Source organism: Balaenoptera acutorostrata, chromosome 12 (genome assembly GCF_949987535.1).
Source record: "Balaenoptera acutorostrata chromosome 12, mBalAcu1.1, whole genome shotgun sequence".
In the NCBI taxonomy this organism is placed as follows: Eukaryota; Metazoa; Chordata; class Mammalia; order Artiodactyla; family Balaenopteridae; genus Balaenoptera; species Balaenoptera acutorostrata.
Window position 1 is genome coordinate 81087156 of NC_080075.1, and position 288358 is coordinate 81375513.

At 40.5% G+C, this 288358-nt stretch overlaps 5 protein-coding genes across 10 annotated transcripts; 2 read left to right on the forward strand and 3 right to left on the reverse strand.

Annotated features, from left to right (window-relative positions):
* Nucleotides 1-22429: 22429 nt before the first annotated feature.
* MSGN1 (mesogenin 1) lies at nt 22430-23011 on the reverse strand. Its single transcript, XM_007183516.1, has one exon. The coding sequence runs from the start codon at nt 23009-23011 to the stop codon at nt 22430-22432; it is 582 nt and encodes a 193-aa protein (XP_007183578.1).
* Nucleotides 23012-55205: 32194 nt separating this feature from the next.
* On the reverse strand, nt 55206-86845 carry GEN1 (GEN1 Holliday junction 5' flap endonuclease). Of its 4 annotated transcripts, none has more exons than XM_007183490.2 (14): nt 86407-86845; nt 77853-78025; nt 76980-77166; nt 71777-71953; nt 70553-70663; nt 68387-68460; nt 66956-67047; nt 65480-65630; nt 65140-65176; nt 64969-65049; nt 63869-63999; nt 61926-61987; nt 60208-60348; nt 55206-59658 (listed from the first exon to the last, which is right to left on the reverse strand). In XM_007183490.2, the coding sequence occupies exons 2-14, from the start codon at nt 78011-78013 to the stop codon at nt 58337-58339; spliced, it is 2727 nt and encodes a 908-aa protein (XP_007183552.2). In that variant the 5' UTR covers nt 78014-78025; nt 86407-86845; the 3' UTR covers nt 55206-58336. The 4 variants fall into 4 exon arrangements, with proteins under 4 accessions (XP_007183552.2, XP_057413872.1, XP_057413873.1 ...); XM_057557889.1 differs by having other exon boundaries at nt 77853-78028; XM_057557890.1 differs by having other exon boundaries at nt 77853-78045.
* Nucleotides 86846-86948: 103 nt separating this feature from the next.
* SMC6 (structural maintenance of chromosomes 6) lies at nt 86949-165721 on the forward strand. Of its 3 annotated transcripts, XM_007183492.3 has the most exons (28): nt 87049-87150; nt 87730-87864; nt 96102-96244; nt 98684-98801; nt 100825-100930; nt 106157-106293; nt 106940-107001; nt 110111-110191; nt 111449-111550; nt 114984-115103; nt 115206-115304; nt 118505-118651; nt 118910-118998; nt 119177-119341; nt 119747-119925; nt 121009-121213; nt 125106-125220; nt 132091-132251; nt 135687-135822; nt 140822-140902; nt 142000-142170; nt 147886-148023; nt 149013-149158; nt 152550-152675; nt 155583-155688; nt 159497-159649; nt 162832-162929; nt 163764-165721. In XM_007183492.3, the coding sequence occupies exons 3-28, from the start codon at nt 96107-96109 to the stop codon at nt 163876-163878; spliced, it is 3294 nt and encodes a 1097-aa protein (XP_007183554.1). In that variant the 5' UTR covers nt 87049-87150; nt 87730-87864; nt 96102-96106; the 3' UTR covers nt 163879-165721. The 3 variants fall into 3 exon arrangements, with proteins under 3 accessions (XP_007183553.1, XP_057413870.1, XP_007183554.1); XM_007183491.2 differs by lacking the exon at nt 87730-87864 and having other exon boundaries at nt 86949-87150; XM_057557887.1 differs by lacking the exons at nt 87730-87864; nt 159497-159649 and having other exon boundaries at nt 86949-87150.
* LOC103017276 (ubiquitin-like modifier-activating enzyme 5) lies at nt 137077-138891 on the forward strand. Its single transcript, XM_057557891.1, has one exon. The coding sequence runs from the start codon at nt 137092-137094 to the stop codon at nt 138133-138135; it is 1044 nt and encodes a 347-aa protein (XP_057413874.1). The 5' UTR covers nt 137077-137091; the 3' UTR covers nt 138136-138891.
* Nucleotides 165722-174447: 8726 nt separating the features above from the next.
* On the reverse strand, nt 174448-278140 carry VSNL1 (visinin like 1). The gene is made up of 4 exons (XM_007183494.3): nt 277889-278140; nt 238740-238906; nt 179744-179959; nt 174448-175440 (listed from the first exon to the last, which is right to left on the reverse strand). The coding sequence occupies exons 2-4, from the start codon at nt 238899-238901 to the stop codon at nt 175243-175245; spliced, it is 576 nt and encodes a 191-aa protein (XP_007183556.1). The 5' UTR covers nt 238902-238906; nt 277889-278140; the 3' UTR covers nt 174448-175242.
* Nucleotides 278141-288358: the final 10218 nt, after the last annotated feature.

Here is a 288358-nt window from a genome sequence, read left to right on the forward strand (position 1 = left end):
ATCCTTGCCAATGCAGGACACAGGTTCAGTCCCTGGTCCGGGAAGATCCCACATGCCGCAGAGCAACTAAGCCTGTGCGCCACAACTACTGAGCCTGTGCTCTAGAGCCCACACACCACAACTACTGAGTCCTCATGCCACAACTACTGAAGCCCGCGTGCCTAGAGCCTGTGCTCCGCAACAAGAGAAGACACTGCAATGAGAAGCCCGCACACCGCAATGAAGAGTAGCCTGCACTCACCCCAACTAGAGAAAGCCCACCTGCAGCAGTGAGACCCAACACAGACAAAAATAAATAAATAAATAAAATAAATCTATAAAAAAAATTCTCTTCAGCTATATCTAATCTTTTACATTTTTCATTAACTTTAATTTCAGGAATGAGTTTTAATTCCTAGAACTATTTGATTCTTTTTCATATGTGCCTCTTATGTGATAATGCCATAGACATGTTTAATAACATTTGTACACTTTCTAAAATTGACTTTGTAAATTATATCTTACAGTTCTATTACCTGAAATTCTTTTTTTTTTTTAATAAGTTTATTTATTTATTTATTTTTGGCTGCATTGGGTCTTCATTGCTGCGCATGGGCTTTCTCTAGTTGCAGTGAGCAGGGGCTACTCTTTGTTGTGGTGCACAGGTTTCTCATTGCGGTGGCTTCTCTTGTTACGGAGCTCGGGCTCTAGGTGTGTGGGCTTCAGTAGTTGTGACACGTGAGCTCAGTAGTTGTGGCTTGCGGGCTCTGGAGCGCAGGCTCAGTAGCTGTGGCGCACGGACTTAGTTGCTCCGCAGCATGTGGGATTTTCCTGGACCAGGGCTCAAACCCGTGTCTCCTGCCTTGGCAGATGGATTCTCAACCACTGTGCCACCAGGGAAGCCCTATTACCTGAAATTCTAATCCCACTGTTTATCTATTAACTGAAAGATTTCTTTGTGTGTTGTGTTACTTTATATTATGAACTCATCTTGAATAGGATTTTGGTTGTAGGAATCTATGTGGAATGGTTTGAAAAGGCATTTTTCCCATAGAGGTTTTGTTGTTTCTGCAAGATACCCTAGGTTTATTTTCAGCTGGAGAACATTCTTTTTATGTTGTTCCCAGTTTGGTTTTCTACATCAAATGGATTAGAAAACCTAAAACCCAAAATCATGTTGTGAGGGCGGGCTTAGTATTGTAAATGCTCAGGGGAGACTTTTCTACCTGACTTTCATCACAGATGGAGAATCTTCCTTGTTATCTTTTCTTATTGCTATGTGGAAACAAAGTTTTACTAGCTTACCATTTCAGTGAGAGTATAATCCTTTGCGAGGGGTCCAGGCTTCATGCATGGGTCACATGTTAAATCCAAGCCTTCTACAAACCTGAGATTCTCCTGTCACTGTACAGGTGAAAATACATGTCCTTGGTTATTGGGACTAACGCCATCATCTCTAACCCCTACGCCCATTCTACAGCAGCCGCAGTGTCCAATCATCATTTATTTGTCCAGGTTGTGGTAACCTCTTCTTTTACGGTCTCAGGGATTTCCTTTATGGTCTCTGCAAGCTCAACTGTGCTCCTAGGTATATTTGTTATATTCTCTCAACATTTCCAGCTGTCATTCAGTGGTAGGGTTTTCACATTTCTCTGGTTCACAATGTTTCTGGAAAGGAGTCTCCTCACCTGTGTAAATGTCTGCAGGACTGCACATCCAATGGCTCTATGGTAGTTACTGCAATGAAGCTGGAAGGAGTACCAGGCCTGGATCCATCAGAATTCACTTTATGAGACAAATGTTGTCAACCTACAGTTGTTATCAAAACAAGCACGACATTTATGTTAAGTGTGAACAATTGAAGAACCAGCAGAAAGGTATGATTTTTATTTTTTACCACATCCCTATGTCTTGTCTATTTTCAATGTGGATGACTCTGTATTCACAATTGTCTTCCCTACGTAGCTTGAAAATCACACCCTGACTTATGAGGACCATGTCCTTTACTTCAGCCCTGGAGCAGCTGATCCTGTGTACCGGTAAGATGGTGTGCAGGGCAGGGGGGACCAAAGCAGAAAAGACATTGCTTCAGAAAGCTTTAATTTGGGGGTTCTGCTTCTATGTAAGTGAAAGACTTTGATATTCCACCTCCTTTCTCTCCCCATCTGGAGTTTTGTGAAAAGCAGCAGAAGGGGGGATGGAGGTGGGGGAATTAAGTCATAAGCTTTGTAGTTAATGATGCTTGGTGATTCAAGGAGTATTGTATCCTTTCTAAGGGGATACTGTTGTATTTTTCTTAGAGGATACGTGCCTGTTAATATCCTCTCCAGTTACAGTCAAAGAAGAACCCACACCCAGGGTTGAGCCAGGACTTGATTGTGTTGCCCTGACCATGAAGTTGTCCAAATGTAAGTTCTTCTTGGTCTTATGGGAAGATAATTCATCTGGTGACAACAGTAATATAAAATAATTCAGCCGTGCCTTAAATAACACTTCCTGTCACTCTTACTTATGTCTGTTTTCTCATTTGTCCTTCAGCTACCATGAGAGGCAAGCAAAAATTACTCCACTTTTTTCTGTCAGGAAACTGAGGCTTAAGAAAAGTAGAACTGAATATTACAACAAATTACAGAAGAGAAATATGCTTAAAATGAACAGATCTTATGAGTGAATGACTTACTGATATCAAATAGAAAGGTGGGAAAGCGATACATACAATTTACCAAAAATACAAACATCCTATATATAAAAATGTTGATCACCAGAAATTAGAAATAAAGATTAAAAGTAAGTTATAATTTCTTACCCACTAAATTAAAAGACTTGGCAAAGTTGATTCTGTGTTGGCAAAGGTGTGGTAAAACAGGTGCTGTCATATTGCTGCTGGTAATAAAATTTGGCAACATCGTTCCAGAATGCAATGACAGTATGCCTCAAGAACATGAAGAGTTTATATTCCTATGGCTAGAAATTTGTTGTAAAGAAATAAAATTTATTCAGACTCACATACAAATGTGATCATCTCAGTATCTATAAATGTAAATACATACACACATATCTACTGAAATAAATAATATTCTATAGTGAGATAGATAATATTCCAGAGAGAAAGAGGGACTATTCCAGAGTGAGAGAGAGAATATTCCAGAGAGAGAGAAAGAGAATATTCCAGAGATTGATTGATTGATTTTTTTAAAGCTGAAACCTCTAAGAAAAAGGAAGTTAGGGTACATCCAAGTGACAGAAAATCTGTGTTATTATATTAACTCTGTCTTAATGAGTCATTAGTCAAGTTGGGAAAGCAGTAAGAAGATAATGATAGAATAAAATGAAATTATAGATAAAATAACTGAAAAATCTAGAAAAACAGTGTCCTCTGGATGGGTGTTTAGGATTTTAGAAGGAATACTCAGACCTCATTTTTCTGTCTCTAACTTGATTTGTATTATATCACAGTTGCTAAGCTGTTGAAACAATTGTTTTAAACTTGAAACTTTATATTAAACCTGTGACCAAAAGAATTAATTTCTAAGCTGATTCTTGTAGAATTCTGAATACAATGAATCTGTAAGGATGACAAATATCCAGTCATGAAGTACTTAAGAGAAGCAGTTTTCTTCAAAACTGAGCTTCAGAATACATCTGAAGATCCAGAGCTGGAGTTATTCCTAGAGGACTTCTGGTCTACCGTCAGCCCAGGTCCCCAGAGCAGTCCACGGGGGGACATCATTATTAATAGGTAAGTGACTTCAAATTGATAACAGGTGTTAGTTATGATGTGTTACAGGTGAGTGAAGTGAGTCCTCTACTCATAAGAATGCTTAAGGTATAACAAGTCCTAATTCATTTTCTGCTTAACTTAAACTACTTCTATGCATTCTCTTTGTATTTTGGCCTTTTCTTCCCTCATCTCTTGTAGAAATTCAATTTGAAATCTTTGGTTTCTTTTCCTGACTTAGAGGGCGCTATATAACGTGAAATATGAGGTGTTCCTTTTTGAGTCCAGTCCTAAGAGAGACTAAGTTTCAGTATATGGTATCTTGTAGGTAAGAATTAATTCACTCAAACTGAGCACAGAGTGTGGACTAAGTACTGTCTATACACCAGAAATAAAGCTGTGAACAAAGCAAAGTTTCTGCCCTCAGAGCCTACATTCATTTGGGGAAAACAAGGACAGACATCATCTACTGCTCTAAAGAATAGGAAGTGTTGTCTCAATAGTAACTCGTAAGTCCCATGTTGGATGTGATAGTTACACTCCTTGAGGAAGTGCACTTGGGTAGAGACCTGAAAAGTGAGGCTTATCGCAAAGAATCTGTGCTGTTTCAAATACCCAGGAAACTAATTAATAAAGATGTTTCTGCCTAGAAGTTAGAAATTTGGCCAACTGAGCTCATTCCCTATGGTGACTTCTCCCTGAGAGCAATTCCATCATGTCCTTGGCTCATACTGAGAATCAATGTAAAATCATCACATCTCGTCATCTTCGAGGAAACCATGTTTGAAGGTCGAGCAATAAAATGGACTGGCCCTTCTAAGACCAGTTCTTTTTAGCACTTAATGCCATAAACATCTTCTTTTGTAAATTTTGTCTTCAGGCAAAATTCCATAACAGTTTCCTTTACTGCCTTGACTGCTAGGAAGCTCAGAAGTGAACATTTTATCTACCTGGAATTAAACTATTCTCCCTACTCTCGATAGTTTTCACTTTTCTTGTACTATTTCAACAGCCTTTTTATTTATCTCCCCTCTTAAATATTTATGATAAGCAAAATTTTTAATTCAGCATAAAGATAGTACATAAAGTTGACCCTTCAAGTCCATTTCCACAGAAGAACTAAGATGTTGATATTTTTCTGTTCCTGTAGCACGCAGATGATCCAATATCTCAGTAGTGAGGTTTGTTTGTTTTGTGAGATAATGAGAAACATTTAAGACTATACTCTTTGGACTGAGATTTAAACTTTAATTGCAAACATTAATTGACACTCTAACGCTGATCTTATAATAAGGTCTCTCTTCCCAACCCTACCCCATTTTTTATAAGAAGCTCTGCAAATGCTGAGGATTCCCGTGAAACTGCCTTTTACCATGAGGATGTAACCTTCATAAAGTCTCCTTCCCACATGAGGAGATTTGAAGTAAAAATATTTACCTTCATGAAGGAAGAAAGTACAACGTTGGAAGATGTGAATAGGATTTTTGCTTATGACTATTTATTTTCACGCTTGCACAAAGAAACCTACTCAAATATGCCAATGGGCAGATTGAAGACCGGGTGAATAAGAACGAATTTAAAAGTTAGATTTGTCCAGTTGTAGGTCAAGTTGTAGGACAAGAGGGAAACCAGGATGAATCAGCAAATCCCTGTTCAAAACAGCTGTAGCACTTTCTTTAACAAATGACCCTCTCTAAAAAGTCATTGCCAGTACAAGCCATAAGATAGACATTGAAATACTTATTTTCTTTTATTTATAGACATTTCTTTTAACTTGTAACTTTCTTTACCCCAAATCACTCATGATTGATAGTTCTATGTCTAGACCATGAAATCTTCTATCTATAACTCCCTATATTTTGAGATTAACCCTATAAGCATTTGCATATAAAACCATAACCTTTATATAAAACTGTTACCAAAACTGTTATCATCATCTTCCAGAATTTTAGAATCATTAGACTTAAAAGTTGAATTCTTTAATCTTTTGGAATTTCACTTAGCCTCTTGACCTTGATTTATTTAGCTTAATATTATCCAAGTTAATGAGTCCATACTACAGAGCAGTCTCTGACTGGCAGCCTTTAAGTGGTGAGACCAAATAAATTTCATTGGAATTGTTGGCTTGTCAGGATAGTTCATGTGTCCTGGCCAACCTCACCAACAAATGCCTTTTAATTCCTGCAGCTTTATTTCCACTGTAGAGTGGTAGTATGTGACGCTAAGGCGCCCATATCAGACCTGCTATGTGCAAGAAAGTACATTCCTGGCAGACAGAGACCTGATAAGCCACGTTAGCAATATTTCACTCTAACCAGATTTGGTTCCACAAAGTCAAAGAAAGGTAATTGGCCTATCAGACCATCTGAGTGATCTAATGCAGATGTCTCTCTTCCACGAGAGACTCTAATAGATGTCAAGTATAATTTTTTTTTAAATATGTGATTATCGCCTAAGATAGGACATCATATATCCCTACTATCTCCTATCTTCTTTTGGTATAAACGCTAGCTTGAAGGAAGGATCTGACTTTACATTAGAATCTGGAATTCAGAGATCTGAACAAGAAGAGTATGGAACCAGCTTTTACAGAAGAAATACTTGTTTTCAGACAACAGAAAACCCAGAAACTAAGGTCCATAAAATTGAAGGAATTTTCCCCTAGAGATACTTAAAAACAAAAAAAACAGTGACGTTAGCGAAAGACTAGAATAGTTTGAGAAGAATTTCCTTGGAATTATATGTATATTTCACCCCCTATTTATCTACAGGAAGAAGTGCTGGCTTATATCACCCGAGAGAACATCTCTCCCAGAGCCATCATCTTGGCCACTTCAAATACAAGCTAAGCACCTTTTCACCCAGAAGTCAATGACACTTCTCCAAAACCATACCCTTATTTATATAATGGGTTTCAGAAGATGTCTAGACTTACAGCTTCTAATGTACACATGTGTATGATATGTAGCTTTCAAGCATTGAACAGCATGATGAAGCTCTGTCTGGTCATTGGAAAGAGCCTTCAAGTGAGACCTCTTCTTTCCTTCTTTGCTTCCATGTGTCTTAAACCACATGAAAATCAGTACTATTTAAAAATTTAATTAAGACTAACTTAGATCTTGCTAAAAGTACAAGAACTGAGCTAATCTTGTTCTTCTACCAAAGATTTACTGAGTACCTGATACAAAGGAAGATAAGCTGAGTCCTGGTCTAGAGCCCCTCAAGGTGGGGTATCTGTATAATAATAACAAGTAAAAGAATATAATAAGACTGAAACAGACAAGCACCTAAACTATATTTTGACAAAAATACCACACTGTCACATAACCCCTTGCTGCTTTCAGTGGTGGTTTAAAAATGCTATACGTTCATTCCCCAGACACAGAAGAACCTGGACAAAAGTACGGGGGGTATCAGATACACTGTGTACCTTCATGTGGTTTAAAAATGCTATACACTCATTCTGCAGACACAGAAGAACCTGGACAAAGGCACGGGGGGTATCAGGTACACTGTGTACTTCATGTAGTTTAAAAATGCTATACATTCATTCCCCAGACACAGAAGAACCTGGACAAAGGCACAGGGGTATCAGGTACACTGTGTACTTCATGTAGTTTAAAAATGCTATACATTCATTCCCCAGACACAGAAGAACCTGGACAAAGGCACGGGGGTATCAGATACACTGTGTACCTTCATGTTGGTGGTGGTAGTAAATGCTTCCATCACTCCTGGGCCAAATGCATTCATTTGACAAATTACTGAATATTTGTGTCAGTCAGGGTTCTCCAGAGAAACAGAACCAATAAGATATATACACAGAGAGAGAGATTTAGTTTAAGGAATTGGCTCCTGTGATTATAGAGGCCGGCAAGTCCAAAATCTGCAGGGAGGGCTATCAGGCTGGAGACCCAGGAAAGAGCCGATGCTTCAGTTCAAGTTGTAAGACCACCTGTGGGCAGAATCCCTTCTTGCTCAGGGAGGTCAGTCTTTGTTCTGTTCAGTCCTTCACCTGATTAGATATGGCCCACCCACATTATGGAGGGCAATGTGCTTTACTCAAAGTTTACCAATTTAAATGTTACTTCTGTCTAACAATATCCTACAGAAACCTCTAGAATAATGTTTGACCACATATCTGGGCATCATGGCCCAGCTAAGATGATACATAAAGTTAACCCATCATACCATCTATGTGCCAAGTATTGGGGATATGGTACTAAATAATGTACTGAACTTGTTTGCTGATTAAGGTACATAAGCTAATGTCAGAGAGAATTTATCACCATGAACACCATAATGTAAGGTACACAAGTTATGGTAGAGTTGAAAGGGATGGCTGCAGGGGTGAAGATGACTTTTAAGCTCTGCTAGTTGATCGAGGGAAAGAATGTTTCCAGACAGAAGTAATAAGAGAAAAGGTCTTGAGCTGAAAATAAACTTTTAAGAATTGGAAAAAAAAAAAGTTTAGAGCAGAATGAGAACAGCGGAGCCTAAGACTCAGTGGGAACTAAATAAAAAGACATGCTGCCGTGAGATGTCACCAAAGCGTTTCCAGCAGGGGTGTGAGGCATCTGACTTAAGACTAGAGGTTGCACTGGCTTCTCTGGGGACTTCTGACAGAACAGACTGATCCAGGGAGGCTCAGTCGGGGCTGGTACTAGGTGATGCCAACAGAAGTAGAAATTGAAAAGGATGTGGCTGGAAAGTATCTACTGCTGATGCTTCTGAATTTGAGTCTCTTCCCCAAGAGGACTTGGTTCTCTCAGATGCATCTGTTCCACTTTCCAAACACAAAACCCTCAGCAAAGCATGACTGTCCTACGCTGAGGTGCTCAGCTTCTCCATTTAAGGTATGAGAAAATAAGCAAAAGTCATTCTCAATACTTCTATTGGCCAAACACTGCCATTCCTCTGTTGCTAGCCCCACATTGCAGAGCAAAGAAAAAGGGTCAACTTTCCGTGAGGCTGAGAATGACTGTTGTCTACCCAGTGCTGACTCTCCCCGTTTTCCTTACTTACAGAATCTCAATTTGGTTGGCTTATACTTTACAAATGGAAGTACTGAGAAAGTGACTTTTCACTTTTGTCTCACGTTTTAAATGGAGAAGCCGAGCTCCATTGTGTAAGTCAGTAAATTATTTGGATGACCACCAGGACTTTCTCTGGCTTTGCTCTGCCAGAAATATTTATGACATATCTGGTCCCAGCATGGGCAGGGTAGGGTTAGAGGATCCAGGACTCTACTCCCCATAGCAGTAGAACAATCTTTCTGGAGCAAAAGATATCATCAGCTTACCTAGTATATCACAGGCAGGGTGGTGGAGAGGGGAGCAAAACAAGGGCTGGAAGATGGAATCAGGAAGATCTTCCTGGATGACCTGGAGTATGAATCCAGGATGGGACTATCTGGGCATCCAATATGGACTTTAACAGCTTCTCACAAGTGTTGTCTCTGAAACACTCTTAAATGCCTTTTCAGCTTTGTTTTATGGTCATTGCTGAACACCTATCTCTGCCAGCATTTATCTTTATATGGAATTTGCCACCTGCTTCAAACAGTGTTTCCCAATGATGGTACTTAGGTACAGTGCTAGGTGCTACGATACCTACTTTATAGATAAGGAAATTGGGAAACTTAAGGTTGGGTGGGGATGGAGGAGACCCTTCTGTTACTGCTGATATGAAATTCCCATCCAGAAGCCCCTCCAGGACAAAGGAAATGGAGACTTTGGGGGAGTTTGTTCTAGATTTTATTTTAAATTCTTGCATCTGTTAGTGAAGTTATTCTATGGTTTTTTAATTACTCTATGTTTTTCCCTTTTGTGCTACATTTCTTAGGCTTTGCTGTTAATATTATGTTGTCGTTGTAAAATGAATTTGGAAGCCCCGCCCAGAGATTTCTACTTACATGCCATTGGATGGAACCAGTGCACATAACCGTCCCTTGCTGTAAGAGAAGCTAAGAGACTTAGGTTTATTTCTTGTCACTGCCAATAAAACTGAGGCTGTGTTAGTAGAGAAGGTTGTGTTAGTAGGGAGAGTGAACATTGGGCAGGTAGCAATAGTTCTCAGCCTCCTGGCAAGCTGCCTCTCCTTCGATTCTCTGGGAGAACTTATGTAAGATTGAAATTGTATGTTCCTTATGTGTTGGGAAGAATGTGCACATAAAATCACTGGGGCCCACTGTAGATAATTTTCATTACTGAATTCATTTCTCTGATGATTATAGAACTACTTGGGTTTTGCATTTTTTTCTTGAATGACTTTTAGTAAGCAGTATTTTCCTTGGACATTGTCCATTTTCTCTAAATTTTCAGGTATATTAAAGTTTTATGTAGTGTTAGCTTAGCTTTTCATATTCTATTTTTTTTAACCTTCAGATAGGTTATTTCTGCCTTGTCTATGTTTTCATTACCAGTTTTACCAGAAGTTGATTGTCAGGCTTTTCAGAGAACCAGCTGTTTCTATCACTAACGCTGTTGTCTCTTCGTCATTTTATTAATTTTTGCTCTCACGTTTATTTCCTTCTGTCTTTGAGTTTATGTTGCTGTGATTTTACTAACTTTTTAATTGGATGCTTAGCTCATTAATTTTCATTTTTCTTCTTTTCTGATGTATGCATTTAAGGTATATGTTTAAAGCTAAATGTTCTAGCTGTATTTCACAAGTTTTGATAAATAGAATTTGCCTCATTCAGTATTTTTAACTTTCATTCTGTTTTCTTCCTTAAACTATGAATTCTTTAGAAGTATGTTTTAAATTTTCCAAATGTGTTATTTTCTGTTTTTGTTTTTAATTTTTTCTTTTATTCCTTTCTAACTTAATTGCATTGTGGTCAGAGAACAGTATGATCCTGATACTCCAATATTTGTTGAGACTTGCTTAGGGCCCAGTATGGGGTCGGTGTTCATAAGTGTTCTACGTGTGCTTAAAAATATGTACTCACTAATTTCTGGAAAGTGGCTTCAAAACAGGTCTATAGAGTTCACAGTTAAAAGTTCTAACAGGTTTTTTAAATTTGTTCTGTTTTTGTTGTCATTTATCTGTTTCTTCTTTGCCTTTATTACTCTATAAATGTGGAACAAGTTGTTCAGTTACTGAAATTTGAGGAGCTCTTACCCTGCTCGCTAATTCCATTGATTGTATTTGCTAACCTTATTGTGTGTGTGCCTTTTTGCGCTTGTTACTTTTCCCTTATTTGTAGCGAGACTCCGGTGACACATGGCTTGAGGTCTGTGCCTCCAATAAGTTTGTAGTATGCTTCTACCAAGCACCCAAGGGCTATTATGGGTTCAGAACCAATTTTTTTTTTTTTATAGCTACTTTATTTATTTATTTATTTTATTTTTTTATTTTTGGCTGTGTTGGGTCTTCGGTTCGTGCGAGGGCTTTCTCTAGTTGCGGCAAGCGGGGGCCACTCTTCATCGCGGTGCGGGGACCGCTCTTCATCGTGGTGCGTGGGCCTTTCACTATCGCGGCCCCTCCCGTTGCGGGGCACAGGCTCCAGACGCGCAGGCTCAGTAGTTGTGGCTCACGGGCCCAGCCGCTCCGCGGCATGTGGGATCTTCCCAGACCAGGGCTCGAACCCGTGTCCCCTGCATTAGCAGGCAGATTCTCAACCACTGCGCCACCAGGGAAGCCCTCAGAACCAATTTTAATGTCCATTTCTGTGCTTACATATCCCCAGGCCCTGAAAGTAGTATACATTTGAACTCTAAACCTATGTATCATGCAGACTCGTGGCTATATTGCTTCCATTAGGCTCCAAACACACCATTAACTTCTACTATGACTAAGAATTCACAGCATAAAATTTACTGAATAATGTTGTAAAAGCTGTTTATCAGTTTTCAGTTTTTAGATTTACCCTATAAATAAAACACAGAACAACTCATTGTAGTTAGAAAACAAGATTTATTGTTATAAATCTTGCCAATGTAAAAAAATGGAATAATTGGGAGACGCAGTATTTGAAAAAGGGTAAATGCCGATTTCTTTGTCTTTCATATATATCATTTAAAATCATAAGGCAAACTCCAGAATAAAAAAGTGTAGTAGTTACCATACGACCCAGCAATCCCACTACTGGGCATATACCCTGAGAAAACCATAGTTCAAAAAGAGTCATGCACCAAAATGTTCATTGCAGCTCTATTTACAATAGCCAGGACATGGAAGCAACCTAAGTGTCCATCATCGGATGAATGGAGAAAGAAGATGTGGCACGTATATACAATGGAATATTACTCATCCATAAAAAGAAACGAAATTGAGTTATTTGTAGTGAGGTGGATGGACCTAGAGACTGTCATACAGAGTGAAGTAAGTCAGAAAGAGAAAAACAAATACAGTATGCTAACACATATATATGGAATCTAAGGGAAAAAAAAAAAGGCCATGAAGAACCTAGTGGCAAGATGGGAATAAAGACACAGACCTACTAGAGAATGGACTTGAGGACATGGGGAGGGGGAGGGGTAAGATGTGACAAAGTGAGAGAGTGGCATGGACATATATACACTACCAAATGTAAAATAGATAACTAGTGGGAAGCAGCCGCATAGCACAGGGAGATCAGCTCGGTGCTTTGTGACCACCTAGAGGGGTGGGATGGGGAGGGTGGGAGGGAGGGAGATGCAAGAGGGAAGAGATGTGGGAACATATGTATATGTATAACTGATTCACTTTGTTATAAAGCAGAAACTAACACACCATTGTAAAGCAATTATACTTCAATAAAGATGTTTAAAAAAAAAAAAAGGTGTAGTAGTTGTCTAGCCAAGGAGGAAAGCTAATTGTACTTTGCATTTTCAGTTCCTCCATACTGTCTGAACTTTTTATTTTTTTATTTTGCTATGAAATGAATTGAAACATATTTTAAGTAATACTATGATTTCAAGACCGAATTAAAGGCAACAGCTTCTTTCTGTAGTTTAGTTTGGGTCTCTGCCTCCAGGCTGGATCATTTACAGCCAGCCCAGTCTCTGCCATCATGAGGCCACCTACCCGCTGCCGGCCCCACTGGGGGCAAGAAATTCACCTACTGCCAACTCTCCTCTGCTGAGCTTGCTGATTTAACTTTTTGAGAAAAATGTCAGGTAATTCACCAGAGCTCCTGAACTTAAGGGGAAGGAAATTAGCATTTGCTTCATCAACCACTGTGCATGTCACGTCCCATTTAATCTCTCGCTCCTGGCCATGAAGTAAGCTTTGTTCCCCCATTTTGCAGATAAGACAGTTATCTGGAGTTTATGAACCCTGTGACTTTGGAGGCATTGCTAAGGAATTCCAAAACAGAGCGCTTTTTACTAAACCACCGGGCTTCTCAGTTTCCCGGACCACGAAACAAAGCTGTTCCTCTGCTTTGGTACCAAGTCTGTTCAGAGCCTGGCTGAGAGGAAGGGACGTACGTGGCCTTCGTTGCCCCTCTCGCCCCCAGGCTCACGCTTGAGCACCGCTGAGGGTCGCATCTGCTTTGCTCTTCCCTCTCCTCAGTCCAGGACCAGGTCTGCAGGATTGCCTACTCGCCTGGAAATAAAGTTTTCTGAATGGATTCCTTGTTTTCCAGCCAAGGGGCCTCCCTGACAGCGGAACAGTCGGCCGACGCCCCTCGCAGGGAGCCTGGCGGGCGCTGAGCCGGGCTGCGGGGACAGGCCTCGCTGTCCCCTCGCCGCCCAATTCAGATACCCGAGGGCAAGCTGGGTCTGGAAGCAGCGACTGGGTGCCTGGTGGGGAGGGAAACTGACCTCAGCATTTCAGGAAAAAGGCCTCGGTTCACAGGATGGACGGGGAATTCCAAAGGTGGGGGAAATCGGATCCGCCTCGGGTTCCTGCTTCCGCCAAGACGCGCTGCCCTACGGCGACTGGTCCGCAGCGTTGCTGGACGTCCTCCGGCCTCCGGAATGGAAATTGTTGTTCCTTCCTGGTATTTAAAATACACACACACCAAACAAACAGAAAACAAGGCCCTAGCGTTTCTCTGGCACCTCTTGCTCCTTTTAACTAGAGCCCTTTGTGATGGAGCCCCTGGTCCCTCCGGCCCCCCAGGGGCCCACTTCGGCGCCTCCAGCCTTGTTAACAGCGTGAAAAGCCCGCTCTGGGAGCCCCTCGGAGGCTCGCCCGCTGCGGTGATTAGGGGCGGGGGCGAGGGGACAGCGGAGCAGGACGGACTGAAAGGGCCTCTTTTGCAAGAACCAGAAACCCCAAGAAGTGACTGGAGCGTTTTACTTGGACTTGCATACATATTTAAACCGCTGGGTCATCCCCCAAACAAGAAAACTGAAAGATCAAACTAGGGAGGCGTTTGCATTCCCTTAACTCAGCTGTAAATGGAGAAATACATCTCACCGCTTCTCCTGGTCCCTCATTCACCCTCCTCTCCAGTTCCACTGGGATGCTCTGCCTTCTGTGTCCTTCCCACCCCTCCAGCCTCAGCTCTCTCCTTCTGTAACCCTTCAACCCCTCCTTTCTGCACTTCCAATCCCCAGAGAATGCCCCTCCAGTCTCACTCTCTGAGCCACAGTCCTCTCAACCAGTCATTGAATCTCATTCCTCCACCGCTAGCGTGTAAGCTTGCAAAGGCCTGGGGTCCTGTCTCTCTCCCAAAGACTAAACACAGGCTAAGAAACATACCATCAGTTCATCAACTCTTGTTCGGTGAATAAATTCATCATCTTCACATAGTCTTACAGAATAGAGTTGTTTGCTGAGTCCAACCCCTTAGTTTAGCATCCGGGCCCTTTGTAACCTGTATCCAAACTCACTCTCTGCTCTCTCTCTCAGCCCAGGTGCTCTCATACCGTGCCTCTCACTGATTCCTGCCTTTGGACCTTTGCTTTGGCTGTTCTTTCTCTCTCGAACTGCCCTTGTGCCCTATCAGGATTCCACTTCTCCATCTAGGTTCAAGTTCAGTGCCAGCTTACCTACGAAGCCAGCTACCCCATCTAACAGAACCCCTCTTTCCTTCCCTTATTCCCACTGATTTTAGGCACCCTTTAAAAATGTCTATCGCTTTATTTTTTGCCTGTATATGCTTATTTAGGTACAGGCCTCTCTCCCCCAACTCCATTTAAACTTCTTGAGAACGAACACTACATTTTGTCTTCACAAGGTTATCATGAGGATTAAATGAGATCATGTGGGTTAAGAAAGAGCACAATGTGACTTGTGTTAAATGTGTGTCATCTTGATCACCCTTCACCCACTTGTTGCTCCAAGGCCCAGTACTCAGCTAGCTTCACATGTGCTTGATAATCTATACTGTATGAATGATTAAAAAATGAAAGGGGCCCTTAAATGCAAGCCAACGCTGCATGGAGGTCTATGCTCACAAGCAGCGTAGGATGAACAGTGCTTGACTGTACCTAGCGAGGAAAGAAGATTCCGGCTTCATCTGCTTCATTTCTCCCCCTTCCCTCCCTAGGAGAGCTCTAGAGCTGGGCAGGTGTGGTCAGAACAGAGGGAGGGGCAGGTACCGAAGGTGGGGGCCGATGGTGGGGAGAGCGGGAGGGGGGAAGGACAAAAGTGGGGAGGAAATTTTTCAAAAAAATAAAATATGAGCGAGATACAGGAAAAGCAGAAGTGGAAAGATGATTTTAAGAAATATTACTAAAGACTGGATTTCTTCGTGGATATGTAAAGAAGTACAACATAAGAAGGAAAACAAGACAAACTTGAGGATTTAGTAACTGAGCCAGTGGATCACATCGTCAGTTGCTCATTACAAGTGTGTGATGTTCTACGCCAGGTGCGTTGATCGGGACTCGGATAAGTAACCACCTGAGTTAGGCTGTGGGTGACAGAGGCTTCTGTAATGTTGAGAGTCAGTTTCCCCACAGCTGGAAGGGGGTTCAAGCCCTCAGCCTCCCGGTCCTGCTTTCCTGTCCGTCTCCCTTCCCTGCCCGCCAAACTCACTCTGTGCGCTTCAACCAAACCAGCCAGCTTCTGATCCCCAAACCCCGGCGCTTTCTCGGACCTCTGTGCTTTTGCACATGCTGTTTCCTCTGTTCAGGATGCCCTTGGCTCCCTAGAGGACAACTTCAAGAGCCTCCTCCTGTGTGACGCCTTCCCTGAGTCCCGCCAGGGGCATCGGGTCCTTTCATCTCTTTACTTGTCCTTCTCCCTCGCTGGGCTGCGCGCATCTCCGCTCTGCATCTGCACCGCCGCCGAAGGGCTGCCGCTGAAATCTGACTCCGGTCTCCTTCCCTAGCCCTGTATCTGGTCTCGCAGCTCCCACCATTATTGCATGTCTCCCCTCTGTTTCAGTGCCGGGGTACTTAGCCCACTGCCTGACTCTCAGCTGCCCCAGAATATATTAGGCTTTTGATGTGTGTTAGAATCCTGGAACTTAAATTACTTAAATGTCACCTGCTTTCTCTGCTAGGAAGTAATTAGATGTTCAGTAAAAACAGGGATGGGGATCTCTTGGGGATGCAAATTCTCGAGTTATGAAGGGGAATAAAATTCTGTTCAAGGGTTTAGGCTTTCGTCACCCTTCCTTACATGCAGATACAGATTGTTTTGTGTACACACGGATGAGATTCAAAAATTCAGAAAAGGTTCCATAGAAAACCCACCTTGAAAAAATGTACCATAGAGCACATTTTGTTGTTCTGTTGTTATGAGGATCCCCTTAGGGGCAGGCTTTAAGGCACAACTAGATTTCCTTTGGAGACAGAAGAGTTTGGCCAGCAAGTACCAGACCAGGAGTTTAAAAACTTGGATTCTGGTACCAGAGCTGTCATTTATTCATAGTTACGATATTTTGTCATTATGAGCCTTAATAACCTCATCTGTAAACTGGATATAACAATCCTTGTTCAACTTCATATATAATTAGGTTAAATAGGAATTAAAGAATTAAATAGGATAATGTATGTAAAATGCTTTGTAATCACTAAACCAATATAAAGACACACCTGGTGTAATAGTAAGGGCTTGGCGTGGAACCTGCTGGGGTTTGATTCCTGGGTCTGCTGCTGATATGTTGCACGAACTTGGATAAGTTTTCACTTCGCTGTGCCTCAGTTTTCTCATCTATAAAATGGGGGAAACTTTAGTCCTTATTTCATAGGGTAGTAGTTATTTCTTACTTCATAAGGGCTTAAAATAGTTATTTCATGTAAAGTACTTAGAACAGTGCCTTACCCAGAGTAAACACACAATATGTATTCGTTGTTATGCCATTATTATTAATATTATGATTGCCATTTTTTGTTTCTTCATTTTGCACCCAAAAGAAACTGAAGGAAATGATGTGTAAACTGTAGTCCCTGGGAACAAGTACTTCTGAAATCTGATCTGTGATCCCTTTGGAGGCATACAAATGCCCCAAGTTTGTTACAAAACTCCCATACTTTTCTCACATTCCAGTCTATGAGAGAGAGAAAGAATCATCACGCACCATATCATGTGGGAGGAGAGTAGAAAAGGTATCACAGTTTAAAATATGCCCTGATCTCTGTATATCCTATAAAGTTGCTTGAACATGCAAATGCAAACCTTCTTCAAATGAGAGCACTTTGCTGTGTCTTATCTTGTTCCTGGCTGCATTTCCGGCACCTGGAGCTTAGTATTGTCAAAACAATGAGTCAAGCAGCCCTGGGTGGAATCCTGGGCCCTGCACCAATTATGTGACCTTGGGCAAGGTGACTTGGCTTCTCTGAGCCTGTCTCTTTATTTGCAAAATGGGCTAATATTAGTGATCTCCTACTGTTGGCTGTTAAGAGTAAAAGACAAAAAGTATATTGAGGGGCTTCCCTGGTGGCGCAGTGGTTGAGAGTCTGCCTGCCAATGCAGGGGACACGGGTTCGAGCCCTGGCCTGGGAAGATCCCATATGCCGCGGAGCAACTGGGCCTGTGAGCCACGACTGCTGAGCCTGCGCGTCTGGAGCCTGTGCTCCGCAACAAGAGAGGCCGCGATGGTGAGAGGCCTGCGCACCGCGATGAGGAGTGGCCCCCGCTCGCCGCGACTAGAGAAAGCCCTCACACAGAAACGAAGACACAACACAGCCATAAATAAATAAATAAATAAACTACATTCCTTTAAAAAAAAAAAAAAAGTATATTGAGTCTTTGGCCCTGAGACCGACACCTCAGATGATGAATCCACAACTACTGTTGGCCCGGCTGGGAATAGCCTGTGCGGTGCCTTCTAAGCTCTCCTCCCTCCTGCACAGCCCTGACCTCCAGCCCTGCTGGGCTCCCCACTTAACTTAATGAAGAGAAGCAGAAGTCAATAGAGTTTATATGAGAAAGAGCTTAATGGGAGACTCTGCTAAGGAAAGGAGAGTCAATAGCCCCAACCCCATGAGAAAAACAAGTAAGTGTGCTTTCTCCCCAGCCTTCTCAGAAGGTTTTTGCTTTCTTCGTCCTCAGGGTTGGGACTTTCTAGAACCAAAATAATAAGAGCAAGTCCATCCAGCGCTGCTCTAAGAGGCACTGCTTAGTCTTCAGTATTTCATTGCAAGGTAGAGGTTATCTCGGCTTCCCAGCAGGAGGACGAGAGGTGTTTGCCAAGCTCTTATTGCCGTCAAGCCAGCTTGGACTGCGCCCACAGGGGTCAAGGCCCAGGTCCAGTCTCCTTCCTGCGGCCTGGAGCCTGTATGGGAATCAAACAACGCCTCACAGGAGTCACATAACATGCTAAGCTACTGTAACGGGAGCTCAGAGCGGCAGCGCCAGAACTCACTTGCATACGCATCTTCTTTTGCTGTTGTTTTTTTTTTAAGATGTCTTAAAGTAATTCTGTCGACCTGTCAGTTTGCTGAGGCCCTCTCCCACCCCAGATCTGACCTCTCTCCCAATTAGCTGATGCGGCTGAAACTACAAGAAGAACAAAGAAACCTCAGCCTGGTGTGAATTGTGGAACATTTTATTGAACACAAATGAACAGAAGAAGTCAGGTTTCTCTGTGGATTAAGAAGGACTCTAGGCGCCAAGCAAGGAGGTGAAAGGAATTTTGGAGGAAATGTTTGGGGCAGAGGCAGAAGTTCAAAGGGAAATAGTTTAGAGGACAAGATGAAGAGCCCTTTCAGAAATGCTTCAGACAGTAAAAGAAATGAGGGCCCCAGAGATGGCGAGGCAGAGACAAAGCTGAGAAGCCTGGGAGTGAGCATTTGCCGAGAAAGCGCTCTGTCTGCTCAGCCCAGGGCACACAGAGTCGGCTGGAGGAAAGGGCAGCGCGATTCTACAGGAGGGGCCCGAGCTTTGGAGTTAGAGCTGAACTCACTCGCTGCTAACGAGCCAACCACGTGCCCGCAGCTAATCATGTGGCTTTACACCATTTAGCTGTCCTAAACCTTCATTTCCTCATCCTCAAAATGGGACTGATAAATCCACCTCCAGGGGCGCTTAGGAGGATTACACGAAATTATGAGCGTGAAAACTCTGACCACAACATAGTAGATGCACACAAATTGTGGTTCCCTATCCAAGCACCAGAAATAACTTAATCTTGAGCGACGCTTGAGCCAACTGCTTTTAACTGCTTTGTAGAGGAATTAGGGACCCGGTCCAGCTAGCTCTCCTCCCCACTCGGGAGGCGACTTCACTGGGGATTACTGCGGAGTCGAACGCTGATGTGTTGCTGCCTCTCCTGGTGACGGCCTGCCGGGGCTGCAGGTGGTGACGGTAAGACAAGGCCCTGGGCCAGAGGCCCACTCCCAGGAAGCTGTCACCCTCTCCAGGCTTTCCAAATGCCTCCCCTCTGGGGAGGACCTTAGGAGTCCTGAGGGCAAGCCCACCTAGTAGTTGAGTTGGTGGCTTTCCAGAAGTTTTTGAAAGTAAAGACAGGACCTCCTAACCCATCCACAGTATTTTGTCCCCAGGGTAACCAAAATTACTCAAGCTATTTATAAACCATGCTTAAAGCTTGAGCTTGAAAAAATCAAAAGCCAAGCACATTTGGGTTCCACTCTGTTTAAAATGGCAAGGAAAATACCAGTTGGTCTAGACGCTGATGAAAGGCTGAACACTCCCTTTCCCATATTATTATCCTCTCTAATTCTCGTCCCCCGACACATGAAACACCACACACACACACACACACACACACACACACAGGAACAAATACACGTACATCTGCACACACATACACGCTCACATGAACACCTGTACATGCCCAGGGTGGAATCCCTTGAAGAAAATCTTGATATTATTCAACATTTTCTAGTTTCTCCTCTAAGGCATCAACAAGAAATACATCAGAAGTAGATGAAGATCTGTATACATAGGATGACATTTTAGCAACTGTTCCCCACTGTCACCCACCACCCCCAATGACAAGTTATACTTATTTTGCAGTTATAAAAAGATTAATCAGAAATAAAGTTAGATTCCTTCTTTGCACTATGGACAAAATTAAACTGCAGGTATATTAAAGATCCATATATAAATATTAAAATATTTGAAGAATCAAAATATTTGGATAGCCTTGGAACTGGGAGAAGTTAAGCAAAGGGAAGAAACACATAAGCCATTAAAAAAAAGAGGAGAGATTTGATCATATACAAATGAAAAGCTTCAAAGAACAAAAGATATCAGAATCAAAATCATAAATATAAGATACCATACACAAAGATGATAACCCAATGAGAGACTGGGAGGAAAATTTTCAATACATATAGTGTGCAAAGAAATCTCCCAAATTCTTGACAAGAAGATAAATAACCCAATAGAAAAATGGCAAAGAACATACACTGGAGAGTTATAGAAGAACCAAAATGAACAATAGTCACAAAAAAATTTTAAAACATGAGCCATCTCAAATTGTACATAGGGAAATTAAAATTAACACAAGAACAGCATAACCCTTTTTTAATCCATTGAAAATTTCAGAAGATTGATGATATCCAGGGACATCGTGGACCAGCTGCTTCTGTCCCATAATGTTGGGGGAGGATAAACAACTACAAACTTTTCTACACCTAACTGTATTTATTTAAATTTACAATGTGCAAGCATACAACTCTGATCCAGGAATCCCATTTCTGGGATATTTTCAGGCTAATGATAATATCAGTGGCTAAAGCTAGTTGTCCGTGATGTTTGTTAACAGCACTTTTTGGTAATAAAAAATTGAAAACAACCTAAATTTCATTCAAAAGGTGATTAATTAAACAAATTATGTTTAGCATAGCATACCTGTGCTATGGAACATTGTTTGAACCTCTACTTTCCACTATATTTTTCACGTGTGACTTAGGGCAAGTCTGTGCTTCAATTTCCTCATCTATAAAATCAAGGACATAATGGCACCTACAACATGGATTTATTTGTGTTAAACTGGAAGGACTTTTACTATATATTGCTAAGTAAAAAAAAAAGCAATTTTCAGAATTCAAGGTATTCTTAAAAAATGTATATACACCTATATTTATTTGTATACGTTTGTATCAGCAAAGGAAAGAAAGTGGAGACGTTATATATTAAATTGTGAACACATCTACTGCCTTTGTAATCTGTTATTAAAAACAAGAAAAATAACCAGTAGAAAAAATGACAGGAGACAATTCACCAAAAAAAAAATGCAGCTGGTTAATAACAATTGGGAGAAAAATTCAGCCCTAATAATGCCTACTAGTTTTTGAGAAACTCCTTAATTCAAAGCCCCCATTTCAATGACATGTGCCATCAAATCAGCCAAGCTGAGGGTGCTACAGTCACCACCCTAAGATGAGGTACTGTGAAGAGGGGGGTGTGTTTGTGTAGGCGTGCATGTGAGATGATTTGGGGGGTGTAGGAGGAGGAGATACGGATAAAGAAATAAATCCCTTTGGAGGGGTTAGTTATAGAGTTGAGTTCTAATCCTGACTTATCTCTAGACTCAAACTAGTCTCCTATTCTTTCTGGGCCAATCTGTTCATTTGAGAAATGAGTAAGTGAAGGGATTCAATGAGGTCATATTCACACCCGGCCTGGCTCAGGGAGCACCCACCCTCCCAGCTCTATTCAAGCCCCGGCTGTGATGCTGAGTCTTCCTCTTTTTCCTCCTCCTTCCAACCCCCTCATTCTCTGGCTCCAAGAGCCTATAAAGCCTCCTTTTCTTTCCCTTGAGAGAGAAGGGGCTGGTCTTTAAACTCTCCACTCTGTCTTAATGTAGCCTGTCTGCCTGTGAGTTTCTATTTCCCATGACACTAATTTCTTCCGCATTTAAGTGATTTTGTTCCCTGCAAAAACAAAGGCCTGATTTTAGTCTCACACACACACACACACATGCACACAAACAAAATAAAACAGGAGCGCTGTAGCCCTTTACTTGACACTAATCTTTCTAAATAAGAATCCAGGTGTCACCCTGGATCCCGTACAAACTACAGGTTTAGTTAGCAACAGAAAGAACGCTCCCCCCCCAAAAACTGGCAGGAGAAGATTAATTGCAACAATTTTACACAATTGAAAAAATACATTTGAAATCATTGAGCCTTTAAAATACCTTGAATAGACAGAAAAGGGCAAAGCCAACTGTCTCTTTGCAAAGGGCAAGTCTCTTGAGAAATGGTGGGAAAACTGGAAGCAAAAGTACCTGCTGTCTGGCAGTTAAGTGTTCTGGTGGTCCTGACTAGTCCAGTGGGAATTCCCTTAGAGCTTTTCAGACAACAAGGTCACCACGTTCACTGTATAAAGATAACCAGGTACTGTTGTGCCGTGAGGTGGTCCAGGTCTTTAAAGCTGCTCTGCCCCCGCCCAGGGGGCTGGGTGGTAAGTCCCTGAGTCCCTGGGCCGAGCTCAAGTGCTCTGGGGCCGAGGCTCTCGCCCGCTGTTGAGAAGATCTGTGAGTTCTCCGATGTACTTGATGGTGTACTTCAACGTCTGGATCTTGGTGAGCGGCTGGCCCCTTTGGCTGTAGACGGGTGGCAGGTAATTCCGGAGGGTGTGCAGGGCATCAGCCAAGGTCCTCATCCGGAGCTTCTCCCTCTCGCTGGCCTTCCGTCTCCGCTGAACAGACATCCTGACTTTGGTGCCCTTCTGGGTTTTGGGGCCACCAGCGCCCTGCAGATAGGCAGGCTGGAAGGCTAACATATCATAATCTACCTCCACCAGGCCGCCAGTCCCAAGGCCGCTGCAGGCATCGCTGCCCCCATTGTTGGCACCTCCGTGCCCACAGGACAGCCCAGCCACAGCCGGACAAGGAGAAGAAGAATAGGACTCCATCGATGGGGCCGGAGAGAGGCTCTGGGTGGGAGAGGCCTGGGTCAGCTCAAAGGGCCCTGCCCTGTCTTTCCAGTCCCAGGAGGACAGCAGGCCAGGGCTGTCGGAGGAGCCCAAGCCATCTTCGAGGCTGAGGAAGGTCTCACGCAGGTTGTCCATGCCTGCGACACAACTGCAGAGAGAACGACTCCCTGGTAAGTGAGAAGGAAAGTTCTGCCGCCCGACCAGGGCAGAGGTCTCTTTTATGATGGTCGGGGAGAAGTGATGAAGTGGGAAAGAGGGCCGGGTAGAGGGAGTTCAAAGGAGAAACCAAGGACCAAGATGGAAAATGAACTCTTCAGGTGTCACTTTCTCCTCATTGATAATTAGCATCTTCCAGCTAAAATGTCTTTAAACAGAAAGGCCTCTGAGAATAGAAAAAAGGAATTATCTTGTTGTAACTAAACCAATTAAAGCTGCATAACTAGACTTAACATCGTCCTGTGGAACTCATTAATGAGGGAGCGAAGAAAAATAAACCTAGGGCAATCTGCAGCAAGGAAGTGGTGGTGAGGGGCCTGGTGGAGAGGAGCAGAGTGCCCCAGAGGGGCCACGACCGCTTAGATATTTCGGAGCAGATGGGGTGCAATGTTGGAGAAGCGGTGTGGTCTAGGGACAAGGTAACCCCTCTGAGCTTGGATTCTTCATTTGTCAAATGCAGACAACGGCTCTTACTTCATGGGGCTCTTGGGAGGAGGGGACACAGGCAAAGCTTGGATGCCCGTTTCCTCCTTTCCTTCCTCTTTAGCAAATTTCCTTGGGTTTTGCAGAGTGCAGACAAGCCCCCAGCACTCCTACATTGAGAATGACAAAAGCCGGCAGCTCCAGTAAACCCAGAGCCTTAATGAGCAGGAAATATGCTTCGAGAAGCTTAAAGCCCTAGCTTTAACTGAGCAGTTTGGGATGTCCCCCCGCAGCAAACAGACACGGGGAAACAGAAAGCTCCTTTAGGGCAGGGAGTTTGGAAAATACCTGGCATTTAGCCTTCTGAAGGTCTTTTTAAAATCCAGCTGCAGAGTCACACCTTGTTTTTTGAAATGTATAGAGGAAGTGTGAAATTAACTCGGGAGCCTGTTTTCCCCACCATAGCTCCAAATGCCGCTGAATGTGTTAAGTTGGATGGTCCTGCTACTTTGCTTCACTTCCTAATGCTCTGAGAGATAGACCCTGTGCTTTGGAAAGGGGGTCTCAGATTCCCCATTTGTCCCACAGATGTAACTGATTCTCTGTGCAACTAATTCTACAAATTCGTATGAACATCAGAATCACAGTGAGTTACATTTCATATTAATGTGCCCTTTAACATGGTTATTAAAGTCCCTTTGCAGTTAGCGAAAAGAAATGTCAATGGCATAATTAGAACATTTGTGGTATTTTTTAATTAGCTTGGCTCAGGGGGAAAAAATGCTCAAGCAGGTCATCTGTGGAAGAATGCTCTTCATTCGGCCATTTACTAAAAGACCCTAAGCCATACCTTGAAGAATAATAACGTTAATGAAACATAATAAATGTAATAAATGACTTCTCCTTTCCCTTCTCCTCTTTCTCTCCCTTCACCTCTTACTGGAAAGCCTAGAATCCGTTGATTCTATTCAAGGAATTTTATATATTGTTATAACTAACCTTTATCTAAAAAAGAACAAAGCACACTTTACAGATAAAAATACTGAGGCTCTAAGAGGTTGAGAGACTCAGTAGAGATTTTCCTGGTAGGAAGTGGTAGTGCCACTAGGCAGTGGTTGACCCAAGATCCCTCTTAAGACCCCAAAGCCCACCTTTAGAAAAAAACCTCTTTGGTTTCGGTAGAGGCAGGTGACATGACTGCGACTCGGAGAGAGGGGTACTCTCAGTAGACCTCAGGTGGATGTGGTGGTCCCCGTCACCGTGGGCTTTCAGGCCTTATATTCTAAACCACGTAAGACCATTTCTACTTCCAGACGCCATCATATTTTTCCCTCTCTAAAGCTTCTTTCTAAAATTGCCGATTTCTTAAACTTCTATTTTCAGAAATTTCATTTTCTAAATGAGACAATATCTGTCAAATCCTTGGTATACATAGACACTTAATAAATGTAGGTTTTGTCCTCGTTGTTACTGTATGTGCACGGTCAAATTAACCAGTACCAGAACGACTGACTGGGTTCTGACTCCTCTCTCCCCTGACCCTGGTCACCCAGAAAACCTGCTCTTACAACAAGGAAAGCTGCCTGGCTTCCGTGTTTGTCAATGGAGACTCTCACTCTGGTAAGAAACAAACCAGAACCGGACTTGCATTTCCCCTGCAATGAAGCATTTCTACCCTCAGAGGAAAATGGAGGCACAGGACAGCCTAACACTGTTGGCATTCGAAGGCCTGTAGCTGAGCCCATGCTAGTTGGTGCTTTTTTATCTGCATTGAGGACCAGGCCACAGAAAGCGGACAAGACTAAAATGGACCCAGTAAAGCCTAGTTGACAGTGTGGAGTAGCAGGAAGTGAGCTAGAGCTCACCTCCTTTAGAGCAAATGACTCACCCCCTCAGGGCCTGAGAATTTTAATTTGTAAAAGGAGGATAATAACATCTGTTCTACTTTGCAAAGAGCACCTGTAAAATGAGGAGTATAGACCAGAGGATCATTAAACCCCCTTCCAGCTTTAAAATGCGATGAAACACATTACTGTGTGAACATGGTACTTGATCGAAAGTAACCCATGATCACACCCATGAAGGGACTTAGAGACTACTGAGTCCATCCTTTTATTTGCATTCTGGAGATGACAATGACTTGCTCAGTGTCACACCAAAAGGCTGTGGCAAAGATGGGAATAGAAAAGCCAAAGTTGCCTGACTCCCAGATCTGTCATTTTTCTTCCCTTGAAACTAATACAGATTAAGTGATAGATAAGCTTTCATATCAGTCAGAATGCATAGTTCCCACAGTACTGAGTTATTGGAATAAATATTTTAATATGAACTTAAATGTCATTCATTCAGAAAACATTTATAAGCTATTGTGACTATGATTGCAACACGTTAAAAAGAAGTCTCCAACCCCAAGGCATATTCCTGAGAGGACTTTAAAATTTCTTGGTCCTCTTTTCCAAAGAGTAACATACGGGTACAGATTGTCTCAGCTTTCAAATCCCAGGTTGTTACGGTAAACTTTTCACTGTAGTTATACCCATAGAGAAGGACCCAGGATTTGCTGCACAGATTAATGAGTGGTTTGGTGTCTAATTTTCAGAATGACAAGCTTCTAAGGGAATGACAGTCATGGCCCCAGTGACAGTCATGACAGAGGCATGGACAACTGGGCATATCACACTAGCCAGAGCTGAAGAATTAACTGGAAACAGGAGGCAATAGGCTGCTTCAATGCTTGAGTCTGAAACTACCAATGGTCCCATAGCACTGCTAGCCCATAAGGCATCTCTGCACCAAGTTAGGAAAATGCAGAGCTTGGACCTATATCAGCCCCACTGACCTCTGGCCAAGCACCTCTGTGCAGGGCTCAACCCCACAAATGGTGGCCCGGGGAGCCCTCTGTGGTGTGTCTCCTTTGCAATATTAGCATTTTTTAGTACTTTAGTGGCTGTTCATACATTGGTGGACAGATGCAATGTGGTACTATTACAAGAATGCAGCCATTGGAGTCAGACTAACCTTACATTGGCTCCTGAGTCATTGTGACCTTGGACGTGTTAATGCATCTCTCTTAGCTTCAGCTTTTGTCTGTAGAATTGAAATACTAATACTGACCTCATAGAGACCACACCTTCACCATGTCTACACATGGTATGCTGTATGTATGCCAAAAAGCTTAAAACTGCGCTCAGTCAATTCTTGATTGCTTGAGTCAAGGGAAGTAAGAGCCACAATACATGTAGTCGCAAATGCATCTCTCCCATTGAGAGATGACCTCAAGTCATCTCTGCTTAGAAATCAAAATTCCCTCCTTCAAATGCAACCTGATAGATAGATGATAGATAGATAGGTAGGTAGATAATTTTAGATGAAACCAGTTTAGACAGAGTTCTTTACCAAAGAGCAACGGTTACCCTGGGTGGGTGGTCAGAGTCAATCAGCCTCCGGTGCTGATGGAGTATGCATTACCTAATAAAGGGATGCATTACCTATAGATAATTTAGAAACAATGATAAAGCTGACTAAAAGTTGGTCTGTGTTTTATTACCGCTATGAAGTGTCAATTCCAAACAATGACAATAATAAAATGACTACTCTGTGCTGGGGTTGCCCACTTCCACCACTACCCCATCCTTGGTACCACTGCCAAAGAGAACTTTAAATTTAGCCCAGCAGTTTGGAACTGCGACCCAGGGCACCTGAACCCTAGTCCTCTTTCTGACCCTACTCTACTGTGGAACACTGAGTGACTCATTCATTTATGGACCTTGCCTTCCTTGTGTGAAAACTTGGACCGTCCTATATACCTTGTTGCTAGAAAGTTAGGAAGATTGAAAACTGAAGCTTGCCTTTGGAAAATGTAAAGGGCTATAGGAATATGTTATGATATCTCCAAGATTAACAAAAATAACTACTTTACCTATAAAATCAGTATTGCCATGCTCCATAGCAGCAGATAAATCAACATGGACAATGGCACTTTAAAGCCTATCTCCTGAGAAATAGTGCTGTCACCAGACCCTGGAGAAGCAGCAAGGCGGAGGGTCTGTTTCCCTTGTGACTTCCTGGATCCCCGTACACATGAGGCAGTCTGTGTGAGCCGTTTGCTCAAGGCAGAGGGAAGGCTCAGATGGATTGCAACCTCCCAGGATGCTGCAGAAAAGCCTTCAATAAATAAGAATCTGGTCAGTAACCAAAAAAAATCTAAGCCTGGAGTCTAGTTAAAATGAGAGTTACTCTGTTGAATTCCTGTTGTGTGCAGAGAATGAGATTCATTTATTTTATTTTACTTTTTAATTTTTGGCCACTCCATGAGGCTTGTGGGACCCCAGTTCCCCAACCAGGGATCAAACCCGTGCCCTTTGCATTGAAAGAGTGGAGTCTTAGCCACCGGACCACCAGGGAATTCCCTACACTCATCTGTTTTAGATTCACTAGTTCATCTTAATTTTCATAGCAATTCTGTAGGGTAGAGGCTATAAACCACCCTCTAAAGATGAGGAAGCCCAGGTTCAGAAAGAGACCCAGCAAACACAGCAAGAAGATAGAAAAGGCAGGGTGCAACCTAAGGGCACAAATGCCAAGTCCCAGGCTCCTTCCACTACACACACTGCCTCCCAGAAGAAGTCATCCATGTAATGTAGTCACGGGGAGCATCTACAAGATGCAAGGCTTGGCTCACATCCCATCTCCTCAGTTCTTAGAAATTCTCCCTTCTCTGATGGACAGACAGTACAAAGCTTTGACCCCATTCATTCACTACTAATACTTAGTGCCTAATGTTCTAGTTATCTAGTCACATAAGTCTAACTTACTTTTCCAATTACATCGCCATTCCTTGAAGGTATGGATGATTATTTTGCCAGGTCTTAGCATGGTACAAGGAGCTGAGAAGGAATCATGGATTAGCCTGTGGGTTTTAATTTGCTACATGCTGCATACCAAGTACTGCACTGGGTGCGGAGGACAGAAAGTTAAATTAAAAAGCTTCTTCTCTTTGTGTTGCTGAGAGTATTGCGGGTGGAGATAGAGAAGTAAAAATACTTATAAAACCATGTGTAAGTGCTATGATAAATTGAATCATAGGGCACCACCTGCACAACTGTGTGTGGCAGCCCTGGGAGCCCTCTGTGTCCCCATTGCAATATTAGCACCTGTAGTACTTCAGTGGCTGTCCAAACACTGGTGGATGGCTAGAAAGTGATATTAGAGGAGAGCCATCGGAGGCAGACTAAACCTGGGTCAAATCTTAGAAATAGTTGCACACAGATGAGGCCACGGTAAAGAATCTGGAGGGCTTTCTGTAAGGTATGATGTCTGCAGCCTTGCTTTTTAAGTAACATTCCTGTGGGTTCTTAAAAGGCTGTTCCTTTAAAAGTAGAGCTCTTTTAACAAGGTGAAAGTTTGGAGGAGAGCATTCTAGCCATTGCTTGAGGGTTAGACCTAGCATGAATTGTGCAAGAAACTACCAGTCATTCCATGGTCCCAGGGGGTCAATTGGAGCTGGAGAGGAGAGCCTTGTTCATAATGATAAGGCACTTGGAGTTTACCTTGTGGATGACAGGAGCTTCTAGTCATCACGATGAGATTTAAGCAGAGGCCGGATCTGGCCAGCAGAACCCTGGAGCCATCACTTCAGCTGCTTGTGGAGGACGTGTTTGAGTAGAACATGCCTGAAGGCCAAGGCTGCACCAGGTCTTATTCTAGGTGCTTAACAGAGGTTAACTCACATTAATCCTCGAAACAACCCTATGAAGTATGTGTCATGATCATCACCAATCCTCTTTCACTAATATTAGAAATTGAGGCACAATTTGCAGCAACACGGATGGACCTCGAGATTATCATACTAAAGCGAAGTAAGTCAGAAAGACAAATACCATATGATATCACTTATATGTGGGATCTGAAATATGACACAAATGAACATATCTACGAAAACAGAAACATTCACAGATATAGAGAACAGACTTGTGGTTGCCAAGGAGGAGGGGAGTGGGGGACAGAAGGGTTGGGAGTGTGGGATTAGCAGAAGCAAACTATTATATATAGGATGGATAAACAACAAGGTCCTACTGTGTAGCCCAACATCCTGTGATAAACCATAAGGGAAAAGAATATGAAGAAAAATACATATATGTATAACTGAATCACTTTGCGGTACAGCAGAAATTAACACAACATTGTAAATCAACTCTACTTCAATAACATATTTTTTTCAAAAAAGAAATTGAGGCACAGAGGGATTAAGTAATTTGCCCAAACCCCACACCTAATGACTGGTAGCCCTAAGATTCGACCCTAAGCAGGCTGCCTCGGGTTCAGACTTTTAACCATGGGCCAGAACACCTGAGAAGAATTAAAGGCATCAGCATGATGGTCCCTGTAGTGCTCTTGAAGCCAGAACTCAAGCCTGAACTTCAACTCTGTAAATACGAGAAGCCTGATTGATTGGTACCATTCAATCACGTAGACAGTACATACAGGGCGCCTGAGATCGGCGCTGTGGGGGCTAAAAACACGAAGTAGGTTTAGACTTGCTGTCCTTACTCCTAAATTAGATGTTAACATAAGATAGGCGCTCCTCTCTGCCATGTTAGTGAACAGGCATAATTCTTACAGTCTAAAAGGAGTGTCATGCGTGCGTGCGTGTGTGTGTGTGTGAAGCACTCCCTTTCTTGGCCATACACATTTATCCCAGTGATGAAACAATAATAGTAAACGTATTTAGTGCTAAGTGCTTTGTATGGTTTATTCCATTTAAATCTTACAAAAAATCCTTTAAAGAAAAAACTGGGGCTTAGAGAAGTTGAAAAAGTTGCCCAAAGTCACAAGATTAACCCTTGGAGGAGGCACAGTCAAGACCCAGGCAGTCTGACTCCGGAGCACCAAGCTCCAGGGAGTGATTTTATATCTTGAGGGAAGAGGTAGATGAGGGAGGGTTTTGGAAGTCCCCTTGGAGCCTGTTGTAAGGTTTGCCACTGTTTTCCAACTTTGGGTTTGCAGTTCCAAAAGAAAGGCCTCTGTCACCCCATACCACTTTCTACTTAGACTTAGGCCACAAAATTATCTTTATCAAGCAGGTAAGGGTGATATTTAGACATATTTTCCTATAACTGAAATTTTTAGAAAGAAATTTTTTTGTATAGATAAAATACTTTTATGTATATATGTCAATCACAGCAGTAATAACACCTTTTTTTCCTAAAGCTATTTTTTTTTTTTAAGAGATGCTTTTCTTTTGTAAGTCACCAATGTCTTTTTTATTTTTATCTATTTATTTAAATTTATTTATTTTATTTATTTATTTTTGGCTGTGTTGAGTCTTCATTGCTGTGCGCGGGCTTCTCTAGTTGCGGCGAGTGGGGGCTACTCTTAGTTGCGGTGTGCGGGCTTCTCATTGCGGCGGCTTCTCTTGTTGTGGAGCACAGGCTCTAGGCGCGCGGGCTTCAGTAGTTGTGGCTCGCAGGCTCTAGAGCGCAGGCTCAGTAGTTGTGGCTTGCGGACTTAGTTGCTTCGCGGCATATGGAATCTTCCCGGACCAGGGCTCGAACTCGTGTCCCCTGCATTGGCAGGCGGATTCTTAACCACTGAGCCACCAAGGAAGTCCAATAGCATCTTTTTTGAAGACTTACAACACTTACTCTGTGCTACGTGCTAAAAATGAGGGCTTTGCATACACTCTCACGTAATCCTCGATACAATCCAGTGAAGTAGGCATCATCCTCAGTTTACAAGAGAGGATGCAAAGCTCAGATGCTTGGGACCTCGCCCAAGGTTCACAGGACACAGAGTCCCCTTTGGAGGCCCAGGCTTAGCCAACACCTGTGCAGCAGACACCCCCAGAGCCACAGCCCAGTCACGCGGCCACTTCCAGCCCTCACTGCCTCTAGCCCTGTGCTTGGCACGCCGACACTCATTGGGCCCTGGTTTCAAAAGCTGTCCTTGGCCTTTGGGGTCCACACACTCCCCCGACCTTTGCATAATCCGCAGTCCCTTATCCTAGCCACAGCCCCACAGAACCCCACTGTCCAAGCTAGCTCCTGGCCTTCTGGCTGGCAAGGGACACAGACAGTGCTTGAACACAGTTGGGACTAAGTTAAAAACCTGGACCGTTTGCCCTGTCACACAACCTCAGCACCCAGCTCACACTTAGATAATAGATACTTCTCATGGGGCAGAGGGTGTATGATGTGTGTGTGTGTGTGTCTGGGTGTGTGTTTAAAGAAAACACTTAAGTGCAGTGTGATATCTTCCTATGTCCCTGAGCTGGTAAAGAGAAATAAAAGTAGCAGTTTCCTAGTTGGTTACTGACACAGCCTCCTGCGCTGTGAAGCCTGTGAGGTTTCTAGCGAAGCCAGTGGTGGTTCCTCCCAGCATCGCTTTCACATCACTGCCATCACTCTCTCTACAAACTAGGAAAATAATAAAAGTTTTCAGCTCTCATGATTTGAGTTTGAGGCTCATTGGAAAGCCAAAGAATAATCTTTTTGTTTTCATCCTCTTAAAAATAAATTGCAGGGCTTCCCTGGTGGCGCAGTGGTTGAGAGTCTGCCTGCCAGTGCAGGGGACACGGGTTCGAGCCCTGGTCTGGGAGGATCCCATATGCCGTGGAGCAACTGGGCCCGTGAGCCACAATTGCTGAGCCTGCGCCTCTGGAGCCTGTGCTCCGCAACGGGAGAGGCCGCGATAGTGAGAGGCCTGCGCACCGCGATGAAGAGTGGCCCCCACTTGCCGCGGCTGGAGAGAGCCCTCGCGCAGAAGCGAAGACCCAACACAGCCATAAATAATAAATAAATAAATAAAAATTTAAAAAAGAAAATAAATAAATAAATAAATAAATTGCAAAGCATTGTGCATTGTGCACATAGATGACTTTCACCAGCTGAGTATTTAAACTAGGACAAAATAGCAGAAAAAAAAATAGGAATGAAATCATATGGCTTACTTCATAGGAGAGATGAGAGACAGAAGATAAATATGCTAAACTGTAGAAATCCTTTAGGACAGAAAGAGAAAACCCTTGCGGACTTCTCAAGCAGTTCCTGAGGAGGATTACCTGACCTGAAACGATGCTTATCTCCATCCCCTTGGCTACGCCATGTCATGGGGAAGAGAAGCACCCTTGCTCCCAAACACCTCTAAGACTTCTTTCTCCTCAAGCACTTGCGTGACCTGAGCTCAAGGTCCTCACTCATCAACCCACTCCACAGCCAAGTGCTGGGTGAATTTCCTTTGCCAAATGAATGTAGATGGAGGCCAAGGCAGTATGGCTTTCTCTAAGAAAAAGCCTAAAAAAGGCTATTTCCAAGTAGCCATGTCCCTGTGGGGTCCCTACAGTTTCTTTTTTTTTTTTAAATAAATTTATTTATTTATTTTTGGCTGCATTGGGTCTTCGTTACTGTGCACAGGATTTCTCTAGTTGCGGCAAGCGGGGGCTACTCTTCGTTGCGGTGTGTGGGCTTCTCATTGCGGTGGCTTCTCTTGTTGCGGAGCACGAGCTCTAGGCACGCAGGCTTCAGTAATTGCAGCACGCGGGCTCAGTAGTTGTGGCTTGCGGGCTCTAGAGCACAGAGCTCAGTAGTTGTGGTGCAGGGGCTTAGTTGCTCCACAGCCTGTGGGATCTTCCCTGACCAGGGATCGAACCCGTGTCCCCTGAATTGGCAGGCAGATTCTGAACCACTGGGCCACCAGGGAAGCCCCGTCCCTATGGTTTCTAATCAGAATATTTGAATATTCACTTTTGAATATAAGACTAAATGTGTTCATTTGGGAAAAATACCCAGTCACCGTGTCTGCACAAAATGGGCAGTTCGGTGGAAGACAGGACGGTAGCAGAGAGGGGCATGTGATGTGTGGGGCGGAGGAACATCAGAGCAGGGGAAGAGGGTAATAAATAGAGGAAGTGAAGCTAATTCTCCCTTGAGAGGAGCAGGGCAGAATGTGTAGGGTTTTCCTATTGCAAGGGAATATGAGCAGTTCGTCTTGTTTCAAAATCTCATGTCAACATTTAGTCCACAAATAGCCTGGGGTTTTCCACACAAGGAAGGAGAGGCAGCTTTGAGAGCTTCACCACTGATTCTTCAGCAACAGTCTAGCAAGATTCCAAAAAAAAGAAAGAAAAAAAAATCTCATGTGTTACATTTACACCTACTCCCCCTTTTAAGTTGGAATCTTTATTACCACTGGTATTTGGGGTGGCATTTTAATACCCATGTCAAAAAAGTTGAAAGCAATTTGCACTGAGGCTGTTCTCGAAGGATTTCCCTCTGTTTTTATCAGCCTGAACAGCAGAAAAGTGCGAAGTTTCTTCTTTAGTCATTGCCAATACCAATAACTAAGATGCTGAAACTCCTGATATTAAATGAATACTCAGTGTTTTTAGCAAGATATCTGTCTCATGAGTCTGCTCATTTTCAGAAACTCTGGCCCCTCCTTTGGACCATTTTCAATTCAGACTTCCATATTTGCAAGTTAATTGACACCTAAAAGGCAGATACAAGGCAAAGAACAAACTTGGGAAAATATTTCCAACAAATATGAGTCAAAAGGATATTGCTATGAAGAACTCACACAGACAAGAAAAACACAAGCTTGCCTTTGGGGAGATGAACAAGGGCATAAATAAACAGCTCACAAAAGAAGTACCCAGCGGCTAACAAACGCAGAAGAAAATGTTCACCTCACTAGTAATCAAAGACATGCAAATGCAGCAACAAGGCGAGGCCATTTTTCACCTCCCAAATGGGCAAAGTTGGCAAGAGGGTGAGGAAACGGTCCCTCCCACACACTGCTTGTAGGATGGTAAACTGGTTAGAATTTTTTTTAATATTTTAAAGTCTCCAGAATGCATTTGAGATTTAAAAGTCTCTTCGACACGTGAACTTTATTCTATAGAACTAAACCAAGCTGAAGTCAAATATTTATGAGCAAGAATGTTCATCATAGTATTATGAGAGTAAAAAATTAGAACCAACCTCAACATCTAATAACAAAGCAGTGATTACATAAACTATGTCCTCTCCATATGATGGCATACTATATAGTGGATAAAAACCGTATTTATGAAGAACATGTAATATAGGAACTATAATTTAATATTAGAATTGTAAAGCAAGATATATGAAATTAATACTTTGACACAATTACATTTTTTTTTTTAATAGAAAAAGACTAAGTGTTTGAGTGGTTATTTCTGGTAATAGGAATTGAGGGTGAGTTTTCTTCATTCATCTTTCCTCTTGAGGGGTAGTCTGGTGTCATGTTTAGAAAGTGTAGACTCTGCAGCTAGGCTTCCTAGGTCCAAACTTTGACTTGTCTACTTTTGTAACTGTATGATCCTAAGCAGGTAACTTAATCTCTCTGCATCTCAGTTTCTCTATTTGTAGTATGGGAATCATAACAGCACCTACTTCACAGGATTGCTGTGAAGATTAATACATGTAAAGAAATTTCAATTATTTGTAGCTGCTATTATAAAGTAACTATACTTTATAGTTGTCAGTATTCTCTCAGTTTCAAAAAATTATTAATTTAAAAATTAGAATTTTCAAAGCAGTGACTAGGCAAGGCTGGCCTGAGTAGGTCCATGTAGAGTAAGTATACAGTACAAAGACTTGAGGATCACAGTTGCCTTCAAGTTGAATCAAAGCATCTGGGTCGTCCCTTTATTTAAAAAGAAAGAAAGAAAAGACAAAGTCGGAAGGAGGGAGGGAAAGAAGGAAGGAAGGAAGGGCCAGGGCAGCCGGGGGGACAGCAGGGGGGACAGTGGGTGGGGGAAGGTGGATGGTCCAGCTGCTACCCCCGTTAAAAATACAAAAAAAGAGCATCTAAAGTGAAATAATCACAAAGTGAAAATATATCCTCAAACGGCCCCTGAGATCCCCACAGGGGAAAGGAAGGGAGGAAGGGAGGGACGGAGGGAGGGACTCTGTAAAGACACTAGGACATCGACTAAGGTTGTCCTTAGTGTCCATCCCCTAAGTGTGGGATGTGCTAAGGTTGCTGAGTCCTTTCTGGGGCTCCGCGTTTAGCACGCATGGCACATAGCTCACGTGCGCACCTCCCACACTTCCATGACAGCAAGAATAACCTGGGGAGAGAGGAAGAATTATTTTGAAAAGGAAGATTCCTAGGCCCCTGTCCTGAAGCTCTGATTTGATAAGTCTAGGCTGGAGCCCAGGAATCTCTTTTTTTTAATAAGCAGGGAAGCTGGGAATCACTCACTTGGACAGAGAGAAGACCTCCAGGGCTCCAAGAGCTACTGAGTCTGGCTCCAGAAAGCCAAGAGCATGTCCAGGGCAGGCCCTTTGTCTAGACTGTTGGAGAGAGATAAACCCTTGGAGGCAGGGAGGAGGTGACCTCCCGGGCTTGACTTTTTCATGCTATGAAAATCTCTCCTGATAACCTCTCTGCCTGTCATTTAAGGCCATCCATGTTCTGGCTCATCCTGACCCCTCCAACTTTCCATCCCCCTGGTCCTCAGGCACATTCCCTGCCCCATTCCAGGATGGCCCTACTTTGTCAGTAGACCACATTTTCTTCTCTCACCGTTTGCTTGGGCTGTGTCTCTCACCCAAATCTCTCTCTCTCTCCCTTAACCTCTCAGATTCTACCCGTCCCTCTAAGCCGGGGCCAAGTGTCTTCTCCAGAAACCTCTGTGATTTCTCCACTCCTCAGAGACCATTTATATGGACAGCCCAATTCAGAAGTTTATTATTATTCAGAAGTGTATTATATTGTTTAATAATTTTTCACTTAAAATCAGAAACAAGGACTTTAATAATACCTAATACAAGAATATTGCCTTATAACATGTAAAAGATTTTCATATCTGTTATATCTTTGGAGCTTCACAAACAACCTCATGAGGTGGGTAATATTATCATCACCATCAGAGAATTGAGGAAACTAAGGTTTAAAGAGGCTTTTTGAGCTTGCCTTCAGTAAAACTACCAATAAGCGGCAGAAATAAGAAACTGTGCCAATGGTAAAAGGAATAGGGGATCCCCCTTATGAAAACTTGAAATGTGGGGTGTTCATGAATGGCTCTCTTTGTTGTCTAGACCTGGGGAGGGCTAAGACATAAGGCTTTAAAGAACAGCTGCATTTCGGGGCTGAGCCTGTGTCATCCACAGGCTCAAATGGTGGGTTCATTATTGCAGCTGTTGCTGCTTTAGGGAGGCAGACAGCTGTTACCAGGAGGTGAATTCAAAGAGAACAGAGGAAATGGAATCCTGTGAAAATTACTGTGCCTGTATGTACGTGCTGGTGTTCTCCCTTCTCGCAGCTCAAAACGTCCTAAAGATTTAATCTAATTACTCCTTGTAGGAAGACCAGGCTTGGCAAGCACAAGTGAGAAAGCCAGGCAGAGAGAAGGTAAGTGTCTTAAACTAGCCTTTCCTGGACATTCTTAGGAATGGAAAGCCGAGTCTTTGAGGACTGCACAACCTTTTCAATCATCAGCATTTGTGATCAGCTCTGCAGAAGCGTGTTCTTGGCAGAGCCGGGAGCCCTGGGAGTGTCTGTGCTAAGGAGCAGACAGTGGGGTTGGAGACAAATTTCCCACTCCCCCTCTCCCTCCCCTCCCATCCCTTCCCCACGATGCAAGCTGTTGTCATCTTACGGATCTTAGCAACATTTTCCGATGTTTTGGAGACTCTGCCTGCTGATAAGCCCTTGGTCTGTTTTCTCTTTTGATATTTTTATTATCCAGCTTACTTGTCACTAAAGTTTCTTATTCCCTTCTCACCTGTCTTTTTCCTTCAGTTTGGACTTTCCCTTCTCACTCTCCTTAGAAGACAGGCTGCTCAGCCCATTGTTATACGTGGGCTGGTGTAGCTTTCCTGCCTGGGGTGAGTAGTGCCATCCCATTGCCTCTCTAGAGCCAAACTGTTTTTTCTGGTCTACTCTGACTGCCAGTCAACCCCGTGGTGGTGACCTCTATTGTGTTAATAGTGGGTGCTACATGGGCTAACACAAGGCTATCCTCCTGTGGTACAGTCCACTGGACTAGACTGTAAGCTGAACACTAAGAGAACAGGCTTCCTTTCTTCTAATTACCCTCAGATGCCCATCACTTACTGCGGTAATCATATGTATTCAGTGCCCACTTGCTTGAAAATATCTATTTCTCTACTCGTTTAAACTCATTTTTCTACTTTAAACTATCCTGTTTTATGTTGGGTTGAATTTTCAAATCATTATGAAATTTTATGGGGCACTTTCCATACATTTTGACTAGCACTTTATCTCCTGGTTTAATCAGTACACAACCCTAGGGGGTAGGGACCGTTAGTACCCATATTTCACAGTGAAAAACCTGTGGCTAAAAGAGATAAAGTAACCTGCTGGAAGTCACAGGCTTGTGGTCCAAGATCTTAACCATTCGTTACAGTGCTTTGCATAAAACACCGAAAAGCCCTTCTAGGAAGTGTACAAATGAACAGTTCTAATACAATAGATGTTCCAAATAAATGGGTGGGCTGGCATTTGGAGAATGGGGTGTTCCTCTCCCAAGGCCGGGCTCTTGCTACCATATCCCAAGCCTCATCTAGGAACGATATGGTCCAACCAAGGGTTTGTTCTTCCTTAGATGCCTGGTTGAAACTTACTACACTGCTAGTGACAAGCAGCTTGGAGGGAGTGGGCGGTGTACCGATCTCCAGTCCCTGTACCTCTATACATCGATTATTTGAACTCAGAGGATCTGGGGAAAGGGGCTTGAACTCTGATTTCCTCAGGAGATATCTGTTTCCTGGGAAGCTATGATCATGTATCTGTAGGCACTGGCTTGGAGGCAATTCTTTTTTGACCAAAGTGGTAGCCCGTTCTCTTAATTGAACCAACTATGAGTGAATTATGAGGTAAGCCAGTGAACTTTCTTGGGAAGCCTGTGGCCAAGGTATAAACGGGCTCAATGTGTTTTCAGAAGTCATCTTTGCTGAGAACACGTTCTTGCTGCAGCTCTTTTTCAGAGACTTAACTGACCACATACACCTCAATCAAATCCTCTGGCAGGCGGTGTTCTTCAGGCATCTCAAGGTAACCTGCAGAAGGAGACTGAACATATGGTTCGGTGCCACCATGGCCCGATTCTGCTGGGTCGGATCCCACGGTGCAGGATGGAGAAGTGACCCTGGTATCTACCCCTTGGGATCCACTGCCTTTTTCTCTTCCCTTTGAGGAGTGCCCTGTTCCCCCAGGTTTCTTCCAATACTCAGTCCTCTTAAATGAAACCTGCTCTGGATTGCTTTCCCCTTTCCGGATGTACCCATTATCCACTCTCATCTACAGAGATACTGTGCCTTAAAACAAACAAACAAACACAAAGCCAAAGGATCTGGTCCAGGAGGAATTTGTATTTGAATGGACTCAGACCCTTTCTAAGCTCCTATACTGAGTCCGGGGAAAGGCTCTGCTTCTGAAGACCCAGAGGCAAAAGTCACAGACTTGCCCTCAAAGAACCAGGACTGTGCTACCCAGTATGGCCTCCACTTGCCACATGTGGCCCCATGTAGCACTTGAAAGGTAAGCAAAGCTGAAATGAGATCTAAGTGTCATATACACACCAGATTTCAAATACCCAGTGTGATTTTAAAAATCTCGTTGATGATTTTTATATTACTACTTGTTGAAATGACATTTTGGATATATTGAGTTAAATCAAACATGTTATTAAAATTAATTTTACCTATTTATTTCCATTAAACAAAATATGGCTACTAGAAAATTCAAGATTATATATGTGACTGGCATTACATTTTCATTGCACAGCACTGGTGGACAAATGTCGTATGAGGAGTGGGTCCCGCTATAAAGTGTCATAAAGACACTGGAAATGTGCCATGGAAGAGAGAGAAGGGGGACATAATACATTTCAGCTGGACGTCCCAGGAAGGCTTCCTGAAAAAAGTGACCTCAGAACTGGGTCTTAAAATGAGATTACAGGGGCTTCCCTGGTGGCGCAGTGGTTGAGAATCTGCCTGCTAATGCAGGGGACACGGGTTCGAGCCCTGGTCTGGGAAGATCCCACATGCCACGGAGCAGCTGGGCCCGTGAGCCACAATTGCTGAGCCTGCGCGTCTGGAGCCTGTGCCCCGTAACGGGAGGGGCCGCGATAGAGAAAGGCCCGCGCACCGCGATGAAGAGCGGTCCCCGCACCGCGATGAAGAGTGGCCCCCGCTTGCCGCAACTGGAGAAAGCCCTCGCACGAACCGAAGACCCAATACAGACAAAAATAATAAAAATAATAATAAAATAAAAAATAAAAAATAAATAAATAAATAAATAAATAAATGTTAAAAAAAAAAAAAAAAAAAAATGAGATTACAGGGGAAAGGCCTGGAGGCATCCACACCAGATCTAGGATGGGAATTTTTGATCTCAGCCGGCTGGAGGACTGAAACAGATTTTGTGGTGCTAGAGTCCTCCTAAAGTTTCCAAATCTGGTTGCCCATCCAAAATACCTGGTGGTTTTAAAAGAGCGCAGGTTCCTGGGTTCACCGCAAACCTTCTGAGCCAGAGTTCAAGGGTGTGAGACCCAGACATCCATATTTCACAAAGCTCCATGGGTGCTCCTCCCGCAGCTTAAGGATTCCAGTCTGGGAAGCTGCATTTGGAAATGCCAGGTGCAAATGATCATCTCTGGGCCTCTGGGAGGCCAGCTGTGGTGGACCTCCCATAATCCATGGCTAGAAGCAGCCTTGGCATCTTCTGTTCTTGTTATATGTCATTCGGGGAGAAGCACCTGAAAAACAGGGCTCGAAGAAACAGCTCATGTCCCGGGCGGGTCTGCTGGTTCCCCTCGTGGGAGCCAAAGTGAAAGCCTCTGTAGCCTTGTGCTCCTCCCCGTCACCACGTGAGGAACTTGTGGAGCGGCTCCTGCCTGCGTAGTGACCAGCCTCTGCCAGAGCAGTGATTTCGGAAAAAACAAACAAAACTCTGCAGGCTAACATTTGATCACTCTGGGCAATGTGTCATAAACTTTCAAAAGCTCTTTATAGCTGCAGCAGATTAAAAGAAGGAGATAGAATGAGAGTAAAGGAGAGACAGACAGACAGACAGACAGAAAGAGAGGGAGAGAGAAAGAGAAATTCATTATCCTTATCATGCTATGGTGAATGGGTCTGTGCCCCAAACAACATTATTTTCCTTCTTTTCTTTCTTCAGCCTCTACATCTTTCTCTGATCTACAGCAGTGTTACTCTAAGTGTGATCCGAAGACCACCTGACTTGGAATCTATGGTGGTGGGGTCCACCAGACTCTTCAGACAAGTCCTAAGAAGGCTGAATTTGAGAACTATTGGTCTGGAGGTGTGCAATCCCCAGGGTACTCACCTGGCCCCTCTTCCGGTCTATGCCATCCCAAGGTGTTTCCCTTGTCAATGCCGTCAGCCTTGTTTGTTCTGCCCTCTCTCATTTCCACCCAAGTGCAGCCTTGGGGACTCCCTCTGAGCTATGCACAGTGTCACTTAATGTCACTCTTACTGGGCCAATAGAGCAATGGCCTCCTTCATGGGGTTATCACCAAGCCAGCATTGCTCTCACAAACTCACTTCCAGATCAGTTAATTCATTCAACTTGCAACACACATTTCCCAAGTACTGTATCTATTATGCACCAGAAACCCCACTACACTCTGGAGACACACACAAGGAACCAGAGGAGGTCCCCGGACCAGGGTGCTCTCTCTCTAGAACAGAGGTTAGCAGTGTGATAGATGTCAGAAATGGGCTTCAGGGTGTCAAATATAGCAGACAACAATAATCATGTATGTTCCCATGTAAAGTTTACTGGTAGGTAAGAGTTTTCAAAAAGTTTTAAAGGTTTGGCATAACTGAAAAAGGGCTCAGAGCTACTGGATGGATTGATAACAATGTTGAGTGCTTTCTAAAAAGAGAAAATGTCATCACTGGCAAGCTAGCAAATGTCATCACTGCAAGCCAGCAAAATGATGCCAAATCAGGATCATCAGTAACACGGTCATTAGCAGGTCATCTCTTCCCTCCATAATGGGTGATATCAAGATGCAGAAAAGTTTCCTTATGTACTGAGGTCAAAAGTGTCCCTGGTCGCACAACTAAATGCCACCGATGACAGTCTATCCTCCTGATAGTTACGTGTGGGTGTATCTCATTTCTGAGGAGAATGGAGATTAGACTGGATGGATGGCCAAGAAAAATGTTTTGGGAGAAATGGGTTGTGAGTTGTACCTTGAGAGCAGCTGGGGCTGAGCCAGGGCTTGCTGGGTAAGACTTGAAGCCGCTGGACCAGCGTCATCTCCTACCCATGTTGTTCTGAACACCGGGACCCACCGCTGCAGAGTCAGTGCAAGTCATTCAGAAAAGAGCTCTCTTAGGAGCAGCCCAATCCGCACCAGCACCTACCCTGGTGCTCAGAAATGGAGATCTCTGCCTCTGTAGCCATTCTTCCTGGAGAGGAGCTGCCCCAAGAGCCTCTGCCATGGTATCCATCTGGAGAGAGCAGAGAGGATGCCTCAGACCCCCCGTCTGACCCGCAGCTCAGCACAATCCAGAGGCGTTTACAGGAACTGCGGCGGGGGAAGGGAAGGCGCATCCCCTCTCAGGATCGGAGACAGGGTGGGGAGAGAAGGTGGGGAAGCTGCGGCTTGAGCTTTGAACCTGATCTCTCAACCTCAACAGGAAGACTCAGCGCTAGCGACAACTTTCTTATGGCTCCCAATTTGGCACTTCTAAGGCCTCCTCTTTGAGGGTGGGGGATGGATTTTCCAAGGAGGAAGGGAACTTGCAGAACCTTCTGATTTGTAGCAGACAGTCTCAGAAAGTCTGGGGAGAGGCTGCAAGTAGGCGAGTGGTCCTTGTTTCCAGGGAAGGCCTTATTGGTCAAAAGACCACCCAGGTGGTGGTTGGTGAATGCCAGGTAACCTTAGTTTAGACTTGACTTCCCAAGAAATCCACAAAATGATAGCATTCATCTCTTTGTCCTGTTGCTGTTTGCTCTGAATTCAGCACAGGAGCGCATTTCACAGGCCAGTCACCCTGGCCAGGATGCTGTCTGCGCTCCTCAGCCCATCCCACCGCCTGCCATGGGAAGGAAGGCTCTGTACAGTCCTACCGTCGCCTGGGTTCAGATCCCGGTTCCAATAGTCACTCATCGTGGAACCTTCAGTCAGTTATTTCTCTGAGCCAGGGCTCCCCTGTAACATGAGGATAATAATTGATTGTACCTCACTGGGTTGTAGTGGAGATTAAATAAGACAAAGCACCCAGCACGTCAAGTGTCCATGTGATTTGTCTCTTTTATCTTTCACTTTTTTTTTTTTAAAGGAACTCTTTTATTTATTTATTTATTTATTTATTTATTTATTTATTTATGGCTGTGTTGGGTCTTCGTTTCTGTGCGAGGGCTTTCTCCAGTTGCGGCGAGTGGGGGCCACTCTTCATCGCGGTGCGCGGGCCTCTCACTATCGCGGCCTCTCTTGTTGCGGAGCACAGGCTCCAGACGCGCAGGCTCAGTAGTTGTGGCTCACGGGCCTAGTCACTCTGCGGCATGTGGGATCCTCCCAGACCAGGGCTCGAACCTGTGTCCCCTGCATTAGCAGGCGGATTCTCAACCACTGCGCCACCAGGGAAGCCCTATCTTTCACTTTTAACATAGCAAATACATAGCAGATATTCTCATAAATCTGATGCCAGCTACCTTGCATGAGTTATTCTCAGAACCTCTGTTTCCTAGATGTTTTCTAGGATCCTTTCAAGCTGCAAAAAAGTAAGGGTCTGAGATTCTGAGCTTGTTTCCAGCAGGCTTTCTTTGGGGCAGAAGGCAGCTCTGTTCAGCAAATCCTACGGGCCTGCAGAGGACGGCTCCAAACCAAGCCGTGCAGCTGTCGGGCTGCAGAGGCCTGCGTGAAAGACGAGTAGAAGAAGGAAAGGAAAAAACTCAGAGCCCAAGAAGAGCTGCGAAGGAAGACAGCTGCAAGTTTGTCCCGAGTAAATCAAATTGTGACGTTTATTGGGCTGTTTCCAGAATAACACCAGCAAGAAAACTGGAACGCAGAGTAATCTTTTCCAAGAAGGATCTCAGCTAAGTAGCCTACCATAACCAGGCTTTGTGACTGGAGTCGGGCTGGCTTCATGAAAAGGTCACAGGTTTGGAGATACACAGACCTGAGTTTTAACTCTGGCGCCATTACTTCTTATCAGTGACTTGGGGCAGGTTATTTAACCTCTCTGAGCCTGGTTTTCTTTTTCCCTTAACAACAACAAAAAAGGTAAATAACGAAACTTGCAGGGAGGTTGTGGCGATTAGAAATTAAGAAAAATACTCGATATATAGCTGGTATTCAATACATAGGAGCTTTATTTATAATATGACTATGAGCGTAAGACCCGGGGCACATATCCTAGAAACCTCTGGGCCTGGAGCCATCATTTCTCAAGTTTGTACCTGGTGCAGTGTAGAGAACTGGGGGTGGGGAAGGCAGGCAAGGCTGGGGCTGGGTGGGTAGAGGGGAGTAAGGAGATCAAAAGGCCTATAAATATCTGTCAAACTTTAAAATGCAAATCCCTTGTCTGTGACCCTGTTGGGACCAAATCTTCCATTATCACCTTTCTGGGAAGAGCTTGAGAGAAAAAAATGTCAAGTATAGTTTTTCCCTTCATGAAGTGTTTTGGTTTGCTTTGGTGTGATTTTGTAGCCAAACCTGGATTTCATTCAACTCTGACCTGAGTAGAGAGTTAAGACACTAACTCCATATGGTTTTCTTTGTGGATAGACCATGAGTTCCTCAAGGGAACTGTCTAACCCTTACTATAGCCCTTGCAATTTGCATGGTACTTGGCATAGAGCACCTGCTTGTTGAATGAATGAGTGGATGGATGGATGGATGGATGTTAATTCTGGGTATAGTAAGTTGTCTTCACCAGCTGCTGACCTAGTCCTCAGGGATCTCCTTATCTACACTTCACTGGGAGCCATGGTTGGAGGTGGAGAGGAGTCCTCTCTGAGGGGGTATCCTCATGAGGGGCAGCTGTGGCCCTCTGAGAAACGCTTGGATGGCGTCTGCCAGTGGCCAGGGCTCTGTGCAGCCCCTACCTGGGCAGACATAATGCTGCAGAGCAGCTTTGCCCTCCCATTTACCCCAAAGAGGTGGCTTCCTCATATAAGTCCCTGTTGGTGATTTATTTCTGGAGAAAGTATGTAATTCCAGGTAAATCTTACAGAGGAGGAGAACTTCAGGGGTAAGAGAGCCAATAATTATGTGACGTCGTGTGCCAGGTCCTGGTCCCCCGCCACCGTCCTAAGTCAGGAACATGGTACCTCACTCCCTTTCCTCCTTTCCTCTTCCCTTGCTGGCCTTGTTTTTCTCATGAAATAGTACTTGTACGTAATGGGTGACTGGGTTTTTTTAAGATAAAAGAATCTAATAAATGTGTCCAGCCTGGAATGCCCTAAAACACATGTCATTTACGAGACTCTTCCTGGACAAACTCACCTGACTTCATCCTATCCAAGAACCTGACAGCCTTCCTTCCCCAGCTCTAAACTGCATCTGCCATTCAAGCCTCCTATCAAGTCACTCACCTCTAGGGAGCCTCTGACGATCACCTAGGTCCTTGCTGACCACTCTCTTCTGCACTCTGCTGCCACTCCTTTCACCCGGCACTTATCTGTAGAATCTGTTATTTCAAGAACAGAGAGTCTGGTTTCACAACTAAGTTACAAACATCTTGAAGAGAAGGACCAGGTATTATTCCTGTGTGCTCTGCACCATGCCTCACCAGGACTGACTCCATCTCAAGAGTTCAATCACAAATTGCAGCATTTGCATTTTCAGGTAAATATAAGCAGCACATCACTTATTTCATATGTAACCTTCCAGCTAAAAATGGCAGGTGGGGGGGGTGTCGATTGGATGAGGACAGTTAGGGGAAAATTATAAGAAGATAACTCTTGAAATAAAATGATATGATAAAAAATATTGCAGCATGTTGGTGGTCAAAGCTTGAGCTTTGGCTTCAGGAAGATTTGGGTTCAACGGTTAACTTCATCCACTCATTCATTCAACAAGGATGTATTAAATGCGCACTACATGTTAGACGCTGCTGCAAGCTCGGGGGATATAACAAAGAACAAGACAAAGTTTCTTCTCTTGTGTTGTTACTCTAATGACATGAGACAAACACAATCTAATTATTTGTGAAGATAATAGTGGGGTTGGAGTTGGGAGGTGAAGCCGCTACTCGGGGGGCATGGTCACAGAAGTTCTAGCTGAATGGCGTGGAGGAGCTTACCATCCAGAGATCTGCCAGAAGTCCAGGCAGAGAGAACAGCAGGTTCAGGAGCTGGATTGTGGAATGAGCTCCATGGGTTTAAGAAGCTGGGACGAAGTGAGAGAGTGTCATGGACATATATACACACTACCAAATGTAAAAGAGATAGCTAGTGGGAAGCAGCCGCATAGCACAGGGAGATCAGCTCGGTGCTTTGTGACCACCTAGAGGGGTGGGATAGGGAGGGTGGGAGGGAGACGCAAGAGGGACGGGATATGAGGATATATGTATACATATAGCTGATTCACTTTGTTACACAGCAGAAACTAACACACCATTGTAAAGCAATTATACTCCAATAAAGATGCTAAAATTAAAAAAAGAAAGAAAACAAAAGAAAGCCAGTGCCGCGGGAGGCAGGTGAGCTAGGGGAAAGAGGCAGGAGATAAGGCTAAGGAGCCAAGCAGGGGTCAGCTACAGAGGACTTTACAGGCTCTGTAGAGGACTTTGGAATTTAGACTGAGAGTGATGGGAAGCTCTTGCAGGAGGGCTGTTAGAAAGTGATTTGCATTTTATTTATCTGGCTGATGTGTGCACTACGAAGGAAGAGAGTGAGTGCTTTGAAGCAAAGAGATCAATCAGAAGGCGCTTTTAGGAGTTCCTGCAAGAGATGATGGTACCTGCCCTTTGGAGGTAGCAATACAACTGGGAGGAGATGTTTGTACTAACAGTGTGACCACAGGCGAGTTGCTTTACTCCCTTACATTGCTTTCAAGATTAATGAAAAATGTGCTTAACTGATTTGATTATTATGGGGCCTCTGGCCCATTTTAGGCACTGTGCAAAGATGATTCAAGTCAGAGATGAATGCTAAAAAGGAGATACTCTTAATTAATGCTCTGCTGAGAACTTGCAGACAACCTCGTCTTGAGGATATCTGGCCCTAGTGGTTAGAGCTTTGAAGGAAGGGGACAAAAATTCTGGGATATTTGGTGTCCTGCCTGTCCCTCACATGCTATTCTTTCCTCACACACAAAAATCCCCAACCTCCCCGAGTGTTAACTGTGATAATTATTTTTTAATTCTGAAAATTAAAGTAACTTTTGTGATCATGTCTTGAATGTTCACAATACTGCTTTTCTGACATTCTGAACTACTCTTAGTGGCCAGTTGCCTATAAATAAGATTAGTAGAAGTCATTGCATCTCTCTGATGGGCAGTTTCTTTAAAAGTGACACAGACTTAGGGGCTTCCCTGGTGGCACAGTGGTTGAGAATCTGCCTGCTAATGAAGGGGACACGGGTTCGAGCCCTGGTCTGGGAAGATCCCACGTGCCGCGGAGCAACTAGGCCCGTGAGCCACAACTACTGAGCCTGCGCGTCTGGAGCTTGTGCTCCACAACAAGAGAGGCCGCGACAGTGAGAGGCCCGCGCACTGCGATGAAGATTGGCCTCTGCTCGCCGCAACTAGAGAAAGCCCTAGCACAGAAACGAAGACCCAACACAGCCAAAAATAAATAAATAAATTAATTAATTAATTAATTTAAAAAAAAGTGACACAGACTTAGATAAATGTGGAGTATACAGAAGCCTTAATTTTTGCCAAAGAAACTTTGGAGTTAGACTAGCTCTGGATTCAAATCCTGGTCCTGCTGTTTAATAGATTTTGACCTCGGATAAATTCCTTAGCTTCTCTTAGCCTCATATAGAAACAGGGGATAAAAGTGCCTGCCTTTCAGAGTTTTTGAGGGGCATATAGGAGGAATTTGAAGAATCAGTAAAGTGGGTGGGCATAATAGTAAACAAGCAATATATGTCATTTCTCTTTTTCCAAGATTCACTAATACTTTGCATCACTGTGTGAACCTACTCACACTCCTTACTGCCCAATATGTTTTGCCTCTCTTTTCTTCATATGTAAACTAGAGACAATTGCCTTCTCAAAAAAAATTATACAGGTTATAGTGGAACACATTTTAATGACATCATTTGTGGACCATCGATGGATTTAGCATATCAAAATCAGTAATGCTAAATTTATACATTAATATATGTCTCTCAAAAGCCATCTGTCCTCAGTGTATAAATGAGGGCAAAGAGAGGCAGAAGCATCATTCCCACTCACAAGAAGAGAAGCAAGCTGAAGGCTGGGAAGGTTTGCCCAAGGCAGCTAGTCTCCTTCAGAACTAGGACAATTACTCAGACCACTGCCTCCCAGGTTAAAGAGAGTGTCCTTTGGTCTGTTTCACAGGATGTCAACCTGGTTGTACTGAGTCCTTTGACACCTCCCGTAGAACTATCCCAGCTGTGAAGTCATGGGGCCTTCACAGGGCCTGGATGAGAGACGTCTGTCTTTGGACACAGCCCTGTAAAATAAGCCTTCTGGCATCTGGCATCCACAGAATCAGCATTCTCAGTTTAATAAAAATGTAAATGATTTAAGCCATAATAATTACTTTGGAGCAGTTACTGCAACCAGTATTGGTTTAAAACAAAACAAGACAAAAAAGGCAAAGGATTTGTAGTCTACCTTCACATGGATGGTGAATAAATCACTCATTCTCATTTGCAGAGTCAAAGGACAGCCCTTTTAGACGTTATTCACAGCTGAAAGGCAGGTATCTATTGAGTGGTAAATGAAGAGATTTAAGTTATGATGATGCAAACACTATAGAATTCATTCATTAGGTCTTTGATCAGAGAATTCTAAACATACAGGCACCTTTTGCCATTTGGGAGGTCAGTATCTTCCCTTTCAGGTCTTGGCACAGAATAATGCTGAGGAAGCACAGACACTTAATCCCCACTAAAGAAGTTCTGTTTTAGTGCTTACAAAAAGAATTCTTCCAAATACTAGCAAAATATTCAGTCATTCTGCCCACAGAAGGGTCAGCCTACATTGCTGATGACCCTCCCCTCCATTGCCAAACAGACAATTTATTGAATTTATCTGGTCTGGGGCTAAATAAGCTATTTATTCTGGCAATCATCTGCCAAGGTTCCACATTTTGGAGTATTTGGGCTGACTCTGCAGCATCTCAGGTTAAAGGCAATGTGGCAAGTCCTTGCAAGAGGCTAATGCGAGCTGTTAGCTGAGCCTGATAAAAGCTTTTCCTGGCTAAGAAGGTGATAAACGTTGCCACGTTAATCTGCAGATGAAAGGAGGCTGACTTCAGTAATATTATTTAAGCTGTTTTACCCTAAGTGCTACCAGCACAACAGGAACAGTCGGCAGGTGATTTAGCCCCCCACCTTCAGAAAGCAAAGCATCTCACCACGGCATCTTAAAATGACTAAATGGGACCAGTGATCAAGGAACCATCCAAATGGATTTGATCTTTCTCCACAGTCAGTGGAAGAACTAAGACCCTGAATTCATTACCAGGCAATCAGCACCCATTCACTGAATGCTTTCTATGCCAGCCCCTCTCCTAAGTGCTACAGATTCAGAAATACAAGATGCTCACGGCCTGGTGCCCGAGACAAAAATGCAAATCAATCAACACAAAACTACTTATAGCTAATATCTTAGATATGTGTAGGAACTAGTAGAGATCCATAAGAAGCTATATAAACCATTCTTAGAGAAGACCATGTTTACACTGAGTCTTGATCAGTAAATAAGAATTAGTAAAGTAAAGAATCAAACTCTGTGCAACATTCTGGGGGCACAAAATATTGCAATACAGTCCTTACAGAGTTGTTGAGAGGATAAAAAATCTTGTAAGGAAGCTTATTTTGCACATTCATAGTAGGTACTCAGGAAATGTTAGCTTTCCCCTTGCCCAGTGATGTATTTATTTATTTTTATAAATTTTATTTATTTATTTATTTATTTGTTTGTTTGTTTATTTATTTATTTATGTTTTGGCTGCGTTGGGTCTTTGTTGCTCCACGTGGCCTTTCTCTGCTCTGCGTGGGCTTTCTCTAGTTGCAGCGAGCAGGGGCTACTCTTGTTGCGGAGCACGGGCTCTAGACGCGTGGGCTTCAGTAGTTGTGGTACACAGGCTCAGTAGTTGTGGCTCGCGGGCTCTAGAGCACAGGCTCAGTAGTTGCGGCACATGGGCTTAGCTGCTCCACGGCATGTGGGATCTTCCCGGACCAGGCATCGATCCTGTGTCCCCTGCATTGGCAGGCAGATTCTTAACCACTGCACCACCAGGGAAGTCCCTTGCCCAGCTATTTAAAATTCCTTGTCCTTGTTTTCCTTCCGTTCTATGCAAGTTGGGTGCAACTTTGGTACTTAATGTGTGTGAATTGATGAACTCACACATAATTTTTTTTTTCTTTTTGAATAAAAGTGTTAGTTTCTGCTTTATAACAAAGTGCATCAGCTATACATATACATATATCCCCATATCTCCTCCCTCTTGTGTCTCCCTCCCACCCTCCCTATTCCACCCCTCTCGGTGGTCACAAAGCACCGAGCTGATCTCCCTGTGCTATGTGGCTGCTTCCCACTAGCTAGCTATTTTACATTTGGTAGTAATATAAGACCATGCCACTCTCTCACTTCGTCCCAGCTTATCCTTCCCCCTCCCTGTGTCCTCAAGTCCATTCTCTATGTCTGCATCTTTATTCCTATCCTGCCCCTAGGCTCTTCATAACCAGTTATTATGTTTTTAGATTCCATATGTATGTGTTAGCATACGGTATTTATTTTTCTCTTTCTGACTTACTTCACTCTGTATGACAGACTCTAGGTCCATCCACCTGACTACAAATAACTCAATTTCATTTCTTTTTATGGCTGAGGAATATTCCATTGTATATATGTGCCACATCTTCTTTATCCATTCATCTGTCGATGGACACTTAGGTTGCTTCCATATTTTGGCTATTGTAAATAGAGCTGCAATGAACATTGTGGTACATGACTCTTTTTGAATTATGGTTTTCTCAGGGTATATGCCCAGTAGTGGGATTGCTGGGTCGTATGGTAGTTCTATTCTTAGTTTTTTAAGGAACCTCCATACTGTTCTCCATAGTGGCTGTATCAATTTACATTCCCACCAACAGTGCAAGAGGGTTGCCTTTTCTCCACACCCTCTCCAGCATTTATTGTTTGTAGAGTTTTTGATGATGGCCATTCTGACCAGTGTGAGGTGATACCTCATTGTAGTTTTGATTGGCATTTCTCTAATGATTAGTGATGTTGAGCATCCTTTCATGTGTTTGTTGGCAATCTGTATATCTTCTTTGGAGAAATGTCTATTTAGGTCTTCTGCCCATTTTTGAATTGTGTTTGTTTTTTTGATGTTGAGCTGCATGAGCTGCTTGTAAATTTTGGAGATTAATCCTTTGTAAGTTGCTTCGTTTGCAAATATTTCCTCCCATTCTGAGGGTTGTCTTTTCGTCTTGTTTATGGTTTCCTTTGCTGTGCAAAAGCTTTTAAGTTTCATTAGGTCCCATTTGTTTAGTTTTGTTTTTATTTCCATTTCTCTAGGAGGTGGGTCAAAAAGGACACACATAAACTTTTATATGTGGTTTATACACTCAGAATCCTTTAGCATCCTGGTCAGGTTCTTTGCTATATTTCTTTTTTCTCTTTGCCCTAAGATAGCCTAGCTTGCTTTCTGCTCCAGATTCCTCATTACTTCTTCTCAGTTCCTGGTGATTCCTTTGCCTGCATAGCAATTTGTTCTCTAGAGACTGGAGTTCCAAATAACTCCACAATTGAAAGGGATTTTTCACCATTCCCTAAACATGACAACTCTCATTCTTTAATCTGTGTCAAGGTTACTTCAAGTTATTCACTCATCCACTGAAATATCTTCTGCTGGTAATGCTGCTCCAATTCTGCCAATCAAACTGCTGCCTATACTTCAAAGCTCTAATTCTTTTAGTTTGCTAAAAGAATCTTCCTTCCTCTGAAAGATTCCTGTAATATTGATTGCCTACTGTATTTATTTAACAATTCTGTGTTAGCCAATATAGTTTTTTCTTGGATGCAAATATGCCACACTGCCCTACCTTGCTCTAGCTTGTCAATTTCTTGAAAGTAAAAATTGGGCTTTACTCCACTTTATCTTTCCTGGCAGCCCTTGGCATTTGATGTGTGTAATACTTATTCATTTGACTCTGAATAAATGTTTCTGGGCTGAATGAATGTACACTACCCAAATGACTTCACTTGGATCTAGGAACAAGTTACAGCAAGGCTTGGAACTACATCCCACGTTAGAGGTGTCGAGCACCTCAGAGCCTCTGTCATCTCTATTACCATACTCATCCCCGGTGATGTCAGAACTTGGTAAAATGGGCAGATCTATAGAGTAGGAGAGAAGCTTTGGCCAAAGATCTATATCTGAGTCATAAGCACATAAGCAGTTGAAGTCATGAGTATAGAAAATATCTAGAGAGAATAGAGCCAGAGAGAGAACTGAAGGAACACAAGTATTTAACGAGTGTGGATATTTAAGCCTATGAGGAGTTTAAAATGATAGCCAAGGACGTGGGAGATAAACCAAGAGGCAGTGTTGACATGGAAAACAAGAGAACAGAAATTTTCAAGAAAGAGGGAAGTTCAATAGTCCCAAATTCTGCAGAAAGTTAAATTTAAGACTGTAAATTGTTTATTAGCTTTAGTAACACGAAGGTCAGTTGGTGATCTTGACAAGAAAATACAGGCAATGAACAAAAATACAGTACTTGATTTCAAGACTTACTATAAAGCTACAGTAATCAAAACAGTGTGGTATTGGAGTGATGAAAGGCATACAGATTGATGGAAAGAATATGTCAGCAATAGACCCACTCTTACATGGTCCATTGATTTTCAACAAAGGAGCCAAGGTAATTCAATGAGGGAAATGATGTTTTTTCAACAAATCATGGTGGCACAACTGGATATCTGTATGGGAAAAAAATTTTCCTCAATCCTTACCTCACATTGTACACAAAAATTAACTTGAAATGAACCACAGACCCAAATATAAAAGGTAAACACCATTCAACTTGTAGGAGAAAACATAGAAAAAATATCTGGGACACTAGGTTAGATAAATATATCTTAAATAGGCCACTGGAAACAAAAATTAATAAAGTAGACATTAAAATTTTAAATATTTTGCTCTTTGAAAGACAGTTAAAATGACAGACTCAGGGATAAAATTTTTGCAAAACACATCTTGTATCTAGAAAAAAATAAGGAATACTTATAATTGAATAACAAGAAGACAAACTACCCAATTTAAAAATTGGCAAAAAGAATCGAAATTTCACAAAAGAAGATATATGAATGACCAATATGCGCATGATAATTAATCCACCAGTTATCAGGAAAAGACAAATAAAGCCACAATGAGATGCCACTATACACTAATTAGAATGACTGAAGTGAAAATGATTGACAATATTAAGTTTTGGTGATAATGTAGCATAATTGAAACCCCCATGGTGGGAACACAATGCTTCTTTGGAAGAGTTTGGTAGTATCTTAAAAAATTAAACATATGCTGATCATATGAACCTGCAATCTCACTCTTAGATATTTATCCAAAAGAAATGAAAATGTGTGTCCACCTAAAGACTTATATCTGAATATTCATGGCTACACTATCCATAACAGCCAAAATGTGAAAACAACCCTATTTTTCCATCAACTGATGAAAGAATAAAAAATTATGGTATATTAATATTATGTCATACTATTCTACAATGAAATGGAACAAGATATTAATATAGACAACATAGATAAGTCTTAAAAACATGCTAAGTAGAAAGTCAAATACAGAGACTATATACTGTATGGTCCCATGTATATAAATTCTAGAAAAGGCAAACCATAGTGAGAAAAGAGTACCAGTTGTTGTCTGGGATCAAGGCTTGGGAGAGAGGATTAATTGCAAAGGAGCGTAAGGAAACTTAAGGGAAACTTTTCCATATCTTGATTGTGGTGGAAGTTACACAACTGTATACAATTACCAAAATTCACCAAACTTTACACTTAAAATGAGTGGATTTTATTGTATGTAAATTAAACTTCAATAAAGAAAAAAAGTCAGTGAAAAAGGAATTGAGTCTTTAGGTTTATTTCTGAGAACATAAACTGACTGGGTGTGGGATCAGGTGAGCAGTTCAAAACAAAATTAATTACTCCAAAGTAAAATTTCATACTCATCCCCTTCAATGTAGAGTATTGGGTCTTTGTACAACTCTAACCTCAGAACTTAGAGCTGTACACACACCTACGAAGTAATTAATGTCCAATTTATGTCAAAAGCATGATTCCTTGAAAAATTAAAAACTTACATTACATGGGCATTTAAAATTGAGATTACTAAAAATATGTGGTACTAGTTCAAAACTGGTCAAACTCTAAAATGTGGTGATTTTCCCACGGAAATAACACTCTTGGTAGCCATACTGTCAGCTTTTTTTAATGTCAGGTCTTCAAAGTAAATTTATTATTTTCATATGTAAATTCATGTCATTTACAATTATGCTTAACTATTTAAGGGCATATGGGAAAATTTTAAAAGAGGGAGCTTACAGCAAAGTCAAATATGAGTTTTAAAAGCATTCATATGATTTAGTTCACATATCTGAATTTCAATAGTTTAGTTAGCCCTAGAGATTTAAAAATGTTTCAATTGTACATTTATCAACAGTTAAAATCAAACATGACATTCACATCTACTATATATCTCTAGGCATCTGCGCAAAGATACACACATAGGGATATTGATGTCATTAAAGAGTGAGACATCATATTTCCTAACATGGGAAATTTCTAAGATACATTAATATGTTGGTACAGAACACCTCTGGAAGGATCTACAAGAAATTAGAAACTGTGTTTGCCTCTAGATGCAAGAGTTGGAGTCTGAGCATTAAAGATAGAAAGGAGATTGACTTTTTCACTCTCTATATTTTTGTACTGTTTCACCTTTTTAATTAACCACACAGAAGTATTACCTTAAAAAGTAAATACAGTTGACCCTTGAACAACACAGGTTTGAACTGCACAGGTCCACTCTTAGGTGAAATTTTTTTCAATAAATAAGTACTACAGTACTACATGATCTGTGGATGGTTGAGTCTGGGATGTGCAACCGCAATTACGGAGGACCTACTGTAAGGCTCTGTAAGGCTTTTCGACTGTGCAGGGTTGGGGGTAAGTGTTGGTGCCCCTAATCTTCCACATTTTTCAAAGGTATACACTTATATCAATACAAATAATCACTAGGTTTTAAAAAATATATCAGTTCAATTAGAATAGGTGGGTTTCTTGAGAGCAGAGGACTGACTGCCTTTATTTAGTACTCTCCTTGCCCAGTAAGATTTTATATATATTAAGTGCTCTGCAGACATGACACTTTTCTAAAACAATGTTACACTTGATTCAAAGTATTTTATATATTTTTAGTAGAATTTTCAACAAAAAAAAAAACAACAAAATCATAACTTCAGAAAAGCACAAAACTTCAAATGTATCCCAAATTTGATCCTAATTTTACAACATGGCATAATGAAATAAATACTAGATAAATAAACACAATTCCATCTCCAGTCCTGGGAAAATAAATCTCTTCACTTTTCTGGACTTATTTTCAAATCTAGAAAATAATGATGGCAGTGCATATATGACAGTGAGGTTAGACTATATACATTTTAGATATTAAAGAGTTTGGACAGGTAAAACTCTCCACAATTTCTTTTTGTTTTTAAAACACCTTTATTGTGATATAATTCACATACCACAGAATTTATCTATTTAAATTGCAGAATTCAATGGTTTTAGTATATTCAAATTTTCACAATCATCACAATCAATTCTAGAACATCTTCATCATCACCCACTCCCCCCAAAACCCATCTTACAAGCAGTTATTTCCCTTCTCCTTCTTCAAACTCCCCTCCCTGCCAGCCTTTGGCAACCATGAGTCTACTTTGTGTTTCTATATATTATAGATTTGCCTATTTGGAACACTTTATACAAACGGAATCATATAATATATGGTCTTTTGTGACTGGCCTCTTTCACATAGCATGTTTTCAAACTTCACATTGTAATATGTATCAGCACTTCATTTCTTTTTATTGCCAATATTTCATTGTATTGAAATGCCACATTTTGTATATCCATTCATCAGTTGATGGGCATTTGAGTTGTTTCCACTTTTAGGCTATTGTGAATAATGTCACTATGGACATTTGTTTACAAGTTTTTGTGTGGGTGTGTCTTCATTTCTCTTGAGTATACACCTGGGAGTGGATTTGCTGGATCATATGGTAACTATGTTTAACCACGTGAGGAACCAACAGTCTTTTTCCATAGTGGCTGACCCATTTTACATTCCTACCAATAGGTTATGACGGTTCCAGTTTCTTCACATCCTCACCAAACACTTTTTTTAATTTGTCTTTTTTGATTCTAGCCATTTTATTTGTTGTGAAGTGGCATCTCTTTGTGGTTTTGATTTTCATTTTTCTGATGACTAATTATGTTGAGAATGTTTTCATCCACTTGTTGGCCATTTGTATATCTTCTCTGAAGAAATATCTATTCAGATATTTTACCCACTTTTGTCTTTTTATTATTGAGTTGTAAGTGTTCTTTATACAAGTCCCTCTAGATATAAGCCCCTTTATTACATTTATGATTTGCAAATAGTTTCTCCCATTTTGTGGTTGTCTCTTCATTTTCTTGATGATGTCCCCTGAAACACAAAAATTTCTGGTTTTGATGAAGTTTATTTTTTCTTGTTGCCTTAGCTTTTGGTGTCATATCTAAGAAACCCTTGCTTAAGTCAGTCACAAAGATTTATGTTAATGTTTTCTTCTAAGAGTTTTATAGTTTTAGATCTTACATTTAGGTCTTTGACCCATTTTTGTGTTAGTTTTTTTATATTGTATGAGGTCGAGATCAAACTTCATTCTTTTGCATGTGGATATTCAGTTGTACCAGTAGAATTTGCTCAAAGACTATTGTTTGCCGATTGAATTGTCTTGGCACTCTGGTTGAAAATCAACTGAACATAAATGTGAGGACGTATTTCTGGACCTTCAGTTCTATCCCACTGATCTATCTGTCTACCTTTATGCCATTCAACACATTCTTCATTACTGTAGCTTTGTGGTAAGTTTTGAAGTCAGAATCAGGAAGGGCAAGTCCTGTCCTGCCATTTCTTTTTTTTTTTTAAGGATCGTTTTGCCTATTCTGTGTCCCTTAATTTTCCGTATATATTTTAGAATCAGCTTATTGGTTTCAGCAAAGAAATCAGCCAGAATTGATGGGGATTGCATTGAATATGCAAATTAGTTTGGGGAGTATTGTCATCTTAATATTAAGTCTTCTGATCCACGAACATGGGATGTCTTTTCATTTATTTAGGTTTTCTTTCATTTCTTTTGATGATATTTTATAGTTTTCAGAGTAAAAATTTTGTACTATTGTTAAATTTATTCCAAAGTATTTTATTCTTTTTGTTATTGCTATAAAAAGAATTCCTTAATTTCATTTAGTATTATTCATTAGAAGGGTATAGAAATACAACTGATGTTTATATATTGATCTTGTATCCTGCAACCTTGCTGAACTCATTTATCAGTTCTAATAGTTTTTAGTGAATTCCTCAGAACTTCATAAACACAAGATCTTGTCATCTGTAAGTAGCAACAGTTTTACTTTTACCTTTCCAATCTGGTTCCCTTTAGACTTCTTGAGTGCTAAATAAATAAATGAATAGCTTAATATTTGGAGGTACTGTAGTTAATATCGTATAGATGCATTGTTAAAACAAAAGGGGAAGAAAAAAGTGCTATCGAAGAAAAATTTTAACAGAAAAACCAATGAATTGAGAGGCAAGAAATCTGGTTCCCATACCACTATTAATTAGCTGTATGATCCTGAGCAAGTTCCTAATCCTCTTCTGGTTATACATTCTATTTTCCAAATCTTTTTCCACTTGGCATACCTGTGGACTTCTGGGGATATGTAAGAAGTAGATTTCCTCAGTTTATTCAGCTGCCACAACCATGATTTTCACTATATATATTGATCATCATCCTCCTTTTCCATTTTTTTTTTTGTCCCTCACAAGAGAGAATAAGATTACTGAAACTGGGAGAGCAGCTGAAAGTATCTTCACATTGAAAGCTAATCTAACTCTCAGAAAGGCACAACAGAAGATGTTGTGAGAATGCAGGCAATTATAAAGAGTTTTCCCTTGGGAACAAGCTGGAATATCAAAAAATGCTTTAGGGGCTTGTGGAAGAAATGAATAAAAATGAGCAAATTAATGGAGCATTTACTCTGTCTAGTAGTGTACTAACATTTTAAGGATATAACTAAAGAATAATCAATAAAGATTTTTTTCAATGAAAAAAGTATGTTATAAAAATACACATTATCTGAAGTTTTCACTACAGAGGATCGTCTTTTAAAACCAAAGTTTTAGGTAATGTTTTTTATTACAGTTTTGATTAAAATAGCAAGTGTCTCACAACATATAGAATCACGTTAAATTTTTCTAATATACATTAACTAGATACCTTCCTTCTGCTTCTGCTAATGCCAACAGTACTAGAATTATAAGTTATACTTGAATATTTTAAATTTAATTTCAGGTGTTTTGGAACCTTAGTTTTAATCTCTGACTTAAAGGAAGAGGACTATCCAAACAGGTACCAGAGACGTCTTTTTCCTCACGACACTGTAGAAAACTCAGAGACCTTTTTGCTGCATCTTGGAAACAGGTTTCTTCATTTCCAGCTGTTTTATAAGGCTGGACACACTGTTCAGTTTCTTTAATATGTGCTTTAGGGTTACTCAATTTGTTGGCATCATTTTTTTTGAACTGGGCTGGGCTATGTTTCTGAGAACTCTGTTTCATTTTTTGAGTTGTGGACTTAGCTTTCCCAGACTCTGGGATAATTTCTTCACCAGAGGAATGTGTGTCAAGGCAAACACTCTTCTTCATTACAGTTTTCCGAGTGGTTTGCACATCAACTTTTCTACTATAATCTAAAGCAGTATTTGGTGGTCCAATTCTAACATTGGAGGTCTTTACTATTGGGTTATTGACAGAATAAGGTATAGAAGTATTTGCTTTATAGTTTTCTTGAAACAGCTGGTTTCCTTTTAGGACTTTACAGTTCCTAGATTCATTTTGCAAATGAATTCCTAGAAGATCCTTTGAAAGATGTGATAGACATTCAGAACTACTATTAGCAATACAGTGTTCTTGTACAGTAAGTAGGGACAATGTTTTCAGATCATCATCTGGTTGTATATTATTCTGAGGATATGATGATTTTATACGTATTCGTTCCTTTAAAGGTAAATCCTGAAGATGTAAATCAGTAATGCCAGAAAGTAGGTGCTCTTCAGGATCAGTCTTTTGAAGATCCCAATCGAACAGTTTATTAATGTTTGTAGTGCACCATTCTGATTCACATGACAATTGCTCTGTAATATTTTTTAAGCTATCAGGGATAGCTGTTTCAAGTTCCGATTTTACACCATGAGCAAAAGTGTTCCTTGGGATAGCTGGAGAATTACTAAAAGAAGTACCTTCCCAGTCAATGGTGCTCAAGTGCAGATCAGCAATTGCAGATATATTATGGGATGAGGTACTGGGTTGACTAGATTCTGCAATCAGAGACTTACTGACAGCTTTAATTTGCTGCACAGCCAAAGGTCTTGGAGAAGATATTAACTGTTCTTGTGTATTCAAACAGGGTGCATCTTCAGGTAAAAGCAAGGTATTCAATGACACAGAAATAGATTCCTGGGGTAATGTAGAATCAGGGGAAATTTCCAAATTTAACTTGGAATTCTGCTTAGAAAAGATTTCGCATGTGGGTTTTAAAGTCATGTGTGATTGAAAAGTCATCATATCATCTGATTCTGGCAAATTGTTTTCTTTAGTCTTAGTTTTCATGCCTGAAAGAAAAAATATATATAATACAATTAAAATCTATTTTATTTTCCTAATATGGGTAAACAAATTAAAGAGCTCAGATCAGATATCTTCTGTATGATCAATTTTTGCCTTTTTTGTCTCAGAGCATTCCTGAAAACTGTGTTATACATAATTATAACAAAATAATTATTAATAAAATATTATAAAATATTTTATTTTGGAAACAATGTTATAATTGAGTGGCATGTTATAAAATAATGTTGTAAGTTCCTCACTGAGTTCTGGGAAATAAAGAAAATGTATTTAAAATCCAAAATATGTCATATATACTAGTTGCTCGTATAATTACTAACAGTCAGTTAAGTTAGCAGACTCAGAGCAGAACGGTCTATTCTTGGCTTTTAGATTTTAAAACAAAGTGTGTTGAGACAAAGAAGAAAAAGTACAATCCTTACTCTTGATTTTACAGAACTTTCAACAAAATTTGGACAAGATAGATTCAAATAGGATGGGTCGCTCTTTCGTAATATTTGTGTGCAGCCTAAATAGTTATCAAATGTGATACTTACTTTTTTGTTTCTTGCCTTTAATTTCTGACTTTTGTTTTTGGTAAACAGCAACAATCTCAGGATAAGCTGCTTCAAACAATGATTCTTCTTCTATTGTTTGTAAAACCAATTCTCCAGGCTTATCTTCTATAGAGTAATGTTCTAAAGGATTAAAAATACAATAAAACAGCTTTAATTACAGATTTGAAATATTACATTTTTCCAGGTAACTTCAGTTTACCAAGTCAACTAGGTCATTCACAAATGGATAATTCATTCAAATCTTGCTTTACAACATCTCTATTCTAATCATCTGTTGATACTAGTACAGAAGTGATTTTATTCCACCTGGGAAGAGCTGGAAAGAGGTTCCTTTTAAATTAGAACTTTAAATTTCTCTTGCTTCAGAGATGGTAGGAGCAGCTTAGAGAATAGAAAACTTTATTTAGATAAGGTTAGTTTGTTTTAATTTCATATAATAAGTGTAAAATTTCAGATAAAGAATGGAAACAATTTCCTAAAACTTTAACATTGGCTTTCTTTAGTGGTAGCTTCTGAAAAGGACAGAATTGAAATGGTCATCAAAACTATCACTATTTTCCAGATTGTTGTTTCAAAGGTTATCAATCTCTTGAGGACACACCCAGGCTTACTGGACTCACAAGCACCTGATAAATGAAAATGAGAATGCTTATACGTAAACTTACAATAAGATATGTAAATAGTAGACTAGATTCTTGTATTTATCTTATATGAGGGCAAAACTGCATAAGAAGCCAAACTATAATGAAACTATTAGTTGATGAGTTTAAAGTAGAAACAATGGAAACAAGTGAACTTAGAATATTTCTTAGTTAAAGTAGTGTGGGGTACATTTTTTCCCTTAAGGGATAACTCCTACAAAGATAAGTGAAAGTGGGCACCCAATCCTCAGTTCTTAACAAAGGAGATGCACTGCCAAACTGGGTTAATGCCATTGTCTTTCCTGAAAATCTACTACAGTTGGTGGAACTGTTCCTAAACAGTTTTCAAAATTCTTTAGCTATTTTCCTATTATTGCTTAGAACAACTTATCTAATTCTTTATCATTTAATTCTTCAAAGTTACCTACAACTTTCATTTGATTTCACTTCATTTCAAATCGGTTCTCTCACTCACTCACATGTAATTATACAATCTAATTTCAAAGCCAAATACAAATGAATTTGGTATTATTTTCCACTTTAAATGATCTGTGCTTTCCTTGCCTTCAGTTTTGGAGCTAATTCAGAGTTCACTGTATTTCTGCCTGTAGAAGAGAAGAGTAATTTGACCATTATAAATTCCCATGAAAACTAAACAGAGTAAAGAAAGGAGAGGAAGAGCACCCCAGGTGCTTTTCAGCAACCCTGATTTCTTTAGACCCAGCTATACAATGAAGTCCAATGACTAGACCATTTGTAGCAGTATTTTCTTGAGAAATATAAATCAAAACTATTTCCATATTGTTTTCGTAAACATTAATTACAAAAGAAATATCAATTTAAGACATTAAAATAAAATTACTTAAGTTTTAAATATTTACTATTAGTCAACGGCTGTTTACACAGCACAGGTAAACTATGAAATTAATCCTTGGTGTATGTGATACATTTTCGTCTTTATTTTTTATATACATACATATGTTTTACATATGTATATGATATTTGCTAAACATACATGACCAAATGTTATAAATTTTGCTTAAAGTGTATACATACCAGGCTTTTCCCATTCTATTTCAAAGCAATGAACTCCATTTCTGATTCGGTTTTTAACAATTCTGAAAAAAGAAAAAACTCATCTAATGAGGTTTAAATGCATGAGTTATTTGGAAATTTTCAATTTGTAGATTGAATAATTCAATTCCCATTAATTTTTATTCTGTTTTAATAATATTCTAAAAATGTTTTAAGAATTATTGTATAGCTATTCCTTTGACTTGTTTATTTAAAAGATAGAGTTTATAACTGTTAGATCTTATCAGTAGATTTTTCCTCTCATTATTATTCAGTGTTCCTCTTTTCCATAATAATGGTTTTTGTTTTAAAGTCTTTTTTGCTTCTGTTAATTTTGCTACACTACTTTGGTAAATATTTGCCTGGTTAAATCTTATAAATCTCTTTATTTTCAAACTTAACATAATTTTATTCTGTACATGCCCTATAAAGCAGAATATTGTTGAGTTTTGTTTACTCATCTGATATAATGTCTTTTAATAGATGAGTTTAATCCACTTACATTTATTGTGATTACTGATATAGTTGGATTCATTCATACATGTTATTTTGTGGTTTTGGTTACTAAGATTTTCTATGCTATTTCCATCTTTCACCTTCCTGTATTCTTTCAGTTAGATAGTTTTACTTTCTTATTTTATGTATTGGTTTTAAAGATAGAGATTGTATTTCTAATGTTTTAGTGGTTACCCTTAACTGTTTACATGCGTACTTTGGGAGTTTTAGTTTATTATCATCCTCATATACTAACCATCAAGCATTATTAAGATATTTATATAGATATTTTTTCCATTCCATTTATTAAATTAGCTAAACATGTTTTATCAGTTTCTATGCTGGCCACTGTTTGTTGTTATCCACATCTTCCCCCTGAGTTCATTTTTCTTCTTGCTGAAGTCATCCTTTAACAGTGCTTTTGATGAGGGTCTGTGAGTGGCAAACTCTTAGTCTTCACATGTCTGAAAATGCCTTGCCAATGAGTGAATAATTTTAATGATGTCTGGGTTGCCAATTATTTTTAGTCAAAGCTTTGAAATATTACTCCATCATCTTCTGGAATCTACTATTGTCATGAAAGATGTATGGTAGCAGACTGTCACTCCTCCGTAGCTTATCTTTTTTCTTTAATACTTTCCCCAAAACTTTTTATTTTGAAAATTTTCAAACCTTAAGAAAAGTTTCGGGCTTCCCTGGTGGCGCAGTGGTTAAGAATCCACCTGCCAATGCAGGGGACACGGGTTCGAGCCCTGGTCCGGGAAGATCCCACATGCCGCGGAGCAACTAGGCCTGTGAGCCACAACTACTGAGCCTGCACTCTAAAGCCCGTGAACCACAACTACTGAGCCCGTGTGCCACAACTACTGAAGCCCGTGCGCCTAGAGCCTGTGCTCCGCAACAAGAGAAGCCACCACAATGAGAAGCCCACGCACCACAACGCAGAGTAGCCCCCGATCACCACAACTAGAGAAAGCCCACGCACAGCAATGAAGACCCAACACAGCCAAAAATAAATTAAAAAAAAAAAAGAAAAGTTTCAAGAAGAGTACAATGAGTAATCATATACCCTTCACTGAGAGCCACCAATTCTCCGTTTCAGTCCCTCCATTCACTTTACATTTCTGTTCCCTTTCTGGTCCACGGAAATAATTATCTAGTTAATCCTAGCTATATCTTTTTATATTTATTTCTTTTAATAGTCTACTATTACTATATGTTTGAGGCAGAGAAGTGTGTCAAAGCATGAACTTCCTATGTTATCTGGACTGTAAGCCCTGAATAAGCTCTTAATATTCCAGTAGACCTTTCCTCCATTTTTATAAAACAAAGAGATATATATCCCACTATTAAAGATATTAAGAAGAATATTTTAGATAAAATATTCCAATGAAAACACAGGGACATATTCATACAATTCTTTATATTACCGAAGTGGCTGTAGTTGATTAGAGTTCCTTCTACCGCGCTTTCTTTCTATCATGTCATAGTGCGTCAACAGTATCAACAATTTCTCACATGCATAGTGACTGGGCCACTCCATTTTTTCAAGAGTAAATCTCTGTAAATATAATAAAAATAAAACAAGATTTTGTTATCTCTTGGAGACAAACAGCACTCTCAGGGTGATATTATCTTTTCCTTAAGAGATAACATTAGTTAAAGTTGTATCAACGAGAATATTCCCAGAAAGAACAGTGAGCCTCCTAAGGAGGCAATATGGCACAATGATGTAAGTGTGAGGGTTCTGGGTTTGAGGGTCAGAATATTTCCTAGATTTGGGTCAGTTACTTAACCTCTTTTAGCCTCAGGTTTTCCCTCTGTAAAATATAATCCAGCACACACATTATAAAGTTAGGGAAGAGTACATGTAATGTGTTAAATATAACAGCAAATTTTAAATGTTCAATGAATGTTGGTTGCCATTATTACTACTGTTTTTGGTAGAGCTAAGCAACAAGTAGTTACAATTTATTGAGCCACTCTGTTTCTCTAGCTACTATACTAGGGGTTAATATAAATAATCTTATTTAATCTGCATAGTGACTTCACAAGGTAAGTAATATTATTTCTATTTTGAGGAAAACACATATCCAGGGTCACATGGTAAGCAATGGACTGTCCAAATTTAAATTTAGGTCACTGATTACAAATCCCAATGCATTTGTAAACTATACTGTCTTCCATAACAATATATTGTCTTCCATAACAATATACAATAACAATATATATCTTTACATTCTCTGGTTATTAGTATCTCTCCCCCAACATATCCCTGAATACAATACATCTGTACATGGTCTTTAAGGTGTCTTGTAAAGAAGAGCATAATTGTGATTTGTCTTATGGGCTGCAAAGTATAGTTACTGTGCGGCAAAGGAATGGAGATTAGATATAAATGCTGAAAAATACATGTGCACTCAAGAGCCATCTATTTCAAACTCCTCTCAGATCAGTCAAAGTGATTACCCCTTCTTATCTTCCTAGTATCCAACTTCACACTGTAAAATAAGAGTTTATTTTCAGATACCTGAAACAATAATAAATCAGGTCTTTGGTACCTGATTGCCGTCACCAATTTATCCTTGTTCAAAAGGAATTCTTGAATAACCTAGCAAGAGAACAGAAAATAGCAATTGAGATGTCAAACTTTTAAAAAAAGCTTCTGAGATAAACACATGGTTGAATTATTACTCATTACCTCGTGGAATGGGAATCCCTCACAACTGCAAGCTTTTCTGAAAATAAGTTATATACACGTTATTAATACAATCAGGCAATTTTAGATAGACTCTAAAATCATCCATTTAATCTCTTCTCGTTTAATGGAAAGTGTCCTTGTACAGTATCCTAGTCATCAAGCTTCTCAATGAAACATTATTAAATTACTATCTTCTAAGATAGCCTAATTTTTGAACAGAGTCTAGAAAAGGATTCTGTGAAACGTTATTAATCTACATGGGGGAAAGTTATGAAGAAATAATTCAACCACAGGTGTATAAATAGGCCACATCAAGAAACAATGAGTACAAAAAACTTACTTCTTAATACTGTTTTCTACTGCATTTAGCTGTCTCTCATGTTCTGTTCGGTGCCACTCACAAGGACAACAGTATTCATAATCATGTGGCTCACAATATCGATCAGTTTTACATAATTTGCATCCATTACGTTCATGATCCTTAGGTGAACCTTCATGGAGACACAAAAAGTATGACTTTCACTGCTTTTTAGCATTACCTTCGATGTACATTTTTTTTTTTTTTTGCCCTTATCCGAATTTTCAAAAACAAATACTGCCTAGCACAATGCCTAGCATATAGAAGGGTTTCAATACATTTAGGCCAAATAGAGTAATGAACACAATAATAATTCTTACGATAAAGTAGATCTTTAGCTATTACTATCACATGACACTATTTTTTTTCTGTAAATTACCCTTCTGTCTGAAAGTGTTAATTTGTAATATGAAATTATACATTTATAATAATCTCAAATGGAAAACTGTGGTGTATGTGGTAGCTACATACAAGAAAAGAAGGACATTATTAGTAAAACATTATTTAGTTAATAGAATAATTCATGAAATGGTTTCTTTAATAAGAATATGAAAAGAATAGAGCAGTTAATTACCTCTGCTAGTGGCTAGCTCTCAGTTACTATATAGCTATTTTTAAACTATGCTTGGAACATAAATTGTGATTGTGGCCTGGGTGTGGGGTCCTAGTGCCCAGTAAAAGGAAAGCATGACTACCTTCAACACTTTTGAGAACACAAAGAACATACATAACTGATATGACCTAAAATCATCATTTGTAAGGTACCAAAAAAACTACAGAAGGGCATTTTATCTATAAAAACATTGATTTCTTCCATGGTTTCATCTATCATTTTAAAAGGCTAATGAAAACATATTAAGACAAATAGATAAAGCAGAATTTCTTTTAAAAGATGAGCTAACATGATCTCTTAATCTCTCCTGAGAGCAAAAGGCCTTTTTAACCCAGTACATGTCAGGGACATCATTTTTTTATCAAGACTAATGAACAGGGTCCAAGCTACTTAACAGTGAACATGTATTAGAAATTAGTTTTAAGTCACTATCTTCACACACAATAAAAATGCACCATAGGACAGTTAAGAATTCTTTAAATATATAAAGATAAATCACTGATACATAAGCAAATGATTTCACTTCCATTTTCCCCTAAGATTTATCAGTACAATTTTTTTTCTTAAAATGGATTTCTATATTAAAAACATAATTTTAGGATCAAAGTAATCTGATAACATAGTTCGAAACTGCACATATCCTATATTTATCATTTACATCACGTTATTTCATTCAATAAATATTTATCGAGTGCCTACTGTGTGTATGTGACACAACTCCTGACACTGAGGGTTCCCAATCTGGTAAGGAAGGTAGGTATATAAAAAGCACTATAAGAACAGAGATGAAAATGTAGGTATCAGACAATAATATTCTAGAGGTATCATTCCCTATGTCTGCTTACCTGGATGGGAACATACAGAGCAATGAGCCAGTTTGCTAATGACTGATGGTTGTGAATTAGAGTAACAAAATTTTTCATTCCACTGATTAAACCTTTAAAAGAAAATGGTATTAAAAAGAAAAAATAAATAATAAGGTCACCAAAATGCCATGTTCTCAAATATCAGGCTATTCTGTTCCTTTCCACCTGCCTACTTATTTTTCCTTTGGCGATGAAGTTGCTGTCCCAGTCTGAGGACATAAAAACATAAAAACTTAAAAATAACTAGGGGGAAGGTTAGTCTAAATTAGTAAAAATTGGAATGACAGATAATTATAACAAAATGTAATCTCATTATTTTCAAGCGTGAAGGCAAATATTTTATAAAATGTTGCCAAAAGTACATATTTGCTGAAACTGTCTCAATAAGAATGATTTGTAGGTAGCCAAGTGCCATATTTGCTTGCTTTTCCTTTTTTATTTTATTCTTCACAATTCCCAAATGATGCCTTAACTCACCACCATGCCAAAGTATATCTTTGCTTTTCTGCTTTGGAAAACAGTAATCACTGATGTTAATAATGAGTTTATTAAAGTCTTAGATCTATCAGTAGCTTTACAGCTGAAAGAGAAGCACTAAAAGAAAGAGCATGGCTATTTGAAATCTTTCTCATGGTCACCCCTTCTTCATTTCTACCACTTAATGTTTCCTTTCATGTACTCACTATCTCATAACTACTGGAGGCAAGGACTATTTTAAGTCCCCAGTGTCCTAGTTCCTTTCTTTTTTATTCATTTTATACTTTATCATCATAAGTATTAATTTTTATAAAACATTGTCCTCATCAAGTAAATGTAACTGACATGCTTTTAAAACTAAACAGCACAGGTTGTAAACTTTAATATACTCTGTATCCTAACTGTCTTGTATCCTCAAATTGTACAGTTAATTCATTAGAATTAACGTATTACTAAATTTGTGGCTATAGAACAAAGGGCAGTCAAGTAAAATTTTTGATCAAGTGTTATTAAATATTTGCAACATGTCAGGCATTTCATTTATAGAAAAATATAGTATCAAAGTATTTATATAAAAAGTAATTTAAAATATAAAATTAATTTAATGTTAGTTTATCTTTACTTGTTGATGAAATAGTCTAAAATAGCCTGTGGCAAATGCCCATGGTTATAAATAAACGCATTTGACATCTTACTACTTGTGTTTGTAATGAGCTAATAATATTGAAAAAACCAAAATATGGCTTAGGACATATACTTTTCAGTTTTCTTTGGAAAACTTCTGAATAAATAAAATAACTGATTTTAAATAAAAATACAGATCATCTTAAAAATACAAAACGTTTTTTCGAAAGCACAATACTTTTTGTATTCACTATTAAGTTCAACAAGAATAAAAGACTAATGTCGCAAGAAAAAGTAATTTTTAGTTACCTCTGAAGTAAACTTTGCCCTTTCAAAATCTTTATAAGTTTTAATGCTTGCTCTTTTCCAACTCCAGGGACTCCCTTTCAGAAAGTGGGAAAAGAAATTCAAATGTTAATCACTAGGGAATAGATAAATGAAGGGTGAGATGTCCATTAAATGCAAGATTGTGTAGCTCAAAGAATGAGGTAACTGTGTGCAAGACGCATTGTTACCTGTAAAATGAAAATTACAAAATAGCATACAGTATGATTTAGATTTGTAAGTTAAATAACAATTATATTGTTAATTTGTGCAAACAAAAAAGTCAGAGTGTTATATACCAAACCACTGACTGTTTATTTTAGGAGAGGGAGGAACAGAATTTTAAAGGGCTTTCATTTTCTATGTTGATTATTTTGATAGTATTTTAATTTGACCTAACTTTAAGTTATATTTGTAATCAGGAAAAGGCATGTTCATTTGATTATATGAACATATAATATTTAAAGATCCAGATATCCAAAGAGAACAAAGGAGAATTCCAAGTTAACTCTTGAAATTAATAACTTAAGAAAATTAAAATAAGCATTAAGTTTCCTACACAAAAAATATATAAATAAATGTATATTCACATGACAATTTCTGGTTTAAATTGAGTCTTCCAGTTCCTATAAAAGTTTATTAATATGTTTTGTAAGCAAGGCTGTTCTTTAGCCGATATGCATTAGAAGAGACATACCAGTGTTAAAATACTTCTAAACTGGTTAGTAAATAGCCAATGCCCATGTACCCTGAGTGCCTGCCAGCAAAGGGGTCTCCCCCTTAAAATGAATTCCCTTTCCAACCCACCTACACTCAGGATTCAGCTAAAAGGGTAACACATAGCACAACAGAGGGTATCCAGAAGCATTTTCCATCTCTACAGCCTATGTCTTTAGCAAAACAGTTGCTGGATATTTTGTATGTCACCCTTCATGTATTAGCATTTAATTACATATTAAATTTTTTTAGGCAAATCATGATAGAGTCTTAAAGATCATTAAGTACAATGATATAAATAGATAGCAGTTTTGGTTGCAAGGAAACAAAAAAATCAAAATAGGTAAGGCTAGCGTATAATGTAATACCACTGCAGCTAAAATTGGTTTCTGTGAGTTCAAGTTTGCAAATTTTTTCTTATATTCAACACTGAGCTGTTTTTAGACTTTAATAATGATACAATTACATATGGGAAACAGAAATCTATTTCAGAATGAGAACTATAATAATTATTTTCTGTGTTATTTAACAGTTCTTTTCCTCCTCTTTTTTTACTAGTTAAAAAAAATTGTTGATTTCTCTATTTGGTCACTGGTGACACAGATTAGAAATCAGAGTTAATAATTTTACTATCCTACTATTTTTTCCTCTCCCAAGCTCTAGTGAAAAAAAATTATATGTCATCCTTCTTTAGACTTCTCTTGGGGATAGAGTCTATAGTATAATGAGGGGTTTAGTAAGGATACAAAGACGATCAGCAGGGACATAATAATGGGACTATATAAAAATAGTAGGAGCTATAGTACAAGTCATTTTATATTTTTAAATATCATATTTATGAATGTGGTTATCATTGTAATTCTTAATTTATCCCTCACCTATTATACCTGTTACAGAGAACTATATTGTGTATCTTAAAATATAAAATAAAAGGTTTTCATGAGCAAAACTCAATGCAATGCTAAGAGGCATGGAAGGATGAATGGCTTAACCCAATAATCATGTTGCCTAGCAACAGTAACAATAACACTGAGCATGTGCACAAATAGAAAGCTACAATGGAGATGCAAAACTCAGACAACGGTGATAGAAACTAATATTGGCAAGAGACAAGGAAAGAGTAATTCCTACACTTCTCTAAAAGATTTTATGAATGTGAATGTGAATCACTTAGAGTAATGGTTTACTGAGATTTAAGCTGTGGTACTAGTTATAATTCTATTCTCATTTATAACATTCAGTATCATGATGAGCAAGCTGTTTAATGCCACTTGAAATGCTGATTATTTTAGTTACTGAATAGTTTATTACACCTATATTCTAAATTAAGTTCTTAATTATATAAAATGATATTGTATTCATATTTATGCAGCATGTAAGGTATCAAAAAAACCCCACTATGAATAGTAAATAAATATGACAATTTCAGCGTACCTTTGGAAGATAATCACAGCCAAGTAGTATTGCTAGCCCAACCAGAGCATTTCTATCCAAACCTAGTTTACTCTTGATGGATGGCATTGTATAACAGTCAACATGTGGGTCCTAGAAGAAAGAACGGATTCAGTTTCATCTTCAAAAAACTAAACAAAAACAACATTATAAAAAATAATTTGTCAAAGCTGTCTCTAAATGTTTATTCCTATAAGTTTAAAATTATCCTGAGCACCAGAATCTTCATAAAATCTAACACTTCAATATCTGGAAATAAAGTCATAGTTTCAAAAATGGCTTTAAAAAATTAACTATAGTAGTCATTTTTTCCTCTTTATTGTTTTTTGGTGTCTACAAAAGTAGATTTTCATCTTGCACAATTAAGTACTGTAAAATGTATATTATAGAAATTGTATATTATTGTAATTACATCATCAGAAGTTAACTATCATTAACAGCATCAGACATATTCTTCTAAGAAACATGTTCTTTGACACACACATACATACAAATATTTATTACTCTATTTTTAAGTAAAAATAGGATTATATAAAAATACTATTTTGCAATATTTCTTGCCCACTAATATAACTGTATCTTTAATATCAATAATACATACCTTTTAAATGATTGCTTACATTAGACGGACTCTAAGGCAGTGTTTCTCAATGGGGACACTGGGAGCATTTTCAGAAAGATAACAGAATTTTTTGGCAAGAGGTTTAGTCTCCCTGGCTCCAATCCACCAAAGGTCCATAGTCTCCCTTGCCCAACCTTGAATAGTTACAACCAAAATGTCCCATGTATTACCTCCCTCCATGAGAACCGTGGCTGTATTTAGCCATTCTCTATCAATGGGCATTTGGGTTGTTTGCCAAATTTTTGTAATTAGTGACAATGCTGCAGTTAACATCCTTGTATATCTCTCCTTGCATATTTGGAGGTGTTTTTGAGGCTTACTAAAAGTGCAAATTCTGGGTCAAGGCAATACATATTGTATGCAATTTTATAATATGTAGTTGAAACTGATTTAGAATTAAACCTTGTGAAACAAGTCAAGCCCTTAGGAGAGAAATCCACATTTCAAAGAGAATGAACTATGTGGCACTGATATTTTTAGTAACAGTAAACATTTTACTTAGTGATTGCTAAGTGCCAAGAATTAATCCCTTTAAAAAAAGTAGTGTGTAAAAGAAATGCTGAAAAAGAGAAAGAAAAAAATACCTTGGTATTCAAAGTGAAATTTCTATAAACAGTTTGGGCGCCATAAAGGAAAGCGTCTCCATCATTCGTGAGGCAGCCATCTACATAACCACTGGCATTGAGGTAAGCACACATGGCTTCAGCTTCCCCAGCAGCTTGGACCCAGGGAATTCCTAAGCATTCCAGCATATCAAGACACTGAAAAGAAAAAGTAGGTGCAACATATCTAAGAACATTTTTATTGCTGCTTTTTTCAGCGTTTAACTTACTTCTATATCACAAATATTAATAGTAGCTATTTAGGTGTTTTAAAACTTATTACACTTAAGAAACAACTGCAAACTTGAGCACTGAATACTTAATGGCAAAGTATTAGTATTAAACTTCTAGGTGCAATAATAAAAATTGTATTGTGGTTATGTTTTTATTTTTTAAGAGCCCTTATCTTTTAGAGAAAGGTACTGAAATACTAAAACAATATTATGTCCGGGATTTGCTTCAAAATAACGTGGGACCTCCTAGAGAAATGGAAATAAAAACAAAACCAAACAAACGGGAGCTAATGAAACTTAAAAGCTTTTGCAAAGCAAACGAAACCAAAAACAAGACGAAAAGACAACCCTCAGAATGGGAGAAAATATTTGCAAATGAAGCAACTGACAAAGGATTAATCTCCAAAATTTGCAAGCAGCTCATGCAGCTCAGTATCAAAAAACCAAATAATCCAATCCGAAAATGGGCAGACGACCTAAATAGACATTTCTCCAAAGAAGATATACAGATGGCCAACAAACACATGAAAGGATGCTCAACATCACTAATCATTAGAGAAATGCAAATCAAAACTACAATGAGGTATCACCTCACACCAGTCAGAATGGCCATCATCAGAAAATCTACAAACAATAAATGCTGGAGAGGGTGTGGAGAAAAGGGAACCCTCTTGCACTGTTGGTGGGAATGTAAATTGATACAGCCAATATGGAGAACAGTACGGAGGTTCCTTAAAAAACTAAGAATAGAACTACCATACGACCCAGCAATACCACTACTGGGCATATACCCTGAGAAAACCATAATTCAAAAAGAGTCATGTACCACAATGTTCATTGCAGCTCCATTTACAATAGCCAGGACACGGAAGCAACCTAAGTGTCCAATGACAGATGAATGGATAAAGAAGATGTGGCACATATATACAATGGAATATTACTCAGCCATAAAAAGTAACAAAATTGAGTTATTTGTATTGAAGTGGATGGACCTAGAGACTGTCATACAGAGTGCAGTAAGTCAGAAAGAGAAAAACAAACACATATATACGGAATCTAAAAAAAAGAAATGGTTCTCAAGAACCTAGGGGCAGGACAGGAATAAAGACGCAGACGTAGAGAATGGACTTGAGGACCTGGGGAGTCGGAAGGGTAAGCTGGGACAAAGTAAGACAGTGGCATGGACATATATACACTACCAAATGTAAAATAGCTAGCTAGTGGGAAGCAGCCGCATAGCACAGGGAGATCAGCTCAGTGGTTTGTGACCACTAGAGAGGTGGGATAGGGAGGGTGGGAGGGAGATGCAAGAGGGAGGAGATATGGGGATATATGTATATGTATAGCTGATTCACTTTGTTATAAAGCAGAAAATAACACACCATTGTAAAGCAATTATACTCCAATACAGATGTTAAAAAAAAAAATGTGGGAGTAGAGGAGTGGGTGGGAGTATAGATGAAACAAAATTGGTCAAGAGTTGATAACTGTTAAAGATTGGTGATGGGTTACTTTTGTATTCGTTTAAAATTTTCTGTAAGGAAAAGCTAAAAATTTTAATGTCAATTAAAAAGTAATCCATATTCGATTAAAACATTAATTTTAAAAGTACATAAAAAAGTAATGAATATGCAATTTTCATTGTTTCGTTCAACGCTATTATCTCAAGAGTCTGAAAATATCTTGACATAATAATAATTAATCACATTAACATTTACATCTGTAAAACTACAGCAATTCTTCTCACATGATGATCATCCCAATATGAGCTCTTCCAAAGAAGACGCTATTACACAATTTTGGCTTGAGACCGTTAAGTTCACTTCTTATCACCTCCCCTGTACGATGAAACTCTCACATTATGGGGAACCACACCGGGGTACGTTGATGGAGTGCTCCTAGGAAGTCAAACGTCTGTACAGGAGGTTTATATCAATTTGTGGTTTTCTTGGGGTTATGAATTTAACCCAGCTGAGTAGCTTATAGTTTAGCTTTACAGCCTAGTGCATTCTTTCTTGTCATATATGATACTCTCATTCTATCACTGAGGAATACTGGATATGGTGAGGAAAAGAGGCTGTAGTTTCTAGAGACAGAAAAAATATCATCTCTTTTGCTGTAACTGATTAATTGTTTGCATGCTATATGATGTAATAAAAACCTCTGCCAGATGTTGCCCAAGGTGGACAAGGTTCAGAAAGACAAAGTACTATGTCGAAAAAAAAGGTGCTTTTCAGAACCCCGGCTGGGTGACTTTAGAGAGACGGTTTTGTTATAGGTGCTACTGCAACACCATAGTTGTTTCTAATTTACCCATACATAAAAAGTATCCTTTCATAAAAAACAAGAGTTTAAAAGTCATTTCAGATTCCGTTCAAAAACCAGCACAGAATTTGTGATGAGGTTGGTTGCAATTTTCTCTACCCTAAGTCTCTATCACGTGGGGTGGAGGTTGTGTTGGAGGACTAATGTGTGCTTTTCATGCTTGTAACTAAAAATGGCAGTAGATTAGGAGAACATAAGGCTTAGTAACTGAGTGTACAGAAATATGATAATGATTAATGGGCAGGCAACACTGAACCAATACAAAATGCCTAAGAACACCACAATTAGAGAAATAAAGAAATAGGAATAGATCAATTTTCTCAAAAGGACATAAACATCTTTTTGCTTTATACTGGGTATTTAATGCCTTAAGTATGTAAACCATAGATATTTCCAGGAACTGATTACAGAAGAAATAATTAGAATTCAGTACAGATATTTTCTTCAATTACTGATAGTCATTAAGGTAGAAGAATCGCTAACTAAAAATTATTATTTTTAGTCACATAAAAATAGAAAATAGAATTTCTGGAGAAAAATGCTTATTAATTTATGCAATGCCTTTTAAAAGAAATTAAAATTTTAAACAACATTAAAAAGAAAAACAGGGATAGGAACTCAAAGCAAATATGATAAAAGGTTTACTTCCTTAGTATATAAAGAATTTGAACAAAAGAAAAAGTAAAACCTCAAAAGATAAGTGGGGAAAGGATATGATGGTCATTACCCAGAGAGGGACTAAAACTAAGTGAAATGTTTAACCTCACCATTAAAAGAACAATACATATTAAATATGTATTATATGTATTTATACGTATTATATAAACAAAGAAATGTCTTCGATTTTGCATACCAAATAGTACAAAGATAAACCTCCTAATATCCAATAATCTTGTGGGTGCAATGAAATTGCCTATCTCATATCTGTACTGGTAGAAAGTAATTGGCAAGAGTTATAAAATCACTCCTAAACTTTGGTCTATCAATCCCACTTTGGGTAATTTTATCGTAAAATCACAAGAAAAAGCTATGCTTACAAAAAAATGTTCATCATAATTTCCTGTATAATAGAGAAGAACTAAAAAGCAAACAATATACAATACAATATACAATCATGGGGAATGATTTCATACATTCATACATGTTGTACCATCATTAAAGTAATGATTTTGAATAGAATATGGTAACAGGGAAACATGGGTATGTTAAGTGAAAATTCCAGATAAAAATTATTTGTGCATGATTACCGCAATTTTTAAAAGTATATACACTTTAAAAAGAGACAGGGAGGGCTTCCCTGGTGGCGCAGTGATTGAGAGTCTGCCTGCCAATGCAGGGGACACGGGTTCGAGCCCTGGTCTGGGAAGATCCCGCATGCCGCGGAGCGACTGGGCCCGTGAGCCACAATTGCTGAGCCTGCGCGTCTGGAGCCTGTGCTCCGCAACAAGAGAGGCCGCGATGGTGAGAGGCCCGCGCACCGCGATGAAGAGTGGTCCCCGCTTGCCGCAACTAGAGAAGGCCCTCGCACAGAAACGAAGACCCAACACAGCCATAAATAAATAAATAAATAAAAAAAACGAAGACCCAACACAGCCATAAATAAATAAATAAATAAAAAGAAAATAGTCACTTAAAGGACAAAATTAAAATTAAAAAAAAAAAAAAAAGAGACAGGGAAAAAAAGAAAAAAACTAAAAGAGACAGGGGACTTCCCTGGTGGCGCAGTGGTTAAGAATCCTCCTGCCAATGCAGGGGACACAGGTTCGAGCTCTGGTCCGGGAAGATCCCACATGCCACGGAGCAAATAAGCCCATGCACCACAGCTACTGAGCCTGTGCTCTAGAGCCCGCGAGCCACAACTACTGAAGCCCGTGTGCCTAGAACTCGTGCTCCACAACAAGAGAAGCCCACACACCGCAAGGAAGAGTAGCCCCAGCTCGCCGCAACTAAAGTCCCCGCGCAGCAACAAAGACCCAACGCAGCCAAAAATAAACAAATAAATTTATTAAAAAATAAATAAAATAAAGAGACAAAATAATAATAGCTTCCTATTGTTTTACTTACTTTATCTTATTATAGATTTCTCTTTAAATTTTTATAAAAAAATATATAACGTATAAATATATTAAAATATAACAATAAGTACTTTTTAAAATTACGAAGCCCTAAAGGAAGCCAAATACGTATTGTATCTATGAACTCTCATTAATCCTGAATGAGTAAAGTATGAATTAATGAGACCTCTATTCTGGGAATTCTTTAAGTGCTGAAGATGTCATAAAATGTAACATATTAAGTCCTGACTATGCACCAGTTGTTTTAGATATATTTTCTCTAATTTTCACCATATCCCTGTAAAGTATTACTATCCTATTTTACAGAGTAGGAAACGAGGCAGAGACAGGTTAAAAATCTTGCCCACTGTCCCAGAGTTTCTAATGGCCAGAGTCAGAATCTGAATGCAGGTGAGTTTCACTCCAAAACTTAAACTCTCTTCTCTATTCACACTGTCCTTCTAGTCACAGTAAAGTTAACAAGTACTAAGGATACTGAACGAAAAACTTTATCAAAGTAAAATATACTCTATAATTCAAATCAGAATTATTAAATCAGATGTGAATGCTCACCTCCTTTAAGACTGATTTAAAATGTGATCTCCCTGTTTTCTGAGACCATGTTTTTCCCGAACCTCCATACCGAATCTGATTCCTCTTACTTATGACATCAGCTTTCAGCTTTGGCGGTTCCCCTTCCATAACGAACACCAGTTTTACGTCCATTAGCGTTAAATATGAGATACGAAAAAATAGGCTCCTGAAATATAAAAGTTAATAATACATTAATCATCACATATTGATAGCAGAAGTCAACATAGCAGTATGACATAACGGCAAGAACATTAATATCAAAAATGTTATATGCAATAGCATTTTATTTGTTAAGATTTTATTTTAAGTAGACTGGACTGAAAGACCACTGTGTGTCTTTTAGCAAAGGAGATTTATGATTATTCTAATTGTTATGTGGAAAATGGTTTGGAGGAGGAGGAGGCCAAGAGAGGAGGGAGGGAAACTAGCAAAGATTTCATCTCAGCAAGGCAGATAAGAGATGTTGGCATCCACTGAGGCAGTGCTTCTGGACATCTAGAGAAGTTTGCGAACGCAGGGTATATTCTGGAAGTAGAACTGGCAAGACTTCTGATGGATTGGATGTGTGGAGGACAAAACGGGGAGAATGGCTCCCAAATTTCTGGCTTTTAGTCATCGAAGCATCCTTGCGGATATGTTAAATAGGCAGCCAAGTATATGAGTCTGAAGCTCAAAGGGTACGAGGTACAAATTTGTGTTATCAATATGGAGATGGCAGATCGAGACATGTTAATACATTTTAAAATCTCAAAATGTAAAACAGCAACAACAAAATAAATGAAATGGAAACAAAACCAAGACATCCACTGCTTATGCAATCATCTATTTATATTCTGAGCACGTTTACTCTACCTGAGGTGGGGCTTCATGACTGTCCCAATCATTTTTTTGACTGTCTGTGCTTCACATACCCAGAGACTCAGATCAACCGCAATGGTTTTCCCACCAAGACTGTGCAAGTGGACGTGTTGTTTAACAGGCTCCAGAATCTGCCACAAGTCATTCACTCCCATCCTGGTGATTATCTGCTGTTATTTGAGGCACACTTTTCAAAAGATTGTAAAAAGACATAGAAGCTCAGAACAGAAATTCAAACAATGTATTTTGAGCTAGTGTGGGGTGATTCATAAATAATAGAGTATTCTTATTTCTTCCATTGGTCAGCTCTTCGGAATGAATCAAGAACACCTGAAACATTAAAAATGGTGGTAATACACTTAGTGGCTTCAAAAATATTGACACAACTAACAGACGAAAAGTTATTAACAGATTATAGCATGCTGAATTTGTCCTTAAAATCCACTCATGTCACCAAATATGTTTCTCTATAGTACTGAAAAATAGTTATTTTTAAACTTAATGTAACCAAATGTCAATGGCTGCCTTGTCCCTCCTCATTCTTTCCTCTTTTCCACGCAGTCTTTAGCAGTGACTGAGAATAAAATTTTTCACATGGTCATATTCATATTGCAAGAAATTTGGAAAACAAAAGGAAAAATTACCCCCATCTCAAAAAGGTGGTAATTGGCTTTGTCCCAGCTAATAAGAGCTAACAAATGCTGAGACGGGAAGAAAATCCACAGATGTGGTAATGCATATTTCTCTTCTTGAGAATTCACTCCTTGATTTACATACCTAAAGAGAGAATAGGACTAGGCCTCTATCATAATCAGGAAAAACAAAAAGACAAAAGCAAGAAAGAATGCAAACACATAAACAAACAAAAAAACACAAAAGATTAATGAAGGAAAACTGATGGAAAAGTGGGGGGGAGATAGAAAAGGAAGAGTTGAAGGAATACATAATTTTTTTTTTTTTAAAGAGCATTGGCTTTTTAAATTGCAAGGTCATGCATGTTCATTGTGGGAAAATAAAAAATCTTTTCAAAGAAAAATATTTTAAAATCACCTATAGTTCCACTATCCAAAGAAAACTGATGTTAAACTCTTTTCTATGTACATGACATTTTAAAAACAAAATTGGCTTAAACCCTGCTATTGTAACCTGCTTTGGTATTTTCTATACACCAGTTTTTCCTTATTAAACACATATAGCTGTTTTTCTTTTCCTTTGTTATTATTTGATAAAAAATATTATGTAGCATTTGCATTGAAGATTCACTGACTATGTAAAGTCTGACTATGTATCCTCTGAATAATGACCTTAATTCACTCTACAAACACAAGGTAGGATACAAGACATATTAAGACAAAAAGCTATCACCACAGTGTAAAGCCATTCTAAATAAAATGTAACTGTATTGTCTGTTCCTTTAACAGAGTCCATAGTAAAAGCAAATGTTCTCAAATTGTACATGGCTACAAAGAAAATAAATGCTGGAAATGTGGCTATCTGTCATTTTCTCTGAGCTTTTCTGAATCTTAATTTTAAACGTGGTCAGTGTAACCCTAAGTAGTATTTTGTGCACTCGTTTTTATGAAGAGCTGCACAAATATTTGCCGATATGTCACTTTAGAAGGAAAATTATAGATTTAAATACAGAGAAGAAAGCATTAGGTAGTAATGGTAGTTCCAGTGCTAATATTGTCTATTGCACATCAAGAAGGCCCACAGATTGAACGTGGGTGGCACTGTGACATGGATTCAGAGTCAAGGTTTTATCTCTTTGTTAGTGAAAATTTGTAGTAAACTATGGAAAAAGAGCGGGGGCGCATGTATTCCCTAAGGCATTATTATGAAGGGAAACAAGCCTTTTAAAGTGTTAACCACTAGGGCTTCCCTGGTGGCGCAGTGGTTAAGAATCCGCCTGCCAATGCAGGGGACCCAGGTTTGAGCCCTGGTCCGGGATGATCCCACATGCCGCGGAGCAACTAAGCCCGTGTGCCACAACTACTGAGCCTGCGCTCTAGATCCCGCGAGCCACAACTACTGAAGCCCGTGTGCCACAACTACTGAGCCCACGTACCACAACTACTGAAGCCCGTGGGCCTAGAGCCCGGGCTCCGAAACAAGAGAAGCCACTGCAGTGGGAAGCCCACGCACGGCAATGAAGAGTAGCACCTGCTTGCTGCAACTAGAGAAAGCCCGCGTGCAGCAGCGCAGACCAGCACCACCAAAAATAAATAAAGAAATAAATTTAAAAGAAAAGAAAAAAAATATATTAACCACCACAACATGTAAAATTCAGAAATAGAAAGTTTGAGGTGGAAGTTCTTATTGATAATTGTGCTTTCCTTTTATTTGTGACTCATGCTGGATACTGGAATGTGTTGCTACTGAAGGAAATTAAGCAATTTCTCTCTGGAGGAACGTTATCATAACTGATTCTAGTTCATTTAAATTTGACCCTGACGCTAGCTGTCAAATTTTTAAATGTAGGTATCTCCTGATTTAGCAGTAGCTCTCCTAGGAATTTACTTTAGGATATGCTCTTAAGTATTTACAGATTTATATTCATTGTAGCATTGTTTATATTAGACACTGGGAAGAACCAAATGAGCACAACAGACATATCTTTAAGCAAATTATGGTATATTCAAACAATGGAATAGATGATGCAGCAAATAAAAATGGATACATCTACCTGTACTGATGGAAAAAAGTCTCCAAGTTTCGAAAGAAATGAAAACAGGTACAAAATAGGTTATTTATTAGGGATGACTTAAGTTGAGAGATGTGAAAAATTACTTTGTGTTGTTTAATTTTTGTGTTTATTTTTTTAAATAACTATATGCTTGTATTACTTTTCAAATTAAAAAAAAAAAGCTAAAAAATGTGGCCCTATCTGTAAAGGGTTGGGCAAATAAACTAGAAATCTTTAGATGGTTTATGTCTTGCCTAAATATTAAGTAATGAAATATGGACACAGTTCATGGGTCAATTAAAAAGCAATGTTCTACAAATTTATGAGTACCTGAATATCAAATATGACTTCAGTATGCCTTTTTAAGGATAAGAGATTCACTTTTTCTGGTTTCCTCCAGAATGCCTAGGAATGAGTTGTGTGGTCTTAGGCAAGGTGCATCTTTTCTCTGGCCCTTCCATCTCTAAAGTTCAATCCTTCCTACCATGTCTCTAATGCTTCATTACATAGGCTGACTACACGTATATAAATGAATAGTAAGAATAAAGACTGTCGCATGGTGCAGTGTTCTCATGGCGCACACAACACATGTTTATGCAGAGGACTGTGATGTACCCTGCATTCCTTCTGAGGGTGGTGGAAAAAAAACTGGAGAAACACTAATGAGGTAGACTCACTCTTAAAAACTGTAGTCCTCTATTTCAAGCACATTTGGAACATGTTTAAGGATTTTAACAGAATATATTATTCACTGGGACAGCCATGCCTGGAAAAATAAACATAAACCCAGAACTGATTCTATTAATATTTTAAGATTCCCACAGATTGGATCCCTTAAGCAAGACAAAGAGGGCTTTTAACTAAGCCCATAAGTAATGTCTTTAATATAATATGATCATTACACTTAAAACTTAATTATTCATGTTATTTTAATTTCTTTTGTCAGAAATAAACCTGGCTTAAAGAATGAACATCCCAGGACTTCCCTGGTGGCGCAGTGGTAAAGAATCCACCTGCCAATGCAGGGGACACAGGTTCGAGCTCTGGTCCGGGAAGATCCCACATGCCACGGAGCAACTAAGCCCGTGTGCCACAACTACTGAGCCTGCGCTCTAAAGCCCGCAAGCCACAACTACTGAGCCCATGTGCCACAACTACTGAAGCCCGCACACCTAGAGCCCGTGCTCCGCAACAAGAGAAGCCACTGCAATGAGAAGCCCATGCACAGCAACGAAGACCCAACGCAGACAAAAATAAATAAATAAATAAATAAAAAAGAATGAGCATCTGTGGTTATGTTACAGAACAACTCACACTGGCAGCTGAACAGATATGTACCTAGGATATCTATTTTGGCTATTCCTTTATTATAATATGAGCAAAGACTACAAAGCTGTAACAATGGCTACTTAAACACAACTAGTATGAAAAACGCAGGCAAAAAGAAAAAAGGTCTGTAACAAAATTATCATTTAGGTCCCAGAAAGTAAATATTAAGTTACTATCTCTGAGCTAAGGTGTTCTCTTCTCCACTTTCCTTAGTTATATGACATTTTCTAGGAAAAAAAAGGTCTCTTTCATTGCCAGTCTTCCTGGTCACCATATTTTTTTCTTCCAGTTTTATTGAGATACAACTGACATACAGCACTGCTTAAGGTTCAGTTGTACAACATAATGATTTAACTTAAATACATCATGAAATGATTACAGTAAGTTTACCACATCCATCATCCCATAAAGACACAAAATTAAAAAATGTTTCCTTGTGTTGAGAACTCAGGATTTGCTCTCCTAACAACTTTCACATATAACGTACAGCAATGTTAATGATATTAATCATGCTGTACATGACACCCTTAGTATTTATTTATTTTATAACTGGAAGTTTGTACCTTTGACCACCTTCATCCAATTCCTTTTTAAACTACTTTGGTACCTTGACCTAGAGTCCCAATATATCTACTGAAATGCATTTGAAAAAGATTAAAATCTCTCGTGTCCCCCAAGCATACTCCTATAAAGTAGTAATGCTCTGCTCTTTCTTTCATAACCATGAAAGAATTGCTGCTATCGTGAAACGTGCTTTCTCCCACTTTTTTCTCTGAATGATAGGACCCAAGGGGACAATTTTTAGGAGCTAGCCTCTCTCTAACATGCCCCAATGAGTCTTTTTTTTTTCTTTCTTAGTAACTTACCATTAATGAATTTCCATTAGACTTTCTTGAATAACTGCAAGACTTTATATAGCCTTCACCACTTTTAACTAAAAAATAATAGATTAGAACTATGCCAAGCAACACTATTTAAAGGATTGGTGGTAGGCATAAGAACTAGAAAGTTAGAAGAAAGAGTCACAGGAAGATTATTTTTAGAGTCAGAGAGCTGAGTCTCCTTTGAATACTCTATAATGAAGAAACTTCTCTTCACTTTCCCTCTTTAATATTTATCCCTCATCATCTGACAACTTCTCCGAATTCTTGATAAGAACATCTAATCTCCTACTTTATCTTTACATGGATGCATAATATGCATCTAATTCTTGATTCCACCATCTCTCCTCAAAACTGTTCTACCCCTAGTCATTGCCAAATATCCAGTTGCTTAGCCCAAAAACCTAGCAGTCATTCTTGATTGTTCTCTTTACTTCACTCTCTAACAGCAACTTGATCAACAAGTCCCCTGTCTCCAGAACACATCCTAAATCCCCATTTCTAAAGATACTCTTCTAGTACCTGAAGTCTGCTAACTGGCCTCCCTGCTTCTACTTTTTACTACCTGCCACCCACGCAATCATCCTCCCCATAGAAGCCACAATGATCTTATTTAAAAATCTAAAACATATTTAAAAATCTTCATCTTTCTGGTAATGGATAGTGAATTTCCTTAAGGGTGACATAACTTGTTTGTTACCAGTTAATTTACTTCATTTATGGTGCTATCTTATAGCCAGTTGTAAAATGCAAAAAATATTACTGTAAAATTACAAAGCATTCTAAATGTAATACATTCTTTTAAAATACTATTTTAGGATTATCTTCAATAGATCTACAACCTAAGGTCTTTGTGCTCCTTTTGAAAATCACTTGTAAAAGCAGAATATTAAACAAATACCTCAATAGTTCTGAAAGGGTAAAATTATGTGAAATATCTTATGAAAAATTACACCATGTGTGTGTGTTTGTTTTTTTTGGCTGTGCCGTTTGGCTTGTGGGATCTCAGTTCTCCACTCAAGGACTGAATCTGGGCCACGGCAGTGAAAGCCCAGAATCCTAACTACTGGGCCACCAGGGAACTCCCCATAACATGTTTTAAGAATGCACTTAATCTAAAATGTCTACTTCCACGATCTATTATTTCCCAATCCTTGTCACTTTCTTTGCACCAGACCTTCCTTTGAAGTGATATTAAGTAGCAATGGTAAGACTGTAAAAGCATTTAAAGTTCCAAAAGGGGACAGAATGCAACAACTTTTAAGATATTCAAGTACAACTACACTCAAAGATAGAACAGATGGTTCTTGCATGAGGTCATGATCAACCTGAAAAGGTTGCTTGAAAATAGCTCAGCATTAAGTAAAATTTAAAAATACTACATATAGCAAACTCACCCCAAACTATGTATAATTTTATCTTCCATTTTTATTTTAATAGGGTGAAATTTGAAATTTTTTATGACGTAAGATTTGGTGAGTCTCTACTCCTATCTTTTATAATGTAATGATTTCATTGACATCAATCTGCTCATGCAATCAATGTATATTACATATATTTTAAAAAGTCTCCTAATATAGTTCTTAAGAATTAATGTGATGCAAGAATACTTATGTGAATCAACAAAATCAGAACAACCCATAGCAAATAACTTTATAGCCTTCTAGTGGCTTCAATTTATATGCTTTAGTGAAAGAGCATTGGACTTGGGATAGAAAGCCTAAAATTTTGATCTTGGATATACACTGACTAGCTGTACAAGCTTGGGAGGACATTTAACCCATCTACAAAACGAGAGGTATTAAACCAAATGAATTACAAGATTCTGATATCTTTTGAATCTCATCACCAATTTTGATAGCTTGGTATTAAAAACAAATCACTCTATTTCAGATATTATTTCTTGGTAGAAAGAACATGAATTTCTAGTTTAAAAAAAGAGCTTAAGAATCCCCTTCAGGTTAAAACAAAACCAAATCCTTTGATGTAACCATATGGTACCCATAAATCAATTTATGCTCCTAAAACTTCCTTAAAAGCTAATAAGCTTTATTGGTTAATTATAAAACTGAATGAGGTGAGAAAAGCACAGAACCTTGCTAATTCCACTAATGAATCAAATTTAAAGAACATAAAAGAGGTCAATGGTTTGATATGTAAAAATATACATTTTATTAAACTAACAGCTTTCCAGTTTTATTTCAGTTTTAAGCAAAAACATTAGAAACAAATTTTTTTAACAATAAAGCAGGAACTACTTTAAATTTCCCAATTCCCATGCAGATGACTCTATTTCATATAAAGTTTGGTAAACTGTATAATGCTTATTTCAGTTCAGGATTGTATTGTATAGGACTTACCACATAATTTCACTAATTAATGCTGTGTTTATTATTTCTTCAGTTTTATTTTCATATGAATTTAGCTTAAACTTTGAAGAATAATATAACCCTGGCTTAAATTACTTGTTATTAATAAATATTTATTAAATGCCTACTATTTACCAGAATTATTCTTGGTGCTGGAGATACAATAATGAAAGATCAAGCCCTGCATTTAAGGACCGTGGTTAGGTGAGATTAGAGATAAAAAGGGAATTATAAGAATGTGACAAGTACAGGCACAGAAGTAAGGCTAGAGAACTACAGGAGTAAATAGAGCTAAAGAAGGTATCCTACCTAGTGTAGGGCATCAAGGAAGACTTCTTAAAGGAAGTGACATATAAGCAGAGACCTCCCAACTGTGTTTCCCATCTTTTACCCACAAGGACCACTTGGGCCAGATGTCGTAGTGTTTTCACCTATTTTGACTATGTCATATGTGTATCATGGCAAAGGCCAGGATAGGAACATATATTTGATTATCTTTATAAGTAAAAGGGTAGGAATTTCCTTACTGGAGACCATAAGTTTGACATCAATTTCTTCGGGGGTGTTCTGGGTTAGCAGTAAATACCCCTTTTTTCCATCTAGAAAGGAAGATTTTGGGGTATAGAAAGTATATTACTTAGCTACATCAGCATGTCACGTGAAGAGCTGTGTAAAGACAGAAGCGGTAGCTTAATGTCGGGTTGAGAAGGCGCTGAAAGCTAAGCCAAGGAACTTAAACTTCTTTAGTTCCGATGTTTATTGAGAGAGTTTACAATGTAGGCACGCGCCAGCGGAAAGAAAGATTGTAAATAAACAACCACAATGCCTTAAGGTAACTGCTATAATGGAAGTATTTCCAAAACACAAAGTTAACTCCAAAAAAGAGGAACACCCAAGTGTGCCCACGGGGATCAGGGAAGGCTCGCCCAGGATGGCCTTGAACCAGGCGTGGGAGTGTACCCCACGGTGCCCGGGGGAGGGACATTCGGGACCCAGCGGCCTCGGCACGGCCGGCAGAGCGCGGAGCCGGGGCCGACAGCTCCCACGCGCCGGGGCGAACCGCAGGGACGGGGAGACTCCGGGCTCGGAAAGCAGGGCTGAATCCGGCCGGGAACTTCGGACCGCTGTCCTCCTGGACCCAAAGGGAGCCTCTGACGGTGTTTTGGGAGGAGGGGCAGGCGCGACAGGGACGCGAACACAGAGCTCGCCCCCAACCCAGAGTGCAAAGGAGCCAGTGGAAGGACCCGGGCGGTGCCGTTTCTCCACCGTTCTGCGGGACTTACCGGGGCAACCCTTCCTCCTTGGTTTTGAAAGACGCCCTTCCGTGATTTACCAGTTTGGCCTGAATCCTAACTACTGCTGTCTCCAAGTTTCTAAATTTTCTCTTCTCAAAAAAAAAGAAAAAGAAAAGGAAAGACTTTCTCTTTCCTTCCCCAAGCAAAGTCGACCGTTTGGCGCTTAGCACCCTGCCCCGGAAAGCTCCAGGGGAGCACTTCGAATTCGGCGCCTTCTCGCCCACGGCCCCGCCTCTTCCGGGAAGTGACTGGCCCCTTTCCGCGACCGCGGCCGTACGCTCGGCTTCCCGGCCTGCCAGCCGGTCGCTGTACGCATGGGTAGAACTGTAGTCGGGGGGGCTCCGAGTTTTTTTTCACTTTCACTTAGGCAAATCACCCGCCCCGCTCCCCGCGTCCCGCTGTCGCCGAGCCCTGAGCTTCTACAAGCTTTCTCCGTCCGCCCAGGAGCACTTCCGGCCCCTCCTCTTAGACTCCAGTGGCGCGAAAACTCCGAACCGCGCACGCGCGGGCGAAGTCCCGGCGGGAGGGGGGGGCGGGGCGCAGGCGCGGAGTGTCCCGCGGTGGGCGCCGGGGCGGCCGGGCTGCTGCCTTCTCCCGCGGTGGGCGCGCGGAACCCCGCGGGCCGACGGCGGCCGGCCGACGCCGAGACGCCCCTCGGGTGGCTTTATCGTCCTGTTGAGCCGCGACCGCCCCGCCGATCGGGTTCCTTGGGGAGACTTCGACTTGTTCGAGGTAGGGTGAGGGCGCGCGCCGTCGCTCTCCCTTGCTGCGGGTCCATGCCCCTTCACCGCACTCCTAGCTGGCGCCCGCAGCCCACCCGGTGGCGGCCGGGTCAGCGGAGCTGCGGCAGTGTCCAGGGGGCTCGAGCGGCCCGGCCCACGGCCGGCGGGTATCTTCGCGCCCTCTCCGCAGGCGTCACAGGTCCCCTCAGCCGCGGGAAACTTGCCCCTGTGTCTGCTGGGCTCCTCCCTCGGGCGGCTCTGGCGGCGAGGCTTGCCAATCCCGGCTCGGGCTGCGGGACCCGGCGCCCGGCCCCAAACGGCCCTTTAGGCTTTGACGAGGGGCTTGGGGGGTATAAGGGTCGGGGGGTGAGGTTGGGTTCGGGAATCGGGCTCTTATCACCCGTTTGATGGTACCTCGCAAGTAGCAACTTAAGTATGTTTAAGAGATGTATGTAAATATTACTTAAATTGGATTTGTTGCTAAATGCCAGTTTCATGAGAACGCAAACTGTTCTGTACCTGGAAGAATTAAATTGTGATGTTTGGAGGTTTTATGATGTCGTTTCTTTTCCCTGATTTTCTCGTGGAGATGAGCTGGAGAAGAATCACTATTGGGAATTGCGGAACACAGGACTCAAGGGTAGAGAAAGGGTTTGAGAGGATCCTGGGATAATTCCTAGAAAGAGCAACTATTTGCTGTTTAAACCCTGAAGACAGAACGTATGTGAGTGCTTACTACTCTGTATATTTCATGAGGAGACGATTACAAGCGAGTGTTTTAAAGACAAGCTACTCTGGAATGTATATTCAAAAGAAAAGAAGTCCAAATTCAATGACAGCTTTTAGACGGCTGCTGTGTAGTCTTTTAACATGTTCACTAGCATGTGCACTGGCCTGCAGAGAGTTCCATGGGTGCATGGGTGGAGAGGGAGCATATTGGAACTACTTAGATTTACTTTATCTCGTTCTTTCACTGTGTGAAATATGCAGAGTAATAATTTCCTATGAGGATGTGTATTTACAGTTGTGTTGGTTTTTTTTTTCCTTGAATGGCTGTAAGTACAAAGAAGTTTGGAGATTACTAGAATATTGCTTTAAAAACATGTTTTTGTGCAAGACAGAACCAGTGTTGTGTGACCCGGGACAAGTCGGTACCACCTCTGCAAATTTCAGTTCCTATTCTGTAATTGGAGAAAATAACATGGTCCCTAACTCACAGGATTCTTAAATATGTGAGGTTGGTGGGGGGGATAGAGAGAGAGAGTTAGAGTTTTATCTCTGTACCTGTCTATAATTAGTATGAAGTATTTAGAATTGAGCCTGGCAAAAAGTCAGCACAAAAGGCATATTAAAGTGGTTACAGTGAAAAACCAGTTTCATTCCCAAAAGTTTATTTTACTGAGTGCTTGGATGTAGAATTTTGTGTAAAACCTGCCTAAATCTTGACTATCATTTTTAGACCTAAGTTAGGAAAATTAATCAAAGCCATACTTGGCTTCCTTTCAGGAATTAATAAATAACTCAAAATTTTACCACAATAGTATGCATTATATTTAAGGCAAAATTAAATGTCAGAGTTTTATATATATATACACACACACACACACACGCACACACATAAGTCCAGATGACTGAGGGTCAAGTGTACAAGTGTAGATACTTACATTAATGTTAGTGTTTTGGATTCACTAGTTAATGAGATACATCTTTCTCACTAAACATAGTTTCCCTGGTGACCAAATTCAGAATACTTCTGTGGCTTTCTTAGCTCCACTCCCAAATCTGCCTCTACTGCAGAGTATGTTTTACTGCCTACTGGCCTCTGTATCTCAGGAGCGCTTCAAACTCAGTGTTTTCAAACAACATAAATGTATTATTTATCCTCCTTCCTTTCCAAACCTGCTCAGTCTACTGATAATGGCATTTAGAGTAAAGGTTGTTTCTGAAAATTAAACACAAGGTAAAATTTTATAAAGCAAGCCCAAGTTTTAATTGGCTTGAATAGTAACATTAGAGGGACATATCACATTAGAATCCTTTATGTAGCTTTATACATTATGTTAATATCCAATATCCAATTAATATCCAATTTGGATATTAATCCAAAATTAATATCCAATTTCACTGCCTATAAATAGTCAAACTTGGTTAAACTCAGTTCATACCACGAGGAACCTGGACGTTAAAGAGGTTTGACTTTGGGTTTGGACAACCTGGGTTTGGATCTAGGCTGTGCTAAGTTATAGCTACATAAGTCTTCAGATTCAGTTTGTTTAACTTTGGGAGGTTTGACTTTGGGTTTGGACAACCTGGGTTTGGATCTAGGCTGTGCTAAGTTATAGCTACATAAGTCTGGGTATCTTTTAATTGAGCCTCAATATCCCCTTTTGTAAAATAAGGACGATACTTAGAAGGATGTTGAGGATTAAAGGAAAGGTTTGTACCTCTTAATCCCCTTCACTTATTTCATCCCTGACCCCTCTCTCTAGCAACTATCCATTTGTTCTCTATATCTGTGAGTCTGTTTTCATTTTGTTTTGTTTCTTTTGTTTTTTAGATTCCACATATAAGTGAGATCCTATGGGTATTTGTCTTCCTCTGTCTGACTTATTTCATTCAGCATAATACCCTTTAGATTCACCCATGTTGTTGCAAATGGCAAGATTTCATTTTTAATGGTTGTGTAATATTCCATTGTGTGTGTATGTGTGTATCACACCTTTATCCATTTATCTGTTGATAGACACTTAGGTTCCTTCCATATCTTTTTTTTTTTTTTTTTTTTTTTTTAAAGTTTTTAATAGCTATATTTTTTTTTAACTTTTTTTGGGTTTGATTATTTATTTGTTTGTTTATTTATTTATGGCTGTGTTGGGTCTTCGTTTCTGTGCGAGGGCTTTCTCTAGTTGTGGCAAGTGGGGGCCATTCTTCATCGCGCTGCGCGGGCCTCTCATTATCGCGGCCTCTCTTATTGAGGAGCACAGGCTCCAGATGCGCAGGCTCAGTAATTGTGGCTCACGGGTCTAGTTGCTCCGCGGCATGTGGGGTCTTCCCAGACCAGGGCTCGAACCCGTGTCCCCTGCATTGGCAGGCAGATTCTCAACCACTGCGCCACCAGGGAAGCCCCCCATATCTTGCCTATTGTAAATAATGCTGCAGTGAACATTGGTGTGCATGCCACTGCTTTTGTTCAGCACCCCTTATCCTTTAGAGACTGGTCTCTTTTGCCCCTATTCTTACTCTGTTTCGTTTGTCTTCTATATTGAGGTCACAGGGATTTTTTAAAACACAAATCTGAGTGTTCACATTTTATTGTCTGAAGTGCTGTGCTTAGTACTTCCTAGTTTTGCTCATCTGGAATTGTTTGATGGATGGCCTAATGAGTTTTTTCACTTATTTATATTATTATCTATTGCATCTCACATTACTTCATGATATATTCCAAGTAGTGTGCTTAATTAATTCAGTACATTAAAAATGAGGTGGTATAATGCAGAATGAATTTGTCTGTGGTGGTGGGAGAAGTAGAATTGGGAATGAGGTAAATAGTCCATGGCAGATTCAGAAGCAGCAGCAATTTACCTTTTTTTTAACCACTGTTTTCTATTAATAATTCCAGTTCTGTTATGACTGTTCTCACTGCTGTTAGCCCCTACTTTGATATGAATGGGAAATGTGAATTACTACATACTCACAATAAAATTGAAAATTTAGAAATTTATAGTCCTTTGTTAAAATGCTTTTGGTCTCTTATCAAATTTCCTATGTACATGCTTGCTGTAATTAACCCTTGGCGATTGATTTTTCTTCTTGAACTTTTTTTTTATTGAGAATCTGCATATTTGTTACTATTCCTGCTCTGATGGAGTTTGCTTTCTGTGAGGGGGAAATGATATGTCCCTTAATTTTAATTTTTTTATTGTAAATAAACAAATATTAAAGACTATGAAGAGCTTTATGGATATATTGAAAATCCCAGAGGAGTTTTTTTTTCTATTTTTATATATTGCAGGATATTAAAAGTATTTTTCTTTGCATCTGTTTATATGTCTCTTTAGCCTATTAGAAACAATTTTACTATTGTAACCTAAAATTAACTCTCAGGGCATTCATGTGTGTTTTTAAAAATCCATTATCATTAAATTACAAAGTGATTCCTATTTTAAAAGGTAGGATCCTTCAGTGTCTGTTAGATGCAAGTTACCATGGCAACCTAACGGCAAACTGCAAATCCCAGGCTAACCACAGCAAATAAAAAACATCATTTTCATGTAGCACACTGTCTTCTGTCTTGTATAGAATCTCACATTCGTTGTGAGGAGCTAATCACATTTACCTTTGTGCCCCTTGCTCCCCCCAATTTTACTTGAAAAACTACCATTTTCTAATGGTAAAATACTAAAATCAGTCAGCTGATGTGTATGCTAACTGCAAGATCGTGTATTAAGCATTAATAAAAACAGTGTCTAAAAGGGCATTTAATGTTGGGAAAACCAAAAAGTAATGCGTCTTCTTTGCTCTTCTATAATAAATAAATTACTGTAATTGAGAAAGGAATAGAGGTATGGGTGGGAAAGAAGGAAGTGTTGGGAAAATAATAGCCTGGTGGTATTCTAGGGAATTTAAATTAGCAACAAGTTGAAACTAATATACATTAATTCTTGTTATTAAATAATTTGAGAATTGTTTGATTTTCAAGTTCTGACTTGTGTAAGAGATTCAAGATAAACATTAAATTATTTGTAAAAAAGATGGTGAATATTATGTAATTGTGACTGTAACACTAGTACTGTCTCAAAAGGCATTTGTTAAATGTCCTTCTTTGGATGTTAACTAATATGCCTTTTAAGTGGTACTTGATTTATCATGATAAATTAGGTTCCTTATTGCCTTCAGGATAGGATAAAGTCCCAAATATTTTAATGTTGTTTACAACAGTTCTTCTCAGACTTTAATGTGCTTGTGAGTCACCCGAGACCTTGTTAAAATGAAGCTTCAGATTCAGTTGGTTTAAATTGAGGCCTGAGATTCTGGATATCTAACATGTTCCTCGGAGATGTAGATGGCTGCTTGACGGTCCTTGGACCACACTTTGAATATCAAGTCTACCAGTCATTCTGTGGCTGGCTTCTTCTCTGCTGCCTTATTACTGGTAGCTGTGCCTTGTCATTTGTGGCACTGTGTCATGGACATGCTTATAGTATCCCCTACAGTAGCAGTTTGCCAAGTGTGGTCCAGGGATCCATGAGACTCTTTCAAAGGGTCGACAAGATCAAAATTGTTTTCATAATTATTGTAAGATGTTATTTCCCTTTTCATTCACTTGTGACTATACAATGGAGTTATCCAGAGGTTACAGACACGTGATGCTGCCATCGCTCTGACGACTGATAGAATGTGTACTTGTGTGTTGCTTGTTTTAAAAGTTTTTCAATTTTAATTCATAATATGGTAAATATTGATAGATTTAAACAAAAGCTCTTTGAGGTCCTTGGTACTTTTTAAGACACCACAACCTTTGAGAACTGCTGCCCTATGGTTTTTTTAGGCCATAGACACAAAGACTCACATCTAAACTTTACCAGAGCTCTTTCCATAGCTTCTGGTGGCTGTTCGGCTAGGGCGGGAGTTTCAGCCCCCCCACGTGGACACTGCAGTGGGGTGGCCTCCTCACCTTTCCGGGCAGTGGTAAAAGGCCTCCTCTGACCCCAGCCAAGGGGGAATGGGAGTAAGTAGCATCCTGTTACCCCCTGTTGGGGGTGGACATCTAAGCTCTCCACCTGATGCCATCATCATGGCTCTCTGCTTGACCTACACAGCCTTCTATGAAACTAGCTTCACCAGGGTGGAAGTCCAGGCTACCCACTTGGCCTTTGCTGGTGCTGTGGGGGAAGAGGAAGGGCCAACAGTTCTTTTCGTGGTATTTGACTGGAGTAGAGTGATTATTGTCTAAAAGTTTCCTGTCTTGTTAGGCTCCCCTTTTCCTGCTCCTTTGTCTAGAGAGAGCAAGCTTTCATTAGGCATTTTTGTTTTTCCCCTGCACCTGTTGGTGTTTCCCCAGTTGCTGGCTTCTCCAAGTCTGGGATAGTTGAGGCAAAACAAAAACTCAGGGAACCACCACGATGTCATTCCTTGGGTCACGTGGTTCCTAGCCAGTCTGCCTCCTTCTTCAGAGTCGTCTTGTGTTTGCTTTATAGTATATAATTTTCAAGGATTTTAGTTTTACTAAGCAGGGGGAATAGGGAAAATTACATCTATTCCATCTTCCTGGAACTGGAAGTCTCTGATTGCTTTTATTAACTTGCACTTTGAGATAAAGAATTAGAGACTGAACTCCAGCCCCACTGCATATCTCTTATATTGGGTTGTATAAAAATATATGAAAACATTAAACATTAAAATATTTTCATTAAAGAAAAACTAGGTTTGAAAAACGCAAATAACTACTTTTGGGAGAAAAAAGTTTAAATTTAATTAAATAGAATTGATGTGAAAGGAGTCATGACCACAGTTGAGGATTTTACAAAACAAGGTAATTTTGTGTAGAAAATTTGAAGGTTTAAATTATCAGTGTTCTGGAAAATAAAATTATAGCAAACTTGTTCTAGGAAGATATAATGAACCTGTAATAACCAGTGTACAAAAAAGAAATTGAAATGATTTCATAAAATTAAAAGTCTCCAACATCTAATATCTTTAAGCTTAGTTCTTTCTCACTTTCAAAAAACATTTCAGTGTCATGCCAGAGTGGTGATTTCAGAGCATTAAAAAGATGAGGAGGGCTTCCCTGGTGGCACAGTGGTTAAGAATCCACCTGCCAATGCAGAGGACACAGATTCGAGCCCTGGTCCGGGAAGATCCCACAGGCCGCGGAGCAACTAAGCCCGTGCGCCACAACTACTGAGCCTGCGCTCTAGAGGCCATGAGCCACAGCTGCTGAGCCCGTGCACCGCAACTACTGAGCCTGTGCTCTAGAGCCCGTGAGCCACAACTACTGAGCCCACATGCCACAACTACTGAAGCCTGCGCGGCTAGAGCACATGCTCTGCAACAAGAGAAGCCACCACAGTGAGAAGCCCACGCACCGCAACTAAGAGTAGCCCCTGCTCACCCGCACGCAGCAATGAAGACCCAACACAGCCAAAAATAAATAAATAAAAATAAATATATTTTAAAAAAAAAAAGATAGGGAAACTACCCAGTTCACTTCATGAAGCATGCATTGTCACAATAAAACCTGTCAAAGATAGTTCCCCAAAGTAGTTCCAACACAGTACGTATAGATATTTGATGTTTCTGCAAAATTGGTTCTGTCAGTGTAACTTTGGGAAGCAGTGGATAAAAATTAAACACTGTACGAATGTCTGTCTCGCCCACCCTCCTTCTCTTGCATCCCTGCTCTAGGGTCCCTGTTCTCCGTCTACTTTATGCCGTCTTTGTAACACCGCTCCACTAGCCCCCCAGCCTCCCCCCCCGCCCCACACACACACTTCAGCTTGGCTGTCTTGCCCTGCCGGTACATCAGCAAGTGGAGCTTTCCTCTCTTCTACTGAGAACTGACTTGAATCTTTCAATCCAAATGCATGAGAGAGAAAATCTCATTTAATCCACTGCTGCCCAGGTACCTGGTACAAACAGGGCTGCTATAGTATAGCACTAGGGGCACCTAAATAGGTTGAGAGTAGAGCTATTTTTCATATTCTTACATTTTAGAAATTTTTTATTACCTATGCTGTGGATTTTTCTTTCCAGTTATTCAGCAGTTATTGGGTACCTATCATTTTAGATCTCTAAGTGAATTTTTTTTTTAAATATTTATTTATTTATTTATTTATTTATGGCTGTGTTGGGTCTTCGTTTCTGTGCGAGGGCTTTCTCTAGTTGTGGCAAGCGGGGGCCACTCTTCATCGCGGTGCGCGGGCCTCTCACTATCGTGGCCTCTCCCGTTGCGGAGCACAGGCTCCAGATGCGCAGGCTCAGTAATTGTGGCTCACCGGCCTAGCCGCTCCGCGGCATGTGGGATCCTCCCAGACCAGGGCTCGAACCCGTGTCCCCTGCATTGGCAGGCGGATTCTCAACCACTGTGCCACCAGGGAAGCCCTCTAAGTGAATTTTTAAGAGAAAAATGAAAGCAACATTTGGAGTAGTCAACCATTTAATTTCAATCAAAGACCATCAGCTTTGACTTGAGGTGCAGCATTTATATGTTTAGAAAATCTTGACGATGTTCATTTTCTAGGTATAAATTTTATAGTATATCAGTAAAAAACAAAAACAAAACCAGACAATCAGCATGGGCTGTTTCTTTAGAGAAGAGTTAAAGGACACTATTGATGCTAGGCAACACTGCTCCAAATATGCTTCTTTGGGAAAATAATTAAAATTAGTTTTATGTGATTCACTATTTATAACTTATAAAAATTGGATGATTGCTCTGGAATCATTTCAGAGGCAGTATGCCATCTCTATCAATAGATCCACAGTTTCACAAATAAGATCTTTTACCTTTTGTGAGCTTAGGAGTTAAAACACTTAGGTAGGCCCATATGAGTAAAAACCTTGGTCATGAATCGTTCTGAAGTAAAATCAACTAGTGTAGCATATGCAGATTTTTTTTTTTTTTTTTTTTTTTTAACAAAAATGTATTATCTTATACTTCTGTAGGTTAGGAGTCTGACATGTCTGCCTGGGTGAAAATCAAGGGAGTGGTAGGACTGCATTCCTTTCTGGAGGCTCTTGAGTATCTGTGTCCTTGCCTTTCCAGCCTCTAGTGACCACCTGCATTTTTTGGCTCACGGCCCCCTCCCTCCATGCAGATGATAGTTTTAAAGTAAAAATGAATGGATATAGTCCTAAAACGTAAGCTTTGCCTGTCTTGTTTTGTTAAGTTTTTTAATGTATATGGAACAATCTTATGGATGCTATATATGATTTTCTTCATTGTCACTAATATTTGTTTAGACCTGATGGCCAAAAGAAAGGAAGGAAATTTCTTCTCTCCTGGAAATGCCAAAAGACCAAGACAAGAAGAGCTGGATGATTTTGATAAAGATGGTGACGAAGATGAATGTACAGTTTCTTTTACTAATGGTACCTCTACTTTGGTGAGTGCAAAATTACAATATTATGTCTTTTGATTTGCATGTTTCTCATGTCTGGTTTATATGTCATATTCTTAATTCAGTATCAGGAGCTGGGTCTCTGGCTGCAGAGGAAAAGTAATATGAATTTTAAAAAGCTGAGATAAAATCACCTGACTAAGTTTGAAGTTTATGTTAATGATTAGAAAAAATTAGTAGAGAAAACAATGAAACTAGGAGCTGGTTCTTTGGAAAGATCAATAAAATTGACAGACCTCTACTAAGATTGACAAAGGGGAAAAAAGAGAGAAGACACAAATTACTAATATCAGGAATGAAACAGAGGATATGACCACAGACTCTGCCAACATCAGAAGGATAATAAGGGAATACTGTTCACAACTCTACACACATAGATTCACAGCTTAGATAGAGTGGACCAGTTCCTCGAAAGGCACAAACTATCACAATTCATTCAATATGAAATAGATCATTTTAATCACTCTGTAACTATAAAGGAAATTTAATTCATCATTTAAAAACTCCCAAAAAAGATATCTTCAGTCCCAGTTGGTTTGATTGGAGAATTGTACCAAATGTTCGGGTTCAGATTCAGGTTCGGGTTAGCATTCAGGAGCAATTCTTAGACTTAACATCAAATGTACAAACCATTAAATGAAAAATTGATAAATTGGACCTCATCAAAATTAAAGACTTTTCTTCTGCAAAAGACCCTGTTATAAGGATGGAAAGTCAAGCCAGGAGAATATTTGCAAATCACATATCCAACAAAGTTCTAATATCTTGTTTGTATAAAGAACTCTCAAAATTCAGCAGTTAAAAGCAAATAATCGGATTTGAGAATGGGCAGAAGACATAAAAGAGACATTTCACTGAAGAAGATATACAGATGCAAATAAGCACATGACATGATGTTCACCATAATTTGTCATCAGGGAAACGCAAATTAAGACCACAATGAGATATCACTACATACCCATCAGAATGGCTAAAATTTTTTTGAAAAATGATGACACCATATGCTGGCAAGGATGCAGAGACACTGGATCATTCAGTGGTGGGAATGTAAAATGATATAGTCACTCTGGGAAATAGTTTGGCAGTTTCTCTAAGAAATTTCACATGCAACTATCTATCATATAACCCAGCATCTGTCACAGAGAAAAGAATATTTATCTTCACACAAAAATCTATACACGAATGTTCATAGCAGCTTTATTCATAATAGCCAAAAACTGACAATCCAGATGTCACACAGTGAGTGAGTAGTTAAACATGCTGAGGTACATCTATACCCTGAGATACTACTTAGCAATAGAAAGCAGTGAAGTACTGATAACAGGCAAAAATGGACAATTATGCTGAGTGAAAAAAAAGCCAATCTCAAAAGGTTACATTCTGTGTGATTCCACTAATATAACATCTTGAAATGACAATGTTTTAGAAATGGAGAACAGATAAGCGGACCAGGGGTTAAGGAGGGGGTGGATTGGGTGGGATGTGGATGGGGCTCTAAAAGGACAACGTGAAGGATACTTGTGATGGAAATCTTCTGTATCGTCACTGTATCAATATGAGTATGCTGGTTGTGATATTGTACTGTAGTTTTCGAGATGTAACCTTGGGCAGAAACTGGGTAAAGGATTCACAGGATCTCTGTGTACTGTTTCTTACAACTGCATCTGAGTCTTCAATTAGATCAAAATAAAATGTATTTTTAAAAAGTCTTCAACCACGATTTCCAGTATTCTACTCATACAAGGATGTAAATGTTTTCTGCTTTTTAATAAGCTGGTGTCTAGTAGAAGAGAGCCAGGGATTTTTTAAATAAATGACTAAAAAGGCTGGAGACGTTAAGTGTTCTTTAAAACAATTTGGAAGGTTTGGTAAAATATGTGTGATTTATTTTCATATTTTTAACTACGAAGTCTGACCACTGTGTGCCGAACTTTTGCTTAAAACATTTATAAACCTTCTCTAATTTAATTATGACATATATTCACAATATGAGAATTATAATTATATACCCTCCCCGCAGTGGACATTTAGCAGTGTCTGAATGTATTTTTGATTGTCACAACTAGGGTGGGGGGAGAGTGCTACTGGCATCTGGTGGGTAGCAGCTAGGGATGCTGTTAAACATCCCACAATGCACAAGACAGCCTCTCTCCAACAAAAAGTGATCTGATTAAAATGTTGGTATTGTCCATATTAAGAAACCTTGATACACTTATTAGATCCTATAAGGACTTTAGAATGAGTGGTTAATCATATAAGGTCTCCATTTAATATCATTTACTCATTGACTAAAGTTAACATTTAAAATTATACTTCCTGTAACTTTTTTCATTGGTAGCACTGCTGACCTTTCTCTTCTAGCAAATGATTGGATGATTGTAGTGAGTGAATTTGATTGTTTTCTCTCATTTTTTTAATTAATAGACAGCAGCAGATGTTGGAATAATTGAGAGTATTCAGCTCAGAAACTTCATGTGTCATTCGATGCTTGGACCCTTTAAATTTGGTTCTAATGTCAACTTTGTTGTTGGCAATAATGGAAGTAAGTGCTTTTGCCCTCCTTCTTATTTGACTTTGAGCAGTACATTGAGATCAGAATGCATTAACTTTTTAAAATAGGTGACTACTAGTGCTGATAAATCTAAGTTTTAGACCTCTGATTTGTGGTCATGAATTTTTTCAGTATTGCCTGCCAGTCTGCACTTTAAGAAATGAGTTAACTTTACGCTCATTATGCAATAGGGATAAACATTTCCTGCTTATTCTTCTGAGTCTATGTACCTTGGAATTCATACCACAGAAGAGTAGGCAAGCCATCCTCATTGCAACTGAGGCAGGCCTGTGTCTTTTATCTATTAAATGTTGTAACAGCGTGAATAAAGTGCCTTGGGAATCCAAACTTGAAAGAAGCTAATTCTTACTGTTGTGGCCAATGAAAGCTTTAAGAAGAGGTGGTATTTGTGGTGGTACTTGAATAAAAATGAAAAATTCTTTAGATCTTATTGGGGAAGAAGAAGCTGAGATGTTCCAGGCAAAGATTGCTCATCACCAAAGGTTGGGAGGGGTAGAAGCAGATGTATGTGGAGAGAGTGAACAACCTCATAGGGTTTTATCATATCATACATGGTAGGGAGGGGCAGAAGCATACATTGGAGAATCAGTTGTAGGTGATGTTGTTGAGGATATTGACTGCTATGATAAATATTTGGGGATTTTGTTCACAAGTCAGTGGGGAAGCAGTTAAAGTTTTAGAGTATATAGGTGACATGGTGAAGATTTGTGAAACAAACTGACCACATTGTAGAGAGTAGATTAGAAGGGGGAAGACATAGGAGTTAGACCAGTTAGGTAGCTTTTGTTGTAGACTCGCCAGATGTGAGATATTGACTGCTTGACTGAGCCAGTACAGAGGGAGAGGAGCTTGCCAGGGTCCACGACTGGTGGCCGTGCTAGAACGTGAAACTAGTACAGGTAGCTCCACAGTCTGTTTAGTTGTTGTTCTTTGTTTTCCCTACTCTATTCGGTCAAGAGGAAAGTATTTTCAGAAGGAGGGAATAGACAAAGGAACCAGAGCTACGGGGAGGTCAAACAGGACAAGAAGTAAAGACAGACTGGTGGGTTGGTTCTGCGGTTAGATCTTAACTCCTGAAACAGCGAAGTTGTTAATATAATGCAAGTGGTGGAGGCAGTGAATTTGGAAATGAAGAAAAAGGAGAGAGTTAGGATAGGGACTTGAAGGGCATTCCAGGAACTAAATTGGGCTAACCAGTGTGTACTTTGGTTAATTTGGAGTATATTGTGGAAGATGATTAGCTGATAAGAGTTGATTAATTTGGTTGATTGTGGAGTTGAGAAAATGGTTACCATAATTGTTAAATATTTTGGAATTTTAGCTTGTGATATTTTATGTCTGTTAGGGTAAAAAGAAGTATACTCTTCAAAGAGCTAGCAAATGGATAATATTCAAATTAGGAGTAATAATTGTCAAAATATTATATAAAAACATTGTCTATATGACTGATAATTTTTTCATATTTAAGCTCATTCATTCAATAAATATGTGAGTGCCTATTATGGGCTAATATTGGGGATAAAGCAATGAATAAAAAACAACAGTCCTGTCCCTCTGGAGCTTGCATTCAAGGTTAAAAATAGTTTCTGGCTTCTGAGAATTTATGGAAAAAGTAAATTTTGATTAAATTAGGATATAAGAAAAATTAGATGAGTTAAATGTATATGGGTAATTAGAAAGGTAAATTCATTTAATAGGGTGATGGGCCAAGATGACACAATGAGAGTTTTAGGTTGGAAAGGTATCAACCATTTTTTCCATTTCCTTATTAGTGGCAAAAATTTGATTCCTGAAATGTACTGATTTTTTTCTAATAGCAGCAGCTAAATATTTCATGATATGTACAACTTCTTGTTTGTTTTTGGCACTTGAAGAAAATTATAATTGAAGTATAATGTTTTATTGCAGAAATTTTTTTACATCAAATTGTAGGAGTCAGACTTCTCTTTTCTCCCTCTAATGAACGTGATTCCTTCAACACCTGTTTCTTTAGGTGGGAAGAGTGCGGTACTCACAGCTCTCATAGTTGGTCTTGGTGGAAAAGCAATTGCTACAAACCGAGGATCTTCTTTGAAAGGTTTTGTGAAAGATGGACAGAAGTAAGTGTTTGTTTTCTACGTGTATTTTTCAGTTCTTTGATAAGAAGCAGCTTCTTTAGAATCCCAATTCATGTAGACATGGTAGGAAATGAATTGGCTTCCCGGAACTGGAGCAGCGATATCATATCTTTTCATTCCTTTCTCTTGCCCCCTGTTGCCAGCATAGCCCACTGTTGCCTGTTCACCTCTCCCGACAGAATGCTTGTGTCAGTTAGTGCCATGTGCCTGCTCACTAACACTCGTTTCTGTTACCTTTCTGGAAGAACGAGCAGTGATAAATCTGTGTACTTCTGTTTAAAGGAATATTTATAAATATTGGACTTTGCTGGCTCTTGACCCAAACCCAACTTCAGCAAGTCCACGTCGGTATGATGTAGGCTAAGGCAGAGTTAGTGACCAGCCAGGGTGTCCCTAAACAGAATTTCAGCTCTAAGAATTTCAAAAAAGTATTCCATCTGTCTCTCATTTTATATCCTTTACGCAGGGGGTTCACCAGTGAGCTTGACTTGAGGACCAAGTCTCTTTGGGGTCCATCTTGACCCTTGGTGAATGGTCATATAACAACCCTCTATGGCTTTACATTTGTATTTCTTTCTGTTATAGTTTGCCATCACCTAACTATATATTAATTGCTCAGTTTGCATCATCATAGACTCGTGGCCTTTTGGCCGTTAGGAAACTCTCTTCAGGCTGATCTCCTTATTCTTTTTAATTCTGCCTCAGAAAACTCTGAGGGATCCTCGTTTCTCCTGACAGCTAGATGTCCCAGACTCCATCATATCAGCTCCCAGAGTCAGGCTGCTCCTTCCTCTTTCACACGCCCGGTGCCCAGAACTTCTGGAACTTTGATAATTAACAGTGATATCTTTTTTTTTTTTTTCCTTCATGTAACAGACTTTCCTCCTGCTCAGTGTTGTATCCACTTAACTTCCCCCATTTTCCATTTTATTTCTAAAAAATAGAATGGGAACGGGATGTGAGTCAGGATTGCGGGTTTCTTATGTGTCTCTCAGAAACCTTGGGAATCTTAACCCTAAGCCAGGGTTCCAAGTTGACTCAGGAGAAGGGAAGAAAAGATACAGAAAAAATCATTGTCCGTGCTGTATGGCCTTGAAAAAGAACTGTTTAGTAACAATTCTCCAGCTTATTTTCTGTCTCTCCTTATCTTACTTGGGTGCCAGCCCAGCAAGGTCTTCTCTCCCACAGTCTCCAAACAAAATTATGGCTGAAGTCAAAAATTAGTTATTTTAACACTTTTAAGGTAATGGTCTCAACTCTGCTTCAATTCATTACACTGAACTCTACATTTCTTAGTTGTCCGAATAGTTACCTAGTCTGCCTAGCTAGACAACACATTGACCTTTCAAATAGAAGCCTCAGGAAGAAATTTGTTTTTTCTGCACCATTAAATGTTTTATGTCTCAATTAAAGATTTTAAATGTTTTTTCCATATGGGAAGTAGCTGGATCAAAGCAGAAACTTCTTTCTGAGATGTGTCCTTGGAATACCATTAAAAAAAGAAAGAAAGATAAAGGCTAGCTTACACAAATCACCAACTTTGAAGGACACAGCTGCCTGTAGATAGGATCATTAAAATATTTTAAACAGTTAATAACAGTTAAAAGCTTTAACCTGAGCTCAGTCTCCTTTTTACTGACCTCGTCTAAAAAAATAGCTAAAACGAGCTTTTCCAAACCCATTACCATTCCTCTGTCCTCCCCTTCCTCATTTAGAACATTTGGTATCTATAAAATTTCTCTTCTTTTATAGTCTCTGATTCTGTCATCACTTTTTTACAGAATCAGCTCATCGAGCTTTTCGGTTCTATTCTGCACCTAAAATCTATGCGGCTATCCCGTTTTTCCTGAGGAATGTCTTTCAGTCTGGCAGAGGTTTGAGGTGGTCCTCAGGACTCTGTCCCTCCCACACATCTGAAACATTACACTCTGCATTTGTGACGCCTGGGCTCGGGGCTACCTTTGTAGAGGGTTTCAACTCCTCAATTAGAGACGCTTGCCGAATATGGTTAGGAGAAGCCAGACGACTGTGCCTGGAGGCTCTTTATTTGGCACTGAGGCCTCTGATTATCCACTGAGGCTTTGCAGTGAGTGGTACAGGTGATGGAATTCTCCAGTGACCAAGGTCTCAGACCCCTAGCTGTTCAGATTCTTCAGCAGGTTCAGTTTACTGTTCCCTCCCTCGGCCTTCCTAATCATAGCCCTGGTGGCATTGGGATCCTTTCAGGCCTGTTTTCGACCTCAGCTGTGGCCTTGGGAGTGGGTTATGGGGGGACAAAAACTCATGCTCCTGCTGTACATTCCTGACTTATTAGTCAAGGTTACAGGACTTACTGCAGATGAGCTGGCCACCCAGAGAAGGAACAGATGCATCCTATTTTCACATGACTCTTTCCTTGTTCCTTGTTCCTCGTGCCCATCAGTGCATGATGCTACCCGTCATCTCTGTGCGGAAAGGTTCTCCTGGAGCTAAGCAAGAAGCCACATCCTTACGGTGGCGCTGCTTGTGTGCGTTGTCGTTCTGGAGGAACTCGCGGTGGCAGTCTCTCTTCTCACTCAAGGGTCTTGTTATTTACAGACACTGGGCTCTAGGGCTGTTGACCCAAATTCAGCAGCAGTCGCCTTAGTAGGTGGGGAGACAGCAGTTAGTCCCAGCTCAGTTACCCCTGTCTCCTTGTACAGGTTTTTTGAGCAGTTGTTGTGAGGGTTTTTTCCGTAAGCTTTAATTTTTTAAATAACTTGCCTTTCTTATATTTACTAAATTCATATGGCAGTAGGATACCCGTGTCTCCAAAGCTCTCACAATACTAAAGATAGCTTTCAAATGCAAGGAGTAGCTAGGAAGGAAAATAACAAAGTAGATGTTTGCTAATCAAGGGAGATGTCACTTTATTTTTTAAATGTTTTCATGAGGTACATTCACTTAATACTAGGTAATCATACTAGTTAATGCAATAAATATTGTTTGCTCCATGTTGTAGGCCAGCTACCCTTCCCCTATCGTATACTTTAGTTAATAGTTTTCAACCTTGGCTGTTCATTAGAATCAACCCAGAGAGCTTTCAAAAATCTCATTGATTACAACTTTTCAGGAGCATATCTGTCTTAATTAGGTATTTCTGATTAAAAACACACAACCCCCCCAAACCACTCAGGGTAGCTTTAGAAGAGGAGATTTATCATAAAGATGCAGGGATATAATATGTCTTGGAAACTTCAGTGAGGCAGCGTAATTGGATCTCATGAATGACCAGAACTGAGAGACTCAGAACCAAAGATCTTCGGTCTCTAGGTCTTTCTTTTCTGTGTCTCTGCCTTTCTTTGTGTCTTTGTCTCCAGGCCTCTGTCTCCCTTCCTTCCTTAGCCGGGTGTGTGCTGCAGCTCTTCCGCCATACGACCTTCCTGCCGCTCCTCAGTGGCTGCACTTCTGTGCTGTGCCCTCCTCCCTCCTTCTCCTGTGACAGGCATGCAGGTGTGTGAATGTGTTTCCCTCTCACTGTCTCTGGAGCATGTGTGCTCTTTCTTATTCTTCAGGTCTTTGGTACTCTGTGTCTTCGTGGGCAGGCGTTTATGTCTTACTGTCTTGGTGTGTGGGGCTGCGCATGGAAGGAAGTGCTCTCGAGTTCTCTGTGTCTCTGATTCACAGCCAGTATCTGTGATTATGTGTCTCTGCCAGTCTGTCCAGGTGGTTCCCCAAGAGTTTATCTGTTCTGTGCTCCTGCTTCTCTCTGTCATCTCTGCAGACTTTATACTTGTTCATCAGAATATAATGCCCCAAATTGGTTTCTCTAGTCCCAGAGGCCTCAGAACTTTGTATCTCCAAGGAATCACCACCTTTCCACTTGATGTGTCTTAATTTGAGTTTGTTTTAAAAACTTGTGGTTTTGAAATAATTTTAGATTTACGTAAGTATTGCAAAGATAGTACAGTTTCCTTACAGCCTTTACCCAGTTTCCCTTAATATTGACATCTTAAATAACTGAGGTACTTTTATCAAAGCTACGCGGTTAACACCGGTACAATATTATTCACTAAACTACAGACCTTACTTGGATTTTACTAGTTTTTCTTAATTTGAGTTTTTAAAGAAGGGAATATGGCGCAGTTAGCATTCACTTTCTATATTTAGCCCAATCTGTGGAGGGAGGGATGGGGGCTGATAATGGCTGCTAAGCCGTCTTTCTGTGAGGGCACTTGCACAGAAGTATGGGGGGGCAAGAGCTGAGCACCCTTCAGGGTGTCCACCAAGTGTAAGTTGACAGTGAAATTCATCTTGAGTATTTTTACCTACATTTCCTGCAAATAGGAACAATTTTGGGGTATGATTACTCCGAATTGATGAAAACAAGTTTATTCTGTGAAATATGTCATTTAATTACCAATTAAAGCAATTTTGCATTAAAGGACTTTAGCATTTTTGGCAGATATTTATATTAACCAGAGAAAGTATTATCTGCTTTTATGTTTAAAGAAATTATAAGTATGTATTTATTAATGCCCTTCATTAATTTTTAAAAAGTTTTTCTACAAAGTCTTATTTGAACAGAAGTTAGAGTAGAAAAATAAAGATGGATTCTCCTCCCCCATAATATGTTAAAATATACATGGCTATAAATGCTTCAGACGTCTTTAAAACTTTAAAAATGATTATTTTGTAATACCAGTAAAATTTTAAGAAGCTTTGAGATTTAGTTTACATCTCTTGATATCAAATACTTTAGCCTTTTTTTTATTGCCAAATAATAGAAGAATTCAAGTTGTTTCCCTTTATTCTAATTTTCTTAGAAAATATATAACTTCACTTTAATTCTTACTTCATCTTTCTTAGAGGCCTGCTGTCAGGATGATGCTTTATTATATAATTTAGCATAGTCAGGCAGTGTAATATTGATTATACATAGCAGATGGGAAAATGTGTAACTTATCTACATGGTGTGAAACAACCAAAACTTAAATGGGTTTTGTGCAAATGTATTTCTCTTATGGATAAAATAGTCAATTATTTTTTATAAAGTTTCTCTTCTTCTCAACTTTGTTGCTTGGTATCTTTAACATTTTTCTGTAGTAGCCTGTCAGCCATCAACTGCTGGTATAAAGCTGCTTTTCAAGCGAATTAGCCAAATTTCTTGGAGGTTTTTAAAATTATGGTAACCTAGTGTTGTAATTGCCCTGTACCTTCATGTGACTTAGCTTAACCTTATTGCTTTAGCTCGGCAGATATCTCAATAACATTAAGGAACAGAGGAGATGATGCCTATAGAGCCAGTGTGTACGGTGACTCTATAATTGTGCAACAGCACATCAGCATGGATGGAAGTCGATCTTATAAACTGAAAAGTGAAACAGGTTTGCTGTGAATTTCTCTTTATTTCATATAAAGTTAGTAAACATCCAGTTAAAAAGAGTTAAGTGATTGTGCTGGTATCATTGAGAGGACACTTCTCATCTCTTGAAACTGCTTTCTTGCAAGAGGATTGGTTGGTTGCATGTATGTGTACACACACGTATATATCCGTACATAGTTGCTTTACCACAGGGCATTCTACAGCAAAAGCATGATTAGCAGAATTTGGGTCTGTTTGAAACAGGCTGTGATAAGTAATTTTGATCTCACTTGCAGACTTCCTTTCACCCCCATAGTTGCTATCACACGTGGAAAGGGAAAGTTAGCCAAAGGTAGAAAAAGACATAAAGGAAGAGGAGGTGGGTGTGAAGAGTTACTAAAGAGACAGATGAGAAGGAAAAGGAAATGTTTAGCTATAGGAAGAAGAGAAGCACCTGCCGCTGCATTTGTGTGCTTCTGCCTCCTGCGTACTTATGTCATAACAAGTGTGTCACCCCAGTTCATTCAGATGTGTGTATGTGCAGTGGTACCTTTCTTGATGACATCAGGAAAACTAGTTAACATTTATGTTTATAAATAATTGCTCATTTTAAAAAGCGTATTATTGCCCTAGAAACAGTCTGGTCATTTTGTGTTTCTCATAACTAGGCACCGTGGTTTCCACTAGGAAAGAAGAACTGATTGGAATTCTTGATCATTTTAACATACAGGTAATTGCTAAATTTGTGTTTCCGATTAATAAACACAACTGGTTACTTTTTTGTGTGGTTTCATTTGTGGTGTGGAAAGAATTTAAATGGTCTCATATAAGTAAATTGACCACAGGACAAATGTTTTTAACTATTGTTAGTGAAGTTCCTTAAAGCTTCCTAATTCAACAGGAACCTTCAATATATAATATAACATCTTTAATTTGACAGAACACACAAGAATATCTTGTCTATACTAGTATGTGCCAAAAGTTATGTTAATAAAATTTATGTTATAAAGTTTCTTTGCTTTCTGCTGTCCAAGTCAGAATAGCATCATAGCTTCCTAAACTCAGTTGCTAAATTTTTGTAGAAAGGAAGTTTATTCTAGCCAAATAAAGAAAGCGTTTCTTTATGTATTTTGGAGTTATTTCATCATACCTATAGGAGACAAGACTTGAGTCCATTCTGCTAAGATACTTTGACTGAATAATTGGAAATGGGGCTCATATAGTCCTATAACATTAGCACTGGAATTGTCTTTGGAGGTCATCTACTCTGGACCCTTTATTTTGTAGGTGAGAAACTGGGAGCCAGCAAAAGTAAACTTGCACTTACAGTTGTCTAGGCGTGGGTACTGGTGGAGCCTGCCTTGGGATCCAGACCTCCCTGTTCCATTCTAATGCTCTATCCATTGTATCACCCTGCCTTATTCCAGGATTGAGAACACCAAGAGTAGTCACCAAGGAAAAAGAATAATTATGAGTATGGGTCCCTTTCCCAGTTTGGTTTAGAACAAGTTGTCCAGAAAAACTTTCTGTAATGGTTCAAATATTCTGTATTATGGTGTCCGATGGGGTGGCCACTAGCTACTTGAGCAACTGAAATGTGTGACTGAGAAGTCAGATGTTTTATTGTATTTTACTTAAGTGTCAAATGCTGCATGTGGCTAGTAGCTTGCATATTGGGCGGCACAGGTTCAGAAAAATAATTAGTAAAATCTGGAGAAAAGCAGGTACAGCAAGTAAATTTGAGACTAGAACACAGGTCAACTTGCTAAGCAAAATCAGGAAAACCAAAAGTTAGAGTGTGTGGATTCACAGGTGTTGGGAAAGTCTCGAAGGGCATCCAGTGTAATATCACACTGCATGCTTACCCTGTGTGCAGTCTCCACCAGATGTTCCTTCAGCGGGTACTTGAGTGGGTAGTAGTGGGGAAATGACCTCTTCCTGAGGCTGCTGATTCCTTCTGTAGGTGGCTGTATTTATTAGAAAGTTGTTGTTAATGGGAAAAGTTGAATAAAGTCAGTTTCTCTAAGCTCCCACTTCCTTGGGGAATATAAAATATGTTTCTTTTCTTTTGAAATATTTGAAGATTGTTATCATAACTTCATTAGTCCTCTTCTTGTACAATTCAGTTAACTAAAGGTTCAAGTTCATTGATCAAAATACGGAAGGTCTAGAGCTACACTTGCTGAGTAACCACTAACCACGTGTGATGGATTGAGCCCTCAAAATGTGGGTAGTCCAAATGGAGATGTGCTCTAGTATGAAGTACACACTGGAGGTTGAAGACTTAATGCAAAGGAATGACTCAGTTTTCATACTGATTACATGTTAAAATGATAATATTTTAGATATATTAGATTAAAAATATAATACTAAGATTAATTTCACCTGTCTCTTTTTATCTTTTTAATGTAGCTACTAGAAAACTTAATTATATGTGTGGTTTGCATTATATTTCCATTGGACAGTGCTGGCCTAGAATTACCAGGAGGAAGGAGTGTCTAATGTCTTTAAGTACCTGATTATATTTGTCCCCTGTGCCTCTTCTTACTTTTTCTCTGAAGTTTACCTGTGTGTGCTTGCCTTTTGCTTACTCCAGGGTCTTGATGGGTAAAGCTGCCAGATTTTTAAATAACCTCTGGTGTAGTATAGAAACTAGGAACCCCATTTCAGAGGATGTAGAAAAAAGAACATGAACTTTGGTGAAGCTGTTAATCCAAAGCTGGTGATAAAATGTCTGTCATTAAAGCTAGTGCACTAGGTCTTAGTTCTAAGAAGTCAGATACTGTGTGAAATTAAGATGCCATACAGACCTTGTTAAAAAAAAATACGTGGCAATCAGGGTCTGGTCTACCTATATAATGAGAAAAAGGTGATATGTAGAGGTTTCTTTATAACTGCATAAATGTTTTTTATCGTCTTAGAAGATAAGACCCAAAATCTTGCTTAACAGAAAGGTTTTCACCAATGGAATACTAAATAAAGTACAGTCAGTATTTTACAGATGGTAAAATGAAGGAGTTAAGCACTTTTTTCCTTTAGAGTGGTCCTTCATGTTCTATACCTTATAAACAAGATTATTTTCTAACATATAAATTACTTTGTTATTAACACCAAAGATATAAATGAGAAATGAGCATGAATCTTTTTGAAACAAGTTGAATTAAAAAAAATTTTTTTTTCAACTCCACTTTGAACTGTTATTATATTGTTATTTTAACTGTACTTTAATTTGTTAGCCAGAGGTAGTTTAATTCAAGTAATGGCTTATTTAAAATGACTTCTCCTTCAAAAGATAGAAATGATCCCAGTATTTCCATTTGTTTTACAATATCCTCATGAAAAAATGACAGGATAAGAAATCTGAAGAACTGCTGTACAAAAAATAAACAATACTTGTCATTATAGTTCTGATTAGAAGTAACTGAGTTGGACGTTTTGTATTTAGTTGGAGGAAATAACTAACTTGCCTGCAGCTACATAGGAGGTTCAGACAGAGCCAAATAAGAACCCAAGTCAGCTGACTCTCATGCTAGAGCTCTTCCAGCTCTGTGGTCTGATGGTTGACCAGTAGCATAGGAGTGGTACTCTATAAAACCAGTGAAAGGAATGAAAACTTTCTAAAAAAACACACTTCTTTAGAAAGTTCTTGTGCTTGTGCCCTCATGTAATGGCAGAATATTTAATTTTGGCTGTAGTATTGATATTTATTTTAATATAATGAAATTTTGAAATATTTTCTCTCTCTTAGATCACTTGTAATGGATATTTTAGTTCATTTCTCTTTAAGGAATTAAAATGAAATATTTAAAGATAATCGTTTGTTTGTTTGTTTGTTTCAGGTAGATAATCCAGTTTCTGTCTTAACGCAAGAGATGAGCAAGCAGTTCTTGCAGTCTAAAAATGAGGGAGACAAATACAAAGTAAGATGCACTAAAGTAAACATAAACCTAACCAAAAAGAATACGTTTATAGATTAACATCTATACTGAACATTAATCTTGGTCACATAGTAAATATCGAGGATTTTTTTAAGTCACTATTTAGAGTAATGTTGTAGGACTAATTTAGGAACTTGTTAAGTAAGACGGAAGTATAATTTTCTTGGTAAATCCTTGCTTTAACTTCTTTGCTTTTAATTCTGAAAGAGAATGAATTCTAAAATTTATCTTAATGGAAGTACAAGGGAATGATTGCCCAAACATACATAATAACTTTTAAATGTTAGATTATTTTAAACTTTTTTAAAAATTTATTTATTTATTTATTTATTTATGGCTGTGTTGGGTCTTTGTTGCTGCACGCCGGCTTTCTCTAGTTGCGGCAAGTGCGGGGCTACTCTTCGTTGTGGTGCGTGGGCTTCTCATTGCGGTGGCTTCTCTTGTTGCAGAGCACGGGCTCTAGGCGCGTGGGCTTCAGTAGTTCTGGCACACGGGCTCAGTAGTTGTGGTGCGCGGGCTCTAGAGCACAGGCTCAGTACTTGTGGTGCGCGGGCTTAGTTGCTCTGTGGCATGTGGGATCTTCCCAGACCAGGGCTCAAACCCGTGTCCCCTGCATTGGCAGGCGGATTCTTAACCACTGCGCCACCAGGGAAGCCCCTATTTAAAACTTTTTTAAAAGCCAACAAAATATATGACTACTACTACAGCTTACAGTGTGACTTTTGAATGGGTTTTGGTATTCCCTATGCTAAAATATTATGGTGCATTAAGATCAAGGATACTGGGACTTCCCTGGTGGCACAGTGGTTAAGAATCCACCTGCCGATGCAGGGGATATGGGTTCGAGCCCTGGTCTGGGAAGATCCCACATGCCATGTAGCAGCTAAGCCCACGCGCCACACGTACTGAGCCTGCGCTCTAGAGCCCGCGAGCCACAACTACTGAGCCCGTGTGCCAGAATTACTGAAGTCCGTGTGCCTAGAGCCCATGCTCTGCAACAAGAGAAGCCACCATAATGAGAAACCTGCACACCGCAACGAAGAGTAGCCCCCGCTGTCCGCAATTAGAGAAAGCCCGCGTGCAGCAATGGAGACCCAATGTATTTACTTGCTAAAGTATGTTTTTAATGTCTTTTTACATAATTGGTCTAAAAGTTTTTAGAGACCAAATTCTTGTTTTTTTCATAGTCCCATGGATGTTTACAAACTCCTAATTGTGTTTTTCTTGTTGTTGATATAGTTCTTTATGAAAGCAACCCAACTGGAACAAATGAAGGAAGATTATTCATACATCATGGAAACAAAAGAAAGAACAAAGGAGCAGATAAATCAAGGAGAAGAGGTTTGTAAACACTTAATGCAGTTATTTTAGAGATCAGTCAAATTCCTGTAGTACTTATCGGGTAAATGGTATTGTAAAATTATATACCTATATATCTATATATGTATATCTATATAAAACTGGTAACATTTTTATAGTACTCTATCAGCTATAACAAGTGTGGTTTTTTACATTCAGGGTATTTATTAGCCTTTACTTTTTTGTTTTATAATAATGGGTATGTCTATATCTTAATTCTTCTATGAGGCTATAAAATAGAGGACAGGGCAGTATCTAACATACTTATCCCTTGGTTCCACAATAAGATATCACTAATTCCCACTTGGAAGTAGTTTAAAAACTATATTTCTTTTGATGGGAAAATAAGCACAAGCCTCAAGTTGGTATTAAACATAATATGCATTTGTAATTATATACGATAGATAACTCTTTCAGTACATTGGTAAAATGTTAACATTCTTTAAGCACTGATAGCTTGGTAGCAGCTGCCACATTAGTATTCACCAGCTTGGCAGCCATGTGAATGTGCTTGAATTTGAAATCACTCAAGCCAATGTGACTTTTTTACTTAGATTTGTTTTTACATCTGCTATAGTTTGTTCTTGTACTTTCTTCTTCTGATTCTTGAAGAGCAAACCTTTGTTTGATAATCAGAGACCTCAGAGTTATAAGGCTTATGTTTCAGCTGTTCATCCAGTACATTAAATCCCACCAATTTTTGTATGATTCTGTATCTTTTTCTTTTGTCACTTAGTCAGTTTTATACAGTCAGTTGCTTTCAGCAACTTTTTAGCATGTTCTTTTGAGATAGAATTGTATTAATGATTGACCCAAGTCAACTTTATTAGCTGTTACACTGACCTTTTTACTTCAAGTTTTTGAGACATACATATTTAAAATTGGGTTTATAGCTATATGGTTCATTAAGTGAAAACTGAAAAAGCAAAGATGAGTATATTTATTTTTATTCCCCACATTATTTCTTCAAACCTGGGGTGTGTGATAGTGTGCAAGGATGTACTATAAACCACAGAATTGATGATGGAGTATAAGTGTTATTGGAGTATCAAAGTTATTGGAGTGTCAGTGTTATTATTGGGGAAAGGAAATATTGTATATTCAAGCAAATGTACATAGTATATATTAACATCTATTATTTTAAAAACAATAAATCAGGACTTTGAAGAAATTTGTTTGCTTCAAACAGCTTGGTGTTTAAATGCCCACTTTCTTCATGGTATACTTTGTCATAAGCTATTGAAGATACTTTGTTGATGACGTTTAAGAAGCACGTCCCTATATCATGTATCACAGTTGCTTATGCATAATATGCACTTGATAGGAAATTTTTTCCTAATTAATTAAATGCACTATATTCTCAAAATAAGCTCTGGATTTGAATAGTTTAATCTTTAAGAAGTAGAATGTGACCTAACATAACATTGTAAATCAACAATACTTCAATAAAAATTAAAAAAACAAACAAAAAACCCCAAGCCAACAAAAAAGGATACAGTGGGAGATACAAATGAAAAAGTCAAAAAAAAAGAAATAGAATGTGAAGATTAGAAACTGGAAGTCATTCAGCCATCACATATTAAGTTCCTACCATGTGCCTGCTAGCATTGTGCTTTGGCCATGACCATATAATGGCAAATACGTACCAGGATTCTTGGGGTCATACACCTAACTATTCAGCAGAAAGCAGATGGTGGATAATTGACTATGGGGAGCACTGCTAAAGGAGTTAAAGATTAGTTTGTGCAAAAGCACTTAATAGGATACGGGCAACAGGGGTTAGGGGCAAGGCAGGGGCAGTGGGAGAGGTATAGCTGTTAAGTAAGTAATGGCTAAGGTAAGAACTGAAGGGTGAATAATACCAGGCAAAGGATGGTGAGAGTGAGGAAGTGTGTTCCAAGAAATAAGCATGAATGGGGTCTTGTGCAAGAGAGCATGTGGTGGTTTTAAACAGCTGAAAGAATTCTACATTGTCTAAAGTGGAGAACACAAGCATGAGAGTTAAGAGGCCAGATGATGGAAGACCTTGTAAAACTTAAGGGCAGTACAACACATGAAAGTGGATGGCTTGATTAAATGTATATTTTCAGTAGATCACTCTGCTGCAGAAGAGAGTGAACTGCTGTAAGGAAAGAACAAACAGAGAGATCGATAAGGAAGGTATTACCGTTGTCCAAACAGATGAGGATGATGTAAGTTAGGGCAGTGGCAGTGGTAATGTAGAGAAGAGCTTTGAAATGGTTTGGACCAATGTTCTGTGGGACATGTAGGGTAGTGGTGAAAACAGAAGCCAGATTTGTGGGTCTGAAAACCAGAGAGAGAATTGAAGAGCTAGAGATAATTTTCATGAAACTTGGATGGAAAGGGAAGATGGCTTTTAGAGGCAGAGGTGGTATCCAGGGGTGGATATTGGTGGTTTTGTTTGTAAATTGGAAAGATAAGTAAGTAAAGTTTTAAATGTGATCATGGAAAGGAGTCAGTGAGGAGGATTAAGTGGAAAAAAGATGAAAAAGATGGGATGAAAAATCAACTAATTTAGACCTCTTGAGAAGGCAGAAGGGGGGTGAGTAGGATCTAAGTAAGAGATAGGAACTGCACTTAAGTATAATGAAGCCACCTCTTCCATTTTAGCAGGAGGAAAAGACTGCTTTAGGTTTATATATAAGGTTGTTGAACACTGGAGACGGTTTCTTTCTGATAGCTTCTGAGTTCTGTGAGATAAGCGTCAGGGAGAATGAGTAAGGGATTAGGGTGGCAGTTATATGAGGTTTGAAGAGAGTGATAATGGATTGAAATAATCCTGAAGAATGGGAAAATGACTTGGATAGGGAAATACACTAAGATCCATAGTGAAGACCCTAGTTGAACCTGGAAACCATGAATGAAGAGGAGAGGCCGTCTACCCAGGCGTGCAGCTTTAGAAGCTGTTCATACGTCACTATAGTTGGTTTTTGCTTTATTGATTAATTATTAAGAGAAAACTTGGGTAAGAAAAAATGTAACATTTGATTTTTAGAAATAAATTCCTTTTGAGCCTTCCATTATCATTGGAATGGATTCTGGGTATACTTCGCCCAGAAGAACAGTCCAGTCTGTCTGTCAGGTAGGGAATTGAGAGAAAATGAGACACTGAGTTTTGTCTATTCTTGTGTGGTCTTGAAACTGTTATTCCTTTGCTCTTCATTTGAAGAGTATCTGGTCATTTTTATAGTGCAGAAATTAACAAAATGATTGCACTTAGTAAAAGTATACCAAAGAACCAAAAATATTTTTTATTTTTGCTTTAATTAAAGAAGTCATTTCCTAGCACATCTTTTTCAGTACTTGTTTAGGCAGTATTCAAAAGAAATACATTTGCAGAAAGTCTTGTCTCTTCAATGTTGGTAAGAAATATATTCTTTTTTCTTTTTTTAAGCGACTTACTGAACTAAAGCGCCAGTGTTTGGAGAAAGAAGAACGTTTTCAAAGTATTGCTGGCTTAAGTACAATGAAGACCAATCTGGAATACTTGAAACATGAAATGGCTTGGGCAGTGGTAATTTTCACTTAATTACTTATTCACACATATTTGTAATATACAGAATATACTTGGTTGTAGTTAGTCTTATGTGTGACTTTCTATATAATTTCTTTTTAGGTCAATGAAATTGAAAAACAACTGAATGCTATCAGAGATAACATCAAAATTGGAGAAGATCGTGCTGCTAGACTTGAGAGGAAAACGGAAGAACAGCAGGTAATTATATTTTTTTTATACAGAGGTAGAAGTTGGTTGAGGGGTAAATAAAGAGAGTAATTTTCTGTTGAGGGTTTCCATATGGACCTTTGTACCACAGAGCAGACCTGCTCTTTATATTTACCTTGCCATTCTCTTTTTAACAGCTTTATTGAGACATGATTCATATACCATATAATCCACCCATTTAAAGTTTACAGTTCAGTGGTTGTTTTGTATATTCACAAGGTTGTACAGCCACCACTGTGGAATTTCTCTGCTGTCGTGCTGGAAGTAGATCTCCTAGCCTTTTCTTTCTTTATAGGAGCCCCTGTGTACTCAGTGTGACTGACTTACATCTTAGTATTTTGTTCTACTAAGCTTACGAGCTTCTGGCTCCCAGGCTTAGTTGTAGTACAGGGTGTAATCTTTCCCACCTTACTTTTTCCTGTCTACCCCTAAGATAAACAGGTCAGTCTTTTTCCTTTTAAGGGTTATGACATTAATCCGTGAAAGGTAATAGATGACTGTGTAAAAGTAACAGAAATGGTGAAGACAGTACATTTACTTAGTGATCTCTGGGCTGAACTTCTTATTCCCTCTTCAGGTAGTAAATGGAAATTCAACCCCACCCACCTCTCTCACCTTAGATTTTCATTTCTGAGAGAATATTCTGAAATTTTCATTCAGTTCTTCTCAGCTTCATTTCTTAGCTTGTCATAGGGGAAGACCTTGTTGCTTTCCTCTTTAGATACTCCCCAATCTAAAAGTGAAATCCAGTCTTAGTAATAAACACTCATTTTTTTTTTCAAGTGGGGAGAGGAAAATCTTGAGGTTGGATGATATTTAGTTCTGTGGCTATTTGCTCTACTTAAGTATTTGGCCAGACTGTGTAGTAAATGGTAAATTTCTGGAGGGTTTGGACTATCTTGTATTTATATCCTTCCCACCATGTCTTACATAAAACCTTTCACATAGTTTATGCTTGTTTATTGATTACAGAATAACTATTGAACGTTTCTGAAGAAATAGTGTCTAAAGCAGACTTTAAACTTGTATTAACCTAATTTAAACTGAAGATAGATGAATTCTATTTAGTTTGTATAACACCTAGACCAACTTCAATTTTTATAAAACACATAGAGATTATACTACTGATGTCTTAATAACAGAACTACACTACCATTCTATATAATGTTTCCTAAATAGCCTACATATTGACAATTCCCTAATCTGTATCTCCTAATCAAACTTATATCCTGAGCTCTTGGTTCAAATATTTGTCTTCCCATCTTTACCTACATGTTCCAGACACTTCAAACTTAGCATTTCTAGTTGCATAGCTGTGACAGAGACTTTATAGCCCACAAAGCCTGAAGTATACACTATCTGGCTCTTTCTAGAAAAAATTTGCTGATCTCTGATCTAAATAGTTCTCATATTTGTCCCTTCCAATCTATTCCTATTTTCAGTGTGACATTTTGGTCCCTAATTATTTTTGTCCCAGAACATTACATTAACTTCTTACTGACATCATCTCCTTTAATTTTTCCCTTTGCCTTGCCTTCCATGTGCTTCCAAAGTGATTGTACATATAGATTTACATATAGTGTCGTTATAGATTTACATATAGTTTCATATCTTGTTTCCCTGTTATCTAGAGGATTAAGTTGTAAGCTGATCATGGAATTCAGAGCCCTTCTACCCCTTCATCTCATCTCCCACCACTACCCTCTCAGTTCAAGCTCCAGAAATAATTTTAATTCCTAAAATGGTTTTAATGCCTTTCCACATGCTTTTCCAACTCCCTGTAACACCTTTCCCCAGCTTTTTTCCTGGTACATTTTGATTAATCTTCCAAGTTTCAGCTCAAATGCTTCTTTGAAGGCATTCCTAACTTTTTCTGACAGACCTATAAATTCTTCCTCGTGCTTTCACAATTATAAACATACATACCCTACTTAAGCATTATTGCGTCCAAACTGCATGATCTATTTGCATGTTTGTTTCTCTGCTAAATTGTGTCTACCTCCCTTTAATTGTGTTACTTGAAGACAGTTGTTACTATATCTTTGTATCCCCAGAAGATAGCACATTTATTGGAAAGCTAAATGTGGAATTAAAATACATTTTAGCATTTCAAATTATTAGAGAAATGCAAGTCAAAACTACAATGAAGTATCACCTCACACCAGTCAGAATGGCCATCATCAAAAAGTCTACAAATAATAGATGCTGGAGAGGGTGTGGAGAAAATGGGAACGTAAATTGGTGCAGCCACTATGGAGAACAGTATGGAGGTTCCTTAAAAAACTAAAAATAGAGTTACCATACGACCCAGCAATCCCACTCCTAGGCATATACCCAGAAAAGATGAAAACTAATTAAAAAAGATTCGTGCACCTCAGTGTTCATAGCAGCACTATTTATAATAGCCAAGACATGGAAGCAGCCTAAGTGTCCATCAACAGATGAATGGATAAAGAAGATGTGGTACACACACACACACACACACACACACACACACACACACAAACACACACAATAGAATATTACTCTGCCATAAAAAATAATGAGATACTGCCATTTGCAGCAACATCGGTGGACCTAGAGATTATCGTACTAAGTGAAGTAAGTCAGACAGAGAAAGACAAATATTATATGATATCACTTGTATGTGGAATCTAAAAAATGATACAAATGAACTTATTAACAAAACAGAAACAGCCTCACAAACATATAAGGCAAATTTATGGTTACCAAAGGGGCAAAGGGTGAAGGGTAAATTAGGAGTATGGGATTAATGTATACACACCACTATATATAAAATAAACAACAAGGGCTTACTGTATAGTACAGGGAACCTATATTCAATATCTTGTAATAACCTATAATGGAAAAGAATGTGAAAACGAATAGCTAGCTAGCTAGCTAGCTAGATAGATATGTACCTATCTATATATATCTATGTATATGTATAACTGAATCACTTTGCTATATACCTGAAACTAACATAATATTGTAAATCAACAATATTTCAATTAAAAAAATACATATTTAACACTTTATATAATTATGTTTGTTTACCTAATTAATGTCTCAAGTTTAGTTAGAGCAAAATTAAGTTTATTTGAAGTGTGAACCATATATAATTATTTTTTTATTTTTTCTGTTTATTGGAGAAAAATAAAATATACTCCAACAATGTTATTTTCTTAAAGGTCAGACTTAATGAAGCAGAAAAAAAATACAAGGATATTCAAGATAAACTAGAAAAGATTAGTCAAGAGACAAATGCACGAGCACCAGAATGTATGGCATTGAAAGCAGATCTTACTTCTAAGAAAAGGACCTATAATGAAGCTGAGGTGAGAGAAATTTTCCAGTATTAAAAATTGCATATCAACTATAAATACTGTTCATTTATTTTTAAAAGTAGAGGTTTTTGTAATTGTGTTGCTTTCAGACTTTAAAAAATGTAATGATTTCATATGGCCATATATGTATGTTGTTTTAAAAATATAATTCTGCATATATTCAACCTCTGATTTGACGATTTGGCAAACGTGGTCTTGAATGGGGTATTTGTTTTTTCATTTTACTAAAGTATGTCTAATTTTTTTTAGGTTTTGTACAACCGTTCCCTAAACGAGTATAGAGCATTAAAGAAAGATGATGAGCAACTTTGCAAAAGAATTGAAGAACTGAGAAAAAGGTAAGGTAGTTACTTTGCAGTGTTCATAGTTACCTCATTTTGTAATAAAGTAATCCAGGTGAAATGGAATATTTTATTTTCTGTATTATTGCTAAAGGAATTTTATCACATTGCTTTATGTTTTTTAAATGTTAGGTTTTTCATTGAACATTTTCCACTTTGTATTATTTACCGTTAGTGCTGATCAGTCTTTGGAACCTGAACGGTTGGAAAGGCAAAAAAAAATATCTTGTTTAAAAGAAAGAGTAAAGGTCTTACAGGATCAAGAAATTTCCATCAATCAAGAGATCGAACAATTTCAGCAAGCCATAGAAAAGGACAAAGAAGAACATACCAGAATTAAGTAAGTGTCCACATTCTTATACTTTTTTCAGTTATTTGAAAATCATCTAGTTTTCCTCTTCATATGAAAAGAGAATGCATTTTTTGTTGTTGTTGTTCTTTTTCCTCATAATAAGGGATCTTTTAAAATCACTTTCCTAATAAGACTTCTTAAACTTGTAGAATTGGACAGTTTCTGGGATTTCTAGTCCTCGTCACGATTGCATTTTTTTTTTTCCATGCTAAGTTTTGAGGTCTTCTGACTATTTTTCCCTGGTAACACAATTGTTTTCAAATGAAGAAATCCACTTTTAGTTTTTAGGTCAGCTGTGTCATTCACTGGTATGCAGGTATTAGGGGAAAAGACTGAGTATTTCTGTTTAACTGTATCACATATCTGTTTTGTTTTTCCACTTGTATTTTGTAGGAGAGAAGAGTTAGATGTGAAGAATACACTGAACTATAATCAGAGGCAACTGAAAGAATTGAAAGATAGTAAAACTGATCGACTGAAAAGATTTGGCCCTCATGTTCCAGCTCTTCTGGAAGCCATAGATGATGCTTACAGACGGGGGCATTTTACCTATAAACCTGTAGGCCCTTTAGGTATTTGTCACCAATTAGTCAGGGTATAATAAAAATTAGAAGTACATTTTTATTTTCAGGAAGGAGTCTGTTGAATATAATTTTAAAACGCTGTTATCGAACAACCATGTAGTTATATGTAGACTTTGTACATATTTTAAGAAATAATGATAAAATCACTTTAAACTTTGTAACTTTCCTCTTGTATATTTTAAGCATAAAAAAGCCAAAAGAAAGAGAACTTAGGAAAAGGAAAAGTGATTATAGAGTTGAATAATCTGGTTTTGATATTTTTTCTGAATGAATAAATCAATGAACTAATTTGCATGTAATTGATTAGTAGGAAAATTCAGTGATATCAAGATATAGTTAAAAGGCCAATCACCTGAGTTTTGTGTAAAACTGGACAAAATGACTTGTCTTTTTAAGTTTCTGTTTAGGTTGGACAACATTACTTCTAAGTCCTCTTTCAGCTATAAGCCTGAGGTTATTTAGTTATCCTCATATATACATGAGAAAAAAAAATCAATTGAGTTGTGAGGAGTTATCTCTAATTCTGTACATCATTAGGTGAAAATGATGCTATAAATATAAATATACTTTTTTAGTAAAGTACTGTATAAGTACAGTATTATGTACTGTATTAAGTATTGTAGTAATATCTCTTCATTTAAATGATATGTACCTCTATACCAGGATCCATTTCAATAGATGAGGTATTTTTTTCCCTCTCTAAATCTAAAATTTCAATATTAATCAGTTTTACAGAAAATAGTGAAGAGTCTATAACCCTTTTGGCTTGATTTTCAAAACACCATTCAGAGGCTGGAATAGTATCATATATATATATATATATATACACGTAGGAAAAATACTGTTGATTTACATTAGAGCGAGACAGCTTTTCACAGGATTTGGTGGGTTTTCTCCCCAGTGTATCCAGTGGAATGGGGTATTTCCCATTTGATTAAAATAAGATCTATAATATCATTTAAATTGCTTCATATGAAAATATTTTAAAGTCATTTATGAACTATTATAAAGATAGTTACATTAATATTTCAAGTATTTATGGGCTTTTTAATAATTTTCTCTCACTTTTAGGAGCTTGCATTCATCTTCGGGACCCTGAGCTTGCTTTGGCTATTGAATCTTGCTTAAAAGGACTTCTGCAAGCCTATTGTTGCCATAATCATGCTGATGAAAGAGTGCTTCAGGCACTGATGAAAAGGTTTTACCCACCAGGGACCTCACGGCCACAGATAATAGTTTCTGAGTTTCGGAATGATGTGTATGATGTAAGACACAGGTAAGGCATCAGTAATTAAATACTGTTTCTGGTTTTGCTTCGTTACGTGCAAGCTCAGAAAGACGTTAAAACATTTTTAGGGCTTCCCTGGTGGCGCAGTGGTTGGGGGTCTGCCTGCTAATGCGGGGGATGCGGGTTCGAGCCCTGGTCTGGGAGGATCCCACATGCTGCGGAGCAACTCGGCCCGTGAGCCACAATTACTGAGCCTGCGCGTCTGGAGCCTGTGTTCGGCAACGAGAGGCCGCGATAGTGAGAGGCCCGCGCACCGCGATGAAGAGTGGCCCCCACACCGCGATGAAGAGTGGCCCCTGCTTGCCACAACTAGAGAAAGCCCTCGCACAGAAACGAAGACCCAACAAAGCCATACATACATACATACATACATAAAAAGAATGTAAGCAGACAAGAATAGCATTAAAAAAAAAAAAAAAAAAACATTTTTAATGTTAACCATATCTACACTACTGATTTGTAAAATTCCATCAGGCCACGTCTTTAACTTGAATCTTAGGCATTGGAGATACATAGATAAGTGAGAGAGACTCCCTGCCTTTGAGGTCCTTACATGAGTTCTGTTTTGGGAGACATACTGGGAAATAGACATTGTGTGGCTTAGAAATTGTACTGAAGAGGGGAATGGTGCAGACCTGGCCACATTAAGAGGGAGGGTGTACGGAAGAACTTGGGCACTCATTACTCACAGTTCAGCTCTAGGTGGTTTACAGATTCCATAAAGAGCTGTGATTGTTTTCTTTAATGACCCTAACAAACCTTCTCAAGGGCACCATACCCAAACTGCCTTCTTTCTTAGCTGCTGGCTAGCTAATCACTTTACTTTTAAAGATAACACGTGTATGTGTGTGTGTGTATTCCTACATATATATAGTCCTCTCTATATATCCCTATATATATATATTCCTATATATATATATATATATTCCTATATATTTATATTCCTATTAACAGATTGTTTTAAAATTTCTTTTCTCTCCCACTCCACTTTTTCTTATAAATCCAATTTTTGCTTTTTTCAATTGCCTTATATTTGGAAACATTAAAAATGCCCTTCATTTTAAGCATGTTTTTTCTATATTTAATTGGATTGTGGTATTTTTCCTTTTACTTGGCTTTGGAAATCGCGTGTTTATTCAAGCTTTCTTCTGAGCTTAATTAGGATCATCAAATCATCTTGTCTTATAATTCCTCTTACCAGTGAGGCTCACCGTGCTCGCCTGGAATTTGATGTGCGGTTTTTCCTGTGTCCCTCCCGTCCTCTTTAGGCTTTCTACATTATGTTGTTTAGTGAGCCTATTCCATACTTGTCCTTTCCTTGTCTCATTACTGACACATTATTGCTACTATTTCTTCCTACTTTTAGTTTTCCTCGACTGATTTTACAGCATCTCTCAGCGGGCAGCTAATTGTGATATAAACTAAATATGAAGTGCATCCCAGGGAAGTAGAGCAAAAGGAAGGGTTGGTTGTGACGGGGTGCTTTAGAGCAAGCTGGTGGGAGCAGCCCTGTCTAGCAGTGGCATGTGCCTGCTCCAAAATACTTGCTCCTTCCTAGCATAGAAACCTGTGCTTTCAGTGGACTGGCCAGAGCCTATGTTTCACCACAGTCCCCTTCCACGTCCCTTCCCTCTTAGACTCGGGCTCCCTATCCTCTCTCCGCTCACTCCCTGCGTTGTTTCACTGACACTGCTTGATGTTTCTAGAGTGCCCACCCCCTATTCTTTCCTATCTTTGTTTTTACTTCCACTTGAACTCTGTCCTAAGGTTACTATCCGATTTCTCTGCCTCTTTTTAACAGGAAAAACTTCTCAGACGAGTTGTCTGTGTCACTAATTTCTCTCTTCCCCTTCCTTCTTGAACCTACTCCAGTCAAGTTTTTATAGCTTCATCACATACCAGAGCAGCTCTTGTCCAGGCGCCAGTGAGCCTTGCTGGGCTTGGTCCTGTCGTCCTTCCTTCCTCCTCGCTGACTTGACCTACCAGCAGTATTTGATTCAGTTCATCGTTTAATTCTTCCTGAAACACTTTTTTTTACTTGGTCCCTAGGATGTCACTCTTTTTTTTTTCCCACATCTCTAGGTATTCTTTTTTAATGTCTTCTGCTTATTTCTCCTCATTTGGGAACCTCCAGTGTCAGTGTTCCAGACCTCTTCTCCATGTGCACCTACTCCCAGCACTTACTTCCTGGGTGAACTCATCCAGTTTCATGGCTTTAAATATAGTCCATACACAGATGATCACCACATTATGTTTCTAGCTGGGCTCTTTCCTCTGAACTCCAGAATATAATACATTCAATTTATATTTTCCACTTTGATGTCCAAAAGACATTTGAAACTTAACATATCTAAAAGCCAAACTCCTGAGATCCACCCTAAAAACTGCTCTTCCTATAGTCATCCCCATCTCCATTTTTCAGTTGCTCAAGCCAAAACCTCAGTCATCCTTGACTTCTTTCTGCCATCCCACATCCTACTGGCTATACTCTATAAATGTATCCAGGATCTAAACACTTCTGCAGTGCCACCCTGGTTCACGCCATTATCATATCTCAAGTGAGTTTTGCTTCTGGTTCCCTTCGATCCACACTCTCAGTATCACAGCCAGAGTAAAGTCAGACCATGTCATTCCTCTGCTCAAATCGTCCTGTACGTTCTCATCCTCTTTAGGCCTAACTGCGACCTCTCGGGCCCACATGACCTGTCCTCTTGCCATCTCTCCTGTCCTTGTGTCCAGTAGCACTCGCAGCACTGCTCGTCCACCACAGCACACTGGCCTTCCGGCTTCTCCAACAGCCCTCTTAGGGCCTTTGCAAATGCTGCTCCCTGGGCACGAAATGCTCTTCTTCAGTATGCTAATGTAACTCCCATTTCCTCAGGTGTCTGCCTGTTGACACCTTAGTAAGGCTTTTCCTGACCCTTTCTGTGTGAAAAAGCATGGTATGCCACTTTTTCTTGATTTTTCTGTCTCCCTTCAGTAGAATGTAAGCTCCATGGGGAGAAGGATATAGTCTGTTTTGTTTACTGCTATCTCCTCATCCTCTGAACAGCATCTGGCACATAGTAGGTGCTCAGTAAATACATGTTGAATTAATGAATGAATAAGTGGAAAACATATATATACAAAGATATTTCTTTGTTTTGGAATTCTAGAACTAAGAAAGCAGTAAGAATGCCATTGCCATTTCCCAATGTGTTTTAATTAAATGACTTTTATGTTTGTATGATAGAGTATAAGATTTAAGAAAATTGTAATGATTAAGTATAACAGGCAATAGGACATAATGATTGAGAATCTGGGTTCTAGAGCTGAGCTGCCTGGTTTAAATCCTAGCCTGACCTCTTACCTTTATGACGTTGGGGAACTTATTAAACTCTCTGAAGCTTCCTCATTTGGGAAAAAAAAAAAATAGAGCGAATAATATTATCTATCTCATATAGTTGTTTTGAGGATTAAAGGAGCTAATACAGGTTTCCGCAGGGATATCCCTCTGTGGGTATAAAAATCTGTGGATGCTCAAGCCCCATACTTGGCCCTCTGTAGCCACAGTCCACATCTGCTGATTCTGACAACCACGGATACTGCAGTGCATACTGTATTCATTGAAAAAGAATCCACATATAAGTGGACTTATGCAGTTCAAACTCGTGTTGTTCACGGGTCAACTGTATTTATAATATGCTTAGAACAGTGCCTAGCACATAGTATTATATAAATGTTTGCTAATAAAATAAAATAAACCTATTACAGATGTTTTCAAACATTATCACATATTTCCCATGTCTTGTTACTATCCATCATCTTGTCACCCATTTTAAAAATATACATATATAATTACAGTTTGGTAAGTTAATCCTTATATATTTTTGTCTCCTAGAGCTGCTTATCATCCAGAGTTCCCAACGGTTCTGACAGCTTTAGAAATAGATAATGCAGTGGTCACAAATAGCCTAATTGACATGAGAAGCATAGAGACAGTGCTGCTGATCAAAGTAAGACCAGATGCTTGCTGTATTTTATATTATTTTAAATTTCCTAAACTGAGGTTGGTTATATAAATTCCTATTCTGCTTAAGTACTTGATATTTTATGAATTCTTTTTCTTAAAAAAACTTTGAGCTCTGTAAAATAAATCAGTGTTTATTCTTCATCAGTATACATATTTCTATTGATATGTACTTGTTAGATTAGATCACCAATATTGTGTTTCATCTGTTGGCATAAATTTGCTGAGAAGGGACAAGGGAATTCAAAACAAATCTGTAATTAATACAAACAGAGTCTCTTTTTCTCATTAATGGAACCTGAGCGACAATGACATCAGTCATCCAAATGTGTATATGTGAACTGCAAGTTCATATTGTAATTATTTTTGGGCTTGGCCCTCTCATATTTTAGACAGATACTTGAAAGAAAATAATGAAGTCCTCTTGTAAAGGTCTGTTCCAAGGAAGGTTGATTAGGCCTCAGTTAAGCCTAATCCTCTTTTTACTTCCTCTAGGAAGTAAAATACTAAATATTTCCAGGCTTTCCCTACATAATTCAGTGTACTAATCTTTTATTGGAATTTGCTGTTCTCTCACATCTTTTCTAGGGTGTAAAAGACCTTTAGAAAAAATAAGATTTCATTTTTCTATGAAAAATAAGATTTCTAAGGTAAATATTTTCATGTGAAAAGGTACTTAAAATCTTTAATTTTAGTAGATAGCAATATTAGAATTTAAAAATAAAATCTATCAGGGAGATTGGTTCAAGATGGCGGAGTAGAAGGACGTGTGCTCACTCCCTCTTGCGAGAGCACCGGAATCACAAGTAACTGCTGAACAATCATCAACAGGAAGACACTGGAACTCACCAAAAAATAAACCCCACATCCAAACACAAAGGAGAAGCCGCAATGAGATGGTAGGAGGGGCGCAATCACAATAAAATGAAATCCCATAACGGCTGGGTGGGTGACTCACAAACTGGAGAACACTTATACCAGAGAAGTCCACCCACTGGAGTGAAGGTTCTGAGCCCCATGTCAGGCTTCCCAACCTGGGGTTCTGGCAATGGGAGGAGGAATTCCTAGAGGCTTTGAAGGCTAGCAGGATGTGATTGCAGGACTTTGACAGGACTGGGGGAAACAGACTCCACTCTTAGAGGGCACACACAAGGTAGTGTGCGCATTGGGACCCAGGGGAAGGAGCAGTGACCCCATAGGAGACTGAACCAGACCTACCTGCTAGTATTGGAGGGTCTCCTGCAGAGGCGGGGGCTGGCTATGGCTCACTACAGGGACAAGGACACTGGCAGCAGAAGTTCTGGGATGTACTCCTTGGCGTGAGCCCTCCCAGAGTCAGCCATTAGCCCCACCAAAGAGCCGGGAAGGCTCCAGTGCTGGGTCGCCACAGGGCAAACAACCAACAGGGGGGGAACCAGCCCCACCCATCAGCAGAAAACAGGATTAAAGTTTTACTGAGCTCTGCCCACCAGAGCAACACCCAGTTCTACCCACCACCAGTCCCTCCTATCAGGAAACCTGCACAAGCCTCTTAGATAGCCTCATCCACCAAAGGGCAGACAGCAGAAGCAAGAAGAACTACAGTTCTGCAGCCTGTGGAAGGAAAACCACATTCACAGAAAGATAGACAAAATGAAAAGGCAGAGGACTTCGTACCAGATTAAGGAAGAAGATGAAACCCCAGAAAAATAACCAAATGAAGTGGGGATAGGCAGCCTTCCAGAAAAAGAATTCAGAATAATGATAGTGAAGATGATCCAGGACCTTGGAAAAAGAATGGAGGCAAAGATTGAGAAGATGCAAAAAATGTTTAATGAAGACCTAGAAGAATTAAAGAACAGACAAACAGTGAGGAACAATACAATAACTGAAATGAAAAATACACTAGAAGGAATCAATAGCAGAATGACTGAGGCAGAAGAACGGTTAAGTGACCTGGAAGACAGAATGGTAGCATTCACTGCCACGGAACAGAATAAAGAAGAAAGAATGCAAAGAAATGAAGACAGCCTAAGAGACCTCTGGGATAACATTAAATGCGACAACATTCACATTATAGGGATCCCAGAAGGAGAAGAGAGAGAGAAATGACCTGAAAAAAATATTTGAAGAGATTATAGTCGAAAACTTCCCTAACATGGGAAACGAAGTAGCCACCCAAGTCCAGGAAGCGGCAGAGAGTCCCATACAGGATAAACCCAAAGAGAAACACGCCGAGACACATAGTAATCAAAGTGGCAAAAATTAAAGACAAAGAAAAATTATTGAAAGCAGCAAGGGAAAAACGACAAATAACATACAAGGGAACTCCCATAAGGTTAACAGCTGATTTCTCAGCAGAAGCTCTACAAGCCAGAAGGGAGTGGCATGACATATTTAAAGTGATGAAAGGGAAGAACCTACAACCAAGATTACTCTACCCAGCAAGGATCTCATTCAGATTTGACAGAGAAATCAAAAGCTTTACAGACAAGCAAAAGCTAAGAGAATTCAGCACCACCAAACCAGCTCTACACAAGTGCTAAAGGAACTTCTCTAAGTGGGAAACACAAAAGAAGAAAAGGACCTACAAAAACAAACCCATAACAACTAAGAAAATGGTCTTGGGAACATACATATTGATAATTACCTTAACGTGAATGGATTAAATGTTCCAACCAAAAGACACAGGCTCGCTGAATGGATACAAAAACAAGACCCATATATACACTGTCTACAAGAGACCCACTTCAGACCTAGGGACACATACAGACTGAAAGTGAGGGGATGAAAAAAGATAGTCCATGCAAATAGAAATCAAAAGAAAGCTGGAGTAGCAATACTCATATCAGATAAAATAGACTTTAAAATAAAGAATGTTACAAGAGACAAGGAAGGACACTACATAATGATCAAGGGATCAATCCAAGAAGAAGATATAACAATTATAAATATAAATGCACCCAACATAGGAGCACCTCAATACATAAGGCAACTGCTAATAGCTATAAAAGAGGAAATCGACAGTAACACAATAATAGTGGAGGACTTTAACAACTCACTTACACCAATGGACAGATCATCCAGACAGAAAATTAATAAGGAAATACAAGCTTTAAATGACACAATAGACCAGATAGACTTAATTGATATTTACAGGACATTCCATCCCAAAACAGCAGATTACACTTTCCTCTCAAGTGCACACAGAACATTCTCCAGGATAGATCACATCTTGGGTCACAAATCAATCCTCGGCAAATTTAAGAAAACTGAAATCATATCAAGCATCTTTTCAGACCACAATACTATGAGATTAGAAATCAATTACAGGGGAAAAAAAACATACAAAACACAAACACATGGAGGCTAAACAATACGTTACTAAATAACCAAGAGATCACTGAAGAAATCAAAGAGGAAATCAAAAAATACCTAGAGACAAATGACAACGAAAACACGATGATCCAAAACCTATGGGATGCAGCAAAAGCAGTTTTAAGAGCGAAGTTTATAGCAATACAAGCCTACCTCAAGAAACAAGAAAAATCTCAAATAAACAATCTAACCTTACACCTAAAGAAACTAAGAGAAAGAAGAACAAACAAAACCCAAAGTTAGTACAAGGAAAGAAATCATGAAGATCAGAGCAGAAATAAATGACATAGAAACAAAGAAACCAGTGGCAAAGATCAATAAAACTAAAAGCTGGTTCTTTGAGAAGATAAACAAAATTGATAAACCTTTAGCCAGACTCATCAAGAAAAAGAGGGAGAGGACTCAAATCAATAAAATTAGAAATGAAAAAGGAGAAGTTACAACAGACACCACAGAAATACAAAGCATCCTAAGAGACTACTACAAGCAACTCTATGCCAATAAAATGGACAACCTGGAAGAAATGGACAAATTCTTAGAAAGGTATAACCTTCCAAGACTGAACCAGGAAGAAATAGAAAATATGAACAGACCAATCACAAGTAATGAACTTGAAACTGTGATTAAAAATCTTCCAACAAACAAAAGTCAAGGACCAGATGACTTCACAGGTGAATTCTATCAAACATTTAGAGAAGAGCTAACACCCATCCTTCTCAAACTCTTCCAAAAAATTGCAGAGGAAGGAACACTCCCAAACCCATTCTATGAGGCCACCATCACCCTGATACCAAAACCAGACACATACTACAAAAAAAGAAAATTACAGACCAATATCACTGATGAATATAGATGCAAAAATCCTCAACAAAATACTAGCAAACAGAATCCAACAACACATTAAAAGGATCATACACCATGATCAAGTGGGATTTATCCCAGGAATGCAAGGATTCTTCAATATATGCAAATTAATCAATGTGATACAACATATTAACAAATTGAAGAATAAAAACCATATGATCATCTCAATAGATGCAGAAAAAGCTTTTGACAAAATTCAACACCTATTAATGATAAAAACTCTGCAGAAAGTGGGCATAGAGGGAACCTACCTCAACATAATAAAGGCCATATGCGACAAACCCACAGCAAACATCATTCTCAGTGGTGAAAAACTGAAAGCATTTCCTCTAAGATCAGGAACAAGACAAGGATGTCCACTCTCACCACTATATTCAACATAGTTTTGGAAGTCCTAGCCACAGCAATCAGAGAAGAAAAAGAAATAAAGTAATAGAAAGTGGAAAAGAAGAAGTAAAATTGTCACTGTTTGCAGATGACATGATACTATACATAGAGAATCCTAAAACTGCCACCAGAAAACTACTAGAGCTAATCAATGAATCTGGTAAAGTTGCAGGATACAAAATTAATGCACAGAAATCTTGCATTCCTATACACTAACAACGAAAGATCAGAAAGAGAAATTAAGGGAACAATCCCATTCACCACTGCAACAAAAAGAATCAAATAGCTAGGAATAAACCTACCTAAGTTGGTAAAGACCTGTACTCAGTAAACTATAAGACACTGATGAAAGAAATCAAAGATGACACAAACAGATGGAGAGATATACCATGTTCTTGGATTGGAAGAATCAATATTGTGAAAATGACTATACTACCCAAAGCAACCTACAGATTCAGTGCAATCCCTATCAAATTAACAGTGGCATTTTTTACAGAACTAGAACAAAAAATCTTAAAATTTGTATGGAGACATAAAAGACCCCGAATAGCCAAAGCAATCTCGAGGGGGAAAAAAACGGAGCTGGAAGAATCAGACTCCCTGACTTTAGACTATACTACAAAGCTACAGTAATCAAGACAATATGGTACTGGCACAAAAACAGAAATATAGATCAATGGAACAGGATAGAAAGCCCAGAGATAAACCCATGCACCTATGGTCAACTAATCTATGACAAAGGAGGCAAGGATATACAATGAAGAAAAGACAGTCTCTTCAATAAGTGGTGCTGGGAAAACTGGACAGCTACATGTAAAAGAATGAAATTAGAACACTCCCTAACACCATACACAAAAATAAACAAAATGGTTTAGAGACCTAAATGTAAGACCGGACACTGTAAAACTCTTAGAGGAAAACATAGGACGAACACTCTTTGACATAAATCACAGCAAGATATTTTTTGATCCACCTCCTAGAGTAATGGTAATAAAAATAAACAAATGGGACCTAATGAAACTTAAAAGCTTTTGCACAGCAAAGGAAACTACAGACAAGACGAAAAGACAACCCTCAGAATGGGAGATAATATTTGCAAATGAATCAACTGACAAAGGATTAATCTCCAAAATACATAAACAGCTCATGCAGCTCAATATGAAAAAAAAAACAACCCAATCAAAAAATGGGCAGAAGACCTAAATAGACATTTCTCCAAAGAAGACATACAGGTGGCCAAGAAGCACATGAAAATCTGCTCAACATCACTAATTATTAGAGAAATGCAAATCAAAACTACAATGAGGTATCACCTCACACCAATTAGAATAGGCATCATCAGAAGGTCTACAAACCACAAATGCTGGAGAGGGTGTGGAGAAAAGGGAACCCTCTTGCACTGTTGGTGGGAATGTAAATTGATACAGCCACTATGGAGAACAGTATGGAGGTTCCTTGAAAAACTAAAAATAGAATTACCGTATTACCCAGCAATCCCACTACTGGGCATATACCCTGAGAAAACCATAATTCAAAAAGACACATGCCCTCCATTGTTCATTGCAGCACTATTTACACCAGCCAGGTCATGGAAGCAACCTAAATGCCCATTGACAGACGAATGGATAAAGAAGATGTGGTACATATATACAATGGAATATTACTCAGCCATAAAAAGGAACGAAATTGGGTCATTTGTAGAGACATGGATGGATCTAGAGACTGTCATACAGAGTGAAGTAAGTCAGAAAGAGAAAAACAAATATCGTATATTAACGCATATATGTGGAACCTAGAAAAATGGTACGGATGAACCGGTTTGCAGGGCAGAAATAAGAGACACAGATGTAGAGAACAAAGGTATGGACACCAAGCGGGGAGAGTGGCGGGGGATGGGGGGCGGTGTGATGAATTGAGAGATTGGGATTGACATGTATACACTGATATGTATAAAATGGATGACTAATAAGAACCTGCTGTATAAAAAATAAATAAAATTCAAAAATATATATATCAGTTTGTCATAAAACATCATTTCTTATGTTTTTAAGACTCTTAATAGTTTAATTCTTTGAATCTTGAAAGTTGTTTTTTTAATTATTTTATTTTTCTCATGGAATTATTTCATTTGAATGTTTAAATAAAAATACTTGAATCTTAAAGTGGTAATAGGTAATATTTTGAAATTATATACAACAGAAATGCTTTGGCATTTTTTTAAAATGTATTTTCCCCTCTATTTTTTTAGAATAATTCTGTAGCTCGTAAAGTAATGCAGTCCCAAAAGCCACCCAAAAATTGTAGAGAAGCTTTTACTGCTGATGGTGATCAAGTTTTTGCAGGGCGTTATTACTCATCTGAATATAAAAGACCTAAGTTTCTCAGCAGAGATGTGGATTCTGAAATAAGGTTAGTGTCCAGTGTAGCTTTACTGTATTATTCCCACTAGTTCTTTGGGGTTCATTTCTTTTCATATTACTCTATTAGTAGTTATGTAAGTGAAGAATTGTGAGTAATCTGTTTGGTCTTAAAAGATCATTTATCTGGATGTAGGATTCTAGATTGACGGTTATTTTCCATCATGACTTTGATGACAGTATTCTGGGCTTGACGAGCTGGTCTGCACATTGATTATTACCTGTCTGCAAGGAGGTAAGGAGCTTAACTCAGAATGTAAATTAGCTACATCACTATACCACTGTTTAGTTTTGCTGATTTTTCTCAGCGAGAGTACAAGTGTGGTGGGTATACATTCTGGCTCAAGGTCCTTGCTGTGTCTCTGCTTGGTACTTTGAGTTGCACTGTTCTAGAAGAAAAATCAGTCGGCACTGTTAGATCAAATGCTTAGGGAGGTAGAGCTGCTAGAGGAGACGCAGTGAGAAGCCAAACAAAAAACTAAAGGTACTTAATAAGATTCAAACGCGTGCAAAAAGAATTTTTGGTACGAAAAAGCATGATTTTCCCAACTGAACTGTCAGTTGATGAATTGATAAGGTGGAGCTGAATTAATGACCTAGAAGACCTCAAGCAGAAGAACATAGAACTTAGGTAAAAGCACTATCTAAGAAAACTGAGTAAAAGTGAAAGTATTCTAAATGGCTTTTATATATAGGGGGAAATGAGGTTTTTTTAAAATAGATATCTGATTTTCAAATTATATTAGTTATTTTTGTATGATTATGAGAGCAGCATAAAGCAAAATAACCATAGTGAATATTGGAAAGTTTAGTAAAATTTCTTTTTTAGCAACAGAAAACTTGAATGACCTGCAACTTGTTATTACAGCACTCAACACACATTTTAAATTGACACTGAATCTTTGTGATAGGATAGATGAAAATTCATCAATGTCTGAACGTACCTGTATAAAAGTGACCTGTAAAGTGATAAATTTTTGTCCGCTGTGCCATGACACTTAAATCATGCCCTTCTAATTCTTAACTGGGTAAGACTAAATTATATAGTACTCAAGCAAACAAGAATGCAAATGTATAGGCAATATCATGGTAGTGTTACTGTAATTCATGCTTTTTCTTTCAACAAAAAACGCCTTGTGCATTTATTTGTGTTCCACATCTTTAAAAAAAAGGTATGACATTCTTGGAAAAGGTAGTAAGTGTATCAGCAGCAAATCAGGATCCCTGATTCTAGCATTTTAGTAGTAATGGTTTAAGACTTACTTAGGAAGTTAATAATTGGCTTCATTTTTAGCTAAAATATTTGCATCAATGTGTAGTGGAGAGAGCTTTTGTTTTAAAAGCCAGATGAACATTGGTTTTTTAAAAATTGTTTCTCACCTTGATAAACTTTATTGATTGAAAATGTACTAAGTTATCATGATACTTAAATGATGTTTGTGTCATCTGTTTTGACCTGAACCAGTATGATAGTTGTCTGATATTTGGAAATTTAAAAAAATTCACTGGTGTTTTTTAATTACGGAAAATATAAATTGGAAAACAAAAGTAGCTCATAATTCCATCTCTCCACAGTCCCTGTGGACATTTTAAAAATGATTAAAAGTAATATAGGCATATGGTGAGAAAATTCAAACAGTACAGAAATGTATGCAATGAAAAGTGAAGCCCTTTGCCCCCGCTTAGGTATGATGTTTTCAAGGTTCATCCATTTGTGCTGTGTATAAGTATGCGTACGGTGTCTGTGTCTTGCTTTTTGTCTCTCAATATTACATCTTGGAGATGGTTCCGTATCAGGACACGTAGAGCTGCCCCTTGGTGTGGCTGTTCCATAATCCACCTGACCAGTTCCTGTTGATGGACACACATGTTATGTTATCTGCAGTTTTCTCCTACTGTAGCAGTGCTGCAGTGAGAACACACATGTGTATCTTGGGATACTTCTGAAAGGATGTGCATCGATTAAATTCTAAATGGTGAAAATGCTGAGTCAAAGGATATGTGAATTTAAAAACTTTTTAATAGCTGTTGCCAAATGACTGTCATTGTTTTATTAACATACAATTTATGGCCTGATTTTAAATATTTAATAACATGAAACAATTACTAATATTTTTCATACTTAATAATATTAAACGAGCCTTAATATTTATTAAAATAAATAATATTTAAATTTTATTTTATTATTATGTAAGTTGATCATTTAATAGCAATTGCCAAATGACTACAGAACAACTGATTCCCTAATCCCCTCTCACACTATGAGTATATGAAGTATGCTTTTCTATACCCTCATCAACTCAGCACTGGCAGATTCCTGTTAATGAAAGATGGCTCTGAAAAAGTTTTTGCATCTGGCTCCATTTCTACCAGAAATACCACACTTACTCTCCTCTTTTTCTCATTTTATCATTTGTTTATCATTCATTCAGCTAACATCATTGATTTTTGTTTTTAATTTTGAGACTTCCACAAGGTAGCACGTTTCTAATAGTTCATCAAATTTAAGATGCTCTATTATTTTATATACCAGTAAAAAAGAAAAGTATTGATAGTTGAACCATGGACTGGAAGATGATTTCAGAATTCAGAGATGTTAAAATGTGGAAAAATGTGCATCTTAGTGAAATCTGGCATACACTCTTTATCAGAGAAAAGTTGTTCTTAATTGCACAGGTGGTTCTCTTCCACCAGGCACAGAGTTTTAGAAGAGAGAGTGACTGAGACAGGAAAAGATCACTTCTGAAGACAGTTGCCTCTGCTGGCATAGAGACCCTTTATGGCTTTGGCATCTGCTGACCTTATCCTCCACCTCTTTTCATTGTCCTCTCCTTCTCTTTCACTCCCCACACATTCATAGCATGTATTCACCACAGAAAATGTTGAGCTGACCTTCAGTTTTACTGACCTTCAGTCTTACTTGTTTTTCACCTCTCTGTGCCTTTGTGTATTTCTTTCCGTCTTCTCTAGGTGGTCCATCTGGTGAAAACTTCAGAGAACACAAGTCAGTTGTCACTTCTCCCAGACTTACTCTTAGGTTCCCGTCGTATTGTGGACATATAGTGCAGTGTCCTGTTCACATTTCAATGTTATGGTTTATTTCCTGATGTTTTGCCTTTTTGTTTGATTCTTTTATGCCTTAATTTTTTTTCTACCTCTGCCTATCACTGTGCACAATGCCTACCACAGATAAATCATAAATACTTACTAATGAAGTAAGTAAAATTTAATTCCAGTTTAGAAGATGTTTTTTGAAATCTCTGTATTTTCATGTTATGAATTACTTGGTAGGAATAGAGAACTGGTTTAACTGCATAGGTTTTGCAAAAAAGCTATTACAAATAGGGCTTTCTTTGTAAAGATCTAAATATTTGTAATATTCAGAAGTAAATTTAAAGTATTTTTTTACCCTCTCTTCTCTGTTAAGTGACTTGGAGAATGAGGTTGAAAATAAGAAAGCCCAGATAGCAAATCTTCAGCAACATTTGTCTGCCCTTGAAAAGGATATTAAACACAATGAAGAACTTCTTAGAAGGTGCCAACTACATTACAAAGAGTTAAAGGTAAAAAAACATCATTTTGTTTTCTCAGCTTAATCATTTCCAAGTTATTTTTAAGGTCTTAACATTCATTTAGTTAGACGAATAGTTCTCAAATATTTTGGCTCAAGCCCCTTTACAATCTTAAAAGAGCTTTTGCTTGTGTGGGTTTTATCTATCAGTATTCATATTATTAAAAATTAAAGCAAAATTTAAGAATATTTATTAATTCATTTAAAAATAATAAGTCCATTATATGTTAACATAAATAACCTTTTTATGAAAAATAACTCTTTTCCAAAACCAAAAAGATTTATAAAAAGATTGACGTTTTTTATATTGTTTTAAATCTCTAACATCTGGCTTAATAAAATTCACCTGAACTGTCATATCAGCTTCTGTTATCAGTCTGTTGCAATATTACACATCATAGTTATAAACCTCCTGTACACCTGTAAGAAATTGATAGTAAAATTGGTCTTAAAAAAAATAATGCCGGGCTTCCCTGGTGGCGCAGGGGTTAAGAATCTGCCTGCCAACGCAGGGGACACGGGTTCGAGCCCTGGTCCGGGAAGATCCCACGTGCCACAGAGCAGCTAAGCCCGTGCGCCACAACTACTGAGCCTGCGCTCTAGAGCCCATGAACCACAGCTACTGACCCTGGGTGCCACAACTACTGAAGCCCGCGCGCCTAGAGCCCGTGCTCTGCAACAGGAGAAGCCACCACAATGAGAAGCCAGAGCACAGCAACAAAGACCCAACTCAGCCAAAAATAAATAAAATAAAATAAATTAAAAAAAAAAAAAATCGACCCCCCCCGCCAGGTGCCGCTGCTGGGCAGCACTGGCCCACGACTTGGGCTGTGTCAGGAAATGCCAGAAGGGCCTCGTGTGTTTGGATTTAAAATTTTCAGTCAGCCTCAGAGTTGGAGGCCTCAATTCTAAAGAAAGCAAACCCACTTTAGTCACTACGGGTAAATACAAACGCCGAAGCCTCCTCCGCCTCCAAATTTAATGCACCGGCAGGCGGAAGACCTATAGGGTCCGGTTCAGAAAAGGGCCCGTCAGGACCTCGAGCCCAGGAATAAAAGATGCTGCGGATTCTCCTGGCCGCCCGGTTGGAAAGGCAACATCGCAGGCCGCCGGCTCTGGACCCTGATGACCCGGGCCCTGCTTCAGCCCGGGCGAAGAGGGAAACTGAAAGGGCTGGTTTTTCCTTGAGGGGGAACGATGACTGCAACGCACCGGAAACGGCGCGCTGAGAGGCCCGCGGGAGCGGCGCAGACGCCGCCTGATGGCGTTGAAACGAATGGGAATTGTAAGTGACTATGAGAAAATCCGTACCTTTGCTGTAGCAATAGTAGGTGTTGGAGTTGGCAGTGTGACTGCTGAAATGCTGCCAAGATGTGGCATTGGTAAGTTGCTGCTCTTTGACTCTGACAAGGTGGAACTGGCCAATATGAATAGACTTTTCTTCCAACCTCATCAAGCAGGATTAAGTAAAGTTCAAGCAGCAGAACATACTTTGAGGAACATTAATCCTGATGTTCTTTTTGAAGTACACAACTACAATATAACCACAGTAGAAAACTTTGAACGTTTCATGAATAGAATAAGTAATGGTGGGTTAGAAGAAGGAAAACCTGTTGACCTAGTTCTTAGCTGTGTGGACAATTTTGAAGCTCGAATGACAATAAATACAGCTTGTAATGAGCTTGGACAAACATGGATGGAGTCTGGGGTCAGTGAAAATGCAGTTTCAGGGCATATACAGCTCATAATTCCTGGAGAATCTGCTTGTTTTGCATGTGCTCCACCGCTTGTAGTTGCTGCAAATATTGATGAGAAGACTCTGAAACGAGAAGGTGTTTGTGCAGCCAGTCTTCCTACCACTACGGGAGTGGTTGCTGGGATCTTGGTACAAAATGTGTTAAAGTTTCTGTTAAATTTTGGTACTGTTAGTTTTTACCTTGGATACAATGCAATGCAGGATTTTTTCCCTACTATGTCCATGAAGCCAAATCCTCAGTGTGATGACAGAAATTGTAGGAAGCAACAGGAAGAATATAAGAAAAAGGTAGCAGCACTGCCCACACAGAAGGTTGTTCAAGAAGAGGAAGAGATAATACATGACGACAGTGAGTGGGGTATTGAGTTGGTATCTGAGGTTTCAGAAGAGGAACTGAAAAATTCTTCAGGTCCAATTCCTGACTTACCTGAAGGAATTACAGTGGCATATACAGTTCCCCAAAAGCAAGAAGATTCTGTACCTGAAGTAACAGTGGAAGATTCTGGTGAAAGCTTGGAAGACCTCATGGCCAAGATGAAGAACATGTAAATAATGGACTGGCCTGTATTTTATTTCCTAAACCTGTTCCCTAGCAATTAAAAAGAAAATCATTTAAAACTGAGAAAACTTAGGGCAACATCAGTTGATGTATAATCTTCACTGAATTGTTATACTGTTTAAAAATACTGTGACTATTGCTTGTTACTCTCCCCCCCACAACTAAATCAGAAACTCTCCTAAAACTTATGTTTCATTCTAGTAAGAAAACTTCAAAGGATTATTGCAGGCAGTTATAAATCTTATTTAAAACTTAGCCATTGAACTGTTTTTGGCCTTTTGGGAGGGGTGGGAAGAAAGGACCAATTTGATTTGCCTGAGGCCATGGACAACAGAATAGTGTGTGGTCAAGTATAGGGAAAGAACAAGAGGTACAACCTATTGATTAGAGCCAGCAGGCATCCACTCATTGTGTTTGGAATTGCTCTCTACAGGAAAACTGCCCACTACTACTAACTTGAGCAACAATGAATTTCAAATAGTAAACCTATAAAATAAAAACATCCTTTCAAATGTTTCCTGATGAAACACAAGCTGAAATACAGTCATTGGAAAAGTTTGTAAACCTCTGAATTATATATTCAAAACAAGACAGAGTCAAATAAGAGGAAGCTTTCTTCATGGATAGACAGATAAAGATATTTTCAGGATGTACAAATTATATTTCTGCACTGATTAAGAAAAAGCATATCATCTGTGGAACATATATCTGAGTCAGTGTGCTTTATTGAGGAGCAAAAGATAAATTTAGGCTAAGATCATCTAAATTATACCCATCATATGGGCTACCTTCTAATACTTTATTTTATTTAAATTTGATTCCGTGGGTAATTAGATATTGGCAAAGGTTTGTCCTGGATAACAGACAATAAAAGAGGTCAAAATTGCCTCTGCAACGATTGACATGTATTTCTTCACAGGGAAGAGTATCATTTTCCCTGATCGTGACCACTAAATCGTAATTTGATAAACTGGTTTTCTCTGGATTTTGCATACAAATAATGAAGGCTTAGAGAACCTTGTTTGAAATAAATTCCTAATAGTTTGGAGAGTAATAAAGACACATGCATGTGTAACCATTATCTGTAGGCTGGTACTATGCTAGTCTCCTATTTTGATGACTTTTTTTGCTCTGAAAAGATATAAATGTCTAAATTCTATCTCTAGGAGGAAAATGTCATTAAAAAATTAAAAGTGCATTTCCCACTTGTAAAGTAAAATTCTAAAAATAATTTCAGAAAGCCCCAAATATCAAATATGTTTAATATATTAGCTTTGAGATTTTAGCATACTGCGATTCTTATGTTTAGAGTGATGCCAGGAAAGTATGGGGATAGTTTCTCTAGCCTTGAAACATATTTACGTTGCCTTAGTAGGTCATTTGTTGTTGTTTAAAATTTTAGTGTAGTCATCTGTAAAATAAGTTTTCTAGTTCCTAGAGATGCTTTGAATTTCAAAAAAGAAATGCAGTCTTTCTAAGTCCCATTCCTTTGGTATACTAATTTAGTACCTCTGGTACACTAATTTGGTACCTCTGGTACACTAATTTGGTAATGCTTTACTTATAAGTTTATATAGTTTGATAAATAGCTAGAACCTACTATCCTTTTTTCTTAAAATTTTTATTGGAGTATAGTTGATTTACAATATGTGTTAGTTTCAGGTGTACACAAATTGAAACAGTTATACATATATATATTAGAACCTGCTATCTTCTAAAGACCTTTTTTCTGTTCTTAATTTGGCACTGTACCCTGCTGGTGTCTTATACTGTACCAAATCTTATCTAATTTTTTTGTCTTATATCTCCCATTAAAGTTATTATTTTAGCAGGAAAAAAAAAGCTTTTAAATAAATAAATAAATAAATAAATAAATAAAGCCTTAGTGTTTTTATGAAAATAGTGTTGACTTCATGGACCCTCTGAAAGAGTCTCAGAGACACCCAGGAGATAGTGGGATTGGACTTTAAGAACCACTGGAGTAATCTTTCCAAAACTGAGACTGGATGTTTCAGGAAAGTACTTTCTCTGTGGACTCAACACTGTCATCATTTTTTTTTTTTTTTAAACTGGTTATGTTTTTCCTTTATAGCTACTTTATTTATTTATTTATTTATTTTTGGCTGTGTTGGGTCTTCGGTTCGTGCGAGGGCTTTCTCCAGTTGCGGCAAGCGGGGGCCACTCTTCATTGCGGTGCGGGGACCGCTCTTCATCGCGGTGCGCGGGCCTTTCACTATCGCGGCCCCTCCCGTTGCGGGGCACAGGCTCCAGACGCGCAGGCTCAGCAGCTGTGGCTCACGTGCCCAGCCGCTCCGCGGCATGTGGGATCCTCCCAGACCAGGGCTCGAACCCGTGTCCCCTGCATTAGCAGGCAGATTCTCAACCACTGCGCCACCAGGGAAGCCCCAACACTGTCATCATTTTAAATGCTAAGGTGGAGTACTTATATCTGCTTTGCATGAGAGTGGATTAGCAATAATGGTGATCAAAGCAGACTTTATACATACTTTTCTTTGGTTCATTTAATACTAATGTGTCTCTTTCATTAACTATGGAATCCTTCTGTAACATAAAGCAGAGTAGAACTTTGTTGATTAATACATCCTTCCCCAGGGTTTTTGTTTTTATTTTTCATTTATTTCTATTTACTAAAATCTAAATACTTTTTTTCAAAAGATGAAAATAAGAAAAAGTATTTCTGAAATTCGGGAACTTGAGAATATAGAAGAACACCAGTCTGTAGATATTGCAACCTTGGTAAGATTCTTTTCCTCAATTTAAATGTAATGTTAAAGGACAAATCTGTCATTTAAGTTAAGAGTATCTACTCTCAGCTTTATAAAAAAATCCTTTTTTGAGGCTACTTTTTATGATTACTATGTCCATTTACAAATAAGGTAGAAACTACCTGGTGTATGGCCTTCAAGTTCCTTAATATTTTGTATATGTAACTTGCATACATTGTAATTGGTTTTGTCTTCTTCTGTCGATACATGAAATAAAACTTTATCAAAGCTTATTATGTAAATAGTTCCCTTTCAAACCAAACTACCTAGCATAGTTTTTTTCAGAATTAATCAGTATCAATATTAGTGATATCTTTTAGTCAGTTGAAGTTGGTCTCTTTGCATTATTTTTTCTTCCAAGTTAATGGTTTTAATTCACCGCATATTTGTTACTTTCTCTTAGACATCTTTTTATGACATTCAGCTTAGCTCCCTGGGTTACCATAAGTAGTGAATTAGATAGATTGCAGAGTCTTGTTAAAATGAATCAGTATTTACTAGTTGTCTACCCTCTACCAGGCGTCATGTTAAATGCTGAGGGACACAACAGTGAACAAAACAGATCAAGTCCCTGCACCGATGGAGCTTTACTCTAATAAGAATTTGTCTTCATTTTTTATTAGTAATCTGGTTTTCCACGTAGTGTTTTTCTGCTTTCATTACTTTTATTGATAGACTAAATTTCTTAAAGGTATGGACTGTGTCTTGTTTATTTTTGTTTACTCAGCGTCTAACACATTGTCTGGCATAAGATATATATGTATATACATTATATTTTGAAAGAAAAAGTGAGTAGATAGAATAAAAGTTACCCCTTTTGATTATGACCTCAAGCACAATATAGTTTGTCTTCTAAATGTAATCCTTTTATATTTTTGAACCTATTTCTTCTACCTCCTAATTTACCATTAAGAGTATGAAAATATCATAATTTGTTATTTGTATTTGTCTTTAATCTGATTTACTTGTAGCCTATAGTTTCTCCTCTTCTAGAATTGTTTGTACTGTTTTTCTATTTGATTACTTAAGTGTTTTAATTAATTCTATATGCTCTGTAAATGTCGCCAGGAAGACGAAGCTCAAGAAAATAAAATCAAAATGAAAATGGTTGAGAAAAATATGGAACAACAAAAAGAAAATATGGAACATTTTAAAAGTCTGAAAGTAGAAGCAGAAAACAAGTATGATGCAATTAAACAGAAAATTGATCAGCTATCAGAGCTAGCAGATCCACTTAAGGTATGTATTATTGTTACTCTACTATATATATTTTTTATGTTTCAGTTTTATGTACGTGGTATACTGGCTAGATATTACCTCAACAGAATTTATGGCTAAATGTAAATATAACTGTATAAAACCGGGCTGTAAACCAACTTTTCATCATTAGATCAATTAGAATTAGACACTCTGCTCACACCTTTAAGGAGAATAAATTGCCAAATTTCTGACCCCCCAGAAGATTACAGCTTTTGTTACCTTTTTATTTTGTGAGATTTTTTCTTCTTTTAGAACTAGAGGCAGGACATCTTATCTGTCTATACTGTTTCTGTGCTTACCTGTTCTCTTGTCCCACTTTTCCTCAATAGCTGAAGAATTAGTTGATATAAAAGCCAACTTGAAATAAAATGCTACCCAATTCCCATTTATTAACATATCTGCATTATATTCCAGCTAGAATTCAATTAGCTTTTTTTTTTAATTAATTAATTTATTTATTTATTTTATTTTTGGCTGTGTTGGGTCTTCGTTTCTGTGCGAGGGCTTTCTCCAGTTGCGGCAAGCGGGGGCCACTTTTCATCGCGGTGCGCGGGCCTCTCACTGTCACGGCCTCTCTCGTTGCGGAGCACAGGCTCCAGACGCGCAGGCTCAGCAGTTGTGGCTCACGGGCCCAGCCGCTCCGCGGCATGTGGGATCCTCCCAGACCGGGGCACGAACCCGTGTCCCCTGCATTGGCAGGCGGATTCCCAGCCACTGCGCCACCAGGGAAGCCCTTTTTTCTTTTTTCTTTTTTTTTTTTTTTTTTAAAGCACATACTTTTTGGAACCAAAGTAGGGAAATAAAGTTATTTAACAATTAAATTCTGTAAATTTCACCATGTTTAATAGCTTTGCTGTCAAGTAGCTTATTATCATTCTCATTTTTATGAATAGCTCAATTATTCTCGAAACCTCAAATTTTATTTATAAGACATTGAGAACAATTAATAGTATGTTTTAAGAGGAGAAAGGTTTATTGATGATAAAACCCCCTTTTTTTGCAGGAAAATTACCCCTTTGAATCAAAATGTATTTAGATATTTTAAAAATTGAAAAGAATTTGCGTGCATATGAACTTTACTGTAATTGTCTCCATTGACAATTTTAGAAAACATAATTTATTAAAGGAAGTTAGAGGAGGAGCTGAGCAGAAACAGCTTTTCTCTGTTTGCGGTGGCCTCTCTACAGCTGCTTTCCATAGAGCTGTGATTCCTGCCTGCTGTTGTAATGCAAGGTGGTTTACTTTTTTTCTATTTGAGATAAGAATAAAAAATGGGAAAATAGACTGATAAATTACTGATTAAGAAGAATATAAAATTTTAATAATAATGTTGTGAGGAAGGAAAAAGTATTAAGGATACTATTGATAAAGACAAATAGTAGTTACTACAGGAAATTAGAATTAAAAACACAAAAAGTCCAAGATAAAAAAGAAGACAAAATTAGTTTTTAAAAGAAAATAGAATAAGAAGAAATAAAATAAGTATGAAAATTGTCAGGAATAGGAGAGAGAGAATTCAAAACTCAGAAATTAGAGCAGTGAAGTTAAAACAAAGATGAGATAAAAGAAAATTTTAAATGGGTGAAGGATTGAGCAGGGAAACTTAAAATGATAAAGTATGCTAAAACAATATAGGAAAAGAAACAATTCTCACCCAAATTGTCCAAGATAGCTTAAAATTAAAAACAAAAAATGAAGGATAAGCTGTGTTCTGTTCTTTTAGGGACGTGTAGGCTAACGCAACTCCTGGAATTGGGAGTCCGTAGATAAGTTCAAGAGCAGAACATATGGGCAGAAGGGAGTATGAATTCTTGGTCTTAAGTTCCTTGCCTTGGTTGCAAATAAGTGAAAGCTAGATGAGTCCTTCAGTAAACCTGCATGCAGTCAGCCAGTAGCCAAGAGGGTTTTGCTTTGCAATATGCCATCCCAATAGCCATCAGTAACAACAGAACCAAGAATATTTGGCTAACAAAAGAATTTAATTCCTCCGAAACTGTCTTTGTGATATATTAGCAGCTTCTAAATATAATCTGTTTGCTATCAGGATGTTTGTTCATTTTATGTCAGAGGAGTGGTGAGGAGTGGAATACTCTGTTCAAATATGTAGTCATTGTAATCTTGGCATAAGATTTCAATATTTTTCTCCCTTTGAACAGTTTATTTTGATTTACACTGCAAACTTAATGCTTTAGTCACAAATTAAATTTTTTGTACAGGGAGCATGACTTACGTCAAGAATGATTGTCTGCATTTTGGAGTAGGAGGGCCTCTCAGTTTCTGATAGGGATAATGAGTGTTTATTTGGATTGAGGCTGACTATGCTTTTGAAAATTCCAAGATCTAATGATCTATAGCTTTTTAAAACCTCATAATTGATGTAGAGTTATATGAAGCAAGTGGCTATAATACATACTGTAGCAATTTATCCAATGTTGTCGGGTAACTAAAATTGGTTATTTAGACATCAAAGAGAATAAAATTTTTCAATGATTCTGTCCCTTCTAGCATCTCAGCCTATTTTTTTAAAGGCTGAACTTTTTAGGGCTACATCAGAATTAATTTTAGATCTAATCCGACCTAGTCCTCACCCCAAAACCAGGATGAGTGTCACTAACTGGCCTTTAATATCTCTAAGTCTCTGTTTCACCATCAACAAAATGAAATTAAAAGAAATACTCTCTTGGTTTCTTTTTGTTTTAAATTTGATGATACCTATGATATAAATTTATTAAATATATAAGGACAAGTCAAAAGCCATGATAAACGTGGAGAAAAGAACATTAAATTCTTTTCATCCTATTTTATAAGTCACGTCTTTCCCTTTCTAAAGTTGCTAGGAGAAAAGATTAAGCAGCACAAATCTGCCCTGATATAATTGACCCCTTTGGCTCTAGAAAGCTGATTTGGTTCCCTAAAGCAAACGTGGACATATTTATTTTGAAAGTTTCTACCAAAAATGATTAGAAAGTTTAGTGTTCAACCATTCTGTTTTATAAACTATTCCAATTTCTAACTGTAGTATCTCCTACTATGTAAATTGCACCCATTTTCTTTTATTCTCCTCAAAGTAAAGGAACAGAGTATCTCCATACTCCATATAACAGTGTTTTTATTTTTAATAGAACTCTGCTATAAAAGCTGTATATTATTAAGTGTCTACCTTGGGTGATAGTTATTTTTAGCAGTACGAACAAGATGCAGTAAATTGTATTCTTAGGTCAGCAAATAGCCTACATCTATTCTTTTATATGAGGTAAATACTTGCAATTTTTAGATACTTCACGTGTTCTTTTTCTTTTCGGGATATCTCCAAATATTCTGTCTTCCTTGATGCTGTAGTTTTGGTTTGTGTTCGTTTCTTTTTCCTTGTAACTGTGATTCTTGAGGCTGAACATGATCATCGTAGTATGGTGTGTCCAGTACTACACTCAAAAAGCAAACTGACTAAAATTTAATTGGGTGGTTATTAAATCAAGAGCCATTTTAAAAATTGAGATTCAGGGATTCTCAACCTACTAAAACAGAATCTCCAAAGGTGGAGTTTGGAAATCTGTTTATTTTTTAAAACATCCAAATTGATGATAAAGAAGTCAATCTGTATATCAGTATTTGAGAAAGCTGCTGCAATTGGTGGCTATATATATATATATATATATATATATATATATATATATATATATCATCTTCTAAATAAAATCTTTTCACCAGGCTATGCCTCCTTTAAAGAAATTTGTTTACTGCATGTACTCAAATAGAAGGCAGATTCCCATAACAAGGGAAAAATCCAGTAACAAAGGAAAATATATTTTAGTTGCCATTCATATATGAAACTATTAGGCAAAATAATCAAAATCTGTACTTGACATTCGGTCTACTAATTTAATTGTACATGAACACAAAATCACAGGTACAAAGTGATATGTTTAACATTTAGAAACACTGCTTTGTTTCCATTTGCATTTCATGAATTAATTTTTTTAACCTTTCTCATGTGTCTTCTGCATTGTCATCTTTATCGTGATTAGAGCTGTATTTTGAGTAATTAGAAGAGTTGAGTGATGGATTTTTCCAGAGCTCTTGATCTTCTCTTTCATCTACATTATTTTAAATATAGCACTTTTAATAAATCATCTTATAATTTAAATAGGGTAAAATTTACTCTTTTTTGTGTACACTTAGGAGTTTTGACAAATGCATAAAGTTGTGTACCCAACACCACAATCAAGATACAGAACAGTTCTATCATCCCTCCCCCCTCCCCCCTCCCAGATTCCCTTACACGGCTCCTTCTTGGCCAAACCTCCCCCGCCCTTAATCTCTGGCAGTCACTGATCTGCTCTTTATCACTATGGTTTTGCCTTGTACATAATATCACGTTAAGTGGAATCATAATATGTAACCTTTTGAGCCTGGCTTCTTTCATTTAGCATGGTGTATTTGAGAGTTATTCATGTTATCATTATCTGATCAATAGCTTATTCCTTTTTATTACTGAGTAATAATTCCACTGTATGGAAGTACCACAGCTTGCTTTTTCATGCACCTGTTAAAGGACATTTGGATGGTTTCAGTTTTGGTGGTTATGAATAAAGCTGCTCTAAACCTTTAAGTGTAGGTTTTTGTATGATAGGGTTTCATTTCTCTTGGTTAAGTACCTAGTACTATAGTAAATGTTGTAGATTTTTAATTCATTTTTCAATTATTCCTTCTATGTAGAAATATTACTGATTTTTGTATTGGCCTAGTATCCAGTGACCTTTCTAAACTCACTTATTAATTTCAAAACTTTTTCTTTGGAATTTCTTTATTCACAGTCATCTCTCTTTTAAATACAATTTGATTCTTCCTGTCCAATCTGTATACTTTTTATTTCCTTTTCTTATTTTAATTGAACCATCCAGGACCTCCAATAAATGTTAAATAGAAGCAATGGGACTGCACGTCCTTGTCTTGTACTTAATCTTAAAAAGAAAGCACTTGTTATTTCATCTTAAAAGTAATGGTTAGCTGTTATTTGTTCTTGTTTGTGTTTCTTCTCTTTATTTCTTTCTTTTGGGATTAGCCAAGTAATTTTTAGTGGTCCTTTTTAAAATGTCCTCTACTAGTTTGTTTAGCTACAATTTTTGTGTTTTTGTTTTTTTCCCAGTGGTTGCTGTGCGTTACAATATGCATCTTTACCTTATAGTTTACTACTGTTTCCCTTTAAAGTGATCTTGGGATAGCTTCTTTACAATTATATTTTGTTCTCAAAATTATGAGGTTACACCTCCAGAAATGATGACCAAATAAGTCAGTGTTAAATTTCTTCACATCTTTTCCTCCTCCACCCCAATTCACCTTTTTTTAAAACCAGGTTTCCTCTGTCAGGTACCTCTGTAATATACAACACTTGCATTGTTTTAAGTCTTTTCAGGCTAACGTAGCTTCCCAGGAAACTGCCTTGTTTACCAAAATAAAGTTGAGAACACCATAAGGTATGGAGACTTCAGACAAGAACTTTAATATGATAATGTGACTTTTCAATTTGGGAAACTCCTCATTTCTCTTCAGAAATGTATGGATATGAACTTAATAACACTTGCCTCTTAAAGCAGCATAATCCTGTCCACTTTATTGAGTTGTCAATTAGTTTATGCCTATGCTGATAATTTTTTAAAGCAATCTTTATAGATTATTTTGGTTTTATTTAAACAGGATGAATTGGACCTTGCTGATTCCGAAGTGGATAACCAAAAACGAGGGAAACGGCATTATGAAGACAAGCAAAAAGAACACTTGGTTACTTTAAATAAAAAGAAACGAGAATTAGATATGAAAGAAAAAGAACTAGAGGTTATCCATCATTTTTTTTAATGTTTTGTTTATACCCTTAGTCATGATTATTAAAGTGTGTTTTCCTAATGTCATTTTTTCCAGACGTAGACATGTTGTCTGATGACTATCTGTTTTGTATGAAGTAACACCTGTTTCAGTGAATCAACAGAGGAAAAGACTGAGGGACTCTCAGAGTGTGGGGACTTCTTAGACCAACATGAAGAGGACTTTAGGCAGCACTGCAGCATCCCCATGTAGTGTCACTGAGTGATTTGGAAAATGGCACTCCCTCCGCTGAAATAGTTCCTTAAATGCCCAGCTTGGCAAATGCATACAGCTTTATGTCAGAAAAATGCTCCCCTGCCTCTGAGTAACTTGGGTGTAAGCTGGGTTGCAGTTCAGCTCCCACTTACTAGATAACCTTCGTTGACAACTGAAAGCAGCAGCCCTGTTTTTAAAGGAGAGTAAGTTGAGGGCAACCGTGGTTTAACCTAAAAGAGATGAATTCCAGCTTTGCTTTTACATGGCTTAGGAAAATGATTTAAACTCTGTAATTCATTTCCCTGCTTGTTTAAAACTTACTGTACTACAAATGTCGTGAATATAAATACTATGTTTAATATTTTACAAACACGAGGGTCTTTGTGTTTTCAGTACTACTTGATGTTCAGAATCCATCCTAAAACACACAAAATGCTGTGTCTGACCTCAGCACCCTGGGTGCCAAACCTTTCATAACTGCTACTTGAAATTTGTTTCACTAGGAAGTTATGGAGCTCTTACAAATTATTAAAGTTGTGTACACCAATGCAGTTTTCTCTTGAAGATTATGACAACTCTGGACCATATTCTCAATATAAAGCTTAGAACAATAATGATATTAAACATAATTAAAATACATTTCTTAAACATAAGTTCAGAATTCTATTTTGCATATTTTGGCACAAGTAGTACAGTGAATTGTTATATCAAAGAAGAGTTTTAAAGTTAAACATCTGTTATCTTAGGAGAAAATGTCACAAGCAAGACAAATCTGCCCAGAGCGGATAGAAGTAAAAAAATCTGCATCAATTCTAGACAAAGAAATTAATAGATTAAGACAAAAGATACAGGCAGAACATGCTAGTCATGGAGATCGAGAGGAAATAATGAGGTAAGTGATTGCTCGCTTTTCTACTTTATGATGTTATCCATAGATATATAATAGTGAGACAAAAAATAACATTTATATATGAATCTTAAATTTGGGTAAAGTGTTGCTATGGCATATAGTTATAGCTAAACTAGCCTTTCATACATGTATTATTAATAAACTTTTTTCCTTCGGAATTATTACAGAACTCATTACAGAATGACATTTTAACATAGTTGCCATTTTTATACCTGTAAGATTCATATAGACATGAGGATATTCATCTTCAGAAGTAATCAAAGAAATGCAAAGCAAAACAATTAGAAGCCATTTTCATATATATCAAGATGAAAAGAACGCATATTTCATGTCAGTGAGATTTCAGTGAAATGGATATTTGTATATTACTTGTGAAAATGGAAGCTCTAGTTTAGTTAGAGAGCGGGTTCTGAAGCAAGAGTACCTCAGTTTGAATTGCAATTCTGTTACCTACTAAACTGACTTTGGAAAGTTATCTAATCGCTCTGAACCTCAAATTTCTCATCTATAAAATTGGTATAATTATAGTACTTACCTTATAGAGTTGTTATGAAGATTAAATGAGATAACCCATAATAAACAATGTATAGGATACATAATATATTAGATGTTATTGTTATTAGTCTTTCTGAAAAGTTTTAAGGTAGTTTATGTTAAACGCCTTTAAAAATTTCAATTTGGCCAAGTAATTTTGTTGTTATAATCCAAAATGAAAAAAACAATTTATACTTGGATGTTTATTGCAGCATTAGTATTTTTTTTTGTTGAGATATGGTTGATTTACAATATTATATTTCAGGTGTACAACATGGTGATTCAGAATTTTTATAGATTGTAGTCCCTTTATAGTTATTATAAAATATTGGCTATATTCCCTGTGCTGTACAATATATTCCTGTAACTTATTTATTTTATACATAGTAGTTTGTGTAACACTAAAAAATTAGAAATTTTGTATAACTGGATGATAATGATTGAATTACAGTAGAAAATTATAGCTATTAAACTTTATGAAGAATTTTTCATATTAAAAAAGGCAGGGAACAGGAGTGATCTCAATTCTGTTTTCACAAACTTTGGGGAAAAAGGGGAAGAAACAAAAGTAGTAACAAGTTTTTCTTTAAAATAGGTAATACCTTACATGTTTTAAAAATATAATGTGAAAGGGCAGACAATGAATTTTTTCACTTTTATTTTATTTTATTAAATTAATTTATTAAATATGCTTTCATGTTTCTGTATGCAAAGGCAAGATGATATGAGTATGTGTTTTCATCCTTGCAGATACAAAAAGTAGTACACTAAGCTGTTTTAGGTTGCTTTCTTTGATTTAATGATATATTTTGTAGATCTTTCCATATCAGTACATAGGCATTTTCTCATTGTGTTTTTATGTTTCACAGTATTTAATCATCTCCTACTGATGGATAGTTGAGTTTTAACTTGATTTTTTGCTATTATAAATGGTGGTACACAACAAATAATTTTATACATGCATTATTTTGTATAAATTCGGGTTTTTGGTTTTTGTTTTTTTAATAGGATAAACTCCATTTTGGCAGAGTCCCCTTTCTAGGGATTGTCCCTTTTTTTTCACTCCTATCAGCAATGAGTGCCTGTTTCCCCACAGCCTAAACAATGTGTGATTATCTTAGATTCTTTTTGCTGATAGATGTATTTCCTAAAAATATATATATACACCTCAGTGTAATTTTAATTTGCATTTCACTTCTATTAAATGTGGTTAACATCTTTTCATGTCTTAAGGACCGTTTATTTGTATTTCTTTTTCTGTGAATATTTTTGATGTGAGGAATGTATTTTATCTTTTTCCAAACGGCTGTTTAGCCATTTGAAAAGTTATTGGTCCTCTAATTGTTTTCTTAAGAATGGCCATAGGAGTAATATTTTTTGTATTTTTGCAAGTTCAAAACTATTTGTGTCTAGCTTTTGAGTTTGAAAGATAAGAGTTTAGCCTGGTATAAAAGCCTCGTTCTCCTGAGTATCTGTGTATCATGATGCTCATCTGTTAACGTTCTGTAACTTATCCAGAATGTCGAATTCTGTGATCCTTTCCTTGGTATACACAGTGCTTTTTTTTAAAAATATATAGATTTAAGTCTTACTTCTTAAAAGTTTTCTGGTATTTTACTTTTAAGTATTTTCTGTTCTGTTGTCTAGTGTTCTTTTTAGAGGTCTTCAGTTATACATATGTTGCATGTACTTTTTCTTCTCTAGTTATTTTGTCTAACCATTTTATCTGGGGTTTTTTCCTGTTTTGTTTGTTTTTCTCATTTCTCATCTCTTTGTCTGTTGATGTTTTCTGTGTTGTCTGTTTGTTCCTATGCGTCATCTCATTTTGTCTCATGTCTTTGCTTTTTTGCTTTTTGTCTACACTCCCTTGCCCCACCTTGGGTTCTGCAAGTTCATGCTTCTCCTCCTCTTGTCTGTTTGTAACCTGTTGTTGTTTACCTATCTGTTAGCTTTGAATTCTTTAATTTATCTTTTCCTGCAGTTCTTTCATTTCTGCTTTGAGGTATTCCTTCCTGGTAGCACTTGTGTCTTGTTTTGTTTTCTTTTGTTTTAATTTATCGTGTTCAATTACAGTTTTAGTCTGCTTTGTGATGACATTGTTGTAATAAGTTTTCTTTGTCTGTAGAGAGAGTTTTGCTGCTCTTTCCCAGCGCTCTTTTTCCCCCCATAAATATCTTTGTATGTGTGCTTTGTTTGTGCTTTTTTTGTTATTCGTTTTTTAATTGGTTGGATTTTCTGGGACTGGACATTTGAAGGAGGATGGGGGACGGATCACTGAGAGCCTTGGCCAGGGTTCGCCCTTCATCCTTTGTCAGGATCTTTCTCTCCCTCACTACAGCAATGAGCTGTTGCCTCCACGGTAGCACCCTGAGAAGCCATGTCTTCCCGGCCTCTTTGACCTTGTCTTGTTCAGGCTGGGGCTGGGGGGGTCCTAATGCCCAACCTGTGTTCTTCTGTTCCTGCACTGGCATCTGTCACTAAGGGGAACATTTCTTGCCTTCTGGTGTGATCCCTTCCTTGCTAGAAGATCTGTATTTGCTGGTATTCTCTTACGATCAGCCACTCTGGGCCCCACTTGGGCACTTTCTTCACTTACTTTCTCTGCCTTCTCTAGGGCTTGCCCTTTGTTTCTGCCCAGCCCTGCTAACAGCTCTCCCCAGTCAGGGCTGCATGCTCGCATTCTGGCAGTGTATTTGTCTGGAGATTTATGAAACCTGCTACTGCTGGGCCCTCTCAGCACTCCCTGTACTCCCTGTTCTTCCTATTAAATATATTTGAGATTTTACTTTATGTTTCATTGAATGGCATTTATTTACTTAACATTTTTTTCATAAAATAGGCAATATCAAGAAGCAAGAGAAACCTATCTTGATCTGGATAACAAAGTAAGGACTTTAAAAAGGTTTATTAAATTACTGGAAGAAATAATGACCCATAGATATAAAACATATCAACAATTTAGAAGGTAAGTGCATTAAAAAATATTACCACATATTGTACATTTTTGTTTTTTCTTTGTTTTCACATTCTCCCTTATAAATAATAAAATTAAATTAAAAGAACTTCCATGATTTAATCAGAAAAGAAATGGTGGTAGTGCTTGGGATCCTGGATTTGAAGGGACTTTTATAGTGAGCTTTTTAAACTTAAACTGCATTAGATATGCTTTACTGGATAACTTATAGATGGCTGTTCAGTGTATGCTTAAATGGGTCATTTGGAAGCTCACTGGTTCTGTTAACAGACTATTTCACTCTTGGACATTGCATGTTCTTAAGGCATACGAGTTTTGATGGGACATGTTAAGGCAGTTTCTCAGTTGATTACCATGATCTACTAGGATGGTGTAGCTCCATGGATGCAGAGTCTATGTTTTGTTTGCTGCTGTATCCCCAGTACCTACTACTGTGCCTGAAATGTAGTAGAAACTTGATATGTATTGGTTGAATGAATGAGTACAGGATCAGCAAAACTGGATGTCATTAATATACCCAGGAATGTGCCGATGGACAGAGATAAGTTAACCTCAGCTAAAATCACAAACCACAGAAATAAAGGACAGTTTATAGGGTAGGGTTGCCCTTTGATATACTTGGATCCAAGGCAGCCCTAGTCTTTCCACCTAACGTCTGTTTTCCCCATGGCATTCCCTCAGTAACATGCGTTTTAACTGTACTTATACCAAAAACTATAATCTTAAGACTGTAGAAATTTTTTTTAATTTAGCTCTAGTATGTATGGGGAAATTCAAATAAAGCCGTAATGAGAAACAGGCTTTACGTGTTTGACCATATTCCTTAACTAAACTATAGCTTAGTTTTTGAAATGTGTATTTCAGTTTTATATGCATGTTATTAGGACTTGACTTGAAGAGTTTTTAATTTTATCCTTCTGAGGCTGCCTTGCAGTTTTGTTAGGTGGGACCAGAGCAGGCTTTGGTGGAGGACTGATTTTTTTCCTACCTGTGAAGCTGTGTTCTTCTGGGTCCTCTACTGATATGTTGTGAGGTTATTCCACTCGTGCCTTTGGGAATATGAACTATTCCTGGCTCTGGGTGACCTCGGGGGTTGTTTCTGCTTCTGTTGGGTGTTTCTCTCACCAGCCTCGGGCAGTATCCTCACACTGACACTGATGAGGAGGGCACTCAGCCTGAGGCTCTCCCACCCGCCTCTGTGGTCCTCTAGAGCTCGCTCTGTGCTGCCCTCTTTCCCACACTCTGCTTCGTGAACCGGAGGTGCCTTGGCCACCCCAGACTCCTAAACAGGAAGACTTCTGGACTCTGCTTGGGTTTCCACTCCCCTTTACTCTCAACATAAAAGTAATTTGGGGCATTCACAGGGCTTAATTTGTTTGTTTCCCATCTTTCAGAGATTGTTTTGACTGGAACTGAATGCGATGTCTGATGTCCAGAGTCCAAAGACTCTTGTTTCATAGATTTTGTCCAGTTTTCTAGTTGTTTCATGCAGAAGAGTAAATCTAATGCCTATTACTGTGTCTTTTCCAGAAGGAGCAGGGTTCGTTTTCATATTGTTATTCAGAAAATTTTAGAATATTTTCTGTAAAGGTATTGGTCTTATTTAGTTTATTATCTTGATATGTTTCTTCACCACTGACATGTTTTATTTTGTTTATCCAATCTTGGGAGGACAATAAAAATGGTCAAATTTTTAAAATTGTTTATCTCTTTACACTGGAGAACCTTGCCATTTTATGAGGACAGTCTCTTTTAGTCATCCCATGAGTGGAAGCAATTGAAGAATACATATCAGTATTGAAAGAAAGAAAAGTTAACGGAAAATTCTGAAAACCAGCTAGCAATAGTTGTGGCAGCAAAAGAAAACTCAGACTATCAATATTTTCTAATGTGGAGATTTAATACAGTTTAGGAAGGGAATTGGAGGGAAAAGAATAAAACGATAGTTATTCTGAAGAAAGGAGCCTTAGACTCATTAAGGAGCAAAGATGTTAAGAAAAATAGCCAGTCACCTGTCACTTAGATCTTATTTTCTAAATACCATTCCCCAACAAAAGGAATCAAGGCTCCTTTGAGAAATGGCTGATGATACCGCAGCAGAGCAGAGAAGGTATAGATGAGCCTCTTGCTATGCCAGAAAGTAAGGAAGTGCCCCCAAAAATGTGGAGTCATGATAAAAGGACATAGGCAGCTTGAAAGGGCTCCATTGGCAAAATCTGGGACAATTTGAAGACCAAAATAAATAAGAACAGTAATGGATGATAACCCAATGAATAAAATAAGAATCTGTGACTGCATCCTTATAAATAGAAAGGTGGTAAGTAAATAAATGAGGAAGAAGGGAAAGCTCTTCCTTACAGCAGAATGCCATATGACAAACAAGTGAAGTTCATGTTGTGCTAGACAGTGCGTAAGGTATTACAGATACAACATGATTAAGAGATTGCCTTTGCCCTTTTTGCTACTCTAAAGTTAGGAGGAGACAGGCAAATGAATAGGCAGTTTACCATTATCTTAACACTACTAGAGTTTAATCCTCTCAAGGACAAGATTCATGTCTTCTGTATTAGGGTGATGTATAAATTAGTTGAATGATTGATACATTCATATGGACTGGCTGTAATATAATAGGTTTCATTATATGTGGGATGACATCTTTATTCATTTTATAGATGTTTGTTTATTATAAAAGGAAATGAAGTGGTAAAAATGTGGAGACATGAACGAAATATAAAGACACAGGCAAAAATCATCTAAAATTTTACCTATTAAATGGGCACCAGTGTTAACATCTTGGCATATTTTCATCTGGCCTTACATGCTGGTGTAAAGATCATGCTGAATATACAGTTCTGTATCTCTGTAATCTTTTTAATGTGCCCAATTTCTTTTTTCAAGGTGTTTGACTTTACGATGCAAATTGTACTTTGACAACTTATTATCCCAGCGGGCCTATTGTGGAAAAATGAATTTTGACCACAAGAATGAAACTCTTACTATATCCGTAAGTATCTTAACTCTTTGCATGTTAGTCATTAGGAGAATTAGCTGCTTCGTTTCTTTTGATGATATTTTGATCTGTTGTCATTGGAAAACAAAAATAACTTATTTTGAAGTTAAAGATAGTCTTTGCCAAAGTGTTGAAAATTAAATTGATTTTACTGACTAAAGCCATTACTCCAGCTTTTTTTTTTTTTCCCCCAGACAGCCACATTATTTTCTTATGGTGATAATTAGGAATTTTATTTTCAGTGACAAATATTTACCTTCTCTTTTGACTCCACTGGTTCCTTTTTAAAATTCATATAGCATTTTTTTAACATCTTTATTGGAGTATAATTGCTTTACAATGGTGTGTTAGTTTCTGCTTTATAACAAAGTGAATCAGTTATACATATACATATAGATATGTTCCCATATCTCTTCCCTCTTGCATCTCCCTCCCTCCCACCCTCCCTCTCCCACCCCTCTAGGTGGTCACAAAGCACAGAGCTGATCTCCCTGTGCTATGCGGTTGCTTCCCACTAGCTATCTATTTTACGTTTGGTAGTGTATATATGTCCATGCCACTCTCTCACTTTGTCACATCTTACCCTTCCGCCTCCCCATATCCTCAAGTCCATTCTCTAGTAGGTCTGTGTCTTTATTCCCATCTTGCCACTAGGTTCTTCATGACCTTTTTTTTTTTTTCCTTAGATTCCATATATATGTGTTAGCATACTGTATTTGTTTTTCTCTTTCTGACTTACTTCACTCTGTATGACAGACTCTAACTCCATCCACCTCACTACAAATAATTCCATTTCGTTTCTTTTTATGGCTGAGTAATATTCCATTGTATATATGTGCCACATCTTCTTTATCCATTCATCTGCTGATGGACACTTAGGTTGCTTCCATGTCCTGGCTATTGTAAATAGAGCTGCAATGAACATTTTGGTACATGACTCTTTTTGAATTATGGTTTTCTCAGGGTGTATGCCCAGTAGTGGGATTGCTGGGTCATGTAGCATTTTAAATTACGTGGGACATTATAGAAAGTCTGTATTCTCTGGCCCCACTATAGGAAGCCAGAAAAGAATTTCTCAAAGAATGTTCGACCCCATGTAATTGTCTTTGTGCTACTTATTTTGGAAGGTATCCCTAGATCTAGCCTCTTCTGTATAAACGAAGCCACCACTTTCAAATTGTGGAGTCTGTGTCTGGATTCTATCGTAGTCACATGCATTAAAGGAGTGTGGGATATAGCATTAAAAATAGTGTAGTCAGGAAGTCAAAAGCAACTACTCACTCTAAATAATTGGGGCAAACTTTTCAAATATTTGCTTACTAATCTTAGTTGCCATAAATTTTATACTTCCATTTTATTACTTAGAATAAGTAATAATTTGCCATACAGATACGCAACTAAGAACTCATCTAAAAATTTTTAAGAATAATAATAATTGAGAAAAAGAATGACAATACATTTAAAAATGGTTAAAAGTCATTAATTCGCCAAGTGGTGAATAAGCACATGAAAAAGTGCTCAGTATCGCTAGTCATCAGAGAAATACAAGTTTATACCATAGTAAGTTACTATCCCACTCCTATTATTGTGACTAAAATGAACAAGACTGATAATACCTTGTGTGGGTGAGGTTGTGGACTTAGAACGCTTACACCTTGCTAGTGGGAGTATAATTTGCTAGAACTAATTTAGAAACCTGTCTTGCAGGGTCTATTAAAGCAATTCCACTTTTCAGAACTCTTCAAAAACCAGTAAAATTTATCTACAGTAATTAAAGTCAAAATAGTGATTACCTTTTAGGGGTTGGTAGTTGACAGGAGAGGGCACAGGGAATCTGCTGAGATGCTAGAAATGTCCTGTCTTGATCTGAGTAGTGGTTACCCGGGTGTGTGTGTATATGTGTACGTATATGTCAGAATTATTTGAGCTAAACACTTAAGCTTTGTGTTCTTTACTGTATATAAATTATACTCTAGTAAAAGTGAAAAAAAAGAAGAAAATATTAGGTGTTTGGATAATTTATCCCCAGAGCCATAACTGTTCAAGACAACTGAAACTAGATTTTCTGACACTATCATCCCTGTTATTCAACAGAATATTATTGCTTTAAGAATCTTCAAGTTTTCTAGTCTTCATTTTACAAATAAGAAAACTGAGGCAGAAGTCCCATGATAGGTTTACTAATAGGCCAGGGATAAAATTTAGATCTCCGTAATTTATCTGGGGCTTCATTCATTAGAATGATACAAGATGCAGTTTGGGAGCAAAAGACTGCATCCTGTTACTTAGTTCTTACTTTTCTTTTGGGGGGGGGTGTGTGTGTGTGTGTTTGGTTGGTTTTGTTTGGCTTTTTACTGCTTATGTTAATGTTGCTTTTGTGTTTGGATTTTCATAGAGAATTCAGACTTCAGATGATAAATATAAAATTTCAGTGTATGTTTAAATTCAGAATTTTTTATAACCCTTAGAAGATTAAAATATAAGTGAATGCTCACTTGAGAACCAAATAATTTTTCAAATAGTGTTTTGGAAAATACGTGAAGCTGTATATCTGTTAAAACACATATGATAAAACTGGTTGGTGCTCTGTTTTTTCACCTTGAGTGCATATATGTATATCTGGAGTTCTCTTAAAATAAAATCGAGTTCCTTCAAATGTTACTTATACTGTCTTCTTAGGAAATTATATGAAAATATTATCTCACTAATTACTTTTATATTGTTCCCATGAACACTTACTAAGAGAAACTTTTAAAAGAGTTATGTATTTCAATTGATTGCTGCTGTTATTCTTTGGCCAGTGTGAGCCTCTTTAAGTTGATCCTGTGTCCTTTTGACATTTGGTAATTACTTTGAAAGCAGTTTAACCACTAGATGTCACTAGAATTCAAGTAACAAAAGATTAACTTTGCACTTAAAATGTTTGAGAAAAAGAAATAAAGAAAACGATCCCATTTACAATAGCATCAAAAACAATAAAATACTTAGGAAATTTAACCAAGGAAGTGAAAGATCTATACACTGAAAACTATTAAGACATTGATGAAAGAAATTGAAGAAGACACAAATAAATGGAAAGATAACCCTTGTACATGAATCAGAAGAATTAATATTGTTAAAATGTCCATACTATCCAAAGCTATCTATAGATTCAGTGCAATCCCTATTGAGATTCCAAAGGCATTGTTCACAGAAAGAAAAAACGATCCTAAAATCTGTATGGGACCACAAAAGACCCCTAATAGCTAAAGCAATCTTGAGAAAAAACAAGCTGGAGGCATCACATTTCCTGGTTTGAAGCTATGCCGCAAAGCTATAGCAATCAAAACAGTATGCTATTGGCATAAAAATAGACACAATTGGTCTACAGTGGGACAGAATAGAGAGCCCAGAAATAAACCCAGGCATATATGGCCAACTAATATTTGACAAAGGAGCCAAGAATATACAATGGGGAAAGGATAGTCTCTGATAAATCGTGTTGGGAAAACTGGATATCTACACGCAAAAAATGAAATTGGACTAACGTTGGTACTTTTATTATTAAGCCTTTGGACTTTGGTATGTTAGATCTGGTTACGGTGAGAAAATGTTTTCAGTTTGATTCTCTCACAATAAAACAGAAACCACCATTACACAGCTCACTGTTTTACTCTAAAATATTTTGAATAGATGTCATTTCCAAGTCACTAAGTGATTTTTTTTTACTATAAATTCATCCTTTCTAATGGTAGCCAATCTTTTTTGTAAAGAAATTAATCTGTTTTTTTCCTATACTTTGTTTTTTGTCAACTCATTCAAGGTTCAGCCTGGAGAGGGAAACAAAGCCGCTTTCAATGACATGAGAGCCTTATCTGGCGGTGAACGTTCTTTTTCTACAGTTTGCTTCATTCTTTCTCTGTGGTCCATTGCTGAATCTCCTTTCAGATGCCTGGATGAGTTTGATGTCTACATGGTAGTGTTGACTTTTAAATTCTCTAATTTTTTGTTTGTTTGAAATGTATATTTTGAAAGGAAGCAATTCATTCTTTAGTTTCACCCATAACAGAAAAGATCCTGCTCTGACAGTTTAGTCTGTGATAAGTGATAGAGAAGAACCAAAGAATTCCAGTTCTGTCCCTTGCTAACATACCACACTGGCAGGGACCCTGTCCTGGATTTGCAGCCTTTTCCCCAGTTCGCCTCCGTCTTCCGTTTTTACACGTAATTATAAGCAGTTCCCCACGCTTGCTTTCACTGACTCTCGCCACTGTTCTCTCCCTTCCTGCACAGCCACGCTTTTCAAAACAGCAGTGTGTGTAACATGAGGGAGCAAGAACACTGGACTTCGAAGTTAAAAAACTGAAGATTGAGACCCACCTCTGTCACCAGTCACCCAGCTGACTTTGGACAAGATATCTATCCTCTTTGGGCCTCAGTTTCTTCAGCTATAAAATAAGATTATTAACCTTTCCTACCTCGTAGGGTTAGAGCGAGGCTCCAGTGAGGTCCTGTCTGTAATGTGCTCACTGTGGTGCAGGCACATAGTAGGGCCTCCCAAATCAGCTGTTAATCATCCTCTTTACTGCTTCTTGCCTCCTTCTTTACTAAATCCACTGTAACCTGGGTCTCGACTACAATACTCCAGCAAAACTTGTTTAGCAAAAATCATAAGAACTTTAATTCGGTGAAGTATATATATGACACCACAGACTGACCTTCCATCTCTTAAACTGTGTCTTCTTACCTCCTCTTTGTTCTCAGTGTGCCAGTCTGCCTCCCCTAACTCGGGTGCCCTTCAGTGTTTGAGGTCTTCTTTGTTTTTCATAGTGGTGTTAATTTTCCTGGATATCACGTTCTACCTACCCCCGGCCCACACACACACAGACACACACAGTCCCACAGCCTGCTGTCTACGTTTGGATCCCTCCCAAAGCTAAGCATCTCATTCTGACATCTCTCTTGTTCTCTGGACCCGTGTGCTCGACTACCTGTGAGACCTCATCTAGTGAACAACCCACATCTCAAACTCAGCATGTCTGAGTCTGAATTTTTCTACTCCAGGCCTTTCTTTTCCTGAATTCTTTTCCTTGATTAGTTGCAAATTGCCATTTCCAACCCAACACCTAACTGCAAAACCAGTGATTTATCTGTGATTCTTCTTTCCTTGTTACACATTAAGTCTGACCTCTGTCTCGTCCTCTCTAAAGTATCTCCCTGGCCCCGCCCTCTGCCCCTCCTGTTGCCTCTCGTGTCCTCACCCCTTGCTTGTTGTCATCGTTTCCTGTCCAGACTCTCAGACTTCAGTCCTGCCCCTTCTCAGTTCCTCCTTCACTGTCTTGCCAGGTTTATATTTCTAAAATAAATCTAATTGTGGTCACTCACTTGCTTGAAAATCTTTGGTTTAATTCTGAAGAGTGACTTTGAAACCCTTCATGATGTAGTATCCCCTGACTTTTTCAGCTGGACTAAGCTGTTTGTGATTTTCCAGACACTGCGCCTCTGCCCGTTGTGCTCTTCTTCGTTGTATGTCACACTCCGACTCATCTTTCAGCACTCGGTTCAGCTGTCCCCTTTATGTAGCCTCCATGACCACCACCCTGCCAGGCAGGATTAGGGACTTCTCAGAGCTTCCTCAGCACCACCTGACATCAACTCATGCAATTATATTATTTTTATATTTTATAGTATCTAATACTATATATTATACACATTTTATTATTATATATATTATATTTATATATTTTTCATTCTATTGCAATCCCCTATTTTCATGTCTGAATCACCCACCAAATTTTCAATTTTGAAGTTGTCAACTCTGTCTTAATCATATTTCTAACTCCTAATGCCTAGCCCATAATTAGGATTTAGAAAATGCTTATTTACGAATCAGAATTCATATTTGTAAGTGCTACATAATCCTTCAGTGGTTTTTTTTTTCCTATGCTGTCACTGCTGAAGATTAGTTAGAAATTCCTCTGAGATTTGGCTTCACAGCTGATTCACAAATCATAGATGATTGCTCTTTCCATATAATATTTTTGTCCAAAATGCTATTATGTAGACTTATCACCCATCTTATAAGTCAGATATAATTCTGAACAATTTGTTTCTCTTTCAGAAACTTACAGATTCTTAGTCAGAATGACATTTTGCCTCATTGAAATTATTCAGAAAAATGTACCCAAGTTCTGAGAACCAATCCAGTGGAAATGAATAAATATTTCTTGGTGCATTGGCAGCTTTTTTATTAAATGATGGGCTTCCCCAAGGCATTGTTTTGAAAGGACAGTTTTCAGTTTGGGCAAGCTCTGGTCACTTCTGTTAACGTTAAGTTAGATTACTTTAGGGATATGCCTGATGGAAGAATTTATAGAGTAAGAGCCACTGAGCAGTGTAGCTGGGACGCAGGGCCCCTGTCTGTCTCCAGAGCCCAGGTTCTAAACCGCCACGCCGTACGGTACGGCCACATGCGGTTTCATTTGTCTGTGTTTTCAAATTTCAGGAGCCTTCAAGGGAGGAGAGAGGTACTTTGATTTTTGTTTTTTCTGTTATTTAACTCAGAAAATGTAAGCACACAGTTTAATTCCTGTAGTCAAAACCTGTTATAACCAAGCATTTTTTCCCTATACACGGATGTGCTGTTTAACTTATTTTAAAGATTCAACTGAGAAATTAGTCTGTAAATTCAAATTGATTTACATTGTACAAATTGTAGAAGGTGATGGGGACAGAGTTTTTAGAACACCTTAATCACTGAGGGAAAACTTGAGAGACTTAGTAAGTTTGAATCTGGTCACCTTTGATACTGTTCTCCTGAGTAATTAAATATTACTGTAGAAATTAGATTCACTCTGCAACATCTAGTTGTATCTTTTGACTATTTTCCGATTATTTTAATTGTTAAGTATATTTGAGGCAAGGGACTATATACTTTGACTATAGAAATTCCTGGAAGATACACGTTATTCAGTTATTTTCCCCTAATAATTTTAGATACTATCTTTCACAGTATGTATGAATTGCTCGGCATCATAGATAAGATAATGGATGATCCTTGGGTAAAAATCCAGGGGTTCGTAACAACCAGCAGAATGCTGCTTTCACAGGAACATGATTGACCCAGCAGCAACTCTGACTTCTGCCTCTGTTCTCCAGGATATGGTTAACCGGAGAATTGCGATGGACATGATACTCAAGATGGCAGATTCCCAGCGCTTCAGACAGTTTATCCTGCTTACCCCTCAAAGCATGAGGTAACTTTTTAAAACTCTTCTATGAATTATATATATATCACGTATATAAAAGGGGGTGAGAAATCTTTTATATTCTTAATTTTAAAATGCAAATGCATAAATGACCAGTCAAAAGAAAAATTAACCCCTAAACTAGTTCCAGAGATCGAATGTAGTTTTCCTGTATTAGATATTTAAAATTTTGTTTGTGTTATCTCCCATTAACAGAGGCAATTTAATTGCATATGATTATTGACTTGTTAATATTTCTATTTTGAATCTGCTCTTCTGTGGTTATCATGACCCAACTAGTATAAAGTAATTTTAGTAATTCTGCTTAGACTGAAGAAGCAATTCATGAATTTCCTAGTCTTGATTCTTTTCCTGGTGACTTACAAGTAGCAGTCTTCCTAAATGGAGAACGCTGCTCTGCGGTCAATCAGCATTTATTAGGTACCTCCATAGTGTCAGGCTCTGTGTCACTTAAAAGTTGATATTCTTTCTCTAAAGTGGTCACTCGATCGTATGGGGACTCAAGTTTATGACTGGAAATATTCAGGTGACTCCTTCCTGACTAGACAAGAAGAATAAGAGAGATAGTTGATATATAAATCTCCTTCATTTTCTTTTTCCTCCAAACTGAAAACCCATGGCATTTAGCAGGAAGTTAATTTTTAAAAATGAAAATTTATTTCCCTATTGCAAATTATATTTCTCCTAGAATTCCAGATATCAGACATATCCCCCCATTAGCAGCCATTTAGACATATATTTTCATGAGATAGTATTAGAATTTTTCTTTTTTTATGAAAAAATTTTCTTGGAAATTAGAATAATTAATTTTGCTTCCTCTAGTTCACTTCCAGCAAGTAAACTGATTAGAATTCTTCGAATGTCTGATCCTGAAAGAGGACAAACTACGTTGCCTTTCCGACCTGTGTCTCAAGGAGAAGAAGAAGACCGGGGTTGATTTACTGTGGCTGACTGTGCCACACCCTCATGTTGAAAGATGTGTAAGGGGAGACGCCTGGGACTATGGGAAATAAAATGAAACTGAAGACATTCTGCGGTGAAGGACTCACTCATGTATCTGACACAATAAGCCTAGAAGACTGGCCACAGCCCGCAATTTAAAATTATAATTACTTTGCTTTGAGAAAATCAACTTCATAGTACTGGTTTTAGATCGTTTTGTTTGTTATTTTAACCATCTACTTTTATAGATTCTTTTTCAGAAGTTTAAAATTTTGTACATATGTACATGTACATATCTGTTTAGTTTGGGTTCATTTCTATAGTATTTTGTAAGAATTAAAATAAACATTTGATCACCCAGTTATATTTAGTTTTGCTTTTCCAGAATATTACATTATTCTCACTGCAGGGGGTGGGGCAGCGCCCAGACGGTCTGTGAACAGGGACCAGTTTACAGTAGATTCATTGTCTGTTTTGTGCTTATTAATGAGGAGGGACCTACACAGAACTGTAGGAACTTTGGTCACAATCTCTGCAGAGGTCATTTTTAACCCTAGAGATACAATTGCGGATTTGGATGGTAGTTTTAATTATTGTGTTTCATCACATTTAAGATGCTCTCTATTAAGGCACGTTCTCGGAGCTTTACTAAAGCACTGCCAATCCTGACACGGTGTCTTTCTCTGAGTCCCTTAACCATCATCCACCCTAAGTGTCCAGCCTGTGTCGGAACTGGGTTATGACCCACTGGTGCACCCTGACCTGCAGCGTGATTGCTTGCTTGCTTTAAAGTCCCGCAGTTTGCAGTCCAAAGCGTCTCAAGCTCTGGCTCAGCCGAGCGAGGACACAGGCCAGAGGCACTGTGCAGACCAGGCTGAGGAGAGGGCTGGGGAAATTGGGGCAGAGGACAGCTCCCCCCTGGAGCAGAGAAGCAGCTGGGAGCCAAAGGCCCAGCTGCTGATAGGGAGCTGATGTCAGTTACAAGACACACCCTGATTTTAGAGTTGTTAAAAAGTGTGCTTCTTAGAATGGTAAAATATAGCCTGTTGTAAGCAACGGTATTTATGAACCTTTTTTTAAAGAAAACATGAGTAGAACTCCTTGCATTCTCTATGTTTGATACTAGGATTAGTGCTAACCTTTTTAAAAAGACGTGGATATCCAACAAGAAGAATTCCCTATATTGCTAGCAATAAATATTTGTGAAATTGAAAGGAAGTATTTTAAGAAAAAGACAGTTATTTTAAAAGCAGCGACACTTCTGTAGTTACTGAGAAAAACTGGATTTTGTTTGTGGTGAGGGGAGAGAGTCTAATTTAGTCTTAAGTTGAGATCCATTGGTAAATGAGAAGTCCAGAAAGTGTGCTTTTCTAATCTTAAGAATTTACAGAAAGAGAAAACGTGTGCCGCATGTTTAAAACATCCTCCACTAACAATACAAAGTGATTTTTTTTAAAGGTACATTTATAATTCATTTGTATCAAAACTATTTTAACATACATGTGCTTTTTCAAATAAAAAAAAAATGAAGTAGAATATACCAAATGCATAAACTTTTATTCGCTAAACAATTTCAGTGTCTGAATTTTTGTGATAGTTTTTTAATGTTGTGCTTCTTAATACAGAATGGGAAGTAGACTGCTCAGGTATCCAGGCATCTCTTGTTGAGTTGAAGATTATTCATTGCTTTGGCCTCACAAAGTTTTGGTTTCAACTATCATAAGTGAAAATATTTTCAATTAATATTCTAATTAATGGTAATATTAATTGGAATAAAAAGAAATTGCTTTTTTGAAATATGTGTAACTTCTAAAAATAAAACTTTAAATTTATCTGTAGTTAAAGTCATCCTTTTGTGAATTGGGGAAGATATTATAAGTGACAGAATCAAGCCTCTTCATGAATAGTGACTTGAATACTTCATAGAGATGACTCTTCTACCCCTGGTTTTATCAGCAGGGCAGGTGTGACTGAACTGAGTCGTGAAGTCCTGGGAAACAAAGAAGAAATGCTTCTTTGGACTTTTAAATCCTACCTTCTCATAACTTTGGGTTAGACATGATGAAAATCGTTCTTAAAAATGACAAATGTGATTAGTTTTAATAAACCAACATTTAAGTAATATTGTTACTCATACTGATCATCAACACTACAGATTCAGGCACTGCATTCTTCTTAAGTATTTTCCAAATTTTCCCTTCTCCCTTCCTCCCACTCCCTGGTGCCTTTTTGCATGTCTTCAAAGTGTCTGGGCTGTTTATATATGGAGACCAAAATGCTTCAATTCTGCATAAGAAACTGTTGCCTGGGACTCACAAACTGGATCAGAATTGTTACTGACTATGGTGAAAACCAAGTGATCCAGAGTGTGTGATTAGAAGTTTCCCTGAATGCGAATTAGACGTGGTAAAAATTAGTACAAATTATGTCCTGAGTCAATAATTTCCTGGTTAGATTTTTGACTTGTTTATTCATCTGCTTAGAGGCCTAGACTTTGCATAACTCAGATTTTCAGAAGAATTGGTTTGAAACCTAGAGTTCTAAAAGTTTAAACAGTTATTGATATTTCATAACTTGAACTAAATGCCTGTGGACTTGAAGGTATATCAAAATATTTTTTGATATATCTTTGAAGAGTTTTGTTCTTTAAAGAGTGAATATAAATTAGTTGTTTCTTTGAGTCAGCAAATGAAATTTTCTTAATTTTATATAATATTGATACCTAGCCTATTTCATTTTGGCTCTGACATCTGGATAGAATCCATAGATACTAAAGCGGCCTGAGAATACTCACTAATCATCAAGCTTAAGGGGCCTTTTGCTGCCTAAGTTTTCTTCAGTTTAAGGATACAGAGATTAATTCATTAACATGAGTAAGTTCCTGCCATGTGCTAGGGACTATTTTAAGCACTGGGAATCCGACTGTAATACGAAATCTGCCCTCATGGAGCTTAAAGTCTAGTTAGAGAAACATAATACCATGTATTATATCAGATTATGGTAATTGCTGTGAATAATAATAAAGCAGGATAAGGAGTTGAGAGTGGAAGGGAGTGGTATTTTGGATGAAGTATTAAGGAAAGACTTTGCAGAAGGTAATGTTTAAGCAGAGGTCTGACACACGCGATAGAAGAGCCATGGAAAGATGTAGGGTTGACAGTTCCAGGCAGAAGAAGTGAGTGCAAAGACCTTAAGGTGAGAATGAACTTCATGTCCAAAAATCTCAAGACCAGAGCTTAGCATAGGGAATGAGGTTCAGAGGCAAAGAAGTAAGATGGTTTCAGGTCCTAGGCAGGTTTTCAGACCTGGTCTGGTAAGCATTTTCAAAGAATCCCTCTGGCTGCTGTGTGAGTAGGTTAGGATTAGAGTTGGGCAAACATGGAAAGAGCAAGCAATCTGGAGGCTTTTGCAGTGATCCAGGTCAGAGGTCATGGGGACTTGGACCAGAGTGGTCGAGATAGAAGTGTTCAGATTCGAAGTCCAGAGGCAGTGAGACTTGCTGATGAGAATACAGTTGACCCTTGAACAACACAGGGGTTAGGGGCAGTCAAAAATCCGAGTTTAATTTATGGTTGGCCCTCCATATACGCGGTTCCTCCTGTCTCCCTTGCGCATCTGTGGATGGGGTAGCACTGTAATATTTACTATTGAAAAAAATCCGCCTATAAGTGCACCCGTACAGTTTGAATCTGTACTGTTCAAGGGTCAGCTGTACTGTAGAGTTGTGAGAGGAATCAAGGATCATTGGCCTGGGGTCTGGGGCCTAAAAAACCGCACGAGTGGTGGTGTCATTCACAGAGCTAGGGAAGATGCGGCTGTGGAGAGCTGGGGCGGCTGTGGAGGAGAGCGATGGATGGCTGGTGGGGAGACGTATGGCAGCTCTGATCTGAGCAGGCAGCGTTTGAGACAACCATTTAGTTAATCGGGTATTTGATGGGTAACTTTACGTTGGTAAATGTAAGAACTTGGGAAACAATAACATAAGGTAAGAGTCTCGAGATCTATATTTCGCCTGCAAAATGCTGGGAAGAACCCAAATTGCATGCCCAAAATATATGGGAAACTGAATTGCTTACACAAAAGGACCTAAGGGAACAGTGTGTCATTTTATTTAGAAGCTCTAATTGACTGTCATTTTCTCACTACACCCCTACACATCTGGTGTGGTAAGGCTCTCTGAAGAAGTCTATTTAAACGTGTGTTTTACCTCCTGACATGGTTTCCAGCGGTGTGGAGGAAATCAGCATCTGGCCTCTTTAAGGAAGTGGTTCATGTTATTCATCTAGAGACTGTGATCCTGAATGAAGGAACTACAGGGAAAAGGAAGCCTTAAAGCAATATGATTCCCTTTTAAAAACAATTTAGAGTTATTTAAGAAACAAAAAAGAGGAAATATGGAAACTTAGGTCTTCTAAACGCAGAAAGAGTTCAGGCTAGAATAAAAGTAAGACATTTGGGGGCATTTTCCTTTCAGAACAGCAGCAGGAGTTAAAGAGCCAATTAACATGGTAACCAAAAGAGTAGCTGAGTATAAGCTGGAACTGATAGAACACAGGCCCACTTGAATGATGAGAGGATGCCCACAGCTGGTCCTTTCTGAAGGGACCACAGGCTGGGAGGGACCCTGAGGTTCCTGAGGATGCCCATTGCTGACGGGGGTGTGTGTGTGTTTAAACGGAACTCAGTTACAGAAGTTGTGTTAAACACACCCTTCAAACAAACAAACAAAACAACTAATACTAAACTTTCTTTGGGTTATTTGTATGGAAATATGTTAATATAAATGTTTCAGACATTACATGAAATTTCTAAAAATCTTATATGTTCTGGTATAATGTTATAAGTCATAATTCTAGTTATTACTTTAAAATGTATATCTCAGAAATAACTGAATTTCCTTGTCAATTGCATTATTATGAACTTTCATCGGATCTTTAACCATGGTCATTTTTAAGTCTTTTGTCATTTACAGACAGTTCTGGGTGTACTCTGATGTTTTTGCAAAAATGTTCCTATAAAAGGGTTTTATCTTCAAGAAATTCATGGAAAAGACTCTGACAAGTACAGGTTTCTGGTAACTGACTGTACTGCTGAACTGAATGAATAAGCATTTTCAGAACTCTAATGGAAAACTGATGAACTCATAAAAGTGCTAACAAAAGATCAAGATGAAAAAAAATTAATTACATGGGACTGAGTGAACTGATGAGGATGATTATAATTTTTGTGACTTTCTGTTTGAATAAAAAAAAAAAATCCCACAAGGACTCAGAGGCAAAAAATATACAAATCAATGTTCACTGCAAAGTAAAGAAGCTGTTACAGTGGAGGATTACTGGACTGAATATCAATATTATGACATAGTATGAGTGTGTTTCGTGTTTGGTAATTGCAATCATTGTTGCTTTTGTTGTGGTCATCCATTTACAATGCTTGGTGTTAGTCTGTTTATCTCTTGTAAACATAAAATACAGTATGTGTGAGTGTGTGGAAAAAAAAAACAAAAAAAAACACACCCTTCAGTTCATGGCTCACCTTCATCTCTGGTCCATGCCGTACTTATTTCCTTTCACCTCCCGTCTTCATTCCCTGACACAGATTGTATTTTCTGAAGATGACCACAACAAGAGATCCCTTCTGTGTCCTTCCAAAACCTTGCCTTGCAGAGTCTAATTCCCTTCTTAAACCAGACAGATTTGTATCTCACTTATAACCATTAGAAGGACAGCAGAAATGTGTAACTTCCAAGGCAAAGTCAGAAAAGGCAATGAAGAGAAGCGGCAGTCCCACCCTGGTCTCTAGAACACTCGTGCTGGATCCCTGTGTCACCATGGAAGCAGTCTGACTTCCCTGAGGCTGCCACACCATGAGGAAGCCTGAACTAGACTAGCCTGTGTGGGGAAACCACACGGAGAAGCCCTGGGACTACATGAAGAGAGGTGCCCAGCCACCGTCAGCTGCTCCAACTCCCAAGTCCCCCATCTCACTACAACCGCAATAGACCTCCCAAGCCAGAACTGCCCAACAGAGTCCTTCCTGACATCCTGGGCCAAACAACCATGAGAGATAATACAATAATTATTACTTCAAGCCATTAAATTTTGGGGTGATTTGTGACATAGCATTAGTAACAAACAGATTTAGGTATCTGAAAAAAAGAGTACCCAAACAAAATTAAATATAAACCATGTGGCACTGGCTGGAAGGACCCTGAGGAGGGTTAGAGTCACAAACGCATGAATCCAAAGGGCCTTGAGGAAGATGCTACTGGAAGCCTAAAGGGCCTTGGGGAGAGTGTTAGCAGAAACTTAAGACTTTCAAGGATGCTCTTGGTGACAGCTAAAAGAAAGTAAGGAAAATGCCATCGGAAGCAGGAGCAAAGGGGACCCTTGTTATGTAGCGGTGGAAAGTTGGCATCACTGATGCCACAGTAACATTGAAAGTAGGAAATGTACCTAATAAACTCGTGATCTAGCTGAAGACATGTGCAGGTAGAATGTGAAAAGTACCTCCTGGCTTCTTGCTGCCTATGACAAAATGTGAGAACTAAAGAGCAAGCAGTTACATATAAAGAGCCGTGTTTTATTCCCACACTCTTCCAGATGACAACTGATTTTTAAACTATAGAGTGGCTTCAGTGCAAAATTAAATCCAGGGTAGAACTGTAAGACCCTTGGTTAGGACCTCAGAAAGATCTAAGGCAGTGCTTTTAGACCTTTTCAGACAGAAAAAGGGCCTTTTTCTTTTTTTGGTCGGTGGGGGGGCAGGACTGGCTTTAATTGTGTTGAGAAAGGAAAGTGGCTGTGATATGAAAGACTTAATGAGGTTAGAAATCTAGAAGGAAATGGAGCGGGACTGGATTACCAGGAGGAAAGAAGGCAGCCGTCAGAGAGAACAGGGATGTCCCTGTGCGACCTCCAGGCCAAACAGAGGGAATCCACTCAGGGCCCTCACGTGGTGGGCAGGGGCCAGCAGCCAATCTTAGAACCACATCTGTCATCGTTACGCAGAGCAAGGGGAAGGTGTCATCACGGGGCCATGGAGGGGGCTCCACCCACAGCGGGGGGGCACTGGGAGTGCCCACCCCACTGCCAATCAGCCACGTCAATCGCTGGGCTCCCCTTGGCTGGGCTAAGGCAGTGACAGCTGGCCTGCTCCCTCATGGCTGCCTCGCGGGGGGGCAAGTGGATGCAGGGGCTGCAGACGAAGGCCCACGGGCCGTGTGACAAGGACACCTGCCGAGACAGGGCCCCATGCGTGTGAGGAGGCCAGTGTGGCTGGGGGGTCATTGGTGGGGTGTGGGGGACAGGCTTCCTGGGCTGGGCTCCCCAGCCTCGGTTCATCCTTGCCGAGCTGCGAGTGTGAAAAGGCCTTTATCTAAGGCGTGACTTTCAGCTCCTCTCCATTAAAGAACAGGTTTCTAAGAATATTAGGGGTGTTGTTCCTTAGTAATCACACAGTGAGCCCCTTCTAATGGAGTGGATTTTATAAATTGATACATAAAAAACCCTTAAGAGTTTTTTTTTTAAAGAATTGTATTAGCTTAGACTGAAAAAGACAGTACAAAAATGAAAAGAAGGTATTGGACTCCTGAACTTTTATGGGCAGGCAGCAGGCAGAGAAAACTACTCAGCTATAAACAGACTACTTTTATTTTTTTTTTTATAAAAAAGGAAGGCTAACTCAGAGGGTAGAAACAAGAACACAAAATGCAGAGCCGAAAGCCATGGAGAACAATCTGCAGAAAATAGGACTCAGCCCTAATCAAGGAACTTACAAGGTGTACGTGGCTGGATTTCAGAATTGCTATGGACCAGAGACTGCTGTGAGCTTTCCAGTTTCCCCTTTTTTGAAAGTGTGTCTCTATTGCAGTTATACTTCACCTGTCCCAACATTCTATGTTGTGTAAGGGGGAAAAGGAGCAATAATTATCCATTGGGTTCACAGGCCTTTGGATCAAAAAGAATGGTACTCAGTGTGCTGTACCTGATGAACCACATCTGAGGAGCCTGTAGATGATGAGATTTGGGGCCTCCAGCCTGACCCTGAAGTCACAATGGGGTAAGACTTTTGTGGTTGTCTGGGAGCAGGTGAGTGCATTTCGTATGTGGAAGAGATGTGAATTGTGGCTACGGGGCAGACTGTGGCTGATCGTTTTCCAGAGAGGGTGGAAACAACATCTCTCCTGTTCTTCTAGAAACTTGTTGTAACCTATCAAGACATAGAGTTTAATTTCCTTCTTGACTATGACTAGGTTTGTGACTCTGTTGTAACCAATAGAATGCTGGCGAAGTGTTACTTCATGACTATTGAGGCTAGGTCAGAAAAGAATATGAAACTTCCAGTTTCTTAGCAGGAATACTTGTGCTGGAGACCTGAACCATCAGGCAAGTAGTATGACTGCTCTGAGGCCTCCATGCTGTGAGGAAGAACAAACTAGCCCATGTGGAAAAGCCCTGAGGCTGGAAGAAGACAGATGCCCGCTCAACTCCCAGCTGCTCCAGGCACCTGTTGCAGCTCAAGCTTCCATGTGACTGCAACTGCACGAGACACCCCCAGCTAGAATCATCCAGGTGAACCTTCTCAAATTCCCGACCCACAGAAGCCATGAGGAATAATAAAATGATTGCTTCTGTTTTAAGCCAACACATTTTGGGGATAAGATGTTGTGATGCACACCCTGGAAACAATTCCAGTGTGATATTTGCTTTTATTTTATGTGCCTTTTGTGTACTTTTGTGAGAATGTCTTTTTCGTTTATATATATTATACGGTGCAATAGATTTTGTTTCTTTTTTCCCCTTTCAGCCTTGTAAAAACATGTGCTTGTTGCTGTGTGTACATCAGTTTCCAGCTGAAGCCTAGTATGCCGCAGGGTGCGTGCACCACGTCTTACCTAGTCCTCTAGTCAAAAACCACTAGGTTGCCTCCAGGCCCCACCCCAGAAACAGAGTTGTCACGGACATCCTGGGACAAGTCCCCATACATCCTCCTGTGAGAGCTTCTTGGGGCAACACACCCAGGAGTGGAAATGCTGGGTCAGAGGGCATATGTACACTTATTCTAACCAATACCGCTGGACCGCTGTCAGGACCCTGCCCCAGTCGACACTAGCAGAGCAGAGAAGACTAAAACAAGCACAAAACAAGATGTTTGTTTTCTGGCCCAATTTCTACATTTTATTTATTTATTTACCAGTGAGTCTGTTGCAGGGTTTGTTTTTCATGAGTGCCCCAAGTACCCACGTGGCTCACTTCCTTCACTTGGGTCTTCCATTAGTGTCACCTAACCAACCTATAGGAAATAGCCACTGCTGCATCCCATCACTCTCCCTCCTTCTTTATTTGCTGTGCTTTTCTTCATAGTTCTTACAATTGGACATTTGTGTGTGTGTGTGTGTTTATTGTTTATTGTCTGTCTCCTCCCATACAAATGGTGTTGGGTGCACAGAGGGTGATCAGTGAAAATTTGCTATGAATTCATTGCCTGGAGCTTGACTTAACCAAGTGCCTTTCCAAGGAGTCTCCCCAGCTCCTCACCCCACCCCACCCTCAGTCAGAGGAGAGCATATTGGGAGGCACAGAACATCTCTCCTTTGGACTCACCAAGCACAGGGGTTAAGGGCACCAGGACATCCTATTAGCACTTGGGACTGTTCTCTCTGGGGGCAGAAGTTTGTTTCTGTCGGGGTTTCGGGTACCATCGTTGTCCTGAATGTTTGTGGGGAGGTTTGCTCGCTCCCAGTTTCTTGCTGAATGGATGAATGGAATCATCAGGCCCTGCTCTGTGGTCTCATTTAATGATCCTAAGACAGACAAAGGAGGAGTATTTAGAAAAAAAGGCGCTCCATAAAAAGTGAATAAGTTAGCACTGTGCTGTGTGATACAATAACTACTGGCTACACGTGGCAAATTAAATGTAAAATGAAATGAAAAATGCAGTCCCTCAGTCACACTAGCTGAACTGGAAGTGCTCAAAGGTCACATGTAGCCAGTGTAGGTACAGATGTTTCCATCATTCTAGAAAGTTCTACTGGACAGCACTGTAGAAAGAAACGGTCTCATTCAGGCTTGTTCTGAAAATGCAGGCCTGCCTTTAGAGTTCTTGATGGAATCTCTCTGCCTTCCTTCCTCAAGCTTAAAACGGTCAGGATTTTGTTCCACCGTTAAAACAACGAGTACACTTTTGATTTGGAAAGACAGCTTTTTGGAGGACGTTTCTCAGCCAGCGAAGTGTGTCCTCCACATAGTTGTGTAAAACATAGTGCGTGGCTAGCACCACAGTCACACTGAGAAGACATGTATTGTCATGTAGTGAGCATTTTTTGAGAATGAGCAAGTTTTATGTTTTATTTAAACTTTACACGCCATATTAATTGTCCCTCTTTTGGGGGCCAGGATGAAGCATTGGGAAGTTGCTTTTTTCCCTTTGGTTGTCACTAATTCTTTGAATTCCCAAGTTGTGTGTTCAAAGGTAAATTTAGTAAGTTGTTGCCATGGACCCTTGACAATTATGAACATCTGTTTCAAACTTAAAATTCTGAGATAAGAACTGAGGGAAAAAGTCAAATGTTATAAATTTATTTGGGACATCTATTGCCACCTCTTTGGAAGCCTTTGAAAATTCAAGCAAAATCAATACACATACATCTTTTTTTTTTACTTTCAATAAATAATATCTTTGAGTATATGTATATATAGATAGATATATTTAATTAATGAGTCATTTAGCAGTGTTTTTAAGTTTTATACTGCATTAATTCCAACACAGCTCTTTCCAGATTCATAGGATGCAAATGAGGTAAGAATTAAGGCAAACCTAAAAGGCATGCAAATTTCATACATTTATATTCACTGATAATACAAGCTCTTGTGTGTGGACCACACAGAGGAGTCAAGGGCCCCTCTGGGTGTCTGTCCAGTACTATTTTACAGGAGAATGGTGACACAGCTTATAATTCAGTTACATTACCATGAGGGTTTCAGTGCTACTAACATTATGTAATCAAGGAGACACGAGCATTAGCAAAACATGAACAAGAAATCATATAACTCTTTGCAGCACATTTCTGCCCAGGCTTTGGAGGAGGAAGTTTTTTTTTTTAATGAAATGATATCACACATATCACATTGTGGCAGGTTGTTTGTTTTATAATATATGCTTTTAAAATTCATTAGCAAATGACATTCTCATGCACACAAGTGTTTCAAACACAAGAAGCAAGTCCATTTATAGGTAGTCCAAGCAATATTTGTGTGTGTGTGTGTGTGTGTGTGTGTGTGTGTGTGTGTGTGTGTTAATAGCTGCAGACTGAATGGAACATTGAGACTTTTGTGCAGTCCATAGCGTTGACCTCTGCTCATTTCTGAATGTCGCACTGCAGAAGTAATACGATGGAAGGGTCGCTCTTTGCAGCTTCTTTGAATTCATCCAGTGTAATCTGGTCGTCTTTGTTCTTATCCATCTTGCTGAAAATCTTGTCTACTCGCTGCTCAGGTGTGAGGCCATCCTCATTCATTTTCATCATGATCACGGTGCCCACCATTTTGTAGATAGCCTTGGGAAAACAGGAAACAGACCATAAAGTTCTCCTATGATAGGGTAAAGAATTTAAATTTACTTCCAAGGACTCCGTAAATGGTTTAAAGTAAGATAGTGGTGTAATCAAGCCTGTGTGAGTCTCATGACCAATTGGATAGAGAAGAATTTCATGCGATCCCCAGGTTTCTGACTGGAGGAAGTGATTAGGAAGAGTAGTGGTGAGATCAAGAATAATGGATTAGGAAAAGGTTCAGGAAGGAAAATGATGAGCTCAGTTTTAAACATTCTGAGTTTGAGGTCAGATGAGAGGCAACAAGCTCTACTCCTTGGAGATTTAGGAAAAGATGAAGTGTGGTCCCAATTTACAATCTGTTAAGAAAGCAAGCAAGGTGGACCAGTAAAATTTAGCCCTGAAAGAAGTTAGTTTAGGGGGATCTGTGAATCAGGGACTCTGTTCGTAAGTCAAAGAACAGAGTAGGAAGATTCCATTTTCCAGTTCAATTAATTGTGCATAATTAATTCTGCAAATGGGAATTAAATGTAGAAATGAGTTTCTTTCTTAGGAAAGTGCCTTAAAAAAATAAATGCTCATCTACACAAAGACCTGCAGGGGAATATTCATAGCAGCTTTTTAAATAATGGCCCCAAAGTGAAAACAGCACAAATGCTCATCAACTGGTAAACAGATAAACAAAATATGACATATCTGTACAACTGAATACTATTTTAGCAACAAAAAGGAATGAAATACTGATACATGCTATAACATAGATAAACCTCAAAAAAAAAAAAGCCAGATATAAAAGGCCAAACGTATATTCTACGATTCCATTTATATGAAATGTCCAGAAAGACAAATCCATAGAGACAAAGTAGAAGGGTAGTTTCCAGAGTGTGGGGGTACCAACAGGCATGAGGGACCTTATTGGGAGAATTAAAATATTCTAAAATTGGATTACGGTGATAGCTGCATACTTCGGTAAGTTTACTAAAAATCATTGAATTGTAAAGCTAAAATGGGTGAAGTTATGGCCTGTTAATTATAACTCAATAAAGTTTTAAAGAATGCCAATTAGAAAGAGTAAACCATAACAAGAGTTTCACGGAACAAGTAAAATGTCTATTGAGATAAAATGTATTTTGTTTGCTCATTTTTGTAACTAGAGTGTGTTGATTTATGGTAGAAAAAAATCTAGGACATTTGACTTTAAAAGAAGCAGACTATTGGGACTTCCCTGGTGGTCCAATGGTTAAGACTCTGTGCTCCCAATACAGGGGGCACGGGTTCGATCCCTGGTTGGGGAACTAAGATCCCGCATGCAGCATGCTGCAACCAAAAAAAAAAAAGAATCAGACTATTGAAATTTCATTTGAGGGACAATTGGTAGAGGGGGTCCTGATTAACCTAGAAGCCTGAGTGGTATGTGAGGGAAAAGCAGACATGCCTGGACTTTAAAAAAGAGACAGATGGGTCATCCACATGCAAGCTGCTACTCTCACTCTGTCCTCTGAAGGGTGAAATGAAAAGGGCTTAAAGGAGCAATGGGTAGAAAGGCTGTTAGCACGACAAATGCACCATTGATGAAGACACGGCAGAAAGAAATGTAAATCCAAAAAGTCCACCCTGGACCACATCTAACAACTCTGAACATGGCCAGGTCTCATTAACCGTATCCAAGATGCAGCCCTGCAATTGGGATCATGAACATGACAACCAGGAAATGACGTTCCAGACGCAGACTCACACTTCTCACCAACCTAGGCCAAGGGCATGTCAGGCTCAGAACTAAGCATGAACGTGTTCCCTGACAAATGTAAGGAATCCCTGTAGGTGCGTATGCTTCATGGGGTACTCCGGCATGCAACGAAATATGTAGCAGTCTTCTCTGAAAAAAGGATATGTTATCACAGGTGCTTTCCCAGGAAGAAGTAACTGTCTCAAGTACTCTCTTATTCAACCAAAACTTGTGAATAAGTTTATTCACAAACCCGTTAGGTTTTGTGACCCATTAGGCCTGTGCCCAACACTTCAGGGCAGATACACTGTCCTTCATTGGGGTTACGTGGCCCTTGTCTCTCCTCGCACTGACCCTCCCCCGTCAGAGCACCTGCCTCACTCTGCTGTCATTGCCTGATCACTTGTGTCGACGCACGCCCCTGGGTCAGTGAGCTCCTCCAGGGTGGGCACTTGTGTCTCTTCACGTCTGTCTCCCCTCCACCTTGCAGGAGGTTGGCGCCTGCAGAAAAGCTGACTACAGGCTATAGGAGCTTAGAGGGTGGTGGGCAGCTCTAGGGTGAAGTGGGCCAAGAAGCCTTCTTGGACGTGGCAAGATAACCTAGACCTTGAAGTGTGAGAGGATTTGGATGGGCCCAGAGCCCTGAAGGACATTCCAGGGGAAAAGCATGGCCAGCTGTGCGTGTGCAAGAGTGAGGGGCCCCAGATGGACAGTGAGGCCGGAGCAGACATGCAAGCAAACAGATGCTGGCTGGACCAGCTGTCAGAGACCTGTGTGCCTGTGCCTGGCACAGGGGAACTGCTCTGTAAAGCCTTTTGATCGAATGAATGAGCAGCCCCTGGAGCACAGAGATGCTGTAAAGACTGTATCAGTTATTGATACCTTGGTTCTGGAAAGGTAGCTCAGCAAAAGGGAACCTAGAGGCCAGAAAGGGTGCCAGGGCGCAGGTGCAAAGGGCCAGAAGTTGGTGAAAATACCAGAGGTGGAGAAGGGAAGCCACATGCAGAGGGAACATGAAGGTGACACGGCTGATTAGAAGGAAAGAAGCTGAGAGTTGAGGCGGATGGTATTTCCAAGGGAGACAGAGCCTCGAGAGCTAACTGCCGGTTCCCGAGCGTTTCCTACATGAGAGGAAGCGTGCCATGTGCTTACTCATTACCACAGACTTGGGGGGTAGGTTTTATTACCTTTATTTTTTCACCAAGACACTGAGGCTCTGGTGCCCTCAAAGCCCTACAGCCAGGAAAGCAGCAACGCCAGGCCTGACCCTTGCTGCTGTTGGGTTTTCCAATTTACTTGGGAACGTAAGTGGGTACCAAAGGGAGAAAAGGGACTGAAGATGCCAAGGGAGGGTGGGTAAGTGGCAGGCAGGGCTCCAGAGGCCGCAGGAGGAGCGAACTGCGCTGGGGAGCTGCCCCAGGGGAGGAGAGTGAGCGTAGCATGGTGGGCATCTGGGGATTTGGTCACTTGGGTTTTGGCTACTGTTTCTTCCCATCAGCCCCCAGTTTTCACTTGGGGATCCACCCTCCCTGAATCTCAGCTCCGTGGTCTAGACGGGGCCTCACCCCAGCTCCAGGATGGGACACTTGGCTCTGGCCTGTGGCAAGTGGTGCCTTTCCCACCTTGGGTCACGCTGGTCGGTGCAGAGGTGGACACACATGGTAAGACAGTCAGTCAGAGAAAAGGCACTGATTCATTCATCAGTAACTGAGTGCCCGCCAGGCTCCAGGACTGTTCTGGGTTCTAGGGATACAGCAGTACTCTCTTTACAGCGCTTGCGCTCTACCAGATGAGGTTATTTGGGGCAGTGATAAACGCTGTGACAAAAAATCATGTTGGTAAGAGGTTAGATGGCCCTGGGGTGGGGCATGGGCACTCTTTGGGGAGGGGAACGCAGGGAGGAAGGCCTGCCGGGAGGTGAGATGAGGGCACAGCCCTGAGTGGAGTGAGGGGCCCGGGGAAGGGCCCTGGGCAGAGAGAGAGGACATCAAGGCCCTCACGTGAGGCTGCATGTTCCGGGAAGACCAGGAAAGCCCAGGCATCTCGAGCACGGTGTGTAGGGAGGAGTGTGGAAGGTTAAGGTCAGAGCAGTGGGCAGGGGGTCCTGGGATGTCTGCACAGGCAACTGAGAAAGATGCCTGTTCCCATGGAATGATGGGAACCTGGGGGCCGCGGGCAGGATCTCGTGCTGTTAGAGGAATGGGCAGTGGAGGGAGTTGGTCTGAGTCATAGGGCGGCGTCCAGAAGGGCAGAGCTAACACACGGGCTGGAGAAACTGAGTCCTGATACCATCCTTTGCACCCACTAGGCTTACGTTTATGGGAGATGTCACACTGTGAGCATGGCTGGCTGAAATGGCGATTGACAGCCAGGGCCCTGCACCTTGGACCTGTGACATTTCCCAGCGCCTCGAGGGAGCAAGGGAGCAGGGACGGAGAAGTCAAGGCCCGGCAGGTCTCCTGGCTTGGGGGTGAAGGGAGCTGCCGTAGGCCTGCGCCCCAGGGAGCCTCTTCCCAGGGGTCTGCCCGCCGTGTGCCCACAGCAGCCCCGGTCCCGACCACACCCCAGGGGCCGCCGCCCCACCTCAATGATCTCCAGCATCTCCACGCGGGTGATCTTGCCGTCGCCATCCAGGTCGTACATGTTGAAGGCCCAGTTCAGCTTCTGCTCAAAGCTGCCCCTGGAGGTGATGGAGAGCGCGCAGATGAACTCTCGGAAGTCGATGGTGCCGTCCCCGTTCTTGTCGAAGGTCCGGAAGGCGTGCTGGGCGAACTTGGAGGCGTCGCCATACGGGAAGAACTGCAGAGCGAAACACACAAGGTCAGCCGTCGGGAGGGGACGAATCACAGGCCCCCGAGTCAAAGACCACCGCTCGCTTGCTCTCTGCTCACAGCCCGGGCTCGCCCAGCCTCCCGGGACGGGGGACAGGCTCGGCTGCCCGGACAGGGTCTGGCCCAACGCTCAAGGCCAAGGGCTGGCATAGGGAGGCCATCCTTCCGGGTGTCCTCGCTCCCAGGCCCCTCGCTCTCTCCGGTGGGTGAGGCTGGGGACACTTCTGGGTTGGCGCGGCCTGGACTGGGGCCGCTAGGATTCCACATCTGCGGCTTCGGAGCCGACTTCTCTCCCGCACGGGGCGGTGCTACCTGGATTTCCACGTGCCTCTCGGTGTGACAATCCAGGTCCACTGCGCGCGGGGCCCGAGCGACATGACCCCGACCTCCGGCCAGCGGCTCCCCCGTCCCCAGCCCGCAACCGTCTCCCTGGGTGAGGGTCCAGGGTGTGACTTCTTCTTACGGGCATTTTTTTTTTTTGGCAGATCATTTAAGAGCCACTAAAAATAGAACATGACCGGGCTTATTTCTGAGAGACGTAAAGAGGTGACTTCTCAGAGCCGACGGGGAACTGTAGGAGACCCAGGATGGGCACAGGAAGCGGAGGAGGGGCAGATCCCACAGGTGGTGAGAACACGGAGCCCGAGGCGGTGGCCGCGGCCCCAGACGCGCATCTGGGCCCGTGACACGCAGCAGGGATCCCGGTCTGATGATACCTGACCTTCTGCCCCAGCAAAGCTAAAGGACATTCTCCAGGTGGAGCGCAGGAAACCAGCAAATAACCCTCACCCCATCCCCAAAACAAAACCAAAGCGCACCACGTGGTGTTTTAAAGCAGAGAAGGTGTGTATGTGTTTCTGGACGAATAAATCCCGCAACTACAAAATCCAAAGCAGATTCCTGAGGATGCGACCGGGGCTCCTGTTCCTGCGTAGGTGTTGCCACTTGCTAAGTGGGCGGGGCTGGCCGCACGCAGACGGCCGGCATCGTGGCCCCTCTGGGCTGTGTCCTCTTTCTCGCTGTACATCCTGCCCTGGGACTTGCTGAACTCGGCTGCCCACTCTTCCTACACTGAGAAGCACACTGGACAATAGAAAATTTCCCTCCAGAAGCAAAATAAACATTTCATGTCAGGAGCCAATACAGGCGGGCCAAGGACAAGGCAAGTGTTCCAGGGGAGGAGCTGACTTCGGCTTGTATTTCAGTAGCTCCCACTTCCAGGTGCCAGGACCCGTTCTGGTTGCTGCTGCTGTGTGAGAAACCACCCCAAAACTTAGTGGCTGGAAGCTGCATGACTCATTTTATTAATCTCAGAAAGTAAAAATCTGACAGTCTCTTCTAATCAAAGAACTTATTCTGTGACTACTTATTCTCCCACGTACTCTGAACTGTTCTTTACTCGTAACTCTTAGGACACCAAATGTGTGTGGGTTTGTTTTATTATTTTCCCCTCGCAACAACCAATTTTCCAACTGGCTGGACACCAGCTGGGTGTCCTACAGTTCAATTCAATTCTGACCCTAACTGCCTGGAGTTACAGCAGACCCCAGAGGGTAAGGGTTCAGTCCCACAAGACTGCGCCCACCTTAAACGCCAGTCACAAGTCCCAGGTTGCCACCTGTTCTTCTGAAAGATCTGCTACGTAGTTGGAGGATTCCCACAGCCCCTCCTCAGGTTGGATAATTTGCTAGAACGACTCACAAAATTCAGGAAGGCACTTTATTTACTACTACCAGTTTGTTATAAGGTTACAACCCAACGGAGGAGATGCAGAGAGCAAGGTGTGGGCATGGGGGTGTGTGGAGCTTCCGTGCCCTCTCTGGGTGCACCGCCCTCCCAGCCCCTGGATGCGTTCACCAGCCTGGACGCTCCCCCAGCCCCGTAGTTTGAGGATTTTTATTGCAGTTTCATTATGTAGGCATAATTGATTAAATCATTGGCCATTGGTGATTGAACTCAATCTCCAGACCCTTTCTCCTCCCCAGAGGTCGGGGTTGGAGCTGAAAGTCCCAATTCTCTAATCTGCCATTGTCTTTCTGGGACCAGCCCCCCTCCCAACCCTGCCCCAGTCCTGAAGCTAGGGGTCCCCCAGCCACCAGTTATCTCATTAACATACAAAAGACACTGTTATCACTCCAGAGATTCCAAGAGTCTTAGAAGCTTTTGTGTCAGGAACCCGGGACTAAGACCAAATATGTATTTCTTATTCTCTCTCAGTATCATATGTGCCCTGTGCATGAGTGGCCTTCATCTCTCTCTAGGGGTGTGCTGTTTGCTGTTGTGTCACCTGCTTCACGTTCAGTGGTCTTGGGCAGAGCGGGTACCTGTGAAATAGCCCAAGAACAGAGCAGAGCGAGCCCCCTGGTGGATTCCCAAGTCTCCTTAGGGATGTTTAGCCATCAGCCTTTCTACACGCAATGACATGAGGCCACTGGGTATAATTTTTCTCTATCCATGTAGGTTTCTGGCGATGTAATGCTTTACCCATCTTATACCTCACAGCAGACTTTTAACTTGAGGGCTATCTGACAGTTTTATCTAAAAATAACTGGGCACCTTAGGTCAGTATATTAAAAATTAATTTAGATCAGGAAGGCCTCGAGAAAAGAATCGATTGTACATTTTGAGCTATAAAAGTTACATGTGCCTTGCCGAAGGTCTATTTACTGACTTTTATAGCCAACATGTTTACTTTGGAAGAACTGAGTGTGTGATCAAGAGCCCTCAGATACCTGGAGGGGTTATTTCCTTTAGAAAATTCATCCTATCATGTTCCGAGTACTTCAAGTTTTTCTAATCAGGGGAATGATCCTTCTTTTGATGAAATAATTCAACTCTGGATGGATCATCACAGAAAAATGAAGCCATACTCCCTTCAATCTCTGTAGGAGGAAATCAGGGTCTTGAACTCATATTCACTTCTCTTGGAGGAAAATAGTGCCTGAGAAGTACAAGTATTTTGGGGGTATTGTTGCTTGCGGGGTGTTTTGTTTTATTTTTAAAATGTATTTTGCTTCAATTCCTGCATTAAATATTGGTGTGGAAATAATTTTTGGTGGTCTTAATAATCTAAACCTTTTAATATAATAGAAAAAAAGAATGGTGAGGTTGAAATATTTTAATATATATAATTATATATATTTCACTTACTTCTTTGTAGTTCAGGCTGCTATTAAAAACTATCACAGGGCTTCCCTGGTGGCGCAGTGGTTGAGAATCTGCCTGCTAATGCAGGAAACACGGGTTCGAGCCCTGGTCTGGGAAGATCCCACATGCCGTGGAGCAACTAGGCCCGTGAGCCACAACTACTGAGCCTGCGCGTCTGGAGCCTGTGCTCCGCAACAAGAGAGGCCACGATAGTGAGAGGCCCGCGCACCGCGATGAAGAGTGGCCCCCACTTGCCACAACTGGAGAAAGCCCTAGCACAGAAACGAAGACCCAACATAGCCATCAATCAATCGATCAATCAATAAAGAAATCTTAAAAAAAAAAAAAAAGTTGCTTAAAAAAAAAAACTATCACAGACTGGGTAGCTAATAAACAACAGACATTTATTTCTTATAGTTCTGGAGGCTAGAAGTCCAAGATCAGGGTGCCAGCAGGGTCGGGTACTGGTGAGGACCCTCTTCTTCATTGCAGACTGTCGACTTCTTGCTGTGTCCTCACATAGTGGAAGGGGCAAGGGCACTCTGTGGGGTTTCTTTTATAAAGGCACTAATCTCATTCATGAGGGCTCTACCCTCATGATCTAAGCACCCCCCAAAGGCCCTACCTCCTAATACCATCACTTTGGGTATTAAGTTTCAACATATGGATTTTGGGGACACACAAACATTCAACCAATAGCAACTTGTTTGAAAGAAAATAAATTTAGTTATGATCCACAGAGGTAAGCCCTGCTCTCCCTTCTGCCTCGGCCAGAGCCCACATGCCCCCCGTTGATTCTGACCACAGTCTCCCAACTCCTCCGGCCTCTGGTCTCCTCCAGGTCCGATACCCAGGCCACACTGACCTTCCTGCAGTGTGGCTCTGATTGTGTCATTTCTCTTCACATGAACACCCCGTGGAATCAAGTGCAAGCTCCTTCATTTGCCATTCAAGGGCTTCCATAGCTGACCCGATGATATGTGCCTTAAACACTGCATGTCCTGCTTCCCTCTGCTTTTGATCTCAGCCCTTGGAGGCTCTTTTGGCAGAGGCTGAATTCAAACTCCTCACCCTGCTGCATGTGTGGCGCTTCGTGATTGCCCCAACCTGCAGGCATGTCTCTCTTGCTTTGTTCCTCTGCTTTATGCCCCTGAGCCTCGGCTGTCTTCCTAGGTGTCACCAAACCCGCCCTTTGCCGTCATACTTCATAAGGCTTCCCTCTCTCACCCATCTCACCTTGGCCAATCAAGAAATCCCACCTTTTCTTTACATCCAGCTCAAATGCTCCAACTCCATGCAGCCTTCGTGGCTGGATGGAATCTCTCCCTCTGCTTGGTTTGTGTATCACTTATTTCCAGATGAATGTTTCCAAACCCTCTGCCTTAGACCATAGTAAGTTCTATTGCTGCCTGTGTCCCTACTGGCCTGTGAGCTCTGTGCAAGCAGAGACAGTTGGCTCATCTCTGCTGCCCCACAGCTCTCTGCCTGGAGCCTCTCAGGGAGAAGCTCCAGAAATTCCCCATGAGTACAGGGTCTGTGGTCTTGTGTTTGTCATTGTGTCTTTGTATTTGTGGTTGTGTCACTTCTCTTAGCAGCTCACTTTCATCTGTGAAATGGGAACGCTGCGTTAACTAAACGCATTCATGCTCCTGTGAGGGAAGAGAAGGGTTTTCACTACAGCTGAACGGTAATGAAAAATAGTTTAAGAGTCCTCATTACAGTGTCAACTCTCCCATCCTCAGAATTCTCTATCCACCTTCACTGCTTTATTTTTCTCCAAAAAGCTGACTACCATACAACATATTTTAATTACTTATTCATTGTCTTTCTTCCTCCATGAGAAATGTAAACTCCATGAGAACAGAGAGCCTTGGCTGCTATGCTATTTTGTTCCCTGCCTAATCCACACATAGCAGGTACTCAGTAATTACTTAGTGAATGAAGGAGTGAACTAATTTCTTTATGAGGCTGTCCTGTAATAGGGAAGAACCAATCTCACTCCATATTGGATCTGTTTCTTTTACTTTAACTTTTGTATTCTATTGCTTTTGCCACAAGTTAAGAATGTTGCCTATAGCCTGAAATATACAGAATAGCCCATTCTCAAGGCTCTGACCTTTAAGGGTATAACACTTTTCCATTCATATAGAGATAAAAAGTTGCAGAACAGAGAATAGCAGTTGTCTTCTTGGAAGTTTTCAGGAACATCACGACCTGACCTGACCTACCTGGACAGATGCAAGAACAAAGGATTCTGACACCAAGAAGTCTGCGAAAACCAACCACACCCCTTCCCTTTTAGTATAAAAGAAGCCTGAGTTCTAATTTGGGGAAGATGGTTCTTTGGGATGACAGTCCGCCATGTTCTCCGTCTGCTGGCTTTCCAAATTAAGTCTCTATTCCTTGCCTTAACAACACATCTCTAGATTTGCTGGCCTGTTGTGTGGCGAGCAGTACAAGCTTGGACTCGGCAACAGTCCTTCCTAAGGAAGTACTGCATAGTCTTGTGATCAGTTACACCTTCAGCATCTCCTGAAATCCTCAAGGCAACCCAAGGGGATGGTTTGGTTCCCCTTACTTTTACTTAGTAACAGAGAAGCAGGTTTTTAGGACAGACTTTTAACACCATCTGTCATACCTATTTCTTTAAGGGATTATTTATTTAGTATCTATTATTGAACTGTGAATCCCCAGAACACAAACCTATTTGCTCACCGTTGTATTCACAACACATAGCACAGGTCCTGCAAATAGTAGGTGCTCCCTATTACCTTGTCGGTGTCAGCTGGAAGGTAACCAGGCGACCAAACACTGCTGCCAAAAACTGTTACCGCCAAGTGGACATTTATTATAACCTAGCCAGCTCCATTCAATAGAACTTCTTGCGATGATGGCAATATTCTATAAGCCACACTGTCCAAAATGACAGCCACTGGCCATATGTGTCAACCACTGTGTCAGGTGCTGGGAATAAAATAGAAAAAAAGACAGAGCATTGAGGACAGTGGGGAAGCAACCCTTGAAATGCTACTAGAGTACCTGAAGAACTGAATATTTTAATGTCATTTAACTTACGTATCACTTTCTTTTTTAAAAAACTAATTAATTAATTTATTTTTGGCCGCACAGCACAGCATGCAGAATCTTAGTTCCCCAGCCAGGGATCGAACCTGCACCCTCTGCAGTGGAAGTGCAGAGTCTTAACTACTGGACCACAAGGAAGTCCCTACATATTATTCATACTTTCAATAACCACTCATGGCAAGGGGGCTTCTGTATTGACTAGTATGATCTATGCTATGTCATTAGCTTTCACAATATTCCTGCCAAGCAGTTATCCGCAGCTCCATTTCATGGTCAAGGAAACGTGGACTCAGAAAGGCCCAGCAAACTCTTAAGTTCTCCTCCCACTGTGTCAATCTGTTGCCATTTTGCAGAAGAGTAGTAAGAACTGTTCACGCTCTACCGAGTTGGCTCAGTGTATCCACATCTGTGGATTCAACCCATTGCAGATTGAAATTTGAAATTTGATCCGTGGTTGGTTGAATCCGCAGATGTGGGATCCGTAGCTATGGAGGGCTGACTGCACTCGGCCAGTTTATATAAGGGATTTGAGCATCTGCAGATTTTGGTATTGGTGGAGGTCCTGGAACCAATACTCATGGATGCTGAAGGACCACTAAATACAAAACAGAAGGTAGAAAGAAAAATTCTTCTGAAAACACCAGAAAAATTTTCATCAGCCTCATCATTTGTTGGAATACTTTCATGATTTTCACGCAGCACTGGAATGAACTCACTTCTAATACTTCTAATGTGTGCTATTTCATTTAATCCTTATAACAAAACTTGCCATCGTAAGTTCCTTGTTGTGGACAAGGAAACAAGCTTGAAAGGTCACGGCTTTTGCTCATGGTGCCTGGCTGGCTATGGGAGAGGCAGGATTGAATGCAGATCTGTCCGGTCATTTCTGCTACATCTTTCTGTTTCTATTAATCAAGTATTAGCTGAGGAAATAAACCTAAGTTCACATCTGATGAAACAAACAAATTTGCTGCATTATGTAATTCTTAGCTTCCATCGCCTCTAATGCTTGAAATCCTTGGCTGTGTGTATTTATGGCCACCTCCTGGCAAGATGATGTACTACATGGAAATTACTAAAATGCCACTGAGGGATATTTTTCATGATTCATTCATTCTTTTAACTCAACAAACTTTTATTGAGCAGTTACTACGTGTCAAGCACTGTGTTAGGTGCTGAATAAAATAGAAAAAATGCAAAGAATGTTAAGGATATTGGGGGAAATAGACACTAATCAATCAACTGTATAAGCATAAAATTACACTATGATACAAGTGTATAGAGCCACAAACAAGAGTAATGGAGATGATCTTATGAGTTTGAAACTTAACAAAAATTTAGTGTGTGGTCCCCTTCCCCCACCTAATATTCAGGCGGCTGATAATTCATTGCTCTTCATCATAGTTTAGGAAAGGTCTCAGAGTCTGAAACTTTCTGGGATTCCACAAGCCTACACTGTATCCCCCTGTATTCCACATCCTTACTTGGAACTGACAAATGTGCAGGAGAGGAAAACCCCAGGAAATGCCCGTGGACTTGTGTCTCTCCCCAGGGAGGCAGTAGGAGAATTTGCACAAATTAACCTGCCTGTTCCAAAGCCACAGCAGAGGTTTTCCTTACAGATAGTGAGCCAAAGCCCCACGTTTCCATCTTTTCAATAATCTATCCAGTTGTGAATATTAAAAGGTTTGTTTCCTTAAGAGATGGTGAATGACCCCAGACACCTCATGCTGAATATGCGTCTGTACCCCCAGGCCCCCCACCCGCAGTGCAGCACAGGTGGCTGCAGTAAGAAATGGCCTCAAAACACTGTGCTTCCATCCCCCACTCCACCCCTCTGCACCATCTTGCTGCGTATAGTTCATCCTTCAAGAAGTTGTACTAAGTTCCGAGAAAACATTGTAACATTTCCCATGGATCCTTCCCCTCTCCCAGTGTCACTGGTGCCTGCCTCAATTTGATGGAGAATGCAGGTCTCCTAGAAATTCTCTGCCCAACCTTCAGGTTGGGGGAGTTTTCACAAGCATGGCCTTGCCCCACTGTGATGGCTGACATGGCGGTGTCAGGAGGGAGTGGCAAGAAGACTGCCAAGGAGGACGGTCTCTCTCCAGCTCCCAGCTGATGCTGGGCAGCCCTCGGACCCCAGACTAGAGTTCTGCCCATTAGTCTGCCTGAAATAGGGCTCATGATGGGATCAGAGAACAGAAGACCTCTCTGCTGCTCATTGTCCTGGAGAGGTCTACCCTCCAATCCCTCACAAGACACAGCCCCTTGTAAAATGTCCTCACTCAGGTCAGTTCTGTTTTCCTTTGTTCTCAAATGTCAGAAGCCCATATTGTCTGGCTTATGAACCCACCAACAGAATCCCCTCCCCAAGGGTGGAGTGGTAATAGGGAAGAACAAATCTGGCTCCACATTGGGTCTGTTTCTTTTCCTTTAACCTTTCTATTCTATTGCTTTTGTTACAAGTTAATCATTAAAGGGATGTTGCCTATGGCTTAAAGTAACAGAATGGCCCACCTCCAGGAACCCTGCCTCCCTTGCCTGAGCATTAAGCTAAAATACCTTTGTTTAAGCTCACAGGAAACATCCTGACCGGGCCCACCTGTGATTGGATGCAGGAAAGAAGAAATTAACTCATCCCCTCTGTAGTCTGGTCTGGCTGCAACCAGGAAATATTTGCAACGACTTACCAGCTTTTATACTTTACTTCCTCACCTTCCCTTCTTTGTTCTATAAAGGAAACTAAGCATCCAAAAGGAGCAAAATGGTTCTTAGGGACACTAGTCCAGCATCTTCTCGGTTTGCTGGCTTTCTGAATAGTCACTATTCCTTGTCCAACAACCCATCTCTCTCGATGAGTTGGCCTGTTGTGCAGCGAGCAGGATGAGCTTGGACTCGGTAGCAGAGTCTTTCTCTATTGCACCCCTGAACTATGGCTACTGTGCTTCCAAGGTCATCTCCCCTCACCTCTGCTGGAATTAGCTAGAGGCCTCCTCTGGGTAGCCTGACTCAGTACCGCCTTTCCAGGCCCTGCTACTAGAATAGTTGTTATCGTTTCATGAGGGCCTATCAGGGAGCAAGGCCCTAGGCAGGTCCTTTTCATGTGCTGCCTCAGAGGGTCCTTCAACACGTTTAGGACTTGAGGGCCATCGTTCTGCGTTATGTAACTGGCATAAGGTCATACCACTAAGTGGGGTGGGTGGGCTGGGACCAAACCCAGCTCGGTCTGCAGACACTGCCTCTCCTGCACCTGCCAAGTCTGCCTGGCCTTCAGCACTGAGATGGAGCTGCAATCCACCTCCTGCACCAGGATCTGGAAAGGCTCCGCCCGTCTCACCCATCTCTCTGCTTCTTTCTCCCCACGTGCTCTTCCTGCTTTGCACTGTGCTCACGGGAACCTTGATCTTTGTCATCAAGGCTGGGCCAGGTCACAACAGGCCCACAGGGAGCAGGCACCCACTATTAGGGGCAAAGGAAGCAAATACCTGCCCCTCACAGGGAAGATCCCCTCATCTCCAGGCAGCAGGGAAGGCTGGGCCAGGGGGTTGGGGACCGTGGCCCCTAGCTCTGGGGCAGGTGCCACTGTGGACAGAGAAGTGCCAACCAAGCCCGAGTCCGAGAATTGCAGTCAACCTCCTGGACCTTGGCTATGGCTCAGCTCGGCGCTGATACTCCGTCTTCCCCCCAGGGCTGCAGGAGCGTGGTGTCCTTGAGAGAAAGCAGGACCCACCTCAGGCTCACAAGAGGCAGAAGTGAGAGGTGAACCAAGTTCTGTCTCGTTCTGTGATATTAACTAAGTCAGTTAACCCATCTGAGCCTCAGTTTCCTCATCCACAAACCATGGCAATAATACTTAATACCTATCACGTAGAATTGCCGTGAGATGCAGTGGGGACGGCACGTGTGGAAGCCCTCTGAGGCCGCAAGGAGCTGGGCCCCTGGGGGTCGGAGGCTGCTCCCTCCCCTCCGTTTTCCCCTCAGGGCTGCCGAGATGCATCCATCCCCTGATGCTCGCAGAGGGCACCTGGGTGAGCAGGTGGTTAGCGGTGGGGTCTCAGCACACATGCCCTGGGCTACCGGTCAAGCTGGTGTCCTTGACGATTAACTGGGTATTTGATTTTGGCTTTAGGCTCATCACGCCCACGAGGCCTCACAAGTCCAGAGGGAAATTTTCACACCCAAGTTAGCTCATGCCCACTTCCCATAACTGCCAATAGCATCTAATTGTCCTCAGGACAAGAAACAAAATTATCCCCAAGCCTCCGTGTCCAGTTTCTGGTCCACTCCTCTGCCCTCCGGGCTTCTTTCACTACCTGGGACCTTGCTGGACTCTCTACCACAGCTGTGGGACCTTTGCCATGTTTCTCTCTTTGTCTGGAATGCTCCTTTTCTGCCCCAGCCCAGTTAATGCCTGTTCCTTCTTTAGATCTTGCTTCAGTCTTCACGTTCAGAACGCCTTCTCTGAGCTGAGGTCGGAACCCCCATTACACACATGCACATCACCAAGTCTCGCCCTTGGTAACATTTATCATCATTGTGAAGAAATGTTCCTGGCATTGCTTGTGGATTATAAGCTAAATAGAGGCAGGGAGTGGCCTGGTTTTGCCCATCGCTGTGATCCCTGGTGCCTAGTACAGGGCCAGGCACACAGGAGGTATCGGATGAACACGTGACTCAGCACAGCAGGTCTTTTTCAAGCCTGAGGAGACAGCAGCAAATCTACCCAAAGACCAGTAAAAGGCTGGAAATGTGTTCCGAAGGTTGTCTTAAGTCAGCTATGCTAAAGAAGGCTCTCCATTTGGCCTTAAAACTTGTCATTCCCATTACTGCTTTAGCCGGTGATGCGTGAGGGTATGAATCATCCCCAGAGCAGTACATGCACTTGGCCATATGGATGGGAAAAGGAGAGAGAGATTTCCTCTTAATTAGAAATGGCGAATCCAAAAACTGTTTTCTGCCAAAGTATTCATTCAACAGATACTCCCAGAAGCCAGGTTAGTGCCAGGCTCTATGCTGAGCTCTGTGTGGGTGGGAGGGAGGGTGAGGAGGGGCAACGAGTAAAATATAAGATCCGGTCCCTGCCCTCAAGCAGATGTAACAAATCAAAGGTAGATGCAGCCCAAAATATGAGCCGCCTTCCACATGTGGGCTCTCTGGAAGGAGGTTAAAGACACAGCCACCTTACCCCGCCCCCATGGGGTCACCCAGATCCTGAGGTCACTTCTCAGAGCTGCCCCTTCTCTTGTCCTCTGGGTGACGATATCCATTTTCTATAGTCACGGGTCCCTCAGGACCGCAGTCTTTATTATGAGACAACCATTATTAGCTCATGGTTCTTGTATAACTGCATCTACTTGAGAAGAAAATTAGTCCTGAACTACATTTCTAGAGAAGGGGTTTTGCCCCATGGGTCATGGGAAGCAATTTTCATTTACGTCCTCGACAGGTCCCTCTACATGCATATTGTCCCAAGAAGGTCATAAACTCCCAGAGAAGTTCTGTTATCTTTCTATGGAAAACAAGACACAGGCAGTAGAAATCTAGACTCCTCACTAATTTTCAGGTCTCCCTCACTTTAGAATTCTCACCATGAGAAAAGTCAAAATTGCCCCTTCTTTAAGGGAAATCCTATGCTTTGCTCTTTATTGTATCCTCACTGGTTTTAGATTAGGATCTGTGATGCTGCCGCTGCTTTATAAATGCTTAAGGCGGATAAGGAAGCAACTCGTTGCAGAGGAGTGGATGCCGGGTTGTGACAGGGTGTCTAGTTGTGACTAAACTCAAGTCACTTTGGACTTCCATTTCCCTGGATACAAAATGAGGGGATAAATCAGATAAGCTTCAAAATTCATTTTAGCTATCATGTTTTATTTATTTTTCTGAATCTGTAAGTAAAATATTGAAAAAAGAAAAAGAAGAAAAAAGAAAATAATGAATTTGGCAAATGGGTGATACTTTTATGATTTTGGATTTGTTGTTAACCAAAGCACCTACTGCCCCTTTGTGTTGGTATGTCCTAATTACAGGATCAAACTTTGAAGGGTGAATATATCTACAAGTATATCTATAACTAAATCTACATCTATATCTGTATCTATACCTACATCTATCTGTGTGTCTTTATCTCTATGTCATATCTATATTTCTATCTCTACCTCTTTATCTCTTTATCTAGATTATATCTCTATTTCTATATCTATCTCTATATCATATCTCAATCTATCTTTATTTCTATCTCTATATATTTACCTCTATATCTAGGTTATATCTCTATAACATATCTATCTATATTTCTATCTATATATCTTTATCTCTATCTCTGTGACTTTTCTATCTCTCATCTGTCTATCTCTTTGTATTTTATCCCTATTTCTAGCTCTTTATCATACCTCTATCTCCATCTGTATCTCTGCTGGAAGCGTTACAGACCCTGAGGGATACCCACTGGTTACTCAGACCTTAAAAACAAACTCTCTCTACTTCTGTCCAATACCCAATTCACATTACAAATTGGATCAATGACATCTTGATTTGGGACAGGGGGTTTCCTCCAGTACTTCTCTTGTTGATTAATGTTGAGCCACCAGTATAAATCAGTCTACTGTTAGCATTTGTTATGAAATAGGAGGTCAACAATAGTAAATTACACAACAATAGTAAATGGTCATGAGTTCCCATTTAAAGCCAATCTGCTAGATTAGAAAGACGACTGTTTTGTCAATTTTAAAAGGAACTCAACTTTGAAACTAAGGAAGGGGTGAGGCTCTTGGAAGGTGCTCAGTGGAAGGCTGGTTGTGTGGGGAAAACTGGAAAGGGATCCCTCACCTGATAGTCTCTTCAGTTATTCCAACTGAAGTGGGTAGAGCAGCAGATTTTGCAACAGGTCTGAAACCGGTTATTTATTTCATCGCCCAAACTCCTCCTAGAACAAAGTGGTCTATTCGAGATCGATCCCCGTTTCACCCTACACCCAACTCATTTCACAATGTCATGGTGACAACGATGAGAATGCTTAGCCTGGCTGCATCTCAGTTAAAATCCTCTCCAACGCCGTGAGCCACCAGGCCTGCAACCCTGGAGAGAGAGCTGTACGTCACAGCTGGCGACAGGCACAGCAGCGATCACCCGAGTGGGGGAATTCTATCTGTAGAAGTTGAACACATTTGTAAGACGTGAACATATTCAGGGCCACTGCCTCAGTAGATGTGCCCTCCATTTCCTGCAAAGAGGACTCTTCCTCCCAACTCTAAAACGTTTCCCCCAAGTTTTTACTGTCCACCATTACTGACATATCTATAACGTCTATCCAAATCGTTCCAAATTGTAGTGCCATCTCTGCCGCCAGAGGTGTAAGAAAAGGTCTGGCTGCAGACCAAGAAACAGACAAAGGAAACGATCATGTGGGGAAGTAAGGGTGGTGTACCACGGTGGTGGGGCTGTGAGCTTTGTGATCAGATGGGTCTGGGATTGAACATCAGTTCTGCAGTTTCCTGAACGTGGGACCTTGGGCAAAGGGTTTTTAAATCTTTTTCAAAGTCTTTGTTTTTATGAAAAATGGGAGAATTGGCTGCTGGGCTGGAATCTTTGGGATTTAATCGAGTCAGGACACCTGGGCTTGGGTACCAGTTCTCCCACTAGTGAGGAGCTGGGTAACTAGGGGCAGTGGGCTTTCTTTCTCTGGTCGGACCTCGCAATGAGGATTAGGATGATGTCGGTAATGACTCCTGCACGGTGCTTGGCTCATAGTAGGTACTCAGCAAATGAAAGATGCTATATTATTATTACCATTATTTTGTATTTCAGCAAAGCTGTATTCTATATGCATCGAGAATATGAAAACTGAGGAACACTAAAAAATACATATAAAGGAAATGATTTTCTTTTATTCTTCTATGAAAAAATGTATTGGGTGATTAGTCAATAATCACCTACTACGTGCACCCACGGTGTGCCCGGTGCTGGGCTAGATGCTGAGAGGGATGAAGAAAAGCATAAACGGTGGTCGGGGATTTCAGTCTGGTTAGGGAGGCAGACCCAGAGGCACCCCCAAAGTTAATTGGCAGTACAGGCAGACAAGGGAGTGCACAGCCAGCCAGGGATGGGGGCACTCGTCCCGCCTTGCTGGATGTGTAGGATGAATCCTGGTGTATTTATAACTTCTTTTGATTACCTTCAAGCCCATACACAACCCAGTTGAACCAGAGTCCAAATGTGCTCAAAACCAGTAATTGACTTGAGGCAAAGAATTTTTGCAACAGGAAGAATTCTGAGGAGTTCGGGCCCTCCCTCGGCCCCCAGGGCAGCAGTGTATCCCGCCTCCCCAGCCAGCCCCTGAGCGGAGGGATGGAAAGACCAGAACAGACCATCGCAGTAGATTCCCGCAGATAACTCCCAGATCCCTATTTCCAGATCTTGCTGGGCTGCTGATTCCGGGAGGAGGGCCTATTTACTACAACCTAGAGTCTAGAACCTGCTGGGGGAAGGATGAGGGTTTATCTGAGAAGGGCCAAGAGAGGCACCAAGAGTCAGGACTCAGGGGGACAAAGAGCAGGAAATAAAACCCACACAAAAGAGCGGCCAATCCTGGGCATCAGACCCCCACCATTTCTCATCCTCCCTGCAGGGCCTCGGACACAGAGGAGAGCCAGCCTTGGACACAGTTCCCTGGGGCGGAGGCTACCTCTGCAGTCTCTCCTCCCAAACTCAGACTCCTTGACTTCCTCTCCCTGAGGAGTAACCCCAGTAAATGCCATCTGATTCTTGACTCAGTTGCCTAGAAGGATCAATTTACAGATTAGACCTCAGGACACAGGGGAAGTCTCTGGAGAGTTTGCCAGTAGGGGCCACAGATAGAGTCCTCCTACCCCGATGAGGACAGAGGGCAGGAGCCTCAGAAGGGTAGGCAACTTGGGCTCCGGTGCCAGACCTGCAGCCGCTCTGCTTTCTAACCATGTCCTGCAGGCCGTGACCCCGCAGCAGACAAGGGTCAGCGTCCAAGTTCCACCGTGCCGCTTATTGGCTGTCTGATGTTGGGAAAGGGTCTGAGCAACCTGGGCCCGTTTCCTCTTGTGTAGGATGAGGGAATTGGCTCTCTATCAGCCCGAGAGGGCCTATCAACTCCTGTAATTCTAAATCTGCACAACTGACAACATTATACGTGACAAAAGATGTTGATTTAATTAACAACACTTTTATAGCACTTCCTACGTGCCAGGCATGTTTAAGCACACTGCCAATGTTTCCCCATGTAATCCTCTCACAACCCTCTGACGTAGGTACCACTGCTAGCCCATTACAGAGATGAGTAAACAGAGGCACAGAGATATTACGTTACTTTGCCCAAGATCACATACTTAGTTAGTGGCAGAATTTGAACTCATTTTGCTCTAGAGGTTATACTCTTAGCCACCAAGCTACATGCCTCTGATCTAACACAGGAACACAGACACCGAAAAAGGCAAAATCCCAATTCTGCCTCTAACCCTCACCATGTACCAACAGTAGACCATCTGCATCCATTCTAGTCAGACAGATGCAGCAGATAAGCTGGGCAGGTGAGGTCAGCAGACCTTCTGAAGCTCCCAATGGTGCTGACCTGACACGTGTCCTGCGGTCACTGCTGTGGCCAGAGCTCGGCTTCTGTGCAAGTGAATCTTCTGGGGGTCTTGTTAAAATGCATTCTGGGAATTCCCTGGCAGTCCAGTGGTTAGGGCTCCGAGCTTCCACTGCAGGGGGCAGGGGTTTGATCCCTGGTCGGGGAACTAAGATCCCGCATGACGTGGGGCGTGGCCGAGAAAAAAAGCGCAGATCCTGACTCAGCAGGTTTGGGAGGGTACTGAGTGGGGCCTGAGAGGCTTCTCAAGGTAGCAGGAGGTAAGGAGGCGCGTGTGCATTTGCGGGGTGCTGGGGGCAGCCTGCGGGAGGCGGTGTGGGAAACAGAAAGCAAGGGCCGGTGTGGGGAGATGCGCAGTGAGGCAGCTGAGTCAGCCTGGGTGATCCTGCCGAGAGGGGAGTGAGGGCAGGAGGCTGGAGGGGGCCGTGAGCAGGGCTGAGGAGACTGAGATGATTCAGCCCCAAGGGGCCCCTCCTCCAGCCCCAGGTATTTAGGCGTTAGAGGAGGTGGCAGGCCTGACTCCCGACAGGGAAGCTCTCCTCTCACATTTCCATATTTATCCCTCTGCAGGGAGAGCAGAGAGCAGCCTTCGGACAGGTTCCCTGGGCTCCCCTCTGCCAGCCTCATGAATAAAGATGCAGAGCCTCCGAGGAGAGACCTCCAGGCCTTGCCGGGACAGGAGGGCAGAGGAGGGGAAGGGGGGGGGGGGAGACCACGCAGGGCACGAGGCGCTGAAAAAGACCCACCAGCAGCCCTAGGTGTGGGCATGGGAAGGGGGGCCGGGGTCGTAGCAGAGGGTCTACAGCTGACCCTGGACCACCAGAATCATTTCTGCTCCCAGTGCCTCAGTTTCTCTGCCTGTAAATCGGGAGACTGAACCCAATGGCTTAAGGCTCTTCCTTCCGGGTCTGACTGTGTGATTCTACCATAAAGAAGAGCAGGTGCTTTATGACTGCTAAAGTGCGCTCCAAATGCAGGGCCACTTATGAATACCTCTGAGAGGAGCCCTGTCAGACAGAAAGATATTGTGAGCCACAAATGCAAGCCACAAATGTCATTTGAAATGACTATATTAAAAAATAATAGCTGATTAAAAAAGGTTAAAAAAGTGACATTTATTCTAATAACATTTAATTTAACTCACTATATTCAAACCACATCAAATTATATCATTTTAATATGTAATCAATATTAAAGTTATTAATGAAATATTTGGCATTGTTTTGGACGGAGTCTTTGAAATCGGTGTGCATGTCATATACTTGGAGCACATCTCAATTCTCACCGGCCATATTCTGAGGGCTGGTGGCTCATGGCTACCGTACAGAACCTTGTAGCTCTGGACAGTGGGTACGCTGCAAAAGAATGTGTTTTAATTACCTAAGTTCTAGAAATAGAGGCTACTGCTTTAAATGAACTTTGGGAATATGTATATGTCATAGCGTAAGTGTCCACGTGGTCAGGGAAGCAGGGGTTTGTGTGTTAACCAGCAAAGCCGTGAGCCTCTGAGTAAAGGCTGTGACCTCTCAGGCCCAGTCACTGGGTTTTCTTCGCGCCCTCGGACACCCCAGGCTTCTTGGCCAGCTGGTCTGGGCCTCCTGCTGATGTGTGGAGCTTTATTCCAGATCCAGTGTCTAATGCCTTCGTACCTTGGCCACATCTCTCCTTTCCCCAAAATCCTGACTCGTACTTCCCCATCCCACGTACATGCACAAGGAGCACCATGGTGTAAAGCCACTGGCCTTGCACAGTGTTTCTGAACTGCCACTCTAGGGAAGAGCTCTCTTCAGCACATCCTGACCCCCCGGGAGAGATCAGTATTTTTTTTTTCCTTCTCTGAGAAGCGGTAGGGGAGACAGCTTGGCTTAGAGGAATGAGTGGAGCTCTGAAGCCGTAGTGACCATGTCAAACCCTGGCTCCGCTTGCGAAGTGGCTGTATGGCCTTGAGGAGGGCGCTTCATTTCAGGTGTGAAAAGACCAGTCCCAGGGGTGGTTAACGCACTAGCTTACGTAAAGCATTTTGTTCAGTGCCAGGTACATGGAAGACGCTAAAGAAAAGATAAAAAGGTAGCTTACAGCTCTTCCTTCTGCCCTTAGGCTGGTGGATGTCTGTGTGTTGGAGTCGACATTACGGTTTGTGCCATCTCTGACCAGAAGTACCTTTATCATCCCAGAGAAGTGTAACTGACCACACATCGATTCACACCCGTGAGCTAGACATGAAGTCCTCTTACCTGTTTTAACTTAATTCTCGCAACGGTCCTACGAGGTAGCGCCCACAGGTGAGGAAGCTGAGGCACAGAGAGGTTAAGTAACTTTCTCAAGGTCACACAGGAAATGGCAGAGTGGAGGTGTGAACCTAGGAAATCTACCTGCAGAGCCCTGGGGCTGATCCCTTTTGCCCCACTGCTATACCAGAGGCAGGACTCCTAGGGGAGAGATTTTGACCTTAAGCACCAAAGACAAGAGCCACAAACCAGGGTGGAATCTTTTAGGGTGGCCAGAATGATGACCCGAACCCAGATCATCCTGCCAAGGCAAATCCCATAAAGGCAGATATTTATGAATTTTTACATTTCGCCTGCCACTTGTTATCAGCCATCCCCGCAGCTTCCCCGCTGCCCATGGCTTTCTGTCGGCATTCTGTTTTCTGGAGCATCATTCCCGGCAGGTCCCTCAGATTCCTGGCCCAGCACCAGCGCCCTGACTGTACGGTCTCTGGGGTGTCCTTCTGGCGGCCGCACACCCGTGCCCTCGGCTCAAGTCCCTCCCCAGGACCCTTCTCCTCCCACTGGGGTACCTGCGGTTGCAGCAGCCAGAGAGGCATTTAATTCCCAGCTCTGCCCGACGGCCTGTTGCTAAGCTGCTGGTGCATGCTGAGATGTGCGGAAGGAAACCCTCATGGTGACAAACACAGACCGTCATGTTCCCAGAGCCACGTGCGCGTGTGCGTGTGCGTGTGTGTGTGTGTTTAAAGGAGCTGGGGATGGGGGTGGTGAGCTTCCCACCCACTCAGGTCCAGCTGCCCACGAGCATGCTGCCTTTGGGACTAATTCCCTGCAGCAGGACCCCCAGCACAACACGGGAGCAGCAGGGAAGCCCGGGTTGCGGGAGATGGGAAGGTAGGGGGTGGGAGCTAAGTGACCGGAAAGCAGGGAGGTAGCAAGTTTCCTCTTCTTTGGTAGTTGTGCTCCCCCCCAAAAAATACACAAAAATACCTGTCTTCCCTCCTCTCCCAGCTCCTACTGAGAACCTCATTCTTGCTAGGCTGATCCCAATTTCCACACAGACGTGAAAGGAGGGTGTAGGGACAGGAGAAGGGGGGCACAGTAAGTGTGTGCCTTGGACTCAGTTTTCCCACTTCTGCGTTGCAGGGCCTCTTCCCAGGCAAGACCACTCATTGCCATCCTATTTGTTGCTCGTGCCATGTACACTGTGTTGAGAAGACCCTTAAATACAACGGCTGCGAGAGGCAGAGACAGAAGCCTGGACTGCCTTCTCTTCTGCTTCACTGCAGCACAAAGCTGGCCTCTGGTCTTGGCAGGACCTTTCACATAATTTGTGGGACCCAGAGCACAGTGAAAACGCTGGCCCCTTGCTCAATAATGATTAAGCATTAAACCGAGCGCGCGCCCTTCTGAGCATGGAGTCCTGAGCCGCTGTGCTGGCCGCACACCCATGAAGCCGGCCCTCAGTCTTGCCTCCACCCTGCTGTTGGAACGAGCTAATCCATAAGCAAATCTAACCCTTTCAGGTCTCTACTGAAAGCTTTTTGATGTCCTCGCCGCCACAGGCTCCCACAGCCCCAGGAACAAAGTCACCCTGCTTAGCTCAGTCACACAGACCCTTCTGGACCTGGGTCCTGCAAATCTCTCTAGTCTCATTTACCAGCCCAACCCCTTGGGCACTCCATGCCTGTATGATCCACTGGAAATTCCTCCCAAAGCGTTCTTTCGAATTTCTCTCTCACTGCCAGGAGTACCCCTTTTCTCTTTCACTCCTTGCTACTTCCCATTAGCCTTTGTCACTCAGTTCAAGGGTCACCTCCTCTGAGCTGTCTTCCCAGATTGCTCTTTCCTTTCAAGCCCAGAGCCCACACTCTCCCCACCTAAGCTTACCCTCTGAGGGATGACGGAGCCCTGCCTGTATCAATGTGTACAGGACACTTGTCATTATCATGATCTGTTATATACACCTGCTCCAGCTGTGCTGTGAGGTCCTCCAGAGAAGGGTTGTGCCTGACTCATTTATGTGACCCTAGTGCCTGCAGTACAGTGGATATTCAATCAATGGCTCTTGATCTACTTAACGGGTGAAGCCCTCCACCACATCTGTCATATACAGCTCTGTTGTAACTTTATATGAAGTTAACCAAGAGAAACGTCTTACAAGCTGTATTCCACATTTCTGTTATAATTCTTCTCCACAGAGTGATCTGCTCGATGTATAACTGAAGGAGATTCATTGTTGACGTTTTTAGAAAAGCACTTTTATTTTCATTCAATGAAAATAGCAATTTGTTTTCTGACTATAAAGATAAAACATATTTATAAAGAAAAATTTAAAACATAGCAATTAAGGAATAATTATCCAAAACTCTGCCACTCAGAGAGAGCCATTATTAACAGTTCATTCACTGATTCAACAAGTATTTATTGAACACTGACTATGGTTCATGCATTGGAGATAGAGCAGTGAATCAGAGCCACAAAAAGCCTTTTCTTCATTCTAGCCATTGTTTATGTATACATCTATGAACAGTTCTGCACACACACGCACATACACACATAAGCATGTATATTTGCAATTTCAAACTAGGTTTATTTATTAACTGATATGCCATAAAAATCTCTTCATGCCAGTGGCTTTAAATGTATGACCCTCTTTTTCATGGTCAATACGTTTTGTAATTTTCTTTAATCAAATCGTAACTCTTGGACACTTGTTTACAACGTCACTGTCGGGCTTCCCTGGTGGCGCAGTGGTTGAGAATCTGCCTGCCGATGCAGGGGACACGGGTTCGAGCCCTGGTCTGGGAAGATCCCACATGCCGCGGAGCAGCTGGGCCCATGAGCCACAACTACTGAGCTCTGCGCGTCTGGAGCCTGTGCTCCGCAACAAGAGAGGCCGCGATAGTGAGAGGCCCGCGCACCGCGATGAAGAGTGGTCCCCACTTGCCGCAACTGGAGAGAGCCCTCGCGCAGAAACGAAGACCCAGCGCAGCCATATATAAATAAATAAATAAAAATAAATAATTTAAAAAAAAAAAAGGTCACTGTCATCAAAACCTTAGTGAATTCTTTTTTATTCATAAAATTGATCAGGTTACCTCCTAAAATAGATGGCTGGTGTTAAGAGTACACAAATTTTAATTTTGATGCATATTGCCAAATGACACTCCAATAGTTAACCGAAGTGTTAATTTGTCCTGCATCTTTGTCAGCACTGGATGTGAGCTTTCTCCTTCATCTCTCCTCTTTTAGTAGAAGAAAAATGATATCACATTATTATCTAAGCATTTATGCATTTCTCTGATTCCTGGTAAGTTTAAATATCTTTTGTATTTCCTTTGAGAAAATCATAAGTAAGCGTGGTTATAATTTTCTTTTTTTTTTTCTATACAGAAGTTATAATTTTCAGGTAGTCAAATCCATCAGTATTTTTCTAAATGGTTTCTGGTTTGGGGGGGTCATACTTTTTTTTTTTTTTTTTTTTTTTTTTTGCTGCGCTGCATGCGGGATGTTCCCCGACCAGGGATTGAACCCGTGCCGCCTGCAGTGGAAGCACAGAGGCTTAACCATGGGACCACCAGGGAAGTCCCTTGGGGGTCATACTTTGAAAGGCCTTCCCCACACTAAGATTCAAAATATTCCTTCACATTTTTTTCTAATTCTCTCTTTCTCTCTCTCATTTACCCTTGAACAGTCACATTTATTTTGTGAATATAATGAGTAGACAACTGTTATATGATTTAATGAACAGTCCATTTTTTCCCTGTTTGAAATGTCACATTTTCCCCATATCCTGGGGCCTATGTTTGCACTTATTATTCTGTTTCTTTGGCTGTCAGGCAATCTATTCCTCTGTCAACAGCATACTGCCTGAATTATTGCAAGCTTATAATAAATTTTAATATGTGGCAATCATTCCCTTTACTCTTCTATTTTGGATTATTTTGAAAATATATTCTTCCAGAGGAACTTCAAAATAATTAGGTCAAGTTTCAAAACAACCAAACAAAGCAAAACCCAATGAGATTTTGATTGGGGTTGCCTTGAGCTGCTACATTCATTTAGAGAGAGCTGGCATCTCTGCAATACTGCATCTTCCCATCTAAGAACTAAGAGCATCCATTTGCTTATTTATGCCTGCCCAACGGATCAGGCTCCTGGAGTGTGAAGAGACAGCTCCTTTTCTCACAGAGTTCCAGGCCTCGAAGCTTGGAGTGGAGGCACTGAGCTCTCGGAACAACCCGAGAGACTCTGGGTTGGAATTCCCAGGGGTAGCTGTAATCCACTACCAGGTAGGTCAATACTGCTGGACTTGGAGGAGCATACATAGGGAAGGAATTTAGAGAATCCTGCCCCAGAGAATAATTATGTCTTTCTCTGGAGAATTGCCCCAGCTTAGATCTCAGCAGGGGTGACCCAGGAGGCCTTTTCTGAGCCAAGAGGAGAAGGGTTGCTAATTTGAGCCCACCTCCTAGGGCAGGTGCTTTATGTAAGCATCTCATTGCCTCTTCCCATTGACCCTGGAGGTGGGTGATGTTGCCCCATATAACAGGGACAGAGCCGAGGGTTTGGTGACCTGCCCAAGGCCTCGTAGCTGAAGCTCTGGGATTGGATCTTAGATCTGTCTGGCTCTAAGCCTTTCACTAAATCGCCCTGATCATCAAGGGACCTAAGAACAGCCTGAAAACCCAGCCTGGGGGAGGGTGGAGACTGAGGGGAGGGCGCAGCTCCGGGGCCTCAGGCTGGATGCCCGGGGAGAGGGGCCAGGTGGGCGGATACCCAAGAGAAATGCAGGGACAGAGGAAGGACCCGCGCTCTGAAGCCTCGCCCGGCTCTCAGCTCCGCGTGGAAGACAGCCATTCCCCTTGTCCAGCGGGAGCCAGGACTTTTGAAGTTCAGACAAGATGGAGCCGAGGCTCCTTGTCTGTGGAGGAGGGCAGCATCGAAACAGGTGGCGCAGAGGGGAGGATGAGGACCCCAGAGAGAAGGGTCGAGTCCTCCAGGCCTGGAGCGGGCGGCAGAGAGCCGGCTCCTGAGCCCTGGCTCCTCAAAGTCACTGATGGGGCTGCAGACCGGGCAGGAGGCCGAGCTTCGCATCCAGCTCAGGGTCCGGGGCCTTCCCTGACCTTCTAAACTCAAGGACTTTGGATGTTATGGAGTAACCTCCCTCGCACCCCAGAGGTGGGTAGCCTGTTCCAGGGCTGTGGGATTCTGAATTTCTCTTTTAACACTATGAACAAAAAAGGAACAAAGAGTGTCACTCATCATCCAGTTCTACAAAGGGTTAAGTCACAACCCAGGAACAGTGTGTGCCCTGAGGGGAATTCAGGATGGAAAAAATAGGACGGAGCTCTCTGTACTTTGGAAAAAGGGCCCATAGATAGTTTGATGTATCTCTCAGAAAGAATTTCAATGACCCCAGATGCTTGCATCTTCCCATACATAGAAAAGCACTGAAATCATTAACTTGAGACATACGTTTTTGTGATTAGCAGGCATCTTTTATCAAGATGTACACTTGACTACGTGGATTTCCTAACCAAAACAATTCATATATATATACTGGCTCCTTCCTTACCTCTCTGGAGCAGTTTCTCAGAGCTACTGAGAGGCTGTCTCCTGGATTACAGTCCTTGGCAAGACCCTGAAGAAAAAAACATAACTCACAACTCTTACATTGTGCGTTTTTCTTTCAGTCGATAACACCGTTTAAAAGATGTTCCAAAAAACTGAAACCCACATCCGAACACAGATTACTGCAGCCGTCACAAATCTCTTCTCTCCCTTGAACAAAACTACTTTCCCAGACCTCCTGCCTTTAATCACCACCCAAGGGCACTGTTTTCTATAACACACATTTCACAGCCTCTCGGATCTCTTTAACATCTTTCCTGCCCCTTCTTGCCCAGAGGAAAACAGTGTTGGCTCCCAAGCATGGCATTCCAAGGCCTTCAAAATGGGGTACTGATCTCTCATCACACGCTCTCTCCTCTCTACGCTGTACCCTACGCGTATTGAATTATTTCTTTTATTCAAATTCTTCATATGCCTCCAGTGCTAGGTTAATTGAACAAATGTTAGCTATCCAATATGTGTCAGACACCGTACTAGACTCAAGACGAATACAGAGAGAGAGAAAGAAGATGCAGGGCTGCCCTCAGCTCACACTCTTGTGCCTTTGCTGACTCAGGTTATAATCTCTATCCTGGATGTGTGCTTTCTTAAGCTTTTATTTATACTTCTCTTAGGGTTCCTATCCTAGTGTATCTTATTTTACAGGTAGGTATCTGTTTGGGGGAAAAGGCCATTTCTTGTCTCTCTTTGTATCCCTCAAAGCACAGAGCAGGGCACGAGATAGGTGCCTCATTGAGAGAATGAATAACTGAATGAGCCCTGGAAGCAATTACAGTCTTGTCTGCATGTAAATATGTCTGAGTGTTTGAGGTATGCTCCCCTAATCTCCTCAAGTAACACCAAGGCAGCTACACAGCAGTGGTGTAGTAGAAGGGGGCCAAGTCTGGAGTCACGTGGACCCGGGTTTGTACTCTGGCCATGAAGCTGTTTGGATGCAGTGTTGTTAAAATGAGGGTGGAGTTGCTGGGATAGGCTAGGAACAGTGGGCCTTGGACAAAATAACCCTTTATTGATTTATTGCTGCTTGGGGCTTACCCCACCCTGAGTCTCTGTGGCAGGGATGTTGGACCCAGCAGGCCCTGGCAATGGTCAGACCCAGTTGGAAGTGGGGCTGGCTTAAGAGTGCTGTAGTTCTTCATCACGTGAAGACATTAATGAATCTTCCCGGTGCTTCTTCCGAGAATCCAGTGAAGCTTCTAGCCAGTGACAGATTTTTCCTGGTGTCCTGGAACTGTGGCCAATGCCCCAAACTGGGAATCAAAGGTGCTAAGCACTCCTCATTCTAACTTCAGGGAGCTGCTGGCTGTTGGGTCAGCCATATGCTGATAGGGGTGTATGAGAAGGTGCTAATCCAAGCCAGTCCTGCATCCAACCATGGTCTCCCAGGTCAGCTGAGAGAGTCTGATCCCTTTCCTCCCATGCTTCCCCTCCTCACCATCAAAGTGTGTGACTTTTTACAAAAAAGAACGAAATAATGCCATTTGCAGCAACATGGATGGACCTAGATATCATCATACTAAGTGAAGTAAGTCAGACAGAGAAAGACAAATACCATGTGGTATCACTTATATGTGGAATCTAAAATATGACACAAATGAATCTATCTGTGAAACAGAAACAGAATCACGGTCATAGAGAACAGACAGGTGGTTGTCAAGGGAGAGGGGTTTGGGGGAGGGATGGAGTGGGAGGCTGGGGTTAGCAGATGTAAGTTCTATATCTAGGATGGATAAACAACAAGGTCCTACTGTATGGCACAGAGAACTATATTCAGTATCCTATGATAAACCATAATGTAAAAGAATATTTTAGTACAGAATGTATATATATGTATAATTGAATCACTTTTCTGTAAAGCAGAAATTAACACAACATGGTAAATCAACTACACTTCAATAAAAAAACTGATAAAAAAATAAAGCAGTTTCTGTTTCAAGAAAGAAAATACACAAATTAATTGAATTAAAATAAAAAAGTGGGGGGTTCCAAGGGAATTAATAATAAAAGAACAGTGGTTTCCGTGTAAAGCAAAGACTGGCATCTTGTTCCCTGGATGAGTGCTGTGTAGGCGGTTCCTTAGTGGCCCCTGTGCTTCTGCCTGGGGAGCACTGGAGACACGTGATGTGGTAGAGAATGTCTAGGCTGGATGTTCCCCACTCCGGTCCCCCTTTCCAGTTCTTACTTCCTAAGGGGGTTGGACAATGGATCTGGCATGTGCCCACTAGAGTGAGAGTTGGCCTGGGGGTGGCTGAGCGGGGAGTACAGCCTGAGTCCTCACAGGAAAGCAGCATGAAATCCACGACTCCCAAGGGGCAACCAATGCTTAGGGGCACCGCACCCATAGTCATAAGCTCCGTTCTTGTGGGGGAAGCCTACTGGAGTCACGGCCATCCTTCAAGGAGCCTGAGTCAATCAATGGGCTAGATCAGAAGATCAGCCAAGAAGAGGCCTGTAACCTGCCTAGTTCAGTAAGGAGAAGACAACCTTTTCTCTGTTTTCTCCTGCCCTAATGCACTGAAGAGGTGGAGGAGCTAGTTAGTCGTAAAGGAAGGAGGAGTGCTTTGCCAAGAGCTGATCATTGAAAATTCCCGCCCCCATCACTAGAAGCTGCAGCCTCAGACAAGTCAGCCTACGCTGTGGGAAGGAAGGAGATCCAGACTTGAGATGGAGATGGAATTTTTTTTTAAATGAATAGGACTGAGTCCCAAATACCTGAAATGAGTCTGTTCTAATAACCGAAAGTGACTGCAAATTTAGGGAATCTTGCCAAGACGCTGTCAGAGCAACTACTAGAGGACAGAGTAGTATGGTTGCTATGTGGGATTATAAGGGGAAAAAACCACTTCATGTTTATAAGTCAAGGAGTTCAAGATTCCTCAGGAAATCTGGTTACCAGTACTGAGTCTCATTACAGCTGCCACTGTTACGGTAACCAGGGTAGTTTCAGTTGAGCATCTGGATGCCGATCACCATAGCAGCATTTCACATAGGTGCTCTCATTGAAAATATCTTAATTATACATTTGAGTGTTATTTGTTGCATTGGTTTCCTACTGGTGCTGTAACAAATACCTCAAACTTGTAGTCCTAAAACAATGCAAATATGTTATCTTACACTTCTGGAGGTCAGGAGTATGACATGGGTCTCCCTGGGCTAATATCCAGGTGTTGGCAGGGCTGCATTCCCTTCTGGAAGCTCTAGGGGATAGTCCATTCCCTTGCCGTTTTTTTTTCTTCTAGAGGCTGCCTACCTTCCTTGGCTTGGGGCCCCTTCCTCCATCTTCAAAGCCAGCAATGGGCGGTGGGATCCCTATATCACGTCTATGATCTCCTCTTTGGCTGCCCTCTTCTACTTCTGAGGACCCCTTGTGATTACATTGGGCCTACCTGGATGATCCAGGATTATCCCCCTATTTTAAGGTCAGCTGATTAGTAACCTTAGTTCCATCCAGTACTTTAATTCTCCTTTGCCACATAATGTAGCGTATTCACAGGCTCTAGGGATTAGGATGTGGGCATCTTTGGGGGGCATTATTTTGCCTACCACATTCGTCATTTTCCACAGGAGGCAAAAGGCACAGGGAGGCAGAGAGACTAGTCCAAGTTTACCCAGTTAGCAAGCTGCAGACCAGTTGATAACCACACACTGGAGGTATCCGCCCACAAACAGCCTTGGCTTCCCAGAAGCACTGGGTGTGACACGTATCAGCTGAATCAACCGTGGCCTTAACCCAGAAACAAGTCTGGGAGACTCGAGCGCTTCCTTTCTTAAGGGTTGCCTTGCAGAAATCGGTATTTTTGATCAGCTCCTTTAGTCCTTATGGTAACTCAGCACAAGGTGTTTCTACAGCAGAATTCCAGTTGGTTCTTGGCCTTTAATTTGGCCTGTGGTGTTTTTGGATCTACACTACTTTTAATTTGTATATAGTCAAACTACGAATCTAACAGATATTTTCCACTACTTTTTTAGAAATCACCCCCTCATCCAGGCAATTAATAGCCACTTCTATTTCCTTAGTTTCCTTAGTACTTAAAACAGTATGGTACTGGTGCCCACCGCAGAAAAATGGCACAATTAAGTCAGAAACAACCCCTCGCCTACATAAGAATGCAGCGTGTGTGTGATCAGATGCCATCACAGATTAAAGACCGCTGGGTCATTTGTTGGTTTTGGTATTTTGTGGGGAGAGAGCAGAAAAGAAATTCAGATCCTCTCCCTCCATCAGACACTAAATAAATTCCAGATAATTTAAAGAGTTGATTGCTTAAATTAAATAATAAGGAAATAGAAGTGGATGTTAATTGCCTGGATGAGGGGGTGATTTCTAAAAATAAAAGTAATGGAAAATATCTGTTAGATTCATAGTTTGACTGCATGCAAATTAAAGATAGTGTAGCTCCAAAAACACCACAGGCCAAATTAAAGGCCAAGAACCAACTTATTTAATTTAAACAATCAGCTCTTTAATTTATCTGGAATTTATTGTCTGATGGAGGAAGAGGATCTGAATTTCTTTTCTGCTCTCTCCCCACGAAATACCAAAACCAACAAATGACCCAGCGGTCTTTAGTCTGTGATGGCATCTGATCACACGCTGCATTCTTATGTAGGTGAGGGGTTGTTTCTGACTTAATTGTGCCGTTTTTCTGTGGTGGGCACCAGTACCATACTGTTTTAATTACTGAAGTTATAAAACATGTTTTCATACCTGAGATAACAAGCATCCCGCTTACTTAAAAGTCAGCTGCTCTCAGCCATTTATTCTTCCACATGGACCTCAGAATCATCTAAAATTGACATTTAATTACAACTAAAATTAATTACAGAATAATTGATATCTTTATAATATGTAATTTTGTTATCCAGGAACATTGCGTTTCTCTCCATTTACTTAACTCTTTTTTTTTTTAAACATCTTTATTGAAGTATAATTGCTTTACAATGGTGTGTTAGTTTCTGCTTTATAACAAAGTGAATCAGTTATACATATACATATGTTCCCATATCTCTTCCCTCTTGCATCTCCCTCCCTCTTAACTCTTTTTTATGTCCCTCATCATACAAGTCCCACACTTTTTTTCTTAAGGTTGCCACTAGGTATTTTATTTTATTGCTATTATAAGTGTTATCTTTTTCTATCAATAATAATATGTTTTCTGATTAATTATTGATGGTATATAGGAAAGTTATAAATATAATGACTACATTTATAACTTAGATCTAGTCTAAGTTTAAAATTAATCATTATTAATATAAATTTTTCTGTTGATTCTCATGGATTTTGGGGGGGGCATGGTCCCTCAATAATGATAAATATATCTCTTAATTTATGATACTAGTGCTGATTTCCTGTCTTACTGGATGGAGGAGAATTTCCATAACAAAAATAAATAACAGTAGTCAAAGATCATGAGTGTCTCTTCCTCAGTCTTGACTTTAATAAATGTTTATTATTAAAGATGATGATACCAATGTAGGTTTATGATAGTGAACCTTCCTCAAATTGAAGAATTTCCTTCAGTTATTAGTTATTTTTTTTTCTTTTAGATAATGTTGTTTTTAAATGCATCTATCCAAATGATTATATGTTTTTAAAAAAAAATGGTATAATTATAAAGTATTTATAGTTTTTTCTAAGGCCAAACTATCCTTAAACTCCTGGGGGAAGAAAGAACTTAGTGGTGAATGATTGTTTTAATATGCATTAAATATTGATGACTAGGATTCATGGAAGTTTTTCTATGTTTAGAGGTGAGATTGGTGCTGGATTAAGAGATGAGCTGGAAGAGGCTGATGGTTTGGATGCCTCTGGGTTTGACTTCTGTCATGGGTGGGGGGAAGGGGGAGGCAAGAAAGGGTCCCAGAAGAAGTGAGGAGACTGCATGAAGACGTCGCCTGTTCAGACGACCCTCTGGCCCTGTGACTCCTCCCAGTCTTCCCAGCTATCCAGAAGAATCCAACCTAGGAATCAGTAGCCTCCCCAGAAACTGCTGATTTTTATAGGGCTACCTGTTAAGTGAGATTCCCTATTAAGTGAGATGCTGGATATTGTTTTAAGAAAGCTATCCTTGGGCTTCCCTGGTAGCGCAGTGGTTGAGAATCTGCCTGCCAATGCAGGGGACATGGGTTCGAGCCCTGGTCTGGGAAGATCCCACATGCCGCGGAGCAACTAGGCCCGTGAGCCACAACTACTGAGCCTGCGTGTCTGGAGCCTGTGCTCCGCAACAAGAGAGGCCGCGATAGTGAGAGACCCGCGCACCGCGATGAAGAGTGGCCCCCGCTTGCCGCAACTAGAGAAAGCCCTCGCACAGAAACGAAGACCCAACACAGCCAAAAATAAATAAATTAATTAATAAAAATGATTAAAAACAAGAAAAAAAGAAAGCTATCCTTCATCAAGTTCATTCCTGTATATGAAAATGACCATTCTGCTCATGACTCACCATTATGTAACACAGTCTATTATATTTTCACATTCACTTGCCTTATTCTACGCATTGGCATCTGATTACACAAATATTCTCTTACAGTTTTCTTATGCTTAGATGTGAGAGGATTATAATTCCATTTCTTAGGGACCACATAAAATTCAAATGAGCCTTCCCCAGTGAGTTTAAATTGAGAGATTTCACTCTTCTTTTTTCCTGAATTTATCAGGAGTTACTCTCTGTGCTTTTTTACAACACAAGCAAGGAAACATTGTATGATCTTTGCTATTTTTTACTATACACTCTCGTTGATTTCTGAGGCTTGGAATCTATTTGTAATGGCACTAGATAAAAGACAATGGTGGGCGAGAAAATCCTTTTCTCAAAAGATAATATGACTAGCATATTACTCACCTACCCGCCCACTTTTCCAGGAGAGCAGAGATGACTGCACTCTTTCGGTGGCCCCTTGGTTTTAATTACAGGATTGATCTGTGTGGGTGAGGGATCCCAGGCCCCAAACCAGAGACAGTTCTCCATCCTGAAAACCTTCCATGCAGGGTAATCCCCTGGGAGCTCAGCTGACCTTCCCTGAGGGAGGAGACAGGCCCCACCCACCTCCCACCTGGGTCACCTGGCTGGTGGCTGCTGGCCTTGTAGCCTCCAGTCTGCCCCTCTCATTTTGCCAACCCATTGTCCACACTGCTGCCAGAACCAGCTACTCAAAAAGGGGCCTGTTCACCTCTCCAGGGTTTATCCCATTCATGCAGTGGTGCCCTCCCTGCCTGACCAACACTTTCTGCTCTGGTAAAATATACTTTTGTACTTCCCAATGTACCTCCCAACGTCTGGCTGGTGGTTTGTCGCCTCCATGCTTCTCCCATTACATGGAAAGCTTCCATTCTGATGCCTTCCTACCCGCTGGCGTTTTCCTACACAACTTCCAGTGCTCAGCTCACATAGGAAGCTTGAACTCGAGCTAGGTGGAGTGCCCTTCCTCCACGCCTTCTTAACACCCCAAACAGGACTCCAACATGGCAACAACTGCGTGCTAGAATGGCCCAGTAACATCCCTGGGTTCTTGAAGAGTAGGGACTGCATCTAATTTTTATTTTTTGTTAAGACTGACATTAACTCGTCTTTGAATCCCTGGTGTCTAGTACAGTTCCTGGTCATAGCAGGTGCCCAATAAATCTTTACTCAATGAATGAATGAGTCACCCTCATTTTTCAGGTGGGAGAATGCAGCTGATGAAATAAAAGGAGCCCAGATGGGAGTCAGGACAAGACGTTCTAATATCGTTCGTGACCGGGCTACTCTACTTCCTACTTTTTCTAAAAAGGCAAACATGAGAAAATCAACCTGATTGAGCATGTTGAGGTCTGAGGCTCAGATTTCCCGCCAGTGTACACTTAAGAGTAGAGGATACCTGTGCCCTCAGCAGGCTCGGGGGCTGCTGAGTTTGAACTTTCACATTTTATTTAACATTTATGTGAAATATGCATTATACTCCCTAAAATGTCTCCTTCTAAAAATCGAAACATGAAACTCAGACGCCTATTGACAGATGAATGGATAAAGAAAATGTGGTATATACATACAATGGGATATTATTCAGCCTTACAAAAAGATAGAAATCCTATCACATGCAGCAACATGGATGGACCTGGAAGACATTATGCTAAGTGAAAGAAGTCAGTAGTAAAAGAACACGTACTAAATGATCCCACTGATACGAGGTATCTAAAATAGTCAAATTCATAGAAGCAGAAGGTGGAATTGTGGTTGCCAGGGTTAGGGGAGGGGGCAACGGGGAGCTGTTCAATAAGTATGAAGTAACAGTTATACAGGGACTTCCCTGGTGGCCCAGTGGTTAAGACTCCACACTTCCAATGCAGGGGCTGCAGGTTCAATCCCTGGTCAGGGAACTAAGATCCCACATGCTGCACAGTGCGGGCAAAAGGAAAAAAAAATTACAAGTATACAAGACGACTAAGTTCCAGACATGTGCTTACACGTATCACTGAGTTTCTTACATCCCAGTTCCCCATTTGTAAATTAGGAAAATGACACCATCCTTGTGGAGCTTTACTGAGGATTAAATGAGCTAATAGGTATAAAAGTTTAGTGGCATGCTTATCTCAAATTAGGTACTCTATATGTGGGAAAGATCACTCTTATTGAAACCCACATTCACAGAGCCTGGATGTAGTAGGCAGAATAATACCTCTCCCAAAGATGTCTATACTCCAATTCTTGAAATCTGTGAATATGTTATACAAACATGGAAAAAGGGACTTTTTAGACACGATTAAGTTAAAAGGGACTTTTCAGACATGATTAAGTTAAGAATTTTGCAATGGGAAGACTATTTCTGGATTATTGGATGGGCCTAATAAAATCACAAGGGTCCTTAAATGAGTCAGAGAAGGAGATGTGAGAACATAAGCAAAAGCAGATGGAGATTTGAAGATGCTACACTTCTGGATGTGAAGAGGGAGGAGGGACCCTGAGCCAAGGAATATAGACAGTCCCTAGAAAGGAGAAAAACCAAAGAAGAGGATTCTCTCCCAGAGCCTCCAGAAGAAACACAGCCTTGCAGACACCCTGATTTTAGACTAGTGAAACCCATGTCAGACTTCTGACCTCCAGAACTGTAAGATTATAAATCTGCATTGTTTTAAGCCACTCAGCTTGTAGTAATTTGCTGTCACAACAGTAGGAGACTGATACACCAGGGGACGACAATCTTGAACAGAGACAGCAACAATGACCACCAAACTCTGATCACTAGGTACCGTGACAACAGCTGGTCCCCCTCACACTTCTCTCATCCCCCACTCCCCACATCTCTTCCCCAGGTTGCTGATGCTGTCTGGTGCTGGGAAGGTACATCCATACTTGAAATGTGCCACTGAGAACCAAGCTTTTCCTTCCTGGAGCAAAGGTAGAGGAAAGAGGTGCAGGTGTGTGTGTGCACTTCTGTGTGTGTGTGTGTATGTGTGTAGACAAAGGCATTTTCAAAACTGAAAAAAATATTACATGATGGGGCGATAATTCAGCCCTGCTCAACTCCAGAATGCCCAACCCGGCAAGCCGAGGATGAAAGGCAGTTGCCATGGAAACAGCATCCTTTGGCTTCTGCTCACTGCCTCCTTAGCACAGCTCTGCTGCTGTGCAATGCAGTCATCTCCCAGTGCTTGGCAGTTCCTCATCATGACAGGGTCCGGCTTACCACAAGGCTGGAGTACTTCTGCTATTTTCCCTCTTTCTAAATTAACTGCATGGATTCTAGAAGCCAGGAAACTGGTTTGAGAGCAGGGATAGGAGGCTGCATGGTACAGTGGGCAGAGCACGGGATTCAAGATCTCCTCGTTAAGTCCTTTCCCTCTGAGCCCCAGTTTCCTCTTTGGTATGATGAACAGGGGGTTGTCCAGGAGGGTGCCTGAGATCCCCTCTAACAACGGTGAGATCAAATTCACCAGGAGACAATAAACTTAAAGACTGGGGTGGAGCTAAAGAACAGTCAGGTTGATGGCTATTTCTTAGTGTTCCTGAAAACTAGCCTTTTCTACTCGGAGGGGGAGCCCCGGGGGACAGCTGGGTGCCAAGAGATGCTGCTCTCTGTGTTATTCCAAGTCTCCATTCTTCTCAGAGGAGTGTCCCATTCCACAGTGAATGAGGCAGGAGAATGGGCAAGGAATCCACCCTCCTGCCACCATCCATTGGAAGACCCCCTGCTGTTGAGTTCCAAGGACCTCGCTCCCTGTGCTATTTATTCCTCGGGGACTGTGTCATAGCTCTGAAGCCCTGCTCCTGGCCAGAATGGACTCTGGGGCCCTGATAATACAAAGCAGGAGAGACTCCTCCAACCAATCTGACTGACCAGTTAACTTTCCTAAGGATGCTCAACTAGCTCCAGACTTCTGGGAGCTGTAGTCAAGCAAGGAAGTTGAGACATACACACAAGTAACGGTTATCCAATCCAGGGTCTACATGGAGCTCACCTTGGCCAAGGGTGCATTTAGAAAGCAAATTCACTTCGCTCCGTCAGCTCATGCCACCTAGCACTGCACCACTCATCAGCATGGGGTGTTTGCAGATGTTCACTCTGTCCTTCCCCATCTTTGTGGGACTTGCCACAATGCTGCAGAGAGGGTCCAGGAGCTAGCAGTGTTGATGGGGCAAGGCTACACTATGTCATTTCATAACACTTCATAATAAATAAGCTGAAGTTTATCAATTAACCATGAGAGCCCGACAGGAGCAACAGGGCTGGCTGCAGGGCCACCCGGAGTCAAGAATCAGTGTGTAGCTGCTGGATTTCATTCTGTGATGACACTCACAGTATGTGAGTGCCTTGTTCCCTTCACCAGGACCTCCCAAGGGAGCGTGTCATAGGCCAAGAGAACAGCTTGAGTGCAGGGCTGGAGGTGCAACGTTGAAGCTTGTTTCATGACTCTAAGCTGCCTGTGTTAGCTGGTGCATGGACCGATGCTGTGAGAAAGGAAGGTTATTGGGCCCTTCAGCAGATAGTCTAAGTCACCTCCTACTCTCCCTTCCCAGGGTTTTTGTTAACTTGGCTTTTGTTCAAAGCATCAATATTCCCGGCCTGAGGCACTGGATGACGACTGGACTAAAACGAGTCATGACAATCCTGTTTCTTGCTTTATCATCATGATCATCATCGTCATCGTGACCGTCATCGCCATGTGATAGAGTTTAGGCCAAAGAGACAGAAGAGTAAGTCTGTTAAAGATGGGTGGGTAGGAGGCACTTCTTGGAAATCTTTCGATTTCCTGATAAAAAAGGACTGAAGCAGCTGGTACCCTTTCCCTTTCTCTGGCAGACCTGAATAATGATGTGATGCCTGGAACTGCAGCACTCAGCTTGTATCCATGAGGGCAAGGCCAAGAAAATCCCAGAGATTTTTTTTTTTTTTATGTGAGAAAAATAAACTCTTGTCTATTTAAGCCTCTGGTTTTTTTTTGGTTACTCATAGCCAAGTAACTGAGACACAGGTCCAGTGCAGGAAAATGGAATCGGTACTTTTTCCAGCACGCAAAGGGACCCCTTAGAAGGGCTTATGTTGTTGTTTTGAAGATTAGTTTAAAATGAAAAGAAATACATGTGTGTCGCAAAAACTTTCAGGCCATAAAAAAGCATATAAAGTAAGGAGTGAAGGGCCCACTCTCACCAACCCCACTTCTTGAAGGTAAACACTATGAAGAAGGAGGGGTGTGAGGAGAGATATATGTGCATTTTGCAAAAATAGGATCAGGCTATACATCTCTCTGTATAGTGTTTTGCAACTGGCTCTTTTCATTTAATGATACAGCATGGATAGAGCAGGCTTTTGAGGAAAGGTAGGATATCATGGCATATCTTTAAGGAAGATGAAGTTGGTATGTATTCAGTAATCTATATAAAGAGGGCATAAACAAAATTAGACAAAATCTCTCCTCCCTCTGAAAAGAAAAAGGAGAAACTGAGCCGTATTGGTAACTTCCTAAATGCAAGTGCTATGCTAGGCATTTTTACTTAGTCCCAACTCCTCTGTGAGGTTATTCTTGTTTTACAGATGAAGAAACAGGCTCACTCAGATTTGGAATCCAGTTCTATCTGACCCTAAAGCGCCTGGTTCCTCTATTTCACCAATAAGCAGGTTTGCATTTTTCCATGAGATGGTCCTTCATAACTGCCCACATGTTTCATGCTTCCAGATGCAAATACACAAATGGCCTTGATGGGGAGGCATCACGCAAAGTGGGCACCCAGAGAGCCTCTTCCTGGTGGGTTCTGCTAGGAAGCAAACTGCTCTGGACCTGATCCTGAGGGTCAATGCCCCCTTGGGTGCTGGCCAGAGCTGAGCAAGTGAGGCAGGGACAAAGTGGCATGGGTTTGGAGGAAAAGAAGGACAGGACGAGAAAGCCAAAGGAAGTGCCGTGTGGAGCCCATCAGCCTGACTTCCCTGCTGACTGTTAAGCAAAGCTTTTGGGAAAATGACAACTGGCAAACTCATAGGGAGGGGTAATTATGCTGTCAGAGGAACTCCCTGGTGCTCAGGGCTGACAAAATCTGCCAACAGGATTCATTGTGAATATGTAATTTGCTGAACATTGTTAAGCCAATGCTTCCCCCAACTAGGAAGTCTGACAGCAGGAAGTGCCGCTTCAATGCCCCCTTCTCTGCTGCCACAAAAGCAAAGGTGGTGAGAGAGGTCACCAAGTCGTCTTGTGGCCTCAGCTATACCCCAGGGGGCTTTGCCCACATGAAAGGGATGCCTGGTGCAATAGCCTCCCCGGCACAATCCTGGGGAAATTCTACCCTGGTTCAGCTCTAATACAACCTCTTCCATGAAATGTCTTCTGACAGCCCCTCCCCATCATGTTTCCTAGCTCCCACCCTACTTTCCAAACCTTTGTGACTTCCCTGTTGAAGGGAACTGAGCGTGTTTTGCCTTGTAGAGTTAACAGTTTCTCCCTTACCCCGTGGATTGGGAGCTCTTTTGGGGCAGGATCTTGTTGGATTGATTTTTGTCTTGATCACCCCACAAAGAGCCATTTAAATGACACGTGCTACTTATGTTTTGGTGGAATGAATGAATGGATAACTGGTGGGGGAAAGATGTATCCTTTGCTCCTGGGCAACAGGATGGAAAGTGGAGTGAGCCGATGAGCTATGGACCAGTAGCTCTGTCCTGTTCAGGGGAAAACCGAGCATCCTCTTGCATAGGGCCCCGCCTTCTGCATGCGGGGGGCGGGTGGGGCACCTAGGCATTGCCATGAGCGAGAAGGGAGTTCAACACAAAGGAAACATTGGGTGACTGTCCCAAGAAGGAGAGTCCTTAGAGGTTATTTAGTCCTGACACCTTTCATGATGAGGGAACAAACCCAGAGACGAGGCCTGTCTGGTCTCCAGTCTCATGGGGGTCAGTGGTTGGGCCGGAACGAGAACCCTTGTCTGCTGACGTTCAGCTCAGTGCTCACTCGGCTGCCCGGGCTGCTTCTGTTCACCATCCCGTGGCCGTCATCTGAATTTGGCCATAATGATCTGAGGAATGTAGACAAATGTATAATTCATCGAACGCTTTCCAAGAATTTCACTCTATGTTTCAACCAATTTGTTTTTTACAATTCCTATTTTCTACCTCAGTTAATATTTTCTGTGCACTCACTGAATAACCTCCTGTTGAAGACTGGAGAGGTCACTCCTGTAGCAGGTACCATCACATGGTCATGTTCTTTCTTGTTCCACTTGGGCTGGCCTTCCTGGCCGTTGGTGGCCTGTGACGGATCACAGGGCAAGGACGCTGCAGTGCACAGTCTGAGCTCCCGAAAGCGAGAGAAGAGAAGGGAAGATGCAAACAGTGAAGGCAGTGGATTTGGGGGTGAGGACAAAGAAGGGGGTTGTCCTGGGGAGGAAGGGGAGCTGGGGATTTTCCTAACCTGGAAAAGTCTACTTTTTGGTCCAGTTCAAGAGCCACTTCCTGGATAAAGCCAACCCCAGAGCAGCCGTACATGAACGTTCCACTGCCTATTTGTTACAGGCATGGTCACCCTTCATTCTATCTCCACACAAGCTTGGTCTCTCGGCATAATGATTGAGGAAGGGGAGGTGGGGCGTTGAGGGGCGGGGGGAAGAGACCGTAGGCCCCCGAGGCAGCATTGAGTGTCTTAGTCATCTCTGTGTCCTCAGCACTGAGGACTGAGCCTGGGCCTGGCTTCGAGAAGGGCTCTGGGAACTCTTTGCTGAGTGGATGAATGAACTGTAGCATGGGAAAACCCACCTTCTGGGAAATGAAACAACTGCTGTCACCCAGAGTCATCTGTCCCCAATCGGTGTTGTATTAAAACCCAGGATGCATTTCAGAGTCATCTTGGAGCTTTTTCACAGTATAGATGTTGATCTCACCTCCCTTGTACTGAGTCAGAAGAGGGAGGGCCCGGCTCCAGCAGGCACACAGAAATCAAGAATGCATACCCCTGAGGCTAGGAGCTGCGCTTTTCGATCCTTCACCTTCCCTGGCCTCTTGCAGATGGCCTTGCAATGGCTGTAGAGTCGTCACTTTGGCATTTTGGGGTGATCCATTCGGTAAGGTTTGGTGGGGCTGAATGTCTACTTGGATTTTCCCAACCACAGGAACTACTACTCTGTGTCCCACCTTCACACTCACCTCTCCCCCCGGGGTCCTCTGATGAAGGACTGATGGGATATCTGTGGAGGGAGAAGGGGGCCTTTATACTGGGGACACTTTGAGAAGGGAGATCCTTGCTGATCAGTCCCCCACACAAGCCACAGGGATCACACGGGTGTCAAGCATCCCCTGTGGCCACCCACCCTCTGCTTCCCTCCTCAGGGTTGAGACCTTCAGCCCCAGCAAAGAACCGCGTTGCAACAAGATTTTTTTTTTTCGCCGAAGGGAGCCAAAGTCAATGAAGGCAAAGACTTTCAAAACACCCGTCCCTTTTCTCGCCCCTAAAACACACACACACACACACACACACACCTCTGGAGTGAAGCACAAGGCTTGGCAAATTCCCACGCCTGATGATTAGCAACGTCTTGCCTTGTGTTGCTCACCTGTGTGATGTGATGTGAATTCCAGCACATAAAACAGGTTCCTTCTACAGGCCCTGAAATCTCACCATTATTACTTTGAGTTTCCTGCTAAACTATTGATATAAATCTCTTAGCATGATGTACACACTAATCTAATCGGTCATTGATATGTTGGTATAAATAAATTGATTAGAAACATTTGGGGAGCAGGTTTGGATGAGGGGATGGCAAGAATGGATAGATAAGTGTGGGGAGAGAGAAAAAGGCACAGAGATGGAAGGGGAGATGCTGGGGTCAAAACTGGCTCATTTCACAGCTGGAACCACCCCTGTCCTCGTCAGAATAATCCTCCAGACCTCATCCTAACCTGGAAAAGTCTACTTTTTGGTCCAGTTCAAGCCCCACTTCCTGGATAAAGCCAACCCCAGAGCAGCCGTACACGAACGTTCCACTGCACATTTGTTACAGGCATGGTCACCCTTCATTCTGTCTCCACACAAGCTTGGTCTCTCGGCATAATGATTGAACACGACAGAGCACTGCTACCTCCATCACTGAGATGAAGAAACTGAGGCTCAGAGAGTTTATGTAAGTTGTCCAATGTCACACAGTAAAGGCCAGAGCTGGGGGTTTCAAAGTTAAAGGCTGTATACAGCTTAGCCAGTTCATTGTTTGTGTGACCTTACACATATTACTACTCTCTGTTTGTGCCCAGTTGCCTCATCTGTAAAATGCAGCCAGTAAAGGTACCTAGTACAAAAGGCTGTTGTAGGAATTAAGTGGATTAATATACAGAACATACATAAAATAATGCCTGGCATATAGAAAGTGCTATGTAAGTGTTTGCTATTATTATTGGACTCGTCCTTGTTATTGTTACTATTCATTATTGCTTCCAAGGGGATTCTATCTCCTCGGTTTCTCTCATAGCATCTACTGGACACATAGGAGGAACTCGGTAAATATTAGCTCCCTCCTCCTTTCCCTTTTCTCTTTTTTCTGAAAACTGCCATCAGGACCAGAAAAGAGACACAGCTGCTTGTTTTATGGAACAAAGACTTTCATGTTCCTCGGGAGAAAAAGCCAACACGGGCACTACTGGATCAAAGCAAGCATAGTTCAGGCTTTGAGCTGTGGCCCTTGCCTGGCTAGAGTTCAGAGGAAGATTCCTTGGAAACACACAGTGGAGACGGAGAGCCAAGGCCCTGTCACCCGGATGCTTCCAGTGCCATATCACTGACACGTTGCAACCCAACGTCATGTTCTTGGGTCCTTGACAGGGCTGTTCTGATAAAAGGCTGACTAATGGGCAGGAAGGGGAACATTTTGCCAGTGTGCTTGTTTCCATTAGATTATGTATGTATTTTTAGTGTGGCTGAGAAGTATCTAGGATCTTGCCTTGCATGTTGGCTTTGTGGACTAGGAAGAAATAAATCTCAGGCAAAAAAAAAAAAAAAAGAGATTGCAAACGTTTGCTGCTGTTAGGAGCTCCTTCTTTTCATTGCCAACCGGCTCAGTATGTTAAGATGTGGCTCAAGTATTTTTCTTCTGGGAAGCCACCTCCGACCCCCAAGATCCTCTTGCAAACACTACCCATTTTTCACTGCTTCTAGCCTATTTACCTCATTGTATTATCAATACCAGTTTACTTGACAATCTCTCCCATTGACTGAGCTCACTGAGGATAGGAGCCATGGCTATTGGTTCGTTTCAATATCCCCAGCTCTTAATTTGGTACTTTTTTTTTTTTTTTGGCTGTGCTGTGCAGCATACGGGATATTAGTTCCCCGACCAGCCATAGAACCTGCGCCCCCTGCATTGGAAGGGTGGAGTCTTAACTGCTGAACTGCCAGGGAAGTTCCTAATTTGGTACTTTTGTAGGGCATTTTAATGAATAAATGGATGGATGGATGGATGACTAGATGGACGGATGGATGATGAATAGATAACTAGATGGATGGGTGGATGGACTGATGGATGAATGGATAGATGGAAGGAATACAAAGACCAAACAGTCATTCTGCATCAGTAAATCTTACAGTGAATGTGATTACAGGTCCTGTGTCTCAGTATCTCTCACCCGCTGTTAGGTGTTTGCCCCTCACATGATGCTGCATTTGCCTAATGCCACCAGAGGCCTGCTGTTCACGTGATATTCAAGTCAAGTGGGCAAATAAACTGACACAAGGAGAGAAACACAAGCGCTAATCATGGTCCACTAGTCAGTCCAGTGGTACACCCTGCAGAGGCGCCCCAGTGGGGAGAAAGATTTGGGGAGCAGGCACAGGAAAAGGGTAGAGGTGACAGGGGCTTCTTGTGTTAGCAAATTATGGACAACAGTTTCTCATGTTTAAAAAATGAACCCCACTGCCTGCAGCACACAGAGTGACTAATCGTTGGTACCTTTATGGCCACATTTAACACTCTATTTGGATGACGTTTCCATCAAGCCCCAGTGCATCAGACAGAGCAAAGCCCTGGGGAGGTAGTGAGGCCCAGCAGCCCAGGCAGCAGAATAGGGTAACGGCATCGCACACTTTTGGTAAAACAGAAGCACACACAGAGTGAGTCCATTTCTGCTTGTCATGGCCTCAAATCTCAACCACAGAGAAGCTCAAATAGCTTCACACCTTGCACCTGACCTTAGAAGAGAGGCTGATGACAGAAACGAGCCTCCCAAAATGTACCCTCTGGACAGAGGCTGCCAGCTTTCCCCAGTATCTGGTCTTCTCTCCTTCCAGGATGACTGACTTTGTAGCTGGGCATATGGCCATCCAAAATTAAGGCTACTTTCCCAGTGTCCCTTGCGCCTAAGCGTTGCCGTGAGACTAAGCTCTGGATATGGCTGAGGTGATATATGCAACTTCTGGGTCTTGCCCTTGACGGGAAGGGTATACTCCCCCCATCTCTTCTCTTCTCCTTCCACTAGCTGCAATGCGACGCTGTGGGGAGCCACCTGGGGTCCTGTGAATCAGAGCAACACCCTAGGAAGGTGCACCAGGAGAGGAGAGGACTGAGTCCCTGACGGCTTGCAGAGCAGAGCTGCCAGGCCAGCTTGGACTTCCCACGAGAGAAAAATAATCCTCAGTCGTGCTGAAACCAGATGAGTCTCTGTCATACTCAGTTGAACTTTTATCTTAACAAAGGCACCCATATAAACAAATATATTTACACAAAATAACAGGGCATCTTCTTCAATATCTTTGAAATCTTAAAAGGAAATGGTGAGACTGATTCTTAGGGAAATGATCTTCTTTGTTTTTATATATTATATGAATTCTCTATCAACTGGAATCCTCAGTTACCCAGAGCATTCTTCATCAGTCAGGACTCTTAAGATTTTTTCCATTTAGGTGGCTGATCCAGGTGTCTAACGCTACCCCCTGCCAAATGTCCCCACCATGTCCTATGTCCTCATCCTGAACTCTTTTCATCCCTTGACTCCAGGACATCCCTTAACTCTTCCCAGTTGGTCTTGTCTTATGTAATCTCTCCCAAAGCCAGGCAGATCCTCATCCAGTGAGTTACCCTGGCAACCCAGCTGTGTCATCTTGAAAGATGTCTCCAGCTTCTGAGTCTGCAAGAGATTTTACTGGGGCCAAGCTGTGAAGCCACAATGTATTAGCTTTAACACAGTGTCATCACCTATCGTGCTCTTGGTAGACATGTCACATTTTTTAAAAGAACATGGAAAAAAATAAGTCCTACCTTGACTATGCAGTGAGATTTACTTAGAAAGCAGACACAGCCATCTATTTTCAGAGACCATCTACGTCTTTTATGGTATCCCTTGCACCTCTTCTGAAAGAAAATCCTTCCACTTCTCACAGTTTTGTTTTGTTTTGTTTTTGACAATCTCACTACAAACTCAAACGTAAGCAGCCTAATTTTCAAGTCATCACATAGCTTTTTTCCTATTAGACATCTCGAGTTTTACATTTTAGCCTTTCATTTCATCTTTGGGAAAAAAAGTATTTAAGGAAGTTCATGACGACTCTCTTGCTGGAAAGTGCCTCACATATTCATAAGAAGATTAGCCACTTGACTCGGAGAATGGGGACGGTATGTTATCTTGTTACATGATGTTGCATCCTGTTTAGTTAAACATACTATATCAAAATGGTTCATTAGGAATCTCTGTGGGTTTATTATTCTGGATAACACAGTAGGAAATGTTTCATTCCTTTCATTTATTCTTTAAAATGAATTTCAGTGAATCTATAAGACAGAGTCCTTTATTCATTTATTAACTTGTTCTGTTAACCAATTAGTTTTTGTTACTGGCTGCTGGGGATACAGAGATGAATAAGACACAGTCCCTGCCCCTGAGGGTAGTTGGGCAGGAAAACTGCTATGATGCCATGTGACATGTGGTACAGGGACATTCACATCTAGCAAAGATCTAGTGACAGCTCCATTTGGCTTCTAGAATCTTGGCATTGGAAGAGAACTTAAGAGGTCATATGGTTCTCTCCATCATTTTTCAAAGGTAGAAACTGAGGCTGTGCTTACCTCTTCTACCTCTTACCTTCTACCTCTGGTCCCTTCATCTTCTCTGCTCAGCCATATAGAACTCCTTTCTTCTGTCCATGGAACATGGAGTTTGCTCCCATATCTGTCTTTTAAAATTCATTTTATCCATTTATTTCATTGTATTTTTTCATTCATTTTTATCCACACCATATTTTATTCATTTCTATATCTTTAGAACAAAGTAGGAAGTGGGGCTAAAAATGTTTCATGTGGTCTCACAAATGTTCTGAGAAGGAGGTAAAGCACGGATTACTTGCCTCTTCAATAAATTGGGACTTCCCCCAAGTGGTCCAGTGGTTAAGACTAAGCACTCCCGCTGCAGGGGGCGTGGCCTTGATCCCTGGTCCGGGAACTAAGATCCCACGTGCCTCATGCATGTCCAAAAAAATTTAAAAATGAAATAAAATAAAACAGTATAATATAAAAATAAATAATTAAATAAATAAATTGAGACCCTATGACTCGGAGAGGTTTGTAACTGGCCCAGAATCACACAACTTATTAGCAGCAGAGCCCTGACCAGGACCAGGGCCTCCTGGCTCTCAGCTCCATTCTCCTTTGTATTAAGTATGATGCTTTCTTCTGCAAGGAACAGAAGACCCACCAAAGATGGCCCAAACCACAGAGGGTTAATTATCCCATACAACGCAGGGTCCAGATACTGTTTTAGGATTTAGTCAGCAGCTCAGGGATACCACCGAGGGCTCAGGTTCTTTCTATCTTTCCATTCTGCCACGTTCAGCTTGGAATCAGTATCTTCCTTCGCCTCTGACAGTTAGCTATAGCAATTCCAGGGATCACATGCAGACACTATACAAACACCAGCATGCTAGTCTTTCTACAAGTGAAGAAATCCTTTTCCAGAACCCTCCCCAGCTTTCAGCAGAGCTTTTCTCAGATCCCTTTTGACCAGGATTGGGTGACATGTCCACATCCCAGATACAAGATGGACCTGGATTTTTGGCCTCTGCAGTGGGAGGTAGGCCATGGCCAGAGAGGAAAGGGTAAGAAGAGGACCATGACCACTGGGTATATAACCAACAACATCTGACACCTCATTTCATCCAGCCACCCCTCTGTGTCTTCTCCGGTCAGTGGCAGGCAGTAGGAGGCACAGTCCCATAATTTGTAGTCATTAAGTCGGCTTGAGAAGGAAGCTGTAATTCCTCGTGGCGGGTGGGCTTCTCCACCCTCGTATACATAGTCCGCCCTCCCTGGTTTTCCACCGACCCAACTCCGACACTGCTGGAAAGGAGCTCTCGCGCCGGAAATGCAGGCACCGTCAGACTCTCTGCCATGCGGGCCTTCACAAGTACCCTGGCCTTTTCCCTTGTCTGATGAGGAAACTCAGACTCGGAGACTGAAGAACTTGCCTCCGTCCAACAGGCCCCTGGACTCCTTGTTCCTTCCACCTGTCTTCACTCCGCCTAGAAGTCATCTGGAACCAGTTGTTTATTTGAATGTTTTCAATTAAAGACCATAGGAAGGTAAACTATACAAACTACCCTTCTTAGTAGGGATCAGGTCTCCTGAGATTTCCATCAGGGATCCATCTACCTAGTAAAGAGCACCGGCAATGGAGCCCAACAGCCTGGGTGTGAGTGTCATGTGACCCTGGGAGAGTTATTACCCATTTTGTGCCTCAGTTTCCTCATTTGTAAAATGGGGGGAATAATAATGTCTACTTCATACACCCTTGTGAGGATCAAATGAGTTAATATACACAAAATGCTGTGTTTGGAACAGTACCTGACACTCGATAAGCATTCAGTTAATGTTGGCTATTGTCATCTGTCCATTGTTCATCTATGCATCTAGTCACACTTTGATTTTTTTCTAGAAAGGACGTAAGTGTCTGGTTTCTACTGTATTTTTTGTTGTAATGACAACGTGCCCCTTCTCTACGCACCTCCAGGGTGTGACAGTCCCCTGGAGCAGACAGTAAATGTGTGGATTGCACAGGGACAACAGAAACCATCCCTGCCACCTACCTCAATATCTCGTGTTAGTATGCTTTGTCTCAAATGGGATCCTCCTCCAGTTCAGCCCTCAGAGGGGCTGGACACACCCCCCAAACACCCCACCTGGGTGCCTGGTCCAGGGGACCGCATGTTCTTCTCCCAGAGCTCTACTCTGGAGTCAGTGTAACGCCTTTGAGGCTGTTACTGTCTGCAGCAGTGAAGCGCAGGGAGGGGGAGAATTTCCTGTCTGCTGGCTTCCCTCCCCAACCGCTGGGAGAATTCCCGCTGGCACCTGCACCCGGGGAAAATCTCTTCTCTTCCTCCTTCTCCCCTCTTTCTCCACAGGGGCAGGATGGCTTGCCAGCCGGCAGGGCGTGCTGGGGAACACTGGTTCACACGATGGAAGCCGAGACAGCCCTCCCCCCAAGGGAGGGACAGTGTCCTGGGGCGAATGGTGACTTGAGGCTGCAGAGAGGCGAAGAGACCCAGAAGGATCTCTCTGGCACGCGGAGGCCAGCTTCCTCACCCCTGCCCTCTTCTCATCAGTCCCCGGGGCCCCAGTAATAATGAAAGTGACCTTGAGTATTAATTGAGCACCTTCAGTGGAAGCACTTGTAAGGTAGATATGAAGAATTATCTAACAGCGGCGGAAGCTGAAGATAAGGGAAGTGGAGGACCTCGTCCAAGAACTCACAGCTCTTAGGGGCAGACCCTGGGTTCAAACTGCAGAGTCAGCTCCAGGGCTGTTCCTTCCACAAAAGCAGCTGCCTTTTCAGCTCTTACTTAACACATGTTCTAAGCTGCTCTCTGTGTCTCTGATAGAGAGAGGGAGCCAAGCCCCAAATGATAATATACATAACTTCAGCTCACATCTTTATGCCCTTTAGTAAAAAATACATACACGGGGCTTCCCTGGTGGCGCAGTGGTTAAGAATCCACCTGCCAATGAAGGGGACACGAGTTCAGTCCCTGGCCCGGGAAGATCCCACATGCTGCAGAGCAACCAAGCCCGTGCGCCACAAGTACTGGGGCTGCTCTCTAGAGCCCGCGAGCCACAACTGCTGAGGCCCGCGCGCCTGGAGCCCGTGCTCCGCAGCAAGAGAAGCCACGACAGTGAGAAGCCCACGCATCGCAAGGAAGAGTAGCCCCCGCTCGCCGCAACTAGAGAAAGCCTGCGCGCAGCAACGAAGACCCAACGCAGCCAAAAATAAAAAACAAACAAATAAATAAATAAATTTATTTAAAAAAATACACAAAAACACAGGACCACATCCATCTTGCACTTTTTCCTGAACACGCTCTGAGCTGCCCTGATAAAACAACCCATTTGTTTTTCATTTCAAGTCAGAACACATTAAGTTTCCTTCTTTACTTCAGAGAGAAGGGATTTCATCTACAGAAGATGTGGCCGTGGGCTGTGACGGCATCGATGCTGCCTGTAACCGCCAGACCCAGCTGGTCGTCCTGGGTCCCCCAGTGTCATCGTTTTCACCCCAAAAGTTTTGACTAATCCACTTCTTTCTCAGCGAGGGAGGGCTCAGAGCAGGCAGCTCTGGCTGGGAACTGGGTCAGGACGACAGGACAGGACTAGTCTTGTGGGCTGGGGTCAGCCTCTACTGCTAAAGCGGGGAGGCAGAGAGGCTGCCCGGGCAGAAAGACTATGGGAAGGAAAATTCCAAGTCCCCCTGAGCATTCCAGGAGGTGCCAACCATTCCAAGATCGGGGCCTTGCCCACCTACTGCTGACCACCAGCTCTGTGGAGGCAAAATGTTTTTACCCTCTTTGTCTAAGTCTTTCCTGGGGCCTCAGCCCCCAGCTCCTGTGCTGCCCCTGTTCCCCCTGCCAGGAAGCCTCGCCAGCCCCTCCCTGGCCTTTTCTCTTCCTTCCCCTCCCCTGAGCTCTCAAAGCTCTGATTGACCCATAACCTCACTTAGCTCTTGGGTTGTCACTGCAATTATCTGCTTGGAAGGCTGCAGCTTCCCACACGGCCTGGCACTTCCACGGGTGTCCTACCTGCTGCTCCCCTCAGGGTTTAGTGCAGCACAGACAAGGTACAGTCGGTAAATACTTGATGAATAACTCAGTCAACTTTGATGTAAGTCATTCGTTCAAGGGCACATTGCGAGCTCCTGCAGCTTCACCCACTGAGTCACGGGGACCATTTATAAGGGAAATGAAAAAATAATTCTTCCTTCCTAGTACTGTCATTATGCTGTTTTAAGAGGAAGACAATACCAGGTCACCAGAATTTCCATGGTCATCGAACAAATCCCAGCAGGAAGCCATCTCTTTGCCTTGTCTACAACATTCTGGACTTCAGAGCTTTTCTGGCAGTCTGGGCCCTCTGTGACTGGGGCCCACTCACATCTCCAACCTCACTTTTCCCCTGATACCTCTTTGGTGATCCGACATTTTAGCCAACACAGTGACTTGCCATTTCCCGCACCTTCCCCTGCCTCCCTGCCCTGTACCCTTGCTTAGGTTGTCCCTCCTCTTAGGACTGTCATCCTTGCAGCTGCAAATCCGACCTATATTTCAAGGCATCGTGAAATCTTCAGTGAAGATATTTATATAGAAACTCGTTACGTTAGAATATTTACACGAGTCTTGGGACAGATAGCACTTTCTCTACGATCTTTTAGCTATCTACATGGATTGTTCTACTAGGCTGCAAGCTCTTTAAAGGAGTGAGGGGGTCTGACTCAAACTCTGCATCCTCCATACCTCTTGGCTACAGACTTGTAATAGATACTGCTCGGTAGTGTTTGTTGAAGGTGGGTGGCTGCTAGAAGCTACTATGGATGATTATCTACGAAAGGATTCCCCGAAGATAGCTAAGGAGGCCCTTGGGCATTTCGTAGATGGATTTAGGCCTATTTTGTGGCTTACCACCCCTCCCACACCCCCCCCCCCCAATCTCTCCACTGTGATGACAGGAGTACCTTGCATCTGCGAGGGGAGAAGCTGTCTTAGAGCCCAGCGCAGGACACAATTCACAGCAACATCAGCACTGCCACAAGGAGGGGACACTAAGCTCCATAACAGCCTCGGAGAGAAACAGATGAGGGTCCAAGAACCATTCCAAGTGGAGACACCGGAGTGCATAATCAATAAGACAGAGAGCTTTCTTCGGGCAGGTGCTAAATAGGCCACAGGAGGGGAGGAAATGATTTCCACCAAGGTGGGTCAATGATACCTGATCCAAGCCCTATCACCCTTTCAAAGGGTCAGAAAAATCCAATAATGTAAAACAGCTTTACATTAAGAGATCCAGATATGATTTTTTTATCCTCCAGTCCAACCCTGTATTTCCAATTAGAAATGTATTGTCCTTTAAAACTTAGCTGAAGAGAAGAGCTAACTGGAGAGCAGGTCCTTCGGGCTTTAAAACCTCATAATCTGGCTGGAGTTGAGACACATCCTTTTGGATGTTAATTGGAGCCATTAGGAAACAGGTTCTCAGACAGCCCTCCCCGCTCCAGGGCGTCTGTTTCCTCTTTTGTAAAATGGGGGCAGGGTGGACTGAGAGACTTCTAAAGTGCTCTTTCTAACCTTATCCTGAGGACACAGAAGTTGAGGTATCCTCTAAGAGCATTCCTTTGGATGGCATGGCTGCAATGACCACTGATATCTCTCTAACTGACACCTGCCCTATCATGGGAAAGCAAAATCCCAAGGTGTGGAAGCCATTCAAAATAATTTCACACCCGTTGAGACAGGAGAAGGTTATCACTTCCACCCCCTGGGATAAATGCTCTCTCTAACGCAAGACATGTGGGTAGTAGCTAGCTATTCCCTGAGACAATCTCGCTGTAATAAAATGTCTTTGGAGCCTCACATGGGACACTGTTTTCCCAGAACTGTAATTTTATTGTCATCTCTTCCTTGAGATTTCAGACCCCAGCTCTTGTTTTCCACATTAATTCAATTTGAAGTGCAGCCTAGATCATGTTGGCAAACATTCCAAATGGAAATGAATTCCCAGGTTCTCACTAAAAATTGCAATGTCTTCACCAGCCCAATCTGGATAACATTTTGTGTCTTATGTAATGTCTATTTCCCAAAGGAATTAAAATGCTTCTGTATATAGCTCTGCCCAACAAATTTTTAATAAGGCATACTCCTAATTACCTCTTATGAACAAGCAGAATCTGAATCTCTGAAAACCGATCACCCAAAAATATTTTCTTGCGCCAAGAGTATTATTTTCAAAATTGATTTGAATCAGATGTTGAGAAGCGATAATAGTCACCTCTGTCACATTTTCTTTGGATAAAATATTTGATAGGGGAGCCAGCGCTTGATGCCACAGCCAAGAGACTGGGCTGTTTGGCATCTGGAAGACTTTCCATGCCCAGGTGCCTAAGATCAAGCATGATGAAGCAGGGCTCAGAATATTCTCCCCATCTGACAGATGAGGAATCTGAGGGTCAGAGTGGTTTGTTGATTTATTTAACAACCTTTAAGCATAAGACTTTCCCAAGTTCACACGACCAGTGTATGGTAGAGCCAGGTACACATCCAGCCTTCTGATTAAACCACATCACATTTAAGTGTATTCTGGCAAAACACTAATAGCAGTGTAGGCTCTGGGGAATGAAGAAGGGCTCTACCTAGAGAGGAGGCGAGAAAAGCTTACAGAATTGTGTTGCGAAACTATAATGTCCTTGTTAACAGAGGTGAGGGGGAGTGGGGAACCAAAGTCTTAGGAACTCAGAGGAGAAAGAGATTCTTCTGGCTTTGAGAGTCGGGAGATCAAAGAAGGCTCTTCCAGGGAGAAGCTTTTAAGTTGGTCCTAGAAGGATGGCTGAAATGGAGCAACAAGAGAGCTTTTGATGCATCTGCTTCACAGCAAAGTAGATCAGAGAAGCTCCCAGATGCCTGTTCCTGCATGTGACCCAGAGGCCACAGGAAGCACAGCAGGAGGGAAGAATGCTGCTCGCAAGGTGGGCCAGGTGTTCAACTGCTGGCCCCTCTGCAGCCCTGGTCAAGTCTCCTGACTTCCCAACCCATACAGCTTGGAGTAAGGAAATGCTACCTCCAAAGTCTGGTTCCTTGGCCATGGTGAGAATCAAGTGAGCTAACGGTCAGATTAAAGCACTTTTAGAATGATCACAAAGGAAGGGGCGAAAGGGAGGGAGAGAGAAGAGAAGGAGAAATGAGACAGGAGACCTGTGGCAGGAGCCCCGGGGGTATGAGCTTTATCTTCAACAGGTGGTTTTCCAGATTATCTCAGCAGGTCTGCCCAGAGGTTTTGGTTGGTTGGTTTGTTTGTTTTGTTTTGTTTCATTGTACTTTTGTTTCAACCTAATGTGCTCAATCTGGTGGGTCTCCTGCCAACACTATGCAGAGGAGCTCTCAAACACAATAGCTGTGTTTTATTCTAGCTTTTGTGATTCTGGTCAGTGAGATTTTTGAGCTTCCAGACAGACTGACAGCTCATGTCCAAAATCACCCTTCCTTTGAGAGTCAGAGTCAATGTCACCTTCCCCACCAGCCCTCCCTGGGCCTCCATGTCCTTCCCTGTCTTTCATGGTACTGATCACAATGGTCCCTGTATTATAGATGTGTGTGTGTGTGTGTGTGTGTGTGTGTGTGTGTGGTATATACCATACACTTGACCTATAGACTTCTTGCTGGCACCAGACCATAGTCACCTGAGGGCAGGGATCTGTGACGGTCTCTGTAGACCCAGGGTCTTCACAGCATCTGGCACATAGGTGCTTAGGAGAATGAATGGCAAGCAGGGGTGCATTTCATCCCCTTGGGGCTTTCCCATTTGCATTTTCATGGGGCTCTGGACAAAATACAGCTTAATTAATGGGCCTGGAATGAATCAGGAAAACATCTCACAACAAACTGAAAACAAATTACACAAAGTGCAGTCCAGAAACTTTTGTTCTTTTTCTGCCTGTAAAGTTTATTTGAAAGTCTAGTTTAGAAGGGAAATTTTCTCCATTTGTCTTACTGTCAGTTGAGACCCAATAACTCTACGGTCACAGAAATTAGAATGTTAGGCCTGCCAATGATTACAAGTTATCTTTAGTGATTTTTAACATTTTGGGAGCTTGCAAAGAACCATTTATATACCTGAGGAAAGTTATCCCAAGAGAGTGTAGGTACAAAATTATACATATAATTTCAGTGTGTACAGAACTCCGGAAGCCTATCCCAGGATACTCCCAGGTCAAGCTCTAGGCCAGTGTTTCTCAAAAATGTCATTCATGGATTTTCTCCATTAGAACTATCTTTGAGGTCTTATTAAGAATGCAGACATTGGGGCTCTGTCCTAGGCCTAGTAGAACAGCAGCCCTGAGGAAAGGGCCCAGCAACCTGCTGACTGAGCAGTCTGCCCAAGTGATTTTGATACCCACTCAAGTTTGAGAGCCATCGATAGAGATTGATTTTTTTTCATTTGCACAGATGATGAATCTGAGAATCAGAGAGAAAAAGTCCCTTGTCCAAGTTACGCAGTAAACAGGGCAAAACTAGACGCACATGTTTTATTTCCTAATTCTACAAAACAAAGATTACATGCCTAAAAGCCTACATTTATTATGTGTTTTCATATAACTTTCAGGAAGTATGCCTTTTCCTCCTAATAGTAGGTTTTTAAACATAAGAACACAATTTGAGAGTAAAATTATAAAGCCATATAGAGAATTAGGTAATAATACTTCATTAACTAGAAAATCTTTCTTGTTTTATTAAAATGTCTTTAATCATCAAATGTTTTGGGCTTCCCTGGTGGCGCAGTGGTTGAGAATCTGTCTGCCAATGCAGGGGACATGGGTCCGAGCCCTGGTCTGGGAGGATCCCACATGCCGCGGAGCAACTAGGCCCGTGAGCCACAACTACTGAGCCTGCGTGTCTGGAGCCTGTGCTCCGCAACAAGAGAGGCCGCGACAGTGAGAGGCCCGCGCACCGCGATGAAGAGTGGCCCCCACTTGTCACAACTAGAGAAAGCCCTCGCACAGAAACGAAGACCCAACACAGCCATAAATAAATAAACAAATATTTTTTTTAAAAAAATCATCAAATGTTTAGGTGCTCCTGATTCTGTGATATAATTTATTTTTATTTTGTTTTAATCCACGTCTCTGGGTAGTTGTATCAATAGAATTTTGGTGACTAGATTTATATTTCCTATGTTTTAGGCCTAGAAAATTTCTCATTGAATGGAATTCCAATTACATTTTGTTGTGAAAATAAACATGGTTTTGTGAAGTGAAAAGCATTATACAAAAAAATGAGATGATATTCCAGCTCTATCAGGCTCTGAGTTTACCGAGGGCAAAACTCAAGACAGCGTCTGTCTTACAGAAAGCACAAAGGAAATGGGTCTTGAATGACTAAATGAATGAATAAACCCACTCTTTGAAGGATAAGCTGCAAGGGCATTTTCTAATAACCAAATTACAGAAGCTCTTCAGGAAACGACCACTTGGATGGACACGCGGAATGACTCAGCAGGAACTCTTTTGTTATATGCAAATAAGTTTTACTAAAATTCAAACTGTTGGATTAGGGATGATCAAATGGCACTCGAGGGCCCTCCCACCTGCCTCAGGTACACCTTCCAGTTGCCTAACACCTAACACTCTTGAGAAGAAAATTTGGTACAGTGGGTTTTGCTTGGTGGAAAAGCAGTGGCTCAGGAGAATTGGGCTAGACCCCAGAAGAACAATCTTTGGCCATTTAATTACCTTTTTCTAAAGAGGTAGAATTTATGTCTTTCTCCACCTGCAAAATGATACGCTGTAGAGATTGAGCAGGTGGAGACACATGAGACACAGGACACCAAGTGGTTGGTGGGACCGAAAAAAGAAGGTCTGGAATGCCACGCCTCGCCTGTCTGGTAGCAGGGAGCTGGGAGAGGCCTTTGTGCTGGAGAGGACACAGAGCTCAGTGTCTAAGAATCTACGGAAGAAATGGTGTTGGAGTAGCCTCGTAGTGGGTCCTGTTACCCTGGAAAGCATGGTAGACACACTATTTGATTCAGGCACATTCTACTGAACCTCTGTAGAGCCTCACTTCCTCTTCTGTAGACCATTCTATGCTGCCATTGCCTTTGGCATGTGAAATAAAAACTGTTTTCTACCTTGGTTCTCTGAGAGTAAATGAGCAGATCAACAATCATGATGGCAAAAACGTCTTGTCAACGTTGTAAGTCATTTTTACTTCCCTTCTTTCCTTTAGGATACCACCACTGAGGTGACAGGACAGGGCTTATTATTTCCATCACTTAGATAAGGAAATAGATTCAGAGAGGCAGAGATCTGGCAAACGTTAACACAGCTAGGACTGAATCTCAGGGCTGTCAGATTGTAAATCCCATGATCTTTTTAAACTAACTTCCTTTTCAACTCAACCTGAACCCACCCAATGATCCTGAGGAAAACAATCCCGAAAGTCGAACTCCAAACAAATATCAAAACGTGTTTAGCGCTTTGCAGGACTCTGCCCGGTTTGTTACTTGGTTTCTTTGGCTTTGATGTCACAGAGACTAAACGAAGCAGGAATGGTATCAGCCTTCCAAGGAAGAGGACCTGGGATAGGGACACTTCCTCCCTCATGCAGCTGCTTGCTCTTCCACAGGGTTGGTTTTCTTTTAAGATTAAATTTAAAAATTCTCTGAAAATACAGTTCAAATTGCAAACTCTCAATCTTAATTTGTGATCTCAATTTGGCAATCCTTATAATTATTGGAAACAGGAAATTCTCAAGGGGGAAAAAAATCAGGTACTTGGTTCTTGGTGACAAAATGCAAAATCTCTCTCCCCAACCTCTCAGCAGCAGTACTGTGGTTGGGCTGATGAAACATCTGAAGTAACATGGACACCTCTGTGTGTGCCAGGAGTGTTAGAACATTCCTGACGGAAGGCGTGCTTATACCAGATACAGAGGGCTCTGGGTTTGCCCATGAGAAGTTTGTAACAGAGAAGGAACGAGTACTGTTTTTAGTTAGTCAAGGCTGCCATAACAAAGTACCACAGACTGTGTGGTTTAAACAATAAAAGGTCTGAAGGGTAGAAGTCCAAGATCAAGGTGTTGGTAAGATTGGTTTCTTCCGAGGCTTCTCTCTGATTTGTAGACAACCATCATTTCCCTGTGTCTTCACATGGCCTTTTTTCTGTACATGTCTGTGTCCAAATTGCCTCTTCTTATAGGACACCTGTCATACTGGATTAGGGCCCACACTAATGACCTCATTTCAACTTAATTACCTCTTTAAAGGCCCTCTCTCCAAATACAGTCAGATTCAGACATACTGGAGATGAAAATTTCAACACACGAATTTGGGGGGGCATGGGCACCTTTCACAGGTACCAAGTTTGTCAAAGGTAAAAGCTATCTACTCAGAGATGTTTTATCTTCTAAAAGGCTAGGAGAAAAGTCTTCCTTTCATCACTGCATTAATTAACTTCTTACTTTAATATCCCATTTTGAAATAACCTCTATTTTCCACTCGTGCCCCACCCACAAGCATTTATGTCGTTCTGCCTTGTGTTGTGGTTAACTGTCTCTCCAATTAGCCTGTGAGATCCTGGAGCGCAGGCAGGACTGTCCTTTAGTCACTTCTATATGCCTCCCCCACAAGGCTTCCTGAGAAGGAGATACACAGCCAGCGTTCGATACAATTCACTCACCAAACACTGATGCTTGTTCTGTGGCAGGCCCTGTGTTAGCCACTGGGTCATATGTTGATTGAAGTGAGGTGACTATTCTCTACATGACTAAAGAATGAAACCTGTGAAACCGTGCCCCATAGGGTTAACAGAAATCCTTGACTTATGGAACAGCAGATAAGGAAACAGCTTGTTAAAAACCCCTCTGCTTGTAACCTGCCTTTACTGATTAAGCTTGCTTTAGTTATTTTTTTCCCTTCTTTAATTGCATACCCTCCAAGCTTCACGTAGCTAGGTAATATATCACAAGACTTCTTTACCACCCTTATAGATAATGCCTCTGACGTACGGGTCACTAGACTAACAGGCACTTAAGCTGTTTTCCAGAAACCTGGAGTCAACTCCCGTCTAGTCAAGCTGACAAAAGCTGGCTGGGACCACTGAGCCTAAAACTGGGCCTGCACAGTTGTCTGATGAATGACCTTTTGATGTCAGAGGGCCAAAAACTCTACCCTCAGACCATGCTAAGAGCCTCCATTTCTGCACACGCATCCCATGAAGAAGCATGTAACCCAATTCTCCTGCTCAGAACGCCGATTACCTCACCTTTTCCCCACCTCCAATCACCTTTCCCCACGCCTAAGACCACCCTGCTTCTTTATCCCATAAATATCTCAAGCCTTTTGCCTGCAGGGAGGTGGACCTGAGACTTCTCCTGTCTCCTTGCTTGGCTGCCTTGTGAATAAACTCTCTGCTACAGACCTCAGCATCTCAGCGTACGGCTTGCTGCGTGTTGGGCAAATGAGCCTGGTTCGGTAACACCTGTAACAAACCAGGAAGGTCCATGCCCATACCTGTGTTTTTCAAATCCCACTCCAGCAGCTGTAGGGTGGAGGGGCTTGGAAGGAGGCTGATGAGGGGCTGCCAGGGGAATCCAGTTGAGAGGCAGGGCCGTGTGCTGCAGCGCAAGTCAGCATACCCATCTTTAATGTCTGTCCTGAACTTCACTCTTTTTGCGGCACTGCGCAAATTACCTCGTTTTTCTGAACCTTAGTTTTAGACAGTTTTACATGTAGACTTAATGGAATTCCTTTATATTTTGGATACAAAGGCTTCTGAAGTTGAGGGTTTGTGGCCCCTGGCCTTGCAGGGGGGCCTCTCCCGTTATCCTGTCACCCCACACCCTCATCAGAACTGACTCCACAAAGCGAGGTGACTCTCCCGGAACCTAAAATGGATCAGGTCAGTGACAGTAGGTGTGCCAGGCTGACCACACAGGCAGGAGGGCAGAGGCCACCGGTGGCTTTGCTCACTCAGCTGGATCCCAGGATGTCTCAATGTCCACACTGAGATAGAAGGAATTACTGAAAAGTGCCTATTCACCAAGACAAAGACTGTGTCTTGCTGAACATTTGTACTTTTAAGCTGCATTAAAGGAAGATTTTTCTTCTCAGCCCTTCTCCTGGGCCTTATTACATAAGCCACATCTTTCTCTGTTATTCTCCCTTCTAACCTATCAGACCTGCCTTTCTTTCTTTCTTTCTTTCTTTCTTTCTTTCTTTCTTTTTTTCCTGTGGATGTGGCATATTTCCTCTGCGATTCTCTTTTGTATTTTGTCCTCGGACAACTCTGGAAGGAGAGGAGGACTTTGCCTACTTTCTAACTATTTGATACAAGAGCACAGGCTGAGTTTAAATATGGCTGTGAAGAGGCTGCCAAGAATCTAAACTTCATCCACAAGTTATATATCCCCTTCCTGGAAAAAAAAAATCCACTCTGGGGTGGAGTCGGGGAGGTAGGAGTAGGGGTTGATGTTGGTACATATACATCAGTTGTACCATAAAACACTGAGGGATGTTTGATGTTTACACACCCCCTTCCCTTATCTTGAGGTGGATTTTATTTTCAGTGCTGACTACTTCCAGCATGTAAATAAAATACTTCCTTTCCTGCATTTGAACTATTTCTTCAAAGGCAAAACCACTCTCACTTTGAACAAATAGTGAGAAGCATGGCACACAGAGCTCTCTTAAACACGGAGTGACAGCTTGCATGGCTTTTACTGATATGAAAGTGGCTTTGACAAGTCTCATTTGTCTGTACTTTCCTTGGGGCTGAGGGAAGACAGTTCTGAGGCACAGGCTAACTTCTGGGTGATAAAATGGTAGAAGATGTGACTTTGAAAACTACGGTGAGTTGTATAAAAAAATCTAGGAAAATGCATACCATCCCACTTCTCGGCAAAAGCAATTTATGTCCATTGAATGGTAAATGCATTTCTCAGTGCTTCCATGTAAAAGATCTCTACATACTAAAAACCAATTACTCAGATATTCTTAGAAGTGTCACAGTAATCTTATGACATACACACATACCACTTTTTGTGTACGTTTCTACACACATTTAAAAAGATAGTTATAGATACCTTGAGCCCTCAGGTGGTCAGCAGTGGATTAATGATAATCATGGATTCTTGACATTCATTAGTGGTCCATGCAGGATTAGCGAGTTTTTATTAATGCAATAACCACCTGCAAACCGAGCACCCAAAGCCATAGCTAAGACTTTGACACAATCCATCCATCTATCTAACCATGTGGCTAAACTTTCATTTCATCCCTTGCCTCTTATGCACTGGATGTAACCATAATAACTGCTGGGTGGGTGACGCAGTTTGAATCCTGTGTTCATCACTCTCTTGCTTTCTTTTTCATGTGATTTTATTGCTTTTATTTGTAGTTCTATAAAACATATTTTTATCTTATCTGTGTTTAATTTAAAGTACTTTGAGACTTACTTTTTGCACTTAATGTTTCATTGTTGCTGCAGTTCAACTGTTTTGACTGTCACGTGAGTATACCACAGTTTATTTTCCACTCTCCCTTTGATGGGCGTTTGGGTTGTTTCCCAGTTTTGCTATTGTGAGCAGTGCAGCTATGAGCATTCTTATACATGTCCCTTCTTGTACACATGCAAGGATGGAATTGCTGGAGCAAAGGCTATATGAGATGTTCAACTTCAAGAGAGAATGACAATGTTTAATATTTTATATAATCATCCCATGCACATAAATGCATGTGGATGGTTCACACTGCTCTAATTGATACTGCTGCACTTGAATGATAAGAGCACTATTATCTATTTGGTATTTTAGTCAGAAAAAGTTAAAAGAGAGACAATGCATTTTTCCCACAAGCCTCACATTATCGAAGTATAAACAAAATGGAATGTCTTAGATCATGCCAAATCTAGAACAAATACAAATGATAAACTCAGACAAACCGAAGCACTACCACTGCAGTACAAATTATACCTTACATGGAACAGTTTTATCTAATGTCCAGGGGAATGTTAACTTCTAAACAGTACAAAATCCTGGCGAAAGTCCATATTTTAGACCTTGATAAAATGATAGAAGACCATCCTGGTAGACTTTGATGTATATTAGAACTCCCTACTTTCTTCTAAATGCAAAGCTGTGGAGATCTGTATATTTTTCTTACCTGCAAATAAGGGGACCTTTCTGGGTACAAAAGCCCTCCCACATACTTTCTCGCTAACTGAGAGAGGTACAGATACCTTTAACAAGCCAAACAATGGTGCAATTAGGCGCTTGTCAATAATCATCAGCAAAGGCTATTATCTGAGATTTTTACTATGCTTTACCAGATGCTATCATCCTCTGAACTGTTTGGTGTTTTGATTGAACAATTACTCTTCTTGTTCAGAAATTGCTTGACTTAGGTCTGGAACAAAACACATCCCTTTTCATTTTAAAAAATGACCATTTTTCTTTTTGAGTGGAAAACCACCAGGGTTGAAACCAATTGGCTACTTCAAGTTATAATTCCATGTGAAGCTCCATGTGATGAAGACAGTGTTTTCTGGCCTGAAGATTAAAAAAAAGTTGAAAAACAACTTACCTTCACGTAGAGCTGCTGAAATTCCTCGAGATTCAGTCTCCCGCTTGGACAGTCCTTGAGAAACCCTTTGTACCACTGCTTGAGCTCATGTTCATTGAACTCTGTGCTCTTCACCAGGTCCTCCATCACTTCGGGGGCCAGTTTGCTATTCTGTTTCCCCATTCTGCCTGATGAAAAGCAGATTAATGCAATTAGCGCTGTGGCTGTGATCATTTCAAGCTTGATTAAGAGCCAAGCTAGAGTTCTGAGCAGTGCCTTGGCTGGAAGTCCCTCCAGTGTGTCTGATCAAAGTCTCCCCAAGTCTGTTTCCTTCTATTTGATATTCTAGAAAAGAGATGACCAAAAAAGACTTCTCAAAAGGCTGCAGAGTTCATCCTCCTCCATCATGTGTCCTCTTTTACACGGCGCTGACTCCCACATGGAAAGCCAACATCCCTTTTTATGCTATTCATGTAAAGTATATGGAAAATGTTTGTATTCTCATTTTACGAATTATGATTCATTAGCACTTACTGCACAGGTGCCTAGTTCTACGTGTAGTTTGCAGGGATATTAAGTGGGATTCTTGACAAGAACAGTAAGAAGGATTTATAGCCAAACGATCGAAAAGTGGCTTTGGAAATCTGATCAGCAATGGTGGGGAATGTGTTGTTCTAGTTCCAAAGTTTCTGCTGTTGTTTTCTTTTTCAAATGGCAACAGTTCATTTTTTACTAGTCTCATTAATTCTCTATCTCTCTTCTCATCTTCAGAAACTTCCTACAACATTGCCTTCAGTGTTGACAACTTCTGGGTGGCTTTTTTTTAAAGACTGGTTAGTGAATTTCAGTTGACATAATTCCATTCTATTTTTATTACTGCTAGTAAGTCAAAATAATAGTGCATAAAATAAAATATAAAATACATTGATTATATGCCAGGTTGTGTGGCCAACATCACAGTCAAGTGTAGGTGGACAGAGCATAGGTTTAGAGTTATCCCTGATTTGGCCATTTACCTTATGTGTTGCTTACGGCAATATTAATTAACTGCTTTAGCTTCAATTTCTTTCTCAATAAAGCACACATAAAATAAACTCTTTCAGATTTACTGTGATGGCTAATTAAGAAATACGTAGGTAAACAAAGACCAAGACACATTCCAAAATTAAAACAGTTGTATTAGTGCAGGAAAATTAAAGATGATTTTTAAAAATTTCCCTTTAATGTTGTTGCTTTGTAACAAAAAAGAATTAAAACAAAACAAACTAACCACAGAGTGATTAAAAAAGTCAAGTTAGACTTGAAAATCTGGGGGATCACCAGAACAAGGCAAGTATCACAAGATCTTTAAAGTCCTGTTAGAGGAGAGAGTTAGGTTTTGGAGAATTTACCCAAGTGGACCTAGTCCTTCAGTGTGCTTAAGACAAATTCTCCACTAGGCTCTCAGCAGGTCTATACTTGCAATAGCCCAGAAGGGGTAATCTTACCACATATCCTGTTGTTATTATTTTTTTACCTTCTTCTAAAACAGATTCCACACCCATTGTCAGTAACCTGCCCTAACACTGAACAATTCTTTCAAAATAATGAAACCAAACCACTATTGCTGCTTTCAGGGGAAGCTTCCTCTTCGGAAGCACGCAGCATGGTGAAAAGATGCTGTTTAGATGGCCATTTGCTTCCAAACTCTTCTGTTTGATGAAAGGACCTGAGGATCAGCAACTATGCCCTTTCTCATGGAGTTTCTCTACATATTTTTGCCCTTAATTTCAAGTTTCAAGTCTCTTATTAAAAGCCATCTCTTAATTATAAGTTACTGTGGGATTCCACAGCCGGATATGGAAATCAAGTGGGTACTCAGGTGTCAGGTTTAATTAATCTGGGTAAGAAAACGGTAATTCATGGTTATCTTGATAATCAAAAGATGTATTACCAACCTTTCAGTACTTCTCTTTGCTCTTCTCAGTAGAGAATTACAAATTTTCATTAATTGAACTAGAATCTCACCTAATAATAATAGCTACTGAACCCTGAGAGTGGCTTCGGGGTAGGCACTAGGATGGACACTTCACAAACTTGACCTCTAACCCTGTGACAACTCAGCAAAACAATTAGGGCAGCTCTCTTATACAAAATCATACAACTAACGAGTGGCAGAGCTAGAATTTGAACATGGATCTGCAAGACTCTAGTGCACAATTACCGAGAGACAGGTGGTTGGAAGGCATTTCAGGAGAAGGAACAGGAAGAGCAAAAGCAGGAAGGTTTGAGAGGCTGAATCAGTGTTTTTTGGCGCTGAAAGAGGGATGAGAGAGGGATCGCTTTGCCAAGCTCTTGTTTGGAAAAGCCTGTTAGATTTACCAAAACCACAAGCTCAGAAGTGAGTTTGTATGAATGATGGGAAAAGGGGTTAAGGGTTATTAAAAACCACCTCCCCCAAGGGCCTTTAGAAGGTCAACGTGTCAGCTTCTCTCTGAAGCAAGGGAGCTTGGATTCTCTATGGATCATTGCGATGCCTTAAACTGTTCAGTTGACCCGGGAGAGGATGGTCTCTTACACACAAGGGGAACATTGTCAGCACCATGAATCACAGTTTTGGGGGCTCAAATGCATAACTTCATGCATCTTGGTTACAGGTCATGGTCAGCAACATCACTCAGGTATGCCTGGAAATGAGTGGATCATGTACAAAATCAAGTTCTGACCTGGCTCAGAGTGGCACTGCCACCGCCCTCATCAGGTTTTGCCTGGATTAATAATCGTCACTGGGCTATCTACTCCAACCTGCCTCCTGCATGGCTGCTTGAATGAATTTCTGAAATGCAAACCTCAGCATCTGATCTTCTCCCAGAAACGCTCAACAGTTCACCGTTGTCTACAGGATGTAGTCCCAGCTTGCTAGCATGGCACGGTCTTGCCGACTCATAGCCTCGTTTTCTGCCAACCTGTCTTTTCACTTCATATGCCAGTAATAATCAACTGTTACAGGTCCCAGGGCTTGCATGCTTCCACACATTCATGCTTTGCATGCGCTGTTTCTTTTTCTGGAATGTCATCCCCTTTTATTTGCTCAGCACACTTCTTTTCCTTCTTTAAGTAGTCTCAGCTCATGTGCCACCTCCTCTGTGAAATCTCTGCAGACTTTCCAAGGCTGACTTAGGCATCCTTTGTCCTCGGCCTCTCCCTTCCCTTATAAAAGCTTCCATGATCATTATTGAGTTCTCTACTGGATTGTTAGTTGCATAAGAGGACTGCTTTTATTTATCTTTGCACCCTGGTACCTCATACTAGATGATCAACAAATATTTTTTGAGGAAATGAATGAAGGGGACATAAGCCACTATGAAGGACCTTGTCACTGGTCTTCATCAGTCCCATTATAGGATTTGGTATGTTTCTTTCTGGGAAAATCAGCCTCATAATAATCTATATATGAGGAGAGTCAATGCAATCATAAGTATAAAGTACAGACAGCAGATGGGAGGAATGTTTCATTTAACTGTATAGAAAATAGCCTGACCTAGAGATTGTTTCCTTGTCTGTCTTCATCATTAAATTCTAAATAGCCTGAAGTCAGGGCCTGTGCCTTTGTCTCAGCATCCTCAGTACTTGGCATAAAGGTGATTCTTAGTTATGTCTGATAAATGAATTGATGCACTCCCCGTATTGGGGCTGCAGTGACATGGGCCAAATAGTTTCTTTCATTATGAGTCTGGGATGAAAGAAAGGGTAAAATGACAGTAAAGCTTAACATGTTCCCCAAAAGATTCCATGACAGAATGGGGAGGATTTATCACCACTCTATTTCTAGTTAAATCTGTGATCTTGGGCAAGATCCTTCCCTTCCCTGTTGCTCAGTTTCCCCAACTGAAAAATGAGTTGGACAAGATGACCTCTAAGGTCCTTGTGACCCCACCACTCATTGACTGGCAGCATAAGTTTTCTAAGTATGAAAATATGAGTCACAGACTTCAAACTGGCTTGTCTCAAAAGAGTCGGTGCATGTTGGCTCTGTGCATTCTTTACCTGAAAACTGGTGGTACTTGAGCATTTGTTACCTAAGGGAGGGGACAGATACCAGAGTGTATTATTTTTAAGCTAGGGTTCCAGGCTGTAAGATAAAAGCCAGCCCAGCCCCAAATCAAATAATTTCTCATGCTTTGAGTTGTCATAGAGACTCAGTGCTAGGCACAAAATGGGACTGGTAGAAGGGTTCTGATGGGCCAGAGAAGACCACCAGGAACAGGCCCATGGGCGCGGCACCAAATCGCAAATGATAACCAGAGAAGACCACATTTTTATACACTACAGTTCACAAAAGGCTTTTGAGTAACAATATTTACCCGTCTAACAATGCTGTAAGAAATAGATAATTATCATCTCTTTTATTGATGAGGAGTTTGAAGCTCAGAAAGACTACATGATTTGCCCTAGCTCAACTAGCTAGTAAAAAGCTTAGTATGGAGAGAACAAGGTGTCTCAAACTTCATTGGTTTCCTGATAAAGGCTCTTTTCTCTTGCCTGGATTCTTCAACCACCTCTTAACTGGTCTTCCTGCCTTGGGTTTGGCCACTTCTCATCCATTTCCTACCCTGTCTTGATAACAGGATTCCAGAGCAGAAGAGGCAAAACATGTTAAGAATGCTCTAAGGAGAGAACTGGGAAACTTCCTGGAAGGGAGAAAAGACCCGTCAGAAGGTCCGAGAGGCTCCCATGAGCATCTTTCCTCCACAGACTCTCTTGGCCTTAAAGAGGATTCAAATAAAATATATATGTGGTGTGTGTGTGTGTGTGTGTGTTGCCCTGAGCCTGTCCTTTGCCTACTCTGATACCTAAGCCCAGCTTCTCAGGACACACCAAGGCTTGCTGCGTGTGATGAGGCACACAGAACAGCACGCCTGGCTTCTCCTAGGTAATTGGACCATCAGCCTGGCTGAATCTTGGTGAGATTCATGTAAAGACCAGGGGGCTGAGATGGGGTGGCACCACCACACATGCAGACACACAGCAGGATGAGCACATTGATGGGGAAACAGTCCCGGAAATAGGGCTCAGAGCAGAGGATGAAAGAGCTTTCGGGGCTCAGATGGGAGGCCTATGGAACACACAACAGTGCCAAGTATGGAAGGAGTCTTGAATGGAATTCTTCTGGTTCTAGTGTCAAGTTACCTGGGCCAGCCTTGAATACATCAGGTCTTCTCTCTGGGCTCTGGGATTCTCACCTGCACATGAGAATAACTGGAAGAGCCTGGCTTTGCTCGTGCTTAGACTTCTGCCTGGACCCCCCTTTCTTTTCCTTACCACTGGCCCAAATCTTACTCTTTCTGCAAGGCTCAGTTCCAATGCTGTCTTCTCTGTGACACGTTTCTACAAATTCTCACTAATCTCCTCTCCTCCTGTCCTTAAAGGCATGGATTTGTACCAATAATGGTTGATGGTCTGGTTAACTGAGGCCGATAGAAACTCTCTGGGCAACTCAGTTCAGTGGACATTTATAGGCATCGTCTATGAGAAAGGCCCTGTGCTGGGCACGGTGGGGTGTAAAGAGAAGACATGGTTCCAGCCTTGAAGGGCTCAGAACTGGATGCAGGAGACATTCACCTCTTGGAATATGGGGCCTGGAGAGATGAATGCCAAGCGCTAGGGAGCACAAGGGACAGAGAGACAAATTCCCACCCCCATCAGGCAACTTCAACTGTGGCTGGTCCCCAGGTGAAAACTCTTAAGCAGTTGTGTCCCAAACTTGCCTAAGTGCAAGAATCATCCTTATTTTGTTAAAAATACAGCTTCATGGGCTTCCCTGGTGGCGCAGTGGTTGAGAATCTGCCTGCCAATGCAGGGGACACGGGTTCGTGCCCCGGTCCGGGAAGATCCCACATGCCGCGGAGCAGCTGGGCCCGTGAGCCACAACTACTGAGCCTGCGCGTCTGGAGCCTGTGCTCCCCAACAAGAGAGGCCACGACAGTGAGAGGCCCGCGCACCACGATGAAGAGTGGCCCCCGCTCGCTGCAACTAGAGAAAGCCCTCACACAGAAACGAAGACCCAACACAGCCAAATAAATAAATAAATAAAATAAATTTAAAAAAAAAAATACAGCTTCATGAGACCCTCCCTTAGAGGGAAGTCTGTACATTTAACAAGCAGCTCAGGTGAATATGGTTCTCAGTCAACTTGGGAATCACTGATGAAAAACATGAATAAAACTCAAGGTAGATGGTCTAACGAGAAAACACCCAAAGTAGCACAAACATAACCCAAGTTGTCTCTGATTCCTCACTCCTTCCATCTGGCATCCTCGACATGGTTTCAAGATCCTGTACTGGGGTCTAGCATTAAGATTTTAAAAATCACACAACTAGGGAAGACCAAAGCTTGTAAAGATCTGACTCTGGGTTCTTCTGTTTTAAGCCCCTTGGTTTCAGTTGGAGAGTTTGAGGTCTTCCAATATCGCACAGGCAACTGATGGCACAGCCAGGATGAGAACCCCAGTCTCCTGACCTAACTGGGCCGTCCCACCCTCCCACCCTCACGGTGTGCTGTCTCCAGGCCAAACACACATAGCCCGTAAGCCAGGAGGCATGTTTACCTCTGTGCCAGGATGCTGAAACAATCCCCATCACCAACCCTCTTGGATCCCTTAAACAAATGACATTAGGTTGCTAGTTTCCAGAGACTGTTAAAACAACCCTGAAAATTAAGCCTCAAAGTTCCCCAGCACATTGTATGGGGTTTTCTTTTCTAATAAAGGCAAATATCTGGCCCTCTGGCCCTTTCTGCTCTTCTCTCCTTCATCCTCCTAAAGCCGAGGGCTCACAAGTCCCCAGCAGCGCTTCCCAGGGGGCAGGGAGAGTGTCAATCACAGGCTGGCCTTTCATGCCGCCTCTGGGGACTAGAACAGCTTCAGAAAAGGGGAGACGGCCTTTCTCGTGGCATTCTCTGATGACTTTCCCTCAAACTGGGAACCTCCTGGGATGACAGAGGAGATCCTACCCCACAAGCATAAAACAGGCAGGGGGCACAGACTACATCCTTGAGGATTCAAGATAAGGCAAGAGTACTTATTTGATTTGTCATAAATGAGGAAAAACGTTTTGATGGCAGTGGCAGTGGCACCGTTAGGGCAAGTGACAAGAGTTCTATTCCATAAAGAAGAATAAATTGGTACATGAAGGTGAAAGCAGAAGTGAGCCCCAGGGATCAGCCATCCGATCCAATCCAATCCCTTTGTTTTCTAGAGGCGGCCTGGGAGGTCAGGGGACTTACGCCAGGGAACACAGCAAGTTAGCAGTAGGCTCTGGCAGTGTCCTGGCTACCGAGCCTCAGCAATAAGACTCGAGGCTGCTGCAGCGGCCAGGCCCGTGATCCTCGGGCCAATGCATGTCCCTGTGACCAGGGTGTGAAGAGTGGCCTGCTCCAGCCAAGTTGCCACCTGAGCTGTCCTTCTACCGCTTAGGGGCTGAGAGCCTGCATGGGCCCTGGGGCCCTGGCTGGATGGGACAGACCTGACCCCAGGACAGAAGCTGCCAGTGGACATTAGCCCTTGGATCTGACTAGGTGTTTCCAAACTGAACCCACCTGGTAACTAGGTGGCCAGGTGCTCAGGGACTCGGATACACAAGGAAGCAGTGGCCTCATCAGCCCCTGGGGGTCAGATTCAACTGCCGTCTTCTCCCTCCTCTCCCAGGTGCAAAGAACATTTCCCGAGCACCTGGGCAATGCCACTCAGCCCAAAGCCACACTTGGTGCCCAGGTGCTGGGCTACGACTTCGGGAAAGTTTCTACTCAGACTAAGTTTCCCGCTGACCCCATTTTGTGGGTTCCCTGCTCTTTCTAGCAGGACACGTGCCTCTTTTATTTTGCACGTGGACTTAGTTTCGTGGGGAGAAACTGTGTGCTGAAGTCAGACCTGGGATCAAATGATGCTCCTGCTGCACACAAGGTGTGTGTGACTTTTGATAAGTTACTTGCCCATTGGAGCCCTGGTTCCCTCATTAGTCAAACGGAAATGACGACATTTGCTCACTGGCTTGTTATGAGAATTAATGAGAGAACACATTGAATTCCTTCCAGCAGTGCCTTCCACGTAGCAGGTATTCAACAAACAGTAGCTATTATTATCTTCATCATGGGACCCAGCAAACTGGGCTGCTCCAGAAGATGGAGAGGCAAACATTTCAAGATTCAGGCCTAGACCCCTTGGCGTCATCCCAACCTCAACACCTACACCAGGCCTGGTATGTGTAAACAGAAGTACACAAATTGTGAAACATGGAGAATTTTACCGAGGTCCTATTTACTCTCCTTCCTTTAAGAAAAAGTGCTTCATATCCAACCCGACAGAGGAAAGTCAGCTGAGGACCCCACAGCCCTGACAAAGCATCAACTGTTGAGTGAAGTTTCCATCCAATTCCTTGCTCACCCACTGAGCAGAAGTGTGAGCTGATTAATAGCTGGTAACCTTTCATCTGGGAGTGTTTCAAGCAGCCACTCACTTTTCTGCATCTTCTTTTTACTTCCCTGTGTGGCTTGCCTCTGACCATTCTATGTGTTTCTTTTTTTTTTTATTTATTTTTTAATTTTGGCTGCATTGGGTCTTCGTTGCTGCACATGGACTTTCTCTAGTTGCGGCGAGCGGGGGCTGCTCCTTGTTGCGGCGCGCGGGCTTCTCATTGCAGTGGCTTCTCTTGTTGCGGAGCACAGGCTCTAGGCACATGGGCTTCAGTAGTTGCAGCACACGGGCTCAGTAGTTGTGGCACACGGGCTTAGCTGCTCCGCGGCATGTGGGATCTTCCTGGACCAGGGCTCGAACCCGTGTCCCCTGCATTGGCAGGCAGATTCTTAACCACTGCACCACCAGGGAAGTCCCCATTCTATGTGTTTCTGAGCATCAATTTCTGTGAAAGGAAACGGGCCATCTCTGGCAGTGTCAGAACCTCACTTAGTTCTGTGAGGTAACAGAGGAAATGCTTTCATTAATAATCATCCCATTCTGTCCAACAGATTGTGTTCCAGGTTGTGCTACCAAGTGGGAAAGAACCATGGCCCTTATCTCAGAGCAGCAGGGAGCGTGAGAGAAGTGCGGACCAGGGGCGCTGCCATCACCTGCACATCCTCAGTCACAGGGCCAGGAGCAGCCTGGAGCATCAGTGGTGCAAGCTCTCTCCTTGCCCTCAGAGTGAGGACTTGGATATCCCAAGGGGCAAGTGACATGTTCAAGTGTCTACCAGTAGTGGCAGAGTCACTCAAGTCTTCTGACTCTTAGGCTGGTGGTCTTTCCCCTCTGAGAACCATTTGCTCTTACCATGTTCCCAAATGCTTATCTGTACAGTAATTCTAAAAAACACTTTAACTCACATTGGTGGGCCTTAAGTACAAAGAACTTTGACATTCTCAGATAAAGGTGACTTGATAGAAGTAAAATGCTCTATCTGAAGGAAGTATGATACTAAATATTAATTTGTTCACTTATTTAACAAACTTTTGCTCAATATTATCATCTATTACAAAGATAAATGTGGTTCCCAAATCTCTATGGTAGGCCTTTCCTGAATAGTAGAGAATATATCCATCTACCTGCTAGACGTTCCTACCTTTATATCCTACAACCGTATCAAACTCAACATATTTTCCTGTGCTCCTCTCTGGGTAAATGGCCCCACCACCTGCCCAGGGTCCCTTATAAGCCTGGGGGTTATCCAGGACTCTGCCCTCTTCTTCATAATCCTGTATCTAATCAATTATCCAGTTAAGTAGTTTGTAGATTCTACTTCCTAACTCTCTCTCAAATTTCATCTGCCTCTCTCTGTTGCCACTACTTTAGTGCAAGACATGATCATCTCTCACTTTGATTACTGCAATAGCCTCCTAACTCGCTTGCTTTCCCCTCTACAGTGTTGCCCTCCATCTTCCACACTACAGGAAAAATGACCTTTCTAAAACACAAAATCCAATCACATCACTGCTCTGCCTAACCCGTCAGTGGCCTCCCAGTATCCTTACTCTGAATCCAATCCTCACCTGGACCTACTCTGTCCCCACCCCACCTTTTGTCCACCCTCCCCATGCTCCCACCCTATGTTTCAACTTCCTATGTCATCTCAAACCTCTCTGGTTGTTTACTAGCTGTTCCTTTCGCTTTGAGGGCAGTTCCCATCAGGTCCACTTTGATCTTCCAGTAAACTCCAATCCATACTCCAGATACGGATGGGGATCACCTTCAGTGACTTTGTTGTCTGGCTTCCTCTTTCTCACCTTGACTCTTGTACACACTGCTGTCACCATGCCACCTGCCATGGCGTGGTCACCATAAGGCATGTCTGCTGTCTCACCAGACCTGGGCTTTCTCAAGGGGAAAGTGATTGTCATGTTCACCTTGGCATCCAGTTCAGAGCCTACCATTGAACAGGTGCACAGGAAACGTTGTTGAATCAATTATGATGTGATCATAGTCAACAACGAGCTACAGCTTATCAGCTGAGCGATAAGCAAGAACCTATAAAACAGAGATCAAAGATGACTGTGCTAAATGCCATTAGGGAGAGACCAGCAAAGTGTTGAAAGAGAGACAGAGACAGAGACAGAGAGACATAAAGAGACAGAGAGACAGAGAAAGAGGATAGGGGCGGGGAACCTCCAGGAATCAGTAACAAAACTACCTTAGGAACTGAAAAATGAAAAATTGGATGAAGGATTTTTCACAAAGTGGTCCTTCAAAATTATCACAAGGAAATAATCACAAGCCTGCAGAGACATATATATAAGAATGTTTACTCCAGCATTGTTTAAAACATTTAAAAGTAAAACCTTTTCAAAAAATAACCTAACTGTCCATCAAAGGAAACTGGTTAGATAGATTTTGGTAGAACTATACAATGGAAATGATGAAGCCATTAGAAGTGGTAATGTAGATCTACATTGACTGGTATGAACTAGTATTGGGTCAATGCCATTTATTTAAATTAAAACACACAAACATATAAAACAACTGTATATTCTCAAGGGTAGACACCTGAGAACATATATTAAATACAATAGAATGGAGGAGGAGAATGGAAGTGAGCGCAGAAGATAAAAAACATAATAAAACATAAGAGGGGCTTTATATAGACAATGATGATTGTGTGTCACGAATGGAAGAATATGATTAACATAAGTGTACTCTTGAGGTCCAAAAAAAGAAAGAAAAAAGGAGAGAAGACATTGCAGTAAACTGTTATGTAAAAAAGCAAGTCACAAAACAGTATACGTAGTATCGCCTTGCTTTTACTTTACATGTACACAAGCTCAAGTTAGTGTGCACAGAAATTTTGGGCAGTACATAACTTACATCAAAGTATTAATAGTGGTTGTAACTGCTGGCAGTATAATGGTAATATTTCACTCCCCCCAGTATCATTTTGGAATTTTTATAATGTGCACATATAACATTGTAATCAGAAAAAAATGTACATAAAGAATTTCAACAAACAAACAAACAAAATGTCTTTTGTTCACAAACAGTCTCAGGAATCCTGGAAAGAGAACTTTTGTGGTGCTTTCAATTAAAGCCACTTCTTTTTCAAACAGTTAATTCACAGCAGTATTTCAGGGTTCACCTGTAGGCCAAAGACCTTTAGTTCTCAAGCCCACCCTGGTTAGCTCTGGGTGAAAGGATGAATACGAAGGAGAAGCTCAGGACACACCTGGGTCCACTGCCTCCTCACCCATCTCGGCACATGGAGAAGCAGTGATGGGGAGACACGGTGTCGGGAGGGGAGCCCTGTGTGTCAGAGTCTCTGACCCTCAGCATCTACCCTGTTGGGAAACCCCTCTGAGGCTCACTTCTACCATCTGTGAGATTGATGACAAAACTATCAATCTCAGATGTGTTATCACAGGTGTAAGATAGGAAAGAGCTTTGTAAATGTCAATACACTATCCGGTGTTCATTATAATGACTGAAATTGAAATTCAAAAGATGGAAAATTCAAAGATAGAGAAAGGTGATAATGCCATAGATCATAATTTCTGGGTGCCTAAGGTCAGATCTAGGATTGTCCAATGAGGTCCAGAGAGGGATCTATTTGAAGGTCAAAGGAAAGACCTCAGAAGGTGAAGGGGAGCAGAATTCGTAACTTCAAAACATGCCTCTTTCGCATAAGGATTATTTTAGGCTGATTATTTTTAATAAACAGCAAACATAGGAGAATCTCTGAAAACCGAGAAGTTACCCTTCTGAAGGAGACATTTACATTTATGAGGGAAATCTCCATTTGTAAGATGTCTCCCTCTCTGTACAGAATTTAGGAGGATGACTAAATCTCCAGGAACTCTTATCAATGGAGAAGGTAACTGACTTAAATCTGCATAACAACCATACCCTTGCTTACTGTGCTTTGCCTGATAGGGTCTCACATCTGGCTTTCTTTCCCATCAACATCTTCTTTTATCTTTAGCTGAAGTTAGTATTTAAGGGGATGGCTTGGACCATTTCAGAGAGTTACTCAGTTTTTTGGATATTTCACTTGTATAAGAAGTTATACATGTTATTAAACTTATGTTTTTCTCCAGTTAATCTGTCTTAACCAAGAACCTAGAGGGTAGAAGGAAAATTATTTTTCCTCCCTTACAAAGGCTTTGGAAACAGTGGTATCTCTGGATGTGTCTGGGATCAAGCTTCCCTGCCATCTTCCCAGGAAACAGGAAAGGGTGATTTGCCTGAAGGTAAAGACCACCATCCTGGGTTCTCAGCCTGGAAATTTTGGCCATGAAACCCACTGACATCCTCAGGAAAAGTTTCCCAGGGCCCTGCCAAATGATCTGTGTGGGTTTTCTGTGCTTTGATAGGTTAATGTGACCACGCCTTTTCCTAAAACACAAGAGCTGGTTTTCAGTCCCAACTCTGCCCATGTTTTCCTGTGTGACCTTGGCAACAGTTGGCTTCTTCTTTGAGCTTCCATTTTTCTCATCTCCAAAAGTTCTATGAAAGTTTCTGCCTCACCTAATTCACCGGGTCATTGTAAGGAACAAACCACAGAGGCAGCTTGTAAATTGTAAAAGTGTTTCTAGTTCTTAATCTAGAGCGCTTTCCAGGACACCTCGGGAAAGAAAACAAGACCCAGACATGTGGAAAGAAGTGGGCTTTGTTAAGCAGGAGTGAAGAGAGAGAGTGACGTGCAAATCCCAGGCTTGACGGAGCAAAGACACCTGCTGAGGCAGAGCAGCCAACTGAAGCCTCACAAAGAAGCTAGAGAAGCAGAGGCAACCACAAGCTCCTTCTTGGGGCTTTGGGAGGTAGCTGGCAAGAGTATATTTGCCAAAAATTGCCAGAGGAGAGCTGGCCCTCAACATTGAGATTCCTGTCTTTGATGTATTTCCAGCTCTGAATCATGCTCAACCCGTCCTTGCTGGGCCTTTGTGAAGTATCCAGTAAGGCTGGAACAAAGCACTTTACTGTGGTGCATGAAAAATATCTTGGCTAAAAGGAACAATGCCAAGGCTGAGAGGGCTAAAATTAGACCTTCCGGTTCTGTTTGACTTTGCCGTTGTGTGCACAGGCTGCAAACGTGGCATCCTCTCCCCGCCCCCCTCCCGGCCGTGGGCCCTCTGAGAGCACAGGTAACATGTGCTGAAGGAAAGGAAGTGCTGCTTCCTCTGGCACCCCGTGGGGATGACAAATGCTTCTGGGCCTATGTCACTGCCACTTAGGTTGAGTAATAACTTAGTTTGAAGGAATCTGTTTCCACATCAGCTAATTTGTAGATTAAGATAAAACCATTATCTCTCCTTCCCATTCATCTAATGCCCTTCCATGTTGAAACCAAAAGGAAATCTCAAGACGATCATATAGTTGACCCTTATATTTACCTTTGCCTAAGAATTTACAGCTTCACTTATGTAACTGTTGCAGAACTCAAAGAACTAGTTATAAGTACTTTACGTCATGTTGTGCAGTAGTGTCATCTACAGAAAAGAGCACGGACCTTGGAGTTAGATGAGGTGAGATCCCCGACTCTGGCACTTCTATTAGCTGGTGCCTTTAGGAAAGTTACTGAACCTTTCTTATCCCATTCATTCAACTTTAAATGGTGTATGTTAATAACTATCTCAAAATGTTAAATGAAATCATAAATTTATATCATCAATATTTTAGCAGTAATGATCATGGCTTATATTAGTAAGTACTTACCATGTGTTCATGGATTATGCTTTTCATCTTTACAATCATTTAATGAAGTAGACACCATGTATGTCTTCATTTTACAGTCAAGGAAAATAAGGCTCAGAGAATTTAACAAACTTGCCCAAGGTCACACAGTAAGAAAACAGTGGGATTTGAATCCTGGAAGGCGCTTATCCACTGTTAGCTATTCTGCCTTATTAAAAGAGATGAGAGACAAGAAAGTGCTTTCCAGGGCAAAAACTGTTATTTCAATGTAAGGGTTCATTATTCTCCTTCCTGGCCTGGGTGCTGCCCTGATCTATGCATTTCTTTACCCAAGTGAGGCAACTTAAGGGTACTGAGAGTCCTGGTCAGTTATCTCCTGGCCCCCAGGGTGTTGGGGACGGGGTTGGTTGCTAAGTACAAGGGCAGCAATTGAAGAAGCTGGGAATGTTCAGGCTAGAGCAGCAAAGACTCAAGAGAGGAAATTTGAGCTCTCTTCAAAAAAGTGAAGGATTTACTGGCACAAAAACAGACTTATAGATCAGCATAACAGAACGGAGAGTCTAGAAATAGATCTGGCTATACATAATTACTTAATGTATGATCAAGGAAGATTTTTAGAACAAGGAGGAAAGGAAATGTAATTTTGTAAGGGATGCCATCATCACCACTTGATAGCAGTTAGGTGAAAAATGTAAGTCAGAACCACACCATGTACATCTTTTAAAACATCACTAACATCTGGAATAAACAGTTTAATATAAAATTAAGACAAAGAAAACTATTAGAAACTGAAAATATGCTAGACAAAATGTTAATAGCTATTATATACATATACATATAGCTTTAAATATAAAGCAAATACCAGTAATTAAGGAAACCATTTGAATCAGCAAAGAGGAATGATCAGAATGTGAAAAGATAATTCATGCCAGCGTAAACACAAATAGTTAACAAACCCAGAGAAACATATTTAACCTATTTATGATGGTTAAATTAAACTTTCTAAACATAAAAGCAGTGGCAGAAACTATAAAGTATATGATTGATAGATATAAGTATATAAATTCAAAGTTTAAAACAGAGTCTAAAAACACCAGAAAAAAGGGCAAATATCAAAATGTGAAAAATATGTCACATAAATGTCATTTATGGATTAAAGGTGCTTAAAAATAAATGGGAAGAGAATATGACAGAAAGCTGGGCAATGAACATGAACAGAACAAAAGACACAATATCAGTGGCCAATTTCAATCGTTCAAATAATCTAACATGGTAAAATTGTATGTTGGTACAACCCACTAGAAAGTACTAGAAATCAAGAAGCATTAAATATCAACACTTTTGATTCCAGAGGAAGCTATCTTAAATAATCCAAGAGAAAAAAGTTGCATATAGGGATATAATTATTGCAGCTTTATTTAATAATGGTAAAAACTCTAGAACTATAACCATGTCTCATTAGGGAAATGTATAGTAAATTATGGCATGTTTACTCAATGGAATATAAAGTTGTGAATACAATGTTGAAACACGGCAAATTACTTATGATATGTTAAGTGGAAAAAGCAGACATGCAATATTAAATACACGTTATAATTACAACTATTTACTGAAAAAATGAAGTCATTTGTTTTCCTGTCTTCCTCCTTACACATCAATAAAAAGTGCAGACAAAAGGACAGGCAATGGTGACGAAAAAATAGAAAAATAGAGACTATTCCACAAAATCAAACATATTACTAGTCTGAGTTTCAGAAAGAGTGAGAAGAGAAAATATTGAGGGGAATTATCAGAGAAATTATCAAAAACAATTTGTTTATTATTACTATTTTTTGACTTACAAAATGTTAAAGTTGATTTGCAAAATACAGACTATGTGCAGAAACCTTGTTATGTATGAGGATATGGAGATGAATAAGAAGCTGCTTAATTCCTGTAGAAACCAATGACCCAGTGGAAGATATAAATAATATATAAAAAATTTAATTACAATTTATAATATGGAGTGATAACACATTTCTATAATGTACAAGATTCTATGGTAGCACATTAATGTTAATGGTGAGAGATCTATAAGTTATCATTTTAACTTACATTAAAATATGAGAACTTGAAAAGATCTTTGTAAAATCGAATCTTCCCACTTATAAAGTTGAGAAGGCTGAGATGCAGAGAGTGTAAATAAATAGATCCTAGTTTAGATTAATGCTTTTCTTTTCCAGATGAGAAACGGAGGCCTAGAGAAGACACAAGCTTTTTCTAAGAGTGTAGAGAATATCTATGGAAGATGTAGTTCCAGAGCCTCATCTCCTGATTGCAAATCTAACGTTCTCTTCAAATGAAACTTACACCTAGATTCCATCAACAAAAGCACGAAGTAGCTGACAGAAGAAATGAGCTACTTATCTTCCAGAGAAGCATAAGGCAATGGAGAATAGAGGGGGCAGGACCTCATCTCTGTCTCAATAATTCAGGGAAGAGCCATGAGTTTGCAAGTCCAAGTCAGAAACTTAGATGTCTGTATATGCTTCATCATTCCTTCTACCCTACCTAGTTCCAATTAGTCTGAAATTCTGTAAAAGTATATTCAATAAAATTGTGTTAGGAATATATTGTCTAAAGGGCAAAAATAAAGCTAGATCCCAACCTCACACCAGTCACAAAATTATATTTCAGATGGATTAAAACCAAAACTAAACAAAACACACAAATCATGGTTAAAGGTTGATAAATATGACTATCTCAAAATTAATAACTGTTTTTAAGACAAAAGTAACCGTGGATAAAGTTAAATAAGTGACAGGCAAGGAGAAGATATCTGCAATGTATATAACAAAGGATTTGTATTCAGATTATATAAAGAATTCCAAATAATGAATGAGAAAAAGATAATCCTACTGAAACATAGGTAAAGCATATGAATAGATAATTTACAGAGAAGAAAACATAAATGGCCAATAAAGAATAAGAAAATAGAAAATTACAAAGGAACATTTTTTTATAATCAGTTTGGTAAAAACATTTTTTGAAAATATGCTGATATCAAGTGTCCTCAAAGATGTAGAGAAAATATGAATTCTTTCTAATATAGTGCTCATGGGACTATTTATTGGTACATCTTCTTTGGAGAATAGTTTGGCAATATTTAATATAGCAGAAGATGCATATAGAACATAATCCATCAATTCCATTTCGACATATATACCCTAGAGAAACTCACACAAACACACAAGGAGACATGTGAAAAAGATGTACACTATAAGTTTACAATAGTAAATTAAAATAAAAAAGTTACAAAAACCTAAATGTTCATCAAATAGGGAATGAGTAATTTAATTTGAAGTATAGTCACATGATGAAACACTATACAGTAGTAAAAATGAATGAATGATATTATGTGAATATAAACAGCGATTTAAAAATATTTTTGAGAGAAGTGAGTTGGAGAATGACACATACAATATGATGTCATCTACTTAAATATCAAAAAGCCAAAATGATACTATAGAGATATACATATTTAGTGAAAAGAATAAATGTATTCATGAAGAAAATGCATACCAAGTTCAACAGAATGATTTTTCTGAGGAAGAAGGGAGGTGAGTGGGACTGAGAAGAAAAATGATGATAATATCAAAATGAGATGGCATTAATATTTTTGAATGCTAGGTAGTAGGTCAATGGATATTTATTATACTATTCTCTAAACTTTTTCTGTATGTTTGAAATTTTTCACAATAAAAAATTAATATATTTTCCTTTAAAGCAGTTGGTAATTTAGATTTGTCTCTAATCCCAACTGACTTTTTCCTAGGTATACTTCATTGCTGAAGATTAACTAATCAAATGGCTTGGGTGCCATTATGATTTTGGATAATGATGTTTTCTTCCAGCTCTCATACAGAGTAATCATGTTCATTTCAAAGAAAACATGTGGCAGAAAATTGAGGAGAAAATTGTGCCAGACTCTAAGAAGTTTACTGAATAATTTAAAGCATGTCCATTTTAAGTTTAGGAAAAAAATACATTTCTCTTATTCTCCGTTGGTAATTCTCAAGTGGTTTCGTTTTTGTGATACACAAATTGGTATCATAAAGCAAAATGGAAATCAAGTTAATTTCCGTAGTCTTATAACTGCTTTGTTGGTGCTACAATTGCATCTGCAGTTAACACTTTCAAGGTAGTTTTGTGCATTGCAATTACTTGTCTACTTGCCTGACTCTGCTAGACCCTTGGAACACTTTGAAGATGGGAACCCTGTCTTGCTCATCAACATCTTTACCACATGGACATTCAGTAAGTGTTTTTAAAATGATTTTATAGAATTTCAATTTTCATCTGTGAATGGGGATATTAGATACAACCGTTTAACAAAACATTTGCAAGGAATCTTGATAGATTCTTATCTTTTGAGGCTCTGAATCAATAAAGTTGGAATGATAGTAACTCTTTGAGTCATCTGGTTTCCTGCCACTGTACTAAGCACATAAAATGAGTATGTAGTTGCTTGTAGTTGCTGTTGTTGTTTTTCCAGAACCGTAAGCACGAGTACTGGGATAATTTTGTAAAGGTCACTCTGAACAGCCTCATGGAATGGTGTAATAAAGTCCACTTAATGATAAATATGCATTTCACTGCCAAAATAGAACACAATCCTTGGCCAACTATCTAGGCATAGTTTCTTTCAGCTTACAGGCTCTAGAAACATATTTTGGGCCAGAAGGACTCAAGGAAGGTACAGAGGAGAGGTTGCCAAGCCACATAGAAAAACTTCATTGTTTTCCTTTTTTGAAATCTCTTTTCTAATTCACTTTTTTTCTGTTTTATTTTACTGTACTTGATATATTTCCTAAACCTAACTGAAATCCCTTCTGAAGCATGGAAGAAGACTAGATAAAAGAAAACAGAGAGGAGTATGACTTTAGAAAAACACATGATATAGTTAAAAGAATTGGTTTTAAAAAGGAATACTTAGAAGTAAAAGGATAAATTTTATCTACATCACAACTATGTAAGAAAGTAGGCATACAGGAAAAAGATCAGAACAAAATATGTCAAATAAACACAATAATTAACTTTGAACATCAGGATGATGATTTAAATTTATTTCTACTTTAATGTTTTCAGATTGTCAAAGACTATCTTTATAACGAAACTATACCTTATTTTTAAAGGACTTACACATTTAGACAGTACACAGGCAATTCTCAAATGTTTAGCAATTACATGTTTGCCTAACATCTTAAGAACTGTCTTGACTGACCTAAACTTAACCAAGTTGACTGATTAACCAGTGTTCTCCCTAGAATTAAGCATACAGTACTGACTGATGCCAGGGACAGCTAAACACTCCTGGTTAGAATGAGTTTGCAAACAGCTCAAGTGCTGGAGTCAAAAAGGCCCGGATCTGCTGGATGACAAAGCATAGTGTTCACTCCTTCAAAGCCCCACTGTCTTCTATTAAATGGAGAAATTTTATAAACTCGCTGGTTTTGCTCTGCAGATAATGTGTTGCGTTATAGATGTATGTGAAGCGCCTGAATTACTTTTGTCACAAAATAGTTCCCTTCCCTCTTCATCTCACCTTCCTGGTTATTCCTTGCCAGATATATGGACACATCGGTATTAATGTGTCCCATCTCTTCTTTTAGCTGAGATGGTCTTATCTGTATTTCATATTCAGGGAAGTATTGTTAAGGTTTTCTTAGGCAGAGATGACCTAAAAATCCAATCAGGGCTTCCCTGGTGGCGCAGTGGTTAAGAATCCAACTGCCAATGCAGGGGACACAGGTTCGAGCCCTGGTCCAGGAAGATCCCACATGCCGCGGAGCAACTAAGCCCGTGCGCCACAACTACTGAGCCTGCGCGCCTAGAGCCTGTGAGCCACAACTACTGAGGCTGCGCGTCTAGAGCCCGTGCTCCACAACAAGAGAAGCCACCGCAATGAGAAGCCCGTGCACCACTAACTGCTCGCTGCAACTAGAGAAAGCCCACGCGCATCAACGAAGACCCAACGCATCCGAAAATAAATAATAAATAAATTTATAGAAAAAAAAAATCCAATCCAAGTTGGCACAGCACAGGCCAGCCGATGAGGTTGGCTGGTGGGAAGAGCTCTGCAAATAGAGATAGAAGTAATCAGACTTGCTCTTTCAGGGATTTGGAACGGAAGGCAGATGGTATTGCATCCTTCATCAATAGTGACTGCAAAGCTAAACTGCAGAGAGAGAAGCTGAGATGCTATGTATAGAGAGAGGAACATCTTGGATTCCACAAGACCAAGAAAAGGAGGCAGCAGCAAACCCTCAGAGTTCTGCTGGCTCCTGACGGCGCCTTAGGTCTAGTTCTGATGTTTATTCTTAAAATAAGTATTCTTTGTATAATAATGTTCAGAGGCAGATAAACTGCTTTAATGCAATGTATGCCCTGACTGGGGAGAAACTCCAGGTTCTAAACTCTAGGTTCTTTTATGCCAGAGCAGAGAGAATACCTGCTTATGTAATCTCATGGCCCTGTCTAAATGCCATCATGAGGGAGCAAAAATTTATTCTTTGATTTCTAAAGAATGTGCAGTTCTTAAAGAGATCATGTTAACAGTAGCTTTGCTTCTTATTTGAAACAAAAACATTTATGACCATCTGAAAGATAAAACTTGGTCTGGATTTCTGGGTAAAGTGTGGAAGTAGGAAAATCCACTAAATTATTGCAAAGGGTCTATGAATACATATGAAAACTAAGCCTTGGAAATGGAATAGTGTGTTTTTCACATACCATTGCATTATTTTTCATATATATGTCAACACTACTGTTATTAATAACATATAAATTTTAAGCATTACTGAATTTATAGTAGCTATTTGTCACTCTGTGTTCTTTCAATCAACTAATAATGAAATCACAATTACTAACCTTGGAAGCTTGAAAAAGTGTTGGCATTATAAAGAAGTCCTAGAGGTATAAAATAGCGCTGGAAAAATTGGGAACACCTAACACAAACTGTAGGCCTGAGGAAACCTCAATAGGTTTGAATTTATCCTCAACAGAATAGAATATTAATTCTGAAGGCTGGGAGTATTGAAGACCCTGCTGGCTGGGTTAGAGCATTTGGTGTGAGTCACATTTTTTATTCTGATGAGTACACCTATTTAGAACAACGTAGAGGGAGTGTCAGTTTCTCTATTAACTGCTGGGCTGTATTGTTAAGTCACCAAAAAATAGATGCTTGACATTGGTTATCAAAAAAATAGATATATCTGAAGAATTATACCACCATCAACCCACCCACCAACACAGTATCTTCTTCCCTCTTTTCACAAATACAGTCACGCTCCTGTATGATCTACCTCCTAAATATCACCCAAATTTGTACAAGTCTCTGAATCTGTGCTGTACCACTTCAGCCCAAGCCAATATCACTTCTCATGTGGACAATTATAACCGTCTCCAAACTGGTTTGTTTCCATCTACTTCCTCCCTAATTCATTCTCCAGAAGGATCTTTTGAAAATGCAAGTCTGATCAAGTCACTTCCTTTCTAAAACATTCCATAGCTTCTTATTCCTCTTAGAACACAGTTTAAAAAACCCTTAACACTCCTTATAAGATACATCGCAATATGAAATCCGGCTGCTTACTGCCTAACTCTTCAGCCTCATCTAATGCCACTCTTCCAAGTTCCTTTTTAAGCTCCAGTTTCTCACCAGGTTCAATGTCAAATCCAGCTCTTTGCACATGCTATTACCTGTGTGGGGAGCACTCTTTCTGTACCTCCTTCACCTGGCTGACTCCCATTCTTACTTTGGATCTCAGCATAAGTCTCACTTTGTCTCTGTCCTGAATCCCTTAGACTAGGTTAGTCTCTTTGTTATACATGCCCACCAGAGCATAATCTTCCTCCTTTTTTTCCCGCTGATCAATTCTTAATCATCTGTTTATTGTGTTTTCCCTACCATAAGCTCCATGAAAGAGTCTTTTTTTTTTCCCACTTCTAAATCTTTCCATTACAGGGCTTCACACATAAGCCCTCAATTAAAACCTGTTAAACTGGATTTATCAATTAATGTCTACTGAGTTGGATTAACTGTCGTACTCTCACAGAAGAAACTTTCAAGTCCCAAAGAGGCAACTTAAGAAATCTATTGAAAACGGATTTGTTTCAGATAGTTATTATCAATAAGGCACTTTGCCTTTCTTATAATTTTTAATCCTAAATATTTTATCATCTTTCTTGCTATTGTGCATAGAATATTTTTCCAATTTTCATTTCTGAAAGCTTTTTTGATAGACTAAAAGAAAAGGCTATTTGTTTTTGTAACTTATCTTGCATCCAGCCTCCTTTTAAAATATTTATTAATATCTGTTTATACTTGAAACTTTGGATTTTCTCTAAATATGCTCAGCAAAAAAAAAAAGATAGCTTAATCTCTTTCTCAGTGTTTATTCTGCTTATTTCATTTTGTCATCATATTTCTTTTGCACAAGTAAAGAACAATAGAAGTCTTTAATTTTTCTCAGAGAAGGCAAGGTATAAATGTACAGAGATAAATCTGTATCTATTCCTGAGAAAAGTGGCTCATTGTGAGATTTTTGCCCTATAACACTTATACTACTTTAAAATTCTAGTAAGAAAACGTATGAGATTTACCTATTACATTTGGTAAAAGTAGGTAGAGATGGAACGAACTTAGAGATATCCTAGTTTAACCCTACTCATTCTACATATGAAACTAAAGCCCAGCAAGGGAAAGTGATTTGACCAAGACAAAAAGCTAGAAGCAAAGCCCAGGCATGAATACCAAGATTTTATGACCTCTGGGACAATGTTTTTTATAAAAGACGTTGTTAATTAGAATTTTAGATGTGAATTTAAAACACTGTTTTTTGTGTGCTGATTTTTTCATATTACATTTAAAGAAATAATTTGATAATCTAAATTAAAATATTTACTATCACTTAAAAGTTTTATTATTACTAGCACAGCAGAAGCTTCAGGTTTCCTTCAAAATCCATTTCTTTCTTCCTTAATAATAAACCCCCTAATTTATGGCAGGTGTTTTGCTAAATGTGGCTAAATCGTGGCCAATGGCATGTATGTCAATTTTCAGGAGGTCTGACTTAGGCAAGGATCCTTAAAAAGGAAAGATGCACCCTTCATCTCCCCTTCCTCCTTCTTACCGGTAGAAAGCACATGTGATGGCTGCAGCCACGTTGGATCATGAGATGGAAGTGACATGTTAGGGATCACGGAGGTAAAGGGAAGAAGGAGACTGAGTCCCTGAGAACTTTGTGAAGCTCCCTTATCAACCCTGGACTGCCTACCTCTGGATTTCTTTTATATGAGTAAGAAATAAACTCTTCTGTTAAGTCACTGTTATTTGGGGTTTTCTATCATTTTAAGCTGAATCTAATTCTAACTGGTTTGTTAGTAAATTACAAGGCTGTAAGCTCTTGCTCAAAAAAAAAAAAAAAAAAGAAAGAAAGCATAATAGATGTTTCATAGAATTCTGGTTATATTCTCGAGAGCTTTAAATTTAAAATAATGATAATGATAATAACAACTGTGAATTGACTACTGTGGGCAGACTATGGACAGCAGTTAAGAAATGGGCTCTAAAGTCAGACTTTCTGGTGTTGCCACTTATTGGCTGTGTGACAGTCGGCATGTTCTAAGTCTCCATTTCCTCTTTTTTGTAGTCAGAATAAAAATTCTTAGCATGATTTGTGACCATTAGAAAAATAAATGCATGTAATGAAGTCAATATAAATTAACCACGTGTAGTATTATTGATCTTATCATTAAAATCATCACTACTACTACCTCTAAAGTCCAGGTATCAAATATACTTATGTGGCAATATTTACAATTTAATTACCATGATAATACTGTCCCATAGGTATCATTTTCTAAATTTCATGATAAAATGATTCACATTATTTGGAATGTTTTGTGATAGAGCCTGATTACAAAATCCACATTTCTCTCCATTACATTTGATCAAGATTCTATCACCCTTTAACACATTATGTCAGAGACACGCATTTGAAAGTATTTTCTTATGGTTATCGTATACTTTATTTTGGTTCCTGCTCCCTCTGTCAATAATAGTATCCTTACTCCTCTTTCCCATTTTCTTCCTAATTCCTAATCTTGGCATCCCTGAAATTATCCCACCTCCAACCCTTATTCTATGGAGGTTTGGGTCTGCGTGCCCCAGAAGTGCTCCCACGGCACACGCTGCTTCTCTCGTGATTGTTCTTATCAGACTACCAATTATCTGTCTCCACCCACATGTCTATATCACATGAAAACAACCAAGGGTTTGGGAAGAGTACCTGACACACAGGTGCTTGCAGACTTCTTTATCTGGTAACTATCCCAGTGAACTATGCATCAAAGAGTATGGTTCTCTTGGAGATGTGCTGTCAACAAAAGCTCTGTTGTCCTCATTACTGGGGGGCTTGTGAGTGATGGATAAAGTAGGAGATGCTAAAAGCTGGGAGCAAGACCCACTCCTCTCTTCTCAAAGAGAAAGGGAGCAGTCGTCTCCTTCTTAAGACCCAGCCACTGTGAACATGTCTTAGTAGCAATCCCAGGAGGGTGAGTTGGAAATGTAGACCTCAGTACATCTCCCTGGAATCTATTACTTCAAGCAGCTCACAACAGGTCTCCCTGTTACATTTTCTTACAGCATCATGTATTTTTCTTCCATGGTACTTAATCTTATTTGCAATTGTATGCTATTTTGTGATTAATTGTTTAATATCTGTTTCTCTAACTAGACTCTGATCTTCATGAGGGCAGAGACTATGGCTGTTTTAGTTCACCCTGTATATTTAGTACTAAGCAAACAATTGATGTTCAATAGGTATTTGTTGAAAGAGTGAATGAATCAATGAAACACAGAGATGGTACTTCATGTAAAAGCAACAGAGTGAACTAAAAGCAACAAGGTGAAGTAAGTGGACAGAGCACAGATCTGATAATAAAGGCAAAGTATGCTATTAAAACCTGTATAAAATAATGTTTTGGGATGTTAGCCTAGATTCAACTCTCTTTCCTGTTTCCTGCTCCAAAACCAAGTGACAGACGTGATGAAGTTTCAGGGAATTGCAGGTAGGTTTTGATCAGAAGAGGCTTTTCAGAGCTTCTGAAAGGAATACAGCTATCTGCTCATAAAGTAGGCTCCAAAAACTACAGACCAGTTTCAATGAATTTTCCGCAAAGTACTCAACGTTATGACTCTTCAGGCCTACTATTTCTCTAGAATCCCATTCTCTGTCACTAAGCAGCAAAGCCTGGGTTCAAAGAAATCACTCACTCTGCTAGTGATGCCCAGAAATCTACACCAAGGACATTGTCCAGTCCATCCTTAAAATGGCAGTGAACTTTGTGCACAAAGATATTCCATTCAGTGATATATAAAAAGTTAAAATGTGTAACAGTAAGAGAATAGTGAAGTAAAGCTTGTCTATGCATATGGTGGAGTGTAATGTCTTAAAATTACATTTGTGAAGAGTTTTAATTGCAAGGGTGGTGTTAAGGAAAAAAAGTAGAATACAAATTTTAAAGAAATGAGTAGTCTCAATTAGAAAACAATATAAAGGAGGACAATATAACCTATAAATAATAGATTGTAGGTGATTTTTATTCTTTTCTCTGATTTTTCTTTTGTTTTCTGATTTTATTTTTTCTGTGTTTTGCTTTCTAATTTTTCTACAATGAGTAAATATTATTCTTTTTATTCAGAAAAAGTACTTAAAAAGAGCAAATTCCTGGCTTTCAATGAAGCTCACTTAAGAGCTGTCATTAAGAATAGGGGCTTGAAGTACCATATTTGTTCAATGAATTACCTGGAATGCCAACAGCAGCCCTCTTTAGTTCTAGTTTTTGCAGTTTTGTCAACTTAGTTTTTAAAATGAGATTTAAAAAGTCTTTTGAAAGAAAAAAGCAATCTCTCCTTCACTTAATTAAAAAAGAAAAATTCTACACTCATATCTAATCCTAGACAACCACAAAACTGGAATATTCTCATTGTTATAATGAGGCAGACTCAATCACCATGTTAACAATCAGTGGTGTCCAAGTTAGATTCAAATTCAGAGAAATAACGTGATTCTTGATTATCTACTATAGGAACCAATAACAAATAACAATTTGGAGAAGCTAGCTGGAATGCTGTATGAATTTTTAGCCTTCCTTCTATTGTATTACCTCCCAGTGAGTTTCATTTCACAGGTGTATAGCCTTATAGACCTATTACAAAAATCTGAGTACTCTTTACCAGCAACCTCTGGTTGGCATTTTAGGAAATGGTTGCCACATAACATAGAAGAAACTGCTCACTTTACATATTCTAAATAAGCAGGCATAAGCACTACAAGAACATTACGTCACTGTCACTGGGCTATGAGCCTTTATAAATACAATGTTCTGAGTTCAAACATCCATGTTCTAGAATAAAGTACCCATTAACTTCACAAATGGTTTAGATGTACCCAATTCAGGAGGTGGCCTGTCAGTTGTACTTAGTTCTATACTTCTTGATTATGAATTCATTTAATTTCTCAATTTAAATTAAAAGCTCTTTGAGAATAGCAAATACTACTTTATTATTAAAAATTGACTGTCAATTAAATGGTAGGTTTCTGCTAGGCATTTAATATGTATTACCTCTGGTTTTCACAACAATTTTGTGAGACAGGTTATAATTTACATTCAATATAGATCTTACAATCATTTTTCTGAACCTGAGATCGTTTTAAAGTCACAAATTTCCTTCCTTTTGATGTGGGAAACCATACAGAACATGTCAGTGGGGAGGATTCAGAGCTATTAATCACTAGCCACTCTGGCACAACCGTGGTCAAATTTCAATCCAGAAACAAAATGGGAGTGATCTCAAAGGATCAGTAACCAAAGTACTCCAAGAAGTTTCCTTAAGCTTTTTGGCCTAGTATACCAAAAAAATATATATATATTTTTTCCTTTAAATTCTTTTAAGAAAGGAAACTAAAATTCACTAAAATCCTTGTATATGCCAGAGGCTGTTCTAAGTGCTTTCATAGACATTATGTTATTAATCCTTGCAATTAATCTCAGGAATATAATTCTTGTTTTCCAAAAGTTAGATAACTTGTTCAGAGCAACTAGCCTCATCTTTGAAGTCATGTCTCTTTTATCCATACCATACTTCCCTCTAGTGAGAAACATGTCTTATATAAATGTCTTATACAAAACAGGATGTTGTCTACTAGCCAACTGGGATGTGTAGACCTTATTTGGATCCTGATTCAGAAAAACTATAACAATACTTATGAGCTTGAACATTGACTAGATATTTGATGATATTAAATAATTTGGGGGGTATATAACAGTATTGTGGACATGTTTTAAAGAGTCCTTATAGATACATATAGAAATATTTATAGATGCAATGATATAGTGTCTTAATTTGTTCAAACTAAACCACTGGAGGGGGAAGGATGGGTACAGAAGTGAAGCAAAGTGACTTTAATAATGGTTAAAGCTGGGTGATGGGTACATGGGCATTATTACATCATTCTCTTCAAATGTGTATGCGTTCCATAATCAAAAAGTTTTTAAAAAGAGGGAAAAAAAGCCTGCGTAGAAAGGTAGAGAGAGTCCTGGGTTTAAATAACACCTTTATCACATAGTAGCTGTGTGACCTTGAACAAATTACTTTCTGAGACACAGTTTCTCAGTCATAAAATGAAGCTTACCTTGCAGACACTTACCTTGCAGAGCTGTAATGTGGATTCAATGAAGTGACATGTGTAAATATCCAACACAGTGCCCTATACACTCTAAATTGTTTACACCAGTGGTCCCCAATCTTTTTGGCACCAGGGACCGGTTTCGTGGAAGACAATTTTTCTACGGACAAGGGATGGGGATGGTTTTGGGATGATTCAAGTGCATTACATTTATTTTGCACTTTATTTCTATTATTATTACATTGTAATATATAATGAAATAATTATACAACTCGCCATAATGCTGACAGGAGGCGGAGCTCAGGCAGTAATGCGAGTGATGGGGAGCGGCTATAAATACAGATGGAGCTTCGCTTGCTCACCTGCCGCTCACCTCCTGCTGTGCGGTCCAGTTCCTAACAGGCCACAGACCGGTACCAGTCTGTGGCCCGGGGGTTGGGGACCCCTGCTTTACACCATTACCATTACTATTTAATGTTATTACAAAGTATAAATTATCTCTGTTTTCATTCCCTTGCTCTCCTGACTTAGCCTAGAGATAACTTCCAATATTCAGATGAATCTGATCTTGGTTAAGAGCCAAAGATGAATGATATAAGCCCTCTGTGTACATGGTCATCTACAGAGCACCTCTTTGGAAGAATGTCTCTTTTCCAGTTTCTCCTGTACCACTGGTGACCTGGATCCAGACCACCTTCCTCTGCCACTCCAGTTCACACCAGTTTCTTCTTTCTAATACCTACACCAGCAATTCTGGCCTATACCTCTTGTTTTATGAAGATAAATATGCTATTTTGTATTCTTCCTTTTATAACCAGTTTATTGAATGGGTTAGCTATATAGCTTTATTTTCTCATCACTGCCTCAAATATGCTCTACTGTGTCTCCCTTTCCCCTTCCAGGATGATATTTTGGGCTGATCTATATCTTTTCAGGTAACAGAAAAGTGGTTGTTTCTAAGGTATTAAAAATTTCAGTCTAATTTAAATGTAAATTTCCACTATATATCCAACCCGATCTCGCCTTTCTCAGCTCAGTTTTGAACTAAGCAGTGGAGAAGAGATTGTAATCTGTTCTTTATCCTGCTTGCTTCCCTCCTCCATCCTTTGCTCTACTTCTCTAGGGAGGTGGGCAAGAAAAGGAGGTTAGATAGGAAATGGGCAAAGTCTTACTTGACTGGTGCTGGTGTAACGTGGCCATTGACACCCTTTGTGAGTCAGATGCCCAGATGCTGCTTCTCATAATCCTGGGTGTTTGTGAACTCTTTAATAGCTCCTGATTAGAAATTTCCAAACTTTACAACTTATTGATGGGGCAATGTACACTTGACTTGCTACCACTCCTATTCAACTGCCCTCCAGTGGCACACCTCTCTAAAAGGGACCTAAAAATTTATCAGACATATGTCCTTTCAAGGAACTTCCAGTTTTATAGGACAGCTGGCACATATACAAGTGACTATGAGTCCAGATGTGATTGATAAGAAGTCTGAGAGATAACTCTAGGCTAGGATGACTAGAGAAGGATTCCTAGGAAAGAATCAGATTTTGATCATCAGGGCTGTGGAAACTCATGAGAAATGATTTCCATTGTCCCTGAGGAGAAGCCGTTGTCCCTGCTGGCCTGCACTAAGAGGCACGGGGCTTGTCTAAAATGGATTCCCTTTGGACACATGCACGTGTGGGTCTCTTTTGTTTCTTCCATCGGTTTTCCCTGCCCTTACATTGTTCAGATCTACATATACCTGCTGAATCCAGGAATGGAAGGCCCAGTTATTCTGATAGATCTCTTTACCCCATTAGGATAAAAATCTTATTTCCAAAGCTTCCCTGCTGGAACAAACACATGGGCATGCCATGGTTGCCCTTCTTTCCACTAGACTCTCTCTGAAAATTGAGACATGCTTACTCCACTGAAAAATGCTATGGGCTCAACTACAACATGAGAAATCCTGAGAAAAATATAAAAGATATAGATGTATCTCAAATCTTAAATAATTTAGGTTTTCCCTCCAGAATTATTTTATTTCGAAATCACGTTTTCAGTTTAACTGTGTGAAAACCTGGTTACAGTTATCATATATTTGTTATTCTATCCTAGGAGGTGAGGTGGGGGAGGACAGGGGACTTATTTTGGCAGACATACCCCAATGCAATAATTTGCACAAGATCAGTACTTTGATTCTTAAATTATCTTTTAAAATAAAAGATAAACTAAAATTCTAAAGTTGAATAATAATTATAAATTTCTTACCATTACATGGCACTATACAATCTACAGAGTAAGTTCAAAGTCATATCAATCTCACAATAACTCCTAACTAGAGAGGGTAGGCAATCTCATATCTATTTTCACATGACAAAACTAAAACTCAGAAAAGTAAAGTAACTTTTCCAGGACTTCACACTTATGATACCTAAAACATGGCTGTGATGCCTAAAACATACAATTAATGACTCCTGGTCTTAATGTACTTTCCATTACATAGTTCAGTTTTTGTCCTTCTTTTCTTACTGGGTTCTTCAGAACTACAATAAGATGGTAACACGCATATTTCAACATAAGTTCTCTGTGTAAACAGGTTTGGAAACATAAGATTAAGCAAAGTAAGCAGATACCGGGTCTTTACAACAGGACCACTCAGATTTATTATTAATATGAAAATATGCACTGAAAATATTTAAGAATGGGGTGTAGGAAGCACTATTTACCTCGAAAAACGTTTCCACAAAACTCTTTGAGGGGGAATAACTATCAGTGTCTTGGAAATATTTCTTTAAAGAAACAAAGTCTAAAATGTCCTTACCACCAAATTTAAACCACCTTCCCTTTCAACCCTGCCACTTCACCTAGAATGAGAAAACTTTCAAAAGGGCTTCCTTTTAATGCCATCTCAAAAGCGCTGATTTGTTATAAAGCTATTTGCTCTTAAATATTTTGCTTAAAATGTAAAACAATCTATGACAGTATATTGAGCTTATTGTGTGCCTATCATGTATATGTGTATGTATGTATGTAGGTAGGTATGTGTCTGTATGTAGCTGCACCTCTCCCTCACCCTTGCTTTGAGAGCCGTTCTCTGCTCTTGGCCAACATGCATTAGTGCACACTTCTACAAATGGTCAACAAACAAAGGCTCTGAGAGGCCAACCCTGCCTCGAACATGCTCTGTAATAGTATTGTGTGCTCCACTAAGGATTCCCTTTCTGCCATTTATTTGATGTTATCTGATGGACATCTGATGGACCAAAAATATGTAAGTTTGATAATGCTAGACCTGACACAAAGAAGTGAAGTAAGGATGTCATCAGAATGTTTCAAACGCACTCAGGGCACCTCAGAAAAAGGTAAAGGAAGGAGAGGATAAAGGTTGGAAGATAACTAAAGGTTGGCAGATATCCTCCAACATAATTTATGAAGAGCATTATAAATCACTGGATGGGAACGGATTGTTCATTAACTGAACATTAGTCAACAGAAGCTTTGGGAACTTTAGTAGGAGGCATATCTTAAATGAATGGAGCACTTTTCCAAACAGATGCAGGAACACGGGTCTATGCTAAGGCGTTGATTCAGTCAGTATACCTTCTCTAGGACCACACTCACCATGTTACCTGGGATATGTGTGTATTAGCTATTATTTAATCACCAGCAAATTAGGACAAATATACCTGGAAAGAGCAGAACACCTAAGTGTTCTGCTAGGAGAAATGGTGAAATGCAGGAGGGAAGGTAGAGGTCCGAAGGGGGAGGAAGAATTATTTACTATGCACTAAGCTCTTTTAGGTGGTATGGATATACATATATATATATATATCTCTTGAGGACACTATATATATATATATATATATATATATATATATAAAGATTCCTATAAGGTAAATATATGATCCCATTTCACAAGTGAGAAAAAAAGCCCCCCAAATTAATTAGAATCAAAAGTCCTACCCAATTCTGTGAATCATCCAATACTCCTACTATACAAAATAGCATCAGAATTTAGGTGCAACTTTTGTAGACTTCAAAAGGAGAAAAGGATGCTCCTTTTTAACTCCAGATAAGAAATATACTTGAAATTCCTTAGTAAGTGGGGCAGGAAATAGGGGGAGAAGGGAGGAAAAAGCTGAGGAGAAGTGAAAAGGCTCTTAGAAGATCTAAAGACAGTAAGGCCATTTTGGATTTGTGTGTGTGTGTATGTGTATGGGGGTTGGAAACACGTTTTCAGTTCAGTGGGAAAAAGGGATTAGGAGGTATATTTTCCTTATCATAAAAGCCCTAGGAGAAAAAAATGAAGGAGTAGATCGTATGATCATATGAGTCCTCCCACAGATACATTTGAAAGATTAGTCATGAAATTAGTTGGAGTAATAAAGGAGGTGAGCAGAGAGTATCAGACAGAAATCTCTTTTTTGGAAGGTATTAAAGGATAGAAGTATCATCGTATACTATTTAAACCAAAGGCAAGGCTCTTGAAATATTTTCACTGAGTCTCAGTGACCCACTGGAGGCTTGGGTGGGAGGCAAGGGCCACATTATTTAGCTACATTGGAAAATAATTAATAGATGACCTTAAAATGTATTCAATAAGGAAACAAGCTTAAAAATGTCCTCTTAGTTCCATATTCTCTTGTGTCTAATTATATGCTGGTATTATATGGTAGGGAGATGATGGTAAAGAAAAGGTATAATGGAAATGGGATGCATTTAAAGAAAGAATGAGAGAAATGGGAAGTCTGAGGTCTCAGTGTAGGTACTTCTTCTAGAAATTTTTTCCTCTATGCATCTATACCACATTTTTATTTCACTTGACGTACTGAACTGTACTTATCTTCCTCATTAGGAATAAATTCCTTGAAGGCTGACATTGTATTTTATTTAATGCAGATTCCACAGTGACTACACAGTGCTTGGCACACTTACTTAATAGATATTTGTTTTACAAGGTAGGTTAAGCACTGTTAACTGTTCACTGGTCATAGCTCAATTCCTTATTCAGAGGTTCCATTATGAGTGGAATTACTACAGCTCAGAGACTAAAGTGGTTTATGAACCATTGATTTCTGATGAAAGGAATGACAGTTATGACAATGACTATCATTAATTGCACACTTTCAATAATGAGGCATTATATTATATCCTTTAATACATAGTCTTCTGTTCTCTGTTCAAGAATCCTGTGAATTACTATGTTAAATGGAAACTGAGGCTAAGAGGTTAAACAACGTATTCAAGGTCACAGAACTAATAAACTGTGGAACTGGGGATTTTTATCTAAATGTATCTAGCTTGAAAACTCTTGTTTTACATTTCCTCCTATAGTTTCTTTTGGGTCAACTGAAAATTCGTGAGGGTTGAGGAATTTTTCCATTTACTAACTAAAAATGGAGGAAGACTGAATGGATGGTTTCCACCTCACTCTGAGGAATAAATACCTTTATAAACATTTAAAAGAAAAACTAACAATTTTGTTTAGAATTTAAACTTATTTCACAATTTCTTTTTTATTTTTCATAAAATTTCCCATATGAGTAAGAAAGCAAACACCAAGCACCTTATGTATAAATTTAAGAAACACTTGAACTTCTGGAATAAACAAAATTGATAGTCTTTCATTAACTGATAACGTCAAAAGCCAAAGAATTCCAGAAGTTGCTAACTGAAAATCAGACTTGTACAGCACTATTTCATACATTAAAAATAAAATATTATATTAGTAAACATGTCAACTTTATTGATAATGCTTAATGGGCCTCCAATGGGAAATTTCACTCAATTTAAGATTGGGTTTCAAGAAATCAGAAATAAACATGCTAATCACAAATTAATAAAGCCAAGGCAAAATGTAAAACACCAGACTCCAGCAGCACCAGAATCTACTATTCTAAGAAGCCTTCAAATGCAATAAACATTCTAAAGTATGAAACAACAGAAATATTAGTATCTAGTTGTTCACATTGGAAAAGATTTACCGAGGCTACGAAGCACATTTAACATGTTAAAATTTTGCAAAAAATCTATTTACATTCAGCTCTTCAAAAGTTTCAGAGCTCAAGAGATAATAAACAAGATCCAAAGAAAGGAGAAAAAAATACACTTAAAGTGACAGATTTCTTTTTCAGAAAAATCCCTATTCGAGCAAGAATAAAGAAAAATAGTATTCATTCTATAGATCTATAATAATTGCAAGTAAATTTAACTGATTTGTTAACACTTTGCCTTTTATGAGCAATACTTCAAAAAAATGAAATCTTTTCAATTAAGAGAGCCCTTCTTTCTATAAAAAGTTCAGCAATTATTGCATTAGATATATTGAGCTTGAAGGCCACTTGGCGAATGAGAGTACTCCAAGTCTTAATTGTAATTTAGAACAAAAGGAAATAGGTTGTTCACCTGAAAATAATACAACAAATGGTTAGAAATGCAGTGCATTGTCTTAAAAAAAAACCCAAAATACAACTGATGGCTACACAGCAGGTCATCTGTGTTAGAACTCCAGTAAAGGAAGGCAGTGGAGAAATCCAGAGAAAACAGAAGAATCATGGACAAATTATCTGACTTGCATGCTTTAAGTTAGCTGATAAGGGTATAGAACATCTCTTTAATGTATTCACAGACACCTTATTATTAAAGTGTCAAAGCTCTTTGAAGATTCTTCAGTAATTTGCTATTCCATTTCTGTTTCATTCATTAAGCAGTTTCTAAAGCACCCCCAAGATCCCATTTGTGGAGTTCTCAATGAATGAAGCTGGAAGCAACTCAAACTATTTTGATTCACTTAAAAGAGCATAAGCTGTCTTTAGAAACAAACTGTAAATGAGAAATCCAGTGTTATGGTCCCTTCACAGTGTGAACATGTTAAAATAATCCCATAGCTCATGAGATCCATGATCTAAATAATTGGTACACATATCTACCATAGTCTAGATTTACATGTTGATATCAATTCTTATAAACAGGTAAAAATAATATACATTTTTACTTATTAAGAAATAAAAGGGAGTCTACTCTGTAAGTGGATTAAAAAGCATGCTTAAAGGTATTAATATAGTGCTTTTATGTCTTTACTCAAAGTAAAGTATAAAATAACTTTTAGTCTAGATTTTCCTGTTAGTAACATAAAGATATTTAAAGCAATTCTAATTCTGTGCATGCTTTTAGTATAAATGATTTAATTTCTTGACATAATTAACAAGTTACATGTAACTGATTCTTATGAGAACAAATATTTAATTGAGAAATATTACAGAGTATCTACTATAAAAGACATTGTATAGATATTGTGGAAATATGAAAAAGATCATTAAAATCTCTGCCCTTGTGAAATGTGCTTTCACTTTACAGATATGTCTTTAAGATAAAAATGTTCCTTACTCTACTACATTTTCTACGTGCTGAAGGGATGGATTAGGTAATTTATATGGATCCCATCCAGTTCATATACTCTATAAATTACGTGAATTAACCACTGGGATAGTAGAAATATCGCTCATTTATTAATTTATCTCTGCACCATTTCATACTTTAGAAAATTAATATATTTATATCTACTAAATGCAACTGAGATGGACATTGTCAATTTCAACCTTAGATTAACTGAATGTGATCCCCTCGATAAGAAGAACCTTCCTATCTTCCTAAATAATCACGAATCGTAGGAGCATAAAAATTACTTCATACAAAGAAAAAGACGTTTAGAACGACATTAAATATATTTTGCTCTTGCGAATTAGGAAACCACACATTTCATATTGATATTATACTGTCATTCTATGAAATTCCACAGGGAGGTCCTCAGCAATGTTTGGAATCCATACCTATATGCAACCTAAATAGAAAACCTATAGCTTGCCCAGGACAACATTTCTAACCCTGCTATCCTATTACAGAATGAGATTCATGGCACAGAAAATCAAAGCCGGACGCTTAGCAGCTACAAGTCTCTGATATCTGCAGAAGCTATGTGGTGTTCACAATAGCTTGGACATGCCTGTTTTCAGAACAGGGTAGCAAGACCAGGTGACATCTGACCCAAGAGCATCTGTTAGGGACAAACTCTACGGGACAGAGCTCATCCCAATTCAGTAAAGGTTTACCGTGAGGGAAGTGGTTAAATTAAATTGTTGATTGTGGAATGTGTTGAGAAACTCACCACCTTGCTTCCTTAGCTTCCTCAACAATTTCCAAGTGTATTTAGCTTCTCTCTCAAATGAGGAAGAGACGCAGACTTTGTCTTTCTCAAGTCTCCACTAATGTCTCAGCTTTTTCAGGTAAGAATTCCTGGCATTTTCCCCAAAGGGGACATTTGTGATAGTTTCAGTCTCTTTCTGAGTGCCTTCGAGAAGGGACAGAAATGCCTGGATTATCTTTAAAAGGCCTAGAGCTTTATTGCACAGGCACTCAGGAAATTTTTATGGAAGGGAGAAAATGAGGGAGAAATAGAGAAAGCAAATGAACAGAAAGGAGAAAAAAAGAAGGAAAGAGAAGGGCCAATTAGGCAGGTATTATTGCCTGCTTTGCAGTCCCCATCCAGCAAGAGGGCACTTTAAAAGCTCTAAAGGTTTTAAAAAGCTGCACTGCTCTCCTCTATAGCGCCTGCTTCAGGTAGAATGATTCAGGCGTCTTCCTTCAGTCTTCCCGCCCAGCCCCCAGCCCCTTTCTCTGCAGGTGGCTTCATCTGGAGGATTTCCATGAAGGCTGGAGACAGGCAGCTTGGATTTGGGTTCTGTCTTCTAGGAGCCAAAGGAGAGCTGGCAGAGCCTGCTGTGTGTTTACACTGCAGCTTCCTCACTCCACTAGGTCCCAGTGCCTGTAGCTGCAGCAGTGCTGGAGGAGGTGAGACAGGTAGAAAAGAGGGAAGGCACCTGCAGTGTCTCAGAAGGCTAGATTCCTTAAAGGATTCTGGGGAATAGAGCAGAGAGGGGATACAGATGGGGCTGGACAGTTTGCAAACAGGAGTTGAAGATTCCAACTGGTTTGCCAGTTCTCTCCAAAAACTTGAAGGATTCTAAAGAAATGGACTGAGAAGCTAGGAAGGTCAGACTAAACATCGAATGAGGTGAGTATATCAGAAGTGAAGGACAATAGAAAAAAAGAGATAGAGACCTTACCAAAAAAAAAAAAAAAAAAAAAAGGGCAGAGAAGAGAGATGCAATGGTATGAAAAGGAACCCTGGGACTCTCTCGAAAGATGTGCTGGGGAGCAGGCAATTATTTACGTCACTGAGGACGCTGTAAGTGCAGAGAGAAGGGAACACCTCCACTCAACAATACTTTTTAATTCTTTATTCCATAGACTAGAAGTTAATTGACTTTCCCCTAGCTCCATGGCTCTGAGCCTCAATTTTCTCATCTGTAAAACAACGGGTTCGGATTAGATGCTTTCGAAGGTCTCTGCCCAATGTTTTCCTCTATAACTGTCAGCCTATGAAGCAGGGTATCTGAGAGCAAACATCTATGAGCTTTCACACCAGGTTTCCCCTTCTTTCTCCACCACCCATTTATCAATGCAGTGCTACACCTGCACCATTTGGGGAGCTGATTCCAACTTTCAGGGTTGACGAGGAGTATGGCTCAATTATGACAAATGATTGGTTCTTCTGCCCTGGAGTAAAGAAGGGAGGGCCAGAGAAGGCAGTATGATTTACACTTTGGGTTTCCAAGGAGAGGATATTCTCGAATTTTCTATTTCAAATTTCATCCACTTAAATAAATTATAAATTCCTTCAAAGGGTTCCAGATAGTCGGACTGACTAAAGAGCCAAAAGTCCTATAATGATCTATCCTGTTTGAGGCAAAATTTATTTCATTTCATCCCAGAAATTGGATCTACTTTTTCCATGGAAATCCAGCACACACTGGTCATGCTATTCTCTTGTCTGCCTGCCTCATGCCCTTCTGCCAGCCTGCTTCAGTGCAGCATTTTCTGGGGTTATTAACACCCAAGTTTAATGAGAGTATACTCATGAGTGAGGTGTTCAATGAAGCAGGACGCCCCTCCCCCCCACCAGCCACAACACACACATGTAGGCAGTTTAAATGGCAGTGAGGATAAAATGTGTCTTCCCAAGAGTTTCAATTTTAATTTGTCTCAACGTGAAATTCCTTTAAATTGAAAAAATTAATATGTAGAAACACAGCTCCCTTGCTCTTCCTGTCTTCAAGTGGGCTATGACACACAGATAGTATACACTTGTTTTAACTACACCCACTAGCATTTCCATTTCATTTCAGTCTCCAAAATATGGCCAGGAGGGCAACTCTAGAAAAATGGATTCCCACCCTGGCATCTCACAGGGCACTGATCCGAGCAGCGCTGAGCACCCACAGGGAGCATCGCCATTTCCTGCCCCCTCCCCCAATTCACCAGAGCCCCTGATTTCCCCGGGGGTTTGACCTTGCAAAGACCCTTCTTCCGTTTCTGGGCAAGGAACAACCCATTTTAACTCAAAACACAGAACGACCTTTTCTCCTTTAAAGAAACACTACCAAAGGTAAAACATCTGGGTTTACATTTTTCACCGGAATGCATTCCGGAATGCGAATACAGGATGCAAAGGCAGGTAACTAGTTTGGGTCTGACAATCCCCATTCAGAGGCTCTGAGTCTCAGACTCTGTTCAGAATAAACCGGGCTGACAGGGCGGTTGAACATCTTTTCCTTTTTTTGCCCATTCACCATCGTGATGAAAAATCAAAACCGAACAATTATCTACTCATTTCTAAATACTAACAGAGAAATGTGCTTCTAGCGCCTAGCTCTGTGGTTCTAAACACTAACATCCCACTTGGAAACCAACCCTGGTTTCCACACCATCTCGTCCACTCAGTTTTACTTAGCAAACACGTTCGCTGCTCTTCCACGGTGAGAAAAATGGTGCACCAGCCCCACGGAAGACAGGTTGGTACTTGACTGCAACCGCTCAATAGTTTTATCAGCAACCGGAAAACTTCACAGTCGGTCAATTAGCTACTTAAATCTGTGTAAGGAAATCTGCCTACTTATAGACAAACTTAAAAAGCACCTCTGTTTCACCTATCTTAAATCTAGCCTAAGACAATCCCCCAAACACGCTGCATATAAACATTCCCCCTTCCCCCCGCCCCCGTTATTCCAAAAGGTCCCTCATGGACTAACAGTACTTTCAAATCACCAGCATTAACCAAAGCAATTGTCACCGTGCATTTAGACGTATCTATGCAAAGCAAAGTAAGTGACAATAGTCAAAGCATCTCCCAGACAACTGGCTGCACTACACATGCAGAAATGCAACGAAGATTGTATTTTCCACTTACTGTTATAGCGCTGCTCACGGTCACTTAGCGAAAATGATAAAACTCAACAGTTCTTTGTAAATAAATATATGTATATATATTTAATTCGGATAAACGGTTAAGCCGTCTCCGTGTATGATTCTCTGACGCTCTTTTTTTCTGTGGAGCTCTAGAGTGCTTAAATCCCTCTTGGATCGCACCTTGCAAGCAAGCCCAGCAGTCGCTGCAGCACGCTCCGGTAAGTCTCTGCTGCAGATTGGGAATCCCATAGAAAACCTAAGGTCCCTGGAGCCGGATGCGCAGGCGCTGGAGCCGCCGCCTCTCCAGGCACCCCCCTCCCCTTTCCCCTCCTTCCTCCTCCCCCCTCCCTCCTCCCTCCTCCTCCGGGCTCCGCAGCCCAGCTTGGAGAGATCTGGCGCCGTGACCAAAAGCAGCCAGGCATTGGCGCATGCTCAGTGGGAGGGGCTCGGAGTTTCCGAGAGTGGATTCCATGTCTCCAGATTTTAGCAGAAACTCAAAAGGAAAGTAGCTAAGAAAAGGGAGCCTGGCCACTCGAACAACCTTCACCTGGACTGGCAGAGCGGGCTGGGCTCGCCACGCCCCGCGGTTACCCCGTCTGGTGGTGAAGGCTGAGGCCAGAGCTGGGACACGTGGAGCCTGCTTTTCCCGCCACCCTCATGCCTAGAGGGCCCCCGGCCCACTCTGTGTCGGGCTGCAAGGTGAAGGAGAAAACTGCAGAAATTCCTTTCTCTGAAAGAAGAGTTCCCAGCAAGCTGTGAGCGCGTCTTCTCGGCTCACTGTCGAGGAAACTCTTATGGTGGGCACTTTCTGTGGGCCATTTCTTCCGAGGGTCTTATACTGGGAGTACAGGGAGCCGGCCCTTCTAGTACCCCACTACTCAGGAGGGTCCTGGTCCAGAACGGCGTTGGAGAAATGTGTGTTGAAGGGAGCTGGCTCTGAAGCTTCTTGTCCTGGGCGACCTTGGGCAAATCATGCTAATCATCAACCAACGTTTAATAATAAGCGCCTTGTTTATGCACTAAATATATTTTATTGAATGTGCTTTGGGTGGGGCTGGGGAGGGGATAGTGAAGGGGAGGGAATGAAACTTCCTCGGAATCCAGGGTTGAGGGATTGGACTAAGCCATTTTATAAAGCCCCTTTCTGTGTCCTTGAAGGACACGTACATTTGCCAGCCCTCCCCGGATCCTGACTGTCCTAGCCAAAGCCTGGAAGACTTGGCAAGGAGTAGTGCCCAGTAAATGTTTGGTGGCTTGCCTACCAGGAAAGCAAGAATTCTTACATGTTCCCAACCTGATCAGTTTCCTCAAGTGTGTTGTTTGTACATTCGCTTATTTCAACAATTATTCACTGACCACCTGCCTGCTGACTTTAGGCACTTTTCAATGCCTTGGGGATAAAGGCAGCGAACAAAATCCCTCTTGAGGTTTACATTCAGGTGGGAATTTTCAAGAGAGGGAAATTCTGGAGGCGCAGTGAAGATCGACTTTCTCTTTAAGCAGAGAGTTTTACGATTTGCAGAGTGCCTTCAAATACCTTATCACGTCCAGGAAAACTGCCGTTTTCGGTTCTGAGGACACCATGAGTATCTCCCGTGGCCAAAGGGCTCGAGACAGACAAATCTCCATTGCTAGGAGGGAGTCTACCCCTGACTGCTAGTAGGGGGCGTCCAGCTTGGAAGAACCTGAGGCTACTTAAGCAAAGATCAAGAGAAACTCCGCCGGACAACTCTCAGGCGTTGGAAGGTTAGTGTTAGGTGAGGGCCTCTGGCGGTGACGCCTAAGCCGCTGCCTCGAGCTCAAAGCCAACCTGGACGGCCCACAGGTCAGGAACGCGCGCCCCTGGGCCAGACGCCTCGGGCAGGTGGCGCAGAGCGTGAGAGCGCTCCCGGGACTCCCCGGACAAGGCTCTCCGAGGTACCCTCCCCGCAGGGCTCTTCCGCGCGGTGCCGGTGACCGCGGAAACCCGGAGCGTGGATTCGCGCGGAGCAGGGCGCGCGGCCCCGGCGTGCTGCGGCAGCCGAGCAGGTGGTGGTGAATCTGGCGGGCGCCAGCGCTGCGCTCCCCGGCCGCGATACGCACTGCGCAGCGGGGCTCGCCCGGCCCGATTCTTTCTGTTTCTCGGGATGAGGGTGGGGGCAAAAGTCAGTTCTCGATAAGTCGCTTTGTTCGGTCACGGACACAACCTCCAAAGCTTTCAAAGTGATTTCCAGTCTTTTGTCGATTTCCCCTACTCTAGCATTTTACGCTGTGCTCTCTGGTTTCTCTCCGGAGAACAGTCTCCGCGCTGCAAACCGCATCAACCGTAGGGGTCATGATGCCATTTCTTTGCTTCGAGGAGATGTACTTATTTATCGCGCCCTGGAGGTCTCTTTCGTGGCAATGTTAGGTCGTTGATGACTTACTGACAACTTGTGTGTAGGGAAAACTGAACACTGATACTTTAGACCGTGTTGTGCTGTAGGGGAGATTTGATTGAGAAGCGTGCGCTTTTGTGAAGCAGCTTTGTCTCATTGGGCAAGAAGATTTTGCTTGTTAGTTCTATTTGCACTGAAGCGTTGTTTGGCGATATCTTATTTTTTAATCTCCAGCAATTGTGCAGCTTTATCTCTTTAAGCTCATTTGTTGTTAAAAAATTGTGTGTGTGTGTGATGCCTTTTATATATGCAACACGAAGTCACAGTAGGGAAGCCCATCCTAAAAACATCGAAGGGATGATTATCATTTAAATTACAGAAAGCAGGTCCCCTCTATAGGATGGTAGAATGATCTTTAAAAGAGGACTGTGGTAGGGACACTAAAAAATGAGGGAGCCCTGTGTTTCCTCCCTTTTTCAGTCATTTTCAGATGTAATTACAGAAGGGCAGAGATGCGCTGCCCTGGGGTAGAGGGACTGGGTCACTGCACCATGTTGAGTAAAGAAGCAATCAGCTGCAGCAGTTGTCGCATAACTTGAAGCCAAGTCCCCAGCACTGCGGACCGCCCGCGGTGTCAGCTTTCACATCCTGGAGATTTTGGGGAGAGAGAGAGGGGGTACGTCGTCGGGGGCAGGAGGAGGGAAGGGGAGAAAGGTGCTTTAGGGAGAGGGTTGTTTGTTTTTTCTGGAGTACTTGGTGGAAGCCTCACTTGCCCGGAAACAACTGAGAAGCCATTTTCCTTTCCTCAGTTACAAATTATATTCTTTCCTGAAGTAGCCTTACTTCCACCTCACTCCTTCCTAGATTCAAACAAACAAAATAAAACCAAGGACGATTTTTCAGGTGTACACAACTTCATTTAATATTTCCATCCACTTTATTTGTGGCATAGACAAGTTGAAAACTGAGAATGGCAGTAAAAGTGCAAATGGCCAGTGATATAACAGGTCTAAGCCTGTGGTCCTGTGACCTCATGGTAATATTATTTATCAGACATGCTCTGTATAAAATATATGAGCCAAGAAGGGTGGAACTTAAGGCATGAGGGCATTTAAGAAATTGGAAGAAAAAGTAAGTGTTTGGAACACAACATTAGAAAATGAAAAGACGCAGGAATTGGAAAAATGGATTTATACTCATTTAAATTCATAAAGAATAATGATAGTAATTTTCTTGTATGAGTAAAGTGCCTTTATTTCAAAATGTTAAGGGTATTAATCATTACAGAGGAGACGCATTATGTAAGATAATTATGTTTATCCTGATTTTTAATCTTATTTTTAAAAATACATGGATAGACCAACAAAATAAAATAATTTCCCTAAAGACAAACAGGAAGTTATCACCTAGAATAAAACTGTACAGCAGTTTTTCTGACACATAAAGTGTTTCATTGTATATGTCTGTACTCTTTCTACATGTTTTTTTTTTCCTAAAATAAGTGGAAAAATGCAAGACCATGAAGGAGTGATTCCCATGCAATTAGAGGGAGCGTTCCATGCCTCTCTACACAGAAGAGGGATTAAAAGCCCTAGTTTTAATGGACTCAGTTGATCATTTCACCCAGCCCACTCCTGATTTATCTCTGTAATCCATGATTGAATCTAAATTCAGTTTGAAAGATCATTCTTTGCTGTGTCACCAATTTCTCTTAAAATTTGAACAATCCACAATAAAAATTAAAGTCCCTGCCGAATGAATTATAGTCAGAGTTTTGAGTTTCCAGAAGTTTCTTGGAATCTCAGAAATAGTCATAGCAAGCACAGGTGATCTACAGCACTTGCTATGACTATTTAAAAATAGAAAATGCTTTATTCCATTCTTTCCATTCATTCCATGTCTCCTACATTTGGGCCTAACCTATAGGTTTATAGCAGTGGTCTTAAGTTGGAAATTTTCACTACTATTGTTAGTGATGACACAAAAGAAATTATGATAGAATTGGACTATATATGGCCCCTGTTCCTTTTCTTTGATGACTTTTTAGGTAGTCCTTTTTGCTAGGCTGTACTCTTTTTTAGTTGTGTGACTAGCCACTGCCAATATAATCATGGATTCATATTCTGGAACTTCTGTACTTTGGAGACCATCTGATCCTGAAGGGTCTTCAAAAGCCCTTCCTGCCTAAAGCAGATCTTAATGACTTGTTTCTCCCTTCAATCTCTATTTTCCTTATTATACTTCTTTTGAATTTTTACTCAAACTCAACAGAGAATCTTAGCATATAATTTAAGGGAAAAATAAATATAATGAATTCTACACTCCCTCTGAGACAACCAACAAAAACAAACCCACAGTCTTTACCAAAGTATTTTCACAGTGGAGTTTACATTTTTACCTACTGCCTGAAGGAGGAAAGAAACAGTTGGCTCTCTCAATTTTTAGTGTTCTTATCATATTCCTCCTTTAAAGTTCATGTTACCATCCTAAGGAGGTTCAAGAAGAGAAAGAGTGACCATTGATGACCTTTGATTTTTTTCAGAACGTAGGTTTAGCACCTGTACCATAGTCTCTAGGAGAGTGGATTGTACTGATTTTTTAAAAAGAAAGAAAATGCTTGGTAACCAGTAGTGGTGTTCAGTAGTGCCTGCAGGCTGAGTTTCTTTTGATCTCATTCATTATTCATTTATCAGACACCTATTGAGCACCTGCTTTGTGTCAGGCAGTGTACTGAGCACTTTATATGCAATATTGTATTTAATAACAACTCTATGAAGTGTGAGATAGGTACTATTATAATCCATTTTACAGATGAGGAGGAAACTGACGCAACATATGTATTAGTAACATCTCCAGATGCCTTCTTCAGTTGGCCTTAATTCCTCCTTTTTCTTTACCCCATTCCAAATAATACTGTGATCTCCCTCTGTAAATTACTACTTTTTTATCCACCTAACATACCTATGCAAGGTAAGTGTTGTGTATACCGTGATCATCTTATTTCTCTTCAATAATCTCCCGTTTCCTCCTGAGAAAACTTCAAACCCTAAGTCACGTATTCAGAATCTTCCACTATGTGGCAGACTGCTACTTGGCTGCCTTAACCCAGAGCATCTATTTATTTTTTGGGTGGGGGGAAGCAGGAAGGAAACAGGCTTAGATAAAAGTCTACCTTTCCCAGCATTCCTGCCTTTTCATCTACTGCCTGAAGGAGAACAGAAATAGAAGCCTCCCTCATTTTTTTTCTGTCCTTACTATATTTCTCCTCTAAGTCCATTTTACCATCCTAAAGAGGGAGTGTTCAAGAAGAGAAAAAATGACCACTGATGATCTTAAATCCAGACATTACTGTCCAGTTCCTTATTTACAACTGCCTACAGAACATCTTCATGTGGATTTCTTACAGATATTTCAGGTTCAACGTGTACAAAATACTTATCTCCCCTTCCCCCCACCCCCCGAACTCCACTGATCTCCCTGTGCACCCTAGCGCTTTGAAGGTGCCCCCTATCAACCCAGTCCTCTAAATCAGAACCTTGGGTATCGCCTTCAGCTCCTCCATCTCTCTCATTCCCCATCAAATCATTACTTAAGTCCTATAAACCTCACTTTTTGAATGTCTCTCAAACTCATCCCTCACTGCCACTGTATTAGTTCAGCCTTTCGTCATCTCACTCCTGAGATTTGTTCTTTTTCATTCTCATAACTATTGAAAAAATAAAATAAAATCACATCACTCCCTTGAATAAAACCATTAAGTGGTTTCTCACTTTATACAGTAAAAATAAAAATGCACAGCATAAAGACCCTTTATTTTCTAGCTCTTGCATACCCTTCCAACCTCATCTCCTGCTACATCTTTTCACTCTTCTTTGCTCCGTCATACTGTGGAGTTGTGCTTCTCAGTACTTTTGCATTTGCTTCTTCTCTTTTCTTGGGAAACTCTCTTTCCTTTGCCTGGAAGATTTCTATTAATCCATCAAATTCAGCTAAAATATTATCTCCTGACAGAAGAATCTTTCATTTCCTAGCGCATAGCAGACAGTTTACAGGGTTGTTGTGAAGGTTAACTGAGATAGCATATATGAGAATACAAACTATGAAGCTCTATTTAAACATAAGATACTATGTAATGGCAATTTGTCTATTAATTATTAATACAGGTAGTGGTTGAGGCCATGAGACTAGATATGATTGACAAGGGGCAAGTATAGAGAGAAGGCATGAGAATGGTAAAACTAGGAATCACCTAAGTTTGGGAAAAGGAATTTGGGAGAGTTTATTGTGCACTTGTTATTCTCATTATATATTTGTTTGCAAACTCCTGGAAAGTAATAGCTGTTTTGCTCATTTTAGTATTTTTTAAGCAGCACTTAGGATATTGCCTTTAAAAAAGTGTTTGTGGGACTAAAATAATGATTGTTAAGGGTTCTTATGTGTATCTAACCCAGCTAAAAGGGAATATGATCCATAGTTAATAAATAAAATATGTTTCAAATATATGCATGTTGGTTGAATTGCTTTAGAAAATATTAATAATTAAATTAACGATTATGAATTTATGCCCAAATAAACAGCTCCCTGGTCTCTCCTCTAGTCTGAAGAAACAGGTCCTTGGCTACTATCTGTTGCTTGTTTGGACATTAGAACCTAGGAACGCCAACTGGGTTTTTAATCCTGGAAATTTGAACTTGACATGGAGAGAGTTGTGTCAGTTTCTCCATGAGCCAGAAAATTTAATGTGTAAACTTTTCTCATCATGTTTAGCTTTGACCATTTTCTCTGTACTGTGGAGGGTTGAGTCTTTGATTTCCATAGCATTGATTTGGTTTTCTGTAGTGCTAATTCTGCTCTTTTATGTCCAGTATAGATTTTAATTCTGTTACTACATTTCATATGTTTTCTTTTTCAGCTTTAGCATTTCTGCCTTCATCTCAGTTTGCTATCTCCCTGCTTTAGTTCCAGAGGCCATTTCTTTTATCTTTTCTGAAGATGCAAAATAGCTGTCTTCGGAAATTTTCTTCCCTTTCTTATTTTTCAGAAAAAAAAATTTCCCATGAGTTTTTAGGGAAGCGTCCTCTTTCCTGGCTTTGCATTTTCAATGTATAGGTACAATATTGTTTTGTTGTTTATCCCTCCTTGGTGAGCACCATTTGATCTAAAATTTTCCAGCAGAGTTGAGTTTATATTTACATTAGGTTCTCTCGCTATTCAATGGGTACTGGTAACTTCTCTCAGACCCAGCTTTAAAGGACAGGTAGATATGGCTAGCCGTTAGTTCGGTCTACTTTCTTGTAGAAAGGCAAAATATAATTCCAATTTCTTTATTTTTGGTTAAAATTTTATGACTAGTACATCATATCTAATGTGATGAATATTGAATCCACAGGACATGCATGTCATAATTTTGAAATTTTGGTTAATTATTGAGAGGCTAGTAATTATTACACATTGAAAATCCTTTTTTTAAAAAAATTTATTTATTTATTTATTTATTTTTGTCTGTGTTGGGTCTTCGTTTCTGTGCGAGGGCTTTCTCTAGTTGCGGCAAGCGGGGGCCACTCTTCATCGCGGTGTGCGGGCCTCTCACTATCGCGGCCTCTCTTGTTGCAGAGCACAGGCTCCAGACGCGCAGGCTCAGTAGTTGTGGCTCACGGGCCTAGTTGCTCTGCGTCATGTGCGATCTTCCCAGACCAGGGCTCGAACCCGTCTCCCCTGCATTGGCAGGCAGATTCTCAACCACTGCGCCACCAGGGAAGCCCAAAAATCCTTTTTAATGTTCCATAAAATGTTGAAGTATTTTTTAAAAAATCTGTAAGCCAAAGAAAGGTAAGTTAACTCAGGATAGAAAAAAAATCTTTCATAACTGTCCCCTATCACCATTTAGGTAAGATGCACTGGGTTGAATAGCATCGCCTCAAAGTTCATGTCCATCCCAAACCTCAGATTGTGACGTTATTTAGAAATAAGTTCTTTACAGGTTAAGATGGGGTCATAATGGATTAGAGTGGGCCCTAAATCCAAAATAACTTGTGTCCTTATAAGAAGAGGAAAGACACAGAGACAGAGAGAGACACACAGAGAGAAAATGTCAGGTGACTCTGGGGACAGAGATTAGAGTTACGCACAAGCCAAAGAATGGCAGGGATTTCCAGCAACCACCAGAAGCTAGAAGAGAGGCATGAAGCAGATTCTTCCTCAGAGCCCACAGAAGGAACCAACCCTAGTGACAACTTAATTTCAGACTTCTGGCCTCCAGAACGGTGAAAGAATAAAATTTTGTTGTTTAAGTCACCCATTCTGTGGTATCTTGTTATAGCAGCCCTAGGAAATTAATAGAGAGGATAACTGCATTTGAATATAGTATTCGGCAGATAGGTCTACAGTAAAGAATATTCTGGCATTGAGATAATAGAAAGATAAATTTTTCTTTTCTACAAATAGACATCTCCCATCCCCCTCTTTTTTTTTTTTTTTTTCTGTGAAAAATCACTGGATTTTGAATTAAGAGGTAGTGATTCTAGAACCAATTTTGCTACTTGGGAAAATCACTGAAGTTCCCTTCATGCCTTGATTTCCTCATTTATAAAAGTAGAGCTCTATAGTTCAAAACTTCAAGATATTGGCCATCCACAAAATTCCAGACAGTAAGTTAATAGGGCTAATTTACATCTAAGATAGTATTGAGCCAGTTTCTTCCAATTGAAAACCAAATTAAATTCATGGTTTTGAGTTCACTTAAAATAATCTCCTTAGAGACCTTTCATACATCGTTGATGAAAATCAGATTAGGGGCAGTGATCCCAGTACCACTGCTAGACCTAGTACAAGTTGGTTTAAGATTTCTCAGGCTAGTTTATAGATATTCTAATAAAACTGAGTATTAATAACACTGTAGTGTTAAACAATATTTTGAAATTAGACTTATATAAATAACACTTTGCCAATATAATGTTTTTTAAATAGACTTTACTTTTTAGAGCAATGTTAAGTTCACAATACATATAATGTTTTTAGAAACATTCATTGACGATAGACCTTATTGGTTCTGATTGTGTAGATTGTAATATAGTATTAGAAGTTCAAGCATGTTGATTTTCGATTGGATAAAAAATAAGACTAAATAACAGCCTAATTGTATTGCTTCTTAATATAATGTAGACCCTTAACATTCCTGAGGGATGTGTCCTAAGACCTTCCTGACTCCCTATTATATGATTATCACTCTAGGATAAAATTGCTTTGTTGGTAAAGTAAACCATATTGCCTATTTATAGAATATTAAGTGAGACAGTAAATTAAATAAGCACAACAAAGCTAGGTTGAGGTGCAGACACTGGGTGGTCATTTGACCAGATTTATTAATTTAGTTATCAATTACAGCCACCAGCTTCATAGTCATATAAGGTTTACATTTGAGCTTTAGCAAATGACATATTACTGTCATTATAACCTTCAGAGTCATTCACAAATAGATACAGCCCAAAGATTAAATTTATAAAGGCCACATTTTATTAAAATCCTGCTACCTGGAAACATTAAAATGTTCATACATCATTGTATTACTTGAAAAATAAGTGATTGACATTTGAGATCATGGCCATTTTGAAAGCAATTTGAATCCAATGGATGAGGATCGGTTTTGAAACAGCTAAAATTTACTCTTTGGCTTTTATGAATTAAACAGGCATTTTTAAAAATAAGGTTTTCTAAATACTTCTTAATAGATTGAAGCTCTTTCTCCTTAGGAGCTAATAAATCTATTAATCTATGAGAATGGACCATTAATGATATTACTTATGCTTGTACTCTTTGTATCCTAAAAGCTGTGTGAACGATTTGCCACTTAGGCCAGGAGGAAAGAATACAGTAACCCAACTCTATTTATGTCTTTAGAAACTACCAGTGTTCATCTGAGTGGTCTGTATCTCTCCAGCAGCTGTTAAAATAACTTGTAGGGTCACCTTAAAACTAATTAAGGAAGCCTTATTCAGGAACATTAAGGCAGTTAAGACACAATGTCCCTGCTGCTGTCAGGTGAGTATGCTTTCTACTTATTTCTCTGAATATTTCTTTCCTGCTTCTCCCATAGGAAGGATCACACTGTTTCTTGG

Coding starts and splice junctions, on each gene's coding strand:
- MSGN1 (XM_007183516.1), bottom strand. CDS start 23,011: ATGGACAACCTGCGTGAGACCTTCCTCAGCCTCGAAGATGGCTTGGGC.
- GEN1 (XM_007183490.2), bottom strand. CDS start 78,013: ATGGGAGTGAATGACTTGTGGCAGATTCTGGAGCCTGTTAAACAACAC. Junction 67,048..68,386: donor GGGCAAAGTTTACTTCAGAG/GTAACTAAAAAT, acceptor TTTCTTTTAAAG/GTTTAATCAGTGGAATGAAA. Junction 59,659..60,207: donor TAAAGGCAAGAAACAAAAAA/GTAAGTATCACA, acceptor TTTTTCTTTCAG/GCATGAAAACTAAGACTAAA.
- SMC6 (XM_007183491.2), top strand. CDS start 96,107: ATGGCCAAAAGAAAGGAAGGAAATTTCTTCTCTCCTGGAAATGCCAAA. Junction 115,104..115,205: donor ATGAAATGGCTTGGGCAGTG/GTAATTTTCACT, acceptor ATTTCTTTTTAG/GTCAATGAAATTGAAAAACA. Junction 152,676..155,582: donor ACATATCAACAATTTAGAAG/GTAAGTGCATTA, acceptor TCTTTTTTCAAG/GTGTTTGACTTTACGATGCA.
- LOC103017276 (XM_057557891.1), top strand. CDS start 137,092: ATGGCGTTGAAACGAATGGGAATTGTAAGTGACTATGAGAAAATCCGT.
- VSNL1 (XM_007183494.3), bottom strand. CDS start 238,901: ATGGGGAAACAGAATAGCAAACTGGCCCCCGAAGTGATGGAGGACCTG. Junction 179,960..238,739: donor TTCAGCAGCTCTACGTGAAG/GTAAGTTGTTTT, acceptor TTCGCTCTGCAG/TTCTTCCCGTATGGCGACGC. Junction 175,441..179,743: donor AGATGCTGGAGATCATTGAG/GTGGGGCGGCGG, acceptor TGTTTTCCCAAG/GCTATCTACAAAATGGTGGG.